The 288358-nt window shown below is 41.9% G+C and overlaps 1 protein-coding gene and 1 pseudogene across 1 annotated transcript; one reads left to right on the forward strand and one right to left on the reverse strand.

Annotated features, from left to right (window-relative positions):
- The first annotated feature begins 35276 nt into the window (after positions 1–35276).
- On the forward strand, positions 35277–204174 carry TBX4 (T-box transcription factor 4). The gene is made up of 8 exons (XM_083171154.1): positions 35277–35429; positions 52995–53089; positions 112460–112579; positions 129194–129341; positions 187226–187378; positions 192571–192659; positions 197475–197719; positions 203317–204174. Exons 1-8 carry the CDS (start codon positions 35277–35279, stop codon positions 203937–203939), a joined length of 1626 nt encoding a protein of 541 aa, XP_083027280.1. The 3' UTR covers positions 203940–204174.
- Positions 204175–287951: 83777 nt separating this feature from the next.
- On the reverse strand, positions 287952–288070 carry LOC146060826 (5S ribosomal RNA; annotated as a pseudogene).
- Between the last annotated feature and the right edge of the window lie 288 nt (positions 288071–288358).

A 288358-nucleotide genomic window follows, 5' to 3' on the forward strand; every position in this document is an offset into this window, starting at 1 on the left:
ACATTTGCCATTAGAGGTAGAGTGAGACCACATCAACTCGATAGCTCAATTGAGCATCACATCTAGAATTATACTTGTTGAGCTGGTGCACAGCAATGTCCCTGAAAAAGTGGTTTAATCTTGTCACAGTTACATCAAAATGCGAACGCCATCAAAGTGCATCCAAAAAAGAGGTGTGGTGGTACAAACAGGGGGTGAAGGTGTCACAAAACGGGGACGTGCCATTGTTTCAAGGTCTATGTATGTACTGTATTGCCCCAAAATCATTAATTGGTCCCCCAGTAATAAATACATTGCCATTGCAGGAAAATATTCAAACACTCAGCCCCCACAGGAGAAAAACACATTGCCTCACACAGGGAAAAATTCAAACACAGTACAGCCATTAAAAATAATTCAAACGCTTTGCTACCACAGGAAAGTAAACACATTGCCCCACACAGGAAAAAACTTAGATAACGTTGGTAGTAATGCATTTTCTGCTGACAGAGTACCCATCCAATATATGTTTCATATTGGTGGACAAAGTATACTGCTTTCACATTGCAAAACCTGCTCCAAGGGCGTAACTACCATAGGTGCAAGGGGTGCAGCTGCTATGGGGCCCATAGCTGAAGGGGGCCCATCTTTACTGTATAAGTAATATGTTTTGCATACATTTATTACCATCAGTTGCTAAATAGGGGGCCCTTACAAACTTTTGCTATGGGGCTTACGAATATGTAGTTACGCCCCTTGCTTAGACCCAGTATTTGAAGCGTTTCTTAAAACGGGTCATAGCAAGTTAAACCCCTTTCACATTTACCATTTAATTACCGTTTTTGTATATTTCACATTGAACCCGTTTCACCCATAGAAAACAGTTGTGGTTGTGGGCAGTGACATCATGCAGGGATCCAGCCTATCACCTTCTGTCGCTTCTCATGTTTACTAAATACTGGTTCTGAGCCATTCACACTGCACAATAAACGGTTAAGAACCGTGTAGGATCCTTCTTTTTAACTGTTTTGAAATACTGGTTTTCTGGATTCAGTAAATTTACTCTAGAGCTTTCACACTGCAGCTATACCGATTTCAGAATGCGGTGATAAAGGGGTATTAGTAAGGTGAGGCAGAGCTTTTCCTATGATAATTCTGTATATGCAACTGTTTTGAATACAAAAAGTATATAAAAAATATAAGCAATGCATTCTTAATATTTTCTATCCATTTTTTCTAATAATTTGCAGCCAAAACTCTGGATTTAAAAGCCTATGACAGGTGAGGCAATGCCTCCCTGCTTACCTTTTCCACATATCTCTGATCAAAACTCACCAAATTTCCAGCAGTATATACTTCATTGCTGCACCTATAGATACAAACAAAAGGGGGGTTCTAAGCACCAGGGAATTAAAATAGAAGTATAGTTAAGAACCCATCTCACATGACACTCCCTTTGACTATTAATGAATAGAGCGTCTTCTCAGTCTAAAAATATACAGCATAAGTGAAAAGCTAATTTAGGATAAATAGGATAAAGGGGTAGAACTGTAAGAGTAACCACTGGTGTTAGAGAGCATGTAAGGAGACATCATATATAATAAAAATTATTTATTAGTAAAGAAAAGAGTTATCATTAAGATTACATATATTCAATTAAAATGCAATCTAAAAAGCATAAAAAAAATAAAGAGCACATAATAGCAGCACTTAAAAATGTGTACAAGTAAAAATATATTAAAATGTACAATTTAATTATAAATTTAAAATGACAAAAATAAAATGTAAATAGTATTAAAAATTACAGTAAAACGTGGGACCTTGAATAAGGAACCTCTATGTATATAATCTGCACTGGGCCAATGAGCGTTGTTTCCAGAATGTGGACTCCAAATGCATAAATCTCTGGGTGTCGTTGGAGGTTCATGGTCCAAATGGAATAACGGAGTGCCTGCAATAGGTATGTAGTGGGTTAAACATCCCCAGCTGCGTGTCATCACTGACAGGCATGTGACTTGGGGATCCTATAGGCTGAGTGGGTTTGGCTGGGATTAACTGAATATAGGGGCAGGAAGGGGAGGAAGCTTCCTCTTCTTCCGGCTGAAATTCCCGCCCTCCCTCCCCTTTGGGACCATTTTGTGGGTGGTGGTTTTAATCGCATTAGCTGATAGGCGGGAAAGAACGGCAGTTTTAATAAATTAGTTATATATTAGGTGTTGATTTTGCATACATGGCTTGTTTTCGGTGTACTCACCTCTCATTGACTTAGGCCTGTTGCTGTAACACCCGTGTCGGGGTCAGTGACCTCACCCGGATGGGTGGGTAGTCAAGACAGCAAGGTTGAGTTGGATACCGCTTGTTATGAGTTAGACCAGTTACGTTTGAAGTTGGGGTGGAGTTTAGTTTAATAGCCGTTCTTTCTTGGCCACCATTAATTAATCATTTAATTCAAACAATAAAATTAGTTTAAAATTTCCGAAAAATAAATCAGTTAACAATTTCTGTCAAACCTAAGTCTCTGAGTCATTATTTCAGGTTCATATAGTACTAATGTTAAAGTGTTAAGGTTGAACATGCTGAAGAAGGACGGGTAAGATGATGGGATGTTTAGAAGCTTTAGTTAGTCCTCTCTAGAACACCGCTGGCGTCCAGATGATAACGTTAATAGTACTACTGATGGGGAAAACAGGTCAAGATAATTGAGCAGGTCCTGGACTGTAATGCTGGGGTTTAGAAATCCCTGACTTAGGGGCATGTATAGCATTTCTTTCCTTCCTATCCCTTTAAAAAACACATTCCCATAGCTGCCAGCTGCCGTTCACTAGAGCAGCAAAGATCTCCACCAGGGGCCTTATTCTGGTCTGTGCGGCCGGAGCCGAATATGCGGCCAGGACCGTGCGTCCTAAAACCCGCCTGCCGTACAAATCGCTCAATCCGTCCGAATGCGGTAAGCTGCTGACCGCACGGAGCACGAGTGGATTTCTCATGTATACACCTCCTCCATCTCTGGGAACCTCTCCCATCATTCGATGGTCGCAGACCATCGAATGCAGGACCGAGTGATCAGGCAGCTCCCACGAGCTCAGACCACTCGGGCATTTCTCCGTGCAAAAGCAGGGATCTGGGCGGGCAGCTGACATCCGGCAATGTCATATGTCCGCCCCCTACACGTGCGTCACGGCCGCATTACATACGTACGCCCAGCGTTTTCATGGGAACCCCCATGAAACGCGGGCGTATGCATATGTTAATGAGGCCAAACAGCCCTTCATGCCCCTCTCCTCCCCCTGTTCGTAGTGTAAACAATTCATGCGGAATTTGGACGTATGTCCCTTTCGCACATGCGCAGATATGCCGCTGCACATGCGCAAACACAAAACATCGGCGGAACGAACACACGCGGACATATCCGCACCAACCAGAATAAGGGCCCATATCCTGGAGGCAGGACGGTGGCACAGTTGGCAGATCTGCATACGTCACATTTTCCTAATAACCTTATCACACCTAATTCCACTTATTTGTGTGGAATTTCCTTTCAATTATCAGTTTGAGTTTTTTTTATTTGACTTTACCAGATAAGTACTTACCTTTCACCGGCTATTTATAAAACAGTGAAAAACAATATTGTGAAAGTAGACTTGCATAAAACAATGGCTCAGAGACCCTTTTTTATTGGTATAAATTCCTTTTCTCCAGTGAAACTCTTTTTACCACTGCGCCATCAATATTCACAGGCTATAAAGCTGTACATTCAGTGAAGGCAAAGGTCTTTTCCTTGTCTGTGAATGAAACACTTTTGGGCGAAAGGGTTTCCTGCAATGCTATAATCATAGATATGCTAAATATATATTTTGTATGGACAACAATGTGTTTTCCTGCTTTTAAAACAACCATAGAAACACAAAGACAGGCCTTTACGCAAGATACCAAATTTATATATATATATTATATTATATTAAACAAGGTTGGCAAACATGTTTTCAGAGCTTTTTAAGCATGTTAAATGTCAATTTGAGTTCTAAATATAGCTTTCAACAAATGACCCCATTCAGGTTGGATCATACCGTATATGCTAAGCTGCTTGCAATATGTGACTCCTAGCAATACAAATACAGGAGGACGTGCATACCACCTGATTCCTGCATTTGCGATTGCTAAAACTGAAGTGTTATTGCAGCTCGAGATTAAAATTGTGACCATCGGTCGTGATGATCATCTGTAGCTGAAGCCTAAGTAAAGGTCCCCCTTACACTCAGCCGACTTGTCCTTACCCTTGAGCCCAGGGGCGGATTTAGGGATGAGGGCGCCCCTAGGCACAAAAATAATGTTTACTAAGTAGGACAGTTTATAGGGGCAGTATCTGCATGTCCCATACATTTACACTCTATTTAAGATGGAATATAGTACAGTACAGTGGATATTTTGCAGTTATTGGTACATTTTGGGCTGACAGTACTATCACAGGCATCCAAGTGCCGCCCCCAAACATGTGCCGCCCCTAGGCCGGTGCCTCACGTGCCTAATGGGAAATTCGGCTCTGCTTGAGCCCCCCGGCAGCTATGATTTTTCACTTGATGTGAAATTTTTTACATGCGATAAATTGCATGTGGTTTATCAAATGTAAGCACTCCCAGGGAGCTGCAGGAGCAGCGAGGGGCAGGAGAATTTAAAAAAACCCTCTCAGCCATTCAGTAACCACCTATTGATTTGAAAGGAAGTTTTCAAATCTCCTGCACGAGAGCACCCCTCCTGCCCGGTGCTTCCCTGCTCTGCATATAGCTGTGTTCCAGCAGTGCGGCACCACTGGCACACACCTAAGCACCTGATTGAATGCAATACATCACAAGTGCTTTTTAGAACCCCCAATCTGCCGCTGAGGGCTGAACATACGCTTTACCTTATGTGCAGCACGGCTGACCCCTGATTAAGGCCTAATGCACAGCCCCGTGTGATCTGATCAGATATCATACAAATGCAATTTGGGACAATTCCACCTGATTTTCAGCCCGATCTGCCAGAATTCGGGTGAAATCAGGCCCAAATCTCAAAGTGTATGGGGGGCTTTAAGTCTGACCTTACTTAGGTTTGCAGATGCAGGGGCCTTGTGAGGCCAAGTAAAACAGGCAGAGGTGTTTATGATACAGCACTGCGATGGCACATGCTTGTGCGCAGTTTCCCCCAATATATTAAAAAATATGAAGGTATTGCTATGAAAACAAAAAATAAACTAATATATATCGCCATAAAAAAAATCGAATGATATTAACTGCTAAGGTGTTTTATTGGGTTTGTGTTATTTATCACTTGAGGAAAAACCAAATACAATCTAAGCTGATAAGTATGTGGTTGTTTGCTGTTAACTGCAGATGATATAACTCAAATGAATTATTTCAAATCAGACTTTTTTTGTAACTGCTATTTCATTTTTGATTCATACAACATTCCATTTTCTGAAATATAGTTTTAAAAGAACGGATTCAGCCACTGTCATTATGAATATTTTAGTGACAAAATGGTTGCAATGGTGTTGCATATTATTTCACATAAAGGACGGATGGGGAACCTTTCACCCTCCAGCTGTTGTTTAACTATACATCCCAGCATGCTCTGCAACAGTTTTAGCATGGCCGAATAGCAAAACTGTAGCACAGCAGGCTGGGATGTGTAGTTCAACAAGAGCTGGAGGGCTAAAGGTTTCCCATCCCTGATATAAAGGAAAGCACTCACCTTCTAAGAATTCTGTTTTCTGATTAGATATAATTATTTTCATCGCACTTTAATACAAAAAAACAACAACAACAGGTTAGTATAGATTTATGCATTCAATACAATTATATTTAGACAGCAGATTTGCACTCATAGACGCTGACCATAAATTGAATAACTGGGTATGTCGGTAAATGTGTTTGGAAGATAGTGAGACAGTGGGTGACTCTCAGAATGCTGACATTTATTAATTAGACAGCATAATGTTGACATGATCTGTATATTGGCATGCAATTTTAGCCTAACTCTAACCTTCACCAAAACCGTAACCCTAAACCTAAATGCAGGTTAACTGTAATTGATGATTAACCCTAACCCTAATTAAAGTCTAATCTTAACATCAACATTCTAGTTGTTGCCATCAGTGGCGTAGCTATAGCACCGCAGCCCCCGCGGTCGCGGGGGGGGGGGGCGCTGTGCATATGGGGGAGCCGGGGGGCTGCGGTGCTATAGTAATCCCCCCGCCCCCCATCCCCCGCAGGCTTACCTGTCCAGTGTCCGCGCGTCCCGGCTCCCCTCCTGGCTTCAATCAATGCTATGGAGACGGACCACGATAAAATGGCCGCCCCATAAAGCAGACTGTTCTCTGAAACTGTCTGCGGTATGGGGGTGGCCATTTTATCGTGGTCCGTCTGCATAGAATTAATTGAAGCCAGGAGGGGAGCCGGGACACGCGGCGGACAGGTAAGCCTGCGGCAATGGGGGGAGGGGGCATGGGGGGCACGGGCAGCCGGGGGGGAGAGGGGGGGCGCCCCCCCCATTAACGGCGGGGGGCGCCCCAAACAAAGCTACGCCACTGGTTGCCATTTTCAATGTTGAAATTATATCAGTGTCAATATTGTCAATGCTGGCATGTTGAATATATCTAAATCCTGAATGTCAACATCCATACAATGTTGGCATTATGGTGTTGACATACTGGATGTCAACTTAATGACTGCATACTGTTTGGAAGAGGACCTCTACTGATGTATATGTGTAGCTATTCTTAGACCACACTAAAGCACCGTGCACAGGGGGAGTCGGCACACATATAATGCACCCGCAATGTGTGCTGAGTGATCTGTGCTGAGCAGGGTCCTGCCTATGCTTATAGTAAAAACCTTGCAATCTAAGCAGGATAGATATGGCACGCTCTGTCTATCTCTGCAGGCAATGGCAATGCACAGGACAGCGCATATCCATAGCTGTAGTACACTGAGCAATCCGTACTTTATCTCTAAGGGATCTAGTCAGATCACTTAGAAATACTGTAGGGCTTAAATCTCCCCCGTGTGTATGCCCCTTAACAGACCTTTTTGGTGCCAAATATTATCTGATGTAAAGTATCTTATGCTGCTTTCCCATTGCAGAAATGGGTAATGACACGGTATTGTTAAATGGGACTTTAAAACGTGTCTAGCCTGAAACCCCTTTCCCCCTGCATGTTGTAAACGGTATATTACTGGTTAATTACCGTTTTTGTACCATTCACATTAAACCCGTTTTGAAAGCTACAAAAACGGTAATTCACCAGTCAATATACTACATGTCCCCTGGTACCTGTCCTGCCCCCCTGGTACCTGGCAGCTGGTACCCCCGCTCCCCCTCCCATAGTACCTGCCAGCTGGTACCCCCTCTCCCCCCCCTGCCCTGGTACCTGGTATCCCCCCTGCCCTGGTACCCTGCTCCCCCCCCTCCCCTGGTACCTGGCAGCAATCCATCTGGGCAGCGGGACAGTGCAGTAGGCAGCGGCATGCCAGGGCTCCTAGTCGGCAATTCCCCCCACTGATGCAGGAGCATGATTCAGGAGGAGGCTGCAGCTGGTACACAGATAGCGGGGGCACTGGGGATCCGGGCAGGTCCATGCTCCGGAGGAGGAAGCGGAGGAAGGTCCATTAGGAGATTGTCATTTCATCGGCCGGGGTCCCTGCCGCGAATGGGAAATAGCGGGCCTGGAAATTACATATGCGCATATCTAATAACGGCTCTGCTATTTCCCATTCGTGGCAGGGACCCCCGCCGATGAAATAACAATCTCCTAATGGACCTTCCTCCGCTTCCTCCTCCTGAGCAAGGACCACGCTGCCCGGATCCCCAGTGCCCCCGCTGTCTGTGCACCAGCTGCAGCCTCCTCCTGCATGATGCTTTCATGCATCAGTCTGGGACCTGCCAACTAGGAGCCCTGGCATGCCCGCTGCCTACCCTGCCTACCATGCTGCCCTGCTGCCCGGATGCAAGGTACCAGCTGGAAGGTACCAGGGGAGGGGGGGGCAGGACAGGTACCAGGGGAAGGGGAAGACTAGTGTGGGATCTTAAATACCATTTCAGAGCCATTCTCACTGCATAAAAAACGGCTCTGAAACGTGTAGGACTCTGCTTTTTAAACGTGTTGAAATACCGGTTATCTTTAACCGGTAAATCAACTCTGGCGCTTTCCCACTGCAGCCTTAAATGTTTAGAAAGGGGAAAAAAATGGCAATTTATCATTTAAGACCTGCAGTGGGAAAGGGGCATTATGCACGTCAGAATCATATTGTGTGTGACCAGCATGAATGTAACAAAATTATCAAACAATAGCAAGTAAAACAGACTTTTCCCTCCCCTTTAAAGTATCAAGATCATTGTAAAGACCAATTGCTAAAAAAATTAAAAAATAACATTTAATTAGTTATTGTGCATCTCTGCGCTGTTATTTATATATATATATATATATATATATATATATATATATATATATATATATATATATATATATATATATATATAGATATCTCAAAGGGGTCCGGCACTTAACACTGGCTCCTGCTCCACTGTAATACCTTGACCTGGGTGCCCGCTTGTCACGGAGAGTGACTCCGGTGCATAGATACAACTCAAGAAGGTAGCGTTACTCCAGGTACTTAGTAGCAAAAAAATCTTTTACTGTGAAATGTCTACAGTGTTTCGGGCCGGGGCCCATCTTCAGGACAAGAACACTCTTTTTTTTTAAATAATTATTTAGGTCAATGTTATATCTCATATCTTTAAGCGGTCGATTGATCTTCCCATGATGCACTACTCACATGTAAAAATGATAATAGAAAGCCATGGGAATGGACAAATGTCCACAAAGTTAAATTGGATATTTAACCTAATAATGCCTTGAGAAGAACCATTTAACTAAAGTATATTACATTCAATATATGTTTATCACACTCATCATATCTGAATTGTTGCATACTAACTTCATTGGAAAGCTTTCTTTTCATGCAAGAATTTTAAAATGTGCTAAAATATAAAATGTTGTCCGTTTGTCAAAATATAATCAATCATTGTGTGACTAATTAGGTTAAACTTATGTACTGTATGTAATATACATAATTGAAATTCAATTCAATTGAGTTTCTTTCATACTCACCTTACATACATTTGCATACCAATACCTAAAATAAGATACTCTGAGATACTCAATAGTAACTCATGTCTACAATGAATTACCTCCCTCGATTAACAATTCTTTTCTCCTATGTACTATAACACTGTTGTCCTCATTATCACATTAGTAGTTTCCTTATGCAAGCTATGAATGTGCAGAACTGCTCAGTGTGCTCCCTTGTTTCAATACCATTTCCTGACCCGTTCTTGTTGAGTACCTGCTCTACTGACCGTGATGCTAACGAAAAATAGCATTACCATGTAATGAAGTGAGGCTGAGTAGTTTTATGAAGAGTATTAATACACCCTAGGAGCTCAGTGCTGTGTTGCAACAGGAGACCACTCCGGTGAGATTGATAAAGGGGTAGCAGAAGTTGACTTGCTTGTAAAGAGAATAAAGAATGAATTGAATGGCATTGCACATTGTATACTGTACATGATTTGTTATCATCCACAGACCAAGAGAGCAGGTCAAAGGGCATTCTACAGAAGCTGCTGTGCACCACTGTTTAACCTTGGAAAATAAAATGCCTAAGCAAGTAAATTTATGAAGCAATTGCATGTATTCCTTTATTAAAAATGACCATAATCAATAAGAAACAAATTCTAGGCAGAATATACATATGTAAGAAGTGCTTTTGTTTACATTTTTTAAGCTGTACTAGAATATTATATTTAGGAAATTAGTTACTGCAGTTTAGAGTTAAATTTTGTGCAGCTACCTGAAAACTAAGGTGGATACTTATCAAAGCTCGAGGAGAGATAAAGTGTAGAGAAATAAAGTAACAACAAATTGGCCCCTAACTGTCATTTTACAGGCATAGTTAATGGATGATTGGTTGATACTTTATTTCTCTTCACTTTTTAGCTATCACATTATTTCATATTTCCTGAAAAGGTACGCATTCATGTAAACATGCATCAAGGCAGATTAATACTCACAGTAGTATTTATATGTATTACAGAGTATTATTATCTATAGCCTGTTTATGTACTGTACACTACCTAACTCCACAGGTAGTGTATTTTACTACAAGGACTATGCAGGGGCATTTTAACACAGGAGGGGGCGCATGTACAGACTCCAGGTGGGTCCTCACCTCTCAACGTCGCAGTAGGATCTGGCATTGTGCCAATTTCACTACTGCGCATACATGCCAGCCACTTTGGCTGTGATTTTTTTCCACGGTTGTAGCGCCCGATGTGGGATAAGTAAAAAAACATGGCTGCATTGTGTGCACTACACACATTGCACACATTATAGAAATGCCAGTGGGGTTGTTTGTCTAAAGGGGCCTACACATGGGGAGATAAGGTTCTGAGCGATGCAGAGAGTGCTGCACATCGATGTGCTACTAAGCGATCTCTCAGGGCCAGTGTTCTCACAGAGACACTGGCGATTGTAGATTTACCCAACACGCTGGATATTAATCGCTGAGGCGATAGCACACATCACTATCACTATGCCCCTACACATGGAGCACTGTAGGGGCAATTTCTTAGCGATCTAGAAAGAGCACTTATAAAATGTCCAGGGATCCATACTTGTGTAGGCCCCATCAACGTACCTGTGTTCAAACAAGGCAATATCAGATTAGTGGCAGGAGATGATACATGTGCCTAAAATAGTTTAAATAGGCTATTGACAGGTTAACACATTAAACTTGGAAAAAACCTGCCTCTAACAGAGTGAATGTCTAATTAGTGTATTGTGAGAGAGTCAAATGAGGCAATTACAGTGATAATCTTATCACCCATCTCTAACTTATCTTAATGCTTATAGCTAGATGTATACAAAATGCCCTGCCAGTTAGAACACAATGATTTATTTAAACTGGAGCAGGGTTTACAGAAATAAAGTAACTAGGCAAGAAAGCTGTCGTAACCTATAGCAACTATACTGATTATTTATATTTGTTGAACTTCTTAGAGAATAAAAGACAATATCTGATTAGTTGCTTGGATAACAGCCACTTTTTGTACAGTTGCTGTAGTGTATAATACAATGTACTATAACTTACCAAAAGCGTTACCATGGTTATATAACTTAATATTTCTTAAAATAAATAGTAGCGGATAAACCAACCAGCCTCTAACTGGAAGGTACTCCAAAACATTTTAAAAATTAACTTAAATTCATTATATACATACTAATATCATGTTTTGGTAATTGCTAAAAATCTGTTAAAACATGTATGAAGTGTGACCAAAAGATAAGAAAATCTTCCACAGTTTAGTTTGCATAGTTGAGTACAATAATGTGTTGATATTTGCATTTTTAACTAAATCAAAACACACATTTTGTATTACTGGTTCAAGCTAATTACATCAATTAATAGAGATATTTAATTTATAGGGTATATTTATTGCTTTTGTACAGTATTTATTGATTGTACACAAATGTCATTTTAAAAGTAATTTATATTCTGGACAATAAAAATATTTTTCAACACAATTTACATTAATACAACATCAGATCTGTAAACTTCATAATCTATCCAAACATTGTCTAACGGTTTGATTCATATTGTTTGATTGTATATTACTAGTACGAAAGTTGATGCAAATAAGTTTTATTATAAATTATAAGATATCGTTATATCTATATATGATCTATCTATCCATCAAACATTGTCATTACATTCAATACTTTTATGGTGCTGTGGGTACTCTGTGGCACCTTTTTCAATAAAATCCAATAATAATATTTTCTTCTACTCTTAAAAACAAGTTTATGAATTCATTAGATATTTTTGTTGTTTTGCATTCAGGTGCAAACCAGTGTCCAGGATTTATCAATGATTTCAGAAACTGGGATAAGTGCAGTCTCTCAATTTCTCCTCCATGTGCATAGTTTTCCAGATATATGTTGTAAGTACCATTACTTGACTTTTGTAACCTACTGTGTAATAACTTGCTGATTTCAGTAGCAATAATGAGCTGTTAGTGGACCCTGTGACCCACTGTAATAGCTATCTAATGAGCACAGCAGAACATCACATATGTTTGTATTTCGTTACATGCAGTCCAAACATATTTTAAGATCTTAGTGAAATCTCTTTGTTTGTCAATAATTTTCCTTAGACAAGCTTTAGTTTGCTTTACATGCTACATGAAAACTTAGATGAATAAAAAAGAAATATTAAAGCTCTACAGGCATGTTTGGTTTATTAATAATTCAATTATGATATTTTGTACTATTGAAATGCATCGTAAAAAAAAAAATATATATACACATATAGATAGATACATATAGATATATACATATACACACACAGACTACATATACAGTGTAATGAAAAAAAACAAAATGAGAGTAATTTTATACATTTCAATTATTCCTTTCACCTACATTATCAGTGCTTTATGAGTTTATAAACAATTAGATACATCAATGTTATTATTACCTGTTACAAAATAGACACTGGGTTATTCTATTGGCTGATATTGTGTAATAAAAAAGTTTTAAGTATTGATATATTTTTATTGTTAATAAATACTGAAGTTTTTATTATTTTTTAGAGTGCATGCAAAATTGATTGCAATTATAGAAACAAAAATCCATACATAGATTATTTTTGTACCCCATCAGTAACTACAGTAGTTATACTAATCAATGGAAAGCAAATTTTAATATAATATGCATGCAATTGCTCTCATTTTTATACCCATTGTCATTTCTGCTTTGTGGGAAAATATATTTTAACTAGACTCCATTACACTTTTTAAGACTTATGGAAATCTTAAACTTTCCACAAAAGGAAATAAATTCACCCTCACACAACTAAAAAAAATCTGTTTAATAATTTCTTAACTTAAAACACCTAGTAAATGTAGAAAGTGTTGATCTCTGTATAGTGATATGATGAAATAATCACTAAAGCAATATAAAAATTCATAATGCTAATTGTAAACAAATGTTTTCTCAAACTATAGCCTAACTTTTCATTCACTGTAAAATATAAACCACTTTTCCTTTATCTAACTCTGTCAAATAACTTTAATATTTAGTTCAGTAAGAAGTTCAAAAGCACATTAAAATTCACTGCATGCGCATTCACGTCTGTTTTATTTATTATACACATAATTCACTCATTAATTTATATACAAATACATAATACTGAATTAATGAATCTCTGATCTGTTGCCAGGATTTTTTTTTCTGATGTGGATACCAGGTCAGTAACCGAAAATGGCGAAATTAAGTTAACATTTCCAAATGGAAGTCAAGTGCCTCTAATAGGCTGTTGAGGTCTTTGTATTAAGGAATTATTTTTGCCCAGCGCTATCCACCAGTACTGGACTTCCAGACCACTGATAAATCCTGCAAATCTAATATTATATTAACTGCTGTTTTGCAACCAGATGCTGACAAGGGGTTTAAGGCTGTCCTTAGATTTTTTTTTCTGTACCTCAAACCATAGCCAGTATCAGACACCTTGATATTCAAAAAAAGCTGCAAAACTTATATGTAACAGCCAATGTAATTTAGTTAACCACACACAAATCATCCAATCCTGCCATAAGATGAAGAGACATGCCAATTTTTTCCCCTTTAATAAAAAAACTCTGGCTAAAAAGCATTGCAAATAGATTTATTTTAGCAAGCATGTTATTTTTTTCCTGGATTACTTGTTGGTTGCTTTAGTGCTGTAGTTAAGAGGACTATATAAGTGCAAAAAGACACAATGATTACAAATGTTCATTACAAAAGTGTTTAAATTACTACACTAAATTAGTATAATATATTATAAAATTTGTCTAGGCAATGTTTTTGCTGATAAATAAGAAAATAAATTGAGTTTAGGGGATTTATATTAAGCAAGTCAGTGGGAGAAGCAGCCACTCACTCCCCTGATCACCCTAGAACCAAGTCATTGCCAAAGTGAGAAAACAGATCAATTTGCTTTCAGTGTACCTAACACTCTATCTTGAAAGTGCTGACAGTCTACTATAGTCATTCTTCACAGCCTTTGAAAAACAAACAAATCATCTTCTCCCACCCTAGAAGATTCCATACCTCATACACTGTCTTCACGCCACTACACTAGACATCTACAAATGATCTGCTGAAATTTTTCTTAATTGTTTTTATTTTCCAGATTAGGAAAAAAAACCTCACAAATATTTTACATCTCACAGATCATAACAGACCTTTCAACAATCTGTTTACACAGCCTCAATTTAATCCATTCACTTTTATTGTATGATTACCAATAATGCTATTTTTCACTGGAAACATTTTAATCTGAATACAATTAAATAATTGGTTTGCAATTTAAAGTTTATTTGCTGTTAAGTAGTGTTTAATGTGTTGACCTGCAAAAAGATACAGTATATGAAATGCTAAGTAAATCTTTAAACATTAAAATTGAATTAATGTAAATAAAATTCAGAAATTGAAACATTATTTTTAGTTAGAGTCATTACTGGATATTGATAGTTGGATCCCTCACTTTTTTTCAAATGGGAATTTTTCTTGTATGTTAAAATTACACAATCAGTCTGAACGTATAGAAATTTAAGATATATAACTTCCTTTGCACCACTTCTAGTATCACTAAATTAAATGTTTATCTTTTTGCTCATACATAAAAAACAACCAGAATGAAAGGTCTACAAGGAGCAAAGCTTACATATAGCACTGCCTTAAAAGTGACCGAAGTAATATTTTGCATCCTGACAAGGTTAAACAAATAAAGGCTTCTATATGATTACAACCCAGGAACAAATGACCCTGTGTGATATGTTAAATATTTAAACAAGATTATTCATGTAAATTCATTTTCTTCATGTATGTAAACGTCCTGTCTCATTTTATGACAAATAATGTGCAACCGGTAGTATTTACCAGTAGTAAGGAGCATATTGATGCAGTTAAATATTTTTGGCTGAGGGATCAAGAAGATTTTAGGTTTATTTCTCAATCCTTATATAGGAATTTAAAAGAGAAAGTTCAAAGAGGGGAGACCTGACAGCTTTTGTATGCAGTCACTCGCTATGTTTACATATCATACGTGTTTTAAACTTTTTATAATACTTAAAGAAAAAAATAATTTTCTTTGGGCAGCTGAGTATTGTAACATTGCACTATGGGACCGTTGAACCCTAGCAGAAAGTTCACATAAATTTGAAGACACTGTTCTATGAGTTTCTGTTTGAAGCATAATACACATTATATATAATGGTTTATACCATCCACGTCTCTTTTCAGATATTTTTCTAAATAGATAACACAATGATAGAATGTTAATTAAAAATTTAATTATTATTGGTTTGTTATAATTATCGGAAATTTTACTGTGCAAATGGAATCACTAGATAGCCACAAATTATATGAGCAATAAAATAATATTGAAATTATACTATTTAATTAACTCTACAATCGACCATCAATCTAGCAATTACTGAATAAATTCAGATAAAAAAAGATGAGATTCCAGTCAAGCCTGAAGTCGCCTCTTGATTACTCAATATCTTTATAATTGTAAATCATCTGTTTTGATGTGCCATATTATTGGCAAAGAAAAAGAATATTCATGAAAAAACTGAACCTAAAATACCTGTACATATATATATATATATATATATATATATATATATATATATATATACTTTTTTTGTGGTTCAGTTTTCTCTTGGTACTTTCCTTTTAATTCTCCTGGTTAACACCATAGCCCCCCTTTACTTGTTAATTACTAAGAGGAAGTTATACCCTTCATAGCCTCCCTGGCTAACTTCAAATGAAATGCTGGCGAGCAGGAGGAGGGAATGCAAAGTGATGAAAGAAGTCGGGATCAGCTCTGATTAGAATTGGGGAATAAAAAACAGCAGTGTGGTGTAGGGCAACTTTCTGATTATGAGGATTCGCAGCTCATGCTTCTAAACACACATGTGCACTTTGTTCATATATTACATTTATTATTAACCCTTGTTATGCTATACATATAATCCTGTAAAATAGCTAAAGGCCAGAAATTAGAATCCATTTACAAATATTGATTCGCTTTTCTGACATTCATATGCATGGGCCATAATAATATTATATTACTATCAATAAACACAATCAAGTATCAGATTGCATTTATATGGTGGCTATTTAATTACACAGACATTGTAAACTGCAAAGCATATATAAATATATATATATATATATATATATATATATACACACACATATATATACTGTAATATATATATATATATATAAGTAGTAAAGTAAACACAATCACACTCTTACGCATGCATGCACACACACACACACACACACACACACACACACATATATATATATGTTAATTGAAAAAATACGTTTTAAATACTCACGGTGTGCTTGTGAAATGAAAACCACATTGCATCACGTAATGAAGCCAATTCCCTTTCAAAACATTGACATAATCTATAAATTACAGTCTTTATCCTTCTTTCAAAATTGAGTCCAAATTCTTGAATTTACACTAAAAGCATGTCTTTTAACCTGACCTATATTCCAGATAAGGTAAATCCCTTGGCTATAAATTGCCTGTCCTTTAGTACTGTGTATTTAATGGTGTAGACATTGGGGCTTCATAGGAAAGATGGCCATTATCTTCACATCCCACAGCTTACTAGGTGTGTGGATGGAATGTACTAAAACAAGCACTTCTCGCCCTGTCTCAAAAACATTGGTTCAAAAGAATTTGTGTTATTGCAGTAGGTCACCCAACTGAGTTTTTGTCAGCCTATCTATCTATCTATCTATCTATCTATCTATCTATCTATCTATCTATCTATCTATCTATCTTTAATCTATCTAACTACACACAAATACACATACATACATACATACATACATACATACATACATACATTCATACATACACAAGCATAAGGCACACTACACACACACACACACACACACACACATATATATATATATATATATATATATTGCTTGTATATACATATTAACACATGTATAGCATTATGCAGTATACAAATTTAACGGCAAAGTCAAATTCAATTACCTTATGATATTGGAGAAGGTGTCCACTGTTAAAAGTCTTACATTGCATAAACATTATACAAAAGCATATTAAAGTATTTATTTAATTATTAGTTATTATTATTTTTGTTATTACTACATAAACAGTGACACATTGTATATGTTGGCATGTCACAATGTATACTTGTTACATAATTATTACATCAGTTTTTGTACTAACCAATAACAGCTGGGCTTCAATTTAAATTACAGATAGATATTTTTATTCAGCTCTCTGTGACGTGTTTATTGGTAAATGTCACCACTGACATGGAATTGGCATACAATTCTTCAAAGTGAGAAGTGTGAGAATCCATACACAGAGATCACCTTCTTTCAGAGAGGAGATATCACCAGCAGAGATTCCTCACGGAACTCAGGTATCACTTAGAACCGCAGATTAGGATCATGCCTTGCAGAATGTGTGTGAGGACTGGCATTGGTGAAATTCTGCCTTTTTTTAAATAAAAAACTTTTCAGGCAAAACAAAAATAGAAAACTACTCTACAAGCATTGCCTCTTATATTTTATCTCAGTTCTTTTATCAGCCCCAAGAATATCAAGTGCTGCATTCTAAAAATCATAAACATTTAGAAAGTACATAAAAAATACATTAAAATACTCATTTGATCTGTATAATTAACCCTATAAATATTTGTCTAGTAAATGTTTTGAGGAATGCAAAATATTTATTCATGTCTGCCATCAATTACCTTTCCATTGGCTACTTGTGTCCCATCCCAGCTCTACCTTTACAAGTTTTTTTACATGTATATATATATAACATTATAATTGTTACAGTTTAAGTGCTATCCTCATGGAGCGGACAGTAATACAGAAAATAATTTCACTATGAAATGTAGACACTGTTATTGCACAGGTTCTGGAAATGATACTGGTTAATTGGTCTCTCAGAAATGACTATTTCCACTTCCGTGCATTACTTGCGTGCTTATAGTGAATACAGGTCTTCTATAGATGGGTAGCTCATTGCCAAAATCTAACATCAGTGAAATATAAAAAAACGCGTAAACCACAGCTGAACTAAATCAATCGCTCTCACGGATGTCCGTGTTTGATCTTTGTCTAATGGCTCCGTGACACCTCCCAGAAATAAACATGACATTTAATTTGGAATACCAGCTTATTTATTAATGTGTCCAGTTCACAGAATGATCAAGAAATATTAAGGAAACTATGGTCTAACATTAACACAACCAGGCAGATATATGATTATCTGTCATGTAATACTAAGACAATTTTTGTGGGCAGGGATTGTAAGTGGGTTTTCCCTTGCAAGATAAATTAAACAAATATACTATTAATAAATAATCAATAATCAGATCATTCATTGCTTAATAACATGACTTGGAAAAGTACCATAGTGAGTTTTTCAACCTATGGGAAAATCATATAGGTTAGGTTTATTAGTTGGTGCCATATTAAAGTTTCAACATTTTGAATACTCTTAAAAAAATAGTACATGCAAAAGGACTGATTATAATAGTTATTTGACTTTCTGTTTTTCTTACCAGGCCTTGCAAGTTTCTTGTTGCTCCTAGGATAACATCCCTGTATCTCCCCTTCATCCATTTTTTTTTGAGAGTGGGAAAATGGTTCATTAAAAGTTTGACCCCTGTATACTTTATTCCGCTTCTGTTCCCAATTTCTGGACCACGTGACTGTGGGAGTGAGTTTGGTTTAAATTTACTTTCAAGAAAATCTGATAAAATCTTGCCCATAAAGAACCAGTAGTTTTATAGCATTGTCTATCTTAAACTATCGGTATGCTGGAGAACTGGTTGCATTTACAAATTTGAGGTAGTGGAAAAATAAAAGTCTTCTAGCATCTCGTTGAGAGGATCAACCTGAACCTAGCTGGTAAGAATCTAATTGCCAATGCTTTTTTAAGGGTAATAGCAAATAAATAACCTACATTTAATTTATCGTAAATATTCTAATTTATTTCTACTTTAATTAATTTTAAATGATCTTTTTAAGTTTTGACTGTATGACAGATATTGGCTCGTAACTTACCTTATTACTTTCTAAATCGAAAAAAATAAGACGTATTTTCGACCAGCGACACAGCAGATTGTGTAGACTCGCCTTTATGATAAGGAAAAGGTGTATATTGCTAATATGCTAATAGGCATTAATGTTTATGCTTTTTTAGTTTATATTTTTGTCCCTGTTACCCGAAAATATACAGTATGAAATATTTACATAGCATATTATTAAACGGAAAAAAAAAATTCGGCCCTGAGATTTAAAATCATACTTTTACTTTGACTGCTACAAGTTATGGAGAAGTGTAAATTTTGTTTTGTTTTAATTTAATGAATTCAAACGTGTCTGAAATTAAATGAAATTACTACATACTGTATACGGCAATTTTCTAAAGCCTGCCAAACAAACCTAAATTTACTAATACATTTTATATCTTTCTTGTTAGCATATGAGTATTAATGTAATTACTTACCAAATTGAAATCTGAAATTCTGTTAATATGTGTAATGAAATATGTTTTACAAACAACGTTACTAGCTACAATTTATCTGAAAAGGTTTTTTTTATCTCTTGATATTAGAGTAAATTAATGTTTTCAAAAATTAGACAAAAATGCATGTACTATAAGATATTTAATATTCAATGTAATATTTATAACACTTTACTTCTGGTGCTACAAATTTAGTTTGCTAAACTGTACAATGTTGGAGCTTAATGTTAAAAAGTAGACGTATAAAGCGTAACTTGCTTGAAAAAAGTGCTTACACATTTACAAACAGCCCCCTAAGGATAAATCAAGCAATAACACTTCTATATGCCATTTAATTCATTCTTATTGTGTATGCAGAACATTATAGTTAATTGATATGTACTTATATGTTACTTAGCGAAGCAAAGTCAAGTTTTACCTACAGTAGTTGTGCATTTAGATAAATATAGACAGTATATGCTTGTTGAGGTGTAATCATGAGATAACAGCATACACACTTTGTATACAAGTAGCAATAGTAGCACTTTGTCCAAAAACCAGACCTCTCTTACACACTTCTTGCACAGATTAACTTAATCACAGGGCCAATTATGCCAGTACCAGTAGAGAAAAGTCTATGAAAGCAAAGAAAAAATATACCATCAGTCCCGCTGTGTGTTTGGTCCTAACTGCGCTGGACACTGTGCTGTGTTTTTCACAACTTATACTGAATACAAACTGCTCTCCCTACTTTGAAGCAGGACCTCAGAACTGTACTAATATGCCCTAGTTTGACATTCTACAGACTTTCCAAAATATGTATTTATTACCGTCTAGATGCTTGGCTCCTTAATAGCCTTTGGCATTAACTGAATAGTTTGCTTTGTTTAGTGATATATAGCCAACGGCGCACTGAAGCCATGCCATTGTTCATATTTGACTAAGAAACCATATTTTCAACTCCGGGCATTAACCTTCTTGACCCCAAATTAAAAATTAATAATTTTGCCTCATCTTGGCCTTATTGGAAACTACCTACTGGCCATGGTATATTCATTACCAAATGCAAAAGGATGATTTTAGTGGCAGCCTACTAACATATTTTTATGCCGTAGTGGTATGTATTTGCCTGTATAATAATATCAATATTAGAAGTATTGTTTAAAAATATTTTTAAACATGTTGCTTTATTTTTTTACAGTTTAGATGTTGTAATCATCATTTAATTGACCAACTTAGTACATCAATATTTCAAAATTCAAGTGTTTATTGATATCAGTATATGACATACAAAGTAAAATTGGTATATTACTATAAAAGCACAGTTTACGGCTATTTTTTATAATAAAAATATTCTGCATATTGTCAATTAAAATGCCACATATATATATTAGAAAAAGTATATAACACGTTTATAAACTACATCTAATATCACCATTTCGGCTGCATATTTTTGTGTGTCCTGCATGCGAGAAATGTCAAGGGTAGTCACCAAGATATTTTTCTTGCTTCTAAAACAAAAGAATGTTATGTTTTGCGATGTAGGTCTGTCATGCATATCAAATGCTGGGGAATGTCACCAACAAACACAGTGCCTTTAAGCACTGCATACATTTTGGCACAAATAATGGCGCATTTTTTACATCTTGAAAAAAATGTAGTACTATTGCAGCATTTTATTAATGAAGCATCTATCTATCTACCTATTTATCTATCTATATATCTATCTACATGAATTGTATAGATCGATAGAGATAAAAAAAGATAGATGGGTAGATAGATAGATAGATAGATAGATAGATAGATAGATAGATAGATAGAGTTATACATATTGGCAGTTCAGGTACAATTAATCAATTAATGGGCCAGGAAAAGAATGATTAGGTAATTAATTTTTGAATAGTATATAAAGGTAAGGTATATGATATAGCATTTTACAGTTACTATATATATATATATATATATATATATATATATATATATATATATATATATATATATATATTACAAACCCTTAATTTTTACATTTTGTCACAAAAGAGTCATAACTACTGTAATGCATAGTACATTAACATTTTTTATTAAAATCCTTAAGTTAAATTGTCTTATAATGACCTATTCTAATAATGCATAAAAGGGGTGTTGCCATAGTTTATGGATGATTGTGAGACACTTATTTAGTTTATGTGTGTAATGTATTACACATGAGGAAATATAGTGAGATAGGTGCAACTTATAAATTGAAATAGTCAGAGACTCGAGTTATGAATTAGGCTGGGAGCTGTTTTCATAAAGCAGTAGCATAATAATATAAGAAGGACCAAAATAGTTAAGTTTTGTGTGCATCATAGTGCTGGAGCAGAGTCCTACTGGGACTGATTGACAGCAGCAACGTCAGCAGGAGGGGAGAGACTCAAAGGGGAGGGGTAAAGAAGGCCAAAATTTCTATCTCTGAGAAACATTTTTTAGAGAAGATCAAGGAAAAGTTTCTGTGGGATCTGGGAATGTCTCCTCTCTGCTTTAAGTGATCGGTGATTCAGGATGCATCCACTGGACAGGGACCATTTAACCGGTACCACCAGCTGTTTCTAAAGTTCCTGTCAAAGGCTGACCTTCATCATTCAGACCACAACTTCTGAACTATCGACCATCCTAGTCAGAACCAACCTGATTCTGGCCCAACTTCACTTCCCTTGCAGCAAGGAAAAGTGTGCAAGATCTTATTTCTTTCTTTCAGGACATGCTGCCTCTCTTTATTTGGATGCAATTTGCGAACATATAAGTAAAGTTTAAGAATTTGGACCCCCTGAAACCAGTGTAAGTGCTCCGTGCATTCTTTTTTTTCTCCGTTTATCTAATCCTTTTGCCTGTAAATCATGAATGTGAATAAATTAGGGAGATAAGAGTAGTGTTGCATGTCGTACATTAATGGCATTGTGAAATATGTACAGAAAATATATTATCAATTGTCAAAGTGGATGTTAAGTCACAGACATCACATATACAATTCTGCAATATTTCATATAATATTAGATACCATAAGAAATAATTTAGAGTTATTTGGTACGCAATGTGGACTTTAAAGTTAATGGGTTACTGTCATGATAACGGTTTAAGATTCCCATCACAGCAGTGTTTTTCGAGATCCCTTATGGCACCTTCTGCAGGTACAAAAAGGCTGCTAGATCAGCTTTGCAATCCCCAGCCCTCTTCTTCTCCTCCTCCTAAACTGCCACATCCTTTTCACTATATGAGTTTTGTCCTATAGCTAGTGTTGGGCCTGCTTATCCTGAAAGTCGCTGCTTTGAAACTTCTAGCAGAGTTTACTTTAGGTAGAGGCCTGCAAGTGTTTATGACAATATATATTTAGATTAAGGTTAACCTATACTACATTACATATATTCTACATGTGTCAGAAGAAAGTAAAACTAAAACTAAAACTGTAATATTGCATATTATGTCTTTCAACCACATGATTTTAGTCCCATTCTAGTTTGACGTATTGATAATAATTGTTATTCGCATTCAGTTTAAATGTATTTAGATTTTCTTTTGCTTTACTAACGATTTATTTTACTTTTGCAAAACTATATTAGATGACATACCAAATGTGGATTGTAAGCTATTTTTAAACATAAAGAATACACACTGTTACAACATGCAATTAGCCTATTCATTTTTCATCTTTCAGAATTTTAATTATATATGTCCCTTATTCTATTGTATAAAATAAAAATACTCTAAAAAACAATGTTAAATAATTTAAAAACTGGCACCATATTGTCCAGATCAAGGACATTATATGAAAGTCTGGTTTAATGTACACTGAGATTTAGTTTCATTTTTGAAATAGATGAATGAGGTGCTATAAGAAAATGGAACGCAGCTCTGAACAGGCTGTAACGGGCCATATAAGTAGCTGATTTAGCATAAACAAATTTGTTAATTTAAAATAAACTATATGCATGAAAGTAATACTGGAAATATTTAGCAATGCAGTATCATGTAATAAGAACATACAATAAAAATACAATTTTTTTACGAGAATAATAGAAATATAGCAGCAATATTTACTCATATTTATTATATATTTTTTTAAAACAGAATTTACGTGTTTATGTAATAAATTATATTGGTTCATATATAGTTCTGCATTTAATCAAATAACTTTGTGATCAAATTAATTCTAGGCGCTTAGCACTTTTGTGCATTATCTGTTACATAAGACTTGCATAATAGTCTCTTAGTAAATAAAACCTTATTTTCTAAATTTACTTATAAATAAAGATTTGCTTTAAGTAAAAAATAAAGCATCTTATGTGCTTAAATAATCTAATATTTAGACTCTTGATTGATTCAGATTTTATTTTATAATTTGGTGGAATTATGGCCTAATTTTACATGAATATATATTTATATTTTACTATTAAATGTGTCATTATAGTAACATAAAATGCTAAATGAGCTAAATCACATTTGTTTGCAAGACATATTTGATCGAAAGTTGTTTACCCATACTTATTCAATTATATCAATAATGAATATAGACCAATATGGGAAACTTTGACATCTTGTTTAAACAGATAATGTGTCTGAATACCATAGCATTCTCTGCATCCTTTCCTCACAATGTTTTTCAATTTTCTATATAATACATTTTGCCTAAAATTTACTTGTGACAAAGCAAAGAATTATCTTTTTTTCTCAATAACATAAGTTTATATTTAAAAGTTGATCAATTATAATTAAGTTATTAGTCATTCTCATTGAATATTGTTGTATAAAGACTAAAATATTTTTTATAGAATGGAAATTGAAAGTTATTCATAGTTGTCACCACAGCTTGTGATTCTGAAAGGGTGGCGTGATGTCCCCCATCTTTGTGTGGCATCTAAACCTACTGTATATGAAAAGCATTTCTGATTGCTATAGTGCACCATTTGTATTCAACTAGTGCATAACTTTGTCCAATTACAGTGTATATGTAAAAACAAAAATTTACATAGATTTGTGGCTGTCAGACCAGGAATTTCTGATAGGTAAAATGTATTTTGTTGTCAAGCAATAGGGAAAGCATTTAAATCAAAGGAGGTGATACAAGTCACCTGTAAAACTGCATGATGTTGAATCTCTTGACTTTTTTAAGACTGGCTCCACATATGCATAACACACACAGCTCTGATTCCTGCGTGGCTGAGAAAGAAAACTGCCTTGCTCCAGTAAAAGTCCAGGTTGATGAGCAACAGGTCCTACAATGCTGCTGTCATAAGTTATCTTTATTGTTTTTTTCCCAGTCTCTTTCAAGGAGTACTCTTTAATCCTAGTGTTCTTATATTTATCCTAGATAAATAGGCTCATGTTTCTGTTCAGCTAATGTTTGAACAGTACAAATATAATGTTAATAGTTCTTTTATATTGTTTAAGAAATCTTTATGTACAACAAACTAAAAAACAAAAACAAAATTTGAATATGCCGAAATATTCACCAGAGTAAAGTATATTTTGCCAAAGTAAAGAAAAACTCAGATGCAATGGAAACAACATTATTCAGGTTTTCACTAAAAATGCAACTACAGCAAAGATAACACAGTGTAATATATTGTAATTGGAACCCACATTACAGACATCATTGGATGTGACTTGTGATCACAGTTTATGGACCATCCTCCAAATTTCTATCACTCTCTACTTCAAGAACTCCTTTTTAATAGCTCTCTCCTACTCACATAAATATACACTGCTGAGAGATTCCTATGCTGATTGATCACCTGTAGCATTGCTCTGACAATACAGACAATGGAAACAGTTTTTTTTTAAACTAACTGCAATATACTGTATAAAGCACCAGGTTTTCTGAAGATTAGTGACTTATTCTTAACAACAATAGGTATGATACAACTAACATTGAAAATATAAATCAGTATTGAAATTAATGCACATATTTTACAATAATAGTACTACGATAAGCAAAAGCTAAGTTTTTGTGAAGTTTCTGAAAATGTAGAAAAATTCAGGCAAATAAAAATATATATTGTGACTATTATAAGAAATACTAAATATAACATATATGTGTTGATGTATGAAAATAAGTGTTAGTCAAAAAAGTGACAATAAGCTCCTATATTATGATCATCTAAACAGCTAACATGTTTGGATCTAATTTTAAGTAGAACCAAATAAATTGACATTTTATAGATTATTAATTTAGTTAATTCGTGAAAACATTCTTTTATCACCAGTTTGCTTTTTTGTATCAAATAGATTTTCTTTTTTAATTAAAAATGTACTCTAACTTAATTTGAGCTAAAATCCATAACTACTAAAAATTGTCTTGGGGAGGAAAACATCTGGAGATATTTGATAATGGAAGAAGTACAATGCAAGTTGCATGTGTTATTATCTCTTACATTTCAGGCAGCCTGAACATGTAATCCTTGTGTTCTGACACTGCAATACCCAGCTTCCACTCCAGTGCATCTTACAATATTTAAGGAGAATTTAAATTAAAGATACATCTCATTTGACAGTGTAAATGTTACCATTTACTAAAGCCTTTAAAGATCAAGTCGTTAAAATGCATTTGTCATTGACATGTACTTGATCGTTACTTTGATGTACAATTAGAAAAAAATCAACCCTATACTTATTCAATAGCATTTCTATACTGATGTAACTTCATTCATCTCACTTACACAAGGCATTTATTTAAAATTGGTGTATTACTTACTGTAAAATACATCTGTACTAATAGCTATCACATATTACACTCTATTTTTCAATGTCTTTTTTATTACACCAGCAGGACAATCCAGGAGACCAATGTTTAAAGACAACTGTATGATTATTTTTATTTAGAATGGTCTACAAAATGAGACTTATCTAGGTTGTGTTGGGAAAATACGTCTTCAATAACAGTGTTAGAACCTAAGAAACATTGTAGATTGGGGATTTTGATGAATGAGTCTCTCTGTATATAAGTATCTCAGCTGTAAGTTGGTGAGAAAACAAACATTAGCAGAGAGTTAATCAAACTAGGCAGAGCCCACTGTGTATCTATACTGTTCATGACTAAATTTTACATTGTTATATATTTGTTTTCTTGTTGTTATGCCCCTTTTTATTTTAACAAAAAGCTCTAAAAACTTCACCCAAAAACAAAAAAGGAGGAAACCTGAAACGTATTAATATAAATGATAGTAATAAGCAATGTTTCATTTCTTTGTTATAAAAAAGTGACTGTTTATATCAAAATTACAGATGTACTAAGCATGAAAAGTGATAAATTAAGCTGTGAACACACGGGGGCGATAGGGGCTAAAATCGCTGGCAATATGGTCGCTGGCGACCATATTGCCAGCGATTGGAGTGCGCACCAGCGATAAATTGCCGGGTGCGCACTCCTGTTTTTAGCCCCCTTATGATCACTGGTTGCAGGAGCTTGCTCCTGCGACCAGCTGATTACCTCTGCTGCTCCATCGGCAGAGGTTCCCTTTCATCGGCGACCATCTCTGGTCGCTGATGAAAAGGAGAAACTGAGCAATATATTGCTAGCAATATATTGCAGAGCAATTTATCTCCCCCCGTGTGTACGGGGCTTTAGAGAGATAAACCACCATCCAACCAGCTGCTAACTGCCATGTCACAGGCTGTGTTTGAAAAATTACAGGTAGGAGCTGATTGGTTGGTGGTTTATCACTCTCTATTTTATCACTTTCAAGGCTTAGTACATCTCACCCTTGATGATTAGATGCATTAGATTGCATTGAATGAAATAACCGTAGTGAATATCATTTATACAGTATGATGCATAAAATGGGGAAACTTTTCCAAAATTTTAAACCTAGTTCCATCCAATTATTTCCTTACAGTAATAACATCATATCAATGAATCATACATTTGATTTAGCAGAGTTTTGTTTCACCTGATTGTATTACTTTTGATTCAGATGCACACCCTAAATAAAGAATCTTATTTGATTCAGAAAGAATGTATGCACTTAGCCATTTACTGATATGTGTTATAATGAGAGGGCATTTTGATATCGTAAACAACTATACTTGCGCATTTACTTGCCTCTAACACACCCTTTAAAGTGCATTTTTAAAGAATCCTTGCAGTACAGTGTACCGTTTACCTAATGGTCTTTCTCATAGTACTCCTTTATAATGTTGCAAATGTTACCCCTGTAAATTCTGCAGGCAATGCTGATTTAAATGCAGTACAAAGCCAGGATTTTTCAAAAAGTTTGTGTACAGGTCCATTTACTGGTGCTCCTTAAGGGTGTAAATTAGTCAGTATGTACTGTATAGTGTTTAATATTCTGAATATTTTTTGGAATTGCAATTTGCCATATGTTTTTCAACCAATACTTATTGAAATATGTTTGTTATAAACACATCAGGAAACTTAGTAGAGTACTGTATTTATGTGGGCAATCTGTATGTTTAAATGCAGCAAATATAGTTAATATTGTGCAATGCATTTAATTACACTGTATGTGGAACAATGGTGAATAAGAGCAATTGTCAATAACCTTTGTTAAATAAAAGTTAAACTTGTTTTTTCAGAGTTACTCAGCAACCCTTAGAGGGCCATTTCCTAATGTAAGACGTCAGTCCTCCTGGGCCCATAACACACCGTGTTGATATTGCTGCTTCAGCAAATGGCTCAATAAGTGGATCAGTCATTTTGATTGACAAACCTCTGCTCTACAAAGGGTGTCCTGCAAACCTAATTTGTTATTGGGTGAAGAAGGATGCAGTTATACCTTACTGCAATAGCTTCATGTTTTTCACTAGTTGCTTATTGATAGCATTACTGATGCATAATGTAATGATTTGTTTGCATGGCAAATATAAAAAAGACATATTACTATAAATTGCTCTGAATAGTTAAATGTTTCTACACAGTAGTCACATACTACGCATGCAACAACACACAATACATGACTGTTGTATCAAAATTGTATCCAATTTTTGCTATTTACTTTTCTGAAAACATGACACAAATAAATAATATACTATTATGAATGATGTAAACTATAATAAAGAGAAACTTAATGTAAAAGATTCCAAAATAAGATGAGCGTAACAGACTTTAAAATAAGATGACCCATCAGATTCAATAATTATAAAGTAAAACTCAAAATATAGTGTACCAACAAAAACAACTCTTGTTTTTCTTTGTTTAGTACTATGGAGGAAACATGCCTCAAAATTATGTAAATAGAAATGTGTAAAAAAAAAGGACCATTTTCTCACAAAGAAACAGGAGAAATCATGCAATCTAGATAAAGAATACTGATTTAATTCAAATGTAATATTCTCAATATTTACCTTTTACTATCATTTAATCTAAACTCTAACATTGGAAGAAACCAAAGAATTATAGAAGATACTTGCCAATGAAACATAATTTAAAAAATTACAGTTACACTATTGTTAATATGTGGGCCACAAAACTTCAACTGAATTGGTAATATTCAATGTTATATCTACATTTCAAGTGTTCATAAAATTGCCAATTTCCCTGTTTAAGACAGGAGACACTCAGTACAGCTTCTGTGGCCTGTTGCATTAGAAGTTTGTGTAATGAGGTTTCTGCTATCACTAAACTGTAGGTCATACTATATGAATATATATCGCATTAGTATTTTCCCTGGCAAAGAGGAAAGTTTGCCCATCATTCCACTTAATCTTTGTACGACTTTCATATTGCTCCAATTATATGGATTATGCATGGAATCTGCTTCTCTTCTTCTCTTACAGAACTGTGCAGCTCCTAGACCTAAAGTTTGAGTATATATATAAGCTATATGTAGAAAATCCTTATCTCAATGAAGTGTTACCTGTAAAATGACATGATAGTGTATCTCTAAAAGGGCTATTGTTGATTTCACAAAGGAACAATATACACACATAAACAGAGGTTGATAAAGTTTATAAAAATGAGGAGAATTTTCTCAGTTTTAAAAAAAACAAACAGGTTGATGAGCTACAGTTTCTACTGTGCAGCTGTCATACGTTATCTTTATTGTTTTTCCCAGTGTCTGTCCAAGTTTAAGAGAGGTCCCTTTCATCTGACTGCTTATACCTATACTGTTTACATAAGCACATATCTCCATTTTGCAGCTTTTTCTGTTGTTGTTGGTTCTGATGTAATGGCATATTTATATTGGGCAATGGAATTAGCCTAATATTATATAAAATAAATGAAATAACAGTAACAATAATGATATTTGGTTAAAGGTGCCTATTGAGTGACATAATCTGAAATAAAATTAACGCACATATTTTGGTAAATTAAATATGCTTCATACAAATAGTTTTAGTATTTATTTGATGTGACAAACAAAGTGTAAAATAGTTTGGGAAAATAACAAATTCAATACAGTTTTATTTAACTGAATAAAATGAAATCGAAAAATGGCTTTTAAATGTTATTTAAATATAAAATCCAGATAGGGGGAAAAAGTGTATAGAAAAATTAAATCTGGAGCTGTCTCATAAAAAAAGAAATATGCCACATGTTGAGCATTGTAATGCCCCCTGCATGCTGGACTGGCAGGATACACAATTCTTGCTTTCTAACACTATAAGCCAATGGCTCTAGTTCTTACAAATATATAAATAAAATACAGATTAAAGATACATCGAATTTAACTGTGTAAACTTTTTAATAGGGCTCTTAACTCCAAAAATGTTCAAATACATCTGTCATTGACATGTGCTTGTTTGCTGCTTTGATGTACAATTAGAACAGATCAGTCTTCCTTTTAACCCTATACTTATAAAACTAATTCTCTATCCAGATGGAATCCCATGCATCTCACACAAAGCATTAATTAAATATAATTTAAATCAAAACACTTTACTTACTGTAAAATATGTCTTAAATAACATATGACACTACTTTTAATGTCTCCTTGTTCTACCGGTGGAACTTTATCAGTTCAGAAAAGCTATCCTTGTAATGTGACTAGGACGTCTTATTGAAATGAGATACTGTAGTTTGATCACTTTGTTTTGCAGATTGATTTTTTTTTTAAATCAGGTCATCAATTATATTTTTGAAATATATATATATTTAATTATACAGGATGCAATGTTTGTTAGTTTATATTTGAATTTATAATTGCACTTTTAAAATTAGCCCTAGTATCTGGATATATGTTGTTGATTTATCATAGCTGTAATTTGTTGAAAATATATTATAATAGATCAAAATAGTCTGGGACAAAATTGTATCAGATTTACTAAAGGAAAAGTCTCTTTTAAGAAAAAGCGTACTGGATTTTATTTGTTATTTTAGGATTTTTGGCTTAGAATGCATTTTTGGAAAGTTTGCTGTAACCTACTGTATGGTTGACATATCATTAAAAACACATTTTTTGTTTTGTGTAGTAGGCCTACTTTTGCACACAGGTTATTCCTAAAATTTACAAACTTTTTTTCACAATCACTGCGCTTTGTGCACAATAAGAAAATCCAGGACATCCTACTTCCTCGTGTAAAGACTTCCATCCTCATTAATTAACTGGGGTAAAATGCGCAGTGGAAAAGCTTTACAATGTCACACAAACTACTTAATACCTTCCAATGTGCCTTATATTGAACCTTGAGAGTTTATTTCAATATATTAAGAACACAATATTTTTATTAAGCAATTATTATTTTTAGGGGGCAACAATTCTATAACCATCTGCACTTCACCCAGAACAATTAATAGATCAATTACAAAATATACCATTTTGCTATACAAATCTGGGACAATTGTGGGAAATGAGGCAGGAGCTTTTGTGCTTTGTCATCATGACCCTTATGCTTGGAGATATAGGGTGAGATGTAATAGGATGAGAGATTCAGAAAGTGAGAGATTTGGTTAAAAAATCTCCAGTTTTTTTTAAAGCGGCAATCATTTATTGTTCCAAATCAAACTGGTTTAGCAGTGTAAATGATTGCCGCTTTAAAAAAAATATGGAGATTTCTTACCAAAACTCTCCCTTTCTGAATCTCTCATCCTATCAAATCTCACCCATATTGTCATTTACTAAGAAAATAAAACTCTCATGTACCGACTTACATGTTACACTTCAGCAAGTGTCATCATGTTAATTTGATGTTATTGTTTCAATTTTACCTATATAACATTTTAATAACTTGGTTATACTTACATATTTAATTATTTATTAGAAGTTATATACTCTTTCTTCTATACTAATCAGTATTGTGATTTCCTTCTGTGCCTTTCATAGGGATTAAGTATTAAATCCCAGCGGTCGGGATCCCGGCGTTCAAAATCCCGACGCCTGGAATCCCGACTGCCGAAATCCCGACAATGGGGTTCGTGCATCACCCCCCCTTGAGGCCTCGCTGCGCTCGCCACGCAGCGGGCCCGGTGCCTCGTTACGCTCGGCACACTGATTTATTCTCCCTCCGGGGGTGTCGTGGGATTTCGGCGGTCGGGATTCCGGCGTCGGGATTTTGAACACCGGGATCCCGACCGCCGGGATTTACACTGCATCCCTTTCATAGCTGCATGGTAGGACTTTATTATCAATAAATTAACCCTCAATATTGAGCTACAGTTGCTAGAAATATGATATTTGGCTACAGTATATTTGTTCATTGCGACTGTTATCCACAAGAATGATTACCAAATTTCAAGGAAGCTTAAAATAAGACACGGACAGATCCAATTACCAAAAATGTATCAACTATGGCAAAATCTGCTTACTCCACAGAATTGGTATTTTAAAATATTGAAATGTAAAAAAAAAATAGTAACAAAATAAAAACTCTGTTTCAAAATGAAAAAAAGGCACATGACAAGATTATCTTAACTACGGAAAACATTCTGGGAAACTGAAAGTAATCTCTAAGTACAGTTGAGACTAGAGGGCCACTATTGACAGTACCAAAGATTAGACCAGTGGTCTGTCACAGCACATAATCTTTATTATTGATCTTTATTTGTAGAATCTTTAATGAATAAATAAGAAGAACATATTGGGAAAGTAATCATTAGTGCACATATTTTATCAAATAAAATTCTCTATATATGTAATTGTGCAAATTATTTTATCAGAACAGGTATTTGCGAATCTCTTATTGTACAAAGTTAATTTATATCTATATGTTATCTTAAAAACAGTCCAAATTTGACATAACTATATAGTGCACCCATTCCACAGATTTTCTGCAACTGTATACTTCTGCCATAATGTTCTTGAATATCTAATATTTGCATTTATCTACTATATTATACAGTAGTTATATATTTTGGGGATTGTCTTGACATCTAACACTGCTAAACTCCAGAAACAATAAATTACACACATGAACAAAAGTATACAGATGTAGCTCAATTTCATTTTGAAGAGTTCTAAACAACATCAATAGCTTAACTGCAAATGGACTAGATCATACAGCAGCATAACTATAATGGTTGTATAGTGTATGCTTGGGCATGAACACAATTCACACACCCTGCACCCATTGACAATATTTACCTTTCAAGTGGCACCACAAAATTCACTGGGGAATTGGTGCAGCATCCCTTTACCCAGATATCAAGGTATGTACACTACTGAGATATACTGTAAAATGCACCATTTTCCAAGAGAATGGCACATACACAGCAGACTATAGCACAGTACCAGAGACTACTGTACACATTCGCAGCTGAAAGAGGAAGGGCATCATAGTAAGACAAGATATGGGTCGCCTTCTCTACTAATCTACCCCTAGGAAGAAGTAGGCAATCACTCACAACACTTTTTATCCTTTCTGCGCCACTTAAAAGTATAACAACTAAGTGAACATGTTGCACCTCTAACAGCATTCATTATAGAATGTGTTGTGCTAGTTCTATCAAAACAGGACATTATAAATAAAATAGTAAAAAAGGAATATAGCACAAAAATTAGGCTTACTCAATTCTAATAGTATGTGCGTATTAGCATACTTTGTAAATCTATTTGACAAAACTATACTGTATATGACTTTTAAGCAAGATGTACTATACACAGGTTGTAACCATTAAAATAAATCTGTAATCCATGAAATGGTGTAAGTGTCACCAATTAAAATTAAAACTAAATTACAAAGCACTGCAAAGATATTATAGTATGTAAACATATACTTACTGACTAACACATTTGCCAAATACGCTACAATTGCATATACACACACATATATATATATATATATATGTGTGAGAAAAGCCAGCACTCCTTCACTCGATAAACAGGTACATACACCCGGTGCCCTCCCTAGGCGGTGATCCTAACTAGGGTCCGCATATTTACTTTTGTGGATTGGGTGGCACTCAGACAGTTGAAGATCTACTTTTCGAGATTTATCCTGACGAGAATAAATCTCAAAATGTAGAACTTCAACTGTACCTGTGTGGTCCCCAGTTATTTCTTTGAAGTAGTCTGAGTGCCGCCCAATCCACAGAAGTATATACAGTATATATATATATATATATATATATATATATATATATAGCGGGCCGGTGAGGGCACTCCGGAGGGCAAAGTGGATCAGCGTGCCGGGGTGCAACAAGCAGAGGAGGGGTAGACAAGGATGCAAGAGCTGCGGCACTCCACGGTCTTAGCAAAAAAGGGCACAGGGACACAGCGAGTGGCCGACGTTTCGGAACTTTAATCCGTCTTTTAGGCAAATAGAAGACGGATTAAAGTTCCGAAACGTCGGCCACTCGCTGTGTCCCTGTGCCCTTTTTTGCTAAGACCGTGGAGTGCCGCAGCTCTTGCATCCATATATATATATATATATATATATATATATATATATATATATATATATATATATATATATATACCAAGATAATAGGTGTGCCAGGTCAGGAATTAAACAACATCATACAACAGCATGGATAAATCCAAAGTAAAGCCATGTGGCAGGGACCAACACTTCGAAACAAGCAGCTCAAAATGTATTCGTAAGCAAATATAAAGGATGGTTATAAAAGCTATTAAATACTCAATGGCGGGCAGCAGCTGTAGACAGCCATATCATCCAAATATCAGTCATCACCCTGACGGGCTGTTTCGGTGCTCGTGCACCTTTCTCAAAGGTTTTCAAATGGTATATATACCTATAGATATATAGATAGAGAGAGATATTCTTATTTAATTAATATTATTTATCAAAATCAGAATCAACTAAGATTGACAACAGTAATGCATTTTATTTAAGTTATACTCTTTTCTTTTCAAAATATTTAATTCCTATTTAATTTATAAGAAAATTTGATAATCCACATTTAATCACTTCATAACTTGTACTGATATGCTAATGTTTTAACTTGTTTAAAGTTTTATAACGATATCTTAAAACATGCATAGTGGTTTGGCTTTTGTTTCACTCATAAAATCAATTATTTGGCCCTTGGGCGTGTTTGAGGGCAGTGCCTCTGGCCTACTGATGCTTTTTATTTGACAATAATGGTTTATAATATATTGCGCACATTTGGCCTTACTTCTAGTTAAATGCATGAACCTGTTGAAAAAGTACTCAGTTTTAACCCTTCTTCACACCTCTGCTTTCATCTTGCAAATGTGCAAGGTATAGAATAACACAATTTCTCTCTATTTGAAGAAGGAAATGCTCCAGGAGAAAAGCTTGTCTGAGGGTGAGGACGGGTTTACAACAGCCCAAACAGCTGGACATGTAGAGGCTGCTGCAGGATCACCAGCAATGGGAGTAGCAGGGCTGAGTAACTCTCTAAGCAGTCCACAGAGTCAAGATCCAGAACAGGTAAAAACAAATCACATTATCTAACCAGATTGCTTCTACATTTTAAAACACCTGTTAGCGTTATGGTTGAGTTATTTTCAAATCTGAAAAATATTTTTACCCTCATGCATAGTAGAAAACAAAAATAATATGTCAGTACTTTGGACCCACATTGTTTTAAATTGTTTGTAAATACAAAAAGAAAAACAGTGGAATGGCAAATCAATGTGTCCTGTTATAGTCCTGAACTGTACTTCATTATATATAATGCTTTGCTAGGCATGATTATGCATGATTATACTTTTGAGTATGAGTAAATTGCACACAATCATAGGCGTGCGCAGCCCATTTTCTTAGGGGGTGCACCATGGGGGGGGGGGGGTTGTGTCCATCACCATCTATTGGGCGTGTCCATCACCGCCTATGGGTATCATTGCAAACTAAATAGGTGACTTAGGCCCTTATTCTGATCGGTTCGGTAACGGCCGCATGCGGCCGTTCCGCCGATGTTTTCGCTCTGCGCATGTGCAGAGGGCACTCTGCGCATGTGCAGGCGAAATCGCCGCACACTTTTTTTGACCGCCGCAAAGGGGGCGGATAGGGGCGTGAGGGGCTACTTAGCCTCATTTCCCTATGCATACGCCCCGCGTTTCATGGGCGTTCCCATGCAAACGCGGGGCGTATGCATGGTAATGAGGCCATGACGCGCGTGTAGGGGGCGGCCAGCTGACATCGCCGGATGTCAGCTGCCCGCCCCAATACAAGATTTCACACGGACAAGTGTCCGTGTGGTCTTGTGTTGCGGGACCTGGTGGAGCGTGCGGCCCTGCATTCAATGGTCTGCGACCATCGAATGCAGGGGCTGCTCCCAAGGTGGAGGAGGCGTATCCCCGTCCACTTTCATACGGATCGCCACATATCCGCGTACGGACGGAGGTGGCGATCCGTACGCAAGGCGGGGATTCGTCTGTGCGGTCGGAGCCGCATATGCGGCTCCGGCTGCACCGACCAGAATAAGGGCCTTAGTTATGTATATGCACTTCAGAATACTAAAAACAGGGATAGTGCGCGCCGAAGGCGCGCTGCAAAAATTTACACTGTAATGCCCATTACACATAATGCCACACACAGTAATGCCCATTACATATAATGCATTGCACAGTAATGCCCATTCCACATAATGCCATCCAACATAATGCCATACACCATAAGGCCCATTACATGTTGCGCCTCACACCGTGATACCCATTACAAGTGCGCCTCACACCGTGATACCCATGATAAAATGGAATTTGATTGTATGTTAACTATTCCTGTCGGAAACATATGGCGACCTCAACAACCTGTACCTCAGTATATGGAAAAACCAACATTACCTAACTAATCTACAAATGTATGTTAATAAGTAGTTAGGGGACTCTTAATTTAACTCCTTATCTGATTGTCGCCGAGTCAGAAATGTATATAATGTGTAACCGAAAATCCTAAAACACACCACCATTTATGTCAGCTTCTGTTGGCTGGGTGGTCGTTTGCCTGTATCCTACGAGAAATAAACACGTCACAGACTTTGCAAAAGAATCCTGTTCATCTCAATTCTTCACCCATTACAAGTGCGCCTCACACCGTGATACCCATTAGACGTTGTGCCTCATACCGTGATACCCATTACAAGTGCGCCTCACACCATGATTCCCATTAGACGTTGTGCCTCACACCATTACACATTAAGCCACACACCGTGTTGCCCATTACATATTATTACACATTATTAGACACATGTGATGCCCATTACACATTATGGGGGGGGAGGGACGTGACAGGGGTGGGCGGGGGAGAGGGGAGTGTAAGGAAAGAAAGGCTGGGAAGAGCAAGGGGGGGATTATACATATGTAAGTACAGTATGTGTGTGTATATACATACATACATACATACATACATACATACTGTATGTATATATATATATATATATATAGTGTGTGTATATATATATATATATATATACATATATATATACACAAAAACTCATACTGTACTTGTAAATGTGGAAGTGCTGCCTTACTTTCACTTATGTAGATGCCTGGTGGGGCGGACAGGCTGTGCACAACGTGACTCCTACACAGCACTGCAGGTCCTCCACATCTCCTTCCTTCCTTCTCTCTGCAGCCTGCATGCTCAGCCAGTCACTGAGCCGCAGGCTGCTGTGTCAGATATGATTGGACAGCTGAGCCATCGCTCAGCTGTCCTGTCCTATACGGCGCCGGCACCCTCTATGGTGCTGTCAATCAGCGTCAACTAGGTCCCGGGACCCGAAGCAGAGCGCAGCGCAGCGCTATAACTGAACTAAACACACAACCTGTCCCTGGCAGGCGTCTGCGCCCACCGCAGACCCCGCTGGCGGCGTCTGCCTGGCTGCAATCGTGCGGGGGGTTGCCCAGTCATTAGGAGGTGCCTGTGCACCCCTGGCACCCCCCGTGCGCACGCCTATGCACACAATGCTTATCCTTTACAGGAAATGATGCATTCCGATTTGCTGTTATTGTTACCGTCAGTGGTGTAACTAGAACTTTCTGGGCCCCATAGCAAAATCATCAAAGACCTCCTATGAAAAAAAAAAAAACATTGACACCCACATGAAGCAAAAATAACCTGCAATGCAGTACTGGTTGACTGATAATATACTCTCAGAACCATACAGCCTGACTCCAGTCCTAGTCATCACCACAGTCTGCCCTGCAGATGTGGTTTCAATCATTAGATAACTTTGGACCTTCCTGGGTGAGCCAGAACAGCATGCAGTAACATGACCTATAATGTTGCACCTCCAACAGTAGGTTCATGTCCAAGGAGTGGATGGGCCACACGGAAGTGCCCAGCACTACCAGGCAATATCTGAGCATGGTGAGTGGTCAAAAGCAATGGCCTTAACCCTTCCCGATGGCCTCTCTCTTTCTTCCCTAGTAAAGACAGAGACATTGAGTATTTGCGGGGATGGGGAACAGCATGCTTCTGGTTCCTGGAAGCCCAAACAATGCGTGACTGGGTGCATACAGGGCTGCCATCAGGAATCATGTGGCTCAGTACAAGTGGATCAATCAGGGCCCCTATCTCTTAACCTCCTGTACCCACGCCTTAGGCCGGGAGGGTGAAAAGCTGTAGTGTAGAGAATTTTTCTTATTTCCCATCCATAGGTTCAGTTATTATGGCATTGAACATGGCTGTGTTTCCTTTCATCCACGCCTCATCCTATCAGCAGCCAATAGGCATTGTTTTATGCACAACATTCAGAAGATGAGGCTGGAAAGACATAAAAAGTAGGGGTGGAGAAAGGTGTGGCAAAGGAGCAAAATGAATATTTATGGCAGGTAAGAGAAGAAGGCAGAGGAATAGATGGGCTGTAGAGAAAGATGAAACAATATCACAAAGAGGAAGAAAAGAAAGTGAAAGGGGCAAAGGCATACATGTGTAGTGTAGGAGGGGCAAAGACATGTGGGAAGTGAAAGACGGTAGAGATGCACATGGGATGAAGAGTGTGAGGCAGAGGCACCCATTGAGTAATGATTCAGAATAACTGCAGTTTAGGGGAGGGGCAGAGGCATATATACTAATCTGCATAGTGTAAAGAACAATACAGGGAGAAAAGGACATACATGGTAGAGAGAAAATATAGAGATTCCAGGTATTGGGGGTAATAGAGATATTCAAGGTGGTAGGGAGGGATTAGAGAGATGCATGGCGGCTGTGAGAAAATAGAGAGATGGAGGGAGGTAGAAAGGGAATGTAGAGATACAGGGTGGTAGGGAGGGAACAGAGAGATGCAAAATAATAGGGAGGGTAGAGATGCTGGGTAGTAGGGAGAGATGCAGCACAGTAGGGGTGATATAACGATGAAGGCTGGAAGAGAGGAGAAAGTGAGATGCAAGGTATTAGGGAATGAATATAGAGATGGAGGGTGGAAATAAAGGAGGTGGTAGAGAGATGTGGGGCATTTGGGAGGTGATAGAGAGATGCAGGGCAGTAAGGAGAGAATACAGATATGCAGGGCAATAGAGGGGATGTAAAGATAAAGGCTGGTAGGGAGGGGAAAGAGAGATGGAGGGTGGTACAAAGAGAATATAGAGATGCAGACACAATGATTGATATCCCTGTAATACTTGATGTTTTCATGGGCTGTGTGTCTGATAAAATCCTTGCACAGTCAGTGAGGAAGTGCCCACAGCAGAGCTCTCTCCTTATCCTACGTCCACACCTGGAACTGCCAGAGTGGTGCACTCTCACCCTTGGTATTGGTGCATATAAACCTACTCTGCCCCTTCCAATCCTAGGTTGGGACTTCTGGCATTTCAGGTGTTGTGTGATCTTCCTTCCACCAGTAACCATAATGATGATGTTAGGGTACAGAATTGCAAAGCTGACCCAGGGGAGAAATGCTAACAGATATTGGTGTTATTGAACAGCAGGGTCTGGGACATGCAAATGATTTGTTCATCATTATCTACTTGTTCTGCATGGTGCACTGGCCACAGTGTTTGATGGATAGCCGGTAGTGCACCAATGAACCTCACCGCAAAAGAAGCAGTTCACATGTGGGATTGTTGGCATAGTGTGCACCCTCCTGTGATCTCAGGCATGGCACATTATTTCTGGCTGTACCCCCTGATGGTGGTTCTGGGTGCAGGCAGAGTGGCAGGCCTTGGAGTAGGCATGGGCCGCATAGCAACCACACTATAGTTACACCACTAGTTAAATTTGCTAAACATGAAGTTCAATGGACAATTACTGCCCAGTTGATTATGTATTGTATGCAGGGGTGATTTGAGCACTCCCCAGGGTAGTGTGACAGGGAATAGGAGGCTGAACTCTGCTTCTGCCTCCCTGCAATAGGAAGGGTGATGGGGCTGCTGGGAGGGTTGAGGTGGCTCTTATCTTGGGCTTGATGCAATGATGCCCTTCTCTAGATGCAGTGCAGTGTGATTGATTTTAGGGGAATCATGGGCCCTGGAGGCTGCCAAGGCCACATAGCTGCTCCATCCCCTGCACCTAATATATATACATTCCTAGTTAAAGTTACACTCTAATAGATGTATAGCATGAAGTCCCCATGTCATAATATAGTATCAATCTGGTCAGCAGAGCCAGATTAGGGTGCAAAGGGTCAGGAGGACAAATGCCTCAGGCTCCCCTTCCTCAGACTCACCACATCATTTACTAATAGCCGCAGTACAAGATTTCACAACAAGCTATAACATAATTGTGTGTGTGTGCATGTGTAACACTGTGTATATGTGTGGTACAGGTAATGTATGTGTTTTTGTACTGTATATATGTGTAACTATGGAAGTATGCATAGCCCCAGACCATGATGATTTTGGTAGGACAATCCTGAATTTTAGGTGTCCCATTGGTGGGTGTTGAAAAGGTGGGTAGTCCAATATCTCTGGAAGCAATGTGCATTCTATGAGCATTTTTGGAAATAGGATTTAGCTTCCTTGGCCTCGCAAGATGCACTGCGACAGGCAGCCCGGGTAAGGTTAGAATTATTGAGTCTGCAGTTGCACAGGAGAGGGATGTTCCTCTAAAACGCATTTTAATGTGATTGCAAATGCTGACAGGATGTGGTATGCAACTCCTCTTGCATTCGTTAATCAATTGCGATTCCTCCTGAATCAGGCAGTTGAGAATACAAATACCGAATTAAGAAATTCAGGATGTTTTCTTGGTAAAAAAGGTAAAAAGACAGTTTTTTTTTTACTGTAGAGCGACTGTATTTAGCCTTTCTACCCAGATTGAATAGTTTTTCTTGAATTTTACTTCGGAATTAGCTAACAGTGGTACTAAGCAGCTAAGTGGCACTAAGTGGTACTAAGCAGCTAAGCAGATGTATTAAGCCATGCACTAAAAAATCGGGTGCGATGCGACCGACGCGATGCCCGCGATTTCCCATAGGGAACAATGTTAAATGTCTCAATTGACCCGATTTTCCTGTTCAATGCCTCAACTGACCCGATTTTTCCATAGGAAACAATGTTAAATGGCCCAAAGAGGCCAAATAGGCACCCTGAAGTGTGAAATGGCCCCCACAATTGTTAACGCCACCCCACGATCAACGTGAACCCGAAGCGTGGCGAGCGCAGCGATACGCGTCCTACGACCTTTTCATACCCCCACTATCCACGTTGGCGTGGAGTTGAGAATAGAAAGTGTGGCGAGCGCAGCGAGCCCCGCGAGGGGACGCGGACAGCTGTGAAGCCCGCGAGGGGACGCGGATACCTGTGAAGGTATTCGCGTCCGCTCGCCACGCTTCGGGCTCGGTGGCTCGCTGCGCTCGCCACACTTTCTATTCTCAACTCCACGCCGACGTGGATAGTGGGGGTATGAAAAGGTCGTAGGACGCGTACCGCCGCCCCGCGCGGGCTCGCTGCGCTCGCCACGCTTCGGGTTCACGTTGATCCTGGGGTGACGTTAACAATTGGGGTGGCCATTTCACACTTTAGGGTGCCTATTTGGCCTCTGTGGCCCATTTAACATTGTTTCCTATGGAAAAATCGGGTCAATTGAGGCATTGAACAGGAAAATCGGGTCAATTGAGACATTTAACATTGTTCCCTATGGGAAATCGCGGGCATCGCGTCGGTCGCATCGCACCCGATTTTTTAGTGCATGCAATGCCCGCGATGGGCGCGATGGGCGCCCTTCTAGGTAAAGAGTACCCAATAAAATATCAAAAATGGATTTCATAAGGTACCGGCCGATACCATACATTAAAAATGGGTATAGGTATATATCCCACTGAGGTATTGGCACTTGATCCTTGATGAAGCCGCCATGATAAGTTGGCGGGGAAAGCGTTGATCCATAACAGACCTCTGCTCTTAAGGACTAGCCGGACGGCCTCCTTCTCCAGCTGAATTCCACCTGCACTTTTTTACAAAAACGGAGCCTGTTTTATCCTCCACCATCTGGGACACAGGTTTGAGGAAACCAACTGTGGGAACATTTCTGTATGTATGCGATTGGAATCGGTTATTTGGGACCCTGTAAATATTATATTGTTTGCTGAAACTCATTTGCCTATTAATCTAATACTAACAGACTGGCTGCATGAAATTTCGTTTTTGATTTTTTCTGGAGATTTGAATAAACCAAGTTGGAACTAACCCATGGCAGGATTAACCCTAACCCAGTAATACTTAGGGTGCTGTTCATGCTTTGTTTTTAGATTCTGAGCTTACCCCCAATACCTCGGTGGGATATATACCTATACCCATTTTTAATGTATGGTATCGGCCGGTACCTTATGAAATCCATTTTTTGATATTTTATTGTTTATCAATTTTTTTCTTTGTGTGTCTATTTATATATATTTTTTTGTATATCAATAAAACAATATATGTTCTTTTAAAAAAAAACTTTGAACTGGCTATTCCTTTTGTCTAAAAACCCGAGCGCTTTCCTTTTTTTTTGTGTCTTTTGTCTTTACGGGGATAGGTAGTCCCTATTGGTTAGCAGCTGGGTTCATTAGGCTAATTATTCATTAGATTGGTTGTCATACTCTACTTTTCTTGCCACATTTGGAGGAGATAACAGGGTGGCTCGAAAAGCGCAAGCATGTTGGGGCTGTGTTCTGAGCGTTTCCTAATAAACCAATATGCAGTTAAAGAGGCACCAATATTTTAGGAGAGCTGCTCAGTCTGAGACATCATTGGGTCACTCAGACAGGGCCATCTTAACAGCATTATAGGCACTGGGCAAAGCAATGCACTGGGGCCCCTACACACCCATTCACTGAATAAATGAAAGTAATAACTTACTCTACAGTGGTCCTGTACAATCTCTTTATATTCATCCATACAATAAATGGCTGCAAGCACTCTGATTGGCAGATAACTCTAGCCATTCACCTATTCCTGATGTACTGTACTGTAATAAGGCAGGGCCCAGCAAGTAATATGTCCTCCACCACCAATGCAAATACTAAATAGCAAAAACCAGCACTCAAAGGGTTACTTGAAATGTGCTTGCCCAGGTGCATATTTATTGGCAAAGTTTTGGGGCTATTTCACCCCTTTCTCAAGCCATACAACAAGTGTATGTGTATATATATATATATATATATATATATATATATATATATAGTACAGGGGTCCGACACTCCCAATTCTGGTAGTTAGCTCCATCTGGTGCCCTCACAGTAGGGGAATATACAGGTACAAGGTTCTCAGGCTCTTTGATGGAAATAGTAAGAGTTCAGCAGACAATGGCTGAAGACAACGTTTCAGTTTTTATTTCAACTTCATAACTTGAACACAGTTGAAATAAAACTGAAACGTTGTCTTCAGCTGTTGTCTGCTGAACTCTTATTATTTCCGCACCTTCTACCTGTATATGTATATGTATATACATACCAATCCAAGAATAACGAGGTACTCAGACAAAAATTTGGCAAAAATGATGTATTAGCCAAGTGCTTAGGGGAACAGCACCCTGTCCTCAGGGCTACATGAATCATACAGTCATGTGTGACTTAGCGCATTGTCATGATAGAGGTCCCAGGGACTGGGAATCAACTTGAGGACATGGAGGATTGTGTTTCTAATGCAATTGAGCACTCCCATGTAAAATGCATCATTGCCAGTTTGGCCATTAGGTAGAAATTCCTTGTGGACCACACCCTTTAAGTCTAAAAAGACAATGACAATGGATTTGGTCATTAATTTGATAATCCCACCATTTTTGGAGCAAGAAAATGATGGTGTGTGCCACTCTACCCTTTGCCTTTTGGTCTTCAGTTTATACTCAAAGATCCGAGTTTCATCACCTGTTATCACTCTGTCAAAAAAATTAGTTTCACTTTGCACACGCTACAATAGTTTGCGCTAAAACATCACACGTTTGTCTTTGTGATCATGAGTCAAAACCTTGGGAACCAGTCAGCTACATACCTTTCCCATTGCTAATTTGTTTGTCATGATTTCTTGCACATTAGTTTTTGGAACTAGCAAGCTTTCTGTAGCCATTCCATTTAAGCAATGGTCAGTAATTAAAACATTGTTCAGTTTGTGCACATCTTGCTCATTTTGGCATGTTGAAGGTTGTCCAGAGCGTGGTTTATCTTCTCTGTCCTCATCGAAAATTTAAACCAGCAGTAAACTTGTGCTTTGGACAAGGATTCATTCTTGAAGGCCTTCTGAAGCATGGCAAGTGTCTCAGTAACCGATTTCCTGATTTTACCACAAATCTTGATGGCATATTGTTGCTCGATGGTACTCTCCACCTCGAATCTCAACCAAGGTAAAAAAGGACACTTTGTTTACAGCTCAATCCATACACTGTAGAGGCTCACTTGCGCCTGCTGCCGACAGGAATGTGTAGCTGAGACACCCCCCCGATCCTGCCCTACAGTGCCTGCCATGCACCTGTTCGGCATAGCATTATTTTCCGGACAGACCTTGTATACAGTATGTATGTATACATACTGTACACATTGCTTATCTTTATGGCAAGGTCAGAACTGATGAACATGGCAAGGAATATCAACAGATTTTTATAAAAATGCTACTGTCATAAGCAAAAGTTTACATAGTGCATACTGAGACAGAAAAATGTTTATAGGGATTAAACAAAAAAAACTACATACCATGAAAAATGGGTCTGCATTAGTCTTATAACATAATAAAAACAGATCATCATACAAAGTGTTCTACGCTGAAATGCATTGCAGGAAAAGTGGAGGCAATTCTCTAATAGAATAGTTCATGAAAGTAGTGTGATACTTTTGTAGCAAGTTAATATGATATAATGTTCCTATTGCTTGTTTCCTATCATAAATGTAATTTTCAACACTTGTATATATTACACATACTATATAACCTCCCATGAGCAAAAGGACAATAAATATAACTATTTATCAGTACAGCAGCAGTTTGTTCAACAGGTCATATGTACAATTTTCCATGGTAGACATCATCATTGGACGTCTATCAGTAAATAGAAATATATTTAATTTGTAGGAAAAGGGAAGTCTAAAGAAATGTGTTACCATTTAGAAAGTAGAATGCTACAGAAAATGGAAAAAATGTTTAAATACAACCACCTGCGGCAATGATAGTACATTATTTATTTTATAACAGTGTTTTTGGAAGGATCCTGCGTAAAGGAGATTGAGAGAGATCCTTGGTTTTATGAGAAAATATATTTATAATATCCAACTTGGTCATAACGACCAAAAAAGCTTTCCAGAAAATGATGCTTTTATTCCAAACAGTTAGAAAGAAAGATCTGCAAATATCTCTGTGATATTTTAGAGGTAAATGCAGTTCATTCTTTTATTGGTCCTGTCCTGGGAGGTTTTGAAGGTATTTGATAATTTAACCATTTATTTTCAGTATGGTTGAGCAATAGAAACTTTAAAGCTTAAAAATGAATGCTAAATCTGAAATTATGGGGTATATTCAATCAAAACAACCGTGACCCTGGCCCGTTTTCATTTTGTTTGACCGCAGATCGCCAGGCAAAATTCAATATCCCGCCTGCAGATTGGTGAAAAGGGGGCAATTCCGCATAAACAGCCGTTAATTGTCAAGATTCAGCAGCGAACGCAACAATTTACGGCCGAAATCAACAAAATGGGGCTGACTGCTTTTAAAGTCGGGCCCATTCTGTCGATCTGCCTATTCAATGCTGTCAGGGAAGACAGCATTGAATAGGCGGTAGCCGTTATTTCCCCTGTTGCAAATAACGACCGGGATTGAATCCCCCCTGTATCTTAAAACTGTCATTTTATGTAAAAACCAAACTCTACTTGTCATATTTCTTTTATTAGATAATGTAAAAATGTAACGAAGAACAATTTGGCAAAATCACCTACTTCTAGCAATTGTTGCTAGGGTATTGCAAGCAGCCATTAAAAAAAAGGCAAAAATAACTAAAATTAATAATAAAAAAAAGAAAGGAAAAAAATCACTGCCTTAAATCATGCAGCAAAAAAAAAAACACTCACATTTTATATCAAATATATGTTTATTATATTTATCAAAAACTCTCTATTAGAGAGACTATTAGGGACTCCTCTCTGCTCTTCTGTGCTTACCTCTACTTACTGTTCATATGTTTTTATTAGGAAAATATTGGAATGAGAAGAAAATAGATTGTAGATAATAATAATAATAATAGTAATTTTATTTATATATATATCGCTCTTTCTCCAAAAGGACTCAATGTGATTAACAGATAGAATGAATGTAAGACAGTACAGAAACAATTAAGTACAGAAAAGATTTTCATAAACAATACTAAAGGAAATGAAGGAAATGCTTGAGTAAACAGGAAAGTATTTTTTGGTCTGTTTTTGTACAGGTATCACAATCTAAAATGTGTAATATTTTTTCTTAATGCATGAAGATTTAAAAAGAGGAAAACAAATTAATTAAATATATCCACGCCTAAAAATAAATTCAGTGAATATACAGTTCAGTCAATCCTAGTTAGAAAAAGAACCGGAAGTACAGCTTTTTGCAATTATCACCAATGAATCTGTTCAAAATGTTATTTAATAAGCCTTGGCATTCATGACATAATACATTCTTGGAATCACACACTACTCTTTAAACCAATACTCTTGGCAATAAAATGTTATTAGCATTTATTTTAGTGCATTACATTAATTTTATTTAGTATTATATACTATTTTTGAAATGTGTTTTGACGTGTTTAATTAAATATGTTGATGTTTAGACACTACAGTCATTCATATTGAAAAATGTTTTATTTGAGACAAGTGCCTTTTTTCTCCCTATCTTTTTCTTGAATGTATTGGTACTGTAGTTCTATAGTGCATTTAACTGCTTTGGAATATATTATGTCCTGGGTAAATGATATTACCATAAATTAAAGCATACCATTTAACTTGAGTAACATTTTCTTTTCTATAAAACTTGTAAGTCATTGAAAAGGGGTAATCAAGTAAAAATTTGTACAGACGATAATTTGGTTAATTATTTAAAAATGTGAAATTTAGGATTTAATTAGATTTTTATTGTGTCACTTTTCAAAATTGTTTAAATGTACTAATCTTTTGACTGTGCTCTCCAGCATGTGCTTTATATGCTAAAAGTCTATTATAATAAATGGATTATTCAAAAGGAAAGTCCTCAAACAGCCCCAATGCCAGTCAGTCTGGGCAAGTTCTCACCAAGAAAGGAGACAACTAGCATTGGTTAATGACCAGTAACATTCTCATTCATTTCAGTGGCCTATGTATTTTAATACTCTTTTTGCATGTAGTGCACATTGGCTTTTATTCAGATCTGATCGCAGTACAAATTTGTTCTCAAAATGGGCAAAACCATGTGCACTGCAGGTGGGGCAGATGTAACATGTGCAGAGAGAGTTACATTTGGGTGGGGTGTGTTGAAACTGAAATCTAAATTGCAGTGTAAGAATAATGCAGACAGTATTTACCCTGCACAGAAACAAAATAACTCACACAAACCTAACTCTCTCTATACATGTTACATCTTCCCCATCTGCAGGGCACATGGTTTTGCCCATTTTGAGAACAAATTTGTACTGGGATCTGATCTGAATAAGGGCCATTGTGTAAAACCAACTGATCTCACTGATTTTTAAAATAGTCAATGACAATTTGCAAAATGTAATACTTTAAATTGCAGAAACTGAGTGATTATTGTTATTTTGAGATTTCTGGCACTTTTGGTTTTCAAGAATTTTACATTGTGTAATTGTTATTTACATTGTGATTTGCATTAAAGATATATGATACATTGAAAATAACCATGTTAATCACACAAATACATTAAATAATTATTTATATATAAATCACCTTTTGCTAAAAGGTACCCAGGATCTGTCAATTTGCCCCATCTATACATTTTATTGCATTACTGGGCTAGATGGCAATACTGTGTGTACGACCATTATTTCTTTGCCACCATATCTTTTACCGCCTTTAAATAAATAATGAGATAAAACTGATCCCTTTCCCTGCCAATATGTCCCAGAGTCTTTACTGAAGATGTTGTTTCCTTTTTTTTGCTGGTGTAAAAATGTAGACTGATATTAACTGATAGGAAGTATACAGTAGCATTAATAGTTAGCAATTTAGAAAATTATTATACATCTTGAAATCTGAGCCCCAAATGTACCGGTAATAACTATGACATTTTAAAATCACCTGATATTGGTTTTTTAATCATTTTCCAGTTTAATTGCTGATAAATTACTAAAATGTTGCAAATGACCACAACTCACTGGCTATGACAACTGGATTTGAAGTACTTGTCTTTAGAGTACAAATTTTATCAAATGAAAATAGGATAAGAACCTTTGGTTTGCAAGTAGCATTTTATGGGGAACCACAAATTAGACACAAAAGTTAGGTGCAGTATTGTTTGCTTGCATATATACAATAAAATATGATCCTCGACAGACACCAGAAGCTCCACAAGATCAGTAAAAAAAACATTTTTATTACACCACAAGAAGGAGTAAGGACGAAAATGACAATAGCTGGATTTTTGTGCCTAACCCCAAAATAAATAAATAAATAAATAAATAAAAACTGATATTGAAATTCCAATGACAGATCTTTGGAAGCCATCAATATACACATCCATTTAAAAAAAGTTCATATTAGTAAATATTTCAAATATATACAATAATTTAGTAGACATAAAACTATAAGAAGTCAGTAGGGGCCTGGACTTAGGTAAATCTGTTGATGTAATACTGCTTTATTTCGCTAAAGCTTTTAACATGGTGCATCATAAAAGGTTATTAATGAAACTAGGTAATTTAGGGTTAGGAGATAAAATTTATTATTGGGTTAAAAACTGGATGCACAATTGGGGATAGAGAGTGGTGGTAAATGGTATACATTCCAGCTGGGGTAAGGTCCAAAGTGGAGTCCCGCATGGTTCAATATTGGCACCCACCTTGTTTAATATATTCATTAATGATATTGGAATTTACATAGTGAGTAAAATTGCAATATTTGCGGACAACACAAAATTGAGTAAGAAAATTAACTCAGGAGAGGATGTGGAAACACTACAAAGTGACTTAAATAAACTGGAAAGGTGGGCTGAAAGGTGGAAAATGCAGGTTAACGTTGAAAAATGTAAAGTAATTCATTAAGGAAACAAAAATGAACAAGTTACTTACTGGAGTTATTAGAGGGAATTCTGCTGTAGAGATAAACTTGGGGGTCATCATAGATAAAAAAGTGCAGCAGCAAAAGAAAAACCAGACACCGGCAGAAATGAAAAGGGGGATGGAATCAAGGGATGCCAATGTGATAGTGCCTCTTTACAGGAATATTGTGTTCAGTTTGGGGCACCGCACTTTAAAAAGGACATAAATGAATTGGAACAGGTACAGAGAAGGGCAACTAAGCTAGTAAAAGGTCATGAATCACTAGAATACAAAGATAGGTTAACCAGGCTGAATATGTTTTCACTGGAGAAATGGAGGTAGAGAGGTGATATGATTAGTATGTTCAAATACAGGATTGGGAATCATATGGAACTGGGACATAATTTGTTCACTAACAGGCCTATACTTAGGACACAAGGGCATGTACTAAGGCTTGAGGAACATAAATTCCATACTGAATTAAGAAGAGGATTCTTTACCATTAGAGCAGTAAAATTCTGAAACTCATTGCCAGTGGGGGTGATTACACCAACTACTGTTAATGAACTTAAATCAAAACTGGATGCAATTTTGGCCACTAAGGGAATCCTATAGATATGACTTACTCAAGTCAGTAGTTACAAGTTAGATAGGTTAAACTCGATAGACTGACGTCTTTTTGCAGCCTTAATTACTATGTTATGTTACCCTGCATCCTCCACCCCCCGCACCAACCCCCTCTCACCCTGCGTCCTCTGCCACCCTGCAATAACCCCCTCACCCGGCACCTTCCCTCACCCTACATCAATCCCCTCTCACACTGTGTCCTCCACCACCCTGCATTCTCCCTCACCCTGCCTCTTCCCTCACCCTGTGTCTTCTCACACCCTGCATCCTCCGCCACCCTACACCAAACCCCTCTCACCTTGTGTCCTCCACCACCCTGCATCTTCTTTAACCCTATGCCAACCTCCTCTCACCCTGCATCTTTTATCTCCCTGTACCACCCATCTTTCACCCTGTGTCCCCCCTCACCCTGCACCAAACCCCTCTCACCTTGCATCCACAACCACCATGTGTCTTCTCTCACCCTGCACCACCACCCTCTAACCCTGTGTCTTCTTTCACCCTACATCCCCAGTCTCTCACCATGCGTCCTCTCACCCTGAACCCCCCTCTCATCCTGTGTCCCCTCTCACCCTGTGCCAAACCTCTCTCACCCTGCATCTTCGCTCACCCTGTACACCTTCAGCATACACAAATATACACCCTATGGACACTATTACCCTTTTAATTTTCCATACCCCCACTTCAAAATTCCCACGTCGAGCATTTTATATATATATATATATATATATATATATATATATATATAATCCAGGGATCTGCACTCACATCCAGCCGGTTGAGGAATAGGGGTGCTCCTTAAGGAATCCAAGTTCCATGATATAGTAACAGTTCCAGTGTAACCAGAAAGGGCACTCACCACCATTTGCAGGTAAAAATGCTTTTTAATCACAGGGCGTCATTATAATCCGTGTCAACGTTTCAACCCCTTAGGGCCGTTTTCAAGACAAGCCAGAGAATTTCAGTGTGTCAGCAAAGAACGCCATGCATTTTAACCTGCAAATGGTGGTGAGTGCCCTTTCTGGTTACACTGGAACTGTTACTATATATATATATATATATATATATATATATATACATATATATATATATATATATATGTAGGATGGAACCAGCACACTCAATCCTCGTTTCCAACTGCTGGGGTGCCAAGCTCAAGCCGCAATCCAAGGGGTACAGCAAAATATACAGTCTTAGTTTAGAGAGCACTCACCAGACTTCCAATATTTGATGCAAGGTAAAACTTTTAATACATCACCAGAGTCTTCATAACAATGTCGACGTTTCGAGCCACGTCAGGCCCTTTGTCAAGACAGAAATGAGAGTGGGTCACAGCCCCAGTGTCTTCTGGGGCTGTGACCCACTCTCATTTCTGTCTTGACAAAGGGCCTGACGTGGCTCGAAACGTCGACATTGTTATGAAGACTCTGGTGATGTATTAAAAGTTTTACCTTGCATCAAATATTGGAAGTCTGGTGAGTGCTCTCTAAACTAAGACTGTATATATATATATATATATATATATATATATATATATATATAGAGAGAGAGAGAGAGAGAGAGAGAGAGAGAGAGAGAGGAAAAAGTATAGCGCTGCGCTGGTGGAGGTTTCACCCAAACTATACACACACAGGTAAGACAATATATAAAAATGTATTTTATACAGAAATATAAAAACAATTCATAAAAATGATCGCATCACAATCAATTCGATGTAAGATACCACTTCCAACAAGTTTATCTGAAAGACTGAACAAGTTTCTTCTGAAAGACCCTACGCATTTTGTCCTGTTAGGACTTCCTCAGGGGTAACAGGGTATCTAAGATGGTGTAACAATGCCGTGTGAAAATATTTTATTTTACACTAAAGACAAAAACATATGTAAAAATATGCAAAAAAATATTCAATTAGAGGAATTACCAGGTTTGGTAATCGAGGATGAGGATGGAGGAGGATGATGATGAAAAAGGAAGCTACAAGATTGGTGATAGAAGTTAAGTGTGAAGAAAGACGGTAGAGGAGGATAATTAATGGGTACCCCTTCTCCCATTCACCTGTGTTCTTTACTAGAAATACATATTCTTAGAATTACATACCAATCAAAAGTGTGTTCTTTCACAAATGGTAGATGGACCAAAAATGGATCAGCAACCTAAAATGTGTGTGAACTGTCAGGGTATCTAGAATAATTCATATGAGTTACTATGGTGGTAAGTAGATAAATGATGGACAAACATAATAAACTAATAAAAAGTATACTCTTAGGGAGTCTGATGTCCTGGTAGAATAAATAGTTTATAGGTGATAGAGAAAATGTAGGAAAAAACAGCATTAAAGCACATCCTTAATCCTTAAGTGTAAGCATACGTGTGGGAGATGTGCAAAATATCTGTTAAAAATGCCAGCATCGCTCAGATTTGTTATATAAATTAAAATAAAAAATGTGTAAAAATAGATAATATTTCCTATATAAGGTAAACATTACAGATCATTATGAGGTTTGCTTGGCAATTCTCACCCCCATTTTGACAAATTCACCTTTTACTCAAAGGGTTAAAGATCATTGACAAATGTGGGTTAGCTATAGAGTCTTGGCAGTGTCATACTGGTAAAAAAAAATCAGTTTATACAAAATGAAATAAATCTTTTAACAGACCACAAACAATAGCACTTATAATTGATTAATATGTCTTGAGAATATAAGTGCTCTGTTACACCTTGTGTTTTAAAACTGTGCTCATTTAATATCATGCTTACCTTTTAAAAAAAATTATGAGAATACATTTTTCTTTCTTTTTTATTTATAGACAATTGAAAATATCAAAGTATATCTTCATGAGAAGGAACTCTGGAAAAAGTTTCATGAAGCAGGCACTGAAATGATTATAACCAAAGCTGGCAGGTTTGTGACAAATTTATTCCATTATCTGCTGGGTGTTGATATGTAATTCAGTTTGATTTATTCTGCTGTACTTTAGTGACTTATTTTTGCATTTAGGTTATTGCTGGTTTTTTTTATTTTCCACAACATAGTAATTTCCTCTTTTTCTACTTGTTATTTGAAAAAAATTAAAGAAAATATTAAGACATTTTAAAATCAGTTTCAATAAGCGTTGTCAATATTTTTAAAGCAAAGATATGAGCAGGGTCACCTGTACTTATATTTCTGGAAAGGCAATCAGTCTGTCATGTCCATATCCTGTCCAACATGAAACATTTATATAAGATAGGCCAATAACTGTCGGTATAATGTGAATTTTTCTCATCATCAAGACACATACTCGTTTCCTAAGTGTCATACGTGGAGGATTCTAAGAAAAATAAACTTACAGTATGGTGATTAAACTTCCTGTTGCTAATCTCAGATATTCACTGGTTGTCAAAAGAATTAAATGCATACAGTTTCATTTTAAAGTCAATAAATAGATGTCTTTTTTGTGCTTCGCACCTTTTTTTTTCTGGACTATTTTGTGAATGGCTATATGAATAGGTGTGTTTATAGATCCACCTGCATTCCTTTCATATTGTACTTTGGTAATTTACTGAGAAATGTTTTGTGGAGAAAAATAACCCATAATCACCTCTTATTACCTTGGATCGATGTAACAGTGTGTTTACACGTGTGTGTCTTTGTCTTCTGATGGTGTATTTTGTCTCATTGCACTTTGTGTCGATTTTGGTGTTTTGCTAGAGGAAGTTGCTGCAAAGTTTGCAGTAGAATGCATTAGACAAAGTCCAGTACAAATGTAATTACATTGTGTTTGCACCATTATTCACACCTCATTAAATTGTTGTGATTCAGAGGAAAGATCTGTATGACCTCATCAACATGCCCTTCATTGAGGTTCAACCACCCATGGAAGAACCTAGGCCTACATAGGCACTGTTGGCACCCCTGCCTGCCGGTTCCTCTGTTCTGTTTCTTGCTCCTGGTCCCTGTGCAGGCCATATGAAACCACTGCCTGCAGCCAAGCTGCTCCATAACCCGCATGTGCCATTGAGAGCAGAAAGTGAGCGCTGCAAATGACTTGGTGAGTTTCAATTGTCATTCTGATATATTTAGTGCTAGTTACATTATATTTCACATGTTGCTCTTTTGGAAGTGGCGCATTCAGGTGCGATTTTGGTGTGAAGTGGAGCGATTTGCTAAAAACAAAAAAATAATTAAATAGCAATCTCCAATGATACGTTATTTGGTCAATGTTTGCTTCGATGGTGAATTGCCAAGTACAAAGTCACTTTTGTCATGTGCTTAAGCCTTAGTAAATTGTTGATTCGCCACATGCAAATGGACCTTTATTAAATTACACCATAACAGTCAAATGTTGTTTATGCTGATCTGAGCAGTGACATTATTTACAAAGGTGTTTATCTTTAAATGAGCTGGTGCACAAGTAGCATGATTCAGACATTGCTGCTGTGTCTTCGGAGGCAGCAGTTATATGAAAATAGCAAGGAGGTGCCTAATGTAAAAAGACGCCCCTACCAGCATCATAGATATGAGTGCTGAATCTTAAAATGCAGCATCAAATAATCTGCGAGACCGTCGGCCATGTGGTTAACTCTAAGATTACTCAGATTGGCCCATTCAGCACTGTATCTATAACCAATTGTATGCGCCATCAAACGCAGCCATTGACCTCACCACTTCAAGAAGTTAGGGTCGAAACGCTTCCATTTTTGGAAGCACTCTCAGGTCTGCCGATTCCCTATCCCCTCTCTATGAGGCAACAGCGCGGTCCACTGCGGGCGAAGACAAAGGACTTGTTCTGTTCAGGTGGTTAATATGAGTATTTTATCACTATACGGTCTTGCAGATAATTGGAAATGAATGTGTGTTGCAGGTGAGCACAAACATTTATGGATATCTTAGTCACAGAACATATTGCGCATGATTACATATTTTGTCTGTTTTCAAATAATGCTGAGCTTCATTATATAAATTCTAGATTCTAAATACTTTTTTGTATTGTTAAATGGGTTATCTCAATGCTGCTAGTCAAAAGATTGATGTATGAAGCAGTGAAAAAAGCTAAAAAGTGGAGCAGTGATAAAGTTGCCCACTTTACGGTGTTGCTATGATGTGTACGCAGTGAAGCACACTGATCACGGAATAGCACCATACACGCTTATGAACACTTCCACTAAGCATTCACTTCAATGGAAGCCAGTGCGAACATACGTCTGCTGTCCATTGAGCGTAATGGGGTCCAGCAGCGATGCATAAGCACACGGCAAGCCACAATGTGTTCCCGTCACAATAATGCATGCACTGTAATTCAGCATCTGAGTTCACAACTAGTTATGCAACACTCCAGCGGCACTTTCATAACATGCCCATAAGTAGTAGTAGTACATTGCTGTAAGTCTGAGAAGCCACCTTCCAGTCACACCCAAAATGCCCAGTACAATTCTGGCGCTGTACATGTCAATGGTTCTGTGAATCTGGACCTAATTCATAGTGTATGCAATGGTCGATGTTCATGAAGATTAGCGATTATCAGCAGACTGCGCATTTCTGCAATCGCAATACACATTTGCCAAGGTGCCATTGCAATCTTGCTGAGGAATTCATGGAGAAGTGATTGACAGGAACTGACTGCTTAGGGAAGGTAACAGGGAGTGGTTGGAAAATGCAGTCACGCTTTTACCATTTTCGGGGAGTGTATCTACTGTCAACTGCAAGCTTGTATGGTGCCTTTGTCGCTACTGTTGTGTCCAGTCTGTGTAGTTATTACCATTAATCCAGGGGTTCCCATACTTTTTTAAATCACGGCACCCAAGAGCATCAACATTTTTTTCAAGGCTCCCCTAGACCAAATGTTTCTTATTGAAAAATTCAGAAACGAATATTAAATTGAGTCAATTTTAATTATCCATTATCCTTATGGTGTGGGACACGATTTGCTTGTCCACATATGTTATGACTGACGGCCACTAGCACTGGTTTTGCCTGTTTTATTGACCATAAATAATTTAAATTGGTCTTGAACCACCAACCCCAAGGCACCCCTGCAAGCAGTGGTGTAACTAGGGAGGGTGCAGGGGCAATTGACACGCAACTGCCTGCGCCGCGCACAGGAGAGCCGAAGCGCTGCTCACACATGCTAACCAGCGCAACATCAGAGCCTGAAAAACCCCCCAGGAGATCCAGGCGCACACATGAGACGTGCTGCCCACACAGTATATTCATCCAGTGCCGCATCAGAAAGTGCTGGAGCACCAGGAGACCCGGCACCATATCAGCAGACACGGCACGATCTTATGAGACACGGCGCCACATCAGGAGACCTGACATCGCCTCAGGAGGCCCGGAGCCACACAGGATTTGAGACACGGCAATGGCTGCTGGTGAGTGGAAGACCTGCCACTGTGTACAGCACAGTTTGTGATGGGGGGGGGGGAGACAAACTGATGCTTTGCTCGTTACCCTCTACCAATCCCCTCAACCCCCATTGCTTCTCTTCTCTCCCCCTGGCTTTCTCAATCACCCTCTTTGTCTCACCTCTCTTCCTCCTTTCTCTCACCCCCCAACCACTACCACCGGCACCGCCAGTCTTTCCTGATTTTCACTCTCCCCATACCATTTTGTCTTTCCTCTTTTTCTCGCCCCTGTTACTTCTCCCACACCCACTCTCTATTCCATGTCCCATCTCCTACACCTCCTCTCTCTCCTGTGTCCCCTCTCTCCCCTGCCATCTCTCCACTCTTTCTCTCCTCCTACCAGCTACCCCCTGGACCCTTCTCTTTCTCTCAACACATTCACCCTTCCCCTTTGTCTCACCTCCCTATCTCTCATTGCCCCTAGTCTCTCTCTTTCTCCACTATCTCTCTCTTTCTCTATACTTCCCATCCCTCTTTCCTTCCTCTCCCTTTAACAGTCTCTCTCTTTCTCTCCCCTCTCGCTACCTGACACCTTCTTTCTCTGACTCCCTATCTCTCCCCCTTCTCTCCCTGAAACCTTCTCTCACTCTCTGGCTGGAATGTAATAAAGTCCTGTGGTCATGTGGGATGCCGGACAAATTTTTACATGTATTTAAAGGGGCAATAACTCACAAGTCAAAATCATGCATTGTGAGTGATTTCCCCTTTAAAAATAATGTTAGCGTTCGGCCAGCATCCGCACAGCCACCAAACACGGGCTGCATTACATCCGGTCCCCTGTCTCTCTCCCTTTCCCTTTCCCTCCCTAACACCCACTCTCACTCCCTTACTCTCCCCATTTCTCCCTGACATCATCTCTGAGTCCCTTTCTCTGCCCATCTATCCCTCACACCCTCTCTCTCTCTATTGTAACAATGCTGTGGGGGGGGGGGGCCTTTCAAAATTCTGCTATGGGGCCCACAAAGTTCTAGTTACGCCCCTGCCTGCAAGTGTCCTGAGGCACCCCAGGGTGCCTAGGCACACAGTTTGGGAACCACTGCATTAATCTTATTGTTCTCCATTTTATATGTATATAAAATTATATATATATACCACAAATGTGTATACCGTTATAGTAAGTCTACAAATGCTCCTGTGGGTGTCTCTTTTCATTTCTGGGAGGCAGATTGACTTGCTAACAATAGCAGCTCCATAGCCTAGAAAATCATAATTGCAATTGCATTTGTGTACAACAAACATATACTATTGCAAAACAAGGTGAATAAACAATGCAAATAGCAACAATTCTAATGTAAGATAATGGTAGTAAGTACAAAAATAACATAATAAGATAAAAACAAATAGGCTATTGTGAATAACATTTGGTGTGTTTATACATTTGAACAATAACATCAAGGGCCCTATTAAGACCTGCTCGCTGTGCTGCAAATTTGCAGCACAAGTGATTATCGGCCAATCATGCATGCGCAGGGTACACTGCGTGCATGTATGAGCTATCCATATGAAGACAGCTAGCAAAGGCCAGCCTTCTCTGGCTGCTCATAGGGTGATTGACACCCTGCAGCCGTTTTGGGGCGATAATGCAGCATTTTTTGGAGTGCCCCAGAAAACACAGGCATTACCCGGCCGTTGCAAGGAAGGGCCACTGACGTCACCAGTGGCCTCCTTCTCTCCGTGGCCTTCACAGCACCGAGTAAGTCTTAGTGCTGTGAACAGAGGGGAAAACCATTCAATGGGGCATGGCTGCGAACTGCATTTTTTATGACACTTCCAGAAACCGGCTGGGTGACACCCAGAAATTGCAGCTTCCTATGAATCACCCAAATGGAAAGGGACCGTATCAAAGAGCGATGTCTAAGCTGCTGCACTTAGGGGTTGTGGGAGCCCTCATATAATAGTCAAAAAAAAAGAAAAAGGTGAGCAGCGCTGGGTTTCACTGAGGGTAATGATGTACACAGTAGTACTATATCAAAATATAAAAAAAACCCACAAAATATGGACATTAACAAACATCAATCCAAATTGCTCGAATTAGTAACAAATAGGCACTATAAAAATATATGGTATTCCTGGGATATTTTGAAAAACTCACCCTTTTGGAAGATTAGGGTGTTGGAAACTGAGTTTATTTTGATGGTGCAATAGAGGCACCTGTTGTTGTTGAGGGAGCAAGGCATATAAATGCTGCCAGTATTAAAATAAGTTCTGGTATAATACCCAGCTCAGGGTGAGATAATTACCCTATTGGGTGGCTCAAGTCCATCTGTATTTGCCCACATCTAAAAGCAGGTTTTGCTCACAGAGTTGTTCCATGGAGATGGTGAACCTCATGACCTCGGGTTCTTGTATCCCAATGTGTTTCGGAATATAGGCAAACACCTTCCTCAGGAGCAACATCCTACTATCTGAAATAGAACTCCCATCTTAGTAAATTTCCCCCTGACAGTGCAATAGTAATTGTTGGTTCCTCTATTAATAATATTGTTATTATGGTTATACAGATGTGTCCTCACTTACTGTAATGGTGTGTACACACGGTAAGATATGGATTCCGATGTTACCGATATAGTGAACATCGGAAGCCATATCGCATGCAGATCGCATGCTCCTGTGTGAGTGCAAATCGGCAGCCAAATAGAGAGGACAGGCAAGACTATATAGTGCAGATCTGCACTATATAGTCTAAATTGTGCCTCTCCATGCATGCCGTGCTATGCGAGTCGTGATACGATCTGATCACATCGGGACTCGCATAGCTCGGCATATCGCCCCCGTGTGTACACACCATAAGTGTATAACAAATGGCATGAGATGCTTTGTGCAACTTAAGGCCCCCTTACACTTGTGAGATTTTGTGAGATTTGACCCAATTCAGGTGGATTGAGTCAATTTATCTGACAAAATCTTATGTGCCTGATGTGTAGGACACAATGCACAATCCAGTGCCATTGGGTATAGCCAAGAGATTGAAAGAGATTGATTCTCCTGCACATAGGATAAATCTTGAGTCAATCAGGTCCAATTTGTTGAACAATAAGTTGAACAAGTGTAAGGGGGCCTTTAGATGCTCAGAGAGGAGTAGTTTACTGTATTTTCCTTTACATTTTGCATCTCAGTCACATTGCAGTGGCAGCAAAGAGCCACTCACAGTATACCAGAAATGTTAGCCTGCAACTATCCTACACAAGGTTTGTTTTGCACAAAGTTGTAGATAAACCACAAAATGGTGTGAGGAAAAGCCACAGCAGCTAACATCAGAGACTTTTTACACAGATTCATACTCATTGGCGCAGTTGTACAAATGTCACCCACCAAATTCATCATGTAAACTACAAATGTCATTTTGTTGCTTCTAAGTGTTTTAATTATGTCAATAATAAGCTCACATGATCGAGTCACCTGGATCTTGGCAGGCCAACAAGCACTATAAAGGTGCCCATACACGCACAGATTATTGTATGCATTGCATTGCATGCGTTGTGCATACGATGTGTGTGCGGTGCAATCAAAAGACAGTACAAAAAGTATGTGCAGCACATACTTTATGTACTGTGCGATGAGATGCCGTGTGAGCGCGCATCTCATCGCATAGCATCGCACCGGTGCGTGTATGGGCACCTTTAGACACGACTGAAGTAACAGTAAGGCAGGGCACATTTGGTTTTTATATAGAACCATGGTGGTTCTATATAAAAACCAATGTGCCCTGCCTTACTGTTACTTCAGTCGTGTCTAAAGGTGCCCATACACGCGGTGGGGTGAGGCAGATGAGGCAGAGCCTTTCCTGTCATACTAGTATATATCAGGGTTGCCGACCCTCCCGGAATTTCCGGGAGTCTCCCGAAAATCGGGTACCCCTACCGGCCCCCTGGAAGGGTGGGCAACCCTCCCGGATTCAGGGGGGACCCCCGCTGTCCCCCGGATCGTGGCATTAAAATGCCGCAATCCTCGGGTCTCAGAGGAGGGGGCGGAGCTAAAACGGCACAATCGTGTCATTTTAGCCCCGCCCCCTCCATGGAGATCCGTGAATTAGCTGCTTTAACAGCATGGGGGCGGGGCTTAGTGATGTCACTCACAAGCCCCGCCCCCTGAGTGGCTGTTGAATCTCTCCTCTCCGGGCTTCTCCCGGAGAGGAGAATCTTAAAGTCGGCAACCCTGGTATACATGCCGGCATTTTGAATTGATAAAGTATGTCAAAAATCCAAATAATTTATCAAAAAAAATCTTATTTTTATTATTCCAATCATTTTTATAGTCAAAACTCTGGAGTAAAAAGTCTATGGCAGGTGGGGCAGTGCACATCTCTTATCAAAACTCAGCGAATCTCCAGCAGTGTATACTGCTGCACATGTGTATAATGCTGGTATGTACCCCTGGGCTCATATATTGTGTGCATATCTGGCTCTGGTACTTACCAGGGACTCTTGAGCCATTTACCTCACCGCACGTCCCTGGAACCACCAATTACCCAGTGCTCTACACAGCCTATTTGCTTTTCACATAATTCCCCATTGGAGCATACCAAATTCCCCAGCAAATAGTATGCAGCACACATGTTTGTGAAGGTACATATAGTCAAGTGCCAATTCATCTATTACTTTGGATTGTTGGAAGAAACCTAACCAATCGGAGGAAACCAACAGGGACAGAAAGAATATTCAATGGCGGCCATGCAGGCAGTGTTACATTCACACGCAGCTCTGCAAATTTTGCAGCGCTGCATGTGGACCAGAATAAGTTCCTACAGAAGGTCACTGACAATGCACACTCCCCCGTGTCATCAGCAACATCCACAATCAGCCGTGCATGTAGCTCAAACGGAGGATGTTGTTAAGGTGCCCACAGACGCTACAATTGTACTGTGCTATGCGTTTTTGTCTGTACAATGGTCCTATACAGGTCGAGTATCCCGTATCCGAATATCCGTTATCCGAATTATTCCGAAATACGGACATTCCAGAAAGTGAAAAAAAAATTTTTTTTTGCTAAAAACTCACTGGGGACATATGTAACAGCATCACTGGGGACATGATATGTAACTGGCACTATATATATGCAAGACAATGATTGCTTGGCATTCAAATTCAGTGCTGAGATAGTACACACATTTTGTTTCACGTTTTGAAACCTTGTTTTTTGAACAATTAAAATATGTTTGTGTGTATTTTATGTGGTAATAAAATATATTTGTGTGTATATTATGTGTTTATACAGCATAAATGCAAGATACTTCAAAATACATCATTGAAATATTAAAATATTCCGAAATACGGAATAATCCGTTATCCAAAATTCTCCTGGTCCCGAGCATTTTGGATACGGGATACTCAACCTGTACAATTTTTCTTCCAGCTTGCTATAAGATGTGCACTTGGATGCATGCGATGCGATGCGATGAACCCATCTTTGTAATGTTAAATTTCAGATGTAGTCTAAAAAGTATGTGCAGCACGTACTTTTTTAGACATACAATATCGGGCTCCCGGGAACGAGCATCGCATCGCACAAGCACATAAACACCATCCAATAATTGTACATAAGATGCAATTTGTGCTTAAAAAGTACAAAACGCATTCGATAATTGATGCGTCTGTGGGCACCTTAAGAGCTGTTGCTCTGTCACTGCCAGCATCGGTAACTGAATATGCCCTTGCCAATACTGGCTTCCCTGCATGCTCCCATCTCCTGTGATGTCGTGCTGGTCATCTAATGTGTACAAAGCTATGAACCAGAGAAATATAACATTGTGTCATGCACTCAGATTCATTGTTATGGCAGAGAAAAAAATCGCCTTTTTCTAATGTCATGGGTATATTTACACCAGCACCAACTTGAAATAATGGACAGACAATAAGCAGTTAACAGATTACATTCCAAACTCTAATATTTAGGATAGATAGCGGAAAATATTAAACTGTAATGTATTATTTTGTGTTATAAGCCCAGTTCTGTGAGCTAGTGCATTAATCAAATGGGGAGAGTTACCAAATTTGCATTTGGTAAAAGTAGAGATAAATGAAGCATCAACTAATTAGTTTCTGTAATTTTTATAGCACAGCTTGTAAAATGACAGTAACTGTTTGATTGGTACATTATCTCTCTTCACATTATCTCTCTCTCCAATATATCATAATAGTCCCCCTCAGTCAGCATTAACATCTCCAAGAGTTTTGTAGAAGGAGGCGAACAATGAGATAAACTCTTGATTCCTAGGTAGGTGTAAATGTTGGCACAGTTTAGAGACTATCTGCTACTGCGCAAACACAAACTATCCCAGAAACCCTTGCAATGCATGTGTGAACCTGAGTGTATGTTGAAAGTGATAATGCATTCTCTGAAGTGAAGTAGTTAAGCAATGGGCATTCCAAGATGGTGACTGGGAGGTAGCCGAAGAGAACACAAAAAAACCCACAATGTGTGCATGTTGTAGAAGACTCAAGGACATGTCAGTGGAAGTGGGCTACTTTTGCAAAGGCCATGTTCACATGAAGGAACTGTCACTGACATAGGCTGATCATCAGCCGCTGATGCAATTGTTGATGGTGGTTGCAATGATGTTTCAATAGTGTACTGTGTAGGTCCACAGGTGGTGTTATAGCATACAAAGGCACATACAATGGGCATTCCAAGACACTTACTCTTTGGTGTACACTAGTGCATAAGTGGGTGCTGAAACTAGGATTTACAGTTTATTTCACCTCAACAAGCTAGCGTACATGCAACAGCATCCGTCTCTGAATCCTTCCCGGATTGTGGTCTTTGTTCTCTTTCTGTTGCACATAGGCCCTTATTCACAGCACAAATTTGTTCTCAAAATGGGCAAAACTATATGCGCTGCAGGTGGTGCAGATGTAACATGTAGAGAGAGACTTAGATTTGTGTGAGTTATTTTGTTTCTGTGCAGAGTAAATACTGGCTGCATTATTTTTACACTGCAATTTAGATTTCAGTTTCAACACACCCCACCCAAATCTAACTCTCCCTGCACATGTTACATCTGCCCCACCTGCAGTGCACATGGTTTTGCCCATTTTGAGAACAAATTTGTACTGCAATCAGATCTGAATAAGGGCCATAGAGTACGTATAGGTGGATAAGTACCAGGAGGAGGAATACACTATGCTCATCTAATGGTACGCATTATACAAGAATCCTAGTAGCTTCCATACTCTGGACAAGTCTCTAAAGGAGTGCTGAGTTCATTTCAATTATTTCAATAAGTTCTTCATGTTTTTGGAACTATTTTGAAGAATATAAAATTATACTTGAATAAAGTGATGGTACTGCCAACCACTGAGTGCCATCATAGAAAAAGCACTGTCTATTACAGAACATTAGCTGAACATTGGCAGCTACATATTTGAGAACAGTGTTATTGTTAGCGCTTTTAGCCAGTACATTTCCCTCTTCCTCATTACTGTGTTCTTGTATAGTAAATGACCTGTTTACTGAGAATGGACTGGACTTTGAAGTAATATTGACATATGTTGCACATTTCCTGTTTAGCACACATGCTTCATTTCACTTTGAAAAGTATTTTGCAGCAATGTTTTAAAGTGAAGAATCTTCCAAGAATGTGCTGTAATTCATAATAAGACAATACAAAAGGCATTAAAAAAATGCTTACGTAATTCATATTAAAGGAAGCAAACAAAGGTTGAACTATGGAAGAGACAACCTGCACAGCAAACAACTAGCCAGGCTAACTGTTACTTCAGATGCTCCTCAGATGGAATGGGATCATTCGTCAGACTGCATTTAGGCATAGCTGCCTACCCTCCTGCATTTTGCAGGAGACTCCCTCAAATAGCAGCAATCTCCCTCTCTCCCTCATTAATCTAGAAATCTCCCTCATTTCACCTAGCACACATTACATTGCTTAATTTTTTGGGGAAAAAAGGAATGAGAGACAGGTACATTTACATTGAATCATCAGCACCATTTCCCAGCACTTTACTAAGTATAGTAGCTCTTACTAACTGCTTTGGGGCTCATGTACATTTGGATATAAGTCATTTTAAAAGATTCCTCTCAGATGTAGCAGTACACACCCACGCTTCTAGGTGCCACATTCACAATCTCTCCATATATGGAACTAGACACGCCCTTTGGGTGGAGTATGACACGCCCCTACAATGGGGCACTGTGCAACATTCTACTACCAACTGGAATCTCCCTGAAACTAGTTTTCAAAAGTAGGCAAGTATGCATTTAGGTCTACAGTCATTAGGTCGACCCCACTAGGTCGACTGGCAGGAAGGTCGACATGACTTAAGGTCGACATGGGCCAAGGTCGACATGACTTAAGGTCGAATTTGCATAAAGGTCGACATGAGGAAGGTCGACTGGTCATAAGGTCGACATGGGTTTTTCACTGTTTTTTTATCCGAATGTCGACACAGTCGACATGGACACAGTTGGCAATGAGAATCGGACCCTCGCATCGCTCGCTTCGCTCGCAATGCTTCGGGCACGGTGCCTCGCTGCGCTCGGCACACTATTTTATTCTCCCACCACGCCCTAGTGGATGGTAGGGCATGAAATACCGCCTGTCGGCACATGTCGGCTCAAAAAACAGTGAAAAACCCATGTCGACCTTATGACCAGTCGACCTTCCTCATGTCGACCTTTATGCAAATTCGACCTTAAGTCATGTCGACCTTGGCCCATGTCGACCTTAAGTCAGGTCGACCTTCCTGCCAGTCGACCTAGTGGGGTCGACCTAATGACTGTAGACCTAAATGCAGTCTGACGAATGACCGCATCCCCCTCAGATAGTATGCAGTCACTAATACTGGGTTGCACCAAGAATTTTGTACATAGGTTCAACTTAGGCCCAGATTATAAATGCTGACACATCGCTGCCAGTCTGAAAGTAGTATGAGTTAGTATTCATAGAGGGGAATAGCTGCAGTCATTTACTATGGGCTAAATGTCCCCCCCACCGCCCACCCTCACCCCCCAGAGGTGTCCAGTAGACTGCGCTTAGCCTGGGCACACACAACAGTGGCAGGCATTGGTTAGTGTGCACAGGGTCGGACATAAGGGCCTAATGGGCCTGGAGATGAAAAGGTTCAAAGGCCTATTATAAGAAGTGTAGGAGATAATGCTAATGCCATGTAGAACCCAGACACTATAGGCCACAGTGTGTCCCTAAACATATAAAAGTACAACATTTTTATAAATGTTTGAAATGGAAATTAAATTTGAATACTTATGATTTATGATCAACAATAATGTATTAGGCTATAGTACGCATATACCACAGGGGCAGCATGGGAAATAGTGCAACTAAAATGACATCCAATAGCATTCAACAAACAGTAATAGAAGCATAGGTAGCACAGCGTTAAACAAGCGCTCCCGGGTGCAGATCTATGATGATAAAACAAATTAATTTAATAAAATGAACTACATTACTGTACATAAGATATAAACAGCATGAAATTGAATCAGCATGAATTTAATAAAATGATTGGTACTTGTTTAGTTTCACGGCGGCAGCGGCCATGCGTCTGAGTCCCCTTGCGGGCTATCTAAAATCAACTCTATGCCAACGTGGATAGTAGGGGTATGAACTATCTACGTTGGCATAGAGTTAATTTAGTTTATTTGAGATAGTTTGGTGAGCGCTGTACCCGGAAGTTCACGGCGGCCATGCTGCCGCTGTGAAACTAAACAAGTACCAAATGATTTATGGCCAACCACATGGCCAGCTGGGGTGTATCTGGTGATCAACAAGCTGTCATGGTGATGGGACTATTTTTATGTGGAGGCTTGGATCTGCAGCTTCATCTACCCCATAGTTAATCTGGCCCTGCGGTATTCAAATATTTACATGTTTTCAGCTTGCTAGCCCCAGGGGTGGTGAGCTACAAGTCCCCGTTTTGGTGCAAAAACTCTGTGCGGAAATACAGGCTCTAATTGAGTTCCCTCCATAATGTTTACACTTTAATGTCAACATTAATGATTTTACATGGTTAAAAATGTTGATGTCATCAAAGTGAACACCTAGAAAATGTTGACATAGACACATATTAACATATTGTCATAAGCATTACTTTTCCTTAGGTTTAGGGGTTCGGGATAGCATTAGGATTTAAGGCTACTTAGTTGGACTTGGTTGACATTCTGATCATGTTGACATTTCATCAGTGTTGACATGGTGTGCCAAACATACTGGGTGCTGGACGGGATCCTGACATTCATTTACCCGACGTCGGGATCCTGACTGTTAAAACGCCGACAGACGGGTTCCCGATGGCCACCGGCTATTCTCCCTCCTGGGGGTCCATGACCCCCAGGAGGGAGAATAGAATAGGTGGCGAGCGCAGCCCGCAGCATGGCGAGTGCAGTGAGCCCGCAAGGGGCTTTGTTGCGCTCCCCATGCTATCTGAGTCCGGCCAGTCGGGATCCCTACTGTCGCTGACAATAAGGTGTATTTGGTTTCCTCTGAGTCTGCCTCAGTTGCTCACAGGGTAAGTGTATGGAATGCGTTCAGGGTGTGTACTGACAGAGAGCATTACATGTTACTAATATTACTGGTCATTACTTTGTTCCAAATTATAGAAACATTAATGTATTATGAATTTAATTGGAGGGCATACACCACCTGCTTCCTGGTAGATCTCCCTCTGGGTGTCTAAAATGCAAATAGTCTTGTTTGGCTCGCTAAGCTGCCAAGATCATGAGCTCCAGAGAGGCCGCCCCGCCAAATACATACCCCCCTCTCCCTGCCGCCATTTCTTCTTCCAAATCTGCAAGGGAATGCATCCCCTCGCATGCCACTGCTGCAGGAAAAATCATTTGATGGTCGCCAACCATCAAATGATTTCTCCTGCCTCCACAAATAAAAGCCAGTCTCAACTGACTTTTATTTGTGGGCACTGGGACAAAGAGACAGGGTGGGTGGCTGACGCCAGTAAAACGCAGAGTGCCACATGCCCCCAGGCCGATATGTAATGGCTGGGCCTGGGCTGGCTGTGTGCATTGCCCTGCTGCTGCAGCTGTCTCAGGGTCCTGCTGCCTCACATAGGCCTCCATGTATGGCGACAGCCTCTCCAAAAATGGCCACCGCCATGGAGGAGTCAGACACTAGAGGTACTGCTGTACCTCTAGTGTCGGTCAGAGGATGACAGCGCGGCCAGCGCTACACAGAAGTGCGGCTTCGGGTAGCGCTGGCGCGCTGTTTAAAAGTAACCCCTAGGCAACGAGCATTTACTCAGGGCTGCCGAGAGGGGGGGCAGGTACAGTTTACCTGCTCAGGCCGCTGTCGGGAGCGCAGGTGGCACTGCACCAGGTCTGCAGTACCAGGGGAAGCCTGATCATGGATGCTGCATGTAATGAGGGGGCCCTGGAGGAGCTCATGGAGGCTGGGCTTGAGCTGACCCTGCTAGAAAAAACTGCCTGTACTGTAAGTACATTGTTCTACCTACACTTTTACATATAGATCTTCTGGTGTGTATGTGTGTGTGTGTGTGTGTGTATGTATGTATGTATGTATATATGTGTGTGTGTGTGTATAGGTATATATATATATATATATATATATATATATATATATATACAAACACACACCGGTAATGAACAAACAGTGGCACTCCACGGGTCAATGCAGGCAAATATATGTTTATTGGGCAATACGGTGTGTGACAGTATGTGTAATGGGTATAGCGGTGATGGCATTATGTGTAATGGGCATTGTTTAATTGGCATTACGGTGTGTGGCATTATGTTTAATTGGCATTATGGTGTGTGGCATTATGTTTAATGGGCATTACGGTGTTGGCTTTATGTGGAATGGGCATTACGGTGTGTGGCATTATGTGTAATGGGAATTGCGTGTTGGCATTATGTGTAATGGCATTGTTTAAATGGCATTACGGTGTGTGGCAATATGTGTAATGGGCATTGCGGTGATGGCATTATGTGTAATGGGCATTGTTTAATTGACATTGCGGTATGTGGCATTATGCGTAATGGGCATTGCGGTGATGGCATTATGTGTAATGGGCGTTGTTTAATTGGCATTACAGTGTGTGGCATTATGCTTAATTGGCATTATGGTGTGTGGCATTATGTTTAATTGGCATTATGGTGTTGGCTTTATGTGGAATGGGCATTACGGTGTGTGGCATTATGTGCAATGGGCATTACAGTGTAAAATTTTGCAGCGCGCCTTCGCAGCGCACTGTCCCTGTTTCAGGTGTTTGTGGGGGGATTGATTGTTTAATGATTGCTGCATACTAGATAGAGGGAAGAGGGTAGGGTGGTCAAACGGTTCACCGGTTTTTGCAGTGTAAATGATTGCCGCTTCAAAAAAAATGGAGATTTCTTACTAAAACTCTCACTTTCTGAATCTCTCATCCTATTAAATTTCACCCAATGTTTTATGTCATTTTGGCTGGCTGATAACTAGTCCATAATTTTAAGCTAGTATGTGTACATTTGTAATCATTTGTATTTATCTATATTAGGCATTTAATCATGTTCCTAAAAAATTTATCTGCCGTGTTAATCTTGGTTGTTTACAAATGCTGCATTTAGGGTACAGTTTTGACTGGTCAGTGAATTACTAGATGTTCACAAAGCTTTGGATCCACATTTTAGAGGTGGTAAAATTGTGAAGATAATGGTATGTTTCAAATATAATTTTAGGAGGAGTTTTTAAGTTTTTAGACAGGCCAGGTGGTTTTGATTAACTGTTTCTCACTCACATGTGAAGCATACTTCAGTAAGTGTTGTATGATAAGTACAATTGAGGCTACTGGCCAACAGAAAGCTTCCTCTTCTAGCAGCAATAAATCTAAATTTTCTTGTAAAGGCAATAAATGTATTTCTATGGAAAGAGGTCTCATCTCCATTTTCCAGTGTGGTAATTACTAAGAATAGCTTGGGTTTCAACTAAAAAAAAATGATTTAGTTATTTATTATTGCAGAATTAAAAATAATAAACATGTTATACATTACTTTACAATGAATTAACATAATACTAATAAAAATGGATTATGTATGTGTTATTGAAAACAAGCAAATTAACAAGAATATGTAATATTGCTATTATTGTAACTATTGAGAAGTGGTTTTATACGTAATCAAAATTAAAAATTTTTAAAATAATTTAGGTAATTTCTTTCATTCAATGCCTGCTCGAAAAAAGTGCAAAAGACCAGTCTTAACTAATTAAACCCCTCTCATACTCATGGATTGTCCAACTGCATTCAAACAACCCAACGTAAAAAAAATTCACCTGCCCTAAATTAAACACCCACCCACTATGACACTGCCATATCCCATTTCAAGTCTATTGTAGTAGGAGTGCTGGCCCCAAAAATCGTGAGCTTTCCTAACTACATAACATAAACCTAGAAACATAGTAGTGAGGATAAAAAAAGACATACATCCATCAACCTTTTTACTAACTGTTCCATAATATAGCAGATATGTGCCTCTAAACTAAGCACCAGTGTCTCAATAAGGAATAAGCTGTGGAAATTTACATTTAAAGAGCAATTATATGAAAAAAAGCATAGCATAGTGTCTTGCATAATTTAATCAGTAGAATGTTAATATCATTCTTACATTACATTGTATCTGGCGTACGGATGGTGTATTGGTTAGCATTACTGCCTCACAGCACTGAGGTCATGGGTTCAATTCCCAACATGGCCCTAACTGTGCGGAGTTTGTATATTCTCCCCGTACTTGCGAGGGTTACCTCCAGGTTCTCTGGTTTCCTCCCACAATCCAAAAATATACTCGTAGGCTAATTGGCTCCCAACAAAAAAGTTAACCCTAGATTGTCTGTGTGTGTGTGTGTGTGTGTGTGTACATGTGGTAGGGAATATAGATTGTAAGCTCCACTGGGGCAGGGACTGATGTGAATGTTCAAATATTCTCTGTACAGCGCTGCGGAGTATGTATGCGCTATATAAGAAACTGTTAATAAATAAATAAATAATGAAATCTGTCCATCTTAGAATCCGATATCGTATACACTACAACAGAGAGCACTGATGTGTGTAAATATGGTATGCCACGACATAAGAGATCTGCATGGACAAGATTCTAATCAAAAACAGACAGATGGAAATAATGAAGAAAACGCCAGACATTACTGGCTTAACAAAGCAAAAAATAACAATCGTAAAATTGTGTATCTGTTTTTCAACTTCCTTCAGATCATTTGAATGGAAAGTACATCATGGCACTGTACGTTTATATATCCAGCACTCTGAAAATTACTTTTTGTGCTGCTAATGATATTGCACAACAGAAAAGAAATAAAAAAAAAACATAGAAATAAAAATGTTTTTAGGATTTTCTATAGTAACAAAAGATACTGTATAAAGCTTTTTGTGCTGATTTTTTGTTTTGTTTACGCTAACTCAAAAGTAATGAAGAATCGGAACATAAAAGGTAAAGATTATAACAATTTTTAGGTTACCCTGTATTTTTACACAAAACAAAGTATTTAAAGTACAGATAAACCTAAGCCAGCAAATTTTAAATATAATCTCCAAAAATTGGAATTTTCCTGTCTGACCCACCAATCATTAGGACACCAGATAAATCTCCCCTATCTGTCCACAGACTATGAGTTCAATGTTTCTTGTGGAAGTGGCAGTGAAATTGGGTTTGAAAAATGAATCACTGATGAAAACTCCTGTTGAACCTGTATTATTTGTTATTCTGTGGCTGGGATCTGGCAAAGTCTAATCCTGCACTTCAAAGCTAGCGGCCCTTACTTTGTATACAGAATGTCATTGCAGAGTGGCGTGAGTGATAAGAGTGGTAAGGGATGACAAGCTCTGAATACACTGGGAAAAAAGGGAACTTTGTCACAAGCACTTTCATCTCTTCACAAAACTTTGTGAACATGAGAGTGAAATAAGAAATTAAAGATCATCAATAAATATTTTGCATAGTTCTTTTAATTCACTTAAAGAATAAAATATTTTTATTTGGGTGTGTTACAAAATGTCGACATTGAGAATGTCAGGTATGTTCTGAATGTCGACATTAAAAGGTTGACATGTGAACTGTCGACATTCGCATATTTCTATGCTAAAATAATGGCAACAGTGTTAATCTCAGTCGTCGGCAACCCTAAACTTACTCAATACAAATATGGCTGTTGGCACTCTATACAGTATGTCGATATCCACAATGTCATTATTATGTAATTTCAACATTCGCCACTATGAATGTTTCATTAAAATAGAACCATGCATGTTCCAAAATACAGAAAAAAACATATGGCATGTGTGACAACTCAATTGCACACAACTCAATTCTTACAATGATTGAAAGCATGCCCACTATATATATATATATATATATATATATATATATATATATATATATATATATATATATATATACATATATATATATATATACATATATATATATATACATATATATATATATATATATATATATATATATATATACAGTATGGAAAGGTAACAGAGTTGCTAAATTAGTAGTAAATCTTCAGAAGTCCACATAGCCCTTACAGTTAATATTTATTTATTTTTCCTGTTCTGAGCTATGTTCATCTCTTTGACTGTTTGGTTTGATCTGAATTATCTTTGTTGCTGTGGATAGTCTTCCTATTCCTTTTGCCCGCAGAAACAATACCTCTGAGTTGGGGCAGCAGATTGCTTTATTCCTATTTGGCACACTGCCCTCTCTGCTAGTTTAAAAAGTTCTTGATGAAGCATCATCAAGAGCTTTCTTTTGTATAAAGCTGGCCATACAGTACATCTACAGATCGATTGCCAGATTGGGCTGGTTGGAACAAAAATCTGGTAGTATCTGAATGTCAGTTTAGCAGTTTTCCAGCATTTCAACGCAAATGGTCAAATGTCATTTGCTCTCATCCATTACCAGGATTTTGTTCCAACCAGCCCAATCTGACATTCGATCTGTAGATGTATGGCCAGCTTAAGCTCTTATATTGCCAGATGGTGTGACTATAGCTAATAAATCCAAATCTCTCCTCATTGCACCACATCATTAGCCAAACATTGAAATTTGTGATTTTCTATCTTCCCCTCTGTGTATTGGCAATGTTACAGTGGTTGCCACCTGCTTCAGAGCATTCCATAACTTCCTAAATTCATATTTTTACAGCCATGACTTCAGCATTATCAATATAATTTGTTCCTAGATGGACAATGACATCCACTTCTTTATCCCTTGGAGCTGAGGCTCCAGAAAAGCACCTTACTTGTTTCTTGACTACTATACATTAGCATTTCCCAGATGTACTCCTCAAATGATGGAATCTCCCAAGAGAAGTGCAAATTTTTTGAAGGTATTTAGGTACTTGTGTACATTCACGGCTCCCATCGCATGCCATGGCATGCCATATGTAGTGGCATGCGATGGCATGCGATTTTACCGTGTTTTTATGTATTTTTTTTAAATCGCATTTGATCGTATCGCATGCGATTGCATGAGATCGCATGCGATCTGATGCGATGCGATGTCATTTTTCACTGAAATTATGGACATCAGTTGAAATCATGTAAAATGCACCCCAAATGTCATTTTTCACACTGTACCACCCCCACTATCAACGCCAACCCGAAGCATGGCGAGCGCAGCGAGCCTGCGAGGGGCGGCGGTACTCGTCCTACGACCTTTTCATACCCCCACTATCCACGTCGGCGTGTAGTTGAGAATAGAAAGTGTGGCGAGCGCAGCGAGCCACCGAGCCCGAAGCGTGGCGAGCGGACGATGCCCATCGTGGGAGCCGTGATTGTACACAAGTACCGGTATTTATATGGTTAGTAGAAGTCCCCATATTATCAAGTTCTTTACTGCCTTTATTAGTTGTACCTTCCAACTCTACAAGAGCAGTATATGAGTTTTGCAGTGTCATAGTTTGTGAGAGATGTAAATCTCCCTCAGGAAATCTTTAAATTGCAGAGCTGCAGTAATCATCATTATTATTATTATTATTATTATTATCGTTTATTTATATGGCACTACAAGAGTTCCGCAGCGCCTGAAAATGAGCACAAAAAACCCCAAGAAAATTGTGATTGTGACAAATGCAAATTAGCACAAGCACATGGTAAATAAAAGACAGTTGCAGCAGCGGGGACACTGAGTATAAAAGTAACAGATATAATTTAGGAAAATGAGGAGAGAGGGCCCTGCTTGTGAGAGTTTGCAGTCTAAAGGTAAAGGTAATTCAGGCAGAATATCTTCAGGGGGCTCTCTGGGGCAGTGGTGGCCTCAAGGACACAGACAACCGATATCTCACATATCTGAGCATGCAGAGAAAATTGCCAGCAGCTGAGTCTCCAGAATGCCTATTGCAAAACAAATGCATTACATCCACTTGACTGCACTAGCCCAAACATTGTATCAAATGTTAATGGTATTGGCAATAACTGTATTTCTGTTTGTGTGTTATAATCACCTTTTTCTGTATTCCGATTCACAAATCACTTAAATTATTCAACTTTCACTTTCGTCTGCAAGCTTCTCACAATGAGAAAGATCCAATAAGCCTTCGCCCTCCTCCTAGTCTCTCTTGACAACTAGATTTAGCCCCTCCTCCTAGTGGGCCAGATGTATCAAGCTTCAAAAAGTGATAAAATGGAGAGCCAATCAGCCCCTACCTGTCATTTTTCAAATCCAGACTGTAACATGACAGGAAGGAGCTGATTGGCTGGCTGTTTATCACTCTCCATGTTATCACTTTTCAAGCTTAGTACATCTGGCCCATTGTATCTTGATAATGAATTGTATGTGATGATGTGACTTATTTTATACAATATTTCTATAATGAACCCTGACCTACCGATACGGTAGGTCAGGGTTCATTATAGAAATATTGTATGAAATAAGTCACAAACACAATTCCACGGTTTCAGTAATAGATATATTGGAAATGTATTGGGGTGTTGCTGGGTGCTGGCTATTCAGATGCACAGAAATACATATTTGGTCTTGTTATGGGAGTGTGGCTGTATGCCATAGCACAAAGTGATGTAAAGTAGATTATCAACATGTGCAAATAGCAGTAGCTAGGCAACTGCAGCCCCCCTAAAGTGTAAAGCTGGGTACGCACTAAGCGATATTATGGACAATTTATTGTTACAACGCACTATATGGATTCTCTTGGTTGCTAAGAGAAGCCATTGTAAGCCAGTGTAATGTATACATTTTGAGCAATCATGGCAGTAACCTATATAGCAATGATGTTGTAAATGAGTAGAAAATTGGTCATGCTGTAACTAACAATTCAAGTTCAAAGGAACAAGTTAACTTAAAAAATATAAAGGGGGTATCCATTTAGGCCTGATGCATTTTCGGACAATAAAAATGGCCTGATATCGCGATTTATGATTGATGGTCATAATAGCGGTATCCCATTAGAGGATATTTTTACCGGCAAAAAATGGACCCGCAGTCGCACACAAATACATGGGATCAGGGATAAGTTCCAGATCCCATGTGTTATTGGGGCTCCACCAGCCAGGAATATGCTTTGCGTGCCTACTGTAAACAGTAGGTTCTGCGGCATCCAGCAGTGACTGACATGTGCCAATACCCAGCTACACCTATGGTCCTCTTCAGCTGTTGACTGTACCATTGGCTATTGTCTCCTTGATGATAGGTTGCAGGGTACAGCGTGTCTGTCTCCGGCCAGCGTGGTTAGTTGGAGAGCCTGTCTGCTGATGATTGGCTGCAAAGTGTGTTTCAGTTGAAAAAAATCAAAATATCGGACAATGGAACAGATGTATGAAGTAGTGTTATGGGAAAGAAGGGGAATCAGCGCACGTTTAGTGCACTGATACTGTATGATAGGGCTGGCGTGCAGTGAATGACAGAGATGCTGAAAGATAGCAAGCCGATATGGAGGGCATATGTAGGAATGGTCAGCAGCACTAACCGTTCCACCTCCTGCAGCTATTGACTTTCACAGTTGTAGGGTGGGGATGTCCAATCCCCACAGCAGCACTGGAGATACAGTATCATGTAAGTAGCGTGATCTCGTGCATGCCCAGAAGAGCCAGCTGGACAGGCAGGGATGGTGCGTCATTGCCCACTGATGCGATCCACCATTTTGGCGGACAAGATGTTACTTATACATTAAATTGAGCAGCGGCTCTTACCTCAAAGAAGGAGGGGGCATGCTGCTGGCCACAATGCTTCAGCAGCAGCCCATAGAAGTGAAATCACGGTCCCGGCGCCTGTACAACAGAGATGGCAGACATTGGGACCGGCACATGAGCAGTACCTACATATGCCCCTGGTTCTATGGGCTGTATTGGCAGCAACCCATAGAAGCCAAAGAAGCATCCAGAGGGAGGTATCACCTCCCAATGGGACTGTCTTGGGTGATTGGCAGGTCGGACTTCCAATAGGAAGTCACTGCCAGTTACATTGAAGCCAGCGTAGTCTCACAGCCTGCATATGGCTTCACTTAGGCCAGGGATGTCCAAACTATGGCCCTCCAGCTGTTTTGAAACTACAAATCACATCATGCCTTGCCACAGTTTTGCTATTAGCTAAAACTATGGCAAGGCATACTGGGATGTGTAGTTTCACAACAGCTGGAGGGCCATAGTTTGGACATGCCTGACTTTGGCAAAATACAGTGGTGAATTTTACCTGGTGGGGCTGCAATCCTACAGCCCATAGGTAAACAACCACCACTGATTAAATTGCATTATTTTGTAGATAAGAACATACTGTAAGTGACAGAATGTTGCAGCTAGATAAGCTGATACACATTTAAGCAGTGCATACCCCAGTGGTTCTCAAATTTTTTAAACCACGGCACCCCCTTGGCCAAAATTACATTAATTCAAGTGTGTTTATATGTCACACTTAGGTTCAGGTACAGAATGTGATAATGGATTGCTTCTATTGTCTACATATTTTCTGATTGGAAGCCAAAAGCACTGGTTTTTCCTATTACATTTTACATAAATAATTTTAATTAGTCCAGGACCACCAACCCAGGGCACCCCTGCAAGAGCCACGGGGCACCCCAGGGTGCCTAGCCCCACAGTTTGGGAAACACTGGTGTACCCAGCTGATATGTCAGCCTGACAGATTGACATATAGCAACCTGGTACTCATTGAAAAATGTTAATGAAGGACAGAATGATCACTGTTCCATCGCCCATGAGCACACATTGTGTCGCTGGGTATGGATCGTTGGATAGACAGCAACTTGTAGGTCGACAAACATTAGGTCGACACCACTAGGTTGTCATGCGTGAAGGTCGACATGAATGAAAATCGGCATGGGGTTAGGTCGACAGGTTGACAGGGTCATTGGGTTGACATTGAGGGAGGTCAAAATGTCGACATGGGGTTTTTCACTTTTTTTTTTTAGTTGCACCAAAAGTGATGGCAGCAGGCCGGGACACCCCCCTCATGCTGCCCCCAAACCCCAGCTACCTGCCCCAATCCTAGAACAATTATCATAAAATCACATACGGTATGCTTGGTTCAAGTAGACCCATGGTGAATAACATACATTTTATATTAGCCTTGTTATACTGTACCAGCGTGTTGTTACCAAGCTCTTATCAGGGCCTTAGACAGTAGGGCAAAGCCTGGGTACTTGGAAGGGCCTTGGCCCTCCATCAGGCCTGGATAAATTATTATACACCCATCACCCATTCCCCCCCACTCCACTCCGCTCAGTGCCACTGGTCCTTTGTGAAGAAACAGATATTACAGTTAACTGAAAGGTGGGTATACTGGGGAACCTCTTGCTCTGCTCAGGAGTATTTCTTTGTTTTTATACAAATTTTTATGTAGGTTATAAAATATATTTGGTACTTATGTAATATCTGGGCTCCCGTTTTTCTTATGAGACCGTGTCCCCTTGCGGGGCTCGCTGCGCTCGCCACGCTTCGGGCACGGTGGCTCGCTGCGCTCGCCACACTATATAAAATCAACTCCATGCGTAGTTGGATAGTAGGGGTATGAAAAAATGGGGTGCATTTAACATGGGAGCCCAGATAATACATAAGTACCATATATTTTGTTCACGTTTTGATTGACAAATCCATCTTTGAATTTTGAGATTCAGACACAAGAGGCATAGACAAATGCAAAACTGATGTATGTACAGACACTCCTCACTTAGGCCCTTATTCTGATCGGTGCGGTCGGAGCCGATTATGCGGCCAGGACCGTGCGTGCGAAACCCCGCCTTCCATACGGATCGCCAACTCCGTCCGTATGCGGTAAGAAGCTGTCCGAACGGACCGCACGTGTATTTTTCACGGAATACGCCTCCTCCATCTAAGGGAACCTCCCCCATCATTCGATGGTCGCAGACCATCGAATGCAGGACCGAGTGCTCCACCAGCACCCGCAACCTCAGACCACACGGACATTTTTCCGTGCAAAAGCAGAGATCTGGGCGGGCAGCTGACATCCGGCGATGTCATATGTCCGCCCCCTACACGTGCGTCACGGCCGCATTACCATACGTACGCCCAGCGTTTTCATGGGAACTCCCATGAAACGCGGGGCGTATGCATATGGTAATGAGCCCAAATAGCCCTTCACGCCCCTCTCCACCCCCTGTTCGGAGTGTTCACATTTCATGCGGGATTTGGCCGTACGCCCTGCTCGCACATGCGCAGAGACGCCTCTGCACATGCGCAGACACAAAACATCGGCGGGCCGAACGCACGCGGATATATCCGCACCGATCAGAATAAGGGCATTAATGACCTACCTGTTTACGGACCGCCCGGACTTACGACCCGGCTTTCTTTTAGCATCCGCACTGCGACTGCTCGGACTTATGACCCCGCCCGCTCGGATTTATGACTCGCCCGCCTACCCACTCGCAGTTACGACCTGCCCAGACTGTTAAGCGACCCACTGCGCACATACAGCGTCTCAGTTATCTTGATGATAAGAAAGCTTAAAAGCAAAGTACAGTAAAGCAAGTTATGTTTAAAAGAATGCATACAGTACTGCTTACAAAAAAAAAAGCTAAATAAAAGAAGTTATGCAAAGTATTCTTCTTTATTTCTTTCGGTCTTTCAGGAAAACATACCTGTTAAAAATGGTATCTAATATGACACGATCATTTGTATGAGAATCAACTGTTTATATATTATTGTGCAAAATAAATTATTTTATTTCATTCTACCATTGTGTATGAAATTTGGGTGAAACCTACACCAGCGCACCTCTATTCTTCCTTTTTCTATGCCTATCTTCTACCTCTATTAACAGCGAGGTAGTTAGAGGTGCAGCTAACCTCTCAGCGCAGAAAAGGTCACAACCCCCCATCTCTTCTTTATTTCTTTATTTAGAAGTGTATTTCTTTAATTAGAAGTGAGGAATGTCTGTACAGGACATCGATTATCAACTGCAAATCTAACTGTAATAGTTTAATAGAGTGGTATGAGTTATAGAAAGGGGGATGAAATTATACTACTGGCTGTCGGGATGAACACTGGTGCCGGAACTTTGACATGGATGAGGATGTCGACACTGGAATCTCGACATCTGTCAACTCAAACAGAAGCATACCGGGGCATGTTAGGCTTAGGGGGATAGGTTTAGGCACTGGGGAGGAACATAGCTTTAGGCTTGGGGAGGGGTATTATGGTTAGACTGCGCAGGAAGAGGCACTTAGAAGGGAGGGTTAGTTTTAAGTAAAGGGGCAGGGGGAGGTTTGGGGTTGGAAAATGGGGTCCAGGAGTTAGGCAATGTCAGTGAGGGTTAGGGTCAGCCTCTTGGGGGGGGGGGGGGGTATTTTAGTGTTAAGCTGCAAGTAGGGAGGGTTAGGTAACTAATGGAGCCCCTGTTGGAATTTTGTGTATCAACATGCCAGGGTTGGTCTTCTGACCTAACGCCAGGATATCCCATCATAATTTTGACATGTAATATGTTGGCATGTTTAGCATGATGACTTCAATCACATCTACCGATATGATTAATTGTCCAAAAACTTTCCCTGATGGTCTAGTTGTTTTTTGCTTGCTCCTGGTGGTAGCGGCTGCTCATGTATACATAAGAAACAGTTCCGGCATAGGCATCTGCGATTCGGTTTACCAGTGAGTATTTTCCCCCCTAACCTCAATCCCTAATAATAGTCCTAAACCTTAGTCTGTGTTGGGTGTGGCTGCCTCTAAACTACTTGCCATTTAGTCATGCTCTGTGTACTCAACCCTGCAGGTCATATTCCTGTGATACTCCTGTGATACTCTTGTGATATTACTGTGATACTCTTGTGATATTCCTGGTATCTGGTGAATTCCTTGTTCCCGGTTATTATTAAACCATCCAAGAGATGCCTAGAGCATGGTTATATTCCTAGCAAGTTCCTATCCACTGGTTATGTACTCCAGCCTGTGGATCTAGGACCTCAGTGCAGCAGTTGTGTCCTAGATTGCTCCAGCCTGTGTGTGAGTATTCCAGTAACCATACCTGCCATGTATCCTATGAGATCCTGCCTGTGTCAGAGAACCATTGGATCCCGTTTGTGAGTTTGTGGAGGAAGTCGCACCTTTCATTACAATCTGCCATTGGTATTCTCATAGGTCTTGTCCCATGACATGGATGTGGTTAGGGAGCAGGCCTAACTGCATGCTAACTTGTCTTGTTTGTGTATCTTGTTTGTTTGTCTCACGGCAGATGTGACGGCGTTGCATAGCCGGTTAGGTTGCAGACCTATCCGCAATACCTTGGTTATAGTTACTGTTTGCTTATGCAACTGATTTGCTGTATAGCAGCCAAGCCACAAATCCTGTGTTCATTCTTTGATTGCAAGGTTGCACTAGTCCATGTTCATGTGCAGAACCTAGTTTTATCTTTGTGTTGTCTAGTCAGTTTAATCTCTTACTAGAACCCTGACTTGGGTGAGACTTTGTGTCACCGCAAAAGACCAGGTGGCATCCAAGTATGGGGTGGAGCTAGTCTGCCCTGGAAAGGTGGCTATTAGTTGCAAAGTCTAAGACCGCAAGTGCCGGCCAACTCAGGGTATAGTGATAGAGGTGCTCCAGCAGGTTATTAGCGAACCCCTTTGTCATCTGTACAGCTGTCATTGACTATGCAGGATAGTCAGGATTTTACTGCATGCACAGGCGACAGAGGGGGTCATTAATGACCCACGGGAAAACACATCATTAGTAAAATAGAGCGTACACACTAAATGATATGCACAAAAATATTGTTAAAGATATCATTATCATGCATACCGTTACCAAAAATCATGAAAGGTGTACCTAGCTTGAGACTGATAGTCTGCTGCCACCCTGCTTCCAGCATCACCTTTTCGGGCACACACTGAACATAGCCTGCACATGTGTAAACTACTGATAATCGATACTTTGCGCATCCTGGCTGTCGCATATATTTTCTTATCTAAATAACCTCAAGTATTTACTGGCTATTGCGTTTGAGTGTATAAAACTTTGTTAGATAGAATTAATTTCTACCAATTAGTGGTGTTTTAAAACACTACACAGATCACTATGAAAGCTTTGTATGATGACTGATGTATAAAAGGGTTACAAAGTTTTTCAGAAATGCTTGGGGTCCCCTCTCCATATCCATAACCAGCCCTGGACCTCTCAGCCTGACCTGGGTGTGGTTTTGCCTATTTTTCAAGAAAGAATATGAGGCTTAACCAGTTGTGGGAATAGCGATGTAGGAGGGAGACACACAGGGCCAGATGTACTAAGCTTAACAAGCGATTAACCACCAGCTCCTAAATGTCATGTTACAGGCTGACTTTGAAAAATTAAGGTTAGGAAAGTTAGGCCCATAGTGTAGTATAGTCCTGCCAAAATATTAATCAGCCTCAATGGAGCATGGCCCGCATTCTCCCCCATTCCCCTCCCCCATCCATCCCTCCCTCCCTGCCAGGTCCCGACGGCCGCTGATATCGAATCGATACCGGTAGCCGCAGCATTGCACCGTGTGTACATACCTTAAGAAACCCGATAGTAAATCTGCGTTTTCTATTTTTTCCTATGTTGGGGTCATTGGTCTATTAAAGTGTAAAGTTGGGTATCTTTGCAGTTTCAGATCTGCCATTAGTATCTGCAAAACTGATGGAAAATCCCCAAATCAATGCTTAGTAAATGATGTCTTAGGCTTTATATAAGGTCTTCTCCAGGAATACATGAGACATCATGATGTGGAACAGAACCAATAATTGAGAAGTCGTGTGATACAGGAATCATAAGTGAACAAAAACGATAAAGGAAATTTCATGCAGGAGAATTGATTTACATTATGAGCCCTAGATTCCATGGAACCTTTCTAAAAATGTTGCCTATCTAGTTCTAGCCAAAAACATTTACTATGCCTAAGGGCACTAACAGAATAGCCTACATCTGGCAGTGCTTGATCCTAGAAACAGTACATTACATTCTTAAATTCATAATTATGAATTTTAAGATGATAGGGGTAAAAAAGGATCATTCATTTATTTATTATTTATTTATTAATGAACAGTCGTTAATACTGACATTGCCTATAGTTTTTATTAAAGGTGCACAAAGAGTTATAGTATTACAATAAAAGAGATAATTATTATTTTACTTGGAAACTGAATGAAAACATAGTACACAAGGGAACCAGGGTAGATACGTCCAAACGGTGTCAAAAACAAGCTGAATAATGACTTCTGCTGCTATGAATATCTTCTTGCTGGCAGCAGTGATAAGCTTATAGATGTTCTAATAAAACAAGATTTCGATCCAATCCTTTTAATGTTAACCCCAAATGTGAATGTTTGGTGACTACTATTTCAACTTGCACACAACTCTGAAATGCTGAATTTGTTTTGTGTCTCACCAAAGCATGTAGTGAAAACAGACAGGGTGTGGGTCTGTAATCCTGCCAACACTTCATTTTCCTGGCTTACCAAACCAAGCCAGAGCGAGGAAAATCCCAATGGGCAGTCTTGCTCATAACCGATTACTTTCCAAAAAGCAAATAGCAAATATACACAGTACAGGGTGATAGAGATAAGAGCAAAAATAAGCTTACAAATTTGGCTTTGCTTCATACATTTGTGTGTGGTAATAGTGAATTGAGCAAGCTTGCCTTAAAATACATGACATCTCCAAAGACCTTATCATGGCACAGTTCATTTTAAAACAATTTGTGAATATAAAGTGTATAAAATATAAGCCACACAAAATTAAATAAACAGTAAAAGAATGGATTAGTTTTATGAACTGTGCTAGTAATTTGTTTGCATACCATCATCTTCCCTTTTGCAAAAAAGATATGATTTGTCTCTGTGTGTAACTATTTTGCATTACTCACTGTTATCGTACATCCTGGCAAAGAACTATTCTATAGCAGCATCACCCTCCCCTACTAATATCGTTATCTTATTTTGTCCATTTCATGGAGCCCGCCGCTGAGATGCATATTAGTAATGTACATCACAGCGGTGGGTGCCTGGCTCCTTCTCTGCATTGTCCTACCTGTTGGGTAAGCTCAGACTACCCATCTCTGCCTTCAGACACTGCCGGAAAGTAATCATCCAGGAGTCTCACAACCACAGGAGAAAAGCCACTGGCATGCGGAGCATGTGCAAACTGGCATGGAGATTTTTAACTAGGAACCAAACAGTAACAAACAGTTACAGCTGCTGTATAGGAGAGTGTGTAAAGCTCTCAGTGAAAAGGCAACAAAAGAATAAAGGTATATACAGCACTAAAGGGTTTTGGGCAGGATTCTCTAACATCCGCACCCGCACTTGGCCGCACATCGCCGTCTACCGCATACATAAGTATCGCAAATGCACTAACATATGCGATAATTATGGCAAAGGACAGCTTTTGCATTAAGAGCTGTCCTTTGCGTTGTGGTCCACGATGTGCAGCAGGTCCCGGTTGCTCCCTCCTTACCTGGCCGGGTGCTGCGGATGCTGCAGCAGGCTCTCTTCCTCCTCCCTGTACCCGGAAGAGGATTTACAGTGCAGAGAGGGGGAGGTCACTGGTCCGGGCAGCACAGCGCTGTGCTGCCCGGACACAGGTGAGGGGGGGTCGGTGCGAGGCTGCGGGGGTCCATGTGGGGCAGTGTGGGTGGCGTTAAGAAGCCAATAGGCTTCTATGGGGTATCGCCAGCTTTTACTGGCGATACACCAAGCAGTGAAAACCCGCCGAGTGGGTATGCGAACGTATATAAAATAAAATGTACTTAATTTATTACATAAAAATAAACAAACTCCAGCTCCTTACCACTGTTGGGGGAAATTGATTGTTGAGTGCTGACAGAACAATTCAAGTGCTGCTTTATTGGGTGCGCACATTCCTGTTACGCTGTTCCATCATTGATGGGCTGGTAAAATTACTTTAGCTATTTTATAAACAGTTTTAGTGGATGGCCACCATTTTGGTGCTGGTGGAGAGCTGAATGCATATACAAAAAAAAAACCTAAAGGTTATTTGTTAAAATACATATAATCACGTAAAATATTCACAATGAATGAAGTGTGTATATACATATATTGACAGGCATATACTCTATATATCTGGGTGTGTCTTCCTGCAAGTACATGTTCTCACCACTACTGTGCTGTCTGCTGTAGAAGGTGTTATTTTTAACCAGTGTCAGTTCTTACTGTTTTGTAGGAGGGGGGCTGCCGCAATACGGGCACCCCCTCCACTGCCGCTGCCGCCGGCTCCCCGGCCACCGGTCCCCTGCACAGGGTCAGCACATGCGCAGTAACTTCGTTATATATTGCTCATGCGCTGGCCAAGCCTCCATGGGCTGCCTTTGCAGCAGCCCCCGGGGGCTTTATCAGGTTTCTGGGTCAGGCGCATGCACAGTATGGTCCGTGGTACTGCGGATGTGTAGAACCCATGTTGGGAGCTGTTGCGCATTTGCGCACAGAGAGGCATCCTGGAGGGAGGGAACACCTCCCAATGAGACTGCCTCGAGTGACTTCGAGTTCGGACTTCCAATATGAAAGTCACTGCCAGTCACATTGAAGCCAGAGCAGTCTCACAGACTGCATCTGGCTTCCCTTTAGGCAGAGACAGCGGGGGATTTTACCTGGGGGGGCTGCAGCCCTGCAGCCCATAGGTAAAAACCGCCACTGTTTTCAACTCATGTATGGCTGCAGTGATCACATTTAACAGAGTATGGTGCTTGCCTTTGATGCCTTAGGCAAGTGGTACACACCCAGTGTCAAGAATGCCACACCCACTTGTCATCTGCTAAGGTCCAGAGCACTGGAGGATGGACAATTTCAAGTTGGGAGGAGCTGCTTCAGATTTGGGTTGTGGTGCCCCAGAGCTTGCACCAGGCATGCACCTTTGTTAAAACTGGACAGAATTAACATCTGCAATACCAAATGGAATTCTATCTCTACAAATTATTTAGCATAAGGACTTACCCTCCTTTTCTTGTACCACTACTAGGGGGTCTGCCTAAATCAGAATTCACATTCTACCGCTGACAAGGTAGCTGAGAACTGGCTACTATGTGAACTGCATAGGCACAATTTAATACCTAACCAATTACCCAGAGTGAGGAAAAAAATAAGCTATTAGTAACGTAACCTATTGTAAGCAACCACTTTGTAAGTATATTTTAATATGCATGTTGAAAATGGTTGTTTTACCACATGCAAGTTGATATGCAAGCAATCTGTATGTCAAACTAAGGCTTTGCAAGGCTGGAAGTCCCAAGAGTTACTAACAAGCCAGACTTAACTGATATTTCTGATTATTCACAGATGTGGAAGTCAGAATATCTGATCCATTAATGGCCACATCTTAGTTTAAGCATTGATATGCCTAAAACCTGGCCTGTTAAAAGTCCCTGTGATCTAGATTTATGTAGCCCGAAGAAACAGCTGCATTTCTGGAAAATTGGCAATACTGTTTTATTCACCCTCTTCTGTAGTGTTATGCAATTGCCAGCTAGATCAAATTCACTTGTTGATTATGTATTAACTGTTATGCACTGTAAATTGAAGGGCTTTTTATTATCTAGATTGAGACATGTAGCTGATATTACATTAAAACTTCCCTAAATGTCAATACTACTTTCAGCTTACTAAACATGAATATTAACATTTAAGTGGCTATTACTCTGCTTCCAATCCACTTTACCTCGATCAACTGCTTCATGCATCTCTCCTTAGAAATGCTATCCAGGCGCATTGGATACCACTCGCTGAAAAACAGGCCTCCGCATAGCAAATACACATTTGTTCACGTACATCGATTCTCATATTGGGGCAGATGTATTAGGCCTGGAGAAGAGATAAGTGGAGATAAAGTAGAAGGTGATAACGCATCAGCTTTGTTTGAAAAATGACAGGATTTGATTGGCTGGTGCGTTATCACCTTCCACTTTACTGTATGTCCACTTTATCAATTCAATAGGCTTAATACATCTGCCCATTTTTCCAAATGCCCATGAATCCTAAGGTCTTTTCTATTTTACAAAATAATACAAGATTAAGACACCGGCGCTGGCGACTGTTGGATAAAGGTGGAGGCTTTGCTGGATCCCACTTTCTAAGGGTGTCTTCTACCAGAGCAGCACACTGCTGCACTGTTAGGGACATGCTCTGCGCAGCACCCACCATTACAAGATTTTAAATTATAGGATCAGCTGATTAGGACTCCTGTTTCAAATGTAGGTTTTTAACCTCAGCACAATGGTGCATCTGCCATTGCTGCAGTCACAAAGTCGCCAGCCTCATCCCATTGGAACATTCCAGCACCTATAGGGAAGCTCAGATGTCTCCCACCAGTGACTACTGCCCTTTGCTGCAGTGACTGACTGCACCCCTGCCACTGGTATAGTGTAGTCCAGCTACTGGTGTAGTCTACAGCCCTGTGGTAGCCCACCACAACACACATCAGCGTTCCAGACCCTAATTTTTAGCTGAGATAACAACAGAACAGGAGTTATGATTTCTATTAGGAGAGTCATTACCAGCCATATCCTAGAACCATCTCATTGTCCGCTTGTTCCCCACCCCAAACCAACGGTGTGTTTCCCTATTGTTTTCTAGTTTTATCCTGTGAGAGATCATGTCTAATACAAAAGCAATGAATTTAAAATAACACTTTTTGTAAAGCCCCATATACAATAGGCCCAGCTGGGGGGCAGCATACATGCTTGCTGATGCTGGCTCTGAGGTGAGCGCATCATTAACAACATCAAGCATACACACTAAAAGATAATGTAAAAGATATCTTTCAGAACAGGCTGATGTCCTGTGACGGCTGACCGCCCCCGGCGGACATGTCCCGCCCGCCCTGCCATAACAGCCTAGAATTTACATGGGGACGCCCATGACCTAGTGCTGACACTGCCCCCATCCGCCCCCATCACTCTCTCCCCGCTGTGAATGACCTGGCAACATTGTAAATCACTAAGGGCCAGATTCTCTAAGCTTCAAAAGTGAAATAAAACGGAGAGTGATAAACAGCCAGCCAATCAGCTCCTACCTGCCATGTCACAGACTGTGTTTGAAAAATGTCAGGCAGGAGCTGATGGGCTGGCTGTTTATCACTCTCCATTGTATCACTTTTGAAGCTTAGAGAATCTGGCCCTAAAGCTGTTTGCAATCTGGGTTTGCACATGTGCAGAAATGCCAACAATTCATAATATACAAGAATTTTTGGACCCCAAATTCATAATTTGTCACTCAACAGTGCCCCCAATTCATAATACACCACAAAGCAGTGTCCCCAATGAAGTAAATGCCACACATTGGTGCCTCCTATTCAAAATACATCACACAGTTGTGCCCCAATACATACTATGCTACACAATAGGGTCCCCAATTCATGTCATAACACACATAAATCTGTACCTCAGACTGGGTTGTTGAAGAGTCCCGTCAAGGCAGATGAAGGCTGTGGAGTTGTGCTTAGAAGGAAACAGAGATCACTGAAGTAAGAAGTCCAGTCCCAACACCATGGTCTCCCCCCAGAGAAGAGGAGGTGTCACAGTACACACCTCTCCAATTCTCAAACTGCTTTCATCTGCAGCTAAACATGGCTAGAAAGGACAAGGCGCATTCCACAGTTCAAAATCAGGCAGGTTCAGTGCCATGTTTAAACAAACTGCTGGGAATGATAGGACTGCAGTAGGTGGTGAGGGGCATTTGACTGATGGGACAGTTTGGACAACTGTGATTTATATTAATGCAAATATGAGAAGTAAAGATTGCTTTATCTATGATATGTTTCCACATTTGTTGAATTTATTAAGACTGTAAATTTTGAAATAAAACTAGGTACTATGGTCTAATTTTCCCTGCCTTTTATATATATATATATATATTTGTGTCCACCTGTTAGATTGTTGGTAACTGGATGATCTTGATTATACAATTATATGGTACTGCCAATCATGCTATGCTGTACATATAATATGTAGCAGGGATAGGGGAATGGGTACTATATCTTGGGGGGAGACAGTAGTGCATAACAGCCAAGAGATCGCATAAGTCCAAAATTTCTAATACAACTGGCCGTATCCAAAATTAATAAAAGCATTAAATGAAACACGTTGTCTGGAGCATAACCTCACTCTCCATCCATAACCCCAGGAACCCTTATCCAGCAACTAACAAAATAAAAAAGCTGCTAGCAACACAACTTAAACAGTTTCCCAGGGTTTTAAAGTCAGCATTTTATACCCCTATCACACATACATTGAAAACCTGTGTTTTTGCACAACCAGAAATTTCTGTATGTGTGAATGCAATTGAACCAGCTCTAAGTCCTAGGTTCACAACACTGCACATGGTCAAGGTCACGGAGCAGAGACACAGGAATTTGCAGGCATGGCGGGTAACTTATTTGAAAGCGATATTAGAAACCTTAGAAAAAATACCTGCCTTCAGATACTATTTCAGTGTTCTTTTTTGTGCATATTACATGGAAACATAAAATTTGATGGCAGATAAGCACTCCACGATTGATGTTAAACTTACTGGTCTAAAGCTCACTGGGACATCTATTTTTCCTTTTTTGAATGTTGGTACTACTTCCGCTTATCTCCAGTCCTTTGGAGACAAAATTAGAGTCTCCATACCAGACAAAATGGATTACGTAAAAATGTAATGTTTTGGCTTTACTAGCTCCTCCCTTAGTTCTATTAAAACCCTAGGATAAATATCCTCTGGACCAGGTGATTTGATATTGCAAAGCACTGTATGCACATGCACAGAAATGTGCATGAACATTAGCAAAACATCGCTCCCTCGAGCGTATGAACCAAAATCAGGCCCTAAGTCCACATTATTTGTCAGTACTAAGTCCAAAATGGCCCCATTTCGAGTTGAAGTTTCTACCGATTCCTTGATATACTGGTCCTTTAGTAAGTTTATAAAAAAACCTCTTTTTAGCTGAAATGCTAGTCTCATTAGTCAATGTCTGGATACATTCCCCCAAAATCAATACCCTACCCCATATCTGCTGATTTGCTGATTTTCTCTAAAAGTAGTGTTTACTCCCTTTCTTTAATGTCAGATGGCTTATAGCATACCCCTATAAGTAATTTATTTGATTTTTAGCCATTTCCTATTATCTCTGCCCACACGATCGCCCCAATTTGATGGCTAGCTAGCGCCTTTAAACATGTTTTGGGGTTTTATCTGACATAAAGGCCACCCCCCCCCCCCTATCTGATTTCTGTAAAGGTATGTAATTGAACATGTAGATTATGGGAGGATATTTATCATCAGTTGCTAAATAGGGGGCTCTTAAAAACTTTTTCTATGGGGCCTACAAATATCTAGTTAAGCCCCTGGCATGAACAGGGCTGATCTGGGAATATCCTGAGTTGATGAAGCAGTGGGAGTCAAGAAATTCCAGGGTCTGACCCTATTTGGAACCGTGTTGTACTTTCAAATATAGCAATTATACTGTAGTATATTAATTAGATTTAAGATCTGCATACAAACTGTAAACTCTTCAAATCTAAACCATGCAGGTTCAATGACTGCACATCTAGCAGGCAGCAGCAGTTTGAAAAATAGGTAAGCGACAAGCGTAAGTAAAACAAAACTATAAAAGTAAGGTATAGATAAAGGAGTACCTTAGACATACTTCCCAACATTTTAGATCCAGGACTTGGTACAGCGAGCAGAACACATCACAGTTATGATGTGTACACAGTTATACACACGGGTACAATCAGCATGAGATTTTGACTATAAAGTCAAAATCGCATGCAGATCGTATGCAGATCACATGCAGATCGCACAGGTTTTTTGCATTGCGATCCCGATGTGCACTCCTGTGACAGCACGAATCGAAATTCAGATAGACAGGGCAGCAATGACTATATAGTGCAAATCGAATGCAAATAGCAAGAATTGTATGTAAAAAGTACAGAAAAGCAAAGATTGCATAGCACTCAAATCTAAGTTGAATAGCAAGGGAATCTCACCCTGTAAACAGCATAAGAGAGACCTTCGAATCACAGAACGGGCTTGTGGACATACAGTACACTAGCCTTCAAATCACTGCTTTCGTCCTTTGGTAATGTGAAGATGTGAACACGATTGTGATTTGCCCTTGTAGCTGTTGTAAGCAAATCAGTACAGGTTGAGTATCCTGTATCCGGAGATCCGTTATCCGAATTATTCCAAAAACCGTGGTGTTTTTGGAATAGTTCAAATGATTTTTTTCTCTCCAGGGGACAGGTAAGTATGTAAAAAAAAATTCCAAAAACCGTAAAAATCCCTTATATGGAATGCTCATAGTCCCGAGCATTTCGGGTAAGGGATACTCAACCTGTACTAATGTTTTTTAATCACTTAACCATTTGTTGAATAAAGCTACAGTTTGTAAATTTAAAAGAAAATGTTGCATATCCTGAAGATAAAATAAACATTTACAGAAAAATTTGACAAAATCGCATGGGCCCATTTGTTATTGCACAATCAGAGGTCCCTTTTCAGGCCTCTAATCTGATATTGCAATAATGACCATAGAGATTCCGAGAGGGAAATGTACTAAGATGGGCATTCTATTCACATGGGATGTTGCTATGGACAACCAATCAGATACTATATTTTATCTTCTAGAAGGTGCTCAATAAATAAGAAGTAGATTCTGATTGGTTGCCCATACTAACATCCCATTAGAAATAGATTTTTTAGGCCTAATCCATAAAGTATTGAATACAAGTACATATTCCAAAAGCTTTCTGCATATTGCCTGACTTGCAAAGTGGAGGTTATTACATTTATAGAGTATTCAGACCTTGGTGGGACTGGAACCTTTTAAGGCACTGTATATAAATGTGATTAATTGAATGTTTAAAGTAAGATTAACCCTCTTGACCCCCTAAACAGTTTTGGACAGCTAAACAGTGCACTGATGAACATATAGTTGACAGACAATATATATGATTTGAAGGTAGCACAGAATATATTTTTCTATATAAGCATAGACAGATAAGACATATATACATACATACATGTCATCATGTACTGTATGTAATATATGTGCTGGATCGCTCCAGTGCAGGAATCAACATAAACTATTGCACACTATTAAGCCCACCTGCCGGACTATGATTGGCTAGTCCGAGTTTGGGTTTAACAGTGTGCAATAGCTTATGCCAGGGGCAGAACTCTGGGAGGCAATGGAGTAATCTGCCTCCAGGCTCCTGCTCCCAAGAGGGCACCTCTCATTCCCTTTGAGTTTGAATCAGTTAATTGAAAGCAGTTGATATTGCTAATGTGGCTTACTCCCCCTTCTAACATCATTTCTGCAAGTGTCACACCCTGTATTAGACCCATGACCTTGCTGGAGACAGACACTAAATGGGGGGGCACCAGTACTATTTGGGGAGCACCAGTACTTACCTTGCCTCCAGGCAACTGGTATGAACTTATGCCACTGGCTTATGCTGATTACCAAGCACTGATACTCTCAGCACTGGCGATCCCCACGGATCAATCCAGCACATACAGTACATATAAGATAACATGTATGTATATATTTGCCTAGCAATAAACCCCTCCACTGCTTAGTCGGCGCTGGAGCCCAGGGGCTTCAGTCACCACTGTTTATTATCATCATTTAATCTATTATGAATGAAAGTATGTGTTGGATTGCATCCTTATTTACATGATTTAGTGCTTAAATAAAAATGTGTGGTATTTACAGAGGTAGAATCCTATTAACCATATTTACCGTATCCAGTCGATGGATAATCGATGTGTTGTTAGATACCAAAACATAATCTACAGCTTTTAGAGCTATAAAAGTAACAATAGATCGACGCACACAAAAGGTCGATGGGAACATGTTTTTTGAGCGTCTATGTCGACATAGGCAGGCATGGACACTGTATAAGTGTACAGTGTCCTCTTGCATACTTCAGGGGCTATCCTATTAGCCCTAAACTCTGACAGTTATCAGGGATTAGGATGCAGGATCCCAGATCAGCCCCATTTTTCCACAATAACACATGGATCCAGGAACTTATCCCAGATATCATGTATTATTGCATGAAACTGTAAAAATGGCTATAATTGGATAGCCTGACAGTATTATTTGCCTGTTTTCTCCATGCGGTAAATTACCACCAGCAACAGGATACCACACGGGTGTCCTTGTTTATAGTTCCCATTACAGGTAACTAGGGCCCAATTCTAGAGCTGGCTGAGATGCGCAATTGCACAGGGTGCCATGGCCATGGCAGCTGTCTTTTTCAGACAGTATTCTATGCAGTCTTGCCATCTGCAGAGAAATATGTTGAAAAGTTCCGCCCAAAATGGACACCAGCGTCCCTAGCATCCTTCAGAAGGGGATCATCTGAGGCAGTTGTCATTTTGAAATTTTGTGTGGATAAACACTTTGCGCTGCTAAGTGGATAATTAGTTGTGTGAACTGCGCTGAATAAAATGAGTACTGGACACACTTTAAATTATTTATACTTTATATAAAAAGAAAAAAACAGACATACATGACATAATATGAATCAAATTGAAAGTGTGTCCAGTACTCATTTTATTCAGCGCAGTTCACACAACTAATTATCCACTTAGCAGCGCAAAGTATTTATCCACACAATTTTTCTGCCTTCTAGTGAGTCCCCAGCAGACTCATCAAACACCTGCAGCAGCAGTGGATTCATTATTTTTAATTATTAAACCAAAGTATAACTTTTTCAATTAGCGCCGGGACTTGTGAGTATTGTAGGAGTTTCCGAACTCCACAATATCCACACTCCTTAGTTGTTATTTTGAGATTGACATTTGCTAGAAGGGGGCAGAGAACTCGGAGGCAGATATGAACTGCAGTTTTGGCACCGGAGCAGAGAAACAACCAGGGGCGGGCTGGGTCGGGGGGCAGGGTGCCATGTGTCCCCCAGGCCGCTCTAACAGGAGTGCTGCAGGCCGCGGCCACCTTCCCTCCTCCTCCACTGTTGGCGGCCATGTTCCTGTAGGCTTTTAAAACATGGCCGCGGCTACAGGAACATGAGGGCCTGGCCACATGTTCCCTCTGATGCCTGGAGGTGACAGACGCTGGGTGTGGACGTCATGACGATGACGTCGCCCGCCCATGCATCTGTGGAGGAAGTAGGAGTAGGCAGGAGGAGTGGACTGGGAGTCGGGGACTGTGGCCGCAGGAAGCAGCAAGCATTGTAGAGAAGCTGGGAGCCGCAGCAGCACAGACGGAGAAACATACAGCAGGTGAGGATCAAACTCACAAATAAAAAAAAATAATATTTCTGCTGTTTCCTGAGGTGTCCTCCTTTTAATCTGTTGTGTCCTCCTGTTATTATGCAGGGGGAGCAACCTGTGGTGCCATGGCATTATTAATGCCATGTGGTGTTGTGGGCACCAACCAAAATCTTGCCTAGGGCATCAAATAGGCTAGGGCCGGCTCTGATGGCATGATTATTATACAGGGGGAGAAGCCTGTGGTGTCCTGTTTTTTATGCAAGTGAGCAGCCTGTGGTGTCCTGTTCTTTAGGCAACAGAACAGCCTGTGGTGTCCTGTTCTTTATGCAAGGGAGCAGCCTGTGGTGTCCTGTTTTTTACGCAAGGGAGCAGCCTGTGGTGTCCTGTTTTTTAAGAAAGGGAGCAGCCTGTGGTGTCCTGTTTTTTTATGCAAGGGAGCAGCCTGTGGTGTCCTGTTTTTTACGCAAGGGAGCAGCCTGTGGTGTCCTGTTCTTTATTTATGCAGGAGAGCGGCCTGTGGTGTCCTGTTCCTTATTTATGCAGGAGAGCAGCCTGTGGTGTCCTGTTCTTTATTTATGCAGGAGATTATCCTACGGAGTCCTGTTCTTTATTTATGCAGGAGAGCAGCCTGTGGTGTCCTGTTCTTTATTTATGCAGGAGAGCAGCCTGTGGTGTCCAGTTCTTTATTTATGCAAGGGAGCAGCCCATGCTGTCCTGTTTATTTATGCAAGGCAGGAGCCTGTGGTGTCCTGTTCTTCATTTATGCAATGGAGCAGCCTGTAGTATCCTGTTCTTTATTTATGCAAGAGAGCAGCCAGTGGTGTCCTCTTCTTTTTTTATGCAGCTGAGCAGCCTGTGGCAGGGGCGGATTGGGATGCCGGGAAGCCAGGCAAATTTTCAGTGTGCCATTTCCCGCACTCCTCTCAGTGGCCATTCTTCTACCAAGCCGGGCTGATACATACAAAACCTCGGCTGCCACAATCGGAGCTTCTGCACTTGCGCAAAATCTCAGTTAACCTGGAGCCACATGACAATAATGTGCTAGGCCAGGGGTAGTGTCACTAGTCCCCCTGCATCATTTATTAGGCTTTCTGCAGGAGACCTGCATTTAACAATGCTCTGTTACTTGTGGGCCAGAGCTCTGGACTTGCCCCCCAGGCTAAAATTTGCCAGCCAGCCCCTGGAAACAACCACTGGCGACGTGCAGGTAGTATAGCAATTTTAAGGGGCATTGTGATGAGAGGCATAATATTGTGTCGGGGCAAAAATGTGTGTGGCATAATATGGTGCAAGGGCATTACTGTGTGGGACATAATATGATGCAAGAGGCATTACTTTAAGGGGAATAAGATGGTACAAGGGGCATTACTGTGTGGGGCATAATATGGTGCAAGGGGCATTACTATGTGGGGCATAATATGGTGCAAGGGGCAATACGTTGTGGGGCATAATATGGTTCAAAGGACATTACTGTTTGAGGCATACTATGGTGTAAGGTGAACTATTGTGTTGGTGTAAGGTAGTCTTTGGTTGCTCTATTTGTGAATTAATAGAATAGTTTTATAAGAATATATACAAAACAGATGATGATGACATGATGTAATGAACATGCTGGCAATCCACAGGTGCCTTTATACAAAACACTTAAAGCAATCTGGATGCTAAATGTGCACAGTATGTATGTACTATATAAACAATATTCATTGTGCATATGTTATTGTAAAAACTGTATAAAAACTAAAAAATGATCACAATATTACATTTGTTTCCTAAAGATCCTGATGCTACTTGCAACATGAATATTTGTTGTTTCTTCTTCTGAACATTGTGCGTATTCCATGTGATGTGAGTACACTCACTCCCACCTAAATAAGTTCAGTCCGCAGGATGTGATTAATCAAACTCCCTTGTAAACATGTGGTAACCAGAAGAACCTAAGCCTCAGCTTAATGGCTGTTCCATCTGGGGTATTCCACAGAACGTTTAGTGTGGCTCAGTAGATCTCCTGGCCCCCTATGGGGTTTTGCATAGTAACTCTTTCTACATGTCCAACTCTGGTCTTACTCCTCGGAGACGTTATCTGTGCAGTGCTCAATTGCATTTTCCGGGATTACTTGGCTTTCTTTTGCTCTCTGAAGTCATTTTATTAGCTTTTATATGAAGGGATTAATACAAGTATTACTCAACTTGAGTAACAAGCCAAAAAGAATGTAAAGTTTAACAACAAACCGGCCAATTACTATCTACATTTAAAAAAAAAAAATCATTGGAAGCTTTGTTGTTTTCTCTACATTGTAGGGAATATTAGAGGTTTCAGCAGTAACACATTAGCTATGCTTTGCAAATTTGTACTAGCTAGTGTTTATGTCTGACTCTAGACAGCAAAGCCACTTTGCCAATCTTCACTTACCATTATTTCATTAAGAAAATGATGCTGAAATCCTCTGGATAGCACAATGCTGATTGCATTTGTTCCAAAGTGCAGCCGCGGTGGCCAGAAATACAGATAAACTGCTGCCAAACTCATTTCTCTAGATAGCAGTTTTTATATGGATATAAACAATTCGAGTTAGTTTGACCAAATTCAGTTTCATTTTATATCAAGCTATCTGTACTCAGATGAAACTGTTTAATTTTAAATAATTAACATCAAACCCTATCCGATGATTCATCTATGGTATTTTTACAGATTTCTGATGTTGCATAGAATTAATATTGCCTCAATATCTCTATCAATGTTTCTATTGAGGGATGCTTACACAAAAGGACTTTTAAGCCAAGTCAATGGTACCCTACATCAGCTCCATATGTGGAAGCTTACTTTGAAATACCATTAAAAAAGCACTTAGCATTTATACGAGTCCGGGTCTTTTAGCAGTCTACCTTGGAAGTGTAGGAAAGAAACTAAATAGCCCCAGAAGCTATGAGTTATAAATATTTTTATAGATATCTGGTACAAATGCATCTTCTTCATCACTGTCAAACATGTAGACTAATTTTGGCTTTGAAATCTTTATTACTCCAGTTTCATAAATGAACAATTAATAACACTCATTCCCATGCACGGTTTAGAATTTGCTAAAGGTCGTTTGTCTCTGCATCACGAATCGCTTTGCAGTGCATGTTTCAAGTTTGATTTACAGATAACAATACGTTGATCATGCAAGTTCTCACCTACATAAATAGCACATTGTGGGAAAGTTCTGCTCTCCACTCATAAGTAGAGTAAAAGCATTTAGCAACCAGCCCCCTCTTTTGCCCATCGTAGTTACACACAAAACATCTGGAATTTATGGAAACATTAAATGAGTCATATGAAGAAAAAAAGCCAAGCGTTTTGTTTCTTCTATTTACTGGGGCAGTATAGTATTATTATTTTTTTAATGGAAGCTTTAAAAAATATATATATATAATTTTAACAAAAATAATGTCGTTGTTCCCTTAATGTGTATAAAATAAAAATATTACTAAAATTGTTACTGCATTGATGTCTTTTCACATTTGATAGGCTGTCCAGTTTTAGTTGTTGAAGAGATTTTTTAAGCTATGTATAGTAGTGTTTGTAAACGGATTACACTGTTAGCGCAGTTCATGGGGCTGGAATTATCAATGAGGCATCAGGAAGGGCAGGAATGGGGTGGCAATGAGAAATATATGGGTGCATTATAAAGGGAAGGGAGGTATGGGTGCATTATAAAGGGAAGGGAGGTATGGGTGCATTCTAATGCTGCTGCAATTTATGGGTCTGCAATGATCAATGAGGCCTGAGGTGGTGCATCACGGAATAAAGGGAGTGTATGTCATGTATGACTGGACTGTGGGGATTATGATAGTAGACAGGGAAAACCAATTTAACTGGAGGGAGCTACTGTGTTATAGTATATGTAAATACCTGTGAACAGTTTGTTAATATAACAACATTGTATTAACAGATGGTGTAATGGTTAGCATTACTGGCTCACAGCACTGAGGTCATGGGTTTGATTCCCACCATGGCCCTAACTGTGCAGAGTTTGTATATTCTCCCCGTACTTGTGTGGATTTCCTCCGGGTGCTCCGGTTTCCTCCCACAATCCAAAAATATACTGGTAGGTTAATTGGTTCCTAACAAACCCTAGAATTTCTGTGTGTGCATGTACATGTGGTAGGGAATATAGATTGTAAGCTCCACTGGGGCAGGGACTGATGTGAATGGTCAAATATTCTCTTTAAAGCTCTGGGGAATATGTGTGAGCTATATTTATTTATTAACAGTTTCTTATATAGCGCATACATTTTACGCAGCGCTTTACACATCAGTCCCTGCCCCAGTGGAGCTTACAATCTATATTCCCTACCACATGTACACGCACACACAGATATTCTAGGGTTTGTTAGGAACCAATTAACCTACCAGTATATATTTGGATTGTGGGAGGAAACCAGAGCACCCGGAGTAAACCCACGCAAGCACAGGGAGAATATACAAACTCCGCACAGTTAGAGCCATGGTGGGGATCGAACCCATGACCTCAGTGCTGTGAGCCAGTAATGCTAACCATTACACCATCTGTTAATACAATGTTGTTATATTAACAAACTGTTCACAGGTATTTACATATACTATAACACAGTAGCTCCCTCCAGTTAAATTGGTTTTCCCTGTCTACTATCATAATCCCCACAGTCCAGTCAGAGATGACATACACTCCCTTTATTCCGTGACCTCAGCGCTGTGAGGCACTAATGCTAACCATTACACCATCCGTGCTGCCCATAAGAAACTGTTAATAAATAAAAATAAATAAATAAATGAACAATTGCCTTATACTATTTACACATGTAAATTAATGGCAGACAGCATTTTGTCTGAGCAGACATACAACTACAGGTTGAGTATCCCGTATCCAAAATGCTCGGGACCAGGAAAATTTTGGATAACGGATTATTCCGTATTTCAGAATATTTTAATATTTCAATTATGTATTTTGAAGTATCTTGCATTTATGCTGTATAAACACATCAAAAACATGAAATGCACACAAATATATTTTATTTGTTCAAAAAACAAGGTTTCAAAACATGAAACAAAATTTGTGTACTATCTCAGGCACTGAATTTTAATGCCAAGCAATCATTGCCTTGCACATATATAGTGCCAGTTACATATCATGTCACCAGTAGTGCTGTTATAAATGTCCCCAGTGAAAAAAAATTTTTTTCACTTTCTGGAATGTCTGGTTTTCGGAATAATTTGGATAACGGATATTCGGATACGGGATACTCAACCTGTATAAATATCTTCAGTACAGTATATGGCAGGCATGTTGTGTTTGTAGCTGTTACTATTACTGTACTGTCAGTATCCACAGGCTCCATTGACAGGAGACAGGAACCTACTTTCTACAGTATCAGTTCCAGACCATGCAATTACTATTTTATGTGACCTCTGCTGGTATTTCGGTCTGTTACAAGACCACTAGCTTAAAAAGGGGTTCTATCATTTAAATATTCCACCAATGTTGAGTTTCCCATTAGGAGAAGAGATAGGGTTTCCATAAGATATATGCTTACCATAAGGATTAGGGTCAGAATTAGCTCATTGCTAACCATGTCAACATCATCAATATTGACCTTCTGTTGTCAACATTCTGAATGTTGACATTTTGTACATAGCTGTTTGTAGCAACTAATTAGCAAAGGGAATGTATCCAATTGGAAATTGTGGGATATGAAAGAGGAAGTTTGTTTCTAAGCATGAACTGAAATTGGCAACAGTGGCACTCTGAGGGTTTAATTTCCTACTTCTTCTGCATAAACACAATTACAATTGAACTTTATTCTCTTTTTTATTATTATTCTGAAAATTATGTACAGTAACTCTGTAACAAGTAGCAAACTTGTAGCCTTATTCAGATCTGAGCTCAGTACACATTTGTTTGGAAAATGGGCAAAACCATGTGCACTGCAGGTGGGGCAGATGGAACCTGTGCAAAGAGAGTTACATTTGGGTGGGGTGTGTTGAAACTGAAATCTAAATTGCAGTGTAAAAATAATGCAGCCAGTATTTACCCTGCACAGAAACAAAATAACTCACCCAAATCTAGCTCTCTCTGCACATGTTACATCTGCCCCACCTGCAGTGCACATGGTTTTGCCCATTTTCTGAACAAATTTGTACTGAGCTCAGATCTGAATAAGGCCCTTGGTTACCAGCCGGTCTGGTTGAGATAATTCATGAAATGGTCATTAGAGGATTACAGCCAGTTAATGTGGATACACCATACATTAAATTGTGAATACAGACATTCAGTATATGAGTCAATATTGTAATTAGAAATCAGGGTAAGAGTTTAAATCACTGTATATATGCCATGAGTCATATGGATTAGGAGGTGATTGGGGATTGCTGCCTGCACAGCAATGGGCAGAGGCTTACAAGTAGCAGCTTCTCTACTAAATTGTGTGCAGACAGCATGATGCAGCAGCATGATCCTGCTTCCACCCAAGAGGGAGAGAGGCGGCAGACCAGGGTCTTTACCGGGGGCCTCTCCATCGGGCCAGGGTAATTAGTATCCACTCCAGCTATGTGGTCATAAGGGCAACAGTGTCTAGGAAAACATTTAAAAGGTCGACTACCATTGGTCGACAGGCAGAAGGCTGACACTTGAAAAAGAACGACATAAATTTCTTTCATGCATTTAAGCATGTAGAATTGTTTATTCACTGGTTAATTGTGAGAACAAATAAGTAATAAGAAGGAAAATGATAATATGTATCTAAAACTGAAAATGTAAATAAATATATATATATATATATATATATACACAAAGAAAATATAAGTGCGCAAAATTAAAACCTTTTAGACGATAGAATAAGTGTGGTTATGCACACACAACAGGAAATAGTCCATCCCAAGCAATTTCAAATGCACTCTGTGTCTTATCAGTTAGCCCGGCAGCTCCAGGTCACCTGAATTCACAGGTGTAGAAATTCTAGAAAGATAAATCAGAGCGCTCCATAGTGCAATAAAATAAAGACATTTATCAAAAACAGTTTTGTCTTCCATAAAATCAGGCCGTTATCACGTACCACAATAGGCGGTTCAACAACCGCTAGACAACAGCATACACAGTGTTTTACTTGTACACACTGAACTGATGAAGTACATGACTACGAAACGCGTTGGGACGTGGCCTGGCCTGGCGTTGGAGTCCTTGTCCATCTGATGCGAGTGAAGCAGCGGGGTCTATGAGTGTAACCGCTCCAACTGTTCAGTGTGTATAAGTAAAACACTGTGTATGCTGTTGTCTAGCGGTTGTTGAACCGCCTATTGTGGTACGTGATAACGGCCTGATTTTATGGAAGACAAAACTGTTTTTGATAGATAAATAAATGTATTTATTTTATTGCACTATGGAGTGCTCTGATTTATCTTTCTAGAATATATATATATATATATATATATATATATATATATATATATTGTGGGGTTTTAGCATCAAACGGGTAGGCACAGGTGAGGATTTGGCACAGACTTAGACAGTGACATCACGGCTTGGGTCCAAAACAGGGCTTGCCTGAGTTTTATTGCAGCACTCAGAGCAAGAAACTAACAACAGCCTTTACACTTCAGGCAAAACAGAAAACAAAAACCTGCTCGTCTGAGCTCTAACTAAACAGAATAAACGTCCCTCTCTATACCAGGGCCACACTATGTGACACTGGACACACACAGCAGATATAGATCAAGTAATGCAGTACTTACAGCCTTGTCTCTCTCTAGCAGCAGCTTACTGCCTCCAGCACCCAGGGAGAGAGAGAGAGAGCCCTAAGGAGAGGGCTGACTCCTTTTTAAAGAATCAGGTGTTCTCCTGATTACCAGCCCAGGACAGAACACCCTTTGTAAGCCGGAGCTTACCACACAGATTGAAATAGCCTGCAGTCTATATGCCATAAGACAGGATTCTAGGGGAAAAGTACCTGCCGTCTATGACTTTCCCTGCCACTGTGTTACATACCCTCCCCCTCTGTTCGAACCTGTGGGGTCGGACACTGTCTGCCAACTGGCAGTATGTTCGGGATAGGGCATCGGCATTACCCTGAAGCCTTCCTGCTCTGTGTTCCACTGTAAATTTGAAATTTTGCAAATTGAGAAACCATCTCATGACCCTTGCATTTCTCTCTTTGGCTTGGTACATCCATGTAAGAGGGGAGTGGTCAGTGATTAATCTAAAGGAGCGTCCTAAGAGATAGTACTTTAGGGATTCAAGGGCCCACTTGATTGCTAAGCACTCCCGCTCGACTATACTGTAGTTTCTCTCCGTAGGTGTGAGCTTCCTGCTCAAATATGTTACCGGGTGTTCCTCTCCACCAACTTCTTGGGAGAGGACAGCACCTAGTCCCACATCAGAAGCATCAGTCTGTACGACAAACTCTTTTTTAAAATCTGGAGTGATCAGGACTGGTTGATTACAAAGGGCCACTTTTAATTCTTGGAATGCCCTTTCAGCCTCTGGGTTCCAGCTGACCATAACTGCCCTACCTCCTTTGGTAAGATCGGTTAGGGGCGCTGCTATGGTTGCAAACTGGGGAATGAACCTACGGTAATACCCCAGAATTCCCAAAAAAGCCCTGACTTGTTTTTTTGTCGAAGGACGAGGCCAGTCTTGGATAGCCTCCACTTTATTTATTTGTGGCTTTATTATACCTCTCCCGATAACATACCCCAGGTAACGTTTTTGGACCTCCCCAGATATGGCCTGTCTACGCGCTTCTGGTACTCTATAGGGTTTTAAGCGTACCCGAACTCCAGGTTCGGTGACAATGTCATGTTTTATGGCTGTGGTGCGCCCTGGAAGTTCTGAGAACACATCATAATTCCTTTGTACTAACTCTTTAGTTTCCTGCTTCTGGGATTTGGACAGGGTCTCTGACACCCGCACCTCTGGGCTATCACTAGAGGGGGCACTTACAGCTGTCAGAGTCTCTCTGTCTTTCCAGGGTTTAATTAAGTTCACATGGTACAACTGTTCTGGCTTCCGTTTACCTGGTTGATACACTTTATAATTTACACTTCCCACTTTTTTATCTACCCGATACAGTAGATCCTGGTTAATGGCCATCTTTGGGAACTCTTTGTCAGCATTGGGGTATTGGGGCTCACCATTTATGACTTTAGGATTTTCCCTAGCTCTTAATAAGGTGGGATCTCTAAGTTGAGCAGTCCCAAAATTATCACGTGACATCTCTAGCTCAGGCATGTCACCTGCTTCTTCCTGCTCCTCAGCTTCACCTGCAAGAACAGCTAGGGGAAAACGGTCAGATTCAATAGTGGTCACCCCTACCGTTTGAACCTCAGTATCCTGATCAAAAGGCTCAGGACTAATCACAGGGCACACATTCTCATTATTAACAGCATTTCTAGTGCAGTGTACATTCTTTTTCCACAAGTCCCAGAACAATGGGAAGTCTCTTCCCAGGATCACACTATGCATTAGGGTCTCTACCACGCCCACTTCATGGGACACAGTTCCACAAGTACTCTTTAGCTGGACTAAAGCTGTGGGATACTCCTTGGTGTCCCCATGTATGCACAAGACCCCTATGTAACGTCCTGTGAGTGTCCCAGGGTCTACCAAGCTGGCATGGATGAGTGTAACTAAACTCCCAGAGTCCAGTAGAGCCCTCCCGGGATAACCATCCACCTTTACATGACATATTTGCTGTCCAGTTTCTGACACAGTCTCAGCAGAGAAAACAGAACGTGCATATAAAGAGCTTCGCCAGGCTGTATCACACTCCATTGGCTCAGAAGTAAGGGGGCAATTGGCAGCAATATGCCCAGGTCCATGACAACGCCAACACTGTATGCGGCCCCAGTCTTTTTGCGACCCAGGTTTGGACCCCACTGTCCCTTGGGAACGCCTCTCCACTGTTTGTTCCCCATCTAGGCCACCTCCCTTTACAACATTATTCACCCCTCTAGTAAACGGAACAGTCTTACCAGATGATCCGGCCGCTTTGCTGTTCTTGAGGGTGGAATGTCCAGGAGGCACTTCTTGGAGTAGATTTTCAGTAGCTCTGTACCTCTCAACCAAGTTGACAAGCCCCTCGGCATCATTAGGGTCGCCCTGACCGACCCAGCGCTGAACCTTTGGAGGTAAGGAACAACGATACTTGTCCAGCACGACTCTCTCCACGATCTGCGCTGGTGTAGACTCCTCTGGCTGTAGCCATTTCTTTACCAGGTGGACCAGGTCATACATTTGGGACCGCGCAGGTAACTGTTCAGAAAAAGTCCAGTTATGCACCTTCCGGGCACGCACACTCATGTTTACGCCTAAGCGAGCAAGGATCTCTCCCTTGAGTTTCGCGTAGTCGTTAGCATCCTGCTCACTCAGATCAAAATACGCCTTTTGTGGTTCTCCAGTTAGAAAAGGTGCTACCACACCTGCCCATTGATCCACGGGTAACTGTTCACGCTCTGCTACACGTTCAAACACCGCAAGAAAGGCCTCTACATCATCCGTGAGAGTCATCTTTTGCAGAGATTTCTGTACTGCAGCCCGTGTGGCTGGAAGCCAGGGTTGGGGTGTTTGCACACTCTGCGCCACACTCTTAGCCACATTCTGTATTTGCTCTTGTAATTGCAGATTAATTTGCTGCTGTTCCTTTAAGGCTAGTCTGTTGGATTCAAGCAGTAAAACATTGGTTTCAGCCTGGGCACGCATGGCCTCCTCATGCACCTTTTGCTGACATGCGTTTGCCTGCACCAAGTGTTTTAAAAGGTCCTCCATTTTAACAGTCTCCTGTTGCAGTGTTACAGCAGCCTTTAGCCAGGACATGCAAGTATCAGTGCACTCCAGACACTCACTTGTGGCTGGTTGCCTTTAGCAACAACTTCCAGCTTGCTGTAGCAAAAGTCCTATAGTTCGATGTATGTCTCTTTAAGTGAGATGCTTGCTCGCATTCTCCACCATATGTGGGGTTTTAGCATCAAACGGGTAGGCACAGGTGAGGATTTGGCACAGACTTAGACAGTGACATCACGGCTTGGGTCCAAAACAGGGCTTGCCTGAGTTTTATTGCAGCACTCAGAGCAAGAAACTAACAACAGCCTTTACACTTCAGGCAAAACAGAAAACAAAAACCTGCTCGTCTGAGCTCTAACTAAACAGAATAAACGTCCCTCTCTATACCAGGGCCACACTATGTGACACTGGACACACACAGCAGATATAGATCAAGTAATGCAGTACTTACAGCCTTGTCTCTCTCTAGCAGCAGCTTACTGCCTCCAGCACCCAGGGAGAGAGAGAGAGAGCCCTAAGGAGAGGGCTGACTCCTTTTTAAAGAATCAGGTGTTCTCCTGATTACCAGCCCAGGACAGAACACCCTTTGTAAGCCGGAGCTTACCACACAGATTGAAATAGCCTGCAGTCTATATGCCATAAGACAGGATTCTAGGGGAAAAGTACCTGCCGTCTATGACTTTCCCTGCCACTGTGTTACAATATATACAGTGGTCGAAGTGGAAATTTTGAAGTGGGGGTATGGAAATTTTGAAGTGGGGGTATGGAAAAGTAAAGAGTGAATATAGTGTGCACCTTCGGACACCCCCCTGTCCATCAACGTCCCCTGCCAGACTGCCCCGTTGTACAGGGGTATTACAAAAGCACAATATGCGCTGCTGAGTGATCAGAGAGCATCCTGAGGGGGAAAAAAAAGTTTTTTTTTATCTTCAGATTAAAGTGGCGGTATGGCATACCCCCGTATACCGCCCCACTTCGACCACTGTATATATATATATAAAGGTTTGTGTGGGCGGCACTCGGATAAAATAATTCCTCAGTGAAGCCGAAATACAATCAATATATATATATATATATATATATATATATATATATATATATATATATATATATATATATATATATATATATATATATATATAGGACTTTCATCAGGCTTCTCCCAGCCTATGGAATGCCCTTCCACGTCCAATAAGACTCTCTGCTAGCCTCCAAACTTTCAAGTGTTCCCTGAAAACTCACCTCCTCAGGCAAGCCTATCATATTTAAGTTCTACACGCATAACCCTCTGAGGCACTTATGTATTATTAAACTTCCCATCTGGACTTGTAATTTGGTGGCACTGCTATGCTATTACTGGTGCCTGTCCTTGTGTTTCCCTCCTATATCCCTATAGATTGTAAGCTTGCAGCAGGGCTCTCCTACCTCCAAGTATGTCTGTTACCCAGTTTGTTTTATCACTGTCTATAAATAAATAGAATAAATTATATATATATATATATATATATATATATATATATATAGACAGATAGGTAGATAGATAGATAGATAGATAGATACAGGTTATCCACAATCAATTCAAATAATTCTCAACACGATTGTGCTCCAATCCAAGGTACAACGAAGTCCATCAATATAGGGAAAAAGCTAACAAAGTCCTTTTGTAAATTACTTACATCTTTATTGCAACATTGAAAAAATTGTTCAGTCGTTAACATTTCGATCTGTCTTGCAGACCTTTGTCAAAACATCAGGCCATCAGGGCCGGCGCCATCACTAGGCAGCTCTAGGCATTTGCTTAGGGCGCTGGCCACTGGAGGGCGGCAGTTCGCCCCCCGGATGGAGGTGAGAGGAGGTGCAGAGACTGGAGCTGGCAGGAGCGGGCAGGGGGGTCCGTGCCACTGGGGTACCTGCGGCGCTGTGTATTAAGCTGGCGGTGGCGGGGTCCCTGCAGTGATTAAGAAATAACTAGCGCTGTCCGCCTTGTGGCAGCGTGGGAAGCGCTGCTGGGTTTGAAAACACTTTCCGCACGCTGATTGGCTGAGATTCAGCCAATCAGCGTATGGCCAGTGTTTTCAAAATCCGAAGCGCTCCCCGCGCCGCTGCCCGGTGGATAGCACTAGTTATTTCCTATTCACTGCAGGGACCCCGCCACCGCCAGCTTAATACACAGCGCCGCAGATACCCCTACGGCACGGACCCCCCTGCCCGCTCCTGCAAGCTCCAGTCTCTGCACCTCCGCTCATCTCCATCCGGGGGGGGGGGGGGCAATGTGTATCTGGCACTGAGGGGCAATGTGTATCTGGCACTGGGGGGCAATGTGTATCTGGCACTGGAGGGCAATGTGTATCTGGCACTGGGGGGCAATGTGTATCTGGCACTGGGGGGCAATGTGTATCTAGCACTGTGGGGGCAATGTGTATCTGGCAATGCTGAGGGCACATGTATCTCGCACTGTAGGGGCATGTGTATCTGACAATGTGACCATATCCCCTTATATGTGACCACGCTCCTTTTTAATGTGACATGCCCCCTTTTCCTTCGGCGCGCATAATTACATCCTTAACTTTTGCATACCCCCACTTCTAAATTTCCACTTCGAGCACTGTATATATATATATATATATATATATATATATATATATATATATATATTGGCCACTCAGTGCATATATATATAGATAGATAGATAGATAGATAGATAGATAGATAGATAGATTGTACATGCAATGAAAGAATAGTGCTCTCTGTATATAATTGAGTGAATATATGTAACAGAACAAATTGGTTATGGTTTGTTCATATTTTCCAGAGAGATTCATAACCTGCCATTATACAGGAGCAGGGATGGTCCACCTTTATAGCTGTTGCTACTGAACAGCCCTGGAATCCCATTTCACAACTTACAACAACTCAGCATGTTGTCAGTTGGCCTGATTCTAGTAGCAATAGCGATGAGTGTAGCAGCCACTACTACTAAATTACTAAAGCCATCTTCAAATGGCATGACTGCATCATTGTACTTGTATAGGGTTCTGAAGTTTTTGTATGTTGTGCTCCGCAAACACCTGGACATTCAGCTCTGCATTGTCCAAAGTGCTGAGCATTAAATCAACATACAAAACAGGAGAAGTGATACATGTGATCGGGTAGGAGATATGTGAAGCCCTGGAGAGAGAGATAATGTGGATAGTGCAGAAGCAATTGCTTTTGAAAGAATGGTGACAGTGACAGTTTCTAACTCATTTTTCTAGCAGTTTATGAAATGACACAAACTGATTGGTTGATTTGAGCAATTTCTCCACGTTATCCCTCTCCAGGAAACATCTACCCCCATAATTTTTGTGTGGCATTTTGTGTTTTGACTTCCTCCAACAACCTTCTAGGGAATAGGGAAGCTATTTTACCAACACCCATGGCTTCAAATGCTGGTCTTGGTGTTGTTTCAGCAGAGACAGCTGGGTGCCAAGGGAAGCAGGGCAGCTGTAGCCAGGGATACAGCCAGGTTACCAGGTTAATACAACCAGGGCACCAGGTTAATACAGTATCATGGTGCCCTGGCTCTAATTGCGTACAGTATAAATAAGATACAGCTCTCTCTCAATTTACCCTGTTCCTGCCATACAGTCTCTCTGCCATCTTCCTCTATTACTCCGCTCACTCTCACACTCTCTCTCTCTCTCTCTCTCTCTCTCTCTCTCTTGTCTCCCTTATTCATTCTCTCCAAATTCCCCTCCTCTCTCTCCTATTTTCCTTTATTCCTCCTCTCATCTATCCCTATTCCTCCTCTTTGACTGGCTCTTATACCGAGAGTTCCAATTGGATAGTGCCACGTTTGAAATAAAGCTGACACTGTTTCTATGGCTGCCTGTTGGCTAAAGGTGCCCATACACGTTGCGATTATCGCATGCGTTTTGAACTTCAAAACACATTGCATGTGGTTATAATCGCACCGTGTACCTGCAGGGATACGATGCAATGCGCATCCCCGTGTATTGTATAGCACACAAAGTATGTGCAGGCAGTACTTTTTGTGCTACATCGCATCGCATTGCATCACTTGTATGCGAGATGTATTAAGCTGAAAATGCGGTAAAACCCCGTCTTATGTATTAAAACCCGGCCGCACCGATACCGCTTAGTACGGTATCGCCACCTATGGTACTTGTTTCCTAGAACGGCCACAATCGCGGGCATCGTGTACCTTAAAGTTAAGGTACACGATGCCCGCGATGGACCCGATTTCCTTTGAAATCAGGTCCATTTTGCCGGCAAAGGCAAAATCGGGGGCATCACGTTGGTCGCGTGCATTAACATGGCCCCTGACGCGACCGACGCGATGCCCGCGATTTTGCCATAGGCTTCAATGTTAAAATATTTTTAACATTGAAATTGGGAGCATCGCGTCGGTCTTGTGCCATTATAATGGCACAAGATGAGATGGACTTGATTAAGTCCATCTCACATAGGAAACAATGTGAAATGGGCCAATATGACCCATTTCACATTGTATATAGCCCCGTCGCCACCCCACGATTGACGCCAACCCAAAGCGTGGCGAGCGCAGCGAGCCCGCGCGGGGCGGCGGTGCGTGTCCTCCGACCTCTTCATACCCCTACTATCCACGTTAGCGGGGAGTTGAGAATATAAAGTGTGGCGAGCGCAGCGAGCCACCGAGCCCGATGCGACCGACGCAATTTTTCCGACACAATGACCCCGATGCAAATCGGTGTGGCCGTGCTAGGAAACAAGTACCCCACCTTTTTTTGGGAAAAGTCGCAATGATGTCACAGGTTAATAGCGTAAAACTGGTAACCTCAGAATTAATAACCAGCTGATTAAAGCATAAGAATAACCCAAATGGGTTTATAATAGTTAATTATTGATTTATACATGCCATTTTTATAATATATTACTGTTAATATAATAAAAACATTTTCCATATAATCAGTATGCAGCTACAGTTGTGTCCACATACAACTGGTGTGCTTTCATGCTAAACAGCCCTTCTAGTTGTGCCATGCCGTGGTGTGACTCAGTAGTGCCGGGCAACTATTTGTGCGGCTTTATCTGTTAAAATGTGTCTTATTCACAAAGTGATCTCTATATTCAATGTGTGACTGTCACTGTCTCTGCATAAGAAAAGTAATGTTACAGCCACAGTCACCCATGGAATATAGATACTCTGCATATCATTTTAATCATCAGAAGCAGCAGGTGTGTCCAATTCTCAATTCAGTTCAGTTCAATTGCAAATAAGCATTTAATGGAAAATGTTGCAAAAAAAAAACCACCCACAGCACTACAGAGTAACACACAGCTCGGGTATTATATATAATGCGTCTTATATCGCATGGAGGATAGATGCATGTGGACACACCTGTTTATACAAAACATAGGGGGGAGATTCTCTAAACAAGAAATGCGGTAAAAACCCCGTTATCGGGTTTTTTCCGCATTTTGGGATGCTGTAAGCATCCCCCGCCGGGTTAACGCGGCGGGGGGCATGCCCAGAAAAATCTGGCGATGTCCCATAGAAGCCAATGGGCTTCTACCGCATCCCTCCGCCGCCCCGCGCCGACCCCCCGCCGCCCCGCATCGCCCCCTCCCCCCTCACCTGTGTCCGGGCAGCACAGAGCAGTGCTGCCCGGACCTGTGACCTCTTCCCTGCACTGATCCTCTTCCGGGTGCAGGGAGGAGGAGAGCCCGGCGCAGCAGCAGCAGCGCCGGGTGTGTGAGGGAGGGGGGAGCCGCCGGGACCTGCTGGGACCCGGCGACTCTCACCGCAAAGGACAGCTCTTAACGCAAGAGCTGTCCTTTGCCTTAATTATCGCATATGTTACAGCATATGCGATAATTAAATATGCGATGAGCGGCGAAGGGGGGCGGAGATTCTTAGAGAATCTCCCCCAGGGACTGTTTGAAATTCCACAGTGAAATCCCACCCGTGCAAGCCTGCAAATTGATTACCTGTATCAAAAATTAGCTGCACATTCCCAAATCACCCCAATGTGACCCCCTTCAATTCAGCCTTAACGAGATGCAAGCAGACCCTACAAACTCTCCATGATTCCTTAATTCTCCATTTTACGACCAGCTTGTGTTGGTTGCGTACTTAATGTTTATTTAATAATTTTATTTTTAGATTTTTTTTGGCCACTATAGATCTAGCTTTCATTACTGTTAGGATTAAATATTTTACCTGATGTTTCTGTTTAGGTTTACTAAATTTTCATTGTGTACCGTAGGACGATATTTCTTGCCTGCTTACGTATGTACAGAGTCTATGTATCCCCCCCCCTTGACCCCCCAGTTTACTTCCCCCCCCTCCCCCCTTCTTACTTTTTTCTGTAACCCTCCATCAAAAATTTAAATACTTTTCAATAAAATATTGATGTTAAAAAAAAAAATTAGCTGCAAATCCGTGCACAAGTCGCTCACCATATAAAGATGATTTTTACACGGCTGTGATAGAAACAGGTTGATTGGGACCAGAGCTGACATCACATGATGTCCCCTAACATGACTGGGAACACCTGCATATTCCCTGACAGACCGTCAAACACCAGCCTCCTGTCAATCAACTTGCATACAGCTCTCGATCAAAAGGATTTTATCGCAGCTTAATATGGTCTATATGCAGTCTATCAATGATCACCCAGCCTGCAAATTTGCAGCCGACTGAACAGTTCTGAATTAGGTCCATAGAATGAATCCCAAGGTACACACAATCACTTATTTATCCAAAATCCCATCTTCAACCGAACTCCCATCTTAGTAAATTTACCACTTTGTAAATTTACCACTGCTGTGCAGGCATGTTTGAGGCTGAGAACTTGATTTTCCCATTCTGTAGGATTGTGCTGTTTAGTTGTTGGTACTCCTAAAGGTTTTTATTTAACAATAACAGTGCTTAGAATTGCCCAGGTGAAGCTCTAGTAGAGCCCACATTTGTCCAGCTGCACCCCAAAGTCTTAAAGCGCTGACCACAAGAAATGTAGTCCCCCCAAAAATAATAAATCAGTATATTCAGTTTAAACAAAGGAATTTTCTCAGTTTCACAGCGCCTATAACCGCAGCTGGAGAGCTACCCAGGAGCACCACTCCTTAACATATATACAAAAAATACAATTGTGGATAGCTTCCCAGCGCTGATTGGATCCAATTCACTATACACGATGTTTCAGGATTTTTACTATAGGGTGTAAAAATCCTGAAACATCGTGTATAGTGAATTGGATCCAATCAGCGCTGGGAAGCTATCCACAATTGTGTTTTGAGTATATTCAGTTTGTTTAATAGCAAAACAATAATTATTAATGTGCATTTTCTAAAAATGCATTGTTCTATGTATCGGCTTGGCACAAATTACCCCCTTACAGCAGCACATTGAACATACTTAACAGCAGGAGATCCACAGGATGGAGCTGAAACCAAAGAGTCAGGAAGCAGGATATCCAGGGGATACAGGAATTAGAGGATTGAGGGAATTAAAGATTCAAGGACAGAACAGGGGTCGGGTCATTCAGGTATAAGAACCTGGGGAGTAAGATATCCAGGAATAAAGAAAGTCAAGACCTAAAGAGTTTCAGTTTTTGTGTATTGCTGGCCCACAGAAGCATGTAGAAGACCACCAGCAGGAAAGATCCAGCACAGTAGTCACCAAGAGCCAAAGAGGTTTAGAGCCAGGAGGGTAGTTGTTTACCAACTTTTTGTAATGCTAAATTATGATAATTTTGTGGAAGTTCTGCATCAGCTCCAAAAACCCTCTGTTCTCTATGGGATCCCTACCACATGCAGAACTCCAGTTTCACAACGGATGCAGAATGGTCTCTATAATGTTAAACATTGGGTTTTTACATAAAGGCATAGTGTGGCAATTATTACAACCACTTCTTATTAAATACACATTTTATATTTTATCTTATGTTAATTCATTTTCTATTTTTGATAGACTTTATGAAGAAATAATAAAGCTATAAAGATTATGGATCAGATGCACTAAGCTTCAAAAGTGATAAAATGGAGAGTGATAAACAACCAACCAATCAGCTCCTCCCTATCATTTTTTAAACACAGCCTGTGACACGGCAGACAGGAGCTGATTGGCTGGCTGTTTATCACTCTCCATTTTATCATTATTTAAGCTTAGTGCATCTGGCCCCAGATGTTTAAATTAAAGCTAAACAATCTTTTCTATGAAACTTCTGTTGAACATGCAATATAATCAAGTATTTTAATGAAATGTTATATTGTTTTAATTTATTTTCTTGTTTTATGTTATTATTTGTAAACATTTGAACCTCCAGTTCATGACCTTATGTCCATTTTACTATTTGATTGCAAATCATATATGTATTTTTCTAACCTATAGCTAAAATGTTTAGTCTGTTTGTCATTTACAATTAAAATAATGTTTTTTCTTTTATAGGAGAATGTTCCCAAGTTACAAAGTTAAAGTCACAGGGATGAACCCCAAGACTAAATATATTCTTCTCATTGATATTGTTCCAGCTGATGATCATCGGTATAAATTCTGTGATAACAAATGGTGAGTTCCTCCTGTTTCCTCAATGACTTTGGCAGTATTAATATTACTGTACATACAGTAGCACTACTTTGAAGTAATATCAAGGCAACAATTTGAGTAAAACATATACAGTATACAGAGAGTATAGAGAGAATATGATGTGAATGTTCAAACATTCTCTGTAAAGCGCTGCAGAATATGTGTGCGCTATTTAGGAAACTGCTAATAAATAAAATAAGTAAAATATGGGGAAAATGTAATAGGATAAGAGATTTAGAAAGTGAGAGATTTGGTAAGGAATCTCCAGTTTTTTAAAGCGCCAATTATTTACACTGCAAAAATCAAACTGGTCTGTGCTGTGCTGACACATTTAAAATATGAAACTGAAACTTGAAATGATAAATAAGAACAGATTGAAATTGGTTATACAGGAATTAGTATTAATCCTCTTGCTTTAATACTTGGTAGAAGAACAGTTACCTGGGAATTAGGACTTCAACAACACTTTTCACAGCACTTTATAGATGTTCTTCTTTACAATATTGCTTGAGTTCCATCAGATTGGAGGGGGACCACTGGTGAGCAGCAATTTATAAATCATTCCACATATTTTCAATCTGATTCAAATCTATAGTTTCGCTGGATCATCCCAGGGTATTCATTTCATTTTTTGATGCTTAAGCTAAGTCAGTATACAGTAGCTGTATGCTTTGAGTCATTATCCTGCTGGTATCTGGGTCTTTGGGAGTCCATAGAAGTATTGTATCCATGTAAGTCTATTTTTGTAGCTTCTGTTCTGTCCTCTGCTTTGACAATTTTCATTGTCTCCGAAACAGAGAGGCCTCTCCATAGAATTATGTTGCTGCTTTCAGGCAGGAATTGTGTTTCTGGGATAATTCTCTGTTAGGATTACGCCAGACATAGTGCCAGGCATTCAGGCTAAAAGTTCAATCTTTGATCATCAGACCATAAAACTTTATCCACTTGGTCCAAGGGTTTCCCATATGCTTACTAGTAAACAATAGATAAGATTTCATCCGTTTTCTTTTTGTCACACTCCCAAAAGATGCAAAGTTCTACCCAGGCAATTGGACATATATCCCCATACAAGACTGTATTTACATTTTAGGGCAAGATCTGGGGGGGGGGGGGGGTTGGTACTTGTGTAGTTGCACGGCGGCACTTACGTAGTCAGCGTAGTGTCCCTGTCAGCATCACAGTCAGTGTAGTCAGCAAAGTCAGCGTTCCTGTCAGCATCAGCGTCGTGTTCCTGCAGCCAGCGTAGTCAGCGCGTAGTCAGCTTGTGTCTGCGACTGTGTGTACTTCGCGCCTAACCGGAGCTTATGCAGTTAGCGTAGTCAGTCAGCGTTACGCAGTTAGCTTAGTCAGTCAGTGTCAGCGCTTATTACATTGTATGGGAACCATTGACCATTTTTAACCTACCTGATATGACAGGTGTGAATGTGTTCCTGTAGCATCCAAAGCATGGGGAGCGCAGCGAGCCCCGTGAGGGGACCCGGTATGCGTCCTCCCGACCTGTTTATACCCCCACTATCTATAGTTGAATCTATAAAGTGTGGCAAGCACAGCAAGGCAATGCACAAAACGAGCCCAAAGCACAGAGAGCCCCGCAAGGGGACATAGATTACTTGACGTGTATTCCGTGGGGCTCACTGCGCTCAACAAGCTTCAGGCTCGTTTTACGCGTCCCCTCGCAGGGCATGCTGCGCTCGCCATGCTTCGGGCTAAAGTCATCTCCACTCCGACGTGGATAGTGGGGGGTATGAACAGGTTGGGAGGACGTGTATCGCGTACCACATCCTCTCGTGGGGCTCGCTGCACTAGCCACGCTTCGGGCTGATGTGGAAATTGGGGGTTTGAAATGGAGGCATTTGCCAGTATGTAATATGGAGCACTGGCAAATGCATCCTTTATTTTACTTGCACACCGCACCCCCCCCCTTTGTGCATGAGACGCACACGCTACCGAACCCCTAACCATGACATCTCCCTGATGCAGACATGGGTAGGGTTGCCATACCCTGCCGCACAAATTATTGAGACGCACAAGCGTATGAGACGCTCATGCGTCTCAGGCAGATGGAGTACCTCTCCGCCGGCGCATGCATGATTGCCTCTCCTCCAGCGCAGGGGATCTGGTGGTTACCGGCGCTGTGTGAGAAGTGCTCACTAGGCTTGCCAGGGATGCCGGGGACAGAGCTGTAGCTCACGGGGACAGTATGGTGACTACGCTGCCTGATGGGGATACTACACTGACTACGCAGGGCTGCCGCTGGTACCCTACGCTTTCTACGCTAGGCTGCCGTTGAGCTACACTATCAGCGTAGTGTGCCGTCATGAAACTACACAAGTATCTTTTTTTGTTTTTTTCCGTTTCACTTTAAATCTATTGGCTGTATTACTGCTGCCCTCCCTTACATGAGGACCATAGTTACAGTAGGACTCTTGCGGGCCCCCTAACAAGGGATATAGCCATTAGGTCGACCCTATTAAGGTCAACATGCATTGGGTCGAGCACTGAAGGTCGACAGGCCTTAGGTTAACACCTGAGCTTGACATGGCTAAGGTCAGCAGGGTTGGAAGGTAGGCACAAGCAAGGTCAACAGCAGTGGCGTAACTAGAGCTCTGCAGCCCTAGTGGTGGCGGGGAGAGCCGGTGCCATTGGGTCATGGGGCATGGAATTTTATGCCCTACCATCCACTAGGTAGAATAATGTGCAAAATGCAACGAGTACATGCAATTTGATGGCTTTCATGTCGGCTGTGTTGACATTCAGTACAAAAAGCATAAAAAACTTTTGTTGACATTTGACTGTCGACCTTGCCATGGTTGACCAACTGCTTGTGTTGACCTTCAAACCCTGTCGACCTTAGCCTTGGCAACCTATATCAGGTTTTGACCTAAGGCCTGTAGACCTTCGGTGGTCAACTCAATGTGGACCTTAATTGGGTCGACCCAATCACCCATATCCCCCTAACAAATTCTCTGCTTTATACCAATGCTTAGATTTTTAAGACAATCATATCTGGACAAAAATTTTTTTAATTATTTTTAAGAGCAGCAGGGGATTTGGCACTGTTTTTCTACAAACTATTCTGGGATTTGTTTTGACTCTTTTTAATCGTATAATTTAGGTCCTGACCAACTGTAGGATATCTCACAGACTGGTCTATTTATTTTGAAATCAGTGAAAACACTTTAATTTTTAAATTGTCACATCTGAAGAAAATGGTTTATGTTTATTGTAGGGAAAGGACTGTTACTGGTGTATTATATATTTTTCTTATTATTTTACTATTCACAACTAATTAGAATGAATTGATATTGCTGTACATAGTTTTGTACATAGAACAAAACCACAGAAAAAAAATACTTCAGATGGTATAAACAATATGGGTGAAATGTAAAAGGATGAGAGATTCAGAAAGTGAGAGATTTGGTAAGAAATCTCCAGTTTTTTAAGGCAGCAATCGTTTACACTTCAAAACCAGTTTGATTTTGCAGTGTAAATGATTGCAGCTTTAAAAAACACACACATGTCTAAACACACCATGGGCCTTATTCTGGTGCATTCGCATGGACCATAATATTACAAGGGCCTCCTATGGTGGACGTATGTGCAGGATCATTTCTGCACATGTGCATACGCCGGGTGCGCACGGCCATAGCGAACAGGGTGTTCGTCGAGCGCACGCACCCAAGATGCCCTGATGAGGTGGGTGCCGGGGGCGTCCAGCTGACATCACCAAATGTCAGTTGACCGCCCATTTCAGCCGGAAAGTGTATGCATATATAAGTAACCTGAGAGTCACTTTTATATGCATGCACCTTCGCCATCATTCGTTGCTCGCTGACCATCGAATGATGTGGGGGGATCCCACTAGGCCAGGCATGTCCAAACTGTGGCCCTCCAGCTGTTGTGAAACTAAACATCTCAGCATGCCTTGCCATAGTTTCAGCATTGTCTAATAGCAAAACTGTGGCAAGGCATGATGGGACTTGTAGTTTCACAACAGCTGGAGGGCAATAGTTTGGACATGTCTGCACTAGGCTGTGAATGGATGCTTTTTTTTTTTTTATAGAGTAATTTTATTGAATAAAAAAGGCAAATACACAACATGAATTACTGAGGGACAGAGACACAGGTGAATATTCATCGAGGATAAAGTACATTCGGGTGCGGATATAAATCAATTCAGTGAAAACAAACATGAAATTGTATCATTGAGAAGCAATTACAATATGAAGTGAATTAAGTTTATGCATATAAAATGTTGGCCATATCTCTGTATAAATATGATCTCCAAAGAAATAAATATAAACGTTCAGCAATACTGTGTGCATTTTTGAATTTATCTACAAACTATAACATACCTAACAAGGGGAAAAAATAAAATAATTTTGGTACTTGTTTCCAAGCACGGCGCCCGTCGAGGTTCATCGCATGCCTTAAGTTAAGGTACTTAAGGCATGCGATGGACCCGATTTTCTGACTTTAACAAGCTCAATTGCCGGTAAAAGTGAAAATCGCGTTGATCGCGTCCATCGCGGCCCCTAATAAGGGGCCGCGATGCGACGGACACGATCAACGCGATTTTCCCATAGGGAACAATGTTAAATTAATTTTAAAGTGAAAATCGGGTTGATCGTGTCGGTCGCGGGCCATTATAATGGCCCACAATGCGATCAACGCGATCAAGCAGATTTTACATACTGTAGGTGACAATGTGAAATGGGCCAATATGGCCCATTTCACATTGAATATGTGTAAAAGGTATGCTTAATGCCCCCCCAATTTTAACGCCACCCCGGTATTGACGCCAACCCGAAGCGTGCCCACGAGGGGTGGCGGTACGCGTCCTCCGACCTTTTCATACCCCTACTATCCACGTCGGCGTGGAGTTGAGAATAGAAAGTGTGGCCAGCGTAGCAAGCCACCGAGCCCGAGGCGTGGCGAGCGGCCGCGGATACCTGTGAAGCCCGCGAGGGGACGCGGATACCTGTGAAGGTATCCGCGGCCCCTCGCGGGGCTCGCTGCACTCGCCACGCTTCGGGCTCGCCACACTTTCTATTCTCAACTCCACGCCGACATGGATAGTAGGGGTATGAAAAGGTCGGAGGACGCGTACCGCCGCCCCTCATGGGCTCGCTACGCTCGCCACGCTTCGGGTTGGTGTCAATCCCGGGGTGGCGTTAACAATGGGGGGCATTTGAAACATCAGGGGGGTTTTCTATGAAAATGGGGTGTTTTGGGGCATTTTACATTAAAATCAATGCAAAATATGGTCTCAGGGACCATTTAACATTGATTCCAATGTAAAAATCGACGTGATTTTTCCGACCCGATGCTTACAATCAAAATCGTTGGCACCGTGCTAGGAAACAAGTACCAGAATTTTCAATCCATTCTCAGGCACTGCAAGGGAATCGCTCTTCCAAATGGCTGACAATTCTCAGCCTTGCGAATCAACCAGTATAACCCCCATGTGTGATTCATTTAAATAAAAAATGTACTTTTTTTAAACTAAAGCTGCAGAGATAATTTATGCCTGTAAAAGAACAAAAAATAACCTCAATTGAGGTACCAAGGAACACTGGAATATAGATTGTTTCAGCGCTAATTACAAATGGGTTATCACAAATATTTAATAAATAACTTAACAAATTAATAAAAAAGCATTTAATACACTGGTAACAATATAATATATATTATAGCTGCTGCTTGATTGACACAGCTGGATAAAAAGTATGTATAAGATACAGTATACATTGGTTCTATACCACTTTGCCATGGATCCTTATGACCTTAAAGGGACATATTCATTTTGATTTTAAATGCTGACTTAATATTTTGGAAACTGCCTAGGTATATATGAATGTTATATTGTTATCAGTATAGTAAATGCTAGATTTATTTTATAAAGTATTTGTGATTTAACAACCCATTATAGTCTGGCTCCTTATGTGTAATTAGCGTAGATACAATCTATATTCCAGTGAAAAGCCCCGTACACACGGGGGGAGATATATTGCTCAGCAATATATTGCTAACAATATATTGCTGAGTAATATATTGCCCAGTGTCTCCTTTTCATCAGCGACCAGAGATGGTCGCTGATGAAAGGGAACCTCTGCCGGCAGTGCCGCAGAGGTAATAAGCTGGTCGCAGAAGCAAGCTCCTGTGACCGGCGATTAGAATGGGGCTGAAAACGGGAGCGCGCACCCGGCGATTTATCGCCAGGGCACACTCCAATCACTGGCAATATGGTCGCCTGGGACCATATTTCCAGTGATTTCAGCCCCTATCGCCCCCGTGTGTACACAGCATTACATAGAACAACAGTAAAATTTTCTGGAGAAACTTAATTCACAATGTTAAGAATGGTAAAAAAAAAGAAGATATTTGGCCTGACGTTGTTGCTCATAGTGCCCCAAAGATGCAGTATGATTGAAATGCTATAGGATTATAAAGAATGCGGGTCCAGTTTTGTTGTTGTTCCAAGAACAGGGTTTACATCTTTTGAGGTAGATTTTCTGGCACAGGCAGTTAGATCCCAATGGTCATTCTGAGTAAGCTTAGATTGTGATGGCTGGAATTTTGTGACTTGGATATATCTGCGATGCTTGGAGGCATTTTTTGTCTTCAGGCGTCATTAGAACCAGAATCAGAATCAGCTTGTATGGCCAGGTATACTTGCGTATACTAGGAATTTGTTTTCGGTTTGCTGTGCAGCAGCCAGGTGGGTAACAAGTAAACAGTATACAGTATAAACAATAAACAATATAAACAGGTGGGGGAACATGTACAGTCATACAGAAAGTTATTCCGAGGGGACACCGTGTTAGATTATGTGCAAAGGGTTATGGCGTGACTAGACAGTGAGTTGTTCATGAGTTCACGTGTCAACAGGTGAACTGCTTGGGGGGGGACTCTTTAGGCTTCTGGTGGACTGGGTGGGAATAGCCTTGTAGTGTCTGCCTGATGGCAGCAGGTTAAACAAGCCATGGCCAGGATGTAGTTGTCCTTGACTATTAGCAGCATATGTTGACATTGCTATTGCATCTAGGGCTGGCGAGAGGTATGCCGGGCCCAGGTAAAATTCTAGGGTTTTGGTCTAATCAAGGGAAGCGTGTCCATCTTCTGCAAGTAGGCCATGCCCCCAAAATGTTTAAGGTGGGTGAAAAAACACTCTAAAGTCGAGGGGTTGCTATTGCCAACTCCCCCCCTCCTCAGCAGCAGCACACACCTACAGCAGGCTCAGCATGAGCTCCTACGCTGTCAGTAAAATAAATCCCAGGGAGCTACCAGGGAAGTTCAAGGGAAATTAGATGCTATACATCACGGGTGCAAAAAAGCACCCATGATGTGCTGCTAATGGTCCATTTCTAATTGATCTTATGTGATGCACATAAAATCTCTAGGATCCTATCCAATGCATATGGTAATGCGTACCTTATCCGATCTGATGCCAAACACCTCTGATTTAGGATGATTTCACCCGTTATATCGGCCCGATCAATCGGAATCGGGTGAAATTGGCCCAAATCGGACCTATGCATGGGCACCTTTAGAAAGAACCAATCAGAAAACGAAGAACTATTAAAAATCAACTTAAAAATCCAATAAAAAACAATAAAGGTTTCGGTACTTCTGTATTATCTGGGCGCCCGATTTTTTCATTGCATTACTTAAGGCATGCGATGTGATGCAATGCGATGCAATGCAATGCAATGTGATTTTTCATTGTAAAGACCCGATTTTTAATTGTATAGTCAGCCATGGGTGATTTCATACCCCCACTATCCAACTATGCATGGAGTTGATTTTATATAGTGTGGCGAGCCCAAAGCGTGGCGAGCGCAGCGAGCCCGGCGAGGGGACGCGGATTACTTTACATGTATTCTGCGTCCCCTCGAGGGGCTCGCTGCGCTCGCCGCGCTTCGGACTCGGTGGCTCGCTGCGCTCGCCACACTATATTTAAATCAACTCCATGCGTAGTTGGATAGTGGGGGTATGAAATCACCCATGGGTGACTATACAATTAAAAATCTGGTCTTTACAATGAAAAATCACATTGCATTGCATTGCATGCCTTAAGTAGTGCCATGCGATGCGATGCAATACAATGAAAAAATCGGGCACCCAGATATTACACAAGTACCAAGGTTTCCCTATCTTTAAGAATTTTAGTTTTTTCTATTCTTACATAATAGAAACACAATGACCATATGGTGGAATTCTTACCACTGATAACAGAAAGCATATGTGCTGATGCATTTAAAATATAAAACTGAAGCTGTAAATTACAACTAAATTCCCTTGCTTTAATACTTGGTAGAATAACAGTTACCTGTATTGGGCTTCAACAATTGGATATTGCACTTTTCAGACCATCTCTGAATCACTCTCAGTAGGTGGCATGCATTTTTTATTGAGAGTGGGAAAGAAGGGGGGTAGATAGGGGCACTTAGAACCAGGGAGAGAGAGGACACTGTTGTGTGATACCCCGGACAGAGAGGCGGCTGCAGAAGTAGAGTTCACTCTCTACCTTTGTGATGTGCAGGGTGGAGGAGAGCGACAGAACCAGACATCCCCCACCAGCAGCTGCCCCCCAAATTCAGTTGCAAGACTATACCAGGGAAGGGCTTTTTAGCGGAATTTGCAAAAGTTGCAGGTGGGTGACCGCCAACAGACCTGGACAATGCTGTGTCTGTGGTCATCTCTGAATTAGGTCATTGCTGTGTAACAGAAATACAGCCTATTCACTTCAATGGAACCCGGCAGGGATGCGACTGAGTGCAAAAAGAAAATGCATCACTGTCCCACTATACAAAGCTGCTATATGCAGCAACAATGTAGCAGGCCACATTTGTATTTAAGTATGCATTATGGGGGCATGCTGCAAGGCCATACCCATTGAAATAGACCAGGTTTTTTTCTTCATGCACCCCAAGTCTAAAGTCACCGTTTAAAAAAAAGTACAGTGCACCAAAATGCCACCACTGCCAGTAACATTGCCATCTGCAAAACCCCACGGACAAAACAGCCACCGGTTTGTGGCAATGCACACTACACTGCTGCTGTATAGCTGGCCCCAAGCCACCTTGCGCCTCTCTGCATGTAATCCATTGTAGTGCACATACATTTTAGGACTTGTGTACAACTCTACATGAGCACTAACAGTGTCTGGCTTTATTTATGTTTTAAAGAGACCCATAGACCATGAGGAATTCTGACAATAGAGATTATTCATAAAAAATATCGAGACCAACCAATTAACTGAAGCCATGTCAGGAAAGGATTCCCTAAATGCACATGTTGGTGATGCTTCCCAGAAGCTATAGGGTTTCTTAAAGTTGGAGTGGCCCACAGGGGTACAGGGGAAACCCCCAGTGGGCTCCACTGCCTGGATTATGGTGTATGGTTGATATTATTCATCTGGTACATTAGCATGCATGCACTAACGGTATTTAGCCAAACTTCTGTGGCAACTGGCTACACATCCTTTGGTGACTGGCAACACCCCTAAACAAGGGCCCCCTATGACTAATTTCCCCAGTGGGTCCTACATGCTCCAGTTCGACACTGGGGTTACTGTAAATTCACATGTGTCTACCCAAGACAGTAGGAAAAGGCGAAGAAGAAACACTTTCTTAGGTGTATATTTTTTATTAATATATTAAAAATTACATTTTAATAAATGTAGATTTCTTGAAGTGTGCTCCCAAAAAAGCAGTGCTTCTACGAAGATGTACCAATATAAATATACATTTATTCATATGTTACCTAGGTATCCAATATTTTCACAGAGCTCTCTGTCTATTCTCTCCCAATTCCTTTCCGAGTTCTCTTTAAACTCCTCACCACCACCTACAAGGCTCTCTCTTCCTTCACCACTCCTTTCCTCTCTTCACTGATCTTTATCCACACTCCCTCCCATCCTCTTCACTCCGCCGCCGACCGCCGACTGACCTCTCACCTAATCACCTCCTCCCACTCCCATGTCCAAGACTTCTCTCGCGCTGCCCCCCTGCACTGGAACAACCCATCAGGCTTTCTGATTCCCTTTTCTCCGTCAAGCACTCCCTCAAAGCCCACTTCTTCCGTCTAGCCTATTCCCTCCTCCTCCTAACCTCTTTTGCTCCTCATATCCTGCCTATCCTACCCCTTCATCTGTTCCCATCCGTTCCTACTTATCCTATTGTTCTACCCTTCCTCTACTTCATCTTCAGTCTCGTTGACAATTTCGACTCCTACTTCAGAACTGATGCTGATTTTAGTTCTACCAGCCATACCCCTATTTATGTGGTACTTTATCAACACACCCTGTACGTTACCTTGTCATTTGTTTTTATGTTTGCTATGTTCGGCGCGGCGGACACTTTGTGGCGCCTTATAAATAAACAAACTACTACTCTCACTGTATTCATTTGTGTAATAGTCTGTTATTTTATACTAATGAATAATAATTCAAATTCAAATTGTTTAATTCCTGCGTAAACAGAAAACAAATCCCTGGAGTTTTTTAACCAGAAGTGTTTCAGTTATCTTTCACATTGTAAGCAAATGTTTTATTTAATTTAATTTGATCAAGCTTGCTGGGATCTACAAGATTAAGGTGGGGCTGAGTTATAAATCAGCAACAGCTGGCAAGGCTGTGTTGTCTGCTCCTGTTCTGGCTATAGTTATTAGTTCATTTAATCATTGTAATGCTGTATTTGTAGGAGACAGTCTCAGATTGTGTTTATGGCTCTTATTCAGGTCCGTTCGCTCGCATGCAAGCTCAATGTTTTCCAAATGCGTATGCGCATTTCTGCGCATGTTCATGCGCCGGGTACACACTTGGGGCTATTTCACACGCACGGGCTCCTGCCAGGCGGCTAAACCCTGCACGACCAGAAAGCTGTGCCGCACACAGGCACGACCCGCCCGGTTGCAGCCGGATCCCACCACTGGAAGGGACGGCTGCTTGGCTGTGGCCATCCCCACCATTCTAAACTTCTGTGTGAGGCACGGCTTCTTGGCCGTGCGTGGTTTCGTCGCCTAGCAGGAGCTGGAGCGTGTGAAAAAGCCCTTAGGGTTACCACCTCATCCCTTTATTTCTGGACACATATAAATTACACAAGTTATGTGGCTGGCTGACTTCAAGCAACCATTTTTCCTGGTTTTAATCAGCCACCGAACCTGTGTAATTAATATGTGTCCAGATTGTTCGCCAACAACATTGCAGGCGGTGGGCGGGGGGAGGGGCGGCGGCCAGGGTACATGTCCATGGGAATGCCCAGCGTTTCATGGGCGTTCCTTTCAAAACGCTGGGCGTCCCCATTGAAATCACCCGGTGACATGGATAGGCAGCTGACATCACTGGCCTATTTCTTCCCAAATGTGTACGCATATCTGAGTGACCCGAGAGTCACTTTTGATATACCTGCATGCAACACATCTTTCGATGTTTCTTACTATGGAAACATCCATTCGCATGCCGGGTGAATGAGCACGGTGTGCGAATGAGAGGCACCCACCCTGGCCTTCGCAGGGCGACATCTGGTGGACCAGAATAAGGTCTTATACCTGTTGTGTATGTTAATGTTTTAAGCAGCATTTTTTTTTACTATACTACTTTTTTTACTATAACTCTATCAGATAGTGTATGTCTCATTATTATGTTGAGACATCATAATTAGACAAACACAAAACTAAATCTCGCTACTGTATACCAATATTTGGTATATGCCAATCAAGAGCACGTGTCTGTCATGCACAGTCATAAAGTCACTAATACAGTTAAAAATAGTAGGCGCGACACAGATGTGGATCATTAGATCGACAGAATTAGGTCAATATGTCATTGACAAAAGATTTATTTATTTATTAACAGTTTCTTATATAGCGCACACATAGTCCGATTCCACAGCGCTTTACAGAGAATATTTGAACATTCACATCAGTCCCTGCCCCAGTGGAGCTTACAATCTATATTCCCTACCACATGAACACACACACATAGACATAGAGTAAATTTTGTAGGGAACCAATTAAACTACCAGTATATTTTTGGATTGTGGGTGGAAACCAGAGTACCCGGAGGAAACCCACGCAAGTACGGGATACAAACTCCGCACAGTTAGAGCCATAAACCCATGACCAAAGTGCTGTGAGGCAGTAACGCTAACCATTACGCCAACCGTCCTGCCAACACAAGTAAAGGTTGACATGAAAATGGTTGACACAGGAAAAGGTCGACATGAGGTTTTCACTTTTTTAGTGTCTATGTCGATATCTGCCGATATGCACAATGTATAAGTGTATGTCGTATGGCTCGCCACGCTTGCCATGCTGCAGGCACACTATTTTAATTGACCTCTATGCCCGCTTAGATCGTGAATTAAGCACAAGTGGGTTTTAAAAATAAAATCATGGAAAACTCACGTCGACCTTTTCCTGTGTCAACCATTGTTATGTCAACAGTTTGGTTGTGTAGACATAAAGCCCATCAACTTTTTACATGCTTCCACCTATTGCATGTTGACAGATAGACTGTCAACCTAACTACTGTCAACCAATCAACCACATCCCATGACAGTGGACACTGTTGAAGTATCAGACGCAAAGGCCAAAGTTTTCTAATACGTCTACATTGTACTGCACATACAGTATGTTCCAATACTTAGTGCCAGGGACATAGAGAGAATTTGAATCCAGACAGATGCAATTTTGGGGTTTATTCCTAGGTCTAATAGGGGGGTGCATAGGCAAATGTGGGCCTGTCACCAGTCAGCATCTGCCGGCGTAGTTGCACTGATTTCAGAATCCATGCTCAGACGGACATTCTAACCTCAGTATGGCTGGTACAGTGTTCACCGCTGTGATCAATTGTGTTACTTTTGACACAGTGACAGATTAGTGCGGCAGCTGGTAGGAGTACCTGTATGAATTCCATTGGCTGCAGCATTAGCATAAAGGCACAGTGGCACTGTGGGGAAAAAATTATAGTTGCAGCTGCATTAGCTTTCCACCTCTGAATCAGACACGGTGGGGGAAATTTACTAAGAATACGAATACAAAATTTTGTATTCGTATTCTTAATACGAATGACTACGACTGCATTCGGCTGTTTCAGCCGTATGCAAAGTCGTGTTCTGGAGGGGAATTTACAAAGCAGTCAAATACGACTGCTCTGTAACCCTCCGATGGTAATGATTCGTATTAGCGGACGTATATACGGCCACTAATACGAATTTGTGCAGGCAGTCTGCACGGATCAGTCAGATCTGTGCAGGCTGCAATGTTTAAAAAATAAATAAATAAATAAATAAATGAAAAAAAAACAGCGTGAGGTCCCCTCCACAGCTGTAACCAGCACCAGGCTGACAGAGCCGGGGCTGGTAATAAAAAATCAGGAAACCCGGCAAATAGGGCTTCGCTGATTTTTTAAAACGGTACTTCTTTACTTTCACGGCGCCACTAGAAATCGCGGGCATCGCGGCCATTGAATGCACTAAAAATCGGGTGCGACGCGACCGACGCGATGCCCGCGATTTCCCATAGGGAACAATGTTAAATTTCTCAAGTGACCCGATTTTACTGTTCAATGCCTCAATTGACACGATTTTTTCATAGGAAACAATGTTAAATGGCCCACAGAGGCCAAATAGGCACCCTCAAGTGTGAAATGGCCCCCACAATTGTTAACACCACCCCACGATCAACGTGTACCCGAAGCGTGGCGAGCGCAGCGAGCCCGCGAGGGGCGGCGGTACGCGTCCTACGACCTTTTCATACCCCCACTATCCACGTCGGCGTGGAGTTGAGAATAGAATAGTGTGGCGAGCGCAGCGAGCCACCGAGCCCGAAGCGTGGCGAGCGCAGCGAGCCCCGCGAGGGGACACGGATACCTTCACAGGTAAACTCGTCCCTTCGCGGGCTTCACAGGTATCCGCGTCCCCTCGCGGGGCGCGCTGCGCTCGCCACGCTTCGGGCTCGGTGGCTCGCTGCGCTCGCCACACTATTCTATTCTCAACTCCACGCCGATGTGGATAGTGGGGGTATGAAAAGGTCGTAGGACGCGTACCGCCGCCCCTCGCGGGCTCGCTGCGCTCGCCACGCTTCGGGTTCACGTTGATCGTGGGGTGGCGTTAACAATTGTGGGGGCCATTTCACACTTCAGGGTGGCTATTTGGCCTCTGTGGGCCATTTAACATTGATTCCTATGGAAAAATCGTGTCAATTGAGGCATTGAACAGAAAAATCGGGTCAATTGAGAAATTTAACATTGGTCCCTATGGGAAATCGCGGGCATCGCGTCGGTCGCGTCGCACCTGATTTTTTAGTGCATTCAATGCCCGCGATGACCGCGATATCCTATCTAGTGGCGCCGTGAAAGTAAAGAAGTACCTTTAAAACCAGCCCCGGGCTCCAGGGCCGGGGCTGGTTCCCAAAATACGGGGGGACAAAATGAGTAGGGGTCCCCAGGCCAAACCAGCCAGCAGGGTAATGCCACAGCCGGGGGACACTTATTATATAAAGTCGCGCGGCCAAAGCATTAACCCTACCGACCAGTCAGCCTTGCCAGGGGCCCTGGGGGAGTGGGAACTCCCCCAATAAAGGGGTCCCTCCTCCAGAACTTACCTGACCAGGCTGAAGCCTAGTGCTGTCCCCGGTGACCCTGTGCGGTGGTCACCGGGCTGATCTTTGTGTAAAAAAAATAGATAAAACTATTGTTTAATACTGTGGAACTATGAGTCCCAGCAAGCCTCCCCCGCAAGCTGGGACTTGGAGAACCACAAGTCCCAGCATGCTGGGCATTAAAGGGCCCGCTGGCACTTGTAGTTCCACAGTATGAAAAATAGTTAAATAAACACACACTGACACACACGAAAAATAAAGCTTTATTATGTCCAAAGCCCATACATACTGATACTTAACTATTTTGAGCCCGTAGGTAGGGTCCAGGGCTCCATGGTCCAGGGGTCCGGGGCTCCATAGTGCAGGGGTCCGGCTCTGGGGTCCAGGGGTCCGGCTTTTGAGGTCCAGGGGTCTGATGAAATCCATAGGGGACCTGTGGAAGGAAATTCTACTCACGGGTCTCCTCCGGCGTAGATCTGTCCTCTTCTCTCTGCAGTAGTCCTCCGGTGCTTGGCAAAATAACAAAACGACACCCGGGACCAGCGAACAGGAGAAGCGCAGAATGTTCATCTTCCGTGCCTCTCCTCCGAATGATTCTATTGGCCGCCTAGCGGCCAATCAGGAGCCGAAAAAGTCGGAGCCTGGGGGCTGGTTTTAAAAAATCAGCGAAGCCCTATTTGCTGGGTTTCCTGATTTTTTTATTACCAGCCCCCACGCCGTTTTTTTATTTATTTTACTTTTTTTTAACACTTTATTTTCCTGTTGTATTTGGCTTAAGCCTGCACGGATCAGTCAGATCCGTGCAGGCTTAAGCCAAATGCAACAGGAAAAGAAAGTGTATTTTCCTGCCGTTTTACGCTAATTAGCGGCCGTATTTTCAATACGGCAGCTTTGTAAATCAGGAATCACCATTCTTTTGAATGGTGATTTCTGTCGTATTCTATCGATGGTGTAAATACAAATACGGATGTCCCATCAAAACGAATACGAACATTCGTATTTTTGGCATAGTAAATGCCAAATATACGTATAAGCCAAAAAAATTGTATTTTCGTATAAAAATACGATTTTTTTCCACAAATTTTTCTTAGCAAATTTCCCCCAACATATTTTTTAACAAGTAATCTGCCCTTCTTCTACCTAATGTGTGTGTCTGTCAGGGCTCACACTTTGTAATACTGTTGGGAGGCATACCATTGCTGTACAATGCACAAACAGGGGGAGCCTGGAAGTGCTTCCCACTGGAGGAAAGGAGGACCAGTCATCATGGATGGGACAAAAGGGATGGGAATGGAGCCATAAAAGACTGGATGGGTGGTCGGGGAATCGCAGAGAGGGGGCAGGGTTGAATGGATTGGGTGTGGAAGGAAACTGGCCCAGTTGGTACCAACCTTTCTACAGTAAGAGCTCAATTATACTCATCTGCAGTTATTATTATTATTATTATTATTAACAGTATCTTATATAGCGCATACATTTTCCGCAGCGCTTTACAGAGACTATCTGAACATTCACATCAGTCCCTGCCCCAGTGGAGCTTACAATCTATGTTCCCTACCACATGTACACACACACACACACAGACACAGACACACAGACATTCTAGGGTTAATTTGTTGGAAGCCAATTAGCCTACCAGTATATTTTTGGATTGTGGGAGGAAACCAGAGTACCCGGAGGAAACCCATGCAAGTACGGGGAGAATATACAAACTCTGCACAGCTAGAACCATGGTAGGAATCAAACCCATGACCTCAGTGCTGTGAGGCAGTAATGCTAACCATGAGGTGCCATCTGTGCTGCCCAACAGTTGGTTGCTTGTTGTAAATAACAGTGGTATGAAAAAGGGATGCGTGGCCACACCCATTTTATAACAATGGAGTCTTGCATATTCCATATGTACACATCAAATGTTCTCTATATTTTCTCAGAAATAAGTTTGAGTTTTGATTTGCTGTTATCTTAACTGCATTGAAATTCTGTTTGCAGGATGGTGGCTGGTAAAGCAGAGCCTGCAATGCCTGGACGGTTATACGTTCACCCAGATTCCCCAGCCACTGGAGCTCACTGGATGAGGCAACTGGTGTCATTTCAAAAACTGAAGCTGACCAACAACCATCTTGACCCCTTTGGACATGTAAGAATACAATAAATAGGCGTATAACTGTAGAATGTGTACGAAACAAAATTTATCAATAAATTCCTGTCTAGAATGTGGAAAAAGAGAGGGTTACTGTATTTATGATAAAATGCACATTTACAACAACATCCATATTTGCTCACAATAAATTCTACATCGGTTACCTACAGAATTGTTTGCGAATATCATGCTTACCCTCAGCAAGAAGCCACAAGCTTAATACAAGCACTATGAGAACTGAATATGGGGCGCTCAATCAGGGAGGGCACAGAAAATGTCTAGTACCACATAAAGTACGCATTTTCTAAAATGACAAATGAAGGCTTCTATTACTTTTTCTCTCCCTTCTCAACCAATTACAAGTTAAAGTTATGGGACACTGTGTTCAGGCAAGTTCTGCTTAACATGATAAATGTATGTTAATGAGCACTACTGGTCATACTGGATACATTGGGCCAGATGTACTGAGCTTGAAAAGTGATCAATTGGAGAGTAATAATGCACCAACCAATCAGCTCCTACCTGTCATTTTTCAAACCCAGCCTGTGACATGGCAGGTAGGAGCTGATTGGCTGGCTGTTTATCATACTCCATTTTATCACTTTTAGTACAAGCATATTACATCTGGTCCTTTATGTTTGTAATCAATACTGACTACAATGACTATGATAACACTGCTCGAATGTTTGTGTTACATTAGCTCTCTGTAGTACATTATGTATATAGTGTAGAGCAATGATGGATATAATGGTGTAGACCAGGGCTGGGCAACACCGGCCCTCCTGATGTTAATGAACTACACATCCCAGGATGCTTTGCATTAGTTTTGCTATGTGGCCATGCTGAAACTGATGCAAGGCATGCTGGGATGTGTAGTTCATCAACATCTGGAGGGCCGGTGTTGCCCAGCCCTGGTGTAGACACTGCCAGCCTCATGTGGATAGTCACTTTATCTTCAAAACAGTGCAGAGGTATAAGGGGATAGTCTAGAATTCTATGGGGCAGTGTGATGGATGCATTATGAAAGTAGACATTCACTTCAGTTATTAATCTGCAAAACTTAACACAATATCTAGTATTAACCCTTTGAGTGCCAGTGTTGCTGTGAGAAATGTGCAAAATATCCGGGCCTAGTCGAGGAGTATGAATCATTTTAGTTATTGCCGGCAAGCAGTGGCGTAACTAGGTTTTGGGCGCCCCCCCCCCCCCCCCGCAGTTATAGGGAGGGCGCCCATGCAAACCCCCCCACCCCCCGCAGTCTTATCTACGCGTTCAGTACGCGCTGGTCCCGGCTCCCTTCTTCTGCTATGAGGATTACCACAAAATGTCCGCCCCCATACAGCAGACAGTTTCAGAGAATTGTCTGCTAAATGGGGGCGGACATTTTGTGGTGGTCCTCATAGCAGAAGAAGGGAGCCGGGACCAGCGCGTACTGAAGACAGGTAAAGACTGCGGGAGGGTGGCGGCGGGGTGTAACTATAGCACTGCAGCCCCCGGCGCTCGCACATGCACAGCGCCCCCCCCCCCCGCGGTCGTGGGGGCTGCGGTGCTATAGTTACGCCACTGCCGGCAAGTGATCCGAAGTCAACTAATTGAAGTTTAGTTAAATATTGTGCCAAAAAAAGAACAGTCGCTGCGAGCGCCACTGGCATTTTTAGCAGATATTTTGCATATCTCTAACTGCAATGTTAGCAAAAAAACATTATAAATTGTAAGTTATATGCTGTACAGTGTGACAAGAAACCAAGAAACAATAGAGGTGATTTTAGAGAGGAGGTGGTGAGTGTGCAGCATTTTCTGTCTGGGCCCCCTCCTCTCTGCCAGCAGCTGCACAGTGATATAGCGTCTGAGCGATAGAGGGCTCAGACTCTACTGTGCATATATCTGGAAAAAGTGGTGCATTTTTCTATTTTCTGGCGATTTCTGCAGCACTGCTGCCCTCATTTCAGGAATCCTGAGGGGCAAATATTAGTAAAAATGGGTGCAGCTTGTGTAGAGCAGTTTTTCCGCTCCCCCTGTGCGTGCTGTATTACATTTCCTGTGTCAGATTGTTGGGGCACAGGACCCACCTTATTTTCTCCAGACTGGAGCGGCAATAACCCAGTGGGGTGCTGCTATGGCCCTGGTTTCACTGATGATATTAAAATGGAATAGAATGGCACTTTTTATAGCTTCATAATTCTAGTCCTGCTTGCTTTACTTGGCAGTCTATGGGATAAATGTAATAGGGTCTGAGTCGACAGAGATGTGGGTCTACAGACGAGAATGCCCATATTTCAAAAGTGGTAATCAATTGCAAGGCAAAACCAAATTTTGAAGAGGGGATTTCACCATCCTCATGGACCTAAACAGGGCTGTTCCCTATCACTCCTGCTCTTTAATCTGACCTTTGATCCCCTTCTCCGCTTTCTTCAAATCTATTCCCTTTTTAAAGATATTGTGATTGGTTGGAGAAAAGTTAAGGTCACAGTTTTGCAGATATGAATGCTATACATGGGATATCCCATTCATTCATTCCCCCACATCCTCCAGTTATTCAGTGACTATGGTCACATGTACGGATTCCGTATCAACACTGTGAAATCGGTGTTTATGTACCTTAGCAAACAGCGATAGTGTCCTTCTTAGGCGCCAGCCTATTCTAAACATCTGGTTAATTTATTTTCCATGAATTTTCAAAATGACACAAAACCATAGCAGACATTTTTCACTTTTTTCTTTTGTAGTAGGGAGGACATCCTTGTATTATCATGTTTAAAAAAGGATATAAACCTAATTCTAATGGAGCTATCAATTTCCCTAACCATGCAGCCCTGGGACATGAACTACCCTAGACAGACGTTTCTTGCTAGACATGGAGGTTGCCTACTTCCTACAGAAACATGACCAGGAGATGTCTGAGGCTCCACGCACACAAATCTTTTTATTTGCCCTTCATCAATAATGCAAACGTTCTGCACAGCATGGTATTGCATCCTTATACTTTATGGAGGCCTAAATAAAACTGAAACACAACACAACAATTGGACACTTCCTCAGCAGCACAAAATGACAACTTTGATTAATTGTTGCTTTTTAGCTATTTTTTATTTTAAACAAATCCACCCACTGTGTGATGTAGAAAGAGGTTGTCCTTCAAGCTGATCAGACATTGGCAGGTTCCTGACCTTCTTAGTTCCAGAAAACTTCTATTACTGTATACTTCTTGTATTGCCACAAATGTACCGTATATCCGCATGCAATATCGTAGCAATAAGCACGTTATATTAATGCAATAACTGGTACTAACTGACAAAAAGATGAGTATCATATATACTAAAAAGCTAATGCTGCTCTTCACCCCAATGTGAGGAATTCAAGTGTTTTGTGTGCTGGAGGCCACTAGATGGAGGAGGAATTCAATAACTACAACCTTACTAATATTTAATGACCAAATCAAGTGTTGCCCCATTCGGCACACACAGTATAATGATTGCATACAGTAGCTAATACTTGCAGAACAAAAAACATGCCATGCTACAGTCCGCAGAGCAGCAGAAACTACATCTGCAAATACGACATGCACAAAATAAGGGCTTTAGCAGTCTCTTCTGTTGATAACACTGTAATAACATCTGGGGACAAACACTGTCTCCTTTGTTAGAACTACAGTAGATATCCACAGACATGGTGGTTCGCGTACAACACAGCACATTCCACAGCACATAGAGGAACATTAATTGCTCACAGATATTACTCACTGTTGTGAATCTTTTCATGTTGAAAATGCCCCATGGAATAGGTACAATGAGATTCTGATAGAGTGTGATCTCGCCATTCGGGGGGGAAATAAGATATTTTGAATACATATAAAAAAAGTTAAATTGGCATTAAATACCAGAAAACCTGTATTGAGTGGTAAAACAAACATTTTAGTTTAGTGGACAGCAGCTGTTTCATGTATCAAACGCACTCTGCAAAGGCAAGAGAGATTGACTTACCCAAAAAATGCTCTGTTAATACATGCCTGAATATTCATAGTAACATGATTTTTTGCCTATAAGCGCTTTTAAGCTTTTTTTTCTCCAAATTGAATCACAGGTATTCAATTATAATAAACAAATATAAATTCCTGTAGATCAGTACACTTTTATTGTCGATGAGTTGTCATCACTAGATGGTACTGTACATTAGAAAAAATGAGGTAACTCATATAAGACAGGGTGGGATTAAACAACCAGTTTTAAACAAAAAACCACATCGGGCGCAAACACTATGATAATTCACCCTTGGAATTAGGGAATATATAACGATTTTCACATATGGCTGCTCCCAATTAGCAAATTGGAGGATTTGCAATAGGTAGACACAATAGGGGAAATAGGGAGTGTGTATGACTGATCACACACACCCAGAGAGCGCCAGACAATTGGATAATTATAAATGTAATAAATTTATTTAAATAAACAGCAATAAAAATGTATCACATCAAATGCAACATATAATAAAATGAATAAAAAAAAGGTACATTACACTCCCATGGGATATATAGCAACAGGTGGTAGTCCCGATATTTAGAAATCACCTTTTAGGTGTAAAATATACGTCAGATCCAGCTCAATTATCACAGATGTTGAATTTTTTGTGTAGATAACACATCACATGAAGAATGTAGTAGCTGATATTTAAGGATATGCTCAGTCTATTGAGCAGACTGCTCTAGCTTAACCGCCGGCTGTCGCCGCCTGTTGACGACCAGCCAATTTGTGTGTCGGCGGAGAGCGAGCTGTCTGCCTCCGGCAATCAGCTAAGTTGTTGCACGCTGAATTGCCGGGAGGTTGGAGCGGTCCAATGAATGCTGCAGGTAACTCACCCAGGACTTGTGCCGATGTCCGGCTAGCGTGTTCAGTGCTGGCGGCGCTGGGGAGACCTTAATTTTGCAGGTAATCAGCTGGAAGAACAATCGTTTTCAGGAGCTGGAATCAATGACGCTGGAGCTGCAGTCACATTGGGAGTGCACCTTATCTCTGTAGCTTGGCTTGACGCGTTTCTCCGCTGTCACAGTATGTAGCGGTTTCTTCAGAAGGGTATAGACAGAGATCCTTGTTGGGGGTTTTTATGAGAATCAGTATCCAATCGTGTCTGGTCACTAATTAGTGACTACAGATGGTTAATTGACCCTTCATGATTTGGGTTACTGGAGGCGTATGTTCAGTTTTCCAAGGGTGATTTAAATATCAGCTCATACAATGCAATGATTATGTATATAGACACAATATATATACATACTCCTAAATTATAAAACGAAAAAAGAATAGGCAATTATAGAGGGAAAGATAAAAGAAAGAAAGAAGAGGGAATGGCATCATAATCAAATACATGGATAATAGTATAGACATCATGTTGCTAATCATTTTGATGGACAAGTGCTAGAAAAACAACCGCATTTAATATGGAGCACAGTGGCTCCACTCATAGCACTCCCGCCTAGCAGCGTATGCCCTTACAGGTCACAGGTTCTAATCCAGCACTTTCCCAGCAAGATGGGGTAAAGCTATATATTCATTTTTATTTTTATTCTTACACTTAGATATATACAAAAAACCAACTAGTGCATTTTCAACAACAAATAATAATTACTCTAGATGTATTATATTTTTTAAAAAAAAAATATGATCCATTGTCTAACATTTTCATGTTCATATATGATAAACTAATCTGTACCATTTTCCTGTTTATACATGAACTAATGATGTTTTGCACCTATCTTATGATGTTTAAAGTTTATCTAGTTCAGATCTACAGATAAACACATAGAAACATATGCTATTTCATTTTGAGATTTGAATATAACCCTTATCGAAAATAAAAAATTTGCATAATGATAATTTCATTTAAACAGGTCTAAGTTTGGAGAATTTCTAGATATAGATCAAAAATAGCTATACATGGAGAGTTTGTCTATATATGCATAAAGGGCAAGATGTTGTGTTTAAATATTGTTCAGCTCTATATTCTCATTTAAACCTGCCGGATGGAGGCTGTTCAGTGCAAAAATCCAATAAGCTTCCTTTCTGCATAATTGGTTAAATCTGTCTCCTCCCCTTGGTGTAACCGCGATGGTTTCAATCCCTTGAATTGTCAAACCATCGATGTTACCTTGATGTTTAAATTTTATATGCCGTGAGAGGCTGTGTGAAGTGACACACTTGAGGATGTTTCTTCTGTGCTCTAGAAATCTTACGTTCAATGAACGGGTCGTGCGGCCTACATACTGAACTCCGCACGAGCAAGTAATCAAATAAATAACATATGTGGAGGCACAGTTAATATAACTCTCAATTGTGTGTACAGTACCAATGTTAGGAGAAGAAAAATGTGTACTATTGTTAACAAATTTGCAGGTTATACATTTTAATCGTTGACACTTAAAACAACCCTTGCGGCCGTTTGCGGATGTATTTATATCCCTCTGATCTGGGAGAAAATGGCTTGGAGCCAGGAAATTCTTTATAGTGGTGTTTCTTTTAAACACCACCCTTGGGGAGTCCTCTAGTGAGTCTGCCAAAAATTTATCACTTTTTAAAATTTTATGATTTTTCTGTATGATCTGTTTCAACTGTTTTGAGTGAGTGTTAAATTTAGAGACAAAGATAGGTGTCGGATTCTCTAAAAAATCAGAATTTTTGTGTTTAATCCTATTTACTAGTAGAGAGTTACGGTCAACTTCTAATATGTTGTTCTTACTCCTAGATAAAAGGTCCTCAGGGTATCCAGCTTCCCTAAAAGCTATAGTTAATTCTTCTATTTGTCTCTCGAATTCAAAATTATCGGAACAATTCCGTCGAATTCTCAAGAATTGGCTTTTAGGGATATTTTCGACCCATGGTCGGTGGTGGCTACTTTGAAAATTCAAATAATTGTGGCAATCCACTTCTTTACAATAAGTTGAGGTATGGATGACTCCATCTCTAGCCGAGAGAGCAATATCCAAAAAGTTAATTTCTGAAGTGTGTACAGTGCTAGTGAATTTTAAACCATATGTGTTGGAATTAAGAAAAGTGACAAAATTGTGCGCCGAAGTAATATCCCCTTTCCAAACAAAAAATAAATCATCTATGTACCGTCCATAGAACACCAGACTCGCCCCGAATGGGCCACCCCAGATGTACTCTTCTTCTAGGCGGCCCATATAAAGATTGGCAAAGCTCGGGGCGAATCTGGTGCCCATGGCGGTACCAAGAATCTGTAAATAAAAAACACCATTAAACGTGAAATAATTATGTGAGAGAATGAAGTGTACTGCATTTAACAAAAAATTCCGTTTGATGTCACTGAGGCCCTCATCATGATTCAAATAGTGTTTGAGTGCCTCTATACCTCCCTGATGGGGTATGTTGCTGTATAGAGACTCTACATCGCATGTTAGGAAGAGATACTCAGATCTCCATCCAATATTTTTAATGCTGTTAAGAAATTGTGATGTGTCTTTAATGTAGGACCTCAGCGACACCACTCGTCCCTGAAGGTGTGCATCCACAAAAGCTGATAAATTAGAAGTGAGGGACCCTACACCAGAAATAATTGGACGCCCAGGGGGTGAAGTGATGGATTTATGTATTTTAGGTAAATGATAATACGTGGGTGTGACCGGAAATGGGTTGTGTAAAAAATTGTGCTCCTTCTTGGATATTGCTCCCTCGGCCAAAGCTTTGTCTAGCAGATTCTTCAGTTTTTTTGAATAGGGGGGGGTGGGATCTTGTTGTAAAATTTCATAGAATTTAGGATTTTTCAATTGACGAAGGGCTTCTTTAACATAGTCCACTTTGTCTTGGATAACTGTTCCCCCCCCCTTATCCGCTGACTTTATAATAATGGAGCCATCCCTCCTCAAATCTCTGAGGGCAGCCCTTTCATTTGGATGGAGGTTATCTATCCTTTTGTTATTAGCTTTATCACATAAAGATTTAAACTCCTGCAGAGTCAGAGAGTAGAACGCCTCAATACATCCCTCCTTTTGTTGTATAGGATAAAACTCAGATCTTTTTTTGAGTTTATTAATATTTTTAGAAGTCATATCATAAATTTGAACAGGGGGAGTAGAGCTACTCTCGCTCTGCAAGTCCTCCAATATATTTACAATTTGTTGATCGCCCTCATCCAAAAAAATAGGGATACCCTCTATGTCGCTCTCTCTAAGTTTTTTAGAGACAAAATGTCTCTGCCTACAAAGGTCTCTAGTATAACGATTAAGTTCGACATACAAGTCGAATAGTTTGGGGGGTTTTGCGGGTACAAATTTCAATCCTTTCGCTATTACAGCTTTCTCACTTTCTGTCAAAATTTTTGTGGAAAGGTTGAACAACCCTTTATTTCTTATTCTTTTCTTATTGCTTTGGATTGATTTTTTAGCTCCTCCTCTTCTTCCCCTAAATCTAAATTTTTTCTTTTGGGGGATTCTACATTTAATAGGCTGTAACGGTTCTGAGTTTGCCACAAAGGAAATAGACTTTTCTCTAAAAAAGAGACCTGGGGTACTTGGTCCTTATCTTTGGTATAAGATTGAGATAAATCTCTATTCCTAGTGTAAGATGGTTGTTTTGGTCGTGCTCCTTTGTTATCAAACTCTCTTGTTTTTAATGGCTGTTGAGGCTCTCTAAATGATTCCCTATTTTGATCCTGGGTCTGATTCATTAATCCTCCATTATTTGTAGAGTTTCTTCTATTGGTTCTGGGTAGGCGGTTCCTACTTGTATCTCTATTATTTCCTGGGTGATCATAGACATCTCTGTTTGATGATCTCCTCCTATTTTGTCTAGTGTGGGGATTATGGTTCCCATATGTGGGTTCTCTATAATTAGTATCCCTAAATCTCTTGTTATAGGACCTGACTTGATTATTTTTATAGTCAGCAATATCACGTGAGAGTTTATTGTTTTTTGATTTGATTAAAAATTGTTCATATTCATCTATTTTCTGGGTTAATTCAATATCATATTCTACAAATTCTGGGCAAGTTTTATGTGTTTTTAGCACATCTTGAATCTTTGTGATCTCTATATTAGTCTCAGACACTTTTGTTTCCCTGTATGAAATGAGAAGTCTGATCAGGTCAAATGAACACTGATCTAGAGTCTCATTCCACCTCGCAGTCAGCTCTGGATCCTCTTGAAAGGAACAGGTTTTAAAAATACGAAGGCCCCTCGGGATCATTTTATTGTCGAGGTATTTGGTTAATAGCATTTTATCAAGCCAATGGCGTGTTTCAGTCTTCAATAGACCTTCTAATTTTATAAATAAATGTGTAATCCCAGATGGAACTGGATTTTGTTGTGAATCTTCTACATTGATATTTACGCCCATTAGGTGACTGCGTCTAAGATTGCGGGAATTAATATCTAAGGATGCCATTCCTCAAAACACAATTTGAGTTAGAAGAAAGAGAAGAAAAGAAAAAAAGAAAGAGAAAAAAAAAAAAAAAAAAAAAAAATACAATCTCTAACTGTACAGAATAATCTAACGGCTAGATGTTAATCTATTATGCATAATACAGACTATGTTATTTATAGCAGAATTGGTCTATCGCAATGGGTCTTAATACAAATAGTAAAGACCAATGATGAATGCTGCCCAAACTTTCACCAACAATACCTAACTAAACAACCAGTTTTAAACAAAAAACCACATCGGGCGCAAACACTATGATAATTCACCCTTGGAATTAGGGAATATATAACGATTTTCACATATGGCTGCTCCCAATTAGCAAATTGGAGGATTTGCAATAGGTAGACACAATAGGGGAAATAGGGAGTGTGTATGACTGATCACACACACCCAGAGAGCGCCAGACAATTGGATAATTATAAATGTAATAAATTTATTTAAATAAACAGCAATAAAAATGTATCACATCAAATGCAACATATAATAAAATGAATAAAAAAAAGGTACATTACACTCCCATGGGATATATAGCAACAGGTGGTAGTCCCGATATTTAGAAATCACCTTTTAGGTGTAAAATATACGTCAGATCCAGCTCAATTATCACAGATGTTGAATTTTTTGTGTAGATAACACATCACATGAAGAATGTAGTAGCTGATATTTAAGGATATGCTCAGTCTATTGAGCAGACTGCTCTAGCTTAACCGCCGGCTGTCGCCGCCTGTTGACGACCAGCCAATTTGTGTGTCGGCGGAGAGCGAGCTGTCTGCCTCCGGCAATCAGCTAAGTTGTTGCACGCTGAATTGCCGGGAGGTTGGAGCGGTCCAATGAATGCTGCAGGTAACTCACCCAGGACTTGTGCCGATGTCCGGCTAGCGTGTTCAGTGCTGGCGGCGCTGGGGAGACCTTAATTTTGCAGGTAATCAGCTGGAAGAACAATCGTTTTCAGGAGCTGGAATCAATGACGCTGGAGCTGCAGTCACATTGGGAGTGCACCTTATCTCTGTAGCTTGGCTTGACGCGTTTCTCCGCTGTCACAGTATGTAGCGGTTTCTTCAGAAGGGTATAGACAGAGATCCTTGTTGGGGGTTTTTATGAGAATCAGTATCCAATCGTGTCTGGTCACTAATTAGTGACTACAGATGGTTAATTGACCCTTCATGATTTGGGTTACTGGAGGCGTATGTTCAGTTTTCCAAGGGTGATTTAAATATCAGCTCATACAATGCAATGATTATGTATATAGACACAATATATATACATACTCCTAAATTATAAAACGAAAAAAGAATAGGCAATTATAGAGGGAAAGATAAAAGAAAGAAAGAAGAGGGAATGGCATCATAATCAAATACATGGATAATAGTATAGACATCATGTTGCTAATCATTTTGATGGACAAGTGCTAGAAAAACAACTGCATTTAATATGGAGCACAGTGGCTCCACTCATAGCACTCCCGCCTAGCAGCGTATGCCCTTACAGGTCACAGGTTCTAATCCAGCACTTTCCCAGCAAGATGGGGTAAAGCTATATATTCATTTTTATTTTTATTCTTACACTTAGATATATACAAAAAACCAACTAGTGCATTTTCAACAACAAATAATAATTACTCTAGATGTATTATATTTTTTAAAAAAAAAATATGATCCATTGTCTAACATTTTCATGTTCATATATGATAAACTAATCTGTACCATTTTCCTGTTTATACATGAACTAATGATGTTTTGCACCTATCTTATGATGTTTAAAGTTTATCTAGTTCAGATCTACAGATAAACACATAGAAACATATGCTATTTCATTTTGAGATTTGAATATAACCCTTATCGAAAATAAAAAATTTGCATAATGATAATTTCATTTAAACAGGTCTAAGTTTGGAGAATTTCTAGATATAGATCAAAAATAGCTATACATGGAGAGTTTGTCTATATATGCATAAAGGGCAAGATGTTGTGTTTAAATATTGTTCAGCTCTATATTCTCATTTAAACCTGCCGGATGGAGGCTGTTCAGTGCAAAAATCCAATAAGCTTCCTTTCTGCATAATTGGTTAAATCTGTCTCCTCCCCTTGGTGTAACCGCGATGGTTTCAATCCCTTGAATTGTCAAACCATCGATGTTACCTTGATGTTTAAATTTTATATGCCGTGAGAGGCTGTGTGAAGTGACACACTTGAGGATGTTTCTTCTGTGCTCTAGAAATCTTACGTTCAATGAACGGGTCGTGCGGCCTACATACTGAACTCCGCACGAGCAAGTAATCAAATAAATAACATATGTGGAGGCACAGTTAATATAACTCTCAATTGTGTGTACAGTACCAATGTTAGGAGAAGAAAAATGTGTACTATTGTTAACAAATTTGCAGGTTATACATTTTAATCGTTGACACTTAAAACAACCCTTGCGGCCGTTTGCGGATGTATTTATATCCCTCTGATCTGGGAGAAAATGGCTTGGAGCCAGGAAATTCTTTATAGTGGTGTTTCTTTTAAACACCACCCTTGGGGAGTCCTCTAGTGAGTCTGCCAAAAATTTATCACTTTTTAAAATTTTATGATTTTTCTGTATGATCTGTTTCAACTGTTTTGAGTGAGTGTTAAATTTAGAGACAAAGATAGGTGTCGGATTCTCTAAAAAATCAGAATTTTTGTGTTTAATCCTATTTACTAGTAGAGAGTTACGGTCAACTTCTAATATGTTGTTCTTACTCCTAGATAAAAGGTCCTCAGGGTATCCAGCTTACCTAAAAGCTATAGTTAATTCTTCTATTTGTCTCTCGAATTCAAAATTATCGGAACAATTCCGTCGAATTCTCAAGAATTGGCTTTTAGGGATATTTTCGACCCATGGTCGGTGGTGGCTACTTTGAAAATTCAAATAATTGTGGCAATCCACTTCTTTACAATAAGTTGAGGTATGGATGACTCCATCTCTAGCCGAGAGAGCAATATCCAAAAAGTTAATTTCTGAAGTGTGTACAGTGCTAGTGAATTTTAAACCATATGTGTTGGAATTAAGAAAAGTGACAAAATTGTGCGCCGAAGTAATATCCCCTTTCCAAACAAAAAATAAATCATCTATTTACTGTCCATAGAACACCAGACTCGCCCCGAATGGGCCACCCCAGATGTACTCTTCTTCTAGGCGGCCCATATAAAGATGGCAAAGCTCGGGGGCGAATCTGGTGCCCATGGCGGTACCAAGAATCTGTAAATAAAAAACACCATTAAACGTGAAATAATTATGTGAGAGAATGAAGTGTACTGCATTTAACAAAAAATTCCGTTTGATGTCACTGAGGCCCTCATCATGATTCAAATAGTGTTTGAGTGCCTCTATACCTCCCTGATGGGGTATGTTGCTGTATAGAGACTCTACATCGCATGTTAGGAAGAGATACTCAGATCTCCATCCAATATTTTAATGCTGTTAAGAAATTGTGATGTGTCTTTAATGTAGGACCTCAGCGACACCACTCGTCCCTGAAGGTGTGCATCCACAAAAGCTGATAAATTAGAAGTGAGGGACCCTACACCAGAAATAATTGGACGCCCAGGGGGTGAAGTGATGGATTTATGTATTTTAGGTAAATGATAATACGTGGGTGTGACCGGAAATGGGTTGTGTAAAAAATTGTGCTCCTTCTTGGATATTGCTCCCTCGGCCAAAGCTTTGTCTAGCAGATTCTTCAGTTTTTTTGAATAGGGGGGGGTGGGATCTTGTTGTAAAATTTCATAGAATTTAGGATTTTTCAATTGACGAAGGGCTTCTTTAACATAGTCCACTTTGTCTTGGATAACTGTTCCCCCCCCCCTTATCCGCTGACTTTATAATAATGGAGCCATCCCCTCCTCAAATCTCTGAGGGCAGCCCTTTCATTTGGATGGAGGTTATCTATCCTTTTGTTATTAGCTTTATCACATAAAGATTTAACTCCTGCAGAGTCAGAGAGTAGAACGCCTCAATACATCCCTCCTTTTGTTGTATAGGATAAAACTCAGATCTTTTTTTGAGTTTATTAATATTTTTAGAAGTCATATCATAATTTGAACAGGGGGAGTAGAGCTACTCTCGCTCTGCAAGTCCTCCAATATATTTACAATTTGTTGATCGCCCTCATCCAAAAAAATAGGGATACCCTCTATGTCGCTCTCTCTAAGTTTTTTAGAGACAAAATGTCTCTGCCTACAAAGGTCTCTAGTATAACGATTAAGTTCGACATACAAGTCGAATAGTTTGGGGGGTTTTGCGGGTACAAATTTCAATCCTTTCGCTATTACAGCTTTCTCACTTTCTGTCAAAATTTTTGTGGAAAGGTTGAACAACCCTTTATTTCTTATTCTTTTCTTATTGCTTTGGATTGATTTTTTAGCTCCTCCTCTTCTTCCCCTAAATCTAAATTTTTTCTTTTGGGGGATTCTACATTTAATAGGCTGTAACGGTTCTGAGTTTGCCACAAAGGAAATAGACTTTTCTCTAAAAAAGAGACCTGGGGTACTTGGTCCTTATCTTTGGTATAAGATTGAGATAAATCTCTATTCCTAGTGTAAGATGGTTGTTTTGGTCGTGCTCCTTTGTTATCAAACTCTCTTGTTTTTAATGGCTGTTGAGGCTCTCTAAATGATTCCCTATTTTGATCCTGGGTCTGATTCATTAATCCTCCATTATTTGTAGAGTTTCTTCTATTGGTTCTGGGTAGGCGGTTCCTACTTGTATCTCTATTATTTCCTGGGTGATCATAGACATCTCTGTTTGATGATCTCCTCCTATTTTGTCTAGTGTGGGGATTATGGTTCCCATATGTGGGTTCTCTATAATTAGTATCCCTAAATCTCTTGTTATAGGACCTGACTTGATTATTTTTATAGTCAGCAATATCACGTGAGAGTTTATTGTTTTTTGATTTGATTAAAAATTGTTCATATTCATCTATTTTCTGGGTTAATTCAATATCATATTCTACAAATTCTGGGCAAGTTTTATGTGTTTTTAGCACATCTTGAATCTTTGTGATCTCTATATTAGTCTCAGACACTTTTGTTTCCCTGTATGAAATGAGAAGTCTGATCAGGTCAAATGAACACTGATCTAGAGTCTCATTCCACCTCGCAGTCAGCTCTGGATCCTCTTGAAAGGAACAGGTTTTAAAAATACGAAGGCCCCTCGGGATCATTTTATTGTCGAGGTATTTGGTTAATAGCATTTTATCAAGCCAATGGCGTGTTTCAGTCTTCAATAGACCTTCTAATTTTATAAATAAATGTGTAATCCCAGATGGAACTGGATTTTGTTGTGAATCTTCTACATTGATATTTACGCCCATTAGGTGACTGCGTCTAAGATTGCGGGAATTAATATCTAAGGATGCCATTCCTCAAAACACAATTTGAGTTAGAAGAAAGAGAAGAAAAGAAAAAAAGAAAGAGAAAAAAAAAAAAAAAAAAAAAATACAATCTCTAACTGTACAGAATAATCTAACGGCTAGATGTTAATCTATTATGCATAATACAGACTATGTTATTTATAGCAGAATTGGTCTATCGCAATGGGTCTTAATACAAATAGTAAAGACCAATGATGAATGCTGCCCAAACTTTCACCAACAATACCTAACTAAACAACCAGTTTTAAACAAAAAACCACATCGGGCGCAAACACTATGATAATTCACCCTTGGAATTAGGGAATATATAACGATTTTCACATATGGCTGCTCCCAATTAGCAAATTGGAGGATTTGCAATAGGTAGACACAATAGGGGAAATAGGGAGTGTGTATGACTGATCACACACACCCAGAGAGCGCCAGACAATTGGATAATTATAAATGTAATAAATTTATTTAAATAAACAGCAATAAAAATGTATCACATCAAATGCAACATATAATAAAATGAATAAAAAAAAGGTACATTACACTCCCATGGGATATATAGCAACAGGTGGTAGTCCCGATATTTAGAAATCACCTTTTAGGTGTAAAATATACGTCAGATCCAGCTCAATTATCACAGATGTTGAATTTTTTGTGTAGATAACACATCACATGAAGAATGTAGTAGCTGATATTTAAGGATATGCTCAGTCTATTGAGCAGACTGCTCTAGCTTAACCGCCGGCTGTCGCCGCCTGTTGACGACCAGCCAATTTGTGTGTCGGCGGAGAGCGAGCTGTCTGCCTCCGGCAATCAGCTAAGTTGTTGCACGCTGAATTGCCGGGAGGTTGGAGCGGTCCAATGAATGCTGCAGGTAACTCACCCAGGACTTGTGCCGATGTCCGGCTAGCGTGTTCAGTGCTGGCGGCGCTGGGGAGACCTTAATTTTGCAGGTAATCAGCTGGAAGAACAATCGTTTTCAGGAGCTGGAATCAATGACGCTGGAGCTGCAGTCACATTGGGAGTGCACCTTATCTCTGTAGCTTGGCTTGACGCGTTTCTCCGCTGTCACAGTATGTAGCGGTTTCTTCAGAAGGGTATAGACAGAGATCCTTGTTGGGGGTTTTTATGAGAATCAGTATCCAATCGTGTCTGGTCACTAATTAGTGACTACAGATGGTTAATTGACCCTTCATGATTTGGGTTACTGGAGGCGTATGTTCAGTTTTCCAAGGGTGATTTAAATATCAGCTCATACAATGCAATGATTATGTATATAGACACAATATATATACATACTCCTAAATTATAAAACGAAAAAAGAATAGGCAATTATAGAGGGAAAGATAAAAGAAAGAAAGAAGAGGGAATGGCATCATAATCAAATACATGGATAATAGTATAGACATCATGTTGCTAATCATTTTGATGGACAAGTGCTAGAAAAACAACCGCATTTAATATGGAGCACAGTGGCTCCACTCATAGCACTCCCGCCTAGCAGCGTATGCCCTTACAGGTCACAGGTTCTAATCCAGCACTTTCCCAGCAAGATGGGGTAAAGCTATATATTCATTTTTATTTTTATTCTTACACTTAGATATATACAAAAAACCAACTAGTGCATTTTCAACAACAAATAATAATTACTCTAGATGTATTATATTTTTTAAAAAAAAAATATGATCCATTGTCTAACATTTTCATGTTCATATATGATAAACTAATCTGTACCATTTTCCTGTTTATACATGAACTAATGATGTTTTGCACCTATCTTATGATGTTTAAAGTTTATCTAGTTCAGATCTACAGATAAACACATAGAAACATATGCTATTTCATTTTGAGATTTGAATATAACCCTTATCGAAAATAAAAAATTTGCATAATGATAATTTCATTTAAACAGGTCTAAGTTTGGAGAATTTCTAGATATAGATCAAAAATAGCTATACATGGAGAGTTTGTCTATATATGCATAAAGGGCAAGATGTTGTGTTTAAATATTGTTCAGCTCTATATTCTCATTTAAACCTGCCGGATGGAGGCTGTTCAGTGCAAAAATCCAATAAGCTTCCTTTCTGCATAATTGGTTAAATCTGTCTCCTCCCCTTGGTGTAACCGCGATGGTTTCAATCCCTTGAATTGTCAAACCATCGATGTTACCTTGATGTTTAAATTTTATATGCCGTGAGAGGCTGTGTGAAGTGACACACTTGAGGATGTTTCTTCTGTGCTCTAGAAATCTTACGTTCAATGAACGGGTCGTGCGGCCTACATACTGAACTCCGCACGAGCAAGTAATCAAATAAATAACATATGTGGAGGCACAGTTAATATAACTCTCAATTGTGTGTACAGTACCAATGTTAGGAGAAGAAAAATGTGTACTATTGTTAACAAATTTGCAGGTTATACATTTTAATCGTTGACACTTAAAACAACCCTTGCGGCCGTTTGCGGATGTATTTATATCCCTCTGATCTGGGAGAAAATGGCTTGGAGCCAGGAAATTCTTTATAGTGGTGTTTCTTTTAAACACCACCCTTGGGGAGTCCTCTAGTGAGTCTGCCAAAAATTTATCACTTTTTAAAATTTTATGATTTTTCTGTATGATCTGTTTCAACTGTTTTGAGTGAGTGTTAAATTTAGAGACAAAGATAGGTGTCGGATTCTCTAAAAAATCAGAATTTTTGTGTTTAATCCTATTTACTAGTAGAGAGTTACGGTCAACTTCTAATATGTTGTTCTTACTCCTAGATAAAAGGTCCTCAGGGTATCCAGCTTCCCTAAAAGCTATAGTTAATTCTTCTATTTGTCTCTCGAATTCAAAATTATCGGAACAATTCCGTCGAATTCTCAAGAATTGGCTTTTAGGGATATTTTCGACCCATGGTCGGTGGTGGCTACTTTGAAAATTCAAATAATTGTGGCAATCCACTTCTTTACAATAAGTTGAGGTATGGATGACTCCATCTCTAGCCGAGAGAGCAATATCCAAAAAGTTAATTTCTGAAGTGTGTACAGTGCTAGTGAATTTTAAACCATATGTGTTGGAATTAAGAAAAGTGACAAAATTGTGCGCCGAAGTAATATCCCCTTTCCAAACAAAAAATAAATCATCTATGTACCGTCCATAGAACACCAGACTCGCCCCGAATGGGCCACCCCAGATGTACTCTTCTTCTAGGCGGCCCATATAAAGATTGGCAAAGCTCGGGGCGAATCTGGTGCCCATGGCGGTACCAAGAATCTGTAAATAAAAAACACCATTAAACGTGAAATAATTATGTGAGAGAATGAAGTGTACTGCATTTAACAAAAAATTCCGTTTGATGTCACTGAGGCCCTCATCATGATTCAAATAGTGTTTGAGTGCCTCTATACCTCCCTGATGGGGTATGTTGCTGTATAGAGACTCTACATCGCATGTTAGGAAGAGATACTCAGATCTCCATCCAATATTTTTAATGCTGTTAAGAAATTGTGATGTGTCTTTAATGTAGGACCTCAGCGACACCACTCGTCCCTGAAGGTGTGCATCCACAAAAGCTGATAAATTAGAAGTGAGGGACCCTACACCAGAAATAATTGGACGCCCAGGGGGTGAAGTGATGGATTTATGTATTTTAGGTAAATGATAATACGTGGGTGTGACCGGAAATGGGTTGTGTAAAAAATTGTGCTCCTTCTTGGATATTGCTCCCTCGGCCAAAGCTTTGTCTAGCAGATTCTTCAGTTTTTTTGAATAGGGGGGGGTGGGATCTTGTTGTAAAATTTCATAGAATTTAGGATTTTTCAATTGACGAAGGGCTTCTTTAACATAGTCCACTTTGTCTTGGATAACTGTTCCCCCCCCCTTATCCGCTGACTTTATAATAATGGAGCCATCCCTCCTCAAATCTCTGAGGGCAGCCCTTTCATTTGGATGGAGGTTATCTATCCTTTTGTTATTAGCTTTATCACATAAAGATTTAAACTCCTGCAGAGTCAGAGAGTAGAACGCCTCAATACATCCCTCCTTTTGTTGTATAGGATAAAACTCAGATCTTTTTTTGAGTTTATTAATATTTTTAGAAGTCATATCATAAATTTGAACAGGGGGAGTAGAGCTACTCTCGCTCTGCAAGTCCTCCAATATATTTACAATTTGTTGATCGCCCTCATCCAAAAAAATAGGGATACCCTCTATGTCGCTCTCTCTAAGTTTTTTAGAGACAAAATGTCTCTGCCTACAAAGGTCTCTAGTATAACGATTAAGTTCGAGAGACAAATAGAAGAATTAACTATAGCTTTTAGGGAAGCTGGATACCCTGAGGACCTTTTATCTAGGAGTAAGAACAACATATTAGAAGTTGACCGTAACTCTCTACTAGTAAATAGGATTAAACACAAAAATTCTGATTTTTTAGAGAATCCGACACCTATCTTTGTCTCTAAATTTAACACTCACTCAAAACAGTTGAAACAGATCATACAGAAAAATCATAAAATTTTAAAAAGTGATAAATTTTTGGCAGACTCACTAGAGGACTCCCCAAGGGTGGTGTTTAAAAGAAACACCACTATAAAGAATTTCCTGGCTCCAAGCCATTTTCTCCCAGATCAGAGGGATATAAATACATCCGCAAACGGCCGCAAGGGTTGTTTTAAGTGTCAACGATTAAAATGTATAACCTGCAAATTTGTTAACAATAGTACACATTTTTCTTCTCCTAACATTGGTACTGTACACACAATTGAGAGTTATATTAACTGTGCCTCCACATATGTTATTTATTTGATTACTTGCTCGTGCGGAGTTCAGTATGTAGGCCGCACGACCCGTTCATTGAACGTAAGATTTCTAGAGCACAGAAGAAACATCCTCAAGTGTGTCACTTCACACAGCCTCTCACGGCATATAAAATTTAAACATCAAGGTAACATCGATGGTTTGACAATTCAAGGGATTGAAACCATCGCGGTTACACCAAGGGGAGGAGACAGATTTAACCAATTATGCAGAAAGGAAGCTTATTGGATTTTTGCACTGAACAGCCTCCATCCGGCAGGTTTAAATGAGAATATAGAGCTGAACAATATTTAAACACAACATCTTGCCCTTTATGCATATATAGACAAACTCTCCATGTATAGCTATTTTTGATCTATATCTAGAAATTCTCCAAACTTAGACCTGTTTAAATGAAATTATCATTATGCAAATTTTTTATTTTCGATAAGGGTTATATTCAAATCTCAAAATGAAATAGCATATGTTTCTATGTGTTTATCTGTAGATCTGAACTAGATAAACTTTAAACATCATAAGATAGGTGCAAAACATCATTAGTTCATGTATAAACAGGAAAATGGTACAGATTAGTTTATCATATATGAACATGAAAATGTTAGACAATGGATCATATTTTTTTTTTTAAAAATATAATACATCTAGAGTAATTATTATTTGTTGTTGAAAATGCACTAGTTGGTTTTTTGTATATATCTAAGTGTAAGAATAAAAATAAAAATGAATATATAGCTTTACCCCATCTTGCTGGGAAAGTGCTGGATTAGAACCTGTGACCTGTAAGGGCATACGCTGCTAGGCGGGAGTGCTATGAGTGGAGCCACTGTGCTCCATATTAAATGCGGTTGTTTTTCTAGCACTTGTCCATCAAAATGATTAGCAACATGATGTCTATACTATTATCCATGTATTTGATTATGATGCCATTCCCTCTTCTTTCTTTCTTTTATCTTTCCCTCTATAATTGCCTATTCTTTTTTCGTTTTATAATTTAGGAGTATGTATATATATTGTGTCTATATACATAATCATTGCATTGTATGAGCTGATATTTAAATCACCCTTGGAAAACTGAACATACGCCTCCAGTAACCCAAATCATGAAGGGTCAATTAACCATCTGTAGTCACTAATTAGTGACCAGACACGATTGGATACTGATTCTCATAAAAACCCCCAACAAGGATCTCTGTCTATACCCTTCTGAAGAAACCGCTACATACTGTGACAGCGGAGAAACGCGTCAAGCCAAGCTACAGAGATAAGGTGCACTCCCAATGTGACTGCAGCTCCAGCGTCATTGATTCCAGCTCCTGAAAACGATTGTTCTTCCAGCTGATTACCTGCAAAATTAAGGTCTCCCCAGCGCCGCCAGCACTGAACACGCTAGCCGGACATCGGCACAAGTCCTGGGTGAGTTACCTGCAGCATTCATTGGACCGCTCCAACCTCCCGGCAATTCAGCGTGCAACAACTTAGCTGATTGCCGGAGGCAGACAGCTCGCTCTCCGCCGACACACAAATTGGCTGGTCGTCAACAGGCGGCGACAGCCGGCGGTTAAGCTAGAGCAGTCTGCTCAATAGACTGAGCATATCCTTAAATATCAGCTACTACATTCTTCATGTGATGTGTTATCTACACAAAAAATTCAACATCTGTGATAATTGAGCTGGATCTGACGTATATTTTACACCTAAAAGGTGATTTCTAAATATCGGGACTACCACCTGTTGCTATATATCCCATGGGAGTGTAATGTACCTTTTTTTTATTCATTTTATTATATGTTGCATTTGATGTGATACATTTTTATTGCTGTTTATTTAAATAAATTTATTACATTTATAATTATCCAATTGTCTGGCGCTCTCTGGGTGTGTGTGATCAGTCATACACACTCCCTATTTCCCCTATTGTGTCTACCTATTGCAAATCCTCCAATTTGCTAATTGGGAGCAGCCATATGTGAAAATCGTTATATATTCCCTAATTCCAAGGGTGAATTATCATAGTGTTTGCGCCCGATGTGGTTTTTTGTTTAAAACTGGTTGTTTAGTTAGGTATTGTTGGTGAAAGTTTGGGCAGCATTCATCATTGGTCTTTACTATTTGTATTAAGACCCATTGCGATAGACCAATTCTGCTATAAATAACATAGTCTGTATTATGCATAATAGATTAACATCTAGCCGTTAGATTATTCTGTACAGTTAGAGATTGTATTTTTTTTTTTTTTTTTTTTTTCTCTTTCTTTTTTTCTTTTCTTCTCTTTCTTCTAACTCAAATTGTGTTTTGAGGAATGGCATCCTTAGATATTAATTCCCGCAATCTTAGACGCAGTCACCTAATGGGCGTAAATATCAATGTAGAAGATTCACAACAAAATCCAGTTCCATCTGGGATTACACATTTATTTATAAAATTAGAAGGTCTATTGAAGACTGAAACACGCCATTGGCTTGATAAAATGCTATTAACCAAATACCTCGACAATAAAATGATCCCGAGGGGCCTTCGTATTTTTAAAACCTGTTCCTTTCAAGAGGATCCAGAGCTGACTGCGAGGTGGAATGAGACTCTAGATCAGTGTTCATTTGACCTGATCAGACTTCTCATTTCATACAGGGAAACAAAAGTGTCTGAGACTAATATAGAGATCACAAAGATTCAAGATGTGCTAAAAACACATAAAACTTGCCCAGAATTTGTAGAATATGATATTGAATTAACCCAGAAAATAGATGAATATGAACAATTTTTAATCAAATCAAAAAACAATAAACTCTCACGTGATATTGCTGACTATAAAAATAATCAAGTCAGGTCCTATAACAAGAGATTTAGGGATACTAATTATAGAGAACCCACATATGGGAACCATAATCCCCACACTAGACAAAATAGGAGGAGATCATCAAACAGAGATGTCTATGATCACCCAGGAAATAATAGAGATACAAGTAGGAACCGCCTACCCAGAACCAATAGAAGAAACTCTACAAATAATGGAGGATTAATGAATCAGACCCAGGATCAAAATAGGGAATCATTTAGAGAGCCTCAACAGCCATTAAAAACAAGAGAGTTTGATAACAAAGGAGCACGACCAAAACAACCATCTTACACTAGGAATAGAGATTTATCTCAATCTTATACCAAAGATAAGGACCAAGTACCCCAGGTCTCTTTTTTAGAGAAAAGTCTATTTCCTTTGTGGCAAACTCAGAACCGTTACAGCCTATTAAATGTAGAATCCCCCAAAAGAAAAAATTTAGATTTAGGGGAAGAAGAGGAGGAGCTAAAAAATCAATCCAAAGCAATAAGAAAAGAATAAGAAATAAAGGGTTGTTCAACCTTTCCACAAAAATTTTGACAGAAAGTGAGAAAGCTGTAATAGCGAAAGGATTGAAATTTGTACCCGCAAAACCCCCCAAACTATTCGACTTGTATGTCGAACTTAATCGTTATACTAGAGACCTTTGTAGGCAGAGACATTTTGTCTCTAAAAAACTTAGAGAGAGCGACATAGAGGGTATCCCTATTTTTTTGGATGAGGGCGATCAACAAATTGTAAATATATTGGAGGACTTGCAGAGCGAGAGTAGCTCTACTCCCCCTGTTCAAATTTATGATATGACTTCTAAAAATATTAATAAACTCAAAAAAAGATCTGAGTTTTATCCTATACAACAAAAGGAGGGATGTATTGAGGCGTTCTACTCTCTGACTCTGCAGGAGTTTAAATCTTTATGTGATAAAGCTAATAACAAAAGGATAGATAACCTCCATCCAAATGAAAGGGCTGCCCTCAGAGATTTGAGGAGGGATGGCTCCATTATTATAAAGTCAGCGGATAAGGGGGGGGGAACAGTTATCCAAGACAAAGTGGACTATGTTAAAGAAGCCCTTCGTCAATTGAAAAATCCTAAATTCTATGAAATTTTACAACAAGATCCCACCCCCCCCTATTCAAAAAAACTGAAGAATCTGCTAGACAAAGCTTTGGCCGAGGGAGCAATATCCAAGAAGGAGCACAATTTTTTACACAACCCATTTCCGGTCACACCCACGTATTATCATTTACCTAAAATACATAAATCCATCACTTCACCCCCTGGGCGTCCAATTATTTCTGGTGTAGGGTCCCTCACTTCTAATTTATCAGCTTTTGTGGATGCACACCTTCAGGGACGAGTGGTGTCGCTGAGGTCCTACATTAAAGACACATCACAATTTCTTAACAGCATTAAAAATATTGGATGGAGATCTGAGTATCTCTTCCTAACATGCGATGTAGAGTCTCTATACAGCAACATACCCCATCAGGGAGGTATAGAGGCACTCAAACACTATTTGAATCATGATGAGGGCCTCAGTGACATCAAACGGAATTTTTTGTTAAATGCAGTACACTTCATTCTCTCACATAATTATTTCACGTTTAATGGTGTTTTTTATTTACAGATTCTTGGTACCGCCATGGGCACCAGATTCGCCCCGAGCTTTGCCAATCTTTATATGGGCCGCCTAGAAGAAGAGTACATCTGGGGTGGCCCATTCGGGGCGAGTCTGGTGTTCTATGGACGGTACATAGATGATTTATTTTTTGTTTGGAAAGGGGATATTACTTCGGCGCACAATTTTGTCACTTTTCTTAATTCCAACACATATGGTTTAAAATTCACTAGCACTGTACACACTTCAGAAATTAACTTTTTGGATATTGCTCTCTCGGCTAGAGATGGAGTCATCCATACCTCAACTTATTGTAAAGAAGTGGATTGCCACAATTATTTGAATTTTCAAAGTAGCCACCACCGACCATGGGTCGAAAATATCCCTAAAAGCCAATTCTTGAGAATTCGACGGAATTGTTCCAAAAATTTTGAATTCGAGAGACAAATAGAAGAATTAACTATAGCTTTTAGGGAAGCTGGATACCCTGAGGACCTTTTATCTAGGAGTAAGAACAACATATTAGAAGTTGACCGTAACTCTCTACTAGTAAATAGGATTAAACACAAAAATTCTGATTTTTTAGAGAATCCGACACCTATCTTTGTCTCTAAATTTAACACTCACTCAAAACAGTTGAAACAGATCATACAGAAAAATCATAAAATTTTAAAAAGTGATAAATTTTTGGCAGACTCACTAGAGGACTCCCCAAGGGTGGTGTTTAAAAGAAACACCACTATAAAGAATTTCCTGGCTCCAAGCCATTTTCTCCCAGATCAGAGGGATATAAATACATCCGCAAACGGCCGCAAGGGTTGTTTTAAGTGTCAACGATTAAAATGTATAACCTGCAAATTTGTTAACAATAGTACACATTTTTCTTCTCCTAACATTGGTACTGTACACACAATTGAGAGTTATATTAACTGTGCCTCCACATATGTTATTTATTTGATTACTTGCTCGTGCGGAGTTCAGTATGTAGGCCGCACGACCCGTTCATTGAACGTAAGATTTCTAGAGCACAGAAGAAACATCCTCAAGTGTGTCACTTCACACAGCCTCTCACGGCATATAAAATTTAAACATCAAGGTAACATCGATGGTTTGACAATTCAAGGGATTGAAACCATCGCGGTTACACCAAGGGGAGGAGACAGATTTAACCAATTATGCAGAAAGGAAGCTTATTGGATTTTTGCACTGAACAGCCTCCATCCGGCAGGTTTAAATGAGAATATAGAGCTGAACAATATTTAAACACAACATCTTGCCCTTTATGCATATATAGACAAACTCTCCATGTATAGCTATTTTTGATCTATATCTAGAAATTCTCCAAACTTAGACCTGTTTAAATGAAATTATCATTATGCAAATTTTTTATTTTCGATAAGGGTTATATTCAAATCTCAAAATGAAATAGCATATGTTTCTATGTGTTTATCTGTAGATCTGAACTAGATAAACTTTAAACATCATAAGATAGGTGCAAAACATCATTAGTTCATGTATAAACAGGAAAATGGTACAGATTAGTTTATCATATATGAACATGAAAATGTTAGACAATGGATCATATTTTTTTTTTTTAAAATATAATACATCTAGAGTAATTATTATTTGTTGTTGAAAATGCACTAGTTGGTTTTTTGTATATATCTAAGTGTAAGAATAAAAATAAAAATGAATATATAGCTTTACCCCATCTTGCTGGGAAAGTGCTGGATTAGAACCTGTGACCTGTAAGGGCATACGCTGCTAGGCGGGAGTGCTATGAGTGGAGCCACTGTGCTCCATATTAAATGCGGTTGTTTTTCTAGCACTTGTCCATCAAAATGATTAGCAACATGATGTCTATACTATTATCCATGTATTTGATTATGATGCCATTCCCTCTTCTTTCTTTCTTTTATCTTTCCCTCTATAATTGCCTATTCTTTTTTCGTTTTATAATTTAGGAGTATGTATATATATTGTGTCTATATACATAATCATTGCATTGTATGAGCTGATATTTAAATCACCCTTGGAAAACTGAACATACGCCTCCAGTAACCCAAATCATGAAGGGTCAATTAACCATCTGTAGTCACTAATTAGTGACCAGACACGATTGGATACTGATTCTCATAAAAACCCCCAACAAGGATCTCTGTCTATACCCTTCTGAAGAAACCGCTACATACTGTGACAGCGGAGAAACGCGTCAAGCCAAGCTACAGAGATAAGGTGCACTCCCAATGTGACTGCAGCTCCAGCGTCATTGATTCCAGCTCCTGAAAACGATTGTTCTTCCAGCTGATTACCTGCAAAATTAAGGTCTCCCCAGCGCCGCCAGCACTGAACACGCTAGCCGGACATCGGCACAAGTCCTGGGTGAGTTACCTGCAGCATTCATTGGACCGCTCCAACCTCCCGGCAATTCAGCGTGCAACAACTTAGCTGATTGCCGGAGGCAGACAGCTCGCTCTCCGCCGACACACAAATTGGCTGGTCGTCAACAGGCGGCGACAGCCGGCGGTTAAGCTAGAGCAGTCTGCTCAATAGACTGAGCATATCCTTAAATATCAGCTACTACATTCTTCATGTGATGTGTTATCTACACAAAAAATTCAACATCTGTGATAATTGAGCTGGATCTGACGTATATTTTACACCTAAAAGGTGATTTCTAAATATCGGGACTACCACCTGTTGCTATATATCCCATGGGAGTGTAATGTACCTTTTTTTTATTCATTTTATTATATGTTGCATTTGATGTGATACATTTTTATTGCTGTTTATTTAAATAAATTTATTACATTTATAATTATCCAATTGTCTGGCGCTCTCTGGGTGTGTGTGATCAGTCATACACACTCCCTATTTCCCCTAGGGTGGGATTAAGCCTTTGGGGGGCCCGGGTCACTTTAGACAAGGGGGTCCCTTTGCATTTGCCATTACTGGCTGCAAACTGCACTGGAGAATATTACACTGACTACATACCACATGAAAAGCCTGTGTTTGTCCTTCTGTACCTTACTCTGCAGGACTGTAGGAGACCTCACCTGCTGCTGCTGTCCTCCGTGGGCCTGAGAAACATGTAATGAGCTCCATCAATCAGAGCTCAGCACAAACCTCTCAGCCTCTGCCTTCTTGTGCAAAGTGCCATGGGACTTAGGGGCAGATGTACCCCTTCAAAAGTGATAAAATGGAGAGTGATAAACAGCCAGCCAATCAGCTCCTGCCTGCTATGTCATACACTGTGTTTGAAAATTGTCAGGCAGGAGCTGATTGGCTGGTTGTTTATCACTCTCCATTTTATCACTTTTGAAACTTAGTACATCTGGCCCTTAGGGCCTTATACTAATTGACTCGCAAGGCTGCGAAATTCGCAGCCTTGCAAGTCCTTAAGACGTCGCCCTCCGCCTGCAGTGCCGGCCGCCCCCCCCCGCACGGCTGTGAATGGATGATTTAGATAATCATCGATTTGCAGGCAGAGAGAAATCATTCGATGGTCGCCGACCATATAATGATTTCTCCCGTGCACGCAGTTCAGAGTGACCTATATATACACTCCAAATTGCAGGCGCACTGTGCAAGGACATGTCAACTGCTGGTTATGTAAGCTGTCCACCTCCCGCATGTCCGTCACGGCCTCATTAGCCTGGGAACGCCCAGCGTTCACATGGGAACGCTCATGGAATGCTGTTCGTTCCCATATGCTAATGGAGCTGCCCGGCACCCCCTCCCTTCTACGCCCCCCCCCCCCCCCCCCCTCGGTGTGTAGGGTGCGTGCACCAGGCGAACCAAAAGTTTGCCGTGGGTGCACGCACCCTGTGTCTGCACACTAAACATCGGTCCTCCGTGCGAACGCATGGAGGACCAAATGAATCAAAATAAGGCCCTTAGTCAGTAATGCACTGCACACTTTAATGATGCTCAGCACTATTAATCATTGTCACATTGGCAGATAGGTGAAGCTGCAGCACTACCCCACTCCCATGCACAAAACCTTTAGCTAAAAAAAATGATTTTTTTTTAAAATACATGCCGAACACAGGGGGCCCCTAGCTAGAGGGGGGCCCAGGGGTACTGACCCCCTGTGACCCCCCCTTATTCCAGCCCTGGTATAGGCTATACAATATTACCAGCTACAGTATATACTGTATATGGATTTCCGTGACCTGTATATTAGCACTGTGTCTCTATCTCCTGTCCTGTATTGTTATACACAGGGGTGTTTTAAGAGAGAAGAGGGCCTGCGAGCAGCCTCCATAGCATGCCCCCTCCCAGCGGTGTAGCTAGGTGCCACAGTGCCCGGAGCAAGGCATGCTTTGCGCCCCCCACCCACGCCCACCACCCTATTACATTACTATATATGCACCCCCAGACTGCTCAACCTGTATAATAACAGGACCCCTCAGGCTGCTCCCCATGTATAATAACAGGACCCCGCAGGCTGAGCCCCTGTATATTAACAGAACCACACAGGCTGCTCCCCATGTATCAAAATGACACCATAGGCTGCTCCCCCTGTATAATAACAGCACCCCACAGGCTGCTCCCCCTGTATCAAAATTACACCACGGGCTGCTCCCCCTGTATAATAACAGGACCCCACAGGCTGATCCTCCTGTATAATAACAGGACCCCACAGGCTGCTCCCCCTGTATAATAACAGGACCCCACAGGCTGCTCCCCTTGTATAATAACAGGACCCCACAGGCTGCTCCCCATGTATAATAACTGGACCCCGCAGGCTAAGCCCCTGTATATTAACAGAACCACACAGACTTCTCCCCATGTATCAAAATGACACCATAGGCTGCTCCCCCTGTATAATAACAGGACCCCACAGGCTGCTCCCCAGTATAATATCAGGACCCCGCAGGCTGCTCCCCCGTATATATACAGTCACCACAGGCTGCTCCCCCTGTCTATCGGACCCCACTGGCTGCTCCCCCTGTCTATCAATAGGACACTACAGGCTGCTCCCCCTGTCTTACCCAGGGCCGGTGCAGGCCCGGTCAGCGCCCCAGGGGAGGTGGATGCGATGCGGCCGCGACCTACTCCACGGCACGGGGGGGGTGCGGGCCATGGAGTTTGCTGTGATCCATGGTGGGCAGGGGAGTGGCACCTCCTGGCAGCGCGGCAGTGGAAGTGCCGTGGACAGCCCTCCTCCACCCGGTGGCACCTCCTGGCAGCGCGGCAGTGGAAGTGGAAGAAAAGGCACATGGAGGATGCCTTCTCAGCAAGTGGGGGGTGGTTAGGGGGCGGTCGGCTCTGAACCGGCATGGACAGGGGGGACGGGGTGTGGGCAACGCTGACCTGAATCCAGGGGGTTCCAAAGTGCCGCCCTCCATTCTCGACGGCACCAGTCAAGTCCATGGAACGCACAGGCTACTTCCTGCTTCCGGCCTCCTGCACTAGATGTCCTCATTGCAGGAAGCTGGCAGCCATTTTTCTGAAGACTTTTAACTCAGGCAGCGGGCGGGCGGTATACAGCAGGGCAGGGTTGCCGTCGCGGTGTGTGGCTCCGGCGCCATGTCAACTGTCAGCGCCCGGAGCTCATGCTCCGCCGGCACCGCCCTAGCTACGCCTCTGCCCCCTCCTCTCTGACAGCGAGTAAACTTTGGCATCATGCCAAAGTCTACTGCGCTTGCGCAGGTCTCTGGGAACACAGCGGGTCATTCTGATCCTTTCGGATTGGTGCCGAATTCGGCTCTGTTACGATGGTTGATTGACTGCGCATCTTTTGTGCGCATGTGCAAGTCCACTGTGCAGACAGCCACAGCGATTTACAATGTCGTTGGGCCATTCGCACAGGGCAGTGTGGGCGGGGGCTTGGGGTGGTGGGCCCAGGTGTCTCCCTTGGGAACACAGAGCATTTCATGGGCGTCACCATGAAAATGCTGGGCATTCCAATGGTATTCGGGCGGGAGGGGGTGTCCCTGGGATTGGCGGCTGATGCCACATGAAATCAGCTGCCGTCCTGTATTCGGCTGAATGGGCACAAATATAAGTTTGTTTTTACTGACTTATATTTGTGTGGCCTGAAGAAATCATTCAATGTTGTTGGCGACAATTGAATGATTTCTCCGCCAGCAGGACATGCAAGGGGATTTGTCTTCATGACACATCCCCTTGCATGATTGTGAGGGAATACAGCAGAGTCGGGGGGGGGGGGGGGGGGGGGCGATTCGGCAAGTGGCAGGGCCTCTGGGACTCGGTGAGCTTTGCAGCTTGCCGAGTCGACCACAATCAAGGCCTTATCACCCGCACCTTGTTCCTAGGGACATATCCAATGCTCATGTGCAAATCAGCAGCCATGTGCCCCAGCAGCCATTGTTCAGGTGATTTGCATCTTCGATGCTGCTGCGGGACTGGTGGAGTAAGTATAATATATACTGTAAGTGCAGTGCGTGCGGTGTGGGCACCCTCAAAACACTGCACCCATTATAGAAATGCCTATGGTTATACAGTATAATACAGTGAGGGTTATGGTATTATGGGGCAGATGTATTAAGCCTGGTGCAGAGATAAACTGTAGATAAAGTGGAAGGAGATAACATCTCCCAACTGTCATATTTCAAACACAGCTGATTGGCTGGTGCGTTATCTCCTTCCACATTATCTCCCCTTTATTTCTAGTTTATCTCTTCGCCAGTCTTAATACATCTGCCCCAATATACTGTATATTAGTTGAGATGCTGGGATGCTGATTCCACACACAGCAAAGTGATATTTTTATATTGCACATGCATCTAAGTAGCATCGCGTATGCATCCTGATTGTTGCGCATTGAGAGGCAGTACTGATTCAGGTGCACAGGGTCTGAAATGTATTGGAAAGTTATAGTCCATTCCTGGGAGATGGCAAATCAGACGTGCAGGGATGCTGCATCTTATGGGACTGTTGCGGGTGTGTTGTCATAAGTGGCTACATGCAAAGATGCTTCATTGATGACATTAGTATGCATCTATTCATGAGCACAAGTAAATTAATTAGTACCTTAGTTAATTTGATTTAACTATCTAGACCAGTGGTTCCCAACCTTTTTTCTCTCATGTACCCCTTGATTAAGCTTTTTATTGAAGAGTACCCCCTCTCAATTTGAAATATAGACAGTACTTATGAGTGGAGTGGAAGTGAGCGGTATGCGTATCCTTATGCATGTCCTTATATTAAGGAGTAGTGGACAGGAATCGTGCCCTTCCATGTCTGGTCGCTGGTTGTGTATTGTCTCCAGGATTCCCACTAACACCTGTAGGATTAATGTCGCTGCTTCCTCTACCTGTGTCAGCACAGGGCAGATGATCACTTGCTAATGTCTGAGGGCAGCATTGGAAGCTCCCTGTGGATTGCTGGTCAGGCGAAAGCACCAGGAGACACTGATGATGCTGATGATGCTGAAGACAGAACCGTAAGTGACAAATCATGGCCATGGGTCTTCTTCTGCCATCAAAATACTTTTTTTTCATCTTCTGCCATTACCAATATTATTTTCAAGTACCCCCAACTGGTATGCAGAGTACCCCCAGCGGTACTAGTACTCCAGGTTGGGAACCACTGATCCAGACCGAAGCATGGCTATCCTTAAAACCTGTGCTGTACCAGGTGGGTTTCGTGCCTGGGAGGGAGGCGCGAGACAATACGACTAAAGCCATTGACTTGATATATTTGGCTTCTACTAAGAACATCCCAATGGTTATGTTGTCTACCGATGCTGAGAAAGCATTTGACAGAATTAGTTGGATGTTTATGGAAGGGGTCTTAAGACACATAGGGTTGGGCCCGGTTTGTCAGCAACGTTTCATGGCACTCTATAGATTCCCCACGGCTCGGATTAGAATTAACGGGGCCCTTTCGGAACCGATCCAAATTAGTAACGGAACCAGGCAGGGGTGCCCCCTTTCCCCTCTAATAATCATACTGTGTATAGAGGCCCTAGCATGTACCATTAGACTTAACCCAAATATCACCGGTTTAAAAGTAAAGGAAATTGACTATAAACTAGCTTTGTTCGCCGACGATTTGTTGGCGGTACTGACTAACCCGATTATTTCTATCCCCAACCTCATGGCAGAATTTCAGACATTTGGTTCCCTTTCAAATTTTAAAATAAACATGACCAAATCTGTGGCACTAAACGTATCATCCCCACCTGACAGTTTGGAAATTCTCAAACAGTCCTTCCCCTTCACCTGGCACCCTACTAGTATTAGATACCTTGGCGTCACGTTGTCCTCTGACCTGTCCCGTCTCTATGATAATTTTAAACGTTTGCTACTTAGACTCTGCACTGAACTTAGAAGTTGGCTGAATAAACGCCTCTCCTGGCTGGGCAGAATTAGTGTGGTTAAAATGAACATCCTCCCTAGAGTCCTATATCTTCTGCAAACATTACCTATTCACATCCCAAAGGCTTGGTTTCGTGATCTACATAACGAGGTTAGAGCATTTATCTGGGGTAGCAAAAGACCACGATTCCAACACGCGATACTTTTCAGACGAAAGCATATGGGAGGACTTCAGTTTCCAGACTTTTCAGTGTACTATGATGCTATTATATTAGGCAGGGTTTTGGAGTGTACGCGGTCAGCTGATACTAAACAATGGGTCCTCCTAGATAGTGAATTTCTTCCCACGCCTATAGAATTTTACCCCTGGCAGTTTAAAGTTCGGGTCACTCCGCACCCCACAATAGGTCCCACTGTAGCTTGTTGGAACAGACTCAGGAAATTTTCCTGTGTCTCATCACAACTCTCTCCCCTTACCCCATTGTTTGATAACCCTGGTTTTCCCCCCGGAGTTGCCAACTCAATATTCGATACTTGGAAACGACAAGGGGTACAGCGGGTGGGCCAGCTGATGGATGGGAATAAGGTGATGTCCTTCTCTGCCCTACAGGACAAGTGGGGGTTACCTTCATCGGAGCTCTGGAGATACCTCCAACTCAAACATTATGCGCAGGGGAGGGAGGTGCGTGTGGCTGCCAGCAGAGCTTTGACGCCCTTTGAGAATATGTGTCTCGCACCATTACGCCCGATGCATTTCTTGTCAAGGGGCTATGGACTCTTGATAGAACACAAGTACAATACACTGCCTGCTTATGCCCAGGCCTGGAGCAGGGACCTTTCTATTGATTTAGACGTAGAGACTTGGACAAAAATGTTCCAGGCCACATTTGTTAGCTCCTTCAGCTACTCTGTAATTGAAACTCAGTTTAAAGTTCTCTCTCGTTGGTATAGATGCCCCCTCACAATAGCGAAAATGTTCCCTGGTACATCTAACATGTGCTGGCGATGTAACGAGGAGATTGGTTCTCCTCTTCATATCTGGTGGGAATGTAGACTGCTTCGCACTTTTTGGGATCAAGTTATGTCACTTACTAAGTCTATTGTGGGTAAAGAAATCCCTACGACTCCCGCGTTCTGGTTACTTAATTTGTACCCCGGATCGGTGAGTTCCTATAAAAATCCCTACTGAAATTTTTGAATGGTGCCGCAAAAGCTGTCATACCAGTACGCTGGCGTTCCACATCCCCTCCCACGATTAAAGAATGGTTTACTCGTATAGATTTGTATATGTCCATGGAGGACATGAGAGTGCCCCCTGAACGTACCCAGGAGTTTACAGCAATATGGTTCCCGTGGATGGAGTTTAAGTCTTCACAGGTCTTCTTAGCCAATAACTAATTGGCAGTCTAAAAAACTTTTGTGGACCCCGGCCGCACTTCCCCTCCCTATCTTCCTTCCCTAACTACTATCCCCCCCTTCTTTCTGTCTTTTATCTTTTCAGCTTTTTTATGTGTTATGTGCTCCAGAGGCGTGATATGTGCACAATTCAAATTATTCAGACTTAGTCGATCTGTCAGGATATAATATTTTATTATCTTGTCCTTATAACATATGATCTGTACTTTCTGGCTTGTTGATTACATTGCCATTGGATGCTATAATTTTGTAACAATTTTTTAAAAAAACCAATAAACATATATTGCAAAAAAAAAAAAAAAAACCTGTGCTGTAATGGCAGAGATTGGGAAACTCGGTCTTAAAAATATGTTATTCCTCTTTATTTTCTCTCAGGCTGGCAGTTACGTGTGACATTTTTGGTGAGGCTTGGAACCCAAATATATTCGGGGATCCTCTCATGTGTGAATGCCTTTGATATACTTTTCCTTAAGAAATGTGACCAGGGATGGCCACATAGCATGTACCATAAAATCTTCTGATCTCATATAAAGTTCAAGCAAAGAAAGAGAAAAAGGGACTCTCTTTTTGTTGGGGCAACAAGTGCCCCAACAAAAAGAGACTCATTTCTTCTCTTTCTTTGCTTGCATTAAAACCCACTCTCATGGGAGCACCTCCACACGTTATTTGTTTAAATAAAATACAGTATTTTATTCACATTGTTATTACTTGTGGACCAACATACTCATACTTGACATTTTCAGATTTCCTATGCCTGTGCACTTGTCTCTCCAATTCCCCTTTTCCCTATAAATCAAATCTCATATGAAGTTCCTCAAGTTGGATCCTGGTTCTCAACAAAATAGAAGCAACATGGCTACATAATGTGATAAGACACAGTTTAATATAAATATTCCATAGGCATTTGTAGTAAACTCAACATAGTTAATAACCCCTAGATAACTGGTACACTGTAGGTCTGTCACAGAATACAAACTTCTATCTTGGGGAGTGAAAATTTCTATATCTGTTTCGTAATTATTAGTCCCCCCCCCCCCCCCCCCCACACACACACACACACTAAAACACAGACTACTGCGCATGAGCAGATGGATCTATGGAAAAATGGCACTGTGGCCATTTTTCCTGCAATTTTAGAAAAACTGCTGTTTTGGGACTCCAGGTGTTAAGTATTAAATACATGGGTGCAGTGTGTGTGTCTGTACCGCACACACTGCACCCAATATAAGTGCTCAACTACCCGGGCTTCAGTCCCCTGCTGGTGTTAGCACAGCTTGTAATCACCACTGCATGAATAGAGCTGTGCATATGCACACGGCATCTAACAGTGCAGGGCAGTGAGTTTGGGGTCTGCGCAACTGCTCAGGAAGCACTGGTCAAACCACCAAAATGATGATAGCGGGGGTCATGGTAAAGGCCCCTCCCCTGCACCCAAGGTCATACCCACCTCATCTGAGGCCAAGACCCCTTTTCCAAAAGTTAGTATGTATGCAAGAGGCATGCACAATATTTATTCCTTAAGTGCCTTGAAGTTCGTACCAGACTGGATCACAAAGAGCCCACTAGAGAACAATGTAATAATAAGGAACAAGTGTTAAGCCTGGTGAAGTGATAAAGTGGAAGGTTGCCCCTTATGCCAAAAATACACAAGGGAAAGTACGCACCATACAATCAGCTCCCTTAGTGTCAAGCTACAGGCTAATTTTAAAAAATGACAGTAGATTTGTACCAGCTTAGTAGTATGCCATTTCAGGCATTCAAACAGAAGCCCATGGTCTACAGTATCAAATGCTGCAGAGAGATCCCGAAGGATTAAGATTGAACAGTCACCTCTGTCTCTTGCCATCAGAAGATCATTTAGCACATATACCAGGGCTGTTTCAGTGCTATGTCTTCTCCTGAATCTTGATTGGAACGGATCATACATATCAGGAGTTGTCAGGTGAGTTTCCATTAGATTCGCAACCACTTTTTCAATGACTTTTCCTAGAAAAGGAAGGTTTATTACCGGTCTATAGTTGGTCATGCAGTCTGGATCCAAATTATGTTTTTTAGGCAGAGGTCTAATAATTGCTTCATTTAGAGGTTGAGCAAAAATTCCTGTCTGCGAAAAGTATTGAACAATTTTTGCAAAGACGGGGACAATTGTATCCATACACCGTATTAGGGGCTTGGTTGGGACAGGGTCCAGTGGGACGCAAAATCTGGGCAATTTCAGCAATGTCCTTTACGTTCATTGGGTCATAGCTGGTCCATGAGGACATGTGGAATACATTGACAAGCTTGGTAGTATTGCATACTCTCATGGCACTGTGAGATTCCAGCCCTAATGGCGGATATTTAATCTGAAAAGAATTTTGCAAACATCACCACTTTATCACTTCACTGGGCTTAATACATCTGACCCAATGAGCCTTGAAATATGTGTAAGAGAACTGTACAAAAATAGAGCTTGTGCCACATCCTAGATTTACCTGCTTATTCTTTTAGCTTCTACTTTCCCTTGTGTATTTTTGGCATAAGGGGCAACTAGGATTTTTTTTTTTTTTTTAAAGGGATCATCAACATTATTATAAGAGAAAAAAATAGCAATTGTCTGTATCTGATCTATTTAGCATTGCAATATAATAGCAGACTGATCTGTATACAATTATGTTATAGAAAGGGGTAGGCGCTCACTCAATGTAGATTCTGGTGCAAAGCTGCTGGTCTCTAAGGAGAAGGACGGGGGCCACCCTCCAGATACAAATTTGTATTAGAAATACAAATCGTCAGCCTGCGCGGATCAGTCACTCCTAGAAAATGAGGAGTATTTTCCAGGCATATTTTCAGGCCAGTTACCGGCAGTATATTACATACGGACGGTTAGTAAATTAGGAATCACCATGCGAATGAATGGAGATTCCTACTTGTATTGGTTTGATGGTGTATGCATTGATATCCCTCATTAGGAATATGAATATGCCAGTCAAAAGAATACGAACGGCCATAGCAAATCACAAAAATCTGCGTGTGCTCAGGACTGCACCATCAGGCATAATGCTGGCTGGATTGCTTATGTTATCCAACCTGAATTAGCCCCTAAATGTATTTATTTATTTGCAGTTTCTTATATAGCACAGCAGATTCCGTTGCACTTTACCTAAATGCAAAACAATTATTTATGTGTATATTTTACATAACTTTTTACATTTTTCCTTGCCAGTTGTGTACTTGTATTTCTTTTTAAAGAAATTATTAACTAGATTATACATTTCTAAATTAAAATTTATTACCGTAACAGTTTTTTAGTACCAATTATTTATATAGGGCACAAATACTGTATTCTGCAGCGCTTCACAGAGAAATTCTGACCATTCACATCAGTCTCTGCCCCAGTGGAGTTTACAATCTATCTTCCGAGACAATTAACCTACAGTACCAGCATATTTTGGAGGAACATGGTGTTGTGAGGCAGTAATGCTAACCATTACACCATCCTTGATGTAATACCATAAATATTCTTCATATAAATCATACTGGGGTAGATGTATGAAGCAGTGATAAGAGTGGAGAAGTGTGCATGTGGAAAAGTGTGCCTGGCTACCAATCAGCTTTGAAGTAATACTTTTTAAATTCTTTCTATAAAAGTAGACAAAGCAGCTGATTGGTTGCTATGTCACACTTCTATACTGGCATACTTGTCCACTCACTGCTCCAATCACTCCACTATCTAGTAATATTATGGGATTAATTATTTATGTTTTACAATTTTAATTTTCTCACCAGACCAAGATTAGTATATGTATTTCATTATTTTGGGTTCCATTGTAAAATTCAATATACATATATATTTTTTTTAAATGCAATTTTCAAACTCCCTGTGTGTCTTGAAATTTGCTATGGTACATTAACATTCATCTGAACCATTTCTAAGAGAATTTGGAAGATAACCAGCTGAAAGCTTTTATAACCTTATCTGGTACTATAATTAAGAACAAAAATGCCAAGAATTTTATTCTGCAATTTCTCCCAAAGGAAACAGGTGAAAGCACATGAATAAAATGTCAGCCCATTGTGGCATTAGAGGGATATAAAAATCTAAGCATTTACCATTTCAGACACCACAAAGTGAAATGAAATCTGCTTGCCTTTTATAGCACTATAAATGTACAAGGGACAATGCAGAAAACAAACATACCACTGAAGCATTCTCTGTTTCCTTTCTTTGGACAAGAAATAGACACGTTGAGCTAATACTGATCTAGAAAGGTTTTGCTTGGCTAGATGACATTTAGGGCGAAATTTACTAAGATGTGAGCTCAATTTCACATGGGATATTGATATGGACAACCAATCAGTTGCTATCTATTATCTTATAGAAGGTGCTAAATAAATAAGAAGAAGATTCTGATTGGTTGCCCTTAGCAACATCCCATCTTAGTAAATTTCTCCTAGGATGAAATTTAATAGGACAAGAGATTCAGAAAGTGAGAGATTTGGTAAGAATTCTCCAGTTTATTTAAAAGCGCCAACCATTTACACTTCAAAATCAAACTGGTTTTGCAGTGTAAATGATTGCCGCTTTAAAAAGACTGGAGATTTCTTCCTACTTTCTGAATCTTTCGTCCTATTAAATTTCCCTTAATTCTATCTTTTTAAGCACTCTACATAACTTTAGCAAAGCATGGACAGTTCGGAGCAAATTTGATTTGCTAAGTTATAGATGCATTTGGTGTTCTGCCTAATTCCAAGAATGTTTCCATGGATTTGATTTCAGACAGCTCCCTAGGCAACTCCAAATCAAATTCAAGGCTGCATTTCTATTTATTTATTTCAACAACACCCCTCTCTTCCTCACAGTGGGGGCATCTCACTACCATGCTGCCCTAGACACACAGAAGGGTCAGAAGAGGTTAGTGTGACCACAATGTGTTAGCTCCTCCACCCCCTACATTGGTAACAGTTCAGATGTGATTCAGATATTAATTCAGTCCTCCAGCCACTGTAACTGGTGCTGTTTTTCTGGAATGGTTCATAGTCTGGCTGGTACATTTATATGTGGGCACCTTTTCTGGCTGGCACAGAATAATATATGAAACTCTGTTGACACAACTAAGGGTAATTTATGTCTCATAGAGTTGAGTTATTCATGGACAGACGCAAATACAGTAGCGCATGATGATAATGGCTACCGGTACTAGTGAATTGCTTGTGACTAGTTGTGTGCAGAGACACATATATATTGACTTCATGAGTATTTGTAAGTAAATATTGTTGCTGATGTACTGTATTAGATAAATATTTGACGTTTCATTGATGCTTAATAGCATATGTATATTTTACAAATACCTGTGAAAGAAATGGCTGCAAGTGAATATCACTTATGCCAGGTGTAAATCAGGTGTATACAACTAATGCCAACCTTTATGTAACTGTGCATATACAGATGTGTCCACATACATCTAGCCTCCTGCGCGTTACACAGCCCTGCTAGTTGATCCATGACATTTCATGACTCGGTAGCACCGAGTATCTTTGAATGGCCAAAATTTACTAAGATGGGGGTTATATTTCAAATGTGCTGTTGCTACGGGCAACCAATCAGAATATACATTTGTTTAGCACCTTCTAGAAGATAATAGATAGTATTTGACTGGTTGCCCATAGCAACATCACATGCGTAATAGAACTCCCATCATTGTAAATTTCCCCCATGTGTCTTATTCACAAAGTGCACAAGCAGCACACAAGCAGCGTCTGCTGATATAAAATTATACTGTGGGTGAATCTGCATATAATTGCTATGTTACAGTAATGTAGCATATTGTATGCAGATACAACAGTCACACACAGAATATAGCCATGCCACATATTATTTTAATCAGCAGAAGCTGCTTGTGATTTCTATTTGTTTTGCAAATGAGACACATTTTGATGAAGAAAGTTGCACAAAGATGCTCTGCGTTACCAAGTCACATAGAACTCACACATTGGAATACATTTACTATGATGGAAGTTATATTTCACATGGGATGTTGCTATGGGCAACCAATCAGATACTATCTATTATCCTCTAGAAGGTGATAAGAGTATACTATTAGACTTTTTTCATGTGGTCTAAAATATGGTGGTGTTTTAAACATGGTGTTTTCTGTGAACCCACTGAAACTGTGGGTTTCAGTGGGTTTTCATCATCCCAGTAACGTGGTGAGGTTAGTGGATTTTAGAAAATGGGCAGACTTGTCTTCTTGTTTTGTTTTTTGTTTTTTTTTTCCATAAATTAACAGGAATGAGGTCATGTGACCACATAAATCTAACTCACAGAATTATGCACCTACAGCATCCAGTGTGCAGTACGTGGAAAAGTTACTTGGTCATAAGTGACTATGCAGAAAAGAATATGGTAAGCAGTGGGTGATACAGTACACATTTAATGGAATATATATATTTATGTTTGCCATATTCTATGTAAACTACCATTTCATTCATATATTAATAAACTTATGTTTATTTTAAGTAAAAATATGTTAATGTTACAAAAAGAATGAAAGCATTATAATTACATTTTTGCTAGATCTAAGATCAGATGAGCTTTTTCCTTTTCCAATTTAATTTCATAAGTAAATATATTTAATTGTAAATATATTTATTTGTAAACTTTTACAATATACTACCAGGTTAACAAAGGATAATGCAAAACAATGTTTTTGCAGCTTACAGAAAAATATGGGTAGGTAATAGTCTTGTTAAAATTCATAAAATAAGGTTGAGTATCCCTTATCCAGATATACGTTATCCAAATTATTCCAAAACCATAGTTTCCAAAATGTAACCTTTTTTTGTTGTTGCTAAAAGTACTACTGGGGACATTTGTAACATCACTACTGGGGACATTATATGTAACTGACATTAAATATGTGCATGTAAATGAAGGTATAGCATTCAAATTCAGTGTGTGAGATTTATTTATTTACAGTTTCTTATATAGCGCAGCATATTCCTTGTAGACAAACTTTCTTTTATGTTTTGAAACCATGTTTCACGCACAAATGAAATATAGTTGTGTGTGTTTGATGTGTTTGTACAACATTAATGCAAGATACCTAAAGATACCTAATTGAAATATAAAGATATTCTGAAATACGGAATAATCCGTTATCCAAACTTCTTGGGACCAGAAGCATTTTGGGTAAGGCATACTCAACCTGTACCATTATAGGGATCCCAAAACAAGGGCATTGGGACAATAACAAAATGCTACGTAAACCATTTTATGTGTACCTGGCTGGCGGTACAACAGTATATCAGTATGTTTTTAGTTGTCTGCCAGAGTGCAAATTATGCTTTTGCTGGGAGTTTACACTTGTCCATGTATCTATGTACCGGTGATGTCATTCTGGGGTCCATACACTGCTTGACAACATAATGAATATCAAGTATATTTATCACATCGACTGTAACTTCTGAAGCGACTGGTTCATGTAGAACACCAGATACACTTCTCAAACATTCGCACGGGGAATAAATACTGTCTCTGGATCCACAAAATAGGAGATCTGGAGAGCTATGTCATAAATCTAGATAATCTAAACTGCGAGAAATGTCCATATACTGTATGTTTGGTAAACTAAATATTAGGTACTTCAAAACAAATACTGTGTAAGCAAATAATTTCTAACATTTTTTAATATGTAGGTAACATTTTATACTTCATTTATTTTTTAGTGATATTTCTGGTATAGAATTCGCTGATTACAGTATATGAAACATTTTGTGGTGGTTTAAGTCCAAGGCCGGGTTTCCATCTAGCCGCAGTCATTGAGCGCAAGTTATTGCTTCACCAGGGGCTATCTTATTAGCCCTGTAAGCTGGCACTTAGCAGGCATTCTGCAGAATCCCTGATAAGCTGCCCTTGGAGACCCATTTTCCGCTGATAACACATGGGTCTGGGAACTTATCTCGCATTCCATGTGTTATCTCATGATAATCAGCCATTATCACATGTTAAAACGGGCTATAATTTGATAGCCCAGTAGTATTATCAGGCCAAAAAAAATCAGTTTTTACCATCCGATAAATTGCCACATGCAATTGGATATCCTCCAAAGTATAGTACAACACAGGAGGGCATTTGCAAGCACACAATGGCCTTGTCTTGCCAACTGTTTTTGGACCCACAGTTTGTGCACAGGGTGGAAACTAGGCTTTCTGGTGCCTGGGGCAAGGTAGTCATTTGGTGCCTAACCCTCAAAAAAACACAAAAAAACATTAACGGAAAGCTGCTGACAGCGAGCTATAAGGCGATGCAATGCCTATAGCACGCTGTCAGGGTATTCAATGCGAGGCAGGGTGAAACAGGCGAGTGTGGCCATAAAAACAGTGAGGCTCACCCCAAAATGCAGCAGACCCATTTGGCAAGGATTTCCCTGGAATATTAAATACAGCAAGGGGGTTGGGCCGCTCACCAACAGCATTGAATACCGCTCATGAATGGAAGAAATAGCAAAAAAATGTGGCCTCGTCTGGTGGCGCTGTGCATGCTGGACTGGTGGGTAGCAAGGCGGCAGTGCTGCTGGACGATCCCATCCTGTCTTCACGTCTTGTGGCTGTTCTCCGCCCTCCTTCTGCTGCGCCAGTCGCTCTTCCTCTGCAGCCGGCGGCATCATATAACTAAAGTAGGATCTTATTACCCATTTAAGCCCACTCAGTCACTGAGTCAGTCTGCGCCCCCCACATCCAGTGCCTGGGTCGGGTGACCCCCTAGCCCCCCAAGTTACGGCCCTTTGTGCACATATGCCTAGATCTCTACCATACAGTAGGTAAATCACACTGTAAAGCAGATTACGGTGCTGATGTTGCTGAGGGATATAAAAAGGGTCAAAGAGAGAAGAAAGGGTCTTCCAAAGGGGCACATTAATTTCTGTGGTTTGTGGTGAAGGTGTGGGGACACATTGCCATTATCACTCAGCAAAATTATTTGTGTTGTGCACACAGTAAAGATTGATCCTTCTAATATATTTTTATTATTTTATATTACAAATTGAGTTTTATTTCATAATTGCATCTTCTAAAGTTGCACTAAGTTGGACTTTTTTTATTTGCTCCTCTTATACTGAGTACTATTCTGAGCACATTAGCACACGTCTAGGTTGCAGACAAATCCTGTGAGAGTGGCATTCACACTATAATGCATCTATGTGAAATGGTGCGCAATCAAGGCATTTTTTTATGTACATCTAGTATTCATATATCTAGCTTCAAAAATAAATCTGATTCTTGATTTTTTTTTTCTTTGTTTTACTTCATACTTATGCATCTCTCTCTCAAATCCATTCATGCATTTGTAATGTCTTTTGGCTAAACCAAGAGCTGAACCTCGGTCCCTCTGCAGCTGCTCAAATCCATTTCTTGGCATTGTGTAAACTCGATCTGCAAAGCAGACGGGGGGCTCATCAGCTCAGTCTCAAGGAAAGGAAATGATTAATAAATCAATGCAGATATTTATGTGGTAAATGTGGCGTTTATGCGTAAGGTGAGGCCATTACATGATTTGTGTTCCATGATGTGAGAGACCTTTGCATGTTGGTCTAAATAAACCCACAGAGGACTACCCTATAACCTTCTGCTCCTCAGCCATTATGGTTATATCACTTTGACATTTACCTTCAGACAACAAAGACTCAGTAAAGAAACAGATGATATGAAACACTAGAAAACAGACTGACGGATAGAACTCTTACCTCAATACTTTGAAAGGTCAACTGCATTTCCAATTATTTTAAGTGGATTGCATACATGCAAAGTCACTATATGACATAAAACAACAATTTCTGCTTCTTCCAATGTATTTTCTTGTTCTCCAACACAATAAATAATACAGTAAATGTTCAGTATAATGCATGTATGATTAAAGGAGCCCATACAAGCTCCGTTCCTGCTCCGTCCCTTCTGTACTATGATATGCGCGCTCCCGCGCGTCTCATCGTACTGTACAAAAAGTATGTGCTGCACGTACTTTTTGTACTAGCTTTACATGGTATCGCATAGCATTGCATGCACAATTCATGCACAAGGCATGCGATGCGATACGATGTGTACTTTAAAAGTACATAAACGGACGCCCAGAACCGAGCGTTTATGGGCTCCTTAAGACTGACCTAATATTATATACTGTTCAAAATACGGTACTTGTTTCCTAGCACGGCACCCAGCGCATCGTATACCATTACACTAAATAAGGTATACGATGGTATGCGATGCGACGTGATATTGTACAATAAAATATTGCGATCGTATAGATTTATAGATTTTTGATTGTACAAGCACCCTGATGGATCATAACAATGTTAAATGGCCCCCCATAGTCAACTCCACCCCCAGGATCAACGCCAACCCGAAGCGTGGCAAGCGAAGCGAGCTCGCGAGGGGCGGCGGTACGCGTCCTCTGACCTTTTCATACCCCCACTATCCACGCCGGCGTGGGAGCAGACATGGAATACGAGCCCAAAGTGCGGCGAGCGGACGCGCAATACATGTAAAGTAATCCGTGTCCCCTCGCGGGGCTCGCTGTGCTCATCACGCTTCGGGCTCGGTGGCTCACTGCGCTCTCTACACTATCTAAATTCAACTCCAAAAAAACCCAGCTTTCCTGAAAAGTACAAAGACATCCAGTGGTGCAATCACAAAGTCCCAGCAACTGTATACACATTCCCAGCACACACACACACACAGAGATCCATCAGTAATCACCAACAGCCATACTGCATGGCATCCTGAGACACTGGAGGCATGCTGCTCACATGCACACCCAGAGACATGCCTCTAAAATGGTCCTAAATATTTTACCATCATTGTAGAAATGGGGATTAATACTAAAAATAATTAAAATGCACTGACAAATAGGGCCACATTCTGAGTCGCAGACAATGCCCATGTGCACATAGTTGAGCAATTATTTGCAACTGCATATGCGCAATAAGCTCTGATAACCACTGTGACACATGTGTTATATAGAGTGTATACAGGTGCTGTTGCAGTCAGGACAGAAATGTGATGGAAAAATGTGTTCCTGGGCAGTGTCTGGGAATTTGCTAGTACTGCACACAAAATGATCCATTCAAATTATTGTGGGCATGTTCATTGTTTTGTACTTTTCTATTCCCTATTCTGGAAACAAGCTTCTTTTAGTTTACATGTGACCTAAGGCCCACTAATAATCAGACTTCCTTATACAATATGAGGTTTATGTTTATGCTAGTTTTACGTAAAATGCTAATCTTTGCTTGTCCATACACACTGGTCTATTGAGTTGTAGGACAATGGAACGTTTACCTATTCTTGTTCCATTCTTTCAATCTGAGCCGAGGTTCTATATTGTGACCTGATATGTGACATTTTTCACATCTGCCATGTTTCTTATATATTGTTGGGTTGTTTTTTTTTACTTTTTTGGGTGTCAATTTTCAAAAATCTTTAATAAAATTGTACAATTTAAAATTCCCAGATTACACACGGTGAACCATTTCTATGTTTTTATTTCATTACAATTGTCAACTGCTAAACATTCGTGACTATTCATATATTACACAATCTACCCTATTTTTACAAAAGGCCAAGTAAAGGACACTATCTGGAATACATCAGCAATAAAATCCACTTTGGAGAGGTAAATGAGCAACTACTGAGGGCAGGCTTAAGTTCACCCAATTCAGAATTCTCAGTGTCTGTTTTTCTTATCCACTAAATGTAGATAATAGTTCTGCTGCTTATATAGTCACAAGCAGATACAGTATTATGGCCTGTTTTATTTTGTCCATGTGCATTTATCTTTAGAACATTACCTGTAAAATGAAAACCCTTGATCACTTTTAGGCAATGCACACTGATTCTGCTTTTTGTTATCTGCCAGATGTCTTCATGTTAATAAAAATGTTAAGAAATAACTGCCAAACACAACAAGACCAGATGATATTCTAGACCGCTCTTGCTCCTTAAATAATTCTGGATTACACAGTAAATAGGTTTGGAAACCTTAATTTGTTGACAAAACTGTGTTAAGCAATAAAGCTAAGTGAAAATTGTCATTTGAGTAAGATATAGCTTAACTGTCTATGCTCACTGCTACCCCTTCTGTGTCACTCCTGTCTGTCTTACCCTTCCCTTTAGAATGTAAGATCTCATGAGCAGGGCCCTCTCTCCTCATGTACTTTTCTTAGAATATATACATCTCTGCCACCATTATAATTGCTTCAGTGTCCTGTCCCCTGATGTAACTATCCTTATTTACCATGTACTAAATTGTCTTGTACTGTCATTCGTTATTTGTTTTTTGGTCATTTATGTATTGTCAGGTACTGCGGAAACCTTGTGGCGCCATATAAATAAACGATAATAATAATAATAAAATATTAAATAGACAAAGTAATGGCTTCCCCCACATAACTCAACTCAAGGCATTACAGCAAGCCTGCTGCTCACACATACACATGTATATACAAATACCTACAATATGTGTCATGCAGAGAACGCTATCATTTTAAATTACTGGTAACAAGGGTTAAGCTTTTTCTTCTAATACCAACTTTAAACAGCACCCTTTATACAGTAGGTCCTCCTCCACACCATAACAGAGAGGAAAGGAATCCCAGCCCAAACACAGTAAAAAACACTGGAACAAATGCATCAACTTCGCATAAAGGAATTAGACGAAAGACAATGCGAATAGCATTTTCAATATTTATATATTATATAAATAATGGTTGAAAAAGTACACTACTTGTGACAATTTTATTATTTAACAAAATAGGCACTTCAAATAAATAGACTTCTGACACTCATACTTAGTGAAATTGCGATCATGGGAAACCATGTCTGGTAAATTGCTTTTGGCTTATTACTGCAAGATGGTACAACTAATAATATCAGTATTTGTGTCATGCAAAATGAAAATAATGATGATCAGTACTCTAGTAAATCATGGATCTCACTGTCAACAAATAGAATCAAGCTTTAATTACTTTCTTTAGTTACTCTTGATAATATGGACCTACATGATTAAATTAGAAGTAGCAAACATTCCAGCAATTGATAATATATGCAATAGTACAGAGCAGCACAACTGCAGTAAACGACAATAAAGGAGTTCCCCTAACCTATCATTCCTGGGTATTGTCAGGGGCGGATCCAGGAGAAAATGACAGGGGGGGCACCATGACAGGGGGATGGGAGTGAGCGGTGTTAGTAGTGCCAGTGTGCATTCTCAGAGAGTGAAGCGAGATAGAGAGGAGAGCAGAGAGAGGGGGAAGGAATGGGATTAGAAATAGGCCCTGACATTGTAAGTCCACAGGCCCACTGCGGAGTGAAAAGTGAAGGACGGAGTTGTGTGCGCGCCGAAGGCGCTCAGCTTTTTTTTTTTTAAAGGGAGCGTGGCCATTCCAAAGGGGTCGTGTCCTTGAGTGTAGTGTACCACACCATATACCCCTTTTACACATTATGCAACAAAATAGTGGACCCTATTATACTTGCCGCTTACACATGATGCCAAAAAGAATGAGACAAAATTTCCATAATGCCACATGGATTAAGCCAAAATTCAGATAACGCCACATGGATTAAGCCATAGTATAGATAATGATGTATAAATAGGGATATTGCGCGCAGTCGGCGAGCAAAAAATGTACACAGTAATGCCCATTACACATAATGTCACACACCGTAATACCTATTAAATATAATGTCACACACTGTAATGGCCATTACAAATAATGCCAACAAAGTAATGCCCTACGTTGTGATGCCCATTAAACATAATGCCAATACCAAAATGCCCATTAAACATAATAATGCCTATTACATATTATACCATTTAATTGCTGTTTACCTACATGCTTATTGTCAGAGGAATATCACTTGTTGCCAGGGGTTACATGCTTCTTGCCAGGGGTTTTATTCTTATTGCCATGCCATGGGATTGATATTTTTTTTTTGCCAGGGGGGAGCCAGAGTGCATGCTTGTGAAGGGTTCCATTTAAATAGCGCGCCACCGCTACCCAAATCCACACTTCCGGGTAGCGCTGGCCGCACTCTTCTGTTCTGACAAACACTAAAGGTGTAGCAGTACCTCTAGTGTCTGTCTCCTATAAGGCGGTGGCAGTGGTGTAGCTAGGTGCCACAGTGCACGGAGCAAGGGCATGTTTCGCGCCCCCCCTCCCTCTCAATTTGTAGTAGGTGAGGCTCCTGCTCAGTTAAAAGTGGGCATGGACCAAAATTATACCACACACCGTAATGCCCATTGCACATTTTAGTGAACTTTGTAATTCCAATTACACATAAGTCCACACATGATGCCCATTACATACTATATAACACACCGCAATGCCCATGACATACAGGTTGAGTATCCCGTATCCGAGTATCCGTTATCCGAATTATTCCGAAAACCATACATTCCAGAAAGTGAAAAAAATTTTTTTTTGCTAAAAACTCACTGGGGACATTTGTAACAGCACTACTGGTGACATGATATGTAACTGGCACTATATATGTGCAAGAAAATGATTGCTTGGCATTCAAATTCAGTATCTGAGATAGTACACAAATTTTGTTTCATGTTTTGAAACCTTGTTTTTTGAACAAATAAAATATATTTGTGTGTATTTTATGTGGTAATAAAATATATTTGTGTGTATTTTATGTGTTTATACAGCATACATGCAAGATACTTCAAAATACATAATTGAAATATTAAAATATTCCGAAATACGGAATAATCCGTTATCCAAAATTCTCCTGGTCCCGAGCATTTTGGATACGGGATACTCAACCTGTACTATATAACACCGTAATCCCCATAACATACTATATAACACACTGTAATGCCCATTGCATACTATATAACACACCGTAATGCCCATTACATACTATAAACACACCGTAGTGCCCGTCACATACAATATAACACACCGCAATTTCCATTACATACTATATAACACATTGTACTACCATTACATACTATATAACACACCGTAATGCCCATTACATACTATATAACACCATAATGCCCATTACATACTATATAACATACCGTAATGCCCGTCACATACTATATAACACACCGCAATGCCCATGACATACTATATAACACACCGTAATGCCCATTACATACTATATAACACATGGTAATGCCCATTACATACTATATAACACACCGTAATGCCCGTCACATACTATATAACACACCGTAATGACCATGACATACTAAATAACACACCGTAATGCCCATTACATACTATATATCACACCATAATGCCCATTACACATTTGACACATAAGTGCCACTTACCTACATGCTCGATGCCAAGGGGCTTCATGCTCGACTGAATCTGCTTGGGTGCAGCAGGGTGGGAGGGTGCTTGCAGCAAGGTGGGTGCAGTAGGGTGGGAGGGTGCTTGCAGCAAGGTGGGTGCAGTAGGGTGGGAGGGTTGTGTGTGCACCCCAGCCAGCCCGCCTCCCCCCCGCGCCCCGCTCCGCTCGCCCGCGTCTCCCCGCTCGCACGCTCCACAGTGTGCCCGGGCGGGAGAGAAATGTGCTCCTGTCCTATGTAAAATTCATATCTCCCGCTGGACCGCTAGCCAATAGGCGCTCGCGGTCCAGCACCCGGCACTTAATTGGCTGCTGGACCGCAAGCGCCCATTGGCTAGCGGTCCAACAGGAGAAGTGAATTTTATAGAGTAGCACATCTCTCTCCTAGCCGGGCACAGCAGGGGAGCAGGGGAGAGGGCACAGAAGGGGAGCGGGTACAGCGAGGGAGCGGGCAGCAGAAATAAAAAAAAACGACTGAAATGACAGGGGGGGCACGTGCCCGGGTGCCCTCCCCCCCCCCCTGAATCCGCCAGTGGGTATTGTAACATCAAGGCAATGGTATGGTTTGCTTAAATGTGCACTGTGCTCTGTTGGAGTCCTTGTAAAGAATGATGCAGTCTCTATGTTAGAGTGTTATTAATTAAATAATATATATTGCAGTGATTGCAATCAAGACAAAATATTGGTTTAATCTCACATGATCGAATGACCACATGATAGTATATGAATGTCCTCTAAGGCACAACTCTGAATACATTTGATATGACATGTCCCAGACTTACCTGCTCCCAGGTCTTTGCAGCTTCACTAACAGTTCTAATGGTCAGTCCCATAAAATCTCTGTAGAACGTGGGGCTTTGGTCTCTTAATGTTTCTGGAGTGAGTATCGGAGCCTCCAACTAACAGGCTCTCTGTCTCCTTAGTATTCTATACTATATTCCTAGTATTCTAACAGCAGTCTCCCTAAGTAGCTTCTCATCTGTATAGCTTTCATGAGGACCTGTTTCACAGATCTGGGTTCCTTGATAATACCCACTTCTCTCTCTCTATCGCCTGGATTTCCAACTCAATAACAGCAGCTTGTTGTTAGAGACACTGCTGAACCAGAAACCACCGCCTGCGCTTTCCTTCCTTTCATCTGTTCAGGCACCAGCCTGGCCACCCATCTTGGTAGATGAAATCCTGTAGGGCTGCCATGGCAATTTTCAATCACAGATTGTCACAACTCATGCATGTGGGCATTAAAAAAAATTAAGTTAGAGTTTGTTTGAGTTTCCTAAGATATAAGGTATACTAAAATACTAAGTTTCACAAAATGTTGGTGCAGCTATCATCAGAACTGATTGCACATCAGGAATGCTCCCATGATCTGCCATTGCACTCTTCCAGGGGTTCTCAAACTATTTGCTCTGGGACCCCGTCAGACAATAAATATTATTACAAGTTACCACAGAATGGCCGCCACAAATGTGTGGTCAGTGAAATAAAGTGACCGCTATTGTGACAGGGAGGCAGCGGGTAATGCGGGGATGGAAAAGGGGGTAGGGGGATAGAAGAGGGAAGCAGAGGGCGTTTTCATAATGAGTTATCCCCTGTCCCCCCTCAACAAACACATTCATCTGATGGCCAGCAACATGGAGTCGTGACCCCATGCTGAGGTGGTCGGGACCCACTTTGGGGTCAGGACCCACAGTTTGAGAACCGCTGCACTCTTCCCATCCCTTCTACTATACACTTGATGAAAGCAGGCTGTAGTGTGTTGTGGGCATGTTGCTGTAGTGTTTGCATACACTGACAATTACATTTGCAGGCCATATAGCAGATGTAGAAAATCTACATCTGCTATATGGCAGGTGTAAGTTTCAATGGTGTGACTGATGGTGGCATCTAAAGACAAATGAGGTGGTACTAAAGAATTTACAGACACTCAGGAGTAACTCTACTAAAATGGGAGTTCTATTGAAGATAGGATGTTGCCCATAGTAACTAATTGGATTTTACTTACCGTATATTCCGGCGTATAAGACGACTTTTTAGCCCATAAAAATTTTCCCTCTAGTTGGGGGTCGTCTTATACGCCGGGTATGGCATATATTCACTAAAGGGTACCTCTCCTCGGCCCCCCCCTTCTTATGCATACGTACCGTACCTTAATAATAAAAGATAGAAGTACAGTATTTGTCTGCAGAGGTGTTTTCTTCAGCCTAACGGCCTGTCAGATTGCGCATTTGATGTCGGCGGCAGGCTCGGGTGTTTTCGGTGGGGCTCGGGGGGACTCGTGTGCCTGAGCGCTCCCGAGTCCCCCCGAGCCCCGCCGAAAATACCCGAGCCTGCCGCCGACATCACTGCAGTGACGTCGGCGGCAGGCTCGGGCATTTTCGGCGGGGCTCGGGGGGACTCGGGAGCGCTCAGGCACACGAGTCCCCCCGAACCCCGCCGAAAGCACCCGAGCCTGCCGCCGACATCAAATGCGCAATCTGACAGGCCGTTAGGCTGAAGAAAACACTGATGCAGACAAATACAGTACTTCTATCTCTTATTATTAAGGTACGGTACCTATGCATAAGAAGGGGGGGGGGGCGAGGAGAGGTACCCTTTAATGAATACCGAGGTACCCTTTAATGAGGACAGCGGCATCACTGCAGGGAAGCTGCAGATGAGGGGGTATTAAAACTTTATGTGGTGGGTTATGCTGGGGCAGGACAAACCTGCCCTGATAGGTTTGTCCTGCCCCAGCAAAACCCACCACTCAAGGGACCAGACAGCTGCTAGTGACAGGGAGGTGTGCGGAAGGGGGTAGTCTTATATGGCGAGTATATAACAAACTCTACATTTTGAGTGGAAATGTTGGGGGGTCGTCTTATACGCCCAGTCGTCTTATACGCCGGCAAATACGGTATTTATTTAGCACCTTTTAAAAGATAATAGATAGATTCTGATTGTTTGCTGTTTTGATAGAACTCTCATATTAGTATATTTACCCGTCAACCTACAGACACCCAATCATACGCATGGATGTACAGGAGGGATAGACTACTGTATGTAGCAGCTTTGGCATAAAATCACAGATGGGTGACAGCCAAAATACACTGCCGTGTCTGCGTCTCTTTGTATTTAATCTTCAACAATGAATCATTTTGTTTAGCTCTTTTCATTTCATGTTCACATCAAGAAAATTATAGAGCATGGCCGTTTTTCTAGTACATCTTAGCCAGCATGTGCTTAGCTTTCTCGTCTGAGGCTGTGAGCACCCATCTCTCATACACTGTAGATGTATGATGTATAGGAATGGCAACTGTGTGATCCCCTTCACTATTCTATCAATTTCAGTGTATTAAAAAGATTAATATGTCTTTGGGGACTGACTTCCAATGAATCGTCAAAGGGAGGTTTTGGCTGACAGGAATATAAACACAAGAAAGCTGTGTGTGTGTGTGTGTGTGTGTGTGTGTGTGTGTGTGTGTGTGTTGAGCATATGAGTTTGATAAAACCTCTATTTATTTAAGTGCAGTAACACAGAGGGCCTGAGGTGGGCGCTACTACAGTATGTCTGCTCTAGCACCTGTTGCCAGGACCGCGAGTCCAATGATATACAATACAAATGCTAATTTCGTAGTAGCATGTGCTGGAGTGTACAAACCCTGAGAAGCCCACTTTCATTGTGCATTCTGTTAAGCTTTGGTGGTTGTTGACACTCCACCATCAGCGCACCGTCATTGGCATCATTAATGTGCACCTACCCTATGGCAGCACAGTTTCTTTGTCTGGCCAGGAAATGTACACATTATTGTGGACAATAAACTCTCAATTATAAGTTATATTTCAGGTCTCATTAGCTATTTATTAAAAGTAGGTTAAACTCTGCTAACCTATGACATTGTGTTGGGTAATGTAAGCTGCCTAATCTCAGTCCTTAGTTGACTCATATTTGTCCAATGTAACTTTAAGTAAAACCCTGGTAAGGTGAAGGTGAGAATTTTATATTCTGACCACATCTAGTATCAAATTAACATGTACTCACTTTCTGTCACGGTGTGAATGTGCTATTCAAGTGGATGAGAATAAACTTCTAAAAATAACAGTATTATTACTATTTGGACAGAGAAAAATGTATTTTTGGCTGTCTCTCCTAAGGCCAGATGGTCATCAGCTTCTGCTTTGTCTGGGCCACAGATGCGTGTGTTATTGGATACTCCTAAAGTTGTTCATATGAAATCTTATGAAGCCAAAACTTTTAACATTATGCTGGAAAACAAATACTGGGATTGCACTAGGTCAGTTGTGTATTATTTATTTATTAATAGCTATTAATATGCAACTGAGATCCTACTTTATGTGCAGGGGCATCCCACAAGGATGAGATCATCTCAATTAACATGAGACTGCAAGAGGTTGAAAAGTCAGATACAAGGTTGTTTCCCGGACACCCTTGAGTTTACATTAAATGGCATATTTGATATTGGTGGCCGTGAAGCCCTGGAAAGTAGCTATTATTGGGATTTCATATTGCAGCAATAACAAATTACTTTTATGTGACATTTAACAAAACTACCAGAAACAGGTGTTTCAAATGTACCATGTACCGTGATACAATTGTAACCTCTTCTAATCTAAGGGGTACCAAAAGCTACACTAATACCCCTTTCACATCGTACCTCAGACCCGGGTACAGTGTGAAAGCACCACAGCTTAAAACCAACCCGGCAGTTTGACCCGGGTTATAAGAAGGGTTAAACCTGGGTCACCCTCTGTATAATGGGTGTCCTGGGTTTAGTGTGAAATCGATGAACCCAGCTTAGCGAAGTGAATGGGTAATAAGTAAAATAGGATCAACACTGGCTTCTTCTTGAGTGCCTCCACCTAAGCCACTAGTATTAAAGCAATTCACCAATGTAAGTTGGAGAGAACCCCTGACTATTTTGCTCAGGAATCAAGTAATGGTCAAGAACAAGAGACACACACACAGTTGTCAAGTGAACAATAAAATGGTATAAATTAGTATTTTGAATAGATTATGCAGCAATAAGCCGGATCATGCATATGGAATTGTGCTAATCAAATTTGCCAATCAAAGACATTAAAGTTAAAACCTACACTGTCCTAGTAACACTCTTTGCTGAGGTTTAAGGTTAGTACCATATGTCTTTACCTCTCTTAACATGAGGATTATCTCATTAGATGCATAAGGCTACCTAATTACTCAATCTCGGGCTACTACCAATGGTTCATCCAACATTTTTAGTATTAATTTGTGTGTGCAGTGGCTACATTATGCAATCTTTGTTCAAATCTTTAGATTTTGTTGCACTAGTCCAAAAACAGTAATGCCAGACATCAATGCTTATTCAAGTTTGAATTTCACTGCTTTTACTGTCTATCAATACCCTTTATTTTGCTGTCTGCTGGGTTGAAAAACAGTATTCCTAGTAATTTTTGTGACTTTTATCAGAATAAATATAAAATTAATTTAGGTGAATATTTCATAGAAATGTTTTGAAATTAAAAATAATGGCCCTTATTCTGATTGATGCGGACTTTACCGCGTACTTACGGATCGCGTCTTTATGACGTCTGCGCATGCGTGGAGAACGCTACGCGCATGTGCCACGCCTTGACTCGGTACCAGTTCGGCCAAATCCCGTCCAAAACTGTTCACCGCTATCAGTCGGGAAATAGGGGCGTATTATGGGCGTCATGCGGAATGACACATGGGCGTAGTTTCAAAGTGGGCAAAACGGGGCGGAAACATGGGCGGACACGGGGGAGTACACTTATGTTGGGGGGCGTACATTCGGAAACCACTCCGAATGCACGCGATGAAAAAAGGGCAGAAATGTGCGGTGTCCACAAGTGTACTATTGCTTTGCGGACACCACTCGTTCATGCGGTAGGCGAACGTACGCCTAATGACTACAACCATTAACACCTGAACCCAATAGAATCTACTCCTTTACTCATTACTCACTAATAGGACGCTTGTCAGTGCTTTAATTGAAACCATTGCTGCTTCAAGGAACCCGTACTAAACACCCACATATGCTGTACTTGTCAGACACTTTCAAACTGCTAACAATGGACATGACAGAATATTAATACTAGCAATACACATGTGTATTTGACATGTACTCATGAAACCACACATTTTGGGTAAAGTAAACACATTTATTTATATTCATGTCACAGTCAATGCCAGTGTGATGCATTGCAGAATTGAAATAATAGTGGGTTGTTTGGCGTAAATACTCCGCTTACGTGCGGTAGCACCGCTTGGCTCCCGTTCGGATGCGGTATTCCCGAGCATACTCTGTAATACTCTGTAATACCGTGCCGAATCGGAGTGTTTCTCCCGCACACGCATGCTTTGTATGTCGTCCGTAAACACGCCCTGTTCTTAAAGAGTGAGTCCGTCCGAATGCGGAGGACACGTGGGCGTTTCTACGGACGATGGCCGCATGCGGCAAAACACCGTGGCGTGCGGACCGCTCCGTAAGAATGCGGGAATTTCCGCACAGATCAGAATAAGGGCCAAAGTTATACTCTTTTTTTTTGTACCCAAATGAATTCAAGACTATTAAAAAAATGGAATTTATTTATGTAAAAAAAATATTTCTACAAATTCTAAAAAATACTGTATATGTTTAGTTAATTCTAAGCAGTGTTGGGGTCATATTATTTCAGTAAATTCATATAATTATTATTTCAATATGAAATACACATACATAAACTTGCTTATTTCCCAATTCAAAACATTTTTTATTCCTGATTTAAGCAACACAGCTCGCTTACTAGTCCTATCCTATCAATGTAACTTAAGCATAAATGCTTGATATATCTGAAATGCGCCAGTTTACATATCATTAGGGGTTATCCTCATTAGAGAATAACCTCTGTTATTTGGTTGGTTTGCCTTGAATGGAGCTGTATTGTTGCCTTGATGTTGCAAAGTACCATCAACAAAACCTTTTATAAAATAGTCTTTAAAGGGAATATTCAATTGCAAGCAAAATGTTTGCAACACAAATTACCGCAGTTATCGTGACAATATTTTCATTAGTGAGGGAATATATGCTGCTTATTTCTGTGCTATACACTTGAAAAAAAATTGGGTATGGTCATTTTTCCCCAAAAAACCCATGTTGAAAAGAGAACAACTTATTATTATCAGCCTGCACCGTTCCTAAAATTAAAAAAAATCATAATAGGAAGTAGTTATTTGTGCATTAAAAAAAAAAAAGACAATTATTAAAAGCCACATTTTTTATTCAAATACAAATGAATAAAATTAAAAATGTAGAAAATAATTCATTTAGAGGTAATTTGAGGATACTTTCAATTTCTATAAAAAAATCTGTTTAAATAAATAAATACTTTAATTAATCTTTAAATACAAAAAAAATAAAAAAGGATGATTTTGGGCTCGTCTGGTCTTTTTAACTAAATATTAACATGTAGTTGTTGGCCCAATTAAGCTAACTGAAAACAACCACTTGTTTAATTAGACATTAGGGGATGTCCAAGTTGTTATAAACACTGGCCATTATTCTAGTTCACGCGCAAAGGCAAATTCCTTCTCAAATGGAAAACCATGTGCACTGGAGGTGGGGCCAGAGCCGAATTTCCCATTAGGCACGTGAGGCACGTGCCTAGGGGCGGCACATGTTTGGGGGCGGCACTTGGATGCCTGTGATAGTACTGTCAGCCCAAAATGTACCAATAACTGCAAAATATCCACTGTACTGTACTATATTCCATCTTACAGATACTGCCCCTGTAAACTGTCCTACTTAGTAAATATGTATTCATAATAAAAGAACATGTCACAGTTAGTGGCTTTTTTTTTTTATAAATCCATTATATTGGCTATTATCAAATAAGGGCTTATAAGTAAACAATAAAAATAATAGACAGGGGGTGGGGGGCGGCGTTATTTTTGTGCCTAGGGGCGCCGTCATCCCAAAATCCGCCCCTGGGTGGGGCAGATATAATGTGTGCAGGGAGAGTTAGATTTGGGTGGGGTTTTACTTTAAAGTGAGATCTATATTGCAATGTAAATATAAAACACCCAGTATTTACCCTGCACAGAAACAAAACAACTCACATAAATCTAAATCTCTCTGCACATGTTACACCCCCCCCCCCCCCTCTGCAGTGCACATGGTTTTGTCCATTTGAGACAGAATTTGCCTTTGCGAGTGAACCAGAATAAGGGCCCACGTCCTAATAGTTTTACGTTAAAATAGGGATATTTCCCAACTTTGCACCTGTTCTCAAGCTGCGAATAAAAGCACAAATTACAGCAGATGAATGTTTTGCAGCCTATTAAATATCAAAAACCTTGCTGCTGTGGGAAAAACACTTTGCCTTCGGATAACTATTTTTTCTTGCACCTATATATGCCCCTAATCCAACAATTTAATTTGGCTCTCTAATTTTTAAATATTTCCAAATGAAACTAAAATGTACAGTATTGTTAGTAATGTACATCAATAGCTTAAGGACATAGAATACATTTAGTAGGCCTAGATGACATCCTCTTCAGTAGTTCATATAAAGGAAAGAGCATATTAAGGACTGTATATCTGGATATTACCACAGACTTCACATACAACAACAGAAAATGGCAGGGGACAACCCTCTAGCAGCCCTTCCAACAACCTTGATCTATCAATTTGTCATAGTAAATTTCTTTTTATATAGAATCTATAATTTATTTGATATCCAAGTCCCAGAATAACAAACAATTTTCCATTTTGTCTTTCAGATCATTTTAAATTCAATGCACAAATACCAGCCAAGGCTGCACATAGTGAAAGCGGACGAAAATAATGCATTTGGTTCCAAGAATACAGCTTTCTGTACGCATGTATTTTCAGAGACATCATTTATATCCGTGACCTCTTATCAGAATCACAAGGTGAGTAATCATAGGTAGATAAAATCATTCTAAATACTAAATATTAGGGTAGATGTATTGATGGACAGAGACTAAAAAAATACAATTTATATTTTCCAAAGGAATCTCCTTTTTAACTGGTTTGATCATTGGTTTAATTTAAATGCCTAATGCTTCACCATGGCACTAAGGCACATTCGTGTTGCAGGCTGGTATTAAAATGAGATGTTTTCATAAATTCAGAATTACAGCATGCAATATAAAACTGAAACAGTTTCAAATAGTGTACCCTCTGGGATATTGCTTAATGAATCAGCAAACTCATAAACCCTCAGATGTCATTCAAACGGAGCAGCAAATCTAATAATGACTAGAAAATCTTGCCCATAAATCTAAGGTGAAAAGTAATTACAGCACATATATTTGTTGAGACGTTATGAAGAGTGTGACCATAAAACTCCAGGTTTACAGCTGTCTCAAATGCAAGCACATATTTAGAGAAGGGAACTGGTGCACAGTCATGGAAACAACGGTTATGTCACACAGAAAGTTACAGTTCAGATTAAATACTTTGCACAATTATCATCTTTTTATTTGCATACATTGGTGATGGGCAAAAGGAATTCCGAGCCTTCACATGCGGTCTACAGCTCCTTTCTGCTATATTGTCGGATAATTTGTTTTAGCATGCAACACTTGTTTATCTTAAACTAAATTGTCCTCTGATATATTACAGAAAGCCCTCTCATAACTAGGGTAGCCCCCTGCCTGTGCAGCCTAACTGCGAAGGCAGGTGCCGGGTCGCCCCTTTTTGTCTTGCATTGGCTGCGTGTGACATTACGTAGCCCTTGCCCCAAACAGGGTCTGGACATGCCTCCATTTTCCGGACCACACCTCCATGCCGTATCACCACACCTCCATCCCCCGCCGCATCACATAGACTGCAGTCACATTTTCCTGAATGTTATAGCCATTTGAGGACTCATGCATGCATGTGCAGATTTGCTAAAATTTGATGATTTGAATTTTACCATATATATGTCCCAAGCTGAATTAGGCCCATATATTGTAAGCTCCGTGTGTACACACGGGGGCGATTGCCGTGCTATGCGAGTCCCGATGCGGTCAGATCGTATCGGGACTCGCATCACACGGCATGCATGGAGGGGCACAATTTAGACTATATAGTGCAGATCTGCACTATATAGTCTTGGCTGCCCTCTCTATTTGGCTGCCGATTTGCGCTCACACGGGAGCGCGCATCGGCAGTGCATCGGGCTTGTAAGCCCTAAAAAAAGCATGCAATCTGCATGCGATATGGCTTCCGATGTTGACTATATCGTCAACATCGGTAGCCATGTCGACCCGTGTGTACACACCATTAGGCCAAATATTATCTTTAGAACGCTGTTAATTATGTTTAAGTATCTGTTAAGAAATATTAATTGCTAATTCCATGGTTTGAGAGAATTATTGTTTTGTTTTGTGTTGCTAAAAAATAAATAAATACATAAGTAGTAACCTGCTGCAGTATCAGTAGAGATCAGAAGTTTCTTTTAGATGATTATTTATAATACATGTACAGTACTGTGTTGTGTTTGTTTTATAGCATTCTTTGCCATAACTTATGTAAGATGTCTAATTACAAATATGCTCATGTTTCCCCCATAAATATAACTTCTCAAAACTTGAAAATATACTTATGTATCCATTATCATGTTGAGTTGGGTACAGATTGCACTTAATAGGGAGGCAAGGCATTGGATGGAGGAGGTGGAGTGACCAATCAACACTAAGGATGCATATGAACCTGTTAATAGGTGGATCATTTGTAGGCATTCAGCTCCTGGTGAGATTGGATGATGATGATGATGATGACAACTGGCATCTGCTTCTGATTGGCTTAATGTATCAGGATACCTCCCAATTATACTATAATTATTGTAATGTTCATTCATATTACAGTGCCATGTACATTTAGTCCTCATCAGTAGTTATCTATTTGTGCATTTATGCCCAAAAACCCCTGTTAATCCCCTTTAACATGTGAAGTTCGCAGATGTTAAGATGCCTATCGGGAGAAGTTGGGAGGCTAATTGAATAGCCTCCCACATTAAAACCCAAGGCTACCCCCATTTATTACTAACAGTAAAGGGTACTTGTGGATTATCACGGCTCCCATCGCATGCCATCACATGCCATAAATAGTGCCATGCGATGGGATGTGATGGGATGCGATTTTTGCGGGTCTTTTAACGGTTTTTACAAAATTGCATGCGATTTTTAACAGAAAACCATCCAAATGTATTGAAATTAGTATGAAACATGTTCAATGGCCCCCAAATGGCATTTTTGAGGCTGTACCACCCTCATTATCAACGCAAACCTGAAGCGTGGTGAGCGCAGCGAGCCCGCGAGGGGCGGCGGTACGCGTCCTACGACCTTTTCATACCCCCACTATCCACGTCGGCGTGGAGTTGAGAATAGAAAGTGTGGCGAGTGCAGCGTGCCACCGAGCCCGAAGCGTGGCGAGCGCAGCGAGGGGACGCGGACACCTGTGAAGCCCGCGAGGGGATGTGTATACCTGTGAAGGTATCCGCGTCCCCACGCGGGGCTCGCTGCGCTCGCCACGCTTCGGGCTCGGTGGCTCGCTGCACTCGCCACACTTTCTATTCTCAACTCCACGCCGACGTGGATAGTGGGGGTATGAAAAGGTCGTAGGACGCATACCGCCGCCCCTCGCGGACTCGCTGCGCTCGCAACGCTTCGGGTTCGCGCTGATAGAGGGGGTGGTACAGCCTCAAAAACGCCATTTGGGGGCCATTGAACATGTTTCATACTAATTTCAATACATTTGGATGCTTTTCTGTTAAAAATCGCATGCGATGCGATCGCATGCGATGCAATGCGATTTTTTCATGTACGATGCCCATCGTGGGAGCCGTGATACTCCACAAGTACCCAGTAGTGGGGTATTTGAATATCATCTTCTTTCAAATTTTCTCTGTGTTCTAAGCCTATTATATATAATATTTATTATTATTATTATTATTATTAATAGTAATGTAAGCAAATGGACCTGCATACATACTGTAATATCTGACAAAACACTGCTCTGTATTAATATCAATGCTACCTGCAGCATTCAGAATGGATGACATGGTGAACAACTGTACAGTACTTTGCTGCAGGGAGATTTTAACAACATAAGGGGTCATTTAGACCTGATCGCAAAACCACAAATTTCCATGGCGGACGATTATCAATAGACATGCATATGGCCTGTAGTACACATGTGCGAGGCTGACGTGCAACGAAAGCTTGCAACTTTTTTGTATTGTTGGTCTACACAAGATGAATGACAGGAAGCAAGCGTCTGGGGTGGTAACCTGCCGCTTCATTGGAGTGCCAAGAAAAAGTGCTATGCATTCCAGAAGAAAATGCTGGGAGTGATAGGGAAACCATAGACCACTCGTTTGCAGGGGAGAGTGTGTGACATCAGAAAAAGTCTGGATACGCCTGTATTCATCACAGCCACTGAGTATGTCTCTGGCTACTCTGAGCCTGCGACGAGTGGTGCCCAGAGTAAAAATCATTTGATGGTGGCTTTCAAATGGTTTTGAACATATTAATTAGAGATGTGCAGGCTCTGATTTACTCTGATTTACACTGATTTCAAAGCAGGATCTTATTGGCTATCAACTGTCAACAACTGTCATGGGATTTGGTATAGTCAATAAGATCCTGCATTGAAATCAGAGTAAATCAGAACCTGCACATCTCTAATATTAATACAACTGTGAATAGATTTGCAGTCACACACAAAGATGGGATTTCTCCCTGGTGGGGCTGCATCTAGCTGCCGCTGAAAATTTTTGGCCATGCGATTGGGTCTGAATTACCCCCATGAAGTAAATACTGCATTAAAAAGGAGGAAGTGTAACATTATGTATATGCATTTAATTACCATTGCTTTCAACAAAAGCACCCCTACACTGGCCTCCTTCGACAGGGCCTGTTCCGGCGGTTTATGGCCAATGTCAAATACTTTTAACATCAATGGGGGATAACCATCGATGGCACAGCTTAACCCAAAGTTGTTGTTTTTTAACATGATGCTGAAGCATGGAGCATAGGCCACCCTCTGACATACATGAAGCCTCACCCTCATGTTCTAATATGGATACCAAACACTGGGGCAGATGTATTAAGCTTTAACAAGAGATAAATGCAAGGGTGATAAGGAGAGATAAACGTCCAGCCAATCACCTGCTAACTGCCATGTTACAGCCTGTGTTTGAAAAAAGTCAGTAAGGAGCTGATTGGCTGGAAGTTTATCTCTCCTTATCACCCTTGCATTTATCTCTTGTTAAGGTTAAATACATCTGCCCCAAATATAGCGATTATACACTCAAATCTCTGGCACTATAAAATATAATTGAGAGATATTCATACAACTTGTATGCAAGTTCACTTGTCCTTACGAGCGTGATGTTAGTCTTCCTGTAGTATTCCCTCAGTTCTCATTCAGCCATATAGGGAAACAAAACAGACAAATATTGTGTAAAATGTCCTGATCACATGATAGATTTACACCCTTAGGTGTAAATATACTAAGATGGGAGTTCTATTGAAGATGGAATGTTGTCCATAGCAACCAATCAGTTTCACTTTTAATTTATGTAGCACCTTCTAGAAGATAATGTAAGGTGTGCGCAAAGGTAAAGGAGACTGTTGGTGTAGTGGCTTTGTATTTAATTGCAGTGGGTTAATGTGTCTGCCGATAGATGGCGTGACATTTTTCCCAGTTGCGCATGTGTAGCGAATGGCTGCGCCTCAGTTTCTTCATTCCTGGAAAGTTGTTTTGCGCGGTCGGTTACACATGAACTGTAATTAAATACTCTTTGCATACAACCGTAGTCTCCTTTTCGATTGGGCACAGTGCACCTTATAGATAGAATCCTATTGGTTGTTATGGGCAACATCCCATCTTCAATAGATTGCCCATTTTAGTAAATTTACCCCTTAGTGTTGTTTAGATATTGATCGTGGGATGTACTGTATAAATATCCCTTTATAATTTTTTTCTAGCGCCAGTGATTTGAGTGTCTAATAATTATATTTGTTTATGCTTAGATAGGAATGTTGTTTCATTTTCATCTTTAAGTGTTATTAAATTGAATTTGCCAAGACTTACTTTTTTTTTTTTTTAGATTACACAGTTGAAAATTGAAAATAATCCCTTTGCGAAAGGCTTTAGGGGAAGTGACGACAGTGACCTTCGTGTGGCTCGTCTGCAAAGGTACTAAAACACTGTCCTTGATTTGCATGTTTTTTCACTTTAATCAAGCAGCACCTGGATGCTGTGAATGATGGTCCTAATCAAAAATAGTAAGAGTACTAATAGCAATGTAGTCTGTTATACAAGTAAGCAAGAAAATGAGTCTTTGTGAGGTACTGTATGGTATGTTTTACGCTAATGGTTTTCTGAAAAAAAACATGGCAGTTGAACCCATTGGTTCTATGTAGCTTGTGTAATCGCTCGGAGTGTAAAATTTTCCAAAATCTGATCTATTTACTTAAATTCAGTGGACAATTGAGTATCTCAAACTTTTTTCTAAGCCATGCTTGTGCAATGCCAGTGAGTAATCATCTTTACATTGGATTATTTTCAGAAAACATGGGAAACATTTGTCATCAGAATATTTCTGTTTTGAAATCAAATATTATAAGAATCAAGGGAAAAGGAGTCCTACATTTCTGCAGGAACAGGAGTGCCACCCATTTGAGGAGCCTCCCAGATGTTCTGGCAGAGTAGGCCATGTATATGGACTCTAGAACTGGCGACAGCTAGCCCTGAAAGCAATCCTTTGATGAGTAGGGGAAAAACACATTTTAGGGACAATGGGCATTTTTGGACTGTAATGAATTGGAAAATTTAAAATGTATTGTATAAAAATTCAGTTACATAAAGATTGTAGTCCAAACTCCAATAATATACTATTTCAAAATATGAGCTAATAAAAAAGGAGTAAATAAAACTGGGTCATATTAACAATATGCAGCTAGAAAGGGCTGTGCACCAGTTAGGCCTTTGGGCCTGATTCAAACCTGTTCACTAGGCTGTGCATACTCACAGCCTAGCATACAGGTCAGTGCCGACCCTCAAAACAACCGCCCCCACCCCCCGCAACCCACATCTCACTAGCACTAGCACTAGTCAGTCAGAACTGACTTTTATTACCGTCGGAGATAGCTGAAAATGGGGCGGGTGCTGACAACATGTGACGCCAGCTGCCCACCACAAGCAGGCATCAGCTCACCTGCGTTTCCCTGCTCCAGCCCTGTGTCCGCCCCCACCCGCCTTCTCTGGAACGAACAGCTCGGCAAGTGTGAAACTCGCCAAAGCCGTTCGCTCCCGGGGTTTGCAGATGCGCACCAACACACATGCGCAAGTGCCAACCCCCACCATCGAACAGCGGGCCGAATTCGGACCCAAACAAAGGCATCTGAATCGGACCCTATATTTCCATGTAACAAGAAATGCCACAGTATTTGTTCATTACAGCATATATATATATACCCTGCATACAATAGGTGTGACTCCTTGCATCGCAACATAATTTGTTCCAGAAGAAAAATGCTCCTTTTTTAATTTTGCCCCTGAAGTGTACATGGACTAAGCCCTGTGGTGTGGATAAAGCCTAAAAGAAAAGTACATTTTGTAACATGAACAAATTTCTATGTCATAGTTTCCAAATCTTGACAGAACACCATATACAGTAAATTGTCTGTGCTATTTCCAGACCTTTGGGAAAAACCGTTTTCCATCATTTCTGACCCTATGCAGGCCTACTCAGCTGGAAAAACATATATAATAAAATATTAAGCATTTAATTGAATTACAGTAGAACATTTTATTATGTTGTGCAGATACTCAGAACCTCAGGAATTCCTATTGCAGTCTCCTCAGGTACTCACATAACTGCAATTAGCAGATTACCTAACCAGCTACATATTCTAGAAACAAACTGAAGGGAATATACTACCAGATACCACTGAGCTATCCCTCTATCAGTCTTGTGTACTTTTAATGGGAAACACTTTGCACTTGCACTTCTGTAGATAAGCACATTGCAAGGAGCACTACAAGCAATATCTATATAATAAGTTGAAGAGTGTGTGCGTGTCTGTCGCATTGCGGACACACTGGGGCACTCAGAGCTGCCAAATATGGCATCAAGGTACCTCAAAGCCATTTTTGGGAAATTGCACTTAGAAATGTATAAAACACCAACGTTCAATTTGCCTTGATTGGTGAGCTGGAAAAAAGATAGACGATCTGGGAAACAGATAACAAACAACACCATTACTGTTATTGAGAAGGAATGCATGGGATGCATGGGATGCAGTCAAAATCCCGGCGGTCAGAATCCCGACGGTCGAAATACAGACGCCAGAGTCCCGATTGCCGCAATGCCGGCACTTTTTCCCCCCCTTGTTGGCATTGCGGCGGTCACGATTCCGGCGTCTGTATTTCAACCATCGGGATTCCGACCGCCGGGATTTCATACTGATCCCGAATGCATTGCAAACACATTCTAACATTATTCTGGAGGCATAAACAATTAGGAATAATTTGGAATATACATACTGTATACCACACATCACACACATGTACACATTGTACACACACACAGCACACTACACACACATATATACGTATTACGTATATACCACCTCACACACACATTGGGGGTTATTCTGGTTTGTTTGCAAAAGCAAACTCCTTTAATGGACAAAACCATTGTAAACTGCAGGTTAGTCATATAGAGTTACATTTGGGTGAGTTATTTTGTTTTTGTGCAGAGTAAATACTGTCTGATTTATTGTTACACTGCAATTTACATTTCAGTTTGAACACACCCCACCCAAATGTAACTAAATTTGTAAAATTTGCTTTTGCAAACCAACTAGAAGCACCCCCATTGTGCACACACACATACCATACTTGCCTACCTTCCTCTCCATGAGGGAGAAAATGCTCTATTCCTGGAATTCCCTGGTAATGTAGGATTGCCATCACCTGTCGTGAAACACCTTCTTATCAATTGACTAGCTCACCACAGGTGCTGGCAATCCTACATTACCAGGGAAGGCCAGGAACAGAGAATTTTCACCATTATTGGAGAGTCAGGTAGGCAAGGAAAAAAAAAAACAATGTTTTCCCGGGCAATGTTGGCTGGCTCAGCTAGTAATATAAGAGAAGAGACCAGGCCCGCAGGCCCCAGCTGCTGATCCCCAGCACCAGAAGTTGCACACACACCCCCCCCCCCCAGACTCAGCCCAGGGAAGGCCCAACTCCAGCCTCAGTGACTCTTTCTCCCCCCCCCCCCCATGTTGGCTTTCCACGCTGGTTCTCCTACAGCAAATGGCTGCCTAGGATCTGTGCACTTAGCCATATGTAACCCCCTGTTTCCCCTGTGTTTCCCCTGTGTGATAACTGTACTGTCTCTGCTATAACTGCGGTGTCTTTGCTCATACTGTTACCACCCGGATGCTGCAGCGACCAGTGGTGCCACGTTGACATACACACAAAAAACTCATCACAACCTTTTTATGTTGACCTTTTGCTTGTGTTGACCTTTTCACTCTGTCTAATGCATATCGACCTTTTTCATGTGTTGCTCTAGTGAATGTAGACCCATAGTAGTCCACCTATTGACTGTCAAACTAAAACTTGTGGACCTAACAATCCAAACCCAATGGACCTAGGCAAAGTTGGATCATCTCCCTTGTGATTTCCCAGTCTCAACGAGGCTCTGAAAGAAGCAGTTTGTACCGAGCTGCCATACATGCTCGGATAAACACTGTGATTCGCCTTCATTTGAGAATAATGGAAAATTGTGATTTCAGTTTATGGCGTTCCAGGAGTCAGTGTTGAGGGAGTCCTGGCAATGCTGTGACATCTTGTCTCCAAGTTTCCTGCTGCCTAATAAAGCCAACACTTTACTCTCAAAAGAGGGAAGACCTCTTCCTGCCTATTGTGCTTTATATGGTGGTTTCCCAGGAAGCAGGAGAGGCTTCGCCAGATCATCACCTAAAAATGTATAACAACCCTGAATAACAAGTTTATGTATACAAATGCAAAACATGAAATGGATACATCTTCAATGTACCCTGGTTTTCATTACTCATTTAAAACGTAAAAGATAATTGAAAAAGCAGTATTTTAGGAGAAGAAAGCTAATGTTACATTGAAGCATTCTCCATTCCTCTCAAAGTACAGTGCTGCTAATCTCCTCCTTATTCATGCCTTAAATAAGTGAAGAATAGAGGATGAATGATGCTTCTTATCTAAAGATGTTATGTTGTATATTATTGGTCTTAATCTATTAGGTCAGTGTATCAATATGACAAATGACAGCTTCTGCCATGTAATTTCACTTTGAGCAGTGACAGTTTTTACTTTCACTTGGAGCTGTGACCATTTTTAGCCCACAAACTCTCCACCCCCAGTCCCTAGCTGCTCCTACCTCCAATCTCTGTCTTCACAGCTCCCTCTCCATATCCATATCCAACACGTAAATCAGTGTCCCTGTAAAAATTGCTTTCACTTTTGTGTTATGACATCTTTTTGGTCTATCGAGTGGCCTCTAGTGATCAGTAGTTAGCCTTATATATATATATATATTCAGTTTTACGGTGAAGATTGCGCTGTGGAGGAGGAGGGATCCACTCCCTAAAGCAAAGTAAGAGAGGGGTGGCAGACTCGGGCCTCTGCCAGGCCAATCCAACAAGCCCAGCTTCGGGTGTAGAGGAAGAAGGCAATATTGGTCCATGCGCTATAGAGGAAAAATACATACAACACCCTGTATCATTAGAGGCACCATAGGATTCTAATGAGACTTCAGAATGGCTTCAGAACTGTTTTGATAAAATTGTTGCAAAAAGTTGGTGAAAAGTTCACATTAGGATCAACAATGTAAATTACTTTATTTTATTGTTGTTGTTGATGATAATAATACAAATATTATATATTATAATTTTAATGCATAATTTACTTATACTACAGAAGAGGCTCTAAAGACCACCATTTATTTCATTTCTTTAATAGCAAGGAATATCCCGTGATTTCAAAGAGCATCATGAGGCAACGATTGGTATCCAGTCACCCAGGGCAGCTGACAAGTAAATCAGATCTTAATGCACTTCACAGTGGCCACCAAGGTCTGCAGCATTATCAGTATGAGAACGGGGCCCACATGCAATTTACTGCATCCGATGCTCAGGATCTGCCGCTCAACTCCTTCGCAGCACAGAGGGACTCTGGGCTATTCTATCACTGTTTAAAAAGAAGAGGTACTGTATTGTAGAACATGATTGGGTCAAACATAGCAAAATCAATGAATTACAACTTTGAGGAAAATGTACTGTACTAAGCAGAGGTTTTATGCAATGTGTAAACTATACAACTTGCTAAGAGATTACATGAATCTAAACCACACAGTCTCAAACCTTATGTGCAGTTTGTAGAAAAGTAAGAAAATGAAAGTCCCTTACATTACAGTATATAATCCCAACCTGCTCAGCAATGGGCATGTTTCTCTAGGGATAAGGAAACATGATTGCTATCAAACAACTAGAGGTAGTCAACGTTTCCCTGGTACACTCTAATAAACTAGATGCTGTAGATAGATAGATAGATAGATAGATAGATAGATTACATTCATATGCTTTGGATATCTCCCACTTGTTCCTCTCTTGGAGAGGCTGTGGGACTAATGAACTAAGCCTCGTAGAGAGATAAAGTGGAGTGATACAGGGCGAGATGTATTAAAATAAATGAAAATGAAAATGCGGTAAAACCCCCGTTTTACCGCATTTTCATATGTACTAAAACCCGGCCGCACCGATATCACCGGACAGGGTATCGCCACCTTTGGGTGGCGATACCCTATAGAAGCCTTTGGGCTTCTTTTCACTGCCCACCGCTTCCACTGCAACCCCGCCGCCTCGCCGACTCCCCCACTCGCCCTCCCTTGGGCTTTCCTTCCTGAAAGGTCCTCCTTGACCCTGGAAGGTAGTAGTAGTAATAGTAGTACGTTTATTTATAAGGCGCCACAAAGTGTCCACAGCGCCGTACATAGCAAACAAAAAACAAATTACAAGGTAACATACAGGGTGTGTTGATAAAATACAGCATAAATAGGGGTATAGCTGGTATACTAAACTCAGCATCAGTTCAGAAGTAAGTGACAAAATTGTCGAGGAGACTGAAGATGAAGTAGAGGAAGAGAAGAACAGGACAGAAGCAGAGGTGAGGTAAAAAGGTAGGGTGAGTACGTGAGGAAGAAGGGCCCTACTCATAAGAGTTAACATACTAAAAGGAGGTGGGTGGATGAACGAAAAACAATAGGATAAGTAGGAACAGATGGGAACGGAGGCAGGATAGGAGGATCAAAAGAGGTTAGGAGGAGGGATAGGCTAGTCGAAAAAAGTGGGTTTTGAGGGAGCGCTTGAAGGAGGTAAGGGAATCAGAAAGCCTGATGGGTGGCGAGAGGTTGTTCCAGTGCAGGGGGGCAGCGCGAGAGAAGTCTTGGACACGGGAGTGGGAGGAGGTGATGAGGTGAACCCCTCCTTCCCCTAGCAACGCAGCCGAACGTCCTTCCGGCTGCAGGGGGGGAGGAGGAGGTGCCAGTAGTACGATAGAAACTCCCTATGCAGATCCAAATATATTTTTGTTCCACTTCACAAAATAGGACAGTTTTGGATACCTGACATCATATACATTTTTAACAGTTATGGTAATTGTTCGTTTGTGACACCAGTAAATTGGCCATTTCATCAAGAATTAAAATTTTAAAATGAAATGTTGTGCTTTTAAATGTAATTCTGATACAATAGCCTGTGGTCATTCTATAACAATTTAAGTACGTATGTGATATACAGTATGCACTGTCCATTGGAACATCTCTTTCCTGGCTCCAAAAATGGCGAATGAATTCTTTCCCTGATCAGTCACCCACTATCAAGTGTGAGCAAGTTAATCTAGCAAAAACATAGGTCTCATTAGTAACTCTTTGCTCCAGGCTTATTAATGATGACTGAGATGAGAAATTACACTGTGGAAATGAATTAGCATGCTTTCACACAGCCTTTCTTGACAGTTGATGTAGAACCACAGGAGTGGGGAAAAGATGCACAACTGGATTTATTAAAGAAAACAATCATTGTATTTAAGTGGCCCCACAATTAATAAAAGCATAAAGCCTGCTATGCTGTCTACAGCAAAGATAATCAGCTGATTTAAGCTTATCTGTGTGTCCAACATAATCTATTATCTGTCAGCCCCTCAAGCCAGTTCTGTTATTGTACATGATAACGCACAATTCAGCATTTGTACTAGATCATATTTTTAACATTTCCTGCGTATAAATTAACTGAGACTCAGAAAAGAGAGATAGTGAAATGGACAGAGTGACCTATTTCAATATGAAACTTGGCATAGTAAAAAGAGGGTGTCTCATTCTGTGCCCAAAAATATTAGTAAAAATGAACAAAATGGACACATATATATTTTTTTTAACATAGGGGTTAATTTTGAATGCGTAGTTTCCACATCATAACATTACCACCATAATATTGCCCTCGCATATGGAAGATGTTGTACCATAATAGTTGCCAATGGGCATGATTCAGCTTCACTCGCTATGCAGCGGTCTTTTGCTGCATAGCGAGGGGCTAACGCCAGCTGCCCAGTAAATATATACACAGCTGCATTCAAATGGATGTGTACCAGTGGCGGCTCTTGCCATTTTGGAGGAGGGGGGCTGCCGCAATGCGGGCCTCCGCTGCTGCTAAAGACCCCCCCCCCGGCCACCGGTCAGGGGGCTAGCGCATGCGCAGTAACTTCATACATAATGCGCTGCACTGGCCCAAGCCTCCATAGGCTGCCTTTGCAGCAGCCCCCGGAGGCTTAATCAGGTTCCCGGGTCCGGCGATTGTGCAGTTTGGTCCACGGAACTGCGCCGTTTTGGGGGCTGCCACACATTTGCGCATAGAGAGGCATCCCGGAGGGAGGGAACACCTCCCAATGGGACTGCCTTGCGTGACTGGCAGGTCGGACTTCCAATAGGAAGTCACTGCCAGTAACAGTGAAGCCAGTGCAGTCTAACAGACTGCATCTTGCTTCACTTTAGGCAGAGACAGTGGCAGATTTTGCCTGGGGGGGCTGCAGTCCTGCAGCCCATAGGTAAAAACCGCCACTGAGCTCACACATCCATTCACATGCAAGTGTTTGGGGGGAGAAATCATTCGATGGTCGCTTTCCCGTTTGCAAATCAAAGTCAGTGTGTCCGGTCCTTTATTTGCTTTGGCTATGGCCGAGAATGGGCGCTGATGTCATGTGTAGGGATGCCAATCCCGGGGCATTTTTTCAATCCCGGGAATCGGGATTGAAAAATGCTCAATCCCGGGATTCCCGGGATCCCGGGATTGGCATCTCTAAGCAGTTTAGGCCAAAAAAACATGTACAAAGAAGCCCAGTCCCCCCGCTCCAGCCGCCCCGCACATTCATTTACTTACACGGGCGGCCGGGAGCAGGGCAGACATTCTGCAGATAGGAGCAGGTGGCGGCGGTAGCAGCAGCAGCAGAGCCGCCCGGAGGGCGGGCGGCCGACGCTGCCAGGTCCCGACTCAGGGCAGACATTCCGATGATAGGAGCGGGTGGCGTCGGCAGCGGTAGCAGCAGCAGCAGAGCCGCCCGGAAGGCGGGCGGCCGACGCTGCCAGGTCCGGATGGTGAGAGATGATTCTGGAGCGGGTATGGGCAGTCCGACCTGCGCAGCGTGATGGTCAGAGGTCACGATGCGCAGGTCGGACTGCCCATACCCGCGCCAGTCTGCGGATCAGGAACTCCTGGGTAGCGTCAGAGCACTCGCTCAGACGCTGCCCGGCATTAGATATGCGCATGCGCATCTAATCCCGAAATCCCGGGATTGGAAGATCCAATCCCGGGATTCAAATCCCGGGGTTTTTTAGGCCAAATCCCGGGATCCCGCCGATCCCGATCCCGGGATTGGCCACCCTAGTCATGTGATGCCAGCCACCCAGCCCATGCAGGCTTCGACTCACCTGCATTTGCATGGGGATGCCCAGCATTTTTTTGGGCACACCCACCGTTTTAGTGGTTTTCCCCATGCTCCAGTCCTCTGCCCGCCCACTCTGTGACAACACCTCAGCAACTGTGATAGTCACTGAAGGAGTTTGTACAGCGGACCTGCACATGCATATATTCGCCTACACGCATGTTCAGTGCCGCACCGCAACTGATTGGTTTGCATTGAGCACATCTGACAATTTCGGTCACCCGTTACATTTAGCTTTTACTTATTGACTTTGGCACTAGAATTGTTTATTTACTTATGTGGATTAGTTAGATATGTGAGTCTTCCTGTGTGTATATATTTTGTCATTGCCAGATTTAGGATTATTGTTAAATTTACCAAAATTATCTAACCACTTTAAACAAATACATTTAAAGTATAAATGTTATCTGTTCTGTCCCACTTAGGTGAACCTATTTATCATTCGGGGGCCAAATTACTAAATATCCAACTTGCTGTGGGCTGCAGTGAGGGATACTTAAATTACTGGACCAAATCAGTATTTGTTTGGTGCCATGCTCTGAAAAATCACTGCCCCCGCTATCAATAACAGAGCTACTTTGGCACTCACATGTCAGCTTTCTGTGAATGAGATCACACATGCACTGCCAAAGGTCATACAGTGAGGAGGCAGTGGAGGAAGCCATTCATATGCTCTGCCCAACCCTGAATCTCCTTCTCAGGAGCTCATGGAACAAATGCCCACTTCTTGTTTTCACCGGCAAATTACGAAAAATTTGGGTCAGGTCAATGGTCATTTTGGTTTAGTGATCCAGTATGTATTTTAATAAACTGGCTGTTAATTTGCTTAAATCACTAAATGGAAAACACTACTGTAAACTTCAATCCAGTTATAAAAAAAATATGGAATTCAGCTAATCACAGAATGCACTTTGATCTTATTAACTTGAATAGTGATTCTCAACCTCAAGTTGTCCCCAGAGGTCTTTTTTTGAAGATTTCTGTTTGTGGAAGCAGGTGAGATAATTACTGACCTAACAATATAGATGAACTCACATGATTCAAGAAATCCACAAACATGTCCTGTCAGCAGGGAAGGACTGGCCTGCCGAATCACCCCTGGAATTTATGCATGCGCACAACCTCTGTCGCCAGCATGCACACGCCGGGCACGCGAATGCACATGCACACATGCACTGCGCATGTGTGCACTGCCTCTCCCGGTTTGCAGGAGTGCGGGGTATAGCGGCGTGTGTTGCCCCCCTCTCTCCTGGATCTCAGCAGCACACAGAGAGAGCCACCGGACCCACCATGAGTCCAGCGGCTCTCTCGGCAGAGCCTCCACGAAATTGGCCCACCTGGCCATCCGTCCCTCTTGCATTTGCCAGAAGTGCCAAGTGGCCAGTCCAGCCCTGCCTGTCAGCGATGTTCAGGACATGAGTTGAGAACCATTAGTCTTGAGCATCTAAAAAATATTCCTCAAGGGATTTTTATGGTTTACAGTATGTACAAATTGGATGTACTGTACCAGATAAGAGATCAGCATTTTTGGCATAATGAGCTATTAGATGACTTGGCTAGAGGAATTGTAAACAGTATGTACAGCACAGCACTAAAAAGAATGATCTATAAATAACTTTTGCATTTTAATTTAATTTTTTTTACCTATCATGGATCAATAACTTTACATTGAAATAGTTATGCTAAATAGTTTGGAGGAGTGAAATATATGATACAAATTTCCTAAAGTAACTGGAAGCTTTGAGCTCTTGACATATCTTATATGTTTAAATGTCTTTTTCCCTAAATGTTTAGTTCTTTTTTTTTACAGAGGGTGCACGTCACCTTGACCTACCTTGCAAGAGATCTTACCTAGATCCCTCTTCTTCTATGGCAGACGATCACTACTTTCGATCCCCTCCACCATATGACCAACAGATGTTGAGCCCACCCTATCGCAATGAAGTGGCACCAAGAGAAGCCTGCATGTATTCTACTTCAGGAGCAGAAATAGCTGGAGTGTCAGGCGTTGATGATTTACCTCCTCCACCTCCACCATTAAGCTGTAACATGTGGACATCTGTTGCACCTTACACAAGCTATAGTGTCCAAACAATGGAAACTGTCCCATATCAGCCTTTTCCAACTCACTTTACCACCACCACCATGATGCCTCGTCTTCCAACAATCACCGGCCAAGGATCTCAGCCTCCAAGTGATTCTCATTTCAGTGTCTACAACCAGCTTTCACAGTCTCAGGCACGGGATAGAGTTCCAACCTCTTCTTTTCCTAGAGAGAGAGTCCACCCATCTTTGTGTGAAAGAAAGCCTCCATCCCCTCATATAAACACCGCCAATGAGTTTTTATATTCACAAAGCTTTTCCCTATCAAGAGAATCTTCTCTACAGTATCATACAGGCATGGGGACTGTGGAAAACTGGACAGATGGATGACTGCAGCTGTATCAGACACCATTTTCAAGTTATGTCTTATCAACCCAAACAATATGATCTCTGTTTGTGAATACCTGTGGGTATCCTGCAATTCAGAACAAATCTTCATCATTAATCCGAGTGAGGATGTACCATTGCTCTACACAGGGTAAAACCTCACCCACATGCCTTGTTTCTTCCATGTATGAAACATTAAGTTAACCAAAAGAGCTACTATAGCAGAAACAACAGCAAACTAATACAATCACTAAGACTTTGCATGCGGAATAGCTATTTATATGGGTATGTGTGTATGTATGTGTAAATATTTATATATATTATTACATACACCCTTACATACAGTACACAAATGCAGGCCACATCAATGAAGCTTTGCTTTTCCAGATGAGATGCTTGATAAAATTGTGAATGTTACCAGGGTTCTTGTATACATCTATTTAAGATTTTTTATTGATGTAAGAAAAGACTTAGCAATGTTTGCGGGAGAAAATAGCATTTATATATATGAGAAGACATTTTATTAGAAATCTGGCTTCCTTCAAACAACTTGGAACTTTTTTCTTATTTCTGTTACCTAGCATGGACATTATACTTACAAATGAGATGATTAAACTATAGAGGCATTTTCTAATGATGCCTTGGATACATTTTCAGTAGCCTTTATATTCATTCATGCCCATAAAACCTTTCAGAGTGACATCCACTTAAATGTTTTGCCTCTATTGTATTGTGTCAGCTGGAACGGTGAGAATCATTAAACCCATGTGATTTTCTTGATTAATAATTGGTTTATTTATTTACACACAATTTGTGCAATTTGACCTGATGTTCTGTTAAAAGAAGAAAACTGTTATATATGTTAATGAATGAGATGTTCTTATTTTACTTATCAATGTTCTGGCACAATGTATAGGTTTTCAACAGTTTGGGATGTCCTAGGCTTGTTACGATGTACAGTAGCTCTTCAGTGAGGCAGACAGAGGTAGTAGCAGCAGGATAAAAACAACAATTCAAGTGGCAATATTTCTTTTTACAATGAACAAGGCAAATCTTAATGCTAGTTTGTCTAAGTGGTATCCATGAGGAAGTCAACAGTCATAGGGTGATACCAAAAGGTCCATATGCACTAAGTCGACGTTAACAAAATGTTGACACAGGCACATGTTGATATGGAAAAGGTTGACACATGAGAAGGGTTGGCATGAGGTTTTTTTTTTTAACTGTTTAAACTTTACCATCCACGTGGACTCTTCTTGGTAATGGTAAAGCATTCTGAGTGCAACATGGTCCACAGCATTGCAAGCCATGAGAGGGGATGGATTACACAAATTGGGGATACAGGTATCAGGGGTAAGATTTAATAGGATGAGAGATTCAGAAAGTGAGAGATTTGGGAAGAAATCTCCAGTTTTTTTAAAGCTGCAATCATTTACACTACAATACCAGTTTGATTTTGAAGTGTAGATGATTGCCGCTTTAAAAAAACTGGAGATTTCTTCCCAAATCTCTCACTTTCTGAATCTCTCATCCTATTAAATCTCACCCCTAGTGTCAACTTTGACATCAAAATTTATTTTAAAAACTCATGTCGAACTTTTCATGTGAAAACAGCGCCTCCTAGTGCAGTATGTTAAGGGATATTAAAACATCCACCACCGGACATTGTAGCATCCTATGAATAAAGGTGTACCGTAGTATGTGGTTAAACAACCACTTGTATGCAACACAGCAGGGGTCAGATGCATTAAGCTTCAAAAGTGATAAAATGGAGAGTGATAAACAACCAACCAATCAGCTCCTGCCTGACATTTTTCAAACACAGTCTGTGTTATGGCAGGTAGGAGCTGATTGGTTGGCTGTTCTTACTCTACATTTTATCACTTTTGAAGCTTAGTGCATCTGGCCCCTGATCCTTAATAAACGTCACACCATATAAAATGCAGTTTCCTTTGCCAAGGTTTCCTCTTTCTCCAACAAGCAATGAATATATGAGTAGCAAAGTGAAGCTCTGTTCATATAAAGTACAAGAATGACATGCGATATGTCACTTCCAGTATTTGGAATGCACGTGTTCAACCAGTCCCCGAAGACCTTCACAGGTATAGGCGGAATTTAATTTCCAGGTTTTGGAGCGCAAATGCATTCCACCTATACCAGGAGATGTCAATGTCAACCTTTTTGTTGCTAACCTAATGACCTAGACATTGTCTTTGAGTTACACCCAGTCTAAGTGAAGCAAAGGACATAATTTCAACTACAGATGGAGTGGGTCTCTTCTTTGCAGGGGATGGCGGAAGATTCGCCAGCCGCCATCCCCCGCCAGCCGCTGGAGGAGAAGCGCGCGCACAAGATGCGCGCATGTTCCCTTACAACGGGGCTCCCCCCGGGTCCACGCCGCTTTGCCGATGGTCGCCCCGGGTCCCCGCCGCCCTGCCGCACCCCCCCTAACCCTGTCCGTCTCCCTGAAGCAGAGACGGACAGGGTTCCCGTCCCCCCGCCGACAAGAAACTGGGACCCACGTGCGTGTGAGATGCACTTGCGTCCCAGGCTCTATCGCCGGCGCTAGCCAGTGCAAGGGATCTGGCGAGCGCCGGCCAAAGATGGGACCCGCTCCATCTGTATTACTTTATGTTTGTATAAGTTATTATACACCACATACTTTTCAGCAGTATATATTTTTACGTTTAATGATTAAAGGGGGTGGGAGGGATATTTATCAACCCATCTAATTAGGACAGGTTGATGTGTTGCCTATCATTTAACTGGTATATTTGATCAAATAATAGCTCGAATCTGATTGGTAGTACATAAATCCTGGTCTCACCATAGTATTTACATACATTGATGCATCCAGGGGATTGGACAGTATTGGATTGAACCAAAAAAAAAAGTCTTCTTGGGGAGGGATGTGGGGCAATCACATGACAACATGACTTCATTCAATCCTTGGACAACATCTTCAGCCAAATTTGACCCTATTCTGTCTAAAAAATCATGGAAATTAGCACAATAGGTCATGTAAAATATAGTGGATGTAGATTAATTGAGGATTTAATTAGGCAGTCTGGGGTAGTGAAAGTTTAAATACCATTAATTTAAAAGCAGAATGTGTAAATGTAGTGTTGCCACATATTCCAGCATACAAAACAAAATGTACCACTACATCCGTAAGGATAAATACAAAATGCAAAGTCCGCCGTTCAAGAGTTTCACTGGGAAATGTTTTACAGACTATAAAATAATATTTTGGCCTAGATAGGTGATTCCAAAAGTAAGACAAACTTCCCATTCACTCCAAAATATGCCTACCCCATACTTTGAAAACCTCTGCATTACGATGACTTGATAATATGTCAAATGTTTCCAATATGTAAAAAACAATATAATGAATAATCATATTTATGAAGCGATACTATAAAATAAATAGCAAATATAAACTGTAGTGACAAATGTAGTTGTATGCATTGTGCCCACTAATTAAAGTTATAAAATGAGCCTCAATTAATAATACAGGGAGTTCAAAAACTCCCACTGTGGCGACTGTGTAGTTAAAAAAGCTCCTTGGAGGTGTGCTAAATAACATCAAGGCATACTGTAATTGAATTGATCACTTTATTTACAAGAAAAAAATATATATATATATATATATATATATATATTGTGATGTATTGAACCCACACACTGGATCAGACAAAGTCTTGGGGGTAGATTTATTAAGCTCGGTGAAGTGATAAACTGTCTGGTTTTTATCACCGACCAATCAGCTCCTACCTGTGAAGCTACAGGCTTGGTTTGAAAAATGATTATCACTTCACCGAGCTTAATAAATCTACCCCTTGGTCTTTATTTTTCATAGCACGTAAACAGCATACCACCTAATCAGCAAAGTAATGATGGTTACAGCATTTTCAGCATACAAATCACAGCATAATACACACACTTCAGGAAGCTCCAGTGGTCCTTACCATAGCCCAAACTCTGGCCTATCCACCATCAAGAGCATTTTACTTCTGCCTTGGAAACACTTATATCAGTAGTGCACAAGTGCTGGTGATTACACAAGCTTGTTGCTGCTACTGCTCCAAAACCTGGTTTGGATCCTCCACATTACTCTCATGTGGAGAGCTGCTGTCTATGCCACACTGCTCCCCCCTTAGCTTCAACCACCCTGGTGAAGCTACTAACTTTTCAAGTGAGCTCCCTGCCTCAAAAATACCAATAAGCATGGAAGCACAATTTATTTCGTTATTATCTCAACAGTGAGATTGTCTATAAATTAATTTGATATATTTATTCTAAACAAATCACATTAAAACGTATTCAATTGTAATTGCTTGATTATAGCAGCACAATATTGCATGTGGGGTAATCATAGTTTTTCATAATAATTTTTAGTCCCTATGATTAATGTCTTTGATGTAATTTCAAGAATGGGTATATGTTATATAATATACTGGGCACTTGGTAATAATTAGATGTCGCCGCTGGAGGAGTTCTTTTATGGGCTGTTGATATAATTAGGTCCTCACGATCATACAGATACTCCAAATTAAATGTGGGTGATCCGCTGGAGAAGACCTCTGGTGGCAATCAAGGTGACCTCACGATAGTGTGGCTTGAGGTAAGCTGAAGATGGAAGCCACTGGAGGAATAGGGATGAACCTGGATGCTGCCCATGGAAAAATCCTAACTAGGATGCAGTGTTTGATGAAGCAGTAGATCTAGTGCCGTTTGAAGTGGATAGAAGTTGGCACACCACAGGGGGATAAACTTGTGCAAATGGCTGTGATGTAACCCTCTGAAATGGCTGTGATGTAAACCTCCTCTCCTAGCTTCACCATAGGGTTGCTTGGAGTATCAGAATCCACAATCCTCCTGGGAAGGCCATCAGTATTGAGGTGTTTTTTTCCCGGGCGACACCGCACCTCAAACTTAAATGACTGTAAGGCCAAAAACGAGCACACGAGCATTCACCTCTTTGTTTGTTTGTATCTACTGTAATGCTGTGTACACATGGTGAGATTTGACATTAGATTTTGTCTATATAGTCAAAATCACATGCAGATTGCACAGGTTTTTTACCTTGCGATCCCAATGCGCGCTCCCATGGCAGCACAAATCAAAACCTAGATAGACAGGGCAGCAATTACTATATAGTGCAGATCTAATGCAGATTGTATGAATTGTATGTAAAATGTACAGAGATAGCAAAGATTGCATATCACTCAAATCTTAAGTCAATAGCAACGGAATCTCACTGTGTGTACACACCATTAGGGTGCACGGTCTATGACCAACAAACACTCTCGTCCCAACAAATGATATCTTAATGACTCAAAGGCCCACTTAATTGCTAAGTACTCCTGCTCTACAGTTGTGTACTGGCGCTCTCTGGGAAGTAACTTACGGCTAAGGTAGAGGATGGGCTTTTCCTTACCATCTGCCTCCTGGGAAAGGACTGTTTCTAATCCTGTCCGTCTGTAATACAAATTGTTTGCTAAAGTCAGGAGCTTGCAAGACAGGCTCGGTATACAAAGCTTGTCTTAAATCCTGCCAAGCAGTTTCCACTGGTCTAGACCACATTATCTTGTCTGGGGACTGTTTTTTAAGACATTTGGTTTGTGGAGCCGCTCTATTGGCGAAATCTCAAATAAGATTGTTTTGGGGGGTGAGATTCAGCGGTCTTGGGAGTGAGTAGATGGGTGTACTGATGTTAGCATTTTTACTAGGTTTAACTGAATCTGTCTAATTCTGTTGTAATGAATAATGTTTGCAACAGTATGGGTACAGTGCTTGCGTAATGTTGCAATTAAAATATACAAGTAAGGAGTTGTTTCTAAAATATGTGTATCAAGGCACTCTGGACAATGTCTAATTGAAGTTAGAGAATATAAAATATCTGAAATGATGAATAGATGACAGCTTTACCATAAAAATAGATGTATTTTGTCTTAGAACATATTGCAAACAATAATAATTGCAGGATTTGATTGGAACAATTTGTGCATATACGACAATGTGAAATTACTATGAACATATTGTGAATAACCATAACAAATCTTGAATAAACCTGGTAATATCCCACCAGACCGAGAAATGTCCTAAATTGTGACTTACACTTAGGTTTAGACCAGGTGAGGACAATGTACCCAAACTACTTGGCTTCCAAGTGAGGCCGCAGCAACTTATGCATAGCTCTCTGGAAGGTTACTGGGGAAGCATGTAAACCAAATGGTAGCACTTTGTAATGAAATATAATCCCTCTGAGGTAAGGCTGTTTTTGCTTCTGTCAAGGGAGTCTGCCAATAAACTTTTGTTAAGTCAAGAGTGGTATGGTACTGGCTCTTGGCTAAATTTTTTATCAATTCGTTTTGCCTTGAGTATGCAATATGGTCTTTGTTTAATGACGACCCCGGGTGGAGTCACACCATTATTTTAGATGATCTGTGTCTTTCCCAGAATAGCAGAAAACATGTCTCGGTACCACTTCACCAAGTTCATCACTTCTTGTTTCTGTCCAGGACTCAGTGTGACTTCAGTGGGTACCTGGCATTCTGGAACCTTTTTAGCTACAAAAGAGGGGCGACTGGCTCTTTCCTACCAAGGTCTTAGCAGGTTTACATGGTAGACTTGGACCTCATTTCTTTAACTCTCCTATCGATACTTGTAATTGACCAGTCCCGCTGCCTCTATGACCTCAGATGGGCCCCGCCATTGAGCATACATCTTACTCTCTGTAGTGGGCACAAACACTAGTAGCTTGTCTCCCGTTTTAAATGATCAGTGGACTGCGGTGATGTCATAACTCTTTCCATATGTTCATTCAGGAGTGGCACAATCTGCCTTAGATGGCCGTACAACTGGGACACAAACTGAATGATTTTAGGTTCCTGACAAGGTTGTTCTTCCCACCCCTCTATCATTAGATACAAAATCCCTCTGGGCTGTCTCCCATAGGGGAGCTCAAAGGGACTAAACCCTGTAGAGGATTGGGTTACCTCTCTCACAGCAAACATTAAATAAGGTTATAGCAAATCCCAGTCTCATTTTTCTTGAGACACTGTTTAGTAGTAGTAGTACGTTTATTTATAAGGCGCCGCAAAGTGTCCGCAGCGCCGTACATATCAAACAAAAAAAACAAATTACAAGGTAACGTACAGGGTGTGTTGAAAGATACAGTATAAATAGGGGTATAGCTGGTAGAACTAAAATCAGCATCAGTTCAGAAGTAGGTGTCAAAATTGTCAAGGAGACTGAAGATGAAGTAGAGGAAGGGAAGAACAGGACAGGAGCACAGGTGAGGTAATGAGGTAGGGTGAGTACGTGAGGAAGGAGGGCCCTGCTCATAAGAGTTAACATACTAAAAATAGGTGGGTGGACGAACGAAATACAATAGGATAAGTAGGAACGGAGGGGAACGGAGGCAGGATAGGAGGATCAAAAGAGGTTAGGAGGAGGGATAGGCTAGTCGAAAAAAGTGGGTTTTGAGGGAGCGCTTGAAGGAGATAAGGGAATCAGATAGCCTGATGGGTGGCGGGAGGTTGTTCCAGTGCAGGGGGGCAGCGCGAGAGAAATCTTGGACACGGGAGTGGGAGGAGGTGATTAGGTGAGAGGTCAGTCGGCGGTCAGCGATGGAGCGAAGAGGACGGGAGGGAGTGTGGATAGAGATCAGTGAAGAGAGGTAGGGAGCTGTGGAGGAGGAGAGAGCCTTGTAGGTGGTGGTGAGGAGTTTAAAGAGAACTCGGAAAGGAATGGGGAGCCAGTGAAGAGATAAACAGAGGGGGGAGGCGGAGGTAGAGCGGCGGGAGAGGAAGATGAGCCTAGCAGCAGCGTTAAGAATGGATTGGAGAGGTGCGAGGTGGGTGAGAGGTAGCCCAGAGAGAAGGATGTTGCAGTAGTCAAGGCGGGAGATGACAAGAGAGTGAATGAGAATTTTGGTCGCGTCAGTGGAGAGGAATGGTCTGATGCGTGAGATGTTGCGTAGGTGAAAGCTCATGCAATGCATTCCTGGGACCGCTGGAGACCCAGAGAAGATGCCGGAGGCCTGCTGTGGACGCCCGGGGACTGCGTGGACGCCGAGGGACCACCGGACACCGAAGAGGTGTTTAGGCTTTGTACTGCTGAATCCAGTGCCTTCCTGTGTTACCTATGGTAGTAACTTGTGTTTACACAGATTCCGATGCATTACACCAATGCCTGACAATTCCACACTAACTCAATGCACTGTAAGTACACAGCTCCAATATGCCTCCTATAGCACTCCTCCTCATATGCATACATTATACTGCACATCTACATGCATCAGAAAACTCAAAGTATCCCCAGCCACAGCTCCTGTATCTCTCTGACTTCACCATTTCCTCAGTCTGTCCCACCTCTTTTCATGTCCCCCCACCCCTATTTCTCCCTATTGGATTTGCAAATGTATTGCGATTAGTGATCAATTACAATTTAGCAAGGGATATTTTGTCTTTCTGTCTGGGCGGTGTCTTCTCGCATTCCACTGCAAAGTTTCACATTATCAATCCATGCTGAATTAGACCCTTAGTCAGGTATTCCTCTTAGTGGATTTCTTCAACTACTCTCCCTGTGTAACAGATTGGTCTCCATCATAGAGCTACAAGGAAATACCCAGATGAGGATACGTCTGTTTCTCCCAGTCCCAATATTTAATCACTCAATGAAACATTTTTTTATTTGGATATAAAAAGACAATTACTCTGATTATGTAATGTAACAGGTTTGTGTTCAGACAGGACACATCAGGTAGTTTCTGGTATGTGGGCATGTATTTAATGGCATACATGCCACAACTCCACTTAAACATAAGGATTATACTAACAAACAACAGTACAGGTTGAGTATCATGTATCCGGACATATCTTATCCGAATTATTCCAAAAACCGTGATTTTTGGAATCATTCGAATATTTATTTTTTTAACCCCCCCTAACCCTCTTTTCATACTTACCAAGTCCCCGGGCGTCCACAGCAGGCCTCCGGCATCTTCTCCAGGGTCTCCAGCGGTCCCAGGAATGCATTGCACGAGTGTGCGTGCGCGCCGGTGACGCACACTCGCGCAATGCATTCCTGGGACCGCTGGAGACCCAGAGAAGATGCCGGAGGCCTGCTGTGGACGCCCGGGGACTGCGTGGATGCCGAGGGACCACCGGACACCATCAGGGGACAGGTAAGTATGCCTAAAAAAAATTATTCCAAAAACCGCAAAATTCCCCTATCCGGAATGCTCGTGGTCCCGAGCATTTCGGATAGGGGATACTCAACCTGTATTTGTCCAAGCAGCGCTTCTTGCGCATGGTGCCTCAGTGCCTCCAGGCACTGGCAGTCCAAGTCGCTGGTACTGTAACACTTGCCCCTGCTCACTGGCTCCTATCGAGCATCAGCACCACGTGCACCAAACTGAACAAGGTTTAAATCCCTTCCCCTGCAATCATCACAATTTCCACCTGTCACTGTGCAGGTCTGAACACCTGGACTGGAACCATATGTTTGGAAGCCCACCCATCTATCCCCCAAACACACATCAGAGACCCATTCCTGGCTTTGCAGTGAACCAGGTTCTCTTACCTGGTGGCAAAGCACACTCTCTGATGCTGGACAGCTCCTTAACCCTTTACAGGGCAGTTGTGACCAGAGAAATCTCTGGTGAAACTAACTCTGTTTCACCACAGTAATAAATTACAAGGAGTTTTATTGGTACATGCCAGCCAGATAAGAAATAAGCATAGCTTACATTCAATAATGCAGGTTCGGAGAAAGTACTGGTGCAGTGCAAACCTCAACATGTTTCATCTCCTACTGTATGCCCTAATTTGGGCTGAACTTCATCATAAGGATATATTTATAGTCATACTCATATAGTGCAGCTGTGTGTATGTGTTTGTGTGTGTGTGTGTGTGTGTGTGACCTTTGTATTACATTTGCTGTAGAAAGGAGCAGGATTCTTAACCCTACCTGCACCTTGTCAAGGGAATGAGTCCTGATTTGAGCATCACTACATGGTAAAGTACCCTTTTTGCCACATATACCTTTTCTTAGCATCAGCAAGGGAGACAGAGGAACTGCATTTGGTGTAGGATCCCAGGCCTATGTTCTACCATAAACCAAAAAGTTTGGTATGGCAGGAACCATCTAGTAAGCTTGGCATTCATCTCTTGGTTCTCTGCATCGATTGTAAAGGTGTATGTTACTTGATTAAGAAGAACTCTCTCCCCTTGCTTTCCTGGGGAAGGCATGTGCCTAAGCCAACATCAGACTTGTCCGCCTGTAGGAATAACCTGCAGGTAAAATCAGAGAGGTATAAAGTGCCAACTGAATATATGCCCATGCTGTCTCAGCAGGACTGGTTCACTCCAGTCGAACGGAACAATGTTTTTAAAGCAAGGCTGTTAATAAGACTGATCTGGTCGCAAAATGTTTTTTTTTTTTTTTTGTATAACAGTTTTATTGAAAATGAATTGAGCAAAGATGACATACATAGTATTTATTTGTTACAGTAGAAACATCAATAAAATCAGGGTTGCCTACCCTCCCCGGAATGGCCGGGAGGGTCCTGAAAATCGGGTCACCCTCCCGGCCCCCCGGAAAGGTGGCCAACCCTCCCGGATGCTGGGGCACCCCCCCCCCCCCCCGAGCTCCTGCTGAAAGTCTCCTCTAAAAGTCGGCAACCCTGAATAAAATGTATCATCTTAACAAAGCATGGAATATTTGTAGTTATTAATTTTATGCTTTCAAGTTTTTGGAAGGGGGATAGCTTAAATAAACAAGGGATATAGGGTACAAGGGGAGGGGGGGGATGGGGCGGGGTAACCCGTACTATTAGAGGCAACGATAGTGCACTAATACATTGTAGGCAATAAGGTAAAAAAATATGTAGAAAGATTTTCATAAGTGACCACTTGGTGTTCTCATATACAGTATCCCCCGGCTAATACATTAAGTACTGTTCCCATTTGTCATTACGTTTTTCCACTCCTTTTTCAATATCTTAGCAAGGAGAACATCTAACGTAATGTAAATATATTATCAGTTCTGTTTTCAACATCTCAATGGATGGAGACAATTTCTCCAACCATTGTCTCAATATTAATAATCTGGCCAAGGTGGTGAGTGTAGTTAATAAGGGTAAGGATTTAGCATGAATCTTGCCTGGGGGCCATGGTGTGAAATCTGCCAGCAAAAACGGTCTCCATGAAAAGAGTTTGGTTTTTGTAATGGTTTGAATTAAATTATGGACTTTGTACCAAAACCGTTTAATTTTGGGGTAATGCCATATATTATGTATAAAAGTGGCTGAGTGTTTAGGGCAGGCAGGAGAGGCAGAGCTAGGAAAGTGGCTCCATTGAGCCTGAGAAACATAAGCTCTGTTGAGGAATTTAATATGAATTTCTTATAATTTGGCCGACTTCAGCCGATCCAACTCATAAGAAAATTGTTTTAAAACAATATGGGGGGGTAATCATGTAACCATGTCGACCATAGCCTACTCCATATTTTACCCATATTAGAGGGCAAAAGATCAGTATAAATATGACGGATCTTGAACTTAGTCAAATCTACTAGATGAAATAAGGAATTTAGGGGAGACGGAGTGGTATAATTTAATAGCATATCACAGGAGCTCGGTTTAACTTTGCTATGTATATAGTGTTGTATTTGAAGGCAAAATGGTTTATAATGTAGAGTGACCGCCAATCCCCCAAAAAAGTTTCTTAACTGCAACTTGAGGTTATACTTCTTCCAATTCTAGCAGCCTCAATATTTCCTATAATTGTGCAGCGATGTAACCCAAGTATTAAGCTTCTCTTAGGGCTACTGCACGTTTATCATGGTTAACCATGAAGCCTGCTGATCTCAACAAGGTCAGTACTGCCTCAACTTTATGAAGATGTGCTTTCCAGTATTGTGAATGTATAACAATGTCATCTAGATTGGTGGCCGTATTATGGAAAGTGACTGGCGCTCCATGCAATCCAAAGGGTAGTAACTTGTACTGGAAAAGGCCTTCAGAAGTGGAAAAAGGTGTCTGCTCATTGGCTGCTAGTGCAAAAGGGATCTGCCAGTAGCCCTTGGTGAGATCAAGGGTTATGAAATATTTGTTGCTGGCCAAACTTTCTGTCAGTTTGTCTACCTGTGGCATTATGTAGGCATCAAATTGGGATATGCTGTTGAACTTTCTAAAGTAATTGCAAAACCACAAATTGCTATTACTGTATGTTTTGTAACAGCACAATCATACTACAGAACTCACTGGTAGACTCCTCAATTGAACCATGCTTTCCACCTCCTTTCTAATTGCACTCTAGCTAGCCTTGTGTATCAAATAGGGATCATAGTAGGGAAGAGAGCATGTCCTTGTTCCATTTTATCATCTCCTCTACAAGTACTTGGCGTTCAACTAACTGTTCCACCACTCTCTGCTCTACAGTGCTTACTCTATCTAGGCAATAATTTAGGGCCTTTTCCCTGATAGTGGCGCTACTCTGGGCACCCCATTAACATCTGTCACCACCTTAAAGACTTGTTTCAGGGTGGCATATTTAACTTGTTCCCAGATAAAGGCCCATAACGGAAATAGTATTGATACTGGTGACAAGGCCATGTCCTCATTGGGCTAGGATCTGTTCCCACAGAAGGACCACAAATTGTCAGCCTTTGCAATTTAACTGGGGAGCTATGTCACTTCCTGGAATAATGGAAAGTCACTTCATAAGATGAATGCTTATGGGCTATTGCCGCCACTGTCCACATGGTCTGGCCCCTGAGGGTGACTTGAAGGAAGGTTCTCTCATATTCCCCAGATGTACCATGAATACACTTTTGATTAATCAGGGAACCAGAAACCAGTGTACGTTCACTATCATGGTCCATCAAGGCCAGGACCACATTCTGATTAACCAGGACTTTTATCTGAAAAATCTGTTGTTTTTCTGGAGAACACTCATGGTTCAATAGTTTGGGTGTACTGCCCCACCTTCTGGGCTAAGGAGCAGTCCACAGATTCCTGCAGTGTTGGGCACTCCATCTAAACATGTCAGCTTAGCCAGCCTTCAGAACACCTCCTTTTCTACTTTTTTTTGTAGTCATTCTGGTCGGTTCCCAGCCAACCCCAGTTTTTAGTCTTGGCATAGATTTTGGCATGAAGCCAGGAGATGTGGACATTTGCATGCCCCAAATCTCTTTAACACCATGACAAGTTCTTTGGGGTCGGCCTGTATTACCCACTTCTGCAGACCCTGGTTCAAAGTCTTGATTTAGTGCTCAATTGCGAAAAACTCCACCATTTGTAGAGGGGCGTTCTCTTGCAGCTTTAACTACTTAAAAGTGGACAACTGATTTGTGACCAGTGTCTCTTTGGAGAAAAGCCACTCCTGGTAATACTAACATGAGCCAGTACCTCAGCCTTTAAGGTTAAGTATACTGATGCCTCCTGCTCTTCAAGGTTCATGTTAACCTACTGGGCCTCACTGATCAAGTTTGGCACCAGCTTCTCCCCCAGACTTCCAGGGGCTTTTTTGCCCTATTCCCCACCCTCCATTGTTGCAATATAGGCTTTTATGTCATTGTGAGCTGACATTTTACAAAACATGTGCAATTGTTGCAGCAACCATTCATACTGCCATTCCTGTTTCTGTTGTATCTGAATCAGTTACTGCTGCCTTTTCCACCATTATGAACTTGGGAAAAGTTATGAGAAAAGTAAACTCTGCTTCCCTCAGCATCCAGCAACCCTTTGTATGTTGCTTTGCTTTAGCAAATACAACAACACCTTACTTTTTGCTTGCAAACAATCACTCTTTGTTAACGTATTCCTCATAGAATGTCACAGAATAGACTTTAGACACTTGCAAACAAATCTGATTTTTATACAGGCAATGCACTCACCGAACCAGACAGGCAGAGTCTGGTCTCTGCCAAATGAAACAGATCTAGCAGAAGGATCCCACTTCTGACACCACTTATTAAAGGTTTGTATCACTAATAACATGAGCTACAGTATGTGGAACCATTCTCCATGCCATTCTGGCACTCTTTCACAGTCACAATAGGATGCCGCGCATTTGCAGAAGACCGAACATTGCACTTTTGGTAAAGGACATGATGCCTCCACAAAGGAGCATCATGTGCAATAGTGATCTCCACATTTCAACAATCTTTCACCAAGCTTTGATAAATATCAGCTATCTGTTATTAACTATTAATCTATGTACCTAACAGTAGTAAAACTTAAACAAGCTGCACATATTGTAAGAATATTTAAATTATTTCATATAGAGAAGCACTTGACTCTTAATTGCTTTAAATGCTTGTGTAGGCTACATTTTGGTCTAGTAACTAAAAAAATATGAATAAGCATACATGGGGAAGTTGAACTTTTATAATATTTAGTGTTGGTTATATGCTAATGCTCTGGTTGCATGGCTTCTTGACACCCATGGCTTTTAGACACTCAAGGCAAATTCTAACCTACGGCCTTCTTCTGAACCCCACACCGCCACCAATACTCCTCAAGTTAAAATGTGGAGGTGCCATCTTGGAAGTTTCCCAACCACCACTGGCAATAAGTACAAAAAGGATGTCTCCCTTATAAATATCCTTAACTTTGTGATAGAAAGACTCGGCAGCACCACCTCCCCCCCCCCCCTCCCAAGACCCTGGCACCCTAGGCAGCTGTCTAAAGCTGCCTCATGGTAGAGCCGTCCCGTCTGGTTGGCTATTGAATTTTCTAGTCCAGGGCTTTCCAAACCCGGTACTCATGGTGCTCACAGGTCATATACTAAGGATAGCCATGCATGAGCACAGGTGGATTTATTAAAACCTCAATCAATTGATTTACTGCCCTTTGCTGATGCAGAGATATGCCTAATGTAAGTGAGCAATGGAAAACATTTTTCGAGTCCGACGACTTCATCTTCTCCATATGTCCACTGGTTGGAGAACTGAATGTAATAATTAATCAATACATCCAAGGGAAAGGTCTTTATAACTAAATAAAGTATATGGCCAAAAAATTTAAATAAAACTACTTTAATCAATAAGACTCCTCAAAATAATAGAATAAATTATATTTTGAAACTGAAGACCGTTCTGCTTTGATTTTCAGTTATTATTACACTTTAATGGCAACCATCAGTATACTGTATGCTTTGACTACATATGCAAAACATTACTTTAGCAATTTCCCATGATGAGAACAGCTGTGTATTTCTGCCAATTTAGTGTCCTTTGTTATACGGAACAATGCAGGGAAGTGCAGTCAAGTGTTGAAAAGTCACGTACATTGCATTATTTTACGCACAGAGAGTTTTAGTACCCTCTCTAAGCAAACTAGAAAGCCATAAAAAGCAAGTTAAAGGAAATCAATGGAAAAAAGAAAGATTTGGAAAAAAAGAAAGATTAAAAAAGACATTTGCTAACTGAGGCAATACAGTCCAAAAATAATTCCATGTTCAGTAGATGAAAAATCTGGAGCTGAGAAATATAGTAACATAAACACATATTATTGATATATGTTGATATTTCTACTGTAAGAAAGAAAAAAACTGCACAAGTGTAGAATCCGTTGTATTATTTTATTTTTGGTTAACTGCACAGCGTCATTTGTCAAAATGACACTGTATCAACACTCGACTAGACTACTGCTGCCAGTCTCCACTACTAAATTTATGGATTGCAGGTCTGCAGTCCAAGTGTGGAGTAAGGATTTTGGCAAGCACCAGTGAACTGTTAATGTGATTTTTCTTCTGCTTTACAGTGTGTCAGTCACAGTCTACATTTACAGAGTGACTCACCAAAACATTTCACCAGTCATACCTGGGAAGAAATCTAAACATACTGTATCATCCACTATTTAGGATTTCAATGGCTGCCCAAACAATAAATTACATACACAAATATTGGAAGGTCAAATAGTAACCTAGAAATTACATAATCTACAAATTTATTTTTAAAAATGACAAAAAAATTGTGAGTAAAATGCAGAGGTGCCAATGGCCTCTATGTCTCCTGATGCAGCTGCAGGGAATAAATTAGCTCACAGAAGGCATGGTTCGGGGAAAGGGGTGTGGCCTCCCTGTGGTGTGTGGCCTTGGAGAGGGTATGGCATTGCTGGAAGAGGAGTGGCTTCATGAACCCCAGGAGATGCATGCTAACCGCGGTGGCAGTATAGGTTTCACTGCCAGATTCTACAAAATAACAGGAGATGCACATTTTGGTGTGACCCTCGGCACCCTCACCAGGTGACTACTGGAGAAGGACTGATCCAGCATGGGAACCAGGCATGTAAAAGTATAGTATGTTTGCATGTGTGTGCATGAATGTGAATAAAGTTGTACTTTTTATGTTGTGTGTGTATTTATTTCTACATTGTTGTACAGTGGGACTTTAGTGTGCCACATGCTGGGACTTGTAGTTCTCCAAGTCCCTGCATGTGGGGGAGGGTTGCGGGTACATGTAGTTCCACTGCATAACTTAATGTAATTTTAATCTATTTTTAAACACAAAAATCATCAGCCCGCCACCCATCACGAAGAGGTGGCGGGGAAAGCCCCACTCTTTAGCCCTGAAGGGGTGAAATCTCCCCCAGATACCCCATCCAGGGCTTACCAGCCAGGGTGTTTATGTGATGGCCGGGGGACTTTGCATAAAAAAGTGTCCCCTGGCCGTGACAGGGCACCACTGGCTTTTGGAGCTCGGTGCTGGTTCCAAAATATGGGGGGACACCCAGTCTTTTTGTACCCCATATTTCTGGAACCAGGACCAGTGCAAGAGCCCAGTGCTGGTTTCTTAAATACGGCAAAACCCTAGCACTTTTTTTTCCCAATATTTGGGAAACATGGACTGGCTCAAAGGGGCTGGTTATGCTGGGTGGTGGGGGACCTTTTTTTACATTTTACTTTAAAATTCACACTCCTGTTACTAAAAAAGGCACATTCTTGTTAGTAAAAATTGCAAGAAATCGCACATACTTTTTTACTTTGTCTACAAAAATCTCACTATACTAGATACGCAATTATTAATCAAAAATCACACTTTTCAAACAATATTTCGTATTCTTAATATGAATGAATACAAATGCATACGGCAGAAACAGCTGTATGCAGATTTGTGTTCCGGTGGGTAATTTACAAAGCAGTCAAATACAACTGCTTTGTAATCCCCGATGTCGTGTTGATTCCTATATCCGTATAAGGCCGCTAATATGAATTCCTATAGGCAGTCTGCACGGATCAGTCAGATCCGTGCAGGCTGCAGTGTGTAAAAAAAATTGAAAAATAATGAAATACATTTAAAAAACGGCATGGGGTCCCGTCCCCCCCACGGCCATAACCAGCACCGGGCTGAAAAAGCCATGGTTTTTAACCCCTTCACGACATTGCCTTTTAAGGTAATTTTTTTTTTTTTTTCCTCCTTGCGTTCAAATAAGCGTAACTTTTTTAATTTTCCGGCTATATAGACACATGAGGGCTTTTTTTTTGCGGGACAAGTTGTACTTTTTAATGGTACCATTTACTATACCGTATAATATTCTGGGGAATCAGGAAATAATTCAATGTGGGGTAAAAAGAAAAAAAAACGCAATTCCACAATTTTGCGCTGGTTACGGTTTTTTTGGAGTTCATAGTTCGTTTAAAATGATGGGTTATCTTTATTCTATGGGTCGTTACGATTCCGGTGATACCAAACTTATATAGTTTTCGTTACGTTTTACGACTAAAAAAAAAAATAGAATATGTTACGGTTTTTCGAATTTGCGTCGCGTCGCCATGTTCTGCGGCTTATAACTTTTTTATTTTTCCACCTACGGACCTGGGTGAGGGCTCATTTTTTGCGGGCTGAAGTGTACTTTTTAATTAATACCATTATGGGATATGGGCGACTTTCTGATCTCTTTTAGCTATTTTTTTTTGGGTAGTCGATGCGACCAAAAAACGTAGTTTTGGCGTTGGGGATTATTTTCCGTTTACGCCTTTAACCGTGCGGGATAACTAATGTTATATTTTAATAGATCGGACTTTTAGGAACGCGGTGATACCAAATATGTTTATTTTTTTTATTTTTTATTTATTTTTATTTGGGAAATGGGGAAAGGGGGGTGATTTGAACTTTTAATATTTTTTTTTTTTTTTTTTTTTTTTTACTTTTACTACAAGGCCCCCTAGTGTACTTGACCACTAGGGGGCGCGATCGCCTGTACTAGGTTCAGCCATAGGGCTCTATGGCTGAACGTAGTGATTTTATGCACTTCCTATTACATCCTGCCTGAGGCAGGATGTAATAGGTATGCATACACGGCCAGCACAGGGGTCTACATTAGACCCCTGGCTACCATGGCAACCGATCGGCACCCTCCGATCTCGCTGCGGGGGGCCCCGATCGGCGCCGGAGGGGGGCGCCCCCCCTCCGATCAGCTATTTAAGCACTGCGGGCGCTTTGCCCGCGGTGCTTAAAGGGTTAAACGGCCACGATCGGCGAACTCGCCGCTCGTGGCCGTGAGAGCAGGGACCTGGCTGTAATATACAGCCATTACCTGCTCTCTTTCAAGCCAGCTCACTCCGTGAGCTGGCTTGATTCCCCCGCAACCGACATATGACGGATATATACGTCATATGTCGTGAAGGGGTTAAAAAATCAGGGACTTTGCACAGAGCTCCGCTGCATTTTTTAAAACCAGCCCCAGGCTCCAGGGCCGGGTCTGCTTCCCAAAACACTGGGGACAAATGAATAGGTGTCCCCTGTATTTTAAGAACCAGCCCCAGACCCAACCAGCCAGCAGGGTAATGCCACAGCCGGGGGACACTTATTATATAAGGTCCCGCGGCAAAAGCATTCATCCCTACCGACCAGCCAGCCTGGGCAGGGGTCCTGGGGGAGGGGTCCCTCCCACCTCCAGGACTTACCTGCCCAGGCTGAAACCTGGTGCTGTCCCCGGTACCCCTGGGCTGTGGGTACCGGGCTGATAAAGTGTAAAGAAATAGATTAAACCATTGGGTTTTGTTGTGGAACTATGAGTCCCAGCAAGCCTGGAATGCATACTGGGACTTGGAGAATGACAAGTCCCAGCATGTGGCCCATTAATGGGCTTGATGGGACTCTTAGTTCCACAACAAAACCAATAGTTAAATAAAAGCACACTGACACATAAGAAAAATAAAACTTTAATGCACACAAAGCCAATACATACTGATACTTACCTATCTTGAGCCCGTAGGTAGCCCTCCGGTGTCCAGGGGACCTGGTCTGTTGTCCTGGGGATCCGAGTCCCGTGTCCGTGGTCCTGGTCTGGGGGTCCGGTGTCCTGGTCCGGTGTCCGACGCAAGCAAGCCATAGGGGTACCTGTGGAAGGAAATTATACTAACAAGTGTCCTCCGGCAAAGATCACGTCCTCTTCTTCCATGTAGGCATCCCCGGGACTTGGCAAAAAAATAAACCGACTACGCGAACCCTTTTTGTTTACATTGTGCGGCTCCACACACCCCCCCCCCCCAATACCACTATTGGACGACTTGTGGCCTAGCGGCTCCTGATTGGCATCCACAGGTACCCCTATGGATTGCGTCGGACACCGGACCCCCGGACCAGGACCACGGACACCGGACCCGGATGCCCAGGACACCGAACCAGGATCGAGGGCTACCTACGGGCTTAAGATAGATAAGAATCAGTATGTATGGGCTCCATCTTTATTAAAGTTTTATTTTTCTTATGTGTCAGTGTGCTTTTATTTAACTATTGGTTTTGTTGCGGAACTAAGTGTCCCAGAAAGCCCATTAATGGGCCGCATGCTGGGACTTGTGGTTCTCCAAGTCCCAGTATGCGTTCCAGGCTTGCTGGGACTCATAGTTCCACAACAAAACCCAATGGTTTAATCTATTTTTTTACACTTTATCAGCACCAAGCTTCAGCCTGGGCAGGTAAGTCCTGGAGGGGGGGGACCCCTTCGTTGGGGGGGTCCCCACTCCCCCAGGACCCCTGCCCAGGCTGACTGGTCAGTAGGGTTAATGTTTCGGCCGTGGGACCTTATATAATAAGTGTCCCCTGGCTGTGACATTACCCTGCTGGCTGGTTGGGCCTGGTTCTTAAAATGCGGGGGACCCCTATTCATTTTGTCCCCCGTATTTTGGGAACCAGACCCGGCCCTGGAGCCTGTGGCTGGTTTTAAAAAGTCAGCGGAACTCTATGCATTTTTCCCCCATATTTTTTAAAAGCAGTCCTGGCTCTTTTAGCCTGGTGCTGGTTATGGCTGTGGGGGGACCCAACGCTGTTTTTTTAATTTATTTATTTTTCTATTTTTTTACACACTGAAGCCTGCACAGATCTGACTGATTAGCGGGCGTATCCTACTAATTACTGGCCATATTAAAAAAGTTAATTATTAATCACCATTCTTTTGAATGGTTGATTCCTGTTATATTCTTTCGATGGTTTATTCATTCGTATTTGTAAATAGGAATGCCCCATCAATACGAATACGAATTGCCGTATTTTCGGGATAGTAAATCCTGAAAATACGAATGTGTAAAAAATAGGTATATTTCTGGATACGAATACATCTATTTTTTTTTTACGAATTTTGTTTAGTAAATTTCCCCCAATAACTCTCAGAAAGGACAAAATTTGATTGGATTTTAATGAATGTACAGATGAAAGTGGGGTCATTAACGACACAAGAGAGCATGTTTTGTTAAAGATATAGGGGGAAATTTACTAAAGGAAATTTGGAAAAAATAGGTGTATTTGTATCCAGAAATACACTTATTGTTGACATTTACTATCCCGAAAATACGGCAAATTGTAGTCGTATTGATGTGCTATCAATACGAATACGAATTGCCGTATTTTCGGGATAGTAAATGTATTTCTGGATACAAATGCACCTATTTTTTACAAATTTCCTTTAGTAAATTTCCCCCACGTACACATTAGAAGATATGAATGAAATTATTGTTAACGGTGGTTATTTTAATGCATATCATTTAAATATCTAATGTGTACCCAACTTTAGTTCTTAATGTGCGTTATTGTCGAGGATTTGGGTGTTTATTAAATGGCCTTTACTGGCGTGTCTGTTCTGTGATTCTCCATTGCTACCACGGAACAAAAATACTACTGAGAAAAACAGGAGGTAAAATAAATAGGAAATGGTGTGAATATAATTTATAACATGTGGACACTTGTGTTTACAATGGTTATACAAGTAAAGGTTGAAGACAAAAGGAGCTAAGTTATGGAATTAGAAGCACCACTGGTTATGTAGTAGTAAAACCAAGCCCAAGTAAATAAGCATTAACGTGGTCACAGCAGACCACAAGCAGGAATGGATCCAATGTAGACTATACTCTTAAGCATGGCAACCAATAATGAAGCGCTACAGAACTGAACAGAAACTGAACTGGCAGTAGCTAACAGGAAGTTTATGAAGGGAAGCCAGATGGTTTGTACAGGATCAGAGTGTTACTGTGGACAAGTACAGTAAATGATTATAAGATCTGAATGCAGTATTGAAAGGTCAGACTACACTAAGAAAAGAAAATAGGGGGATTGAAGTGTTGCTCTTAGAAAAATGTGGTGTAGGACAGTTTACGCTCTAAAATAAAATTCTGTCAGTAAGCATGTAGGATCTTAGTTTATTGGCAAAGCAAAAAGACTTACTTAACAACGACATTCTTTGCTAAAATATTTTGGCATCAATAACATACAGATAGGTGAAATGTCTGAATGAAAAAACAAACCATATTCATGTCATAGGTTGACAGTGTGTAGATTGACTTTGTGCATGTTGACATGCATTAGATCCATATTGGAAAAGGGTCAACATTGAAAACATGCATTTTTTACCCTTTTATGACAATGTGTAGATTACAGCATGTGGACCATGAATTAGTGTACCACATACTCCCACTTCTCCCATCATGCTACCGTTCCCAAACAGAGTCCACGTGGAAGGAAAAGTATTAAAAAGTAAAATATATTTAAAAAAGGGAAAAACATATGTGAACTTTTCATGTGTGGGCACGCAATGGTGCACCCACTGGATGAACAAGCATGGCTCCATCTGTATGGTTGCATTAGGTCGACAGTCAATAGATGGGTCACTACTGGTTGACATGTTTTAGGTCAACATGGACAATAAGTTCACATGGATGTAACGCCGTCCACAGGGCTGCCTGCTCCCCCCTCATCGCATGCCGTGATCCCCCGCAGGCATGTGAAAGGATGTTTAGCATAAACATCCCTCCACAGCCTTTGGTGCAGGGGCAAAATCATTCAATGGTCAGTGGGGGGGGGGGGGGGCGTCAACGCCGCTGTGTTACTGTCCCATTACCATGGGAACGTCCAGCATTTTCATGGAGAACGCCCATGAAACGTTGGGCTTTCCCATGGGCACGACTGCTAGCCACCGCCCCACGCCCCCTACCCCACCTGGACTGCTAGGTGCGATTGGGACGGCAACAAGCAGTTCACCGTGTGTCGCTCGCACCCAGAGTATGCACATGCGCAGAAATGAGCCTGCACATCGGCAGATGCAGAACATCGCTCCCCTGCGTGTACACGTACACATCATGTAAATCAGAATCACCCCCAGTGTGATACTAAAACTTAATACATAGCAAAAAAACTGGTGGCAGCAGATTTAAATAAAATTGTTCCTGAGTCTAGATTTCATTCACAAAATTATTATCTTTTTCCTATTTTTCTTAAATAATATTTTGTCTAACCAAAAGAAGTCCTAATGAAATATGTTTAGTAAAGCTGAAATAATGATTTGCAAGTTATAAGAAAATGTTAGATTATGGTCTTAAGTGCACTACATAAAAATAACTCTGTTTCTTGTGTTCTATTATATCTGATAGCCTTATGAGCTGAGCTGGCTCCACCATTAGGCAGGTTTAGGAAGCTGTCTAGGGGTTTCACAATCTGGGGGGGGGGCAAACCTGACAATCACAAAATTAAGGATGACTCCAAGAGAGGCATCCTTGTTGAACTTAATGCAAACGGCAGGTGTTGATGCCACCTCCATACCTCACCTGAGGTTCTGGAAAGCTGGCATTGTTGTATTGGTGGTGTTGATATCAGTACATTCATCTGGAACACCGTAACTCACTTCTGCACTTCAGTGTGTCTCCAGACTTGCCCACTACCATTTTTCACCATTCCTGTCTACCTGTCCACTCATTACTTTTTGGGAATACATCAGGGTGCCGCTCTACCAAATTACCCCAGAAAAACCATAGTCTACAAGCTGACATAAATGGATCAGCAGACAAAATTAAAATTAAAAAAGTTTTTTATCCAAATGTATCAGAAGTAGCTCAGCTGGTATAACGTCAGTAAGTCAATAATAACCAGTGGGGGGGGGGAAACATAGTCACCCATCTTTGGTTAAATAGTATCGTCTATACTGACGTTTATTCTTATTATATGATGTCATGTGACACCTGCGTGTGCAGGGGAACGCCCAGCCTTTTTATGGGGACATCCTGCCTGCCCCCTTTCCTCCCCTTCTCGAGCGAGCGGCTCGACGTGTGTGAAACTCGTCAAAGCCATTTGCTTCCAGGGTTTTCACATGCGCATATTCGGATCTGTGCTCAGCGAGGTGTATCTTTCGAGATTAAAAAAATTCGGGATTCATGAATTCGCGTATGTCGAGTACAATACCTTCTGGACTGCAAAAGTGACGGTCCAGAAGAAAGAACTTGGGTGGAAGCTTCCAACGTTAATGCTCCTTTGATCTGAATGCTGCATTCAAAGATGAAGCATCAGATCTTCTGCATACATCTGAGTACCCTTCAGGTTTCTCAGGATGCCTGGTCAAGTCATGCTGCTGGGGTCAGTGAAGTTGTATCTAATAGCACAAGCACTAGTTTTGGTATAGCAGACACCCCAGATTTCTGGAACTATGTGCTTCCATGCGACAAACTGCTGCAAACTGTCACTCTCCTGACATCTGTAGCCGCACTGCATTCAACATCGCAGGCCAAGATCTGCACAGTGCAGAGGTCAACAATCGAAGAGATTTGCATGAACCAGGTCCTAAGTACAGATAGAATGGGGATTTTCTTAAGTCTGTTTCTACCAATCCAGTGTCTATGGTTTATCCAAACATATGGAAAAGGCTTCCATCAGCTGCACAGTGCATCTAGTAATAAAGACTGAACATCTTCTTGGGGGATTTCTCATGAATCATAGGTGCAGAAGAGCCGCTTCCTGGATGTTATCCGTATGCACTAAGAGACGTGTAACCGGATCTAGTGACATGTCAATATCTAAACTCCCTGTCCACAGACTTGTGTAAAATTCAACAAGCCGTGATAATCTGATGACTGTTATGAGTAAAGCAGGACATCTCCAGAAAACAGAAACCTCTACTTATGTCTCAAGTTACACTAAAAGGACATAGTGAAGGAAGATCCCCCTCCTGCCCTGCTGTGAGGAACAGATTTGGTAATGAGTAGTGTCAAACATTTATGTCTATAACTCAAGAACATCCATAACCTGCTCTATGTGTTATTTAAATCATATTTTACCTACTAAACTACAGGACTTCTGTAAAAACAATCCTAATTTAATCATCTGCTCTCTATATGCAACTATGAGCATGTTCCATGGAACTCAACTGAGGTGTTACATTATCGATACTGACACCGTGGCGATCATGTTAACATGTAAAAACTTAAAAAGAAAAAGGATTTGTCAGTGTAAGTTTGCAGACCTCTGTGGATTCAGGCTACAGTACTAACACTTATCCCAAAGTGAATGAAGGACAGATGTTATTTTCATAGACACATGCATTCCCTATTTATGTGAAACAGGTAGATAGATAGATAGATAGATAGATAGATAGATAGATAGATAGATAGATAGATATACTATGATGGGAGTTCTATTTCCCATGGGTTGTTGCTATGGGCATCCAATCAGAATCTACTTTTTATTTATTTAGCACCTTCTAGAAGATAAAAGATAGAATCTGATTGGTTACCCATAGCAACGTCCCATCTGAAATAGAACTCCCATCTTAGTAAATTTACCCCTTTAGGTCAACAGTGAATGGTAATAGTGACAAGGTGGGCACATGAAAAAGGTTGACATACAGTAGGTCGATATTGACAAAAGGTTGACACAAACAATATGTCAACATGGACATTGCTTACACAGGAAAAGGATGTCATGTTTTGTTCACCTTTTTTGTGTCTATGTCGACATCTGTCAACATGGACCCCAATCAATGTAATTCGTACCCTTGCCTGGCTCGTTACAATTGCCATTCTTTGTGCATGCTATGGGCATGGTGCCTCATTTCGGGTTGGCACACTTTACCGTCTTTGATTGTAGTCCACGTGGGGGTCCGTGGGCAATGCACACCTTGTACCCACTATAGATAGGCCACTGCTCGGTCATCTTCTTGCTGAAACTATACATTACATTTCAGTTTCACTTATATCAATATTTGATATCAATACAATAATGAATTAATACAGCACTATTTTTGCTCTATATGTTTGTGTATGTGTAAGCTCAATATCTAATTAGATTCTTATTATATGTACATAATTTGCACACTACATATTTGCATGAACATCTGTAAATCCAGTTCACCATCTATATTTTTCCATCAAGACTATAGAGAGTAGATAGCTTACAGTATTTACCTTCTGTATGGTCACAGTTACACAGCTGATATTGTATAACAGGTAAGAAAAAGGGGTCACTATAAGGAACGCTTATACAAATGTCATCGTTGTCACTTTTATATAATCTAACAGTCATCATTATCACCACATAGACTTGAAAAAGGTAAGTCCTCTTTACAATATATTTTTTCCACCTTCTTGGCAAGAACCCTCCCTTGGGGGCTCTGTGGTAAAACAAAATAAAGGACTGTAACTCCATAACACCATTTAAGTCGGGGGAATGGGGAAGTGTGGGGGGGAGCATGTTCAGGTGCACAAGTCAGTCGCACTAATAATGAAAACTATAAACACTGATGTACAGATTCCACAATATTTATAATGGGATGCCTAGATATATGTTATGGCTGGGGAGGTGCTCCCCTGAGAGTGAAAATAGGATAAGTACTGTGGAGAAAAGAAAAAGTACTCTCTTTTTGGGGGGGCACAACTTGATCAAAAATTAAACCTTCACTTTTAATGATATAGTAATGAAGAATAAAATTGACACACAAAGACACACCAAAATACAAATACACAAAAATTGGGTAACGCTTGGAAAATGTCACACACTGTACACACTCAGAATTGAGGGTGTGTGGAATTAACCTGAGGATTTCTCAGGGGGATTGAATGTCATCACCAGTCTTGTCTTTGTAATGACATTAATGAAGGAGACACTGATAATGCAGACTCCGCCTTCATGTGGTTGGAGGTTCAGCACATAGCACAAAGTACCAATGTGCAGTACTTTGTGCATGCACCGGACCTGTACTAAGCATGTGCAGTATGGGTCCTGCACCATTGAATGCACTATGGCTGCAAACTGTCAGTGATTTACCCGGCTCTCCCACGGAACTTCCAAAGTTCCTTGCCCATCGGAGTAAATACCAAAGACCTTCCCCCTGACAGCCATCCCCCTGACTTTACAAAAGAGGAAACCGATGAGCAAATGGTTGAAGAGCAGTGAGCTAGTGAGTAGGTGTCTAGTGTCTTTCTTTTGTACGGCATGGCCACTTTCCAAAAGGCTTTGTATTTATCCCAATACTGTATAGTGATTCACTGTCCTGTACGATCCATACTGAGTCAAATTATGTTATCCTATTGCAACTGTGTCACCCTGTACTCTTAATGGGAGCTGCTCAATGGGTGGACCGACAGGATGATTACCTGAGGTGCTGTGGTCTGGGGATGCAGCTTCAGTCACCTTGCCATGCTGCACTAGCCTGGGGGTGGTGGTGCAGCCACAACTTTGTAGTGTGCACTGGATCACCCATTAAACAGATTGTCAGATTTGAAATCTAATTTACTGTGCAACTGTATGTGACCTGGCTGCATGCACTCTCTGGCCCCTCTTCTGGTTGGTTCGATCGGACCGCCATGCGTACGGACCATCCGAGCAAATCCCGCATTCTTTCGGCGAGCGTGATTCCGACCACAGAACATCCGCACACGGACGGTGCGAACATCCGACAATGGGGAGTGGCGTGCAAATGAGCATACGTGCCGTCCTTACCCTTTGCGATCGGAGACAGTTCAGAAGCGGTAGCGTACGGCCAAGCACGGTTGCATACGAGTCACTGGTATGGAGCAGCAATTATTCGGTTAATTGGGAAATTACTAGAAGGCAACTTCAAAGGGAATTCCCTTTGAAGTTGGCTTCTAACAATTTCCCAATTATCCTAAGTGTGATGTTTGAATTGCTTATTATTACCTCATTAGTCCCCCTTATTTATTATATTATTGGCTACTTAAACATCATTGTCCAAGTTCTCAATTTGTAAGATTGTTTCCCAGATTGTGTGCATGAGCAGGAAAAATTTATAATACATTGCAAGTACAAAAGGTCATATAAAAACACATTGTTGCTGTTAGACGTAATAGAGGTGTATAAATAAATAATGTGAAGGGATTCAGTATGAAATCCCGACGCCGGAATCCCGACCGCCGAAATCCCGACAAGGGGGGGACGTGGATCGCCTCCCCTTGCGGGCTCGCTGCGCTTGCCACGCAGCGGGCCCGGTGCCTCGCTACGCTTGACACGCTAATTTATTCTCCCTCCAGGGGTGTCATGGACACCCACGGAGGGAGAAAGTGTCGGGATTTTGGCGGTCGGGATTCTGAACGCCGGGATCCCGACCGCCGGGATTTAAACTGCATCCCAATGTGAAGTGTATGTTTGTGTTGCATTGAGAAAGTTGACACATGTCGACTCCTATGAATTGTGTATCCTGTTGACAGGCACACTTGCATTAAGGGTGTAGATGGTTAAAAGACACCTAATTCCACATATTCCAACATGTGTATTTGGACTAATAAATACTAGACAAAATCCAATGTATTTCAGGGCTGTGTATGGCTTGCAGATACTCAAATGAGTTATTACACTAAATAGCCTGCAGAATTTGTTAATATTGGGGTCAGGTGTATGTAATTTAGGTGTGTTTTGCGTTAATTAGCAGACCCCATGCGGCCGTACTCAGAAGGAAGGTCTAAAGCTGCATACACACTTTACAATTTTTTTAACCAATTTTGTTGAAAGACATTTGCATTGAACCCAGTGTCCTGTATGAAAGATGTTGGCAAAAGATATTGACGACAGACAAACGATGAATGATGATGCGCATAACCGCCATTTGTTCATCAAGATTGTTGGTCAACTGTGCGTGCAGCTCAATTTGAATAACTTTCAAAAAGAGCCTATAAACTGTAGCTAGATCTTTCGTCTTTCGTCTGTCGTCAATATCTTTCCTCAACATCTTTCGTCCAGGACACTGGGTTCATTAGAAATGTCCTTCTGGGGAGCTGGTAAAACCATTAACAGAATTATTCAACCAGTCACTAGCTACTGGAGTAATCCCAGAGGACTGGAAAACAGCTAATGTAGTCCCACTGCACAAAAGGGGAAGTAAGGAAGAGGTAAGCAACTATCGACCAGTGAGCCTTACATCAGTAGTAAGGAAATTCATGTAAACACTCTTAAAAAAATGAGTTGTAGAATATCTAAAAAACAGCAATTTACAGGATCCGAAACAGCATGGATTTACTGGGGGAAGATCATGTCAAACAAATCTTATTGACTTTTTTGACTGGGTGACTAAAGTAATACATCAAGGTGGGGCTGTAGATGTAGCTTATCTAGACTTTAGTAAGGCTTTTGACACTGTCCCACATCACAGACTGTTAAATAAACTTAAAAGTTTAGGATTGGATTCTAAGATGGTTGAATAGATAAGATCTTGGTTGCAGGACAGAAAACAGAGAGCTGTAGTAAACGGAGTACAGTCAAAGGAGGGAAAGGTTACAAGTGGAGTACCCCAGGGATCTGTACTTGGACCAGTGTTTTTTAATATCTTTATTGGTGATATTGCAAATGGAGTTGAGGGTAAAATGTGCCTTTTTGCAGATGACTCAAAGGTATGCAACAGAGTAGACAAACCAGGAGGGGTAAAACAAATGATTGATGATCTAGGTAGATTAGAGGAATGGTCAAGAGCATGGCAACTACAGTTTAATGCCAAAAAATGCAAAATCATGCACTTGGGTCTCAAAAATCCAAAGACTAAATATAGTATAAATGGCACTATAATGGAAACTACTGAGGAAGAGAGGGATCTAGGTGTCACTATTTCAGGGGACTTAAAGGCAAGTCAGATGCTTGGTTGCATAGGGAGAGGTATCAGCAGTAGAAAGAAAGAAGCAATAATGCCACTGTATAGGTCATTGGTACAACCTCATCTAGAGTACTGTGTTCAGTTCTGGAGGCCATATCTCCAGAAGGATAAAAATACATTAGAGACTGTACAAAGAAGGGCAACTAAAATGGTGCATGGCCTACATCACAAAACGTATCAGGAAAGACTAAAAGATCTTAATATGTATAGTTTAGAGAAAGGGGGACATAATAGAAACTTTCAAATATATCAAGCGTTTTAACAAGGTACAGGTGGGAGACATTCTTCACAGGAAGAGGAGCAGCAGAACATGAGGACATGCACTGAAACTAGAGGGAGGAAGATTCATGGAAAACTTGAGGAAGAATTACTTCACAGAAAGAGTAGTAGATAAGTAGAATAGCCTCCCATCAGAGGTGGTAGAGGCAAATACAGTAGTACAATTTAAACATGCTTGGGATAAGCATATTGATATCCTTACACAAAATAAGCATCAAATATGGTTTGAGGTAGCATGTTTAAAAAAGGGGCAGACTAGATGGGCCAAGTGGTTCTTATCTGCTGGCAAATTCTATGTTTCTAAAAAGTCAACAGGTATACAATAGACAATGCTCAAGCTTGACAAGTTGAAAAGGTGGACATGTCAATGGTCAACACACATATGGTTGGCACAAGTTTGTTTTTCTAAAAACGTTTTCCTTATTTATCACCCACGTGGACAATGATTGGGAATAGTAACCTTCGCTGTGGGCAACGATTAAGGAGCAAGGCACTTTTTCCTGAAGTGGGGCAAGCAAATGGTACTAAATTGGCTCAGATAGGGTGATACATTCAAAATAACATAACAACCCCCCCCCCCCCATCCCGTGTCAATGATTTTCATGTTGACTTTTTGACTCCGTTGACTTTATCTGCTGCCTAGGTTCGACCTATTTGCTGTCTATCTTTTTACTAAAGATCTATTGAATCACACATCATGTTCATCAGTAAGTGTACCATTTTGATATGCAATTGGAACAACATTATCCTATATAACAACACTGCCCCTCACCTCTATGGAGGGAATTTAAGCGTTTTGCGCGCCAATGGCCCTAGATTGCACAAAGTGTTGCTCTATTGGGGCACAGCCACCATTGCTGACATTACTGTTATGTTATTGAACCATTTTCACTGGCTGGAAATAACAATAAAAAACATAGGGAAAGTTAAAGACCTGCACCAGGGGACACAACTTGAGCATAGCGATTTTATGACTGGCTGTCGCCAAGCGATCACCAATCTAAATTTGACCAGATTGCTTTTCCCATTATAAGTATGGGGAAAAAATGATCTGTTTAAAGCTATTTCTTGCAATAAGCTTATTTCACATATATTTCTTTTTATAAGTGTACAATAAATGTTTTTTATTGAAGGCTCATTGGTATAGTAGCGCTATCTTTTTTCTTGTCTTAACCCTTTAAAGGAGTTGCTGTCTCCAGCGCCCATCCTTCTGCTACCCAGGTAGCAAAACTCACCTTCTTTGTTCTAGCCCCTTTAATGCCTTACCTCAACCCACACACAGTCTAAAGGTGCCCATACACTAGTAAGATTTATCTTCAGATCTGTCTGGTTGGAACAAAAACATGGTTTTGGATGAGTGACAGTTTGTCAGTTTTCCAGCATTTCCAAGCAAATGGTCAACTGTCATTTGCTCTCATCCATAACCAGGATTTTGTTCCAACCAGCCAGATCTGAAGATAAATCTACGTGTGTATGGCCACCTTATCGCTAACCGTATCTCCTTAGTGCCTAACTCTAACACTACCCCCCCCACAATCTAACCTTAACCACACACCTCCCATCAGCCTAACGCTCCCTCTAATGCTGAAACCTAGTCACTTAGGGGTTTATTCTAGTTCATTCTTTCTGACAAAATCCTTCTTAGATGGACAAAACCATGTGCACTGCAGGGGGGCAGATGTAACATGTGCAGAGAGAATTAGATTTGGGTGAGTTATTTTGTTTCTGTGCAGGGAAAATACTGACTGCATGATTTTACACTTCAATATAGATCTCACTTTGAAGAAAAACCCCACCCAAATCTAATTCTCTCTGCACAAGTTACATCTGCCCCACCCGCAGTGCACATGGTTTTGTCCATCTAAGAAGGATTTTGTCAGAAAGAATGGACTAGAATAACCCCCTTAGTGCCCCTTATTCACGTTATGCTACACAGTAGTCCCTTGTTCACAATGTCCACAGTAGTGCTCCTTATACATAATTCCCACAGTAGTAATGTCTCTTACACACAATACCCACAGTATTAGTGCTACTTATACACAGAATGACAAACAACATATACACAACCTCAGGAGAGTAGCTCACCGAGCATGCCAAGGTCCAGGATCCCCATCTGGCTACTGATCCAGACTTAAGAACAGTCTCCCCTTACCCACATACCACCCACCAGTGCCCGTGATCTACAAAAGGAACCTCATACCTATAAAGCCTGTAGCACATAAATCACTGATAAAGACTCCTTCATTTGGGGTACAGGATTAAGCATAGAGCAGCGGGATGCTGTACTCTGTCCATTTTTAATCAGTTCTCCACCCGTATATACGAACTTTCCCGGCATATAAATTACTGGATTCTCAAAGACTTATTGGTACTTGTTTCCTAGCACGGCGCCAGTCGTGGTACATCGCATGCCTTAAGTTAAGGTATTTAAGGCATGCGATGGACGCGATGGACCCGATTTTCTGTCTTTAACTGGCTCAATTGCCGGTCAAAGTGAAAATTGCGTTGATCGTGTCCATTGCGGCCCCTAATAAGGGGCCGCGATGCGACCGACGCGATCAACACGATTTCCCCATAGGGAACAATGTTAAAGTGAAAATCAGGTTGATCGCGTCCATTGTAATGGCCCGCGATGCGATCAACCCGATTTCACATAGGTGACAATGTTAAATGGGCCAATATGGCCCATTTAACATTGAATATGTGTAAAAAGCATGGTTAATGGCCCCCCGAAGCTTCGAGCCCGAAGCGTGGCGAGCGTAGCGAGGGGGGGGGGGGGGTTCTATAAAAATGGGGTGTTTTGGGGCATTTCACATTAAAATCAATGCAAAATCGCGTCGATCGCATGCGATTTGGTTGGCATGCGATGCGATCGACGCAATTTTTTCCGACGCGATGCTCACATTTAAAATCGGTGGCGCCGTGCTAGGAAACAAGTACCGACTTATTATTTATCATTTTGATCCATACTGCGCTATTCTTTGATTGCAATTTTTACTTGTTAATTATTGCATTTCTTCATATTTCTGCAACTCTGTATAATTGGAAACCTCCACTAATTGTATACAGTCCATGTATTGTTTACTGTTTATTGTTGAATTTTTTTCTTGAAACATTGCTTCACAGCTACACACATTATTGTTATTAGTATTTCTGTAATCACCAATCAATGGCTATTTATGTACTTATCTTATAAACGTCAAGCAGCACTGTGTCTGCCGAATGAAAGCTGTTTATACAAAAACACACTGTATTCCATAAATAAATATATTAGGGTAAATTTAGAAATGGATAACACTTATGAATACATCCACCCACTAAAAAGAAGGGTATGGAGCGCTGCATCACCCCCACCCCTCTATTGCTATTAGCTAACATCCCTGAGATTCAGCAGCACTGTCCACAACATAGAACCAGGTAACCACCAAAACCTTTGTTATACACATAGTGTTGCTCGCTGCAGGTGTGCGGCGGTGGGGACGGAGCTGCGATCCCGTCCATCCGCCTGTCCTTCCGGGTCTGACGTCAGGTTGCCTGGCAACCAGAGACGCCGGTGGATGCGACGGCCGGATGCAGCTCCCGGCCTCCAACCTTGCGTCTCCCAGCAACCAGGGACGCCAGAGGGCGGCTGGGGAACTTCCTGCTTGCGGCGGCGCCGTTGCTTAGCAATGGATGACGCCGCCTGGCAGAGGGTTAGGATGGCCTCCATAAGGCCAAACAGTAAACGGACCACAGGTGTCCGGGGGAGCACTTAATTTTGGCGGAGCTGGGCTGCATCTGTGATTGGCTTCTGCATCTCATTTAAGGAAGCCAGCCCAGCATTCCCTGCTGGTGATTGCTTCTGTCTGGTTCTATCTACCTGCTCCTGCTCGCTTCTTGCCTGAGTTCCCTGTGATTGTCCCTGTGGAAGTCTTGGTCACGTTCACCTTTGGTTTCGTGAGTTACCCCGCACGGGGCCATTTCGCTCCCTTCCTATTTCCTTGTTATTATTTACTCTCTCCTTTATCCCTTGTTAGCCGGTCAGGCAGTTGCTTTTTTTTTGGAAGGTCTGTGGTGGGCCCATTAGGCTCGCTCACCCCGTCCCCCAGAGTTTCGGGGAGTTCCCGTCTCTGGTTCTGTTTTATTGTGTGGTGCTTCTTCTGGTATTGTTTTGTACTCTAGGCGACTGCTGTCGCAGGTCGTGGCGACCAGGTCTCTGGCGCATAGTGGCATTAGCCAGGGTTTGGCAAGTCGCCGTTTGGTTAATTTTAGTTAGGACCCTTAGTTAGCTCTTCCTTTTGACCGTACCCTGGGGGGGTCCCCGGCTCCTTGTCCGTTCGTAACACCTGGCTGCACCGGAGTTAGGGCGGGCTTAACTCACCCTTCCAAACATGGTGGCTATAGGCGAAGCCTAGTATACCCGCAGGAGTCGGTCACCCAGCCTGGGGGGTACAACAGAGTCAGTATAGGGTTCTGCCGTGACTGTCCTGAACAGCAGTCCCGGCCACGGGGTCACACCCGATACATAACATTATCATCGGCCAGGATATAAAAAAAATTGTTATATATATTTTGTTGGTTTTGGTAGATAGCACTGTGGGTGTGTAGTACCTTTATGGTGTCGTTATCACCATGAACACAACTCCTACGGGTCAGGCCCAGGCTTTCGCCAGTCAGCTTCAAAACCTAACACAGATGGTTCAAGAGTTATCCCTGAGGGTTAGAACCCAGGAGGAAGGTGCACGGGGAGATTCCCTACCATCTCCAGAGCCCAAGATGAATCTACTTGACCAGTTTTCGGGAAACCGGAAAGACTATTTCAACTTCAGGGAGAGTTGTAAACTCTATTTTAAACTCCGGCCCGATCCTCTGGATCTGAACAGCAACAAGTAGGCTTGATTATTTCCTTGTTACAGGAGGATCCCCAAACTTGGACGTTTGGCTTAAAACCCAACGACCCTGCACTGCGCTCAGTGGATGCTTTCTTTAAAGCCTTGGGGCTTCTGTACGATGACCCTGACAGGGAGGCATCTGCCGAGACTCATCTGCGTGCCCTCAGACAGGGAAGGAATCCCGCAGAGGCATATTGCACGGAGTTCCGCCGATGGTCGAATGACTGTGGTTGGAACGACCCAGCACTATGCAGCCAATTCCAGCTAGGGTTTTCAGAAGCCATTAAGGACAGCCTTATCCAGTATCCTGCGCCAGAGACGCTTGACAAACTTATGGAACTGTCCATAAAAATTGATCGGCACCTCAAGGAACGGAGATCTAATGCCCATAGCAGTAGTGCTCCTTACACAAAAATTCTCACATTAGTAGTACCGCTTGCACATAATGCCCACATTATTGCCACGTATACATGTAATACCCACAGTAGTCCCCATTAAACACATAATGGCAACAGTAGTAGTGTTCTTTATGCACATATGCCCACAGTAGTGCCCCTTATACACATCTCTGCATCTGTCACTCCAGCTTTTTCATGCCCTGTGTCCCTCCAGCAGCTTCCCTACCTCTCCAACCCCTCTCACTTTGTCTTCCGCAAGCACAGAGCCTGCTCCTCTTAGTGGCTCTTCTTCACTTCATGTACTGTGCTGGAAAAGGAAGCCACTGGGAACTAAGGAGTGCTTGAACGCACCCCCTGACAGACCCAGCCTGTGTGAGTACCTGGAGGGGCTGGCCACAGGTGGAGGAGAGCCATGGAGATACCAGGATCAGAGGAATGGGGATGTAGAACACAGTTTCACCCTCTTCACCCAGCCACCCCACCCCACCCCCCCACCCCCCCACCCCCCCGCACACACACACACACATACACACACACACACATACTTTGACCCCTATCTCTGAAGTTGCACGGAGCGAAGTAACCAGCCACTGTTGCCCCCTCCCATAAACACACACACTTGTTGGGCAGTCAAGCTATAGCTGTAACTAGTCTCTAGGGATTGGGAAGACTCCTGATTTTGCAGTTACTGTAGACCCCATCACACCCAGAATAGTCACTGGATCTCCCGCATCCAACATACTTACTAGTAAAGCATGCATGATGGGGAGATAACATTGGGAATTAGGGATCCATTTTAAGGTTACAGGGCTAAGTGATGGAAAATCACATATAATAATAATAATAATAATAATAATAATAATAATAATAATAATAATAATAATAATAATAATAATAATAATAATAAACAAATAAATGTATACTATATACTTTCAACATATAAAGCAAACTATAAAAGTGCTATTAATACTACAGGTATAGTATGATAAGCTATAGATTGTAAGCTTGCGAGCAGGGCCCTCCTACATTTTGTCTGTCTGTAAATACTCTGTTTTGTTGTATCACTGTCTCCTTTGTAAAGCGCAACGGAATATGCTGCGCTATAAGAAACTGTTAATAAATAAATAAGAAGATTGTTTGTAAAAACTTTTTATTAACCCCCATTATTAAGTCCAACAGTCTTAGCTGTCTCTAGCAGGCGGACTGTAATAATAACATGGTTTTTCAAAGGAAGGTATACTGTATAACTGAGTTTTAAGGAATTCTCTAAATTAGTAAGAGCCTTTTTGATACCAAAAGGTGTGTGTATGGGGAGTTTTTTCTTAACTGTCTTAAATAAGCAGCTAGTATGAGAAACATAAAACTTTCTAGGAACTGGCTGGAGGAAATGAAAGGATCAGCAACATGGAGGGACACTGAGACAGGATTGTTCCAGACTGCAGCCCGGCTTTCACAAGCATGCAGGAAATTACACCCTTCAAGAGCTGACAATGCAGAATTGCTGATGACGATTATGATTCAGAAGTTGATGATTCTAAGTCATGTCTTAGCATAAACAATACTTAGCATGAGTAATATTTCATATTTCACAAAAATCTATTCTATGAACAGGTTTTAATGCCGGAGCAATAGTAATACGTTCTATAAATCAAAAATATAAACTCCACAAAGTATTCTTTTTATATGTAAAGTTGACAAAATAAAAGTCTCGAGATTTATGATTAACAATGGACTTCCATTATAAGATGTTTAAACACATTGGTAGTTACGTACTGGGAACATCTAAGGCACTAACTACTAACACATTTATTTCTTATTATTAATTGTGCCATTATTAATATTAATAATAAAACTTTTATTTACAAGACATATTCAGGATTATATATTTAAACCCCATACACCATCACCTAGTTTCTATGGTGCTTAATACTAATAGATTGACCAATCAGGTGCAGCTGGAGTTGATATCTCTGCACCAGGTGTCTATTACAAGGAGACACCTCCTCTTGCTCTGGTGATACAACCTGTGTCCTAGGACGCAGCATATGATCTCTCTCCCACCAGAGGGCGACTTAAGCCCCGTACACACGGGGGAGATATATTGCTCAGTTTCTTCTTTTCATCAGCGACCAGAGATGGTCGCTGATAAAAGGGAACCTCTGCCGGCAAAAAGAATGGGGCTGAAAATGGGAGCGCGCACTCTGCGATTTATCGCCAGGGCACACTCCCATCACTGGCAATATGGTCGCCAGCGACCATATTCCCAGCGATTTCAGCCCCTATCGCACCCGTGTGTACACAGCTTTACAGTACTGAACATTTGGTGCCATGCAAACTGCCTGTTACAGAGGACAGGACATTTCTGTCATATGGTGGAGATTCCTGACTACTTTCCACTTGCTAAATGGTAGCAACATGCCTCCCTCTTTTTAACAAATGGAGGAAGTCATCGATGCCCTACTTCCCGAACAGCAGCAGACAGGCAATCACTGACAGTCTGCAGCTTTCCTGCCCTGCTTCTGACGTGGCCAGCAGGGTCCTCTGCATGAGCTAAGTATTAAACATCAATATTTTGCACATTATATCGCTGGTGGCCCCAGTGGTGCGAACACAGAGATGAAGGCAGGTCCATTTGTGTTTTTGTTCTGTTCAAGTGCATTAGTTGCGAGTGAAGGGTCCAATTTGCTAGTCATTTATGAAACAAAAAACAGAGTTGTAATCTAAAAGCATTGATTGAGGCATAGTTATTTGTATTTGCATGCTCAATGACTGCACAGAAAGTAAGAATAAATGTTCATTGCAGATTAGCAAATGTTATGCATGTAGTAAAGCATTCGCAGATTCAATTGCAAAAATAAAATAAAAATTGAAGACATTTTTTTTCCATCTGCGCCAGTCTAGGGCTTCCATTCATCTGCTAAAGAACCAGACTGGAAGTGGTCGTCACTGACATTAGAGACCCACCCAAAAACCACCTGGGCACGCCTGCTTTTTTCACAAAAACACACCCATAAAATGCCATGTTTCCACACCTAAACGCTGAATTCCTGTCAATCAAACTGTGACTTCTATGCAACTGCTATGTGTACTGATATCTCTTTACAAATCAATACATGTGCAGTCGTACATAACTCCTATTGTGAAAAATTGGGAAATTCCTGTCCACAATTTTTCTATCATCTTCACAGTTGCTAAAACTAGATTCAAGCAGCTTCCAAGTTGCTAAAAATTGTAGCAAGATTGCAGCTTTGTTCTCCCAAGTCATGCAAAACATACTTAACCGCTTGTAAGGATTCCTCTACAGGGGAACCAGGAGAGGAGATACGGCTGGCCATCGTGGTGGGCAGTTCTGGCCTGTCATACAGTATTACTATGTGCAGCAAAATGGTACATTAACATTAACAGTATTTGATTGTGATGAGTATATTTCAATGTCTTACCTTGTTCCCCAAGGGTCAGTCCTTGGCCCTCTCCTCTTCTCCCTCTACACCACCTCTCTGGGCACCCTCATCAGCTCCTATGGTTTTCATTACCACCTTTATGCTGATGATACCCTAATCTATCTCTCCTCCCCCGACCTATCCCCATCACTCCTGTCCAAGGTCTCCGAATGCCTCACGGCCATCTCAGCCTGGATGACCCAACGCTTCCTGAAACTAAACATGGCTAAAACTGAACTTCTAATCTTCCATCCCCCGAACATCCCCTCTTCTCCCACTATCTCCATAAGCATTGGTGAAACCGAGATCACCTCCACCGACCAAACGCGCTGCCTCGGTGTCATCATTGACTCCTCCCTCTCTTTCACCCCCCACATTTGTGCTCTCTCACAGTCTTGCCGCTTTCACCTACGCAACATCTCACGCATCAGACCATTCCTCTCCACTGACGCGACCAAAATTCTTATTCATTCTCTTGTCATCTCCCGCCTTGACTACTGCAACATCCTTCTCTCTGGGCTACCTCTCACCCGCCTTGTACCTCTCCAATCCATTCTTAACGCTGCTGCTAGGCTCATCTTCCTCTTCCGCCGCTCTACCTCTGCCTCCCCCCTCTGTCTATCTCTTCACTGGCTCCCCATTCCTTTCCGAGTTCTCTTTAAACTCCTCACCACCACCTATAAGGCTCTCTCCTCCTCCACCGCTCCTTACCTCTCTTCACTGATCTCTATCCACACTCCCTCCTGTCCTCTTCACTCATTCGCTGACCGCCGACTGACCTCTCACCTAATCACCTCCTCCCACTCCCACTGGAACAACCTCCCGCCACCCATCAGGCTTTCTGATTCCCTTACCTCCTTCAAGCGCTCCCTCAAAACCCACTTTTTTCGACTAGCCTATCCCTCCTCCTAACCTCTTTTGATCCTCCTATCCTGCCTCCGTTCCCCTCCGTTCCTACTTATCCTATTGTTTTTCGTTCGTCCACCCACCTATTTTTAGTATGTTAACTCTTATGAGTAGGGTCCTCCTTCCTCACATACTCACCCTACCTCTTTACCTCACCTGTGCTCCTGTCCTGTTCTTCCCTTCCTCTACTTCATCTTCAGTCTCCTCGACAATTTTGACACCTACTTCTGAACTGATGCTGATTTTAGTTCTAACAGCTATACCCCTATTCATACTGTATTTTTCAACACACCCTGTACGTTACCTTGTAATTTGTTTTTTGTTTGCTATGTACGGCGCTGCGGACACTTTGCAGCGCCTTATAAATAAACGTACTACTACTACTACTGTAATTTATGCAAATAGCTGATACTAAATGATTGTAATTATTGTAGCATTAGGCCATACTTGCCGACTTTTCATCTCCCCTTTGCGGGAGACCAGGCAGAGGGCAGCTAATTAGGGGGCGTGGGAGCTCTCAAATGTAATTTGGATAGCTCCGCCCATGGCCCTGCCCCATTTACGTCACAAAAATGGGGCGTGGCTATCCCAATTACATTTTGAGATGGTACCGTAACCGTATAAACCGTATAAAGGAACCCAATTAAAGGAAAATTAGTGGGGAGCAGAGGGAGAGAAGCAGGAGGGAGGCACGAAGCAGCTAGCCGCTATCTTACCATCTTATCTGCGGCGCTGCCTTCTGCTGCTTGTGCCGCTCCCTCTGCTGCTCCTGCTCCGATGGCTGCCCCCTGCTGCGCTGCCGCTGTAGGCAGTATAGACACTGCTGACAGTCGATCCCCGGCCGGACAGCCGCGGCGTCTGCCTCGGCACTTTGTGATTTGCGCATGCGCAGTCACTTTTTTTTGCCAGACGGACTAAAAAACCGGGAGGATCGCACACATTACCGGGAGACCGGGAGAAAGGAACAAAAACCGGGATACTCCAGCTAAATGCGGGAGTGTCGGCAACCCTGCATTAGGTCCACAAGCATTAGGTCGACACAAATGGGTCGACATGCATGAAGATTGACATGACTGAAGGTCGACATGAGTTATGTTGACAGGGTCATGAGGTCGACATGCATTAGGTCAGCATGGGGAAGGTCGACATTCAAAAGGTCGACATGGGGTTTTTCACTTTTGTTTGAGCCAACATGTGCCGCCAGGCGTTATTTCATTCCCTATCCTCCACTAGGCCCGTGATGGCTAACCTATGACACGCATGTCACTAGTGACACGCCAAGGCACTTTGAGTGACACGCGTCTGACCAACTGGTATGTGGAGAGGAAAGCCCGGAAGTGTGCAAGTGAAGCAGCTAAGCCAGCATGTGCGCTGCCTAGGGTTGCCACCTCATCCCTTTAAAACTGGAGACATATTAATTACACAGGTTCTGTGGCTGGCTCACTTCAAGACTCAATTTCAACTGTTTTTTTTTTAAACAGCCATCAGACTTCATTCCAACTGTATTTTTTTAATGAGCCACAGAACCTGTGTAATTAATATATCTCCAGTTTTAAAGGGATGAGGTGGCAACCCTAGCGCTGCCCCACCAAGTGGAAGGGGACAGAGGGGACATCACCTGAAGGGAGCAGAGCTAGCTCCCACTCTCTGTAGTCCACCCCCGCTGCTGTAGTTGGGCCTGTGCTGCTCCCGCTCTCTATAGTCCACCACCGCTGCTGTAGTTGAGCCTGTGCTGGGGGCTACAGACCCGCCTCCTGCCGCTGAGTCATGGCACCTGATCTACAGAGGCTACCAGAGGAGCTTTGGGTGAGGACTGGGCTCCGGCATCCATTTTGAAATGGGCTCTGTTGAAAACTCTGCAGGCTACGAATGCCACACTATTCAGTGCTACTATTGGCACTGGTAGCTGCCTTTTTGACAGACACTGTATTAGTGCAGCCTTTTTAAATTATATCTTGCTCTTTCACATTGACTTTCATTGACTTTCATATTTATAATGGGCACCACAGTGTGTGGCACATGTATTATGGGCATCACGGTGTGTGGCATATGTATAATGGGCACCACAGTGTGTGGCATATGTATAATGGAGCGTCACGCGGCATATGTATAATGGAGCATCATGAGTCCTAGTGACTAGACAGTGGTGGGGGACAAAAATAGTGTGCCTGAAGCATGGTGAGTGCAGCGAGCCATGCGAGGGGATGCGCTGCTACGTTTCAGTGTCCATGTCAACTGTGTCGACATTTGGGACAAATAAAAAGCCAATGTCAACCTTTCCACTGTTAACCTTCCCCATGTCGACATAATGCATGTCGACATAATGATCCTGTTGACCTAACCCATGTTGAACTTCAGTTATGTTGACCTTCCTGCATGTCGACTTAGTGATGGCTATCTGGCTCACTGAGCAAAATAAACACTGGGTGACTGGAGACCCGTGCTGAGCGAGGTGCTTATTTTATTTATTTATTTATTTATTAACAGTTTCTTATATAGCACACACATATTCTGCAGCGCTTTACAGAGAATATTTGACCATTCACATCAGTCCCTGCCCCAGTGGAGCTTACAATCTATATTCCCTACCACCTATTCTATTCTCCCTCTATGGGGGTTAATGACCCCCACAAGGGAGAATAGCGGGTGGCCGTCAAGCATCCGTCTGTCGGAGTTTTAACAATCGGGATCCCGATGTCGGGTAAATGACTGTCGGGACCACGTCTGGCACCCCACACAGACATTCTAGGGTCAATTTTGTTGGGATCCACTTGACCAACCGGTATATTTTTCGAATGTGGGAGGGAACCAGAGTACCCGAAGTAAACCGACGCAAACATGGGGGGAATATACTCCACACAGTTAGGGCCATTGTGGGTATCAAACCCATGACCTCAGCGCTGTGGGGCAGTAATGCTAACCATACACCATCCGTGATGCTTGAGCACAGATTGCTTGGCACACATGCGATGTGTGCTGAGCGTTCGGCCTATGCTTATAAGGGATCTAAGCAGGATAGACAGTGCATGCACTGTCTATCTTTGTGAGCAACAACGATATGCGCTATAGGGTGTACACACGGAGTGATCCGTGCTACATTCCTAAGCAATCTAATCAGATCTCTTAAAAATAGGGCTTAAATCCCCTTGTGTGTATGCTTCTTAAAACTCTCAGAAATAAATAAAATAAGGTTACCATTAAAATATTAAATACATTTGAATTACCTGTAGATTTTATTACAGCACCTCTGGGGCTGTTATTATTCCCATAAAGAGTGTAAACCATGTACATAATCCAAGCAATGTAGAGAATATAGTCACACAACTTGATTAGTGAGACTAGTGTCACATGCCTGCAATCATTTTTTACATCTAATCCTGAAAATATTCTAGTTTTGGACAAATCTGGAAAAATTTCTTCTATAAACGGCATCAGTAATAATTACGTTTCCGGCCTTTATTCAGTTTGGGGTTGTTATTTAATTAACTGTCACCAGACTGTTTGCACAGATTATGCAGTGATGTATTAGTACTATTATATGCTTTGCATTTTAAATCCAGAAATCCTTATTTTATTAGTACTGTAGCATCAAGCTACAGGCACTCCCATTATGAGTAATGTGGCATTGACCTCTAGTTTTTAGTATTTGCCTTCCAAACAACCAGCACCTTGGTTTGGTCTACAACTCTAAATTACCCAAAGGTTTACTGCAAGGTTTCAGTACTTGGCAAGATATCAAACAGTATTCATCTAAAGTCTGTCTACTAGGAATGAGTGCCGGGGCCGAAGATTTGGATTCATCGCTGAGATTTGGATTTGGCTTTGTCGTACGGCGGTGAAAACTTTGGATTTGGATTTTTTGAAAAATGGTCAAAAAACGCCAATGTAATTTTTGCGTTTTTTTTGTCGTTAGAGTAATATTAACCTCAATAAAATTCATTTCCAGCCCTTTCCAGACAATTTTCACCACTTTACACCTCACAATATTGTTTTTAGGGCAAACGGTTGCACCGAGGTAGCTGGATAACTATACTAAGCCAAACAAGTGGCTTCTGACAGTATACTATGGGTGCAGTACACCCAAAGAATGAATGAAGACAAGAAAAATTGATTAGGATTTTTTAAATTTAATTTGTTTTTAATGTGCAGCTTGTATAACGCTGCTTGGAGGCCAAACAATCACCTACCCACCTTATGACAGTATACTACAGGTGCACTACACACAAAGAATGAATAAAGACGAGAAAGATTGATTGGGACTTTTTTAATTTTTATTTGTTTTTAATGCACAGCTTGTATAATGCTGCTTGGAGGCCGAACACTCACCTACCCACCTTCTGACAGTATATACTATGGATGCAGTACACCCAAAGAATGAATAAAGACGAGAAAGATTGATTAGGAATTTTTTAATTTAATTTGTTTTTAATGCACAGCTTGTATAACGCTGCTTGGAGGCCGAAAAATCACCTACCCACCTTCTGAAAGTATATACTATGGGTGCACTACACACAAAGAATGAAGAAAGACGAGAAAAATTAATTAGGACTTTTTAAATTTAATTTGTTTTTAATGCGCAGCTTGTATAACACTGCTTGGATGCAGAACAATCACACACCCACCTTCTGACAGTATATACTATGGGTTGTTTTTTTTGTACTTTAATTAATGAAATTTGTTTTGAATGCTCAGCGAGCTAACAGCTGCGTGAAGGCCAAACAATCACACATGCACCTTGTGGTGTATACTATTGGGGTGCAGTATACAGCAAAAAACTAAAGAACAGCAAAATTTATTTTTATATTGTATTTCTATTTTATGGAAGGCCTAGGATAAGACTGCATGGACCGTAGAGGCAGAACAATCACACACACAACTTGTGGTGTATAGTATTGGGGTGCAGTATACAGCAAAAAAATAAAGAACAATAAAATGTATTTTTATATTGTATTTCTTTTTTATGGACAGGCCTTTGATAACACTGCATGGACCGTAGGAGGCAGAACAATCACACACACAACTTGTTCTGCTTCTGACAGTAGTATATGGTGTATTGGATTGCAGTGCAGCACACCACAATGAATTAAAAAAATTAACAAAAGCTGACAGCCTGCCTGTGTACTACTGTACCCCACTACACTGACTGACAGCCTGCCTGCTTGCCTAACACATGACCAGTACAATCAATATAATTAAGTATATATATATATATAATTAATATATATAACCCAGCACACAAACCCCTCTGCAGTCTGCACAGCACAAACCCCTCTGCACTGCACAAACCCCTCTGCTGAGTCTGCACTGACTGCACTGCCACAAACTCCTCTGCACAGCACAACCTTTCTGCACTGCACAACACCCTTCTACACTGCACAAAACCCCTCTAGTCTGCACTGCACAACATCCCTCTGCACTGCACAACACCCCTCTGAGTCTGCACAGCACAAACCCCTCTGCAGTCTGACACTGCACAACACTCCTCAGTCTGTACTGCACCCCTCTGCACAACACCCCTCTGCACACTAATGATTGATGTGACAACTGACAAGTGATTGATGATTCAAGTACAAGTTCAAGTAGTTCATCCCATGCTCCTGCTCCTAGCAGAGCTGTGTGCAGCAGGAAGTGTGACTGTGAAATGACGCTGAATTCTCGAGATGCCAAGCTTTTATAGACTCGGCATCTCGCGAGAATCCGACGCCAGATTCCCTTGTTAGGCTGCGCTTGGGTTTCCGAACAAAGCCGGAAACTTGCGAGTGCGGCTCGCAGGCACTCGGGCCAGGGATGTTTGGACGGAATCCGAACCGCTCATCTCTAATATAGGGGCACGCTGCTGTGTACTGTGCTGTACTGTGGTATTGGCTGTGCTCTGTATATAGTGACTGTGTATGTAGGGGCACGCTGCTGTGTGCTGCGCTGTATTGTGGTATTGGCTGTGCTCTGTATATAGTGGTTGTGTATATACACAGGCATGCACATAGGGGGTGCCGGGGGGGGGGGCACAGGCACCTCCTAATGACCGCCTGCACCCCCCACATGAGTGCATGCAAAATGGATTTTCTGGCCCACAGCAGCAGCACCCGGTGGCTGTCAGTGGTCAGGACTGCATTACTTGCCTGCCGCCGCTGGTCTGCAGGCCGCACGCCAACAAATAGATCACGGCCGCAGGGCCGTTTCTAGACAATTTTGCTTCCAGGGCGAAGAAGAAAAAATGCGCCCCCCCCCCTCCCCAGAAAATGGCAGCGAATAAATTGCGCGCGCCGAAGGCGCGCGCGGCGAAATAGGGGTGGGGCTTAACAAAACGGGCGTGGCTTAATGTTAAAAAGGGGTGTGGTCTAGCAGGAAAACAATCACCTTACATCTCACTTTTGCAACCTGCATGACCAGACATTGGTTACTGCAGGAATTGTCATTGTCCTTCCGCACTTAAGTTGGCGGGCTGAAAATATAAAGGCCCACACAGTGACCTAGTACACCTCACAGATCAAGGCCAAACAATGACAGACTACTTAAATCATTATACACTGTTTATCCATGATGCCAATTACACATTACACCACACACCATGATGACAATTACATATTACGCCGCACACCATGATGACAATTACATATTACGCCGCACACCATGATGACAATTACATATTACGCCGCACAGCGTGATGACCATTACATATTAGGCCGCACACCGTGATGACAATTACATATTACGCTGCACACCGTGATGACAATTACATATTACGCTGCACACCATGATGACAATTACATATTACGCTGCACACCGTGATGACAATTACATATTACGCTGCACACCGTGATGACAATTACGCATTATACCGCACACCATGATGCCCATTAGACCCCACACCGTGATGGCAATTACACAATACTCCCCACACACCGTAATGCCCATTACACATTATGCCCCACACGCCGCTGCCACACAACTGATGCCGATTACTAGTGCCAGATATGCCCCCACAGTGTCAGATATGCCACACATATATGCCTCCATAGTGCGAGGTATGCCCCCCAGCGCCAGATATGCTCCCACAGTGCCACACATATATACCCCCACAGTGCCACATATATGCCCCCACAGTGCCACACATATATACCCCCACAGTGCCACATATATGCCCCCACAATGCCACACATATATGCCCCCACAGTGCCACATATATGCCCCCACAGTGCCACACATATGCCCCCACAGTGCCACAGATATGTGCAGTGACAAACATGCCGTCACAGTGCCAGACATATATGCCCCAACAGTGCCACATATATGCCCCCACAGTGCCACATATATGCCCCCACAGTGCCACACATATGCCCCCACAGTGCCACACATATGCGCAGTGACAAACATGCCGCCACAGTGCCACACATATATGCCCCCACAGTGCCACATATATGCCCCCACAGTACCACATATATGCCCCCACAGTGCCACACATATGCCCCCACAGTGCCACATATATGTGCAGTGACAATCATGCCGCCACAGTGCCAGACATATATGCCTTAACAGTGCCAGAGATATATGCCCCCCCAGTGCCACACATATATACCCCAACAGTGCTACATATGCCCCCACAGTGCCACATATATGCCAAGTGACAAACATGCCCCCACAGTGCCAGACATATATACCCCAACAGTGTCAGACATATATGCCCCTCAGTGCCAGATATGCCCCCACAGTGCCACACATAAATACCCCAACAGTGCCACATATGCCCACAGTGCCACATATATGCCCCCACAGTGCCACATAAATGCCCCCACAGTGCCACTTATATGCCCAGTGACAGACATGCCCCCACAGCCAGACATATATGCGCCCCCAGTGCCAGAACATATTATCCCAGCAGCAGCACAACTCACCGTTGTTGTTGTTGCTGCTGCTGCCGGGGAGAGCAGAGTTCAGGTCTCCGGGTCCCCCGCCGCCTCCATCGCCGCTGCTGCTTCCCAGGGGAGGAAAGGGGAGGGGAGCGCATCACGCAGCGCGTCTCTCCTTCACTTCACTCTGTGATTGTGCCGACAGACAATCATATCTCGCGGGCTGGCTCCTGATTGGCTGCCGGCCCGCGAGTTCTGTCAGTGAGTGAAATAGTCAGGGGAAGGAGAGAGTGAGACGCGTGATGCGCTCCCCTCCGAACGATAGCTGCTGTGGCGGGCGGGGGCGGGGCACGGCAAGAGGAGGAAGAGGAGGAAGGGGGGAGCTGCCAGACGCCCCTGCTATTTAACAGAGGCGGACAAGCCGTGCGGCGCCCGGGGCAGCTGCACGGCTTGTCCGCCTCTAGAAACGGCCCTGCACGGCCGCACAAGTGATACTGTGCAATTGTCAGTGACACATACTGAAAATTACATCCACTGCACGTGATTACACAAGTGGTACTGTGCAATTGTCAGCGACATATACCGAGAATTACACCTATTGCACATGATTGCAGAAGTAGTACTGTGCAAATGTCAGTGACACATACTGAAAATTACATCCACTGCACGTGATTACACAAGTGGTACTGTGCAGTTGTCAGCGACATATACCGAGAATTACACCTATTGCACATGATTGCAGAAGTAGTACTGTGCAAATGTCAGTGACACATGTGAGAATTACATTCATTGCACGTGATCACACAAGTGGTACTGTGCAATTGTAGGTGACACATAGGGCCTTATTCTCGTTCACTCTTTCTGAAAAAATCCTTCTTGGATGGACAAAACCATGTGCACTGCAAGGGGGCAGATGTGCAGAGATAATTAGATTTGGGTGATTTGGGTTATTTTGTTTCTGTGCAGGGTAAATACTGGCTGCTTTATTTCTACACTGCAATTTAGATCTCACTTTGAAGTAAAATCCCACCCAAATCTAATTCTCTGTGCACAAGTAACATCTGCCCCACCTGCAGTGCACATGGTTTTGTCCATCTAAGAAGGAATTTGTCAGAAAGAAAGAACCAAAATTACCCCCATACTGAGAATTGCCCTTGATTACAGAAGTGGTACTGTGCAATTGTCAGTGACATCCTGTATACTGAGAATAACATCCAATGCATATTATTACAGAAGTGGTACTGTGCAATTGTCAGTGACTAAGGGCAGGACATTTATTACAAGTGTACTTAACTTACCCCCAGTTGTAAGAGAAAGGCCCCCCAATGCAACTTGGGCCCGATTTCACCCAATTACGGTGGATAGGGCCATGAAATCAGGTCAAATCGCATAGTGTATAACATCGAATCCAATATACTCTCCCGTGCGCATTGAATTGATTCCCGAGATCATACGTGCCATTACTGCCTAATCCTGTGCGAGCTCTCCTAGGGAGCTGCCAGGGAAATCAGCTCTAACTTGTCCTTCAGACATGTTGGCCTAATGTATGGGGCCTTAAGAGAGCAATATTGTTTATCAAAAAATAACTAAGGGACAATGTTATGTTTTTGCTAACAGGGACAATAAAAGTCTTTATAATGGGAGCAACAATTAATATTTTATTATGTGACCACCAATTATATTTCTGTAAAATAATAATGATTGCCTTATAGTAAACACATTTTTTTGCTAACATTAGTGATCAATTAATATTGCCCATCAATCTAATAAAGTATTGGTAACTCTGATTATATATTTATTTGCCCCCCCCTGTGTCAGGAGCTGCGAGACCTGGTGGAAACCCCATCAGAGACCAGCAGCACCGGCTCTTGTGCGAGCAGAGACTCCTCCCCCAGGTAGGTTGCCAGCACAATACGCGTGTCTTCCCAGCTCTGGTCGCTGGGGTAGATTTCAGGTCTCTTGTCTTACAAACATGCTGTGATGTAGAAACGGTATCTCCATATCTGCTGCAGCACACAGAGCGCTGATTGGCTGGTATACTACGTGTATGACATACATGTATATATCATTATACTAATGAGTGAAACAATATAAGAAGAGAAATCCTACAGCAGGAGAAATGAAGTCATGTAATTATGGGGCCTACACACATGCAGTGATATTATCAGTGATCTGAGTGATGCTAGATCGCTCAGCACTGACCGCTCAGCACAGATTGCTCAGTATAGAGCACTCAGCTCACAGCACTCAGCACACAGCACTCAGCACACAGTGATCTGTCACTGCCTGTGTTCCCAATATAGAGAACACAGGCGATGAGTAGATTAATACTGCATGCAATATCTGCATCTCCCAGCGATAGCGACGCAAGGGTCACGCATCACTATCGCTATGGGCAATACAACACAACCAGGTGTGCTCAATTTCTAAGGGATCTAATCAGAACTCTTAGAAAATAGGTCAAAATCGCTCCGTGTGGCCCCATTAGAGGAATTTATTCCATACTTGCCGACTTTCTGGCTGTCCTCTCCGGGAGAGGGCTGCCAGCTCAGTGAGGCAGAGTGGTGAGGCCATTGCTGGGAGAGAAAATGGTAGGTGCATGGGGTGGAGCCATGGGAGGGCTGACGAGAGTGATTGCATAATTCCCCCCCCCCCCCCCCGATTGCATAATCCCCCCCCCCCCCCCCCGGTATTTCAGGTAAAATTACTCGATTCACATAATTTGAGCTACAGACTCCACCCCACTGAGGGGTGGTTCACGGGATCCTCCTGGCCCTTCCGGTGGGTTAGGCAACTGTGACACCCCAGACCCTGTGTGAACTCTGGGTTGCTGCCCCAAGACATGGCCATGTAGTGCCCCACAGGAGAGTTGCTAGGCAACCGTTTCCCAGCAGCCAAATTGTGGCAGGACCTCGAAGGGTTAACCCTGCAATGCAAGAAGGGCGCCAAAGGAGATGCCCTGTGATTGGAGGGCCAGAAAGCGCGAAAGAGGGAGGAGGAGTGTGCCGTGGCGCGAAGAGGGGAATTGCCTTTTTACCTGGACAGAGAGAGCCAGCAGCGTGTGGCGTGTGCTGAAGTCCCAGGCGACCGAAGAAGGAGACAGGCAACCTGAGTGAAGATCCAGCGTTGCAGCTGCGGACACCCGGCGTGCGGAGGAAAAGAGTCCCGGCAGCGTGTGCGGCGACATCACCCGACAGCGTGAGTGACCGGCAGCACCACCCGCCGCGACCTGAGAAGAGATCCCGGGGAAGAGCCCGCACAGCGCACCAGCTAGAGAGAGGGACCCGGCGCAGGTGACCAGGGCTGCCGGAGTTAGTGACGCGGCCGCAGCAGCGCCGCAGTCCCCAGAGACCCACCAAGTGCCCAGCAGAGCCCAGCAGCGGTCCGGAGACCCACTAAGTGCCCAGCAGAGCCCAGCAGAGGTCCAGAACAGCAGTGATACCCTGCAATCCTGCCCACCGGCACCCTCCAGCCACACAGCTACGAGGATAATACCCATTACGAGGATAATACCCATTACCAGCACCAGCCCCCAACTGAGAGACTACCACTTGCAGCCCTTGCCTCTTTGCTTGTAGCCCAAGTGCCTTGCTGGGGAACGCTACTGCCACCCTATTAACCCCAGTGTCTGCCCTTCTTCAGGGACACCCCCAGAGACACCCAGGGGACCAAGCAGGAGACTTGCATCCCCGCTCTCACGGGGACCTTACCACTGACACCTAAATGGCACAGTGCTGACCACGGAATTCTAGTAGCTATGTGCATCACCGACAAAGCCGCTACCCCTGCCCTGTGAGGGAGATAAACTCCTGGAATTGGATATAGCCCAGGAGACTGTGAAACCCACAATGCCATCTTGTGGCCAAAGGCGGGATTTACCCTGTCAAGTTTGCAAAGGAAATCCCAACGTTCCTTATCTTTATTCGGGACAGTGTTTTCTCTGGTGTTACCTTTAGTTCCCCAAGGAGGATTGTTCTTTCACGTATAAAGCCGCTGCGCAGTAGGAGAATAGAGGCCTCCAACGGACCGCCAAAATCCTTGTGCACGGGTCTGCCTTAGAGGCAGTAGTTTAGGATATACATTGGGTACCCAATCACGTGATACTGTCTAGGCTATCCATGTGGTTCAATGAATATGTGGTTTATACTGCTTGCATTATCTATGTGGTTCCATGTTAAAGTGATTTATATTGCTTACACTATTCATGTGGTTTAACCTTAAGGTGATTTAGATCGCCAGGTATTTGGAAGTGTAATTGTGCTGAGCATTCCCGTGACCTGTAGCAAGGGAAGTGCTAGAGTACTCCTCAGGTTGTCCGGCTGATTCACATCAGAGCTTAGATTTTTTTTTTTTTTTTTTTATTCATCTTTACTAAATAGTTTCAATTTTTCATAACACATAATTTAAAGACAAAACATTTACCAAAACAATACAGACTAACTTAGACATATAAGACAGACAAGACGAGCAATCCTTGGCAAGTTAAATCCAATATTTCATCATAATGTCATTACAGTCATTATTTAAATATATCATAAAGAAGAACATAGATTCTAGATATCTTAAAGCCGGCAGTTGCTTCTGCTAGCATTCATAGGTCAAATATATAAACATTTTAAGCAAGCAGTCCTAGACCAAGTACTTATCAGTGGATAAATCCCAGTAATATTTCGGATAGTGCCCCCCCAAAAAACAAAAAACAAAACAGGAGATTACAAAAAGCTGAATCTTCTTTATTACAAAGAAGCCGTATATACCTCCCCCATATTATTCCCCATTAAAAATTCTCTAAACCCACACCTTTGAGTAAATCTGAGACAAAGTGCGCCCGTATAAACTTCAAAACAGCAGATGTCCACCTGAGATTTTTTTTTTTCTTTTTCCTTTCCCTCCCCTTCCCCCTTTTTTCTTTTCCCCTTTCCTTTTTAATATTTAATACTATTATTTATAGTTCTAGACTTATAACACACACAACATCAGTGAATTCGTGAATACAGTGCCATCAATTAACCAACGTAAGAGCCAAGGGCCTCGTTTCCTTATAGTGTTTAGAGTTCTTCCACCCACCCCAGACCTCACGGAAAACATTCAAACAATTACGTGACCTACTAATGTTTCTCTCTTGCTCAAAAGTATAATTTACTAAATTAACCCACTCCCTCAGTTTCGGAGACTCTTTTGAGAGCCATTGACGTGCAATTAAAACCTTAACAAGTGCACACAAATTTATAGCCAATTGTCGCTGTGTAGGGGTAAAATGATTATACGGCCAAGTCCCCAAAATATATTCTAAGGGAGTAGCATCCCTTAGCGGGATATCACACTGCTTCAAAATTTCACCTACTTGTTGCCATAGCCTTTGTATCTTCTCACATTCCCATATTAGGTGAATAAAATTACACCCTTCCTTATTACACTTAGGACACACATCTTTTTTATTTGAATCAAATTTGCATATTTTTTCAGGCGTCATATACACCCTATGTAAAACATTGAACTGAATTTGCTGTGTTCTTAAAGATGAGGTAGCTAGCATAGGTACTTGAAGTGCTATCTTCAAGCTCTCGTCATCAAAATTTGAGGTATCTCTGGCCCATTTTTCTCTTAAACTAATAAGTTCTTCGCCCTTTAAATTATCCATAACAAATTTGTAGCATTTGGAAATTCTTTTCCTCTTTCCCAATTTTCTAAGAAATAATTTAACTGGTGAAGTACAAATATGAATCTCCGCATCTCTATCATGTGTAGTTAATACACTCCTCATTTGTAAATACCGAAAAAACATAGTTTTAGGAAGATTATACTCATTTTTAATGGTGTCAAAAGTTTTTAACCGACCTTGCTCATATACTTGGCCTATAGATGTAATCCCATAAGAGCGCCATAACCTTACCCCATATTGATATTCACTCCTATATAGTTGCTTCAGGGAGAATAGGCTCGTATCGGGATCAATTCCTTCTGATCCCACCTTTCTGCTAATCCACCTCCAAATCTTCCTAGCTTGGACTACTATGGGTGGTGATCTCTTAAACTTGGATTCTTCAAGCAACACCTGCAACGGTGTGTATCCCTGAGCGGATTTCTTAATCAATTTTACCAGTTCTTCCGAATTTTCCTGCTCATTTACCCATTGGAGAAGGTGTCCCAGTTGGGCTGCGTAATAATATATTTTAAAATTAGGTGCGGCCAACCCACCATATTTACGCTCGGTAGTCAGGATCGATCTTTTAACCCGCGGATTTTTATTTCGCCAGATAAAAGAGAATATTATGCTGTTCAGCTTGTTAAATACCTTATCGGTGATGAAGACAGGGGAATGATGAAAAACATATAACAGCTTTGGTAGAACACACATTTTAACCAGGTTAATTCTTCCTAGAATTGTTAATGGTAATTTCTGCCAGGCTTTACATTTGAGTCTGACCTCTTCAATTATGGGTGTTAAATTATCTCTTATATAGCTACAGGAATCCTCTGCTACTATTACACCTAGATATTTAAAGGATTTTACCAAAGGGGGATAATGGGGTAGCAATTCTTCCTTGCATATATCCTGCCTGATAGCAAGTAAATTGGACTTATTTAGATTTATTGTTAATCCTGAATAATCTCCATAATCATGGATGATTTCCAGAACAGTATCAAGGTCCTTCTTATAATTAGAGAGGCCCACCAATAAATCATCTGCATATAATGATATAATATTATAACCAGGACCCCTAAGGCCATTCTGATTTATCAAATGGTTTCTTAATTTGCACACCAATGGCTCCATTGCTAGAGCGAATAAATAAGGCGATAGAGGACATCCTTGTCTAGTGCCACGAGAAAGACAGAATGATTCTGACACAAAACCATTAATCAAAATTCTGGCCGTAGGGGCCTGGTATAGTAAGAAAACCCTGTCAATAAAACGAGGTCCAAATCCAAAAGATGTCATTGTTTGACGCAAATAAGGCCATTCAATAGAGTCGAATGCCTTATTTGCGTCAAAGGACGCTATCAAAGCACCCTCATTCCCCAAGGTTTCTGTCTGGATATAAGAAAATACTTTGCGTAGATTGTTGGCTGTGGACTTCTCACGCATGAAACCGGTCTGATCCGGATGTATAATCTCATGAATCATTTTCTCTAGTCTCATTGCCAACACCTTAGCATAGATTTTCGCATCCACTGATATAAGTGAGATTGGCCTATAAGAATCTATCAAAGTTGGGTCCTTACCTACTTTAGGAATTATGGTAATTATTGCTTCTGTCATTGAAGGGGTAAGTTTACCCTCTGTTTCCATACCTTCAAATGCATGAAGCATATAATTAGCAATACTTTTAAAAAAGACTTTATAAATCTCAATTGGGAGCCCATCCACCCCGGGTGCTTTACCACTGGTCATAGATCTTATAGCTGTTTCTATCTCCTCAATAGAAAAAGGGAGCTCCAACTTTTCCCTTCCTTCCGGGGAAATTATTGGCAGCTGAGAGGTATTCAAAAAGAGTTGAATAGCGGAATCATCTTTAGTTAGTTTTGACCGATATACTTCTGAAAAATGCTTTACAAATACTTTAGCCGTTTCTTGAGGTGAGGTTAATATCTCCCCTTCTTCTGATAATATTTTAACCGTCCTTCTGGGTTGGGTATCTGCCTTAATCAAGGAGGCCATAAACTTTCCTGCCCTATCCCCGTTTAAATATATTTGCTTAAGTCCTTTTGATATGCTATAGTTAGTCATGGTATATAAATGTTCTAACCAGTTTTGTTGATCATTTAGCCATATAGTCTTGGCTACGTCTGTGGCATCTCTTAAGTATCGTTGTTCTGACTCTAACATTTTAACTTCTAACTTCATTGATTTTTCCCGCCACTTCCTTTTTTCCCCAGCGATTTCTTTCATAAGGGTACCTCTTAAATAGGCTTTAAATGCCTCCCAGACTGATGTCATTCTGGCCGAATCAGTATTACGTCTAAAAAAATCTTCTATTTCTAATCCAATATTATCTATACTCTCAAATCTGGTCAACCATGAGGGATGAAAACGCCAGGAGGTGAAACCCCTTTCGGGAGTAAGGTCCAGAGTCAAAACTAGCGGAGAGTGGTCCGAAATGCCACGTGGTTCATACTCTACTGCCGTCACATACTTAGAAAAATCAGTTGATATCAATACCATATCAAGTCTAGAAAAGGAATCATGCGAGGCCGAATAACATGAAAATTGCTGCAAATTAGGGTGTTTGTCCCTCCAGATGTCGCACCACCCAACCTGTTTAATAAATTGCGCTAACCCGTGTCCCCTACCTAGGTCTTTTCCATGCATATTCCACCTATCCAATGCTGCGTTCAGTACAGTATTAAAATCACCCAGGCATATGACATATGATTCAGGCCTTTCAGCAGTATATTCCACCGCCCTTCTCAACACCTCATATGAGAAAGGAGGGGGAACATACACCGCAATGATGCAGCATCTCACAGCAGAGATCATTCCATCTATAAACACGTATCTACCCTGGGGATCAATTTGGACGGAAATACATTCAAAACATATAGATTTACTAAAAAAAAACGACACTCCCCTGGAGGAGGAAGAGAAGAGAGAATGGTAAGATCTCCCAATCCATGGTCGTTTCAGTGCGTTAACTTTATCACCCTGCATATGGGTCTCTTGGAGACAAAAAATATCTGCTTTAATTTTTTTACAATAATTCATGACTAGGGACCTTTTACCTTTCTCATTAAGTCCCCGCACATTCCAGGTTACCAATCTAACCATTCTCAATTCCTGAATCCTCCTCCCTCGTTCTTACTAGAACCATAACAATGTCGATGGTAGTCTGCCAAGGATTGCACCATACAAGCAACAAGTATAACAATACTACAACATCCCAATCCCCCCTCCCTGTATAACCTACCCCTTTAGGTATACCTGTACCTTCCCTCTCAACCAAACCACTCCCCACCTTTTCCCCATGCCTACCCCACATACACTTTAGGGACATTTACTACTAGTCACGAACTAAATTTATGGCGTGCTCAGCTCTCCATATTAAGAAATATTAGATTTATTTGACCAGGGATATAACTGGGAAGAAGAGAAAGAAAAAAAAAAAAGGGGGGGGAAGAAAGAGATTATGCATAACCTCCTTCTCGTATATCCCTGGTGGTCTGATATAATACTGAACAACCCATGTTCCCCCTTCCACCCCCCCCTTCCCCCCACCACTCCCGCCTCTCCCGCCAGCATGTCTAATTTCATCTTCTTTCCTCAAAAAAAAAAAAAAAGGGGAGAAAAAAAAAAAAAAAAAGGGGAGGAAATAAGATAACATATCATATCAACACAGTTCATCTATGCATCTGATTTGCGCCTGGGTGGTGTTCGTCAAGCCACGCCGCTGCTTCTTCAGGAGAATAGAAAAATTTAGCTTGATCATCAACAATAATTCGCAATTTTGCAGGATATAACATCGAATATTTCAAATTCAGTTCCTGAAGTCTCTTTTTGACCTCCTTGTATTTAACTCTTTCCTTCTGTATTGCATACGGCATGTCCGGAAAAAAATAGATTTTTTTGCCATTATAGCTCAAATTTTCCTTGTATCGAGCAAGCTTCAAAAGAGTGTCACGATCCTTATAATGTAACAACTTAAGAATAAACGTGCGAGGAGGGCTACCCGGGGGTAGCGGTTTGGTTGGCACACGGTGTGCTCTTTCGACTGAAAAAAAGGGAGAAAGGGTTTCCTTTCCAAACATCTGGATTATCCAGTCCTCGATAAACCTCTCAGAGGAATTCCCTTCCACGCACTCCTCCAAACCTATCACCCGTATATTCTTCCTACGTAGGCGCCCTTCCATGTCAACATTTTTGTTTTGTAGATCAGTAATTCTGGTAGTAGCTAATTTCATTTGCTTCTGTAGGGGCATTATAATATCTTCCAGGGTCGATAGGCGATTTTCTACCTCTAAGACCCGGTTGCGGATTTTTTGGGCATCATCTCTCAACAATGATATGTCCAACTGGACCTTTTCTATCTGGCCCGAAAGTCTTGTCTCACAATTACTCACTGCATTTAAAACCTGCTGTAAAGTCACTTCGTTTTGTACTGGGGCTCCTCCCCCTTTTACTGGGGTAGTTTGTGGGGTATTCGCACCTGAGCTATTTGCCCCCTGATTTTGTGTGCGAGCATATTTTTCTAGCCGTGCTGCGGCAGTGGTTTGACTAGCTTTTCCCATTTTTTATGGGAGGTTTTAAACGATGTTGTGAGACTGGTATACAAAATAAGAGTTGACCTTAAAAGGGTGTAAAAGACACTTCAGTGTAAAAGGATGCCAGTACTGATTTAAGAAGTAGCTAATGTTGCAAGTTCTTACGTAGAGGCCCACACTCAAGGCCCTTTATTCAAGCAGCTCCCCTTAATTTGATATAATAGTAAATGGAAAGGTCTCACCAATAAGAAGCATGAGTCCAGTCAGAGATCCATCGCGTCTAGTAAGCCAGCAAGACAGCAAAATACTCTCTCCTCCGTGACCTGAGGGCAGTGTGATCTCAGCTGCGGCTCTCACCTGCAGGGGGGAGAGCAGGCTGGTTTTTCACCGCAGCACGGCGAAGCACTCCTTGGGTCTCTCTCACCCTCCCTCACACGTTCGATACAGCTAGCGGGGGCTCTGCTCACTCTACGCTCCCGGAGGTTCACACTTCCATCCGGCAGCTCGGCTGGGTATCAGGGGAGAGAGCAGGCTGTTATAACGCCTGAGCGCTTCTTGGGACTCTCTCACCGACCCTCACTTCTGCCGCAAGCCAGCCACTGGTCCCTCCGTCTCTCCGTTCCTTCCTTCGGTCACAGGTCAAATAGGTAGGAGTAGGGGGTGCTCTGTATATACCGTGCCTGGATCACGTCTCCGGGGAGCGTCCTTAGCAGCGCGTCACTCGGCGGCTAGTGGCGGGGCTTCACGTGGCGGTTATAGCATGCCGCGGCGGGAGACAGGGTAGTAGCAGGCGGCGGGGGATGGAGGGACGCTGGAGAGCTGACTCCCTCCTACTCACTCACGCACGCCGCCGTGATCACGCCCCGTACATCAGAGCTTAGATTTTGATTTGCCCACTCGAAGTAATACCCGTGCCGCTTGCAATCAACATAGCCGCACTAATGTGGATCAGTCGCGGCGAGAGGACCGTTTATTAAATTCTAGAGTGTAACCTAGGTATCGGAGTATAATTATACAGGTTTACCTAACTTTTAGCAAGTGCCCGGTTGCATACGCACTTTATTTGAGGCGATACTGACATTGTTTATGTTTGCTAAATATATGCTGTTACATTGTTGTGAGTGTTTTACCTGTGACAAGTAAGTTGGTTACCTACCTCAGACTACGGGTATTCCGGTTAATAAACACCCTTGAAGCATACCCTCAGCCTGTTTATTGTCTCAGCCGCCAAGAAGAAAGAAGACGTCTGTCCAGCTCCCGTACCAAGGTAATACAGAGGGTTACTGGCCGATCTTTCCGATGCACCACACAACCCTGATTTATTTCCTCTCTGATATCTCACATCACTGTACACTGTGCTTCCTTTATGGGACCATCCTTGTCATGTCACACCCACAGTATCAGCACTCTTATTGGTCCAAAGAGGAATCACACAGATAAATGTAGTCAGTAAGGGCCACTAACATGGTGCAGGCGCTAGATAACAGCAGGCCAGGGAATACTGAGAGGACTTGTACATGGCAAATGTTTGTGTCTTTACAATAACAGTCACTGATCAAAGTTTGTTTTTATAGGAAGGTCATCTACAAGAAGCATGTGGATGTTGGCTTCCTATGGCAGGAGGAGGAAGACGGAGTTCCAGGGGTAGACATATAATAAGGAACCTGGACTCACTGAGTCCTTAATAACATCAAATATCCCATAACCTGGGAACTTGATTTGAAAAGTTTTTAATTAATATGTTTGACTTGTGTCAGTTTATTATATATATGGCATCAAACTTGAATCTTTACAGTTTGTGCAACTTTGTTGAAGCCTGTCCCGTTGACGGCTAATCCCCTACCCAAGCCTGTCCCGTTGACGGCTAATCCCCTACCTAAGCCTGTCCCGTTGACGGCTAATACTCCCTACCCCCAATCTCTGTCTTCACAACTCCCTCTCTCCATATCCAGCACGTTTGAAACAGCATTTTGCTGTCACTTTCTATGGAGTAATTTGGTCGCTGAGCGGCCTCTATATAAATCTGTTGTTTCAGCAATAAAAAGCCTGACAAGCCAATCAGTGTCTGATGTGTTATTTCCCACTTAGGTGAATGTTTCCCATTGTACTACTGTACTGGTCTGACCTATATTCATGTGTTAACCCTTTGAGTGCCAACTGAATTTGTCAAAATAGATGTAAAAATTGCCAAGCAAACATTTCTATCCATCATAATGACCTGTAATGTTTGCCTTATATAGGAAACATAATCTTTTTTTACTCAACATTTTTTATTTGAATCCAGCGGCGTAGCTAGGGCGGAGCAGAAGCTCTGGGCGCAAAAATATCACAGGGCGCTGGAGCCATGCACTCTGCCGCTGACTCCCCAGCCCTGCTCGCCCGCTCCCCCAGCTCACCCTGCCAGTGCCGCAGTCTCTGTTGGTCTATGCCTGCCGTGGCCACTCCAAAGGTGGCCACCGCCATGCAGGAGACAGACACTAGAGGTGAACATGACCTCTAGTGTCTGTCAGAGGAGCTCAGCGCGTCCAGAGCCAGTGCTACTCGGCTGAAGTGCTGATTAAAGGAACTGTCTATCAGAAGCTCCGTCCTCCTGCTGCGGCACCATGGAGGAAGCACTTCCTCCAAGTCCTATTCCTGCGCAGGGGCCAGGTCTCCCTTGTATGTTTTTCAAGTTGGGCAGCACTGTGGTACAGAGACAGAGCCTCTCGGGGATCCCTTCACCTGAATTCTCAAGCCTCTTTGACACACTGCAACTCCCCCCCACAGACTGGTGATTACCCAAGGATCACTGTACCCACCAACCCCTCTTATGTGTGTGACCCCCTCCCCCTTCCTTTTAATGTGACCTTCTGTACACTACTGTCTGTGTGTGTTTGTGTGTGACCCTCTCTACCCCAACTCATCCCTGGTGTTTAACCCCCCTGTACGCCCTTTACCTCTGTGACAGCTTGTCACCTGCTACCCCCTTCCTCTGTGACACCATCTAGCCCAACTTCCCTGGTGTCTGATCCCCTCTAATCCCCCTCCTCTATGTGTGTGACTTTGCTGAACCCCCTATCCATGTGTGTGTGAGACACCATTCCCACATCCTCGCCCCTCTACCCCCTTATCCCTAGAGTATGACCCCTGTACCCCCCACCCCAATGTCTGTGGCACCCTCTAACCCCATCATGTGTATAACATATGGTACACCCCATACTTATGTGTTTGCGTGTGTGTGACACTACCCCAGTATTGTTTGATCCAAACACTTGTCTGTGTCACCCTGTACTTCCCTTCTATGTAGAAGGGGGGTCTTTTCATAAATTTTGCAAAGTGGCCCACAAACGTTTAGTTATGCCACTGAAGGAACCCCCTAGGCAATGAGCATGTAGGTCCCCTTGGCAACAAACATGTAAGTTCCCTTGGCAATGAGCATGTAACTCCCACCTGGGCAACAAACATGTATGCCCCCTTGGAAACTACCCATAGCAATGAGCATGTAACTTCCCCATGGCACATACTGCAGCAACCAGAATGAAACCCCTGGCAAGAAGCATGTATCCCCTGACATTGAACAAGAAACCTCTGTCAATGAGCATGTAACTCCTGGTATTGAACATGTAGGTAAGCGGAACTTATGTGGCATAATATTTAACAGGCACTACGGTATAATGTGTAATGGGCATTGTGGCAAGTGGTATAATATGTAGTGAGCAATTCGGTGTTTGGCATTATGTGTGATGGGCCTTACGATGGTTGGTGCAATGTGTAATGGGCATTATGGTGTTTGGTATAATGTGTAATGACATTATGGCGTGTGGCATAATATGTAATGAGCATTATGGTGTTTGGCATTATGTGTGATGGGCATTACGGTGTTTGGTATAATGTCTAATGGGCATTACAGTGTTTGGTATAATGTGTAATGAGCATTATGGTGTTTGGTATAATGTGTAATGACATTATGGTGTGTGGCATTATGTGTAATGGGCATTATGGTTTGATATATAGTATGTAATGGGCATTACGGGTTGTTATACAGTATGTAATGGGCATCATGTGTTCATGTGTGACGTTACGTGTAATTGGCATTATGGCATGTGGCTTTCTGTGTAATGGGTATTACAAAGTTCGCAAAAATGTGCAATGGGCATTACGGTGTGTGGTATAATGTTAGGTCGCACCTCCTTTTCCTTGCGCAAGAGCCCCGCTTACTACAAATTGGGGGGGGATTGCGAAACATGCCCTTGCTCCGGGCACCGTGGGACCTAGCTACCGTGGGACCTAGCTACCACCTTTCTATGGGGGATGTGAGATCAACCCAATCTTACCACCCAGGATCGCATTGCAATATCGGTGGTATCCAAAAGGAGCCGCCCCTGCAAACTGCTCAGCCTAGTGTCAGGAAGTCTGCGCATTTGCGGTTAGTGCTGACTGCACTGCCCCGCCGGCGTTGTGGTAAGTAACCTATAGGCTACAATGGAATACCGCCAGCTTAGAATGGCGGTAGCCTCGGGACCTGATGTGATGCTGCCCGATATTGATACATCAGGGAGCATCGCTTCCATAAAAACCTATGGAGGATGCCACTGCCAGTGGGGCAGGAGGGATCGCAGCAGGTATAGGAGATTCCCGCTGTGGTCCCTCCATCATAAATTTTGGAGGAATTTAATATTTGTGACTAACCCCCAAAAACGGGTACAGTATATTCGGGGAGTTAGACACAAATATTGGAATTATTATGATAAATGGGCCCCTTTATCTCCTCCCTGGGTTACATAGGGTTATCTACTCAGAAGATAGATGCCATAGTGCCACACACACCCACTTACAGCAGGGTACAATCAGGGGGCAATGGCTAATGCGACAAACACAGCTATTTGCCCTGCCGGTACTATAGCCCTGATAGGTGCAGCATGTTGGTGCTTTTGCAGAACCTCTTTTACCCTTAAGCCCCCTAATAGTGCCTAAACCCCCCTCCACCGGGCCGCACGCTGGCTACATCTACAGAATTACCCATCGGGATCCTGGCTGCCGGTATTTCAGCGTTGCAATCCTGATATATTCAGAATATCACTGTTGTGAGGGCAGCTGGGATGCCGGCATCAATATACTGGTAACCGCATCCCATCACACCACCTGCAACACCACACAGACATTTCAGCTGCAGGCCCATGTGGCCCCTGATCTGCACTGGCTGGGACCAGAGGAATGCTGGATATCAGATGTTTCCGTAATTTGGAGTATTTGCCTACTTTAATGAGAGGATGGGCTCCATGTCTAACACAGAATGCATTAGGTTTCATATACACATTACACATTCACAATCTTGAGGGTTGTATTATACAATATTAGTAATAATTCTGTTCAATAAGCAAAGTATAGGTGCACTGAACCTATTGCCAGATCCAAGGAGGGGTGATAGGGTTGGTCGTCTCAGGGTACCCACACCCAGGGCCGGATATACCACTAGGCCCGTGAGGCATGGGCCTATGGGCGGCACCTGCTGAGGGCGGCAGGCAGTGGTCTGGGGGTCTAGTTCTGCCCATGGTGGAGACCCGGCGACTAGATATCCCTGGAGCCGCTGATGTCCCCATTAAAGATTGCAATGGCCGCAGCTGCAGCTTCCAGGCAGCTGTCAGGAAGAGAGAGACCCAGCGGCTGGTGGAGGAGGGATCCTGGGACCCGCCGACATCCACGGAAGATATGTAAAGATAGCGGCGGCCGCGGGTGTAGCTTCCGCGCGTCCCTGCAGCAGTGAAGGTGCCGGGAGCCACAGACAGAGAGGGGGACCTGAGGATGGACGGCTGCTGTGAAGACCCCTGTGGCTGAACAGTGGTGGACGTCGGTGAGAAGTGCCGCTGAAGACGCCGGGACCCGCTGGAGAATGGGAGCAGTCCGCGGAGGGGGAGGCTCGCCAACAACCATCTATTAACCCTAGGTAAGCCCCCTTTGTGTTTGGGGGGGGAGCAAATAATGTGGTGCCTAGGGGCACTGTGAAACTTAAATCCGGCCCTGCCCACACCCTCTCCTTAAGATCGATTGGGTGCGAATGCATGTATTACGGCTGGTAAATTAACATCAGCTAAACAGTTTCCAAAACCACAAAGATCACACCACACACTTGACCTAATTAAACGTTGCGGATTTGGAAACCACAAAGTTCCCACAGCTATGTAGAGCACGGAATCCCTCCCCATTCTAAATAGAAATAGAGCTCAGCTTGATTGACAGGTCAGCAGAGCTCAGCCAATCAAGGGAGTACTGCTGCTGTAGCGCTCCCCGATTGGCTGCCGGGTCCTGCCGTGACAGGAGTCTCGGGGGGACCCAGCATTAATGGCAGAAAGCCCATGTGTATACATGGGCTTCCTTCAGTTTGTTGGGTTTGTTGAGTTTTTTGCACTTTTATTTAAAGCCCTGGATGCCTACACGGAAAGAGGTGGACGCAATCTATCCGGATCCGGATGGATGGTGAGTATAATTTTTTTTCACAAATACCCTTTTGGATTCTACATGGACAAGTGGACTGAATCCTACGTGATCAAGATAGGTAAGTATGTATGTGTGTAGGGCAGTGGTTCCCAAACTGTGTGCTGTGGCACCCTGGGGTGCTGCGGAGCACTTGCAGAGGTGCCCTGGGTTGGTGATCCAGGACCAATTCAAACAATATATGGCCAATGAAATAAGCAAAACCAGTGCTCGTGGCTTCCAATCATAACATATTTTGGCAATGTTGGTACAGAATCAAATCCTGTCCCTCATCACATAATTGACTGTAAGGATGACATATAAATACAATTTACTTAATTTATCTTTTTTTTTTCCTCTAAATTTCTTAATAAGAAACTTTTGGCCTAGGGGTGCAGTAAAGAAAATTCTGATACTTTACGGTGCCGTGATTCAAAAACCGTTTGTGAACCATTGGTGTAGGGTGTAATAAATCTATATTTTATTTGTGTGTTTTTTATTTTGGTATTGATTTTGTAGTGGGATTATAAATCCCAGCAGGCTCATTAATGCCCTGCATGCTGAGATTTGTGGTTCTCCAAGTCCCAGCATGTAGGAGAGGCTTGTAGTTCTACTACGGAACCCAATATCTATTTTTTTTACACTTTATTTTACTCTTTATTTGCCATCACTCCGGCATCCACCATCCAGGGACTGGGCTTCAGCCTAGACTGGGGGTCTCCTGGAGGGGAAGACCCCTTTATTGAGAGGGTCCTTACTCCCCCCGGCAACCATTCTGGGCAGACCAGCCAGGGTGTCATGTTTTGGCTGGGAGAACTAATATAAATAGTTTCCCCCTGCTGTAGTATAGCACCGTTGGCTGTTGGAGGCAGTGCTGGTTTTCAAAATACGCGGGACCCCTACTCCTATTGTCCCCCATATTTTGGGAACCAGGACAAGGCCACGAGCCTGAATGCTGGGTATAGAAATACAGGGGGACCCCATTCGGTCCCCCGCCCCTTTATTTCTGCAACCAGGACCGGCTCAATGAGCCTGGGGCTGGTTATACTGCGGAGGGGTGTTTAAACAGAGAAGCATCGCACGGATCTGACGAAACAAAGCTTCAGGCCTCGTCCATATTTGGCTGCCGGCAAATTCAGCAGTCAAATACAAGTAACATCGATATAGGAAAATACGAATCCCCCTAATTCTCTATTATCATTCCAGGCCTAACTGCAACACACCTGAAATAAATCCAAAATCTTTCCATTATTTAGAGGTCCTCTGGGAAGCAGCTACTATTTCTGCCAAGTCCACTTACATAGGCTGTCCTTACAACAATAGACTGTATTGCCACCTGCTGCTGACTCGCTACCGTTAGTGTTGCCTCTGCCAAGGTAGATATCAGACAAATGATTGATGGTGTTGCTACTGTACCATGGGCTAATGCAGGATTTTCAGAAGGGGGTTTCCAGAGGGGCGGAGCAAAGCACGGAGATGGACACTTAGGTGACCCAGTATATGCCGGGTCAGTTATTATAGACCAAATGCATATAAAAAATAATAATAATAATATATATATATATATACACATAACAGCAGTGTAGACCCCTGGGCATAGCAATGTATTGGGGCCCCTACCTATCCTCCAGCAGTAGGGGTGGGGGGTGCTATGAGCGGAAGCTTTGATGTCCCGCGGGTGGTAGGGGGTATTATATCAACCGCTCAGCATGTAGGGCCTGGATCAGTAATTTCCACTAATTACCCCTTTACTGCACAGATGGTAGGAGATGAGGTGGGAGAAGGGGGCATTGGGCTGAATGAAGGGGTCCCAATACATAACTTTCAGGGTGGTAGAGGATGTTTCATACGCAGAGGAGGGGTATATAGTGGAGTGGGCTTATTATTCATAATTTTCTGGTGGGAGGACAGCTTGCTTGACTGCAGATATCGCCAGTTCCCGGAACTAGATTTCTTAGCTTTTAACGGAATTAAAAAACTAGAGAATCCCACCTACCAAATGGTACTGGGGATTAGGGGATCAGAGTTCAGGAGGCAGAGCAATCCGCCAATGAGTATATAAAACTACATACCAGGTGTGTGGAGCTGGAGCAGTAACCAGCTGCTGGAAGCCTGATAGCTCTGGTCCTGGGAACAGTGGAGACAAAGGGGGAGAGTCCCAGCTTTTGGAATATACCCTCAGAACAACTCTAAGGGCAGTATTCAATGAGAATTTTGACGATGTGCAGTGAATCCTGTTTATGATTCGGTGCACATTCGCCACTGCCCGCCGCATTCCGGCGAATTTTAACTCCTGCAGCGATGCCGCAGGGAGCCTGAGGACGGCGGCAGGCAGGGAGATGGAAGTCTCCCTGCCTGCCCCAGAACGTTTGTGGGGGGGGAGGTGGGCTCCCCGGGAGCCAGGCAGCACAGGCTGCCCCCCGGGATAGCCAACAGGGGACCGGGTATTCACTACACCCGATCGTGCATATGTAATGATTGGGTGCAGTGAATATATGAATATCTAATGAGCGGCTCGGCTCCCGGCCCCCTGCTAGCTGCTGTGTAAAAAAAAAAATATATATATATATATATTTTTTTTATTAAATATATAGCACATGAATAGAAATAGCATGCCCCTCCTCAGAATAAAATTCCTGATTTTTTTACACCAAATGTAAAAAACAAAACACTTTATTTTAAAAGTTCACATTCCACTTCACCATAAAAAGATAGCGATTGCTACTCGATGAATCATGGAGAAAAAAACCTTGAAATGTATTCGCCATCTGGTCATTGAATAGGATGATTCACCGTTTTAGTCAAAAACTCGCCGTACAGCATGAAAATAGGGTACTCTTTACCTAGAAGGGCGCCGACGATGCTCATCGCGATTGTCGGGTGTAAAATTGCGATCATCGCGGTGATTGAGGCATCGCGGGTACTATTTGCGGGCCAAGATCACCGCGATGACCGCGATGCCTCAACTTTTTAATCGGCAGCATGTAAAATCGCGGTGATTGAGGCATCGCGGGTGTTATTTTGGTGGACAAGATGCCCGCGATGCCCGCGATCACCGCGATCACCGCGATGGCAGTGATTCCTCAACTTTTTCATCGGCCCCATTGCTAAATCGCGGTGATTGAGGCATCGCGGGTGTTATTTTGGTGCACAAGATGCCCGCGATGCCCGCGATGACCGCGATTTCGCGATTTCCCGCCACACTCACATCTGTAATGGGTTCAAATGACCCTTTAATGACCCTAATTCTGCATGGTAACATCTGTAATAGGTGGAATGGCCCTTAGTCTGCCTAGCTACATCTGCCCTAGGTCCGTCTGCCTAGTTACTCATGTTGACACCATCCTCCTGTCTGAGACCAACCCCCTGTGTCTGCATAGTGACAGATGTTTATAGGACAATAACAACAAAGGGTACATCCCACTGCCTCAGACCGCCCCCCTGTGACAGCTTCATTTTGTGGGGAATTTTGTTGGTTGAGAGGAGCTGTGGTTTGAGAGAGAGATTTGCGTTTTGATTGATTATTACTGATTCCTGAGAGCCTGCTGCTGATTCCAGTGTTGCTGCTGCTGTTCATTCTGCTGCTGAGTCACCGTGATTCCAGAGACTGTGCTGCTGTTTCTATTGGTGACTGAGGCCCTGCTGCTAATTCGGCCTTCTGCTGTTTCTGCTGTTCCTGTCATGGCCATGGCATCTGGATCTGGAGTGAGCATGTACTCCCTGCCTCAGACGGAGGCGGAGGCTATCCGATTCCTCCAGGAGCATAACCTGTTGCCCAAGGAAGCTACCTGCGGCAATGGGCATGCCATGAAGCTGAGCGAGAAGGAGGCGATGTGGCGCTGCCACGTGAGAGCCTGCCGCCAGAAGATCAGTCTCCGCGCTGGCCTCTTCATTCCTGGGTGCCGGATGTCGTTTGTGAACATCATCAGGTTCATCTTTAACTGGTCCGAGGAGTTGACTTCCGGCGACTACTGTGAGCGGCACCTTGGCATCTCCCCCAAGACAACGGTACTGTACAATAAGTACATGAGGGAGGTGTGCCTCATGGACTTGATGGCTCAGCCCCAGCACCGCATTGGAGGGCCCGACAAAATAGTCGAGGTCGACGAGACTCTGTTTGTCCGCCGCAAGTCCCATGTCGGCCGTGTGCTACCCCAACAGTGGGTGTTTGGGGGCATCTGCCGGGAAACAGGGCAGTGCTTTGCCACAAAAGTGGCCACCCGGGACGCCCCCACTTTATTGGCTGCCATTGTGGAGCACGTGGAGCCGGGCTCCACCATCTACAGCGATTGCTGGAGGGCCTATAACACAGAACAGCTGGAGGCGGCAGGCTTCCAGCATGCTCAAGTTAATCATAGGTATAACTTTGTTGACCCCACAACAGGGGTGCACACCCAGAACATTGAGCGCATGTGGGGGGCGGCAAAATGGCGCAATAAACGCCACCGGGGTACTGCCAGACATTTGCTGGAAGGCTATCTCCAAGAATTCATGTGGAGAAAGAGCATAGGTATGAACCAAACTTTTGAGCGTATTTTACACGCCTTAACATTGTTAGAGAAAGATCACTGAAAAACTATGGACTTTAAACTTGTAAAGCTGTTTTTTTTATGCTACTGTTTGTTTGCATTTCAATGTTATCTATTTTTTATTCAAGTAAATTACTGCCTTTTATTCAAACTTGTCTTTACTGAGTCAGTTGAGTGATTTTTCATGTATGAGTGAATTTGCACACACACCTGAATTAGGCCCATTTCCTGCTCTCACCCCCCAAAAAGTAGTTAGATTCCCTGGTATCTTAAGCAGTGTTCACCCATAATGTTGCACCCCTTAGCCATATTTTGTCCCTGTAATTAATCATGTATCACCCCCTAGCCGTATTGGGTCCCTGTAATAGTTCATGTATCACCCCTAGCTGTATTGGGTCCCTGTAATTTTTTGCTAACTGTACATTTGGCCCAAATCATTTGCTGACACCTCTCACACTGCTTATGTGTGACAGAGGATCACAGCAATCTCATTTTAGTATATCACCCCTTGCCTTATAGTGGCCCTGTAATTATTGTCCTGTAATTATTGCCCCCCTGGAAATTACGCCTGCGGTCACCTCTCACACTGTTTCTGTGTGACAGAGGTTCACAGCAATGTGATTCCATCATCATTTTACGCCAGTTAACATTGAAATCGCGGTCATCGCGGGCATCTCGGGCATTGAGCTGTGTAATGTACACCACAATGCCCGGGATGCCCGCGATGACCGCGATTTCATGCACTTTTAGCACTAGTAAAGTAACATTGAAATCGCGGTCATCGCGGGCATCGCGGGTATTGAGCTGTGTAATGTACACCTCAATGCCCGCGATTTCATCCAGTAATGTCACTCAAACTGAAAAAATGCATGTAGGGAAGGCAGGAAGTGTCCCAGCATCCATTTCACTCACTACAGAGCGCGCAATCGCTTCCACACCCTGCCCCTGAGCACATGTAAGTGGCCTGAGGCGTTTCTGGATAAATTTGGGGGGGGGAGAGGGGGACAGGGGGGGAGTGGGGGAGGGGGGGAGAGGGGGAGGGGGGCAGGGGGGACGGGGGGAGGGGGTGGGAGGGGGGGAGGGGGTGGGAGGGGGGAGGGGGGAGGGGGTGGGAGGGGGCAGATGGCTTGTGTGGAAGAAGGGTAGAAGGGGGTCCCAGTGGCAGTTGGAGGGGTGTGGATCATTTGAACTAATGTAATTTGGTCGACCCCAGTAGGTCGAATGTGTGAAAAGGTTGACATGGGTTTATGTCGACCTTCCGACTATCTCGACTGCCATTAGGTCGACTGGGGTTAGGTCGAATTGCTCTTTTTGGGGTTTTTTTGGCCGAAATGTCAACAGTGTTGACATGGACACTGTTGACATAGTGAATCGGACCCTCGCATCGCTCGCTTTGCTCGCCACATCTTTAATAACCTCCTCCACGCCCTAGTGGATGGTAGGGCATGAACCACCGCCTGTCGGCACATGTCAGCACCAAAAAAAAACAAAAAGAGCAATTCCACCTAAGCCCAGTCGACCTAATGGCAGTCGACATAAACCCATGTCAACCTTTTCACACATTCGACCTAGTGGGGTCGACCAAATGACATTCGAACTAATGTCATTCGATAAAATGACCGCATCCCATATTATCAGTGAGTGACTTATGTTGTTATATGGTTTTGCACATAGCAACCAATGTAACTCAGTTAAAATTACAGTGGAAAACAGTTGTTGCTATGTGAAATAGCCCATACCAACATACCTCACCTGCATATATTATGTCTGTGACAAGTGTTGCTATACACTTTTGCACATAGCAACCAGCATTTTACACTGTAAATTAACATTGAAACGGTGGTTGCTATGTGTAAAAAGCCATAGCAACATATGTCACCGACTGATTATCAGTCGGTGACATATGTTGCTATGGCTTTTTACACATAGCAACCACCGTTTTTAACACCGCTTGCGATGTGCAGTAGCACATGGCAATGTACGTCACCATATTATCGGTGAGTGACTTATGTTGCTATATGGTATTGCACATAGCAACCAATGTAAGTCTGTTAAAATTACAGTGGATAACACTGGTTGCTATGCGAAATAGCGCATAGCAACATACGTCACCTGCATATATTATGTTTGTGACAAGTGTTGCTATGCACTCTTGCACATAGCAACCAGCATTTTACACTGTAAATTAATATTGAAACGGTGGTTGTTATGTGTAAAAAGCCATAGCAACATATGTCACCGACTGATTATCAGTCGGTGACATATGTTGCTATGGCTTTTTACACATAGCAACCACCGTTTTTAACACCGCTTGCGATGTGCAGTAGCACATGGCAATGTACGTCACCATATTATCGGTGAGTGACTTATGTTGCTATATGGTATTGCACATAGCAACCAATGTAAGTCTGTTAAAATTACAGTGGATAACACTGGTTGCTATGCGAAATAGCGCATAGCAACATACGTCACCTGCATATATTATATTTGTGACAAGTGTTGCTATGCACGCTTGCACATAGCAACCAGCATTTTACACTGTAAATTAACATTGAAACGGTGGTTGCTATGTGTAAAAAGCCATAGCAACATATGTCACCGACTGATAATCAGTGGATTTCTATGTCATTGGATTTTGATTAATGAAGTTTTTTTTATTTTTTTGGGGAATTGCAGTTGCTGTTATCGGTGGATTTGCGCCCAAAAAAACCCAAAAGGCTGTTATCCCCCTAATAAGGTAAGTCTTACTTAAATTGTTCTTCTAATTAATTTGTAAATGTAACCCAAATGCCTTTTTTCCCAGTGTACCACCCCCACTATCCACGCGCACCCGAAGCGTGGCGAGCGGCGTCGGTACGCGTCCTCCGACCTTTTCATGCCCTACTATCCACGTCGGCGTGGAGTTGAGAATAGAATAGTGTGGCGAGCGCAGCGAGCCACCGAAGCCCGAAGCGTGGCGAGCGCAGCGAGCCCCGCGAGGGGACGCGGATACCTTCACAGGTAAGCGCGTCCATTCAACGGCTTCACTGGTAACTGTGCTCGTATTGCAGTGAAGCCCGCGAAGGGACGCGCTTACCTGTGAAGGTATCCGCTGCGCTCGCCACGCTTCGGGCCTCGGTGGCTCGCTGCGCTCGCCACACTATTATATTCTCAACTCCACTCCGACGTGGATAGTAGGGCATGAAAAGGTCGGAGGACGCGTACCGCTGCGCTCGCCACGCTTCGGGTCCGCGTGGATAGTGGGGGTGGATTTCTATGTCATTGGATTTTGATTAATGAAGTTTTTTTTATTTTTTTGGGGAATTGCAGTTGCTGTTATCGGTGGATTTGCGCCCAAAAAAACCCAAAAGGCTGTTATCCCCCTAATAAGGTAAGTCTTGCTTAAATTGTTCTTCTAATTAATTTGTAAATGTAACCCAAATGCCTTTTTTTCCCAGTGTACCACCCCCACTATCCACGCGCACCCGAAGCGTGGCGAGCGCAGCGAGCCCCGCGAGGGGCGGCGGTACGCGTCCTCCGACCTTTTCATGCCCTACTATCCACGTCGGCGTGGAGTTGAGAATAGAATAGTGTGGCGAGCGCAGCGAGCCACCGAGCCCGAAGCGTGGCGAACGCAGCGAGCCCCGCGAGGGGACGCGGATACCTTCACAGGTAAGCGCGTCCCTTCGCGGGCTTCACTGGTATCTGTGGTCGTATTGCAGTGAAGCCCGCGAAGGGACGCGCTTACCTGTGAAGGTATCCGCGTCCCCTCGCGGGGCTCGCCACGCTTCGGGTGCGCGTGGATAGTGGGGGTGGTATACTAGCAAATGTGAATGATTTTTGGTGAAAATGGTATCACCTCACATCAGATGCCATGGGAGTTGTGCCATTTGATGTGATGCGATACCATTTTGACATACCGTATAGACATCAATTACTTATAGATGGTTTTGTTTGTGTTTTTGTTTTACAGCAATGTCTCAGCGTGAATTGAGCAATGGCTTCATGGCGAAGGTCATTGATTTGTATAAGGAGAATAGGTGCCTCTGGGAGATGAAACACCCGGATTACTACAACAAGGCGAAGAGGAATGAGGCGTATCGGAAAATGGTGGCTCTTCTACGCAAACGGGTACCTAATGCAGACGTCGCCTGGGTACAGAAGAGGATGACGAATATGCGGACAGTTATGGTGAAGGAGTTGAATCGAGTACGGCAGTCTCAGAGTTCCGGAGCCGATGCTGATGACGTCTACGTGCCGAAATTATGGTACTACGAGCGGATGAAGTTTATCTTGGAGCAGAGAGAACAGAGTGGAACAGGGGGAACTGATACGGAGGACACCTCTTCGTCCGGTGCAGCGGAGAGTGTGGACGTTGTAAGTATTTCCTGAAAAATGTCTTGCATGTAAGTGACTGTGAAATGTCATGTTATTAACATTTTCCCTTTTTTCCCCTTTCTAGGAAGTTCCCCCTGAGACAGAGCAGGAGCCTGCGGCAGTTGCAGAGGGGGACAGTACTCCAATGACGGAGAGCACTGCACCTGCTATCCCGAGGAGGCGTCCCAGAAGACAGCTGTCCAGGACTGCTCGTAATGTCCAAGGGCATTCTAGCACGTCGGCACCGGAGGCACCTCAAATTCCCCTTGACGATTTCCAAATTTTTAGTAATAACCTTGCCGTGGAAATGCGGGGCATGGCGCCAGACCAGCTCCATGAGTGTAAGAGGTTGGTATATAGCGTTATAATGCGTGCATCAGAGAGAAGTCTCTCTAGTGCATGCAATATAGAGCCATCTGCCAACGTCGTATGGCAAGCAGCCCAAATGCCCAATTACCCCTATCACTACCCTTCGTACAGTGCGTCGGGTTATGCTCCGCCTCCTCCTGCCCCTTTTATGTACGCGCCGAGGCCCCCTTTGCCACCAGTCACAGACCCTTCGTCTTTGCCTGGGACTATTTCAAGTGCTCTGTTGAGCACACAAAGTCCCCTCCCAGGTGAAGAGCGCCATTAATTAGTGATTTGGTTTTAATTGGTTTAAAATTATTGTGCCTTGCAGCAATGCCCTTGTTCCACTCTGTTTGTTATCTGCTCCATGATGAACTTTGTTGCTCGTAGGCCATAATTTCGATTACTGATGGTCGCAGTATCGGACTCCTGGACTTTGAGCTGTCCGTACTTGTTTTGCACCTTCACCATGGACTGTTCCGCATATTTGCATTTTCTTCTGTACCCAGTGCATGTTTGCATTAGGGTGCCTTTTTGCGTATTGAGCCCCATTTTTTGTATGCCTCATTCCGATTTGCCTTGTTGTAATTAGGGAAGCCAATCCCGGGGCATTTTTTCAATCCCGGGATTCGGGATTGAAAAATGCTCAATCCCGGGATTCCCGGGATCCCGGGATTGGCTTTCCTAATAAAAATACACCCTGGCTGCCCCACATTTACTTGCGTTTCAGGGTCCAGCAGGGTTGCCAGGAGCCCGGTTGGTGGGTGGGACGACGGGTCGTCCATGCTGCTGGCTGGGTGCGGGCTGGCGTGCTGGCTGGGTGGACGAGCTGACGCGCTGGATTTGCAGTTGGCGTGGTGGGCTTGCTGGATGTGCGGGCTTGCTGGCTGGGCGGGCGGGCAGGTGGGCTTGCTGGCTTCTTGCTGGCTGGGCGGGCCGCCTGGCTTCTTGCTGGCTGGGCGGGCGGGCGGTCTTGCTGGCTGGGCTGGGCTGGCTGGACGGGCGGCGCGGCATCACACTGCCGGGCGCAACCTCTGCCTGCGCAGCGTGACCCCTGATCTCCGTCACGCTGCGCAGTGCTGCCGGGAGAAGTCGGGCCGCGTCTGAGCGTAGCTCAGGCATTAGACTGCGCGCATGCGCGGTCTAATCCCGAAATCCCGGGATTGGAAACTCCAATCCCGGGATTGAAATCCCGGCGTTTTGGAGGCCAAATCCCGGGATCCCGCCGATCCCGATCCCGCCGATCCCGATCCCGGGATTGGCCTCCCTAGTTGTAATCCAGTTCCTCCCAAGAGGCATCTATTCTCCTATACTTTCAATGACCTTCGCCCAGACCTTCCCCCCCCCCCCATTCTTAAAAAAAAAAAAAAAATAATAATTTATTTTATACTAAATTTAAAAAATAAGATATTTTATTAAAAAATAAAAAAATAAGTCATAATTTGAAATTCATAACCTGTGTCGTGTCTTATTTCATTGTCTTATAATTAAGGGATGCCAAGTAATTTGATGTGTTTTTTTATTGTATTTTGTTGCTTTTTTGCGCACCCATCGCGGTGATTGCAGGCACATGACGGCCGTGGTCACCCGTGATGCAACCGGCCGCCATGTCCCCGCAATCACGGCGATATGTGCGCAGTTTGCCATGTAATTTGATGTGTTTTTTTATTGTATTTTGTTGCTTTTTTGGGCACCCATCGCGGTGATTGCAGGCACATGACGGCCGTGGTCACCCGTGATGCAACCGGACGCCATGTGCCCGCAATCACGGCGATATGTGCGCGGTTTGCCATGTAATTTGATGTGTTTTTTTATTGAATTTTGTTGCTTTTTGCGCAACTATCGCGGTGATTGCAGGCACATGACGGCAATGGTCACCCATGATGCAACCAGCCGCCATGTGCCCGCAATCACCGCGATATCTGCGCAGTTTTAATGTTAAATCAGCGCGATATGTGCGCGTTTTTACTGTAAAATCACCGCAACAGGTGTGCGGTTTGATTGTTATCTATGACATTTAAGTGTTAGGTGGAATTTTCATGTATTTTTGTATTTTTCACACTTTTTCAATTGAGGGATGCCATGTCATTTGCTGTGTTTTTCCTTTTTTTCACTTGTCTTTTTTCCACAGCCAGAAATCGCGGTCATCGCGGGTACATTATTGTGCGCCCGCGATGCGAGCGACATCGCGGTGACCGCGATGATTGATCAATCGCGGTCATCGCGGTCATCGCGGGTACATTGTTGGCCACCCGCGATGCTAGCGACATCGCGACCGACGCGATGATTGATCGCGTCGTTAGCATCGCGGGTGGCCACTAATGTACCCGCGATGTACCCGCGACGACCGCGATGGGCGCCGTTCTAGGTAAAGAGTACCGAAAATAGCACTAAATCGCCATAAAACATGGCGAATCAGCCTCACTGAATACTGCCCTAAGTCAGACAGAAACTGAGATATTTGAATGGGGACCACTGCTTTGAAGTCCGATATCTCCGGTTCCCCAAGGCCGATTTTTTAAATTATTATACCCATTGAAAGAGGGGAGCCTCAGCTTTCAGACTATGGCCCTCAGATTCCCTCAGATTCCCTCAGATTCCTGGGGAGTTTTCTGGGTACTCAGAAACCTCCCCCTGCGTGCGCTACTGAGCTACTGTTGTATATCGCCTCATGTTTACCTTGCATGTACACTCAAATACCTCTTTTCCTGAACAGCACACTAGGATGGAAGAAAAATCATTACATTTTACATAAATAGTTCTATAGAAATAATTCAATTAACGCAAAGGCTGCTTTCGACTTCTCACTGAATTCCCTTTAGGCATGCTGCTCTAAGAATATTGATTAAGTCAGAATTAAATCAAAGTATAAGACAGCGCTGTGAAAAAGTAAATAATCGTTTTTCATGACCAGTAGAGAAAAACAAAGAACCACCGGTATCATTCCTGGAAAAAAAATCTGGAAATTGTCCACATTTAGTTGATTTTTTAAATGATGAATATAATAGTAGTGAAATAAGATCAAATATTAGGGAACAGACACAACAGTACTGCCAGAGACTTTTTTAAAATATAAAACTAGTTAAAAACCCATTAAAATGACAGGTTCTGCAATGTAATTTTACTTTGAGCTGTGAAAGATTTTTTATTTCACTTTGAGCTGTGACAGTTTTTAGCCAAAAAACTCTCCACCCCCAGTCCCTATCTGCTCCTGCCTCCAATCTCACAGCTACCTCTCACCATATAAAGCAAGTTTAAAACAGATCAGTGTCTCTGGAAAAATTGCTTTCACTTCCTGTTCCATCTCTAAACTACAAATATTCCCAGCATTGTGATATGATCAGCTTCTTTCATGCCTGTAAATTCCAGTCAGCTACTTCTTTTAAATTGAGCAACTTCCATTCTGTGTCACTGTTCTGTAAGGCATGTTTGAGATGAGTGAAAGGAGGGTATGCTGATCACCATGGTGCCATATTGGAGGATCCTGTGGTGTCTCCAGTCACTTTAGAAATACATAACAATCATGCAGGGAAGGACCACCAGAGCAGAGTAGTTTTGCCATGGCTGGTTAGTACCATATGTATACAACTGTATGTAACTGAGGCCTCTGCCTTACCATTTAGGATGTTAATCTCTTTTGCCAACCTATTGCAGTGGGCTCTGGGAATTTGTTTCATCTTGTATAGATGAACCCTTCCCTTGCATGCTCCTGTGATGGGCCATTAAATTGATTGAGCAACTTCCATTGTGTGTATTGCTGTTTTGAGGGGCATGTATAGGATTAGTATCGGGAGGCAGAGATGGATTGGGACATTGGAGGTTATTCTGATCGGAGCGGCCAAACGTGCGTACGTTCGCCATTAACGTACGCTAGCCGTACGCGGCCGTTAGGGTTAGGTCCACCCACAAATCAGCCACTTACTTACGGGCAGAAATACCGTAGAAGGGGAGTGGCGAACAAATGAGCGTACGGCAACGTACGCGGACGGCCCAGCCCCTGCACTCCGACAACAGGCGTACACTGAGCGTACGGTGCCGTTTACGGACGTCTTTCGTCCGTCTCCCCACCGACTTCTTGCGGAGATCTGAGCGGTTTGCACGGACGGGTCCCTATTGTTTTCAATAGAAAAGTCAGCTTATGTCACCGCTCGTGAGAGTGAGCGTACGTCCGTGTACGCTGACATACCCTTCATATATATGGACCTGCAAATCTTGGCTTTCAACTCTAATTATGAAAATTAATTAATTGATTGAATTAATTAATGTGCAAAATAGTGGCCATGGGCTTAAAACATTGCTGAAACATCCTTTGTAGGTGTTAGATGTGGTTTATGTTATTGTATCATAAATACAAAACCTATGTTTGTATTAGAGTGAACACGTTGACACATGTCGACTTGTGTAGATTGAGTGTGCTACTGTGTAAAGTCTATGAAAGCACGTAGTGAATGTGTCGACCTGTTTAACAAATACCTACCTTAGCATATATAAGCAGGTCTTACAAAGATTCTTACCTTAAATTAAACAAACCTTTAAATGTAGAGAAGTATAGAAAGATAAGCTTCCAATGTGTTAGAGTGATGTGTGTGGCTTGCAGGTAGTGAAATCATGGTTTTGACTTAATAGACTGCAGCATTGCTTATTACATTCAGGTGTATGTGTTTGGTAGTAATCCGCGTAAATTAGCTAACCCAGGCACACGCTGGCATGCGGTATCTGTAGGGGTGGTTTGAGATGTCGGTTGGCGGCCGCCTGTTTTGTGTCCGAAATGAGCGGTGCTTTAGTCGATCGTGCGGTAGTAGCACCGCTCATTTTTGGTGCACACCCCCGTGTACGCCCATATTTACGCCCATTTTCCCTCATTATTTCGGCCGCTCCCATCAACACGCCCCTATGCCGCCCCCATTACCCGTACACTCGCGTACAGGTTTTTTCGCACGTTGAGACCCGGCCGTAAGCGTTGTGGAGTGTTCGCGCCGGCGCATTAGCGTATCTGCACATGCGCAGATCATGAAAAACACCGGGACGTACGCGTACGGCCCGGCCGCTCCAACCAGAATAAGGCCCATTATGTGTGCCTAGGCAAGATATTGGGGTCTAACCATACCACCAAGTTTGCCTAGCCCCACTGCAGAGGACAAAGCCATGGCAAACAAGAAGAGCTGGATAGGAACAGCAATAGACCACACCAATATGAAGAAGCTAATTTTGCTGTGGCTGCTGGGGAGTGTGGGTGGGGGAGAAAGTCATGGTTCTGTGGTGTGGGCATTGAGGGGTTGAGGTGGACATGGAAGGTGCTTGGGGAGGGGGAGAGTACTGTTGGGTGGCCATTGAAAGTACTGGGGTGTGGACATGGAATGAGGAGTACTGTGAGGTGGTGTTTGGAGGTAGTGAGCGCATTGAGGTGGACTTTGAAGGGGCCGTAAAGTGCTCTGCAAACAGGGTAGAACTGTGTGGGTGACAATGAATGGAGGAAGGGGGGGTTAGAAATATGGTGAGTGTTGTGGCGGGGGGGGGGCAGTGAAAGATTGGCGTATCATGTGGAGGCAGCATGTAGGCTGAGATGGAGTCATTGAGGGAGAAGTCATTAAAAAGAGAATACTATCAAGTTGGTTAGTGAGTGCATTGAGGTGGGCAGTGAGTGGTATCAGGGGACAGGTACTAGTTTCATTGTGTGCTGTGGGGGCAGTGAGTGAAATGTTAGGGGATCAGTGAGTGCTGCAAGGTCAATTTGTGCCGAGATAGCCTCAGTGTTATATTTGAGGAAAAAGCGTTGAGAGCGCTGTGGAGGGGAAGTGCTTAGAATACCAACAGTGGCATCCCAATGGTCAGAATCCTGTTAGTAAGTACTGAGGATATGCAGGGCCAGATTTCCCATTAGGCCCGTGAGGCACGGGCCTATGGGCGGCACCTGCTGGGGGCGGCAAGGCATCCCCCCCTCCTTGCGTGGAGCAGGGTTAGTGATTTACCTGAAGGCGAGGTCGCCCGGTGGGTAGTGGAGATTACTGGGGGCAAGGACGGCCTTCCATTACGCTGGCCGGGTACGTGGCAGCTGAGAACTGAGGCGAGCAGCCGTGGAGAGGAGCGGCGCAAGTACCCACGTCACAGCAGTGACAGCGCCGGAGAATAGAGCAGCAGCCGCAGAGGTGATCAACACCTGGGGCACAGGAGAGAGTCGGCCGTGGAGCAGATCAGCGGCAACCAGACAGCAGCAGCGGAACCGGAGCAGGAAAGCAGATCCAGTGGTGGCTGGGGAGCTATTGAGTCGGGAGGCCGGCGCCATTGAATGGGATACCCGCCGATGGTAAGAATGAGACCCCTTCCTTTCCCCACCCTCTCTGCTTCCACTTGTTACCTCTCCCCCTCTCACTCCAGTTTGATCATCCCCATTTACCCCCTGTCAGCTCACCCAGTCACCTCCCTGTCAGCTTGCCCCCCCCCCCATCACCTCACCCCCTTACAGCCCCAAAAAATTTGTTGCCTAGGGGCGGCCTGGCACTAAAATCCGTCACTGGGTGGTTAGGATTAGGCTGAAAGGGAGGGGGTATAAAGTTTGGGCTGTGGGGGGATGGTTAGGATTGCAGGAGAAGAGCTGCCTGCATTTTCTTGGGAGCTCCTAGAAAACATTGATGTGATGCCCACAAATGGCTGCTAGCTGTCAAGAAGCCAGTGAACAGCCTATGATCACATGCCATCGCTGGTTGTGATCGCATGGAGGGCTAGCCCCTGCTTACTGTGAACCATGCAAATTTGCAGCCCAGCGAATGGGGTTGAATTAGCACCTATGTCTGTGCACTCACACAACAAACCGCTTGTTGGAGTGCTTGAGCTCTTCACTTGGTCGCCTGTGTTCCCTAGACTGCACTGTGCATGCTCTAGAGAATCCCATAGTGTTAGTGTTAGGTCTGTGCAGGAAGGGACCTGATGACTCAGGTCCTTCCTCCACTGTCTGAGAGTGAGAGTGTGTGACGCTGCCCAAATGGGAAAGGAGCAGAGCAGAGCCTGGTGTGTTCTCCCTTAAGGCTTATACTGGAGAATATCAGACTGCACGGATGTGAACGGAACTTTACTTAAACTGCACCTCAAAAACACAGAAGGTTATGGTGGCATATATCCTGGAAGTACAGGAGGGCATTGGGGTGGAAAGGCGGAGTATGTGTCTAGCAAGTACAAAAAACTCAGAAACTCCCTAGTGTTCTGGCCCTGGACACATGCTCCAAATGCCTTGCCCTAGATACCTTCCTGATGGACAGACAGTAGTGGCATTTCAAATTTAGCACCTGTTGTGAATCAAGTGAAGGCAGCCAATCTGAAATGGCCTGGCAACAAATTTGAAATGGCACTGCTGTCTGATGGTGGCATGGGCACTCTCTCTGTGACCCCTTGATGATGGCCCTGACCCTAGGTGTCTGCCTGTACCACCTGGTGGATAATCCAGCATTAGCTAACTAATTAACTAATCATCTCATAGAGGTGATGTCCCGCCAAGGACCACTAGAGGATACTCCTCACTCCACACAAAATAGTCCTTTGTGTGCTAAAAGATGACATAACAGAAAGTGAAAGCAATTTCTGCAGAGACACTGATCTGTTTTTTTACTTGCTGGATATGGAGAGAAGGAGCTGTGAAGACAGAGATTGGAGTATGAGCAGCTAGGGACTGGAGGTGGGGTGGAGAAAAAGGTCACAGCTCAAAGTGAAAGTAGAAACTATCCCAATTTAAAGTAAAGCTACATTGCAAAAGCAGTACATTTTATGGGTTTTTAACTAGTAGTGACATATTAAAGGATCCTGGGGTGCATCCAGGTAAGTTGATCTCAATAGGTATAGCATACCTCCCAAAATCTGTGTCTCACTAATCAGGACACTCCCGCGCCGGAGTCCAAAAAAGCTGGCGTGGCCTATAGAAAGGGGGTGTGGCCACATTGATGTCGTGTCCTCAGGCCACGTCCCCATTTTTCGCCCCTCTGCATTGCCCCCCACCACAGGACACTGGCGGCCCGAGGCCGGACGTTTCCACGGAAAGCAGGACAGTTGGGAGGTATGAATAGGTAGGAATAGCAGAGTAGAAACACCTTGTTGTCTCTATGTTGTGTTATTGTGTAGGATGAAAGTCTTTCTTGCTGGCCTTTTGCTAGTGCTGGTGCAATTTGTTTATCTTTACTTTTTCAATACAAGGCCCATACAAATCTCAATTGTATTGTGTATTTTCTGACTGGTTTCAGAATTATTTTGTTTGTAACCATCAGTTCAATGTTTATAGGCCGTAACATTGGGGAAGATTCTCTAGTCTAAACTAGAAATGCGGTAAAAACCCCGTTATCGGGTTACTGCGGGGGGGGGGGGGGGAGCCATCACCAGAAAAATCTGGTGATGCCCCATAGAAGCCTATGGGCTTCTAACTTGACCCCCCGCCACCCCACTGCCGCTCCGCACCGACCCCCCCCCCTCACCTGTGTCCAGGCAGCACAGGACTGTGCTGCCCGGACCTGTGACCTCCTCCTCCTCCTTGCACTATGATCCTTTTCCGGGTGCAGGGAGGAGGAGAGCCCAGCGCAGGAGAGCCCAGCGCAGCAGCGCCGGGTAAGGGATGGAGGGGAGAGCCGCCGCCCCCCCCCCCACCCTTTTAAACACACAGATGGACAGATAGACGAGGGAGGCATGGACAGACATATGGATGGACAGAGTACCATATAGGGGCATAGATGGACAGACTGGAGTGGCATAGACAGACGGACAGACAAAAAAGGGCGGGCATAGACGGAAGGATTGAAGGAGCATACATAGATGGGAGGGGACATGGACGGACGGATGGAAGGAGCATAGATGGCTGGATAGGAAGGAGCATAGATGGATGGATGGGAGGAAGCATAGACAGATGGAAGGTGTATAGACGGATGGATGGGAGAGAGCATAGATGGACAGATTAGGGGCATAGATGGACAGAAGGAGCATACAAATGTAGACGGGTAAAAATGTAGGAACAGGAGGGGGACTGACAAACGAACCATAGACAGATAGATGGACAGGAGAGGGCATAGAAAGACAGACAGATGGAAGGAGCATAGACAGATGGATGGGAGGGACATAGATGGATGGGAGAGACATAGATGGGTGGGTAGAAGGGTGGGTAGGTGGATGGGTAGGTGGAGGGTATGTGGGGATATCAATGGGTGGATGGATGGATGAGAGGAAGACATAGATTGGTGGAATTGCAGGATGGGGTACAGATGGACAGATAGACAGAGCACTATAGTTTACACAGGAATTCACAAGGCAATTTCTGCAGAGGCTGCAGATTGTAGTAGGAATCTGGCTATGATGTGGATGGAGCTGCTGGAGGAGATACTTTTTTATTATTGCAGCCTCAACTAGCAGCCCTCAGCACTCCTACAGGCCGGACACCCTCCCCAACCCCTCCTCCAGACTGTCCTACCTTGCAGCAGCAGCTTCTCCCCTTGTCATTCTCTTACTCCACCTGCAGCAGCCTCTCTCCAGTCCTCTGCCTTCCCCCTGCAGCGCAGCCATCTCTCCCTTGTAGCTGCAGGAGCTTCTCTCATCTCCTCTCCTCTGGCTCCCCTCAAGTGCTTCAGCAACAGCCTCCGATTGTATTCAGTATTATGTCAGGCGAGGCGGCGCCTGCTGCTGCTGTAGCAGCGCTAGAGATGTGCGGCTGACAGACTAGTGGCGTGTCAGTCAGCCGCGGTGCCGCTGCCGGTTCCAGGGTGCAAATCCATCCTCCTCCACTCTCCACTTCCGGCCTGTGGTAGCAGCAGGAGTATATTTTAAAAAATGTAATAAAACAATGCAGAGGGTGCAGGGGATTGCCACAGGCCCCCCATGCCGACAGACCCCGTAGCAGCTGCATCCCCTGCACCCTCTATAGTTACGCCACTGTTAGTGCATATGTGATAATTATATATGTGGTAGCCGGCGATAGGGGGCGGTAAGGGGGAGCGGATTTTAGAGCATCCCCCCATTATCTGTTATGGCACCCATACATCTGCGACATATCAAAATTTCCTGACTTCCCCCACCAGTGTCAGGGAATCAGGATGACATGTTTAAAAATCTTGGTCAGGATCAACAAACAGGAAAGTTTAACATGAAGAATTCCATAGAATTACATAGAATCCCTTATAGCTTACTGATTATCAATCATCACTGACCATCGGACACAATCGGTAGATTGGTATTTTGAGTAGGTTTTGGAACTAGGGAAATGGCACTTAGCTGTATGGGACTTTTAGTTAAACAAAGAAAAAGGAATTATAATACAAATTGATTCATAATCCAACTGCATAATCATGGCATGTTCATTATAGTCACATTTCTCATCCCTATGCGCAACATCAGGGGAAAATGGCCCATATTGCACTGGTGTATGGAAAACAAGAAAGGGGTTGAAGATCCGCACAGACTGACAATCTGTGTAATATTTGATAGACCAACTTAAAGAACTACACGTCTTGATAAATTCTGGTAGTTTGAGGGGTTGGTGGTGCGCCCAGCGTTTAAATATCAATGGTTAGACCCTGGGTTTTTGTTTGTCAGAAAAAGAAAACCGACAAAAAAAGAAAGAAAAACGCTTTTTGGGCGCACTCTTTTGTAAATGATTAAATTAAATAATTAATACATGACTTTTATTTTAGACTTAATTTAAAATATGGTGGCACAAAGGATTAATTTAAATTAAAGATATTAAAATGTAGTGTGATCCTTGTACTAGTTTAGTTCAAGGAAAATTCGCAGATTGGTCACACCTTTAATATGTCATTTAAGCACTGTTTTTATCAGAGGTACAGTTACCAATGATAGTAGGCAGTGAAATGATTAGGTTCTCCTCAAATGTGTAACAATTAATTCTTAATAGCGTAAGGTAATGTACCTAAATTGGTAATATGAGGAGAGAAGAAAGTTACACAGCCTCAATATGAAATTCTAATTTTTAATAAAACACTCACTCCAGCAGTCATTGTTGCAGGTATTTTATTTGATACGGCGGCCCTTACCCCTAATTTTGATGTTGCCACACCTGGGCTTCCCCGGGGGTCTCCCACCTAGGTACTGACCTGGCCCTCCACTGCTTGGCTTCCAAGTTCGGAGAGGGTTTGGGCAGACCAGTGGGGTATGGTGGCAAAATCGTAGGGTTCAGTGTCCCATCAAATATGGCCTGTTGGGCTGCAAGAGGGGATCACTTCACCAGGCGCAACAGGTAAATTTTATGCAAATGAATTGTGTATATGTGGAAAAATATCGATTGAGGGATTTAAAGGTCCCTGGGTAATTGGACACTGGAACACTAAATGTGATCCTAAAATAACTCTGTTTTTCCTGTAGGTGTATTAATTAGGTGGGAAAAATGATCAAAAATGATCAAAAACGAGGTAGCAGTTGGCTGCTTGCTAGTAGCAGGAATTTGGGAATTAT

Source organism: Crinia signifera, chromosome 2 (genome assembly GCF_055691185.1).
Source record: "Crinia signifera chromosome 2, ASM5569118v1, whole genome shotgun sequence".
In the NCBI taxonomy this organism is placed as follows: domain Eukaryota; kingdom Metazoa; phylum Chordata; class Amphibia; order Anura; family Myobatrachidae; genus Crinia; species Crinia signifera.

Bases quoted from the DNA above. Each gene is read 5' to 3' on its own strand.
- TBX4 (XM_083171154.1), top strand. From the start codon at position 35,277: ATGCTCCAGGAGAAAAGCTTGTCTGAGGGTGAGGACGGGTTTACAACA. The intron at 129,342-187,225 runs GTAAGAATACAA...TTTGTCTTTCAG, and splicing joins ATCTTGACCCCTTTGGACAT to ATCATTTTAAATTCAATGCA. The intron at 197,720-203,316 runs GTACTGTATTGT...TTTTTTTTACAG, and splicing joins TCACTGTTTAAAAAGAAGAG to AGGGTGCACGTCACCTTGAC.